Raw genomic sequence first — 236,086 nt, 5'->3', positions numbered from 1 at the left:
CCCCTTGTGATCAGCATGCTAGGGTTTAGGAGTAAAAAGTGTTAAAATTGGGTTAGGTGTATGATTAGGGAAATACATTAGGCTGAGGGTTTCGGAACAATAGGGGTGTCAGAACATAGGGGTGTCGGAGAACATGGGTATCGGAACAAAGGGGTGTCGCTGTACCAGATTATAGGGGTGTCAAAACGGGTGTGGAACCTAAATGTGTAACCGTCTTTTCAAATGGTGTCCCAACAAAAAAGAAGTATGAATAAAATCAATAGAAAAAGTTTTGAAATGAGGAGATAAGAAAAAAAATTATTATTCAAAAAAATAATAATGTTTATTTAGAATTGAGAATGGTTCAAAAGAAGTTGCAGAGTTTTTTTGGTTTTTTTTTCAAGAGACTGACTTCAACAAACTTCAAAATCAGAGGGGAAGGCAAAGCTGACGATGAACTTTTCTTCAACAAAGCATGATATAGGTCGACTGCCATCCATGCAAAAAAAATCCAAGCAATTCAAGTGAAAATATTTGATCCATTGTGTCAACACTCAACATCAACTGCCGCCGTTAAATGTATGTTTTATTTCTCTCTTTTTTCCCCGTTTCAGCGCTGTGGGCGATTCGATTGTCCCATCCCAGGTGATCCACGCTTTACCTCCAAGCATGAATTCTCCCCCCAACAACAGCCAGTTGAATATTGCTGCTGTTCGACAAAACTTGTGTATACCTTCTAGGAATGTGATACAATACAACAAGAGGTAGAGAAAAGCTGAGGAAAAAGAACCAAGCCAAACTTAGCATTGATGCCAACTCTTTGTGTCACCACCTGCCTTTTGTCAGGCACCCTTATACACCTGCATAATCCCAAACCACCTGCCTTTGTGTCACCCACTGTTGTTATTGTTGTTCTTTTTTTTAAGAGCAATGAGACATTGACCTGTATTAATCTAACAGGGGGTCACCTATTGTCTGGTTGCAGCCTCCTGTTCGCACTACCTTCTAAGACAAACCGGTTTTCAATGGCACCCCATGTTTATCTCCTAAGGTGCGCCAGCCCGTTGCACGTTTTTTTCATGTTTGGCTGTTGTTTTATAAAGAAGTGTGAAAGTGTGTCAAATTTGTGGAACCTTGTCAATGTTTATGTCGGTGTCTGGCTTTTTGTTCGTGTTGGTTCGAAAAAAAACAGTGTTTACCTTTTATCAGTCTTTCAGTCTGCAAAATATTAGGAAGGCACGGCACTATCATAAAAAATGTACACAGTTCACTTTAAAAAGTAAAAAATAGTACATAATTTGTTTTAAAGCAGTGTGATCAGCAAACGTTATGCCAAGTATTTTACTTCATTGGATGTTGGTATTTGTGCAAAATTTCAAATGGAAATGAATAAATGTAGAAACTTGGGTAAATTATACACATTTTAAAAATCTTTTCATTCTTGTATAATCAATGTGCGGCCTGCCACAGAATAAGGCGTTTATAATGGCGCCCTGTAAAGTGCTTTGACTATATGAACAGTAAGCTAGGAATTATGCAATAAACCTCCAGAAGGATTTATATAGATTATATAACATAAGTCACTCATAGAAAAGAAAAACCACCAATTCATTGATCGTATACATTCTTTCATTTCCCATCACAAAATGATATTTTTTTGTATTACTCTCCACACAGATGTTTCATTCATTGCTAGATCATTATCCATTGTGCAAGATCATGATTAACAACAAAGGAAATTCGAACAGAAAATCTTACTTGCGGGCCCTGTGCACTTTTTTTGTGATTGACACGAATTTCCATTGTCATGTTAATTTTTCAGAAATGGTGGGTTGGTGCCAGATTGGAATTTCATTGTTTGTGACCCAGTTTTCTGTCTGGATGGGAAGGTGAAATAATAGACTTCATTAGTGGGGAGTTGCTGCTTGATCTAGTCCTTCAATTTTAAGCTGACGTTACATTTCTCCACATATTTTGATTTCCCAAGGGGGAAATTACCTGAAACAAAAAATAAAAAGAATATCCTCACGATTCATTTTATCAACATATTTCTCTTTAGTACTACATCAAGATGTCTACTGTTTGAAAAATGAGTAATAATTTCCTCCTTGGTATCCTTTAAAATGAATTGAATTGTTGTTCAATATTAATAGTGAGCTTGCTCTAGGCATGGAGATTTTCATCCTCCGTGCTCTAGGTAGATCAAAGATTTTTAGGCACTCCTGCTAGCAGTGATCGTGGTACACTTTTTGGAAAAACTAGAATGGCATCCACTGGGATCTCGAACACAAACAATATCTTTAGAAAGTGAAAGTTGTTTCGCCTGGCTCTTATACATTTGAATAAAAAGTATAAAGGCGGAGGAAGTGACTTATTAATAGAAACCTAAGAAACTGAAGTATTGTGATGTCACTGTAACTTGGACAAGGACGTTTCATAATCATCTTGCTTGACTTCGTCAGGAAGTTCATTGTTTGTTCAACAAAAATTACTGTTCTAGGAAAGCACCTTTATGCAGACGTCAAGTTTATATTATCAGCTTTTTGTGAAAGGGTCTTTGTATATTTCCGGATTTAATTTGTCCAAAAAGTCAGATTATGCGTGATAGGCTACACTTGAAGAGAGGTTTTGTGTGATTAAGATTCAAGGAAACCGTACCAAGACAACAGCAGAAATTGTCGGCCCCCATGATTGTGTATGTTCTTGTGTTTTATTTTTTATTGTTGCTATCGAAAATGTGAATTTGTATAAATAGCAATTCTGACGTTAAGCGATGTCCGGTGAACCATTGTGACATCGGTAATCCGTGCACAAATAGAAATCAATTTGAATACACCATTCGATTTTTCTCGAAAACTGTATACAAGCATATAGGTTCTTGACTTTCCAATAACCCCAACAATAAACTCTGAGGATGGAAAACTAAATGACCAGCTTATACCGTGTTTGGTTGAACACAATCAAGGAATCTTTATATAGGCAGCGGCTTTCTTTATGTTTCCAATATTGTGTGTGACCTAAACTGTCTATGCCTTTATTCAGTGGTGTGTTTCAAAAAAGAGGCACCTCGAAATATGACACTGCAGTTCTCGCTAAATAATAGTGACAAAAAGACTATCGGATGACACTTCCCTTCCAGTTAGTCGGCTGTGATACTATATACCCAAATCACAATCTCAAATAAATTTGTAAGGAAAACCTTCGAGTTGTCAAGACTCTCTGATGGGAGGAAGCGTTGGGAACACCGACAGATAAATATGGCATTTTGGGTGACAATGAGGACATTTGCCGTCATCTTTTTTATCAAGGTGAACTGAAAATCGGAAGATCCTCGATCGGAAAGGATGAAGAGGGTCCCTAGGGTGTGTCGTGAATGTCTTCGAATGTGCTGGGAGGGGGAGGGGCAAATACATCTGCTTTTCTGCGTACTTGAATAGCGTCTCTTCTTGGAATAACTTTCTCTGACTTGTCTTGGGTTAAGTTGGATTCAGAAGGAAATGTCACGCTGTCTGGGTTTGGTTGCTCACTCTGCCTCCGAGAAACGCGGTGCGATGAACTCTTATCTAGACCCTTTTCGAATCCACGGCTTCAGTTCCAGATTCGGCTCAGGCAGGCTAGCTTGGCCCCGCGGTTGTTTTGGCAATTGCGCTTGCTTCGCGTGTGTATGCGCTGATGAGGGCTTCAGACGAGAGGACGGAGCCTGAAGCCGAATCCAAAGCTACAGCCGTGGTTTCGAAAGTGAACGTTTCACCTAATATCGGTCACTAATGAACTTATAAGTCTATTCACTTGTGGATAGTGTGTGTCCGGTTACCACTTGCAGGTAAGGCCAATTTTATCTGCGGGCAATTTATGGACAAGTAACCTCGCGGGTCCCCTGCAGTTGGGGCTTTATGCACAAGGTGGGCAGAGTGTGCTCAAGGTTTTCGCTAGGGGGCTAGTTAGACCATACTCTATGGTTAGACCATGGAGGTAGTGGTTAGACTTGGATTTATAGAAGCGTTATAAAGAAATCCAAAACGATATCAAGCCAACTTGCCATCGGGTGTATTCGTTGGAAATCCTAGCGATATCACACCACTCCACTTGTACAATCACGACTGCAATCTCACCTGACATGGAATGCATAATGAATGATGCCAGTGGAATATCCATCTGTATGTATTCTCGGGATGCTGAGTTATCGATTGAAGCACACTTGTTTCAGGGGACAGTGTCGAGACAGTGCGTGATCAATGGAGAACCTGTACATACCATGATGAAGTGTGTTACAGATTAGGCCTATTCTAACTATTGTATTTTCTGAACATAATTTGTAAACACGGATTTGGGCCTAAAAGTAAAAAAAAAAGGGAAAGTAATTGGGTATAATATTTCAGTAAACTAAAGGGTCTTGGTGAAATAAATGAATGCTAATTATAATCAATATTTTCACGAACAAAACATTGCATCTACAGTGTGAAGCTAATAAACATGGGTTGGGGATAGGGTCAACATTTCCTGGAGGGTTGCCCATGGGAATTATAGCTCTGCAGTGTGAACAGCGGCACTATAAATGGCAAGAAAAATTGACACGGACAAAATACTAAAATTCAAGACATAAATCAAGGCCTGGGTCGTACAGTTGAGCGAATGAAAGTTGGGGGAAACAGTTACACATTTTGACCTCTTAGCTCCATTGCTAAAGGCCATTCACACTACAATGGGCACAGCGGATGCAAGTATTGCTGAGATTTTATCCTCCTTTGATTATATTATAAGCTTATAACAAGCTTTAACCAGTTCCATAAAGGCTGTCTTTCACTATTCATCTACAATTTTGTAACATTCGACCCGCCAAAAGAGAACACAGCTTCCATCTTTCTAGGACAGTCTTGTTCCCAACTCTAATTCCTGTGGGGATGCTTTCACAACAATGATTCATACACAGTGTATATCCTACGGGCAGGCAAGACCAAAACAGGTAGATTTATACATCATTTCTGAAACCTACGTCCATTTCATTCCTTGGATGTATTTCATGGACCATGCTTCATGACATGACCCAGGTCTTCAATCCCAGAGGGCCAGAGGTGATTTGGATACCAACCCTATTAGGGTACACAATCATTCAGAGGTCCCTGTGGATTGCAAGGTAATAACGTTTTGCTTCTCCACTGCCCTAGTTTTTCTTAGCTTTGACCTCTTGTGGTAAGAACGTTCACCTTTTGCTGCAAGTTTTTGTTCAAAGATTTGTAAGTTTAGCCGTTGTTTGATGTGTGAAAGCTTGGCCCTATATAACCGGACCATGATCGGACGATACCCCAGCCTCAAATCAAAGTACACTGGAGGAAGAGAGTTTTGATCTTTTATATCATCAACCTCTCCCCATTACTTGTCACCAAGGCAGGTTTTATGCTAATAATTATTTTGAGTAACTACCAATAGTGTCCACTGCCTTTAACACGGACAAGAGTAACGGGTTGTTCCCTTCTCTATGCTTTATTCAAGGTACTAAGATTTGAATGCGCAACTTCCCTGGGCAGTGCACAGTCCCAACAGAACAGACCATCCCCAAGGAAGAGTTGAAAGACATCCCAATGCATCTTCGAAATTGTTGACATTATACGCGTAGCGAGAGGGGAATAGGGGGCTTCAAAATTGTATTCACGATGAAAATGATGACAAAAATTGGGGAAGACCCCTTCCACTCTATTCTCTTGTAAACACCTAAACCATGGAGAGAGGACACCCAAGTCAACTCGCCAAAAACAACATTGTTCTTGCCATATATTGCTCCCCAGTGGTGGGTGTGAGTGTATGATATGACCTCACAATGAACCGAGGCGCTTGTTTTGGGACCCCGTACGCCTTCTTCAATTAGCGAACTGTCCCCCGTCGGGTTTAGGGGCAACCCTAGCCAAGGCACACGCTGTGAGTTTCAAGCAGTGCTGACCTAAACCCCATTGGCCCTTCGATGTGTCATTGTCGACCTGGTGAACGTGCAGGGCCGTTGAGTTTAAGGATTTCACACTGAAATTCAAGTTCTTATGGAGTGATTGACAGAGTCCCTACATCATAATACTAGATATAGAACCCAAAGGAGTAATAGAAGTTGCGTTTGTTATTACTTGGGGTTGTTCGAGTTCAACAAGAGATGTTCGAACAACTCTTTAAAGGACTTTTGTTTTTTGAAATTTTGCTGAAATTTACAACAAGTTTGGACAACTTTACTATAGAGTGTGAACCATGAAAAGATGGAAGCGTATGAATAAAAGAACCCTCTATCTTATCGTGTACGTACACACGTACACGATAAGTAGTCGTGTGCGAACACGATAACTTATCGTGTACGTATGCGATGAGTCCAAACTTATCGTAAATCCAACTTATCGTGTACGGTACCTACCGTGTACATTATACGAAAGTTAGCCTATACATTAAGATAGAGCCTTTTTTGTTTATGCTGCGTTTTTGCAGGTGCTTGCGAACGGTGGCAATATTCGGATGTTATTAGCACCAAGATGCAATGGCTGCGATTTGTTGTTATCAAAGAAGGTTGTGCCTACATGGTCTTGAGTTCCAAGGATAGGCCTAGGCTTGAGTTCGAGGATTTACGTGAGGTTACATGTACTGTAGGCTCAAGCTCCGTATACGTTTGAACACCTATACACGCTTCAAGCAGGTGGACGGAACTAAGCCGTAGCCTACACGGAACCCCTGTTTTCGAAAACACACACACACACACATTCCAAAAGCCATTACTCGTCATTTCAGCTCGATATCCCTGGTTTCGAAAACACACACACACACACACACACACACAAAGTCACTCATCATTCCATTTCCAGCTAAAGGAATTTTACACTCGGTAAATATTTGTACCGCTTTTCACACATGATTCTGTCGATATCTTAGCATGTGTAAGTGTGTTAATGCGCTAATTGTTCCATGTAGGCTTTGCCAGCCAATTGAAGACTTAAGCAATTAGGACGGATTTTTGTTTAGTTGTTTGCTAATAATAGCACCATGCTAAATACTACTTGACTCACTCTAAAATAAAGAGGCAAGTGTGAATGTGAATGTGAATTACTGCTGGCACATGGAGCTATAATATATTATTTTCATCATGGAGCTACAATATATTATTTTCATAACAGGGATCCCTTTTATGATAATAATATATTATAGCTCCATGTGCCAGCAATAATTTTTACTGGCTTGAATAATAAGAGTATATATTCAAGCCATAAATCCACTGATACAAATCAAAAGCAAAGAGGAAAACCGTAATGAAAATGGAAACAAATGAATACACACATTAATACAAAGTTGAACAAAATTGAGAAAATATGGAGATCTGTTCTGTGATGTGTTCTGTAACTTCATCACCGCAACATCCCACAATTTACAAGCAATAAAAACCAGCACTTTTATTTGTCAATCAATCAATCAATCAATCAATCAATCAGAGGGAATTTATATAGCGCCAAAATCAACCGAAGTTGTTCAAAGGCGGTCAAGACAGTGTGATGAAATTAATTTTGTTACACTTGTTGGAATAGAAAACTTTTGAGGAGTTTCTTGAAAATGTTAGCATCCTTGATGTGGTTAGAGAGAGTGTTCCATCATCTTTTGGTCCAAAACAGGAGAGTGAGACAGGAGATTTGTCTTGTTTTATTATTTCTCGATTAATTTTCAAGAAGCTGAGAGAGACTTTGATGATACTGAGGTGTTCTTTTGGCTTTATGTTGCTATAGTTCAGGACTTTTTTTGTGTGACTTTGGTGAAACTTTTCAGGAAACAAAACTGAAGGGGACCTATTGCTCATCAGCGACTGTATCAACTGAACTTGAATCACCCACCCATCTGCATTCGATAATTTGCATCCAGAGCCAACAAGTTTCCTCATTGCTAACGCAAGCTGCAAGATGAAAGAGCTGAGTGTTTTTGGATATACCTCACGGAGGCACTGAAGGCTTCAATACAAAATGTAATTCCCTCAAAGGTACCCTTTCATGAGAAAATGCCTTGGTGCCATTGCCCTTTCAAAAACGAAGCATTTCAGGCCTGACAACGTATTACGTAATGTTTGAAGAAGTATTGCATGGTGGGCGGGTTTTATTAGCCAATAATCGTCTACAGTCTCACTGTTTCTCACAGCTCCTGATGAGCTTTATACTACAGAGAAAGGACCACATCTTGTTATGCTCCTACTATGAATGCTTTTGAGTTAAGGTATCTGTTTCGTTTGTATGGAGAAGAATGATTAATCTAGATCCTTGCATAACCAAAGTGATAAGAGGGATAAAAGGCGTTTTAACACATTACGTGACCGCAAAGTTTTTAACAATTGGATGTTGACTTGTGAAGGGTGTTTGGAGGGAGGGAGGATTGTTAATGACCTGTTTTCACAGAGGGGTCAAACCATGGTCAAACCTTGGGGCAAACCAAGACTGCCTCTGATTTGAATTTGTATTTTATATGATTTATATTTTGTTCTGTCTAATTGTACAGCTTAAACAATCTGTGAATAAATTTATAGTCTAAAGGGACCCTGTAAGCTAGGCTTGTTCATGGTGCCCTCCTCTTATTATCCTTTGTACCTATTAATGCTTAGTTTCTGGTTTATTTATTGTGATACTTGGAAAATAAAACAAACAAACAAACAAACAAACAAACAAACAAACAAACAAACGAACAAACAAACAAACTCAATATTGATGACAGTACTCTGTTCTCTCTTCAATTCTCATCAGCTGTGTTTAGAAAGGATGGAACAAGATCACTCCAAAATCTCCCAGGCCAGGAAGGAAATCTGGATTCAGTGCCAAGGGGCCTGACCCATTCGTGGGTCAGGGTGACCCGGAATTCCGACCCTGGTGTGAGTTTGGCACGAAAGTGTCAACAGATTCTTTGTCACATACTGACCCAGAAAGGGTCCGAGATCTGGAATTCTGTGGTCATATCAGACCTGGTGGATTTCACAAAACCTCGAAACTTGTTTTTAAAAAAAACCGCTAGGGTTACATTTTATGTTGCTCCGACCGGTTGACGTAAGGATTTGGAAAATTACGGTTGTCGAAACACAGGGGTGTCGAAACACGAGTGTAACGGCATTGTCAGGTCCATTATACTGGAATACGGTTTCAAGAGTGACATTTTCAATATAATAATTTGATGGCAACATTGAGAAAATGTCTAATTATTGTGGTGTAAAATCTGCAAATGTTAAAAATGTTGGGAGGGGAAAAGGGCGAGAAAATAATTATAGGGTTGTCGACCTAAGGTTCATGTTTTTGTGATAATTTAAACGACCATACAAACACTTTGTTGCAATTAGCAGCTTATCTGATGTTATGTCCCACTGCATTTTATTACTTGCCTCGGCCATTCTGCTTTGCATGTGTTCTTTCTATAATAAAGTGGACATGCACACAACATGTGGTTGTCACACTTCAAAAAGCAAAAAGCAAACTTCGTAATTAGTGTCTCCATAGTTACACAGTGAGTCTTTTCTCCGTCGTGGTCATTACACATTCCTTCAGAAACCCATAATTCTTTACCGCACTTGTCAATTCCCAGAAAGCTTTTGCTCAAGTTCAATTGAGTAATCCTTATTATGCAAACCCCACTCTCAGTAATCCGAGTGTTTAAGCTCCACTGATAATTCCTGTGGCGAAGATCAACGGGCTATACAGGTCATAAGAATGTCGACAGTGCGCCTGCTGATCACAAAGTCTGCCATGTTGGATTTGAAGCTTTTGCATAATACATGGCGTAAGACACAATCTCGTGAACATTTGTTTGTTCACAATCGAGGTAATTAATGATGTAAAAACTACCACAGGGAGTAGTGAATTTATTTTGTCTGCGGGGTTTCAATTAACTAATCTTAATTTCAGTTAATTACTTGGTATCGGCATGGAGGTAGAAATATCGGGATTTGGTGATTCAAAATGGCGGGAGATGGGGGAAAACAAGAATTTGTTTCGAATTTGCCCAAGTTCCTTTCAGCACATTCATGGTTTATAAGCAGTTATTTAGAGTTGGTCACTCTAGATTGACACTTAAATTCAGAAGTTATTTTTTATATTTTTTATATAAAAAAATATATATACATATAAATACCGTTATTAAACGTGAAACCAGAAGTTATAATTTTGAATCAAACATCGAGCCAGGCGAATGGTCAAAAAGTTCATGTCCTTCAATCGCTTCTAATTCTGTTTGTCGATGTCAAAGACAGGTTGGTAATGTTGGCTTCAAAATTGAATGGAAGTAAACCAAGAGTGCCCTATAAGAGTAAAACAGTTGAAGAATATTGTTACAGCAGTGCCTCGACTGTTGTGTACTTTTTAGACAAGTGAAAATCAGTTTTGAAAGGAAAGAATTGTACATGTGTTGACTTCATCAGCCGTGAACCATGCCGTGACTGAAGCCCAGAGGAGAGAGGGTGACTCACAATAAAATATATTGAAACAAACTAGTGTGTGACAGTGAAGTATGACTCAAAGTATAAGATCTATGTTCATATAAGGGATGATTATTTTATTTATACTAATTTCATTTAATCTTCTGAATTATGATTGGTCTCTTTTTAAGCCGGAATTTACATTTCTTCAAGGCCGGTCTGGTTAATTGGAGCATCATCGTTTCGTTCATCATCTGCTGCATCAATTTAGTCATATAGTGAGATCGTCATCTTTAGTCATCTTCAAGTCAAAAAGGTCTCCTTAACATTTTCTCTGATGAATGTTGACTCATTCTTGAAATATTACAGAATACTTTTGGAGAGAAATATATTGTCTCAATGTTTTCAATTTTGGCTGGCTTTTTGGTTCTCTTTTCTGGAGGATTGGGACCGGTATTATTTGTGTTTGTGATTATTTGTGCGATTTCCGATTGACAAATCTTTTTTACATTTTGACAATCGTGTCCTGTACTTTAGAAAGGTTGCGATTTGTTTGCCCTTTATCATTCCGTATTTTAGAGCAAATAGCATTTTTTACTGATTCAATTTAAAATCCTTAGCAAAATGTGGTGGATAGACATGTACTTTTTAAGAAAAGAAAAAAAATGGTATGGAGGTGAATGACGTTGTCTCGCAGGCAGACGCCCGTAAAGCGGTCGGGTTGACGGCCAAGTTCCCGACCGACAATCAACCGCGATGAGGGAAAACGAGCTAATATGAGGCTTGCGAGAGGTTTACGATGAGACCATTGAGAGAGCTGACCATCTGCCGTCGGAATGATCGACACACAGGGAGGATGGTGACTACAAATGTCTTGGTTGTCAAGTTCAATATCAGATGAGAAAATATAGAGTGGCAATGCGAAGCCATTATATCCACACAGACGACGGGCTCTCGATGAACTTTATAAGTTTAAGGTAGCTCCGCAGAGGGCAATGCTCTTCTTATAAAATGGACACGTGACCTCCAGAAGACGTCTGCTATGTTCAGGACCTGTTCATCTTCACATGGAAAACAACCACCCGAGTTGAGGGAAGGAGATGAGTGTGTGGGAGCGCCAGGAGGGAAATGACGGTCGGGCTCATTACGGAAGACACTGAGTTTTCGATCGAAATTGATTGATATAGTTCTTCGGCATTATCACAAATGCGAAAAGAATACAATGAGGCACTGTTTATAAAAAGGCGGTAAAGGGTATTAACATAAAAATGAAACATGGCTTTGGAGCCCAAAAGTTTCATGCCACAACATATAACTTTTTCTCAATAACCGATTGTAAGATATAGGACAGAGGTCATTCTAATGACTGTTCTGATCTTGAGTTCAGCAGGCAGAGAATCCTAGAATCTCAACTCTAAATTAAGATCTTTAAAAAATCAGTACTACCATAAGAAGTAAATAAACAAAACAACCCAAATCATAGAGATACGTAAGCACAGGAAAAACTAACGATTGTCAAATAGGGCTTATTCTTGACTATAAACAGCGTGACACTGGAACAACCCCCAATCCAGGTCAAACTCAAAATTGTATCTTCGAACTGAAATAGAGCTCTTGCTGAATCTGATAACCCTTATTAGCAGAGACCCCTGCGACGACTCTGAAAACAAATTATTAAGCAAACACTCCTGCGACTCGAAAACTGGTCATTACTGCCCCATTGACATTTACTGGAAAGTGACAAATCTGAAAACAAAACACAATAAATAGGCCTCCTAATAATCTACACTCCCTGTATCATAAGCACTGTGTAGCCTATACCTTATGGGAGGTTATGCACTTGAGCACAACGTAATCAATAATGTAGGCCTGAACAACCATTTTAATGAAAACGTATCATTGGGCTGATAATGGTTTCCACTCACTTCATGATATAGCAATACGGTTAAAAATTCTCAAAATTACCCGTCACATCCATAAAACACCTCAACACACTCGTGTGAACGCACACAAACCACATGGAGGCATACACGATTTGGCCCATTCAACTACACACAGACAACAAAAGTAACTTCTACACGTACACACAACAAGCAGCTGCTGCCCCCTATGTCACACTTCAAAACAGGGCCGTCTATCATCATCATCAGAATTCGCGCCAAAACTTCCTCTTTGCTTTTTTATTATTTGGCTATTTTTATTACAACTCGGCAAGGTCAGGTCCCGGTCGCGACTCAAGATCCACTGGTCTCCATGTAGACTTGGCTCCAAGTCTGCAATCGTGGTTTTTAGTCTACCGCCGATGGGCGTTTTCGAGGAATAATCGCGGTCTCAGACTTGAAATCAAAACTACCCTCTACAAACGAGTTCAGATTCTTCTTGGTTTGCTTTTTCTTTCATTCAGAACATGCATTGTGTGTTGTTCAATCAGTCATTCAGAACAGCCACAGAACATACTTGGGGGACCGTCTGCGCATACTCGGCCAGACATTTTGAAGTGGCCTTGTACATTTTAGCGACACTGTGATTATTTGCACAAAAGACTTGGGTATTATCATTGTGTGTAGCCACGAACAAATCCAGCATAGTTTTTGTTTTGCTGGTTTTTCAAGTTGGCCCAAGGTCATTAGAGAAGTTTATAAATGATTGACCCTTTTACAGTTTTTCTCGAAAAGGCTAAAGTTTTATACTTTTAAGTCAGCGGTGTTGGTAGTCTCCCCATTTTAAAATATTACTTGAAAAGAATATTAATGTGGCAAACCGTTAAAAAAACCATATATAAATCAAATGCTGTGCCTTCCTATATAATACAAGCCTCCTCTTTGCTAAAGTGTATACTTTTTTCTCAACCAATTCAAAATTTGAATATAATGCAAGATTTAATTGGGTTCCACGCGGGTGATTTCATATAGAGTCGTCAACACCAGCAGCTGCGGCGCCTCGTGTTTCTATTCTGCCCTCTTTTGTTTGATCCAGGTTTTTTTCATTTTTCTACACGCCGATAATTTCCATCCTTCAAACCTCATCGCACACCGCATGCAGCAAGTAATGCACATTATGTGCATGTAGTATTTTTCGTTGTCTTTTTGTTGTGGAAATGATGCAAAGCGCGCCAAAATTGTAGCCCGCAATTTGAAACCCCGCCCCCTTAACGAAATAGACCAATCGAATGGTTTGAATAACCTCATTAGCATAGGCGTGACGAGCTGGGTACCTTGACTGACGTCAGATGCTGTATTTTACGAAGCAGTCATTTTAGAATCCACACGCACTGTCTTCGCTTCCCGCGTCCGAGACGACACGAAGTAACAACTCCCTGCAAGGAATACATGAGAAAACCCGGACTAAGTTTTATTTTTTATATGCACTTTTAGTAGATATTTCCTGTCATGCCCAGCACACTTTTTCCAACCATGGAGCGGGTACACACCGACGAAATGGGCTTGGAAAACCAGGAACAGACCTTACAGCAAATGGCTTTAAATTTGTCTATGCTTGGGCTACAGCACGTCCAAAGCGAAGACGAAGGGTCTTCGACGACATACGACGATAATGGCCGAAGGAGCAGTAATATGACGGAATGTGTACCCGTGCCTAGCTCGGAACATGTAGCTGAAATAGTAGGAAGACAAGGTAAGCTTGTAAAGGAATGCGTTATTGCTTGAATTAATGTCGTTTGTGGGTCATTTTCAACTGCGACACATTTTCCATTTTGTGTAATCCGTATCATGTGCGTATTGAAGTTCATGCAGAGGGAATGGGGGCAATGCATGCACACTATGCAACACGCTGGGCGGCATGGTCCGTGTACTAACGAATAGGCCATTGTCTGGCCATAGCCTCTGTGCACGCATTCCTGTTGAATGATGAAGCTATGTGTGACACATTGCATAAACCACGCTGTCTTCCAAAAATACATTACTCAGACCTGTTTTATTTCCAATTGCATAAATAAATGCATCTGGGTTTTTTTGTCCAACTGAAACCTGATTTTTTGTTGGACATTTTTTTGTTCATTTTGTTGTGATTAATTTGTTGGACTCGTTCCAATCAGGAACAAAGCAAGTGAAGTTGGCTGTAAACCAGACTTAAATTTTAAGTTGGCAACAAATAACAAAAGTAATACATTACACAAATTGTATCATTATGAAACGATACAATGGTGAGATTGGGTGCTGAATGTATTACACTGTTAGTGTTTCTGGTTTGGGTTTTTGAAAACAATTTTAATGTAGCCACTAAAAATAAGCAAAGTCGTTGTGGTGTGTTTTTTCCTTTGTTGAATATTTATTCAATTTATAAAATTAGGTACATTATCATTTAAAGGTTTATGTTGGGGGTTGTATAAAAAGAAATGTTGACTTGTGTCTGCTGAATGGTCAATTGCTTGCAAAACAAATGTAACATGAATTGACAGAAGTATGTGACTTTTTCTTGTGTCAGATCATTGAGTCAAATAGAAAGTGACATCAACTACATGTAGGAAGAATTCTTTTCCAAAAATAGGCTACTGACTTCAAAATCAACGTAAAGGATCGATAATTAAACTAGAATAAGTTTCCATCCAAATAAAGAACAGTCGTATGTAATCAACATCCTTGAGAATTTTTTAACTGAGCAAAAGGTTATAACAGACAATCAATGGCTTTTTATGTATTGAAAGGTTAACATTTGTTATTCTTTATGGATCTGTTTCTCTCATAAATGTTGGTTCTTGTTAGATTGCAAAATGATCTTATCTCGCTCCTTGAAAATTGAGCAGGGATGTTGTTAAATTCAAAAATTCTCACCTGAAAATTAATCCTGTTGTTCGACTAAAAAAGCATAAATAAAAAATTCGAACGGATTTAAACGAGTGAAACTGTCCTCCCTTTTTTTCCAGACAAGCTTCAATTGTATTCCTGCCCAAAGCATATCTGTGATTTCAAACAGCTGGCCTTGCCCAGATAATATCAGGGGGACTTTGAAAACATTTTCACAGGGGCAGCTTTGTTTACTTGGAACACTCACTGTCATCTGCACTTCAGCGCTCAGACTTTTACACACCTCGCATCAGATGTTTGTGTAGTCGCAGACAGCAATTAGTGTTCAAAGTAAACAAATCTGCTCTTTGAATGAGAAAACAGTACTGTAAAGGTGTTAAAGGAACACGTTGCCTTGGATCGGTCGAGTTGGTCTTTTAAAAGCGTTTGTAACCGTTTTTTATAAAATGCATATGGGTAGAAAGATGTTGTAAAAGTAGAATACAATGATCCACACAAACATGCCTCGAAGTTGCGTGGTTTTCCTTTCACCTCGTCGACTAACACGTCGGCCATTTATGGGGGTCAAAATTTTGACCCCCATAAATGGCCGACCATGTTAGTTCGCACAGTAGAAGGAAAACCACGCAATTTCGAGGCAAACTTGTGTGGATCATTGTATTCTACTTTTAAAACATCTTTCCAACCATATGCATTTTATAAAAAACGGTTACAAACGCTTTTGTTTTGACCAACTCGTCCGATCCAAGGCAACGTGTTCCTTTAAGTCATGAGGCTGGAGTTTTGGGTTAGAATCCACAAAACTACATGGTGTGTAGGACCCGAATCACAACGAGGAAAACTATAGGACTGAGCGATACGGTTATTTGTCGGTCATACAGCCTAGGGTAGGGTCTATTCACAAAATACAATTCTTTTAAGTTTAAAGGCAGGGGACACTATTGGTAATAAATCAAAATAATTATTATCATAAAACCTTTCTTGTGTACAAGTAATGGGGAGGTTGATAGTATAAAACATTGTGAGAAACGGCTCCCTCTAAAGTGATGTATTTTTCGAGAAAGAAGTAATTTTCCACGAATTTGATTTCGAGACCTCAAGTTTAGAATTTGAGGTCTCGAAATCAACCATCTAACCGCACAAAACTTAAGTGTTTTTTCTTTCATAACTCGCCGTTCGATGACCGATTGAGCTCGAGTTTTCACAGTTTTATTATTTTTATGCATATGTTGAGAACTTGAGATACACCAACTGTGAAGGCGTGTCTTTGACAATTACCAATAGTGTCCAGTGCCTATAAAAGAAAATTGTTTACACGTTGGCGCATGAAGTAAAAAACCTTGCGTCTCCAACAAGGTTGAACAATCTCCCTGTAACTGACCATACTACCGATGATGTGTTGAAGCTTAAAACGTTAAAACATTTTTGAACTGCAGCCAATTAAATCAATATTTTCAAGCATAATACTATCCGCTCCTACTCAAATTTCATGCACATTTGTCTTAAACAGTTTTTGTTTTGCATTGTTGCTTTCATATTATTTTTGAGAAATACCCCTATAACCTTTTTGATTATTTACTGAAAACCTTCATCCATGAAGTTCAGGCAGAATGTTAACATGATCACTCAGAGAACTGTAGAACTGACATGAAATGGTAATGACTCTCCCAGCGCATATTTATAGGTTTGCTCGGGCTAAAAGCAAGGCATTGTCTATGTTTTGATGTGTTTTTATTCCCTGCTCTAGAACTCCCAACATGGACTTCCAAGGCTCCCTGCCAAAAGTAACCCTAGTAGCTCTGCCACTTAACATTAATGGGATTTGCAAAACCCTTAGAACAGCTCCTTTGTCTTTTGTGTCTTGAGTTAGAGAAACACTGGCCAGGGTAAGAAGATGTCAAGATAACCATGAGAAACAAAGTCATTCTTTGTTGTGGTTATTTGGGTACTGAAGTTAATGACCTCAAGTCTGCTTTGCCTTTGACAGTTCAAGGACGTGACCTAGATGTGAGTGAAGATTTAATGTATAAATTATACACCGAGTATGTCATATCACTCGTCTTGTATATTTTATTATTTCCTCGACCTACCTAAAATTGAAAATTTCAGTGTTGTTCAAATTGTAAATTGTATTTCTTTGTCGAGACTTTTATTGCCAATGGACTTCAGTTGTACATACTTATTGTTCCCCTTAAAGGTTGCAAAATCAAAGCATTGAGGGCCAAGACGAACACCTACATCAAGACGCCGGTTCGTGGCGAGGACCCCATCTTTGTGGTCACAGGAAGGAAAGAAGACGTCGCTGCTGCCAAGCGAGAGATTCTCTCCGCTGCCGACCACTTCAGCCAGATCAGGGCCCGACGAAACAACCAAGTGCACAGCGCTGTGAATGGTACAACAGCAGTGAATGGATCTCTGACCGTCCCCAACCTACCCGGACAAACGACCATCCACGTTAAAGTGCCATATCGCGTTGTTGGCCTTGTTGTTGGACCTAAGGGGTCTACGGTGAAGAGAATTCAGCAGCAGACTAACACATACATCATCACTCCGAGTCGTGACAACCAACCCGTTTTCATCGTCACGGGAATGCCCGAAAATGTGGAGAGAGCCAGGGAGGAGATTGAAGCGCACATAGCACTACGCACAGGAGGGCTGATCGATTCTAGTACTGACGAGAATGACTTTGCAACCAACGGCCGCGACACTGGTCTGTTTAGCAACCGCAATGACATGACCATGTACAAGCCTCCAGCCACCACCACTGCTTCTATCAATGTTCTGTCCAATATTTTCAATCCTTTGGTTGGAGGTAAGCAGGACATCCAACGAGCTACCAACGGCGGCAGCAACGACAGCAACTACTTCTTCCCCAACACCAATGGAAACAGTAATGGTACTACGAAGCTGAACGAGTTCAACCCCTTGCCATCGTTCCCTACCAATGGTTTTTTGTTCAATGATTGCCCATCCCCGGATCTCGGAATAGATTCACCCGGGTTTGATCCACCAGTGCTTCAGACCGCAGTAAGTCAAGGTAATAATCCGCAATCCCTTTGGCATGATCTGACACGCTGCAGTTCATCCCTAATGCTAGGATTGAACAACGTGACCACACAGCATCAGGCACCGCGACGAAGCAGCAGCGTGAGCACATCAGATCCCGTGTCCATCTCGGACACCAATGCTAACGAGCATCCACCTGCGAGGCGCATTCGCAGCGATCCTCTTGAAGGGGGACTCGCCGCCTTGCCCTCGTTCGTGCCGTTGTCCAGTGCCAATGCGTTCCCTTCAAGCAATTCTGCGGGAAGCCACGGCAGCTCCTGCAGTAGCCCGACCGATTCGCTGGGGTCGTCCTCTGCCGCTAAAAAAAGCAAGGAGTGTGTGATGTGCTTCACCCACGAAGTCGTTGCCGCGTTGGTGCCCTGTGGTCACAATATGTTTTGCATGGACTGCGCAAATCGCCTTGTGGAGACGGCTGATGGTGAGTGTCCCGTTTGCCAGACGGTGGTCACCCAAGCGATTCGCATCTTCAACTAGCATTGTACTAGGTATCTGCATTATGGTAGTACTCGCCATGACTTGTTACATTCTTAATATAAATGTTAAATGAAAATAAATGTTATTGGACTATCAAAATATAAAAAAAAGTTCATCGTTGCATATTGTATAGCATACAGATTATGGCTTATTGGAAAATTTTATTCTTCAATTTAAAAGAGGATCTATTTCGTACAAAGAAAACAAATATCTACTGAATAAAGTTCTTATTTAATTTACTGGTGGGGTAATCAGCTGGGTTTTTACAGAGCTTTATGTAGCATGTATTTAATGCAAAGAAAAAAAAGTTAATGAAAAAGACAGAGTATTTACTATTAACTGTATAGTTTTCATTTATTTGTTGTATACTGATTATTATCTCAGATGAATGTAACCCGTAACACTTTCAGTTGGGACGATTTAAAAAAATTGAAATATATCAGATTTTGTCTATACATATATTTTACCCAGCCAGATGAACTTTAACCCCCATTGCATAAACTTATTTTATTGTAAACAAAGAATCCTTTAGACCCTGTATGATATCGGTGCCCGGCTGACTGCTCTCAGTGATTTGTCGTTTATATGCACTTCAAAAAAAAATATTTGTATAAATAGTTGGAAAGTGTCTTGTGATTTTGTTGCATGTGTAGTGAGAGTCTTATTTTTTAATATATTCCAACAGTTCTTTGTACCTGTATATGTAGGAGTGTTATTTGACCAAATATTCCATGTTGTAACAGAAAGTTAACTATTGTTATGAAATGCAAAAAAGATATTTTTTATTTTTCCTGTTGGCCCATTATCCTCATTCGGCCAAGAACGTTACTGATGTTATATATGCTGAGACTTTGAAAGAATTATAATATTGTAAGAGTTTATTTTTTTGGTCGTGGAAAAAAATTTGAAGTTTAATTAAGATGTTGAAATTTTCAGATTGTGTGCTGGTTTTTTGTACTTTGGTAAGTCACCAGAATCGAAAAGCAATGTTCGTATACAACTATTGCAGGTTTTGATTCCTAAAAAAAATATAAAAAAAGAGAAGCACATTATTTTTGTAGCCCATTTATATTCATAGTGATTATTTTCACTGCATTTATGTTGATAAAAAACTCTTTATATTTTAGGATACCTCTTTGTCTGTGTGCAACAAAACAATTCTTGGTGTTTGAGTTGGAGTGAACGCAAAGCGTTTGTTCCTGCTGTTGAAGTCAGTTGATAATCAGCTGGCGTTTATGGTCTGAATTTTTCTGCAATTTTTATTTTTTTAACTGGCTGCCAAAGTTAAACCATGAAGGTTAAACAAGAAAGTAGAACTCGAGGAATGAAAGAGTGTTTCAATATTCAGGGATGGCCTGGTAAATTCGTGTAAACTAAGATGAATGCATGATCTTTGTCGTCATGGAAATTACAGATTAGACGCTCACAAATTTATAGTTTTTGTCAATTTGTTTCCCAACATGGAAAAACATCACAAACGACAATTGCAAAACGACAAACTTGAAGAACTAACTTGGCCTAATCGGCCAGTCTTTGATTCTATATCTTTCTTTCTTCAATTATGTTGACGCTAATTTCCATGACTTCTTTTTGATTGCACTTCAACTTATGTTCAGGTACCCTGTCTTAGGCCAGAAATACTCGTCAGATATTTTGAGGGAAATTAAGCCTTTTTTTGTCATTGATTTATGTGCTGCAAGTGTGTCGGGAGTTAAAACAAAGAGAGTAAAACTCATGAATTGCTTCTTTTAAAAGAATTAGGAAAGAAGAAAAATATAGATAAACTGACGGTTAGAAAAGCTTAATATATTTTGTTGGTGTAAATGCACCTAAATTGTAGTAGAGAGGAATACATGCGCCCTTTCAAAGACTACAGTGTTTATTGCGTTAGTTACCGTATCATTAAGATTACTAGTTACAAAATCCCAGTACTCGGGTGTGTTCGTTCCTGTCAAAAATACGCCAGGCGTTGTTGTTATTAATTATGCTTCAGTGGTGTGTTGAGATTCCACAGTTAAATCATTCAGTGTTTCAAGGCTTTCTTACTAACTACAAGATAATTAATCACAAAGTTATTGTTGTTTGAAGTATATGTATTTTTAAAGGAAAACTATAATGGTGCATATACTAATTGTACCTTCAGCTTTTCAAAGTGTATTTTTGTCGCATGCAGACATATATAAATTGAGAGTTATGATATTAAAAAAAAAATTCAAAAAAAAAACTAACTAGTTTTCTGGCAGCTGTCCAGCCACTCATGAAATAAATTTAAAATTTACTTTTGCACTATGCAAGAACACCAACCCACGCCTTTCTGGCTAAACGGAACTAAAGAAATAAAAGTATATATTTAAGATGACTGACAGTACGTTGACAAAAGTAGATTAATTATGATTTTTTTATAAGAAAACCAACAATAGATTGACTCACTTACTGGACGCAAACTTTTTAGTGTTCGCTTGAAGAAGATAGAAAAAAAATCACTCAATAGTTGAAGAGACGAGAACATTAACCAAAACTAAACTTCCCTGTATTTGATAAGAAGTTAAACAAATCTAGCTTTCTCAGTATTCATGTTCAGGTGTTTTTTAAAAACCAGTACTGTATCCCAATTTGTCTACATCTGCTGTGACACACATCAGGGCCTCGACTAGTAACGTTAGCTCAATAAACAAATTATGAAATATTTTATTAACTTAAAAAAAGAAATGTGCACACTTCCAGTATGTCTTGCACATTTCATTATAATTTTTTGTATTTTTGGTATTAATTAAATTTTTGAAGTTTTTAAAAAGAAAGTGTTTTTGAATTTGCCTAAATTATTATATTCCAAAATAAAGTTATGTTAATGGAGCAATAAAGCAAGGTATTGAGTTGCAAGTAGTGCAGTTTTTCTATTTTCTATTTAAATCAGTCCGTGGTTATAACCTGTTCAGAGAGTACACTGGTACCTCTTCAAAAAAAAAATGTGTGATTTGAGGTCAGGTTCATAAACTGCAATGGTGAACAAACTTGTCTTTAGTAGTTTCCTTCAATAAAAAAGCTTCCAAGATGCTAAAGAATTTGAGCTATGGCTTTGTAAAATGTGTACTATCTGGATAGGGTATTTTCCATTGTTTTAAACTAATCAACTTTTATGTCTTAATGTGGAATAAGTCAAATCAGTCATTTTTGCCAAGCCTGACATGGGAAGATAGCCCTTGCTCAATTTATCATTTGATTAAATTTAGGTGTTGCTTTTGTGCACTTATTGCCTGGTAAAAGCCTAGGTGACACTCTGAGACGTGCATCTGCCATGGGAAGATCATTTGGCAGTAATCTGGCTTTACAGGCATACATGCAAATTAGCAACTGTAGTGTTTTTTAACTATTAATAAATTGAAATCAGTATTCTATAATGTATGCAATTTTATTCAGAAACCATTTATATTCATGTACATGTATTTTTGTTTCTGTACAATTTAAATGATTAAATGTTACTTATTTCTTATTTAACTGTTATATGAAAGCATGCTTCTCCGCTTTGCTTCTTCCGTGCCTCTGGTGCAAATCTTTTTCTATCTAAAAGAAACAAATAGTATTTCCCCCCTTTTTTTTACCCCTGAAAATATTCTTTAAACAACGAAAAATTAAGAACCAAATCTTTCTTGACATCTTTCACCAATATAGAAAGATACTATGCCCAGATGAACAATTTGCAGAATGCTACACAAAATGTATCAGTTGCTACTCCAAAATCATCATTTTGCCATTCAATATTATTAGCATTCAGTGTGCACAAAATAAATGCTGTCTGATTTTTTTGCTATGCAAAATTGGTGGACAAAGTCGTTCCCTGCATTACTAGTTCATAAATTGTTGATGACATTTTCAAAATGATGCAGCTGAAATTCCAGTCCTAGGAAATATATTTAGTTTCCTTGTTAACCCCGGGGGGCCTCAATTACTGGTTGGTTCACTTACTTATACCTTTTTTTAAATGTGTTAAAAATACTAAAATAGCTTCCAGCATGTTTGTATTTTTCAACAAACAGTTGATGCCACTGGGTTGCTTGCACAAGTAGGTCATGTCACAAATGTTGCAATTGTTTTTTTCTGCATACAAAAAACACATCAGAGTCTAGCCAGATTGAAAGTTTAATGGTTGTAACTTAAATTTGAGTTTTTTTTTTGTCTATTTCTGTCATGTGGGATAGTCTGTTCATGTCAATTTTGTTGCGTTTTATAAGGGTTGCAATGCAAAGCATTAATAAATATCCTTTCAAAGAAAATTAATCGCAGCCCCTAAAAATCTTTAAAATGTTTGGAGGCATGTTATGACATGCACTCCCATAATATGACCAACCCTTACAATGACATTTTGATATGTTGAAGCTATCAATTTAAAAAAAATTGTTCAGGAAATGTTTTTGTCATAAAAGAGGAAATGCCGTCCCTAAAAAGATAACGTCAATCCTCTTGGATGACATTTAAAATACTTGTGTATTCATTTCAATGTTGCAGCCGATTGCCAGGAAAAAGAAATACTTTCATTGTACAGTATTTGTTGTTTTGGTAGGGCCTGGTAGACTGACCTTTATGGATAGACATTTTGTGAAGCCGAGCATCAAATGGCCATTAAGTACAGTAGAGGAGGTCGTAGCCTCTAGTTGAATGGTGTCAATATAAGCATTCCACTATAATACTCTGTGAAGCCCGCTGTCTTTTTGTGTTGCTTTCAATTCACTTTCCAAACTGGAAGGACAAAATATTCACCTCTTTTGTTTTGGAATCACTTTTATAGACATGATATTCTTCCTGCTTAAGTTTGATTGAAAATTGTATTGCTCTTGGGAAAAATCAGAACAATTGATATTAAATGGCTTGAAATGTCCATTAAAGCCTACAACATATAGATGGACCCTTGTACTTGATAAAATATTCCTGCTTTTAATTCAAAAGAATTTCAGTGCAGACTGAGAACTAGACAAAAATGGTGGCAGCAAATGGTCTTTAGTGTGTGACTGCTTGAATGCACAAATAACTGGTTAAAAACCTACATGTACTCACAGGGAAGTATTATGCAAACAGAGATCACAGTACAGTAACTCAACACTGTGTTTTATCTGCAAGCGAACTTTGGCCTGTTTGGAATCCATATAATGATACAAGGGCGCTTAAATCTTCTGTATTCCACTCACGCTTATGTGATAACTCCTAATCTAGCATACTTCAGCTTGAAAAATATTATGTGAATACACTCGCCTTTATTATTGAAAAACAAAAGATCAATAATGCTGTAGGTTATTATGGATGTTGTTGCACATCAGTCCCCTCCCCCCCCCCGACTGAAATTTGACCTCATCTTACTTTCTTTGGTAATTATTGTCAAAGACCAGTCTTCTAACTTTGTGTATCTCAACGTATGCATAAAAAAACAAACCGGGAAAATTTGAGCTCGATTGGTCGTCGGAGTTGCGAGATAACTATGAAAGAAAAAAAACACCCTTGTCACACCAAGTTGTGTGCTTTCAGATGCTTGATTTCGAAACCTCAAATTCTAAATCTGAGGTCTCAAAATCAAATTTGTGGAAAATTACTTCTTTCTCGAAAACTACGTCACTTCAGAGGGAGCTGTTTCTCACAATATTTTATACTATCAACCTCTCTCTCCCCATTACTCGTTACCGAGTGAGGTTTTATGTGCTGATAGTTATTTCGAGTAATAACCACAAGTGTCCACAGTTTTTAACACAATTTGATTCATATCAGTAGCATAATTCCCTTCAGTTCTTTATCACTGTCACCAATTAGAAAATCGCTCTCTCAGAAACGAACCTAAAATCTTAAATTTAAATTATTTTTTTTTTTAACGGGATAAGTGTACATGTATTATGGTAAAATTTCATTGCAAAACAAGTAGGGCAGGCACACTAGTGGTGCAACTTCTTCAATTTAGGGCCCAATTTCATAAAGCTGTTAACGATGCTTGACAACTTTCTTTGATAAGCAAAAAGTTAGTCGGGCACCAGCCACAACAATGCAAACTTAATGTAATTTGGGCTGGTAACCTGATTCTGCTATAAAAGCATTACTATATAAGCCTGTAAGCACAACAATTTGCTTAGCATGAAATTTACCTCCTTGATAAAAACAAGATTACCAACCAAATTTTAATTTGTTGCATATTGCTTGTTACTGGCATTCAGCTGTTGTTTGCTTATCCTGAAAATCACATGGAAATTTAGTTGGTAATCCTGTTTTTATTAAGAAAGAAATTTCATGCTAAGCAAATTTTTGTGCTTGCAGGCCCAGGTCATGATCAAGTCGAAAATAATCAGAGTGATAAGAAAGTGGACTTTTGACCAATTTTTGAGAGTCGCAGATCAAGTGTCTGACCCCGTAACCTGATGGTGACCTGCGAGATACATGAACCATTCAAATAGCTTCCTAACGGAAGAAAAATCAAATCAGGAAATGTAGGTCTGTTTGTTCATGGTTAAATAATAATCGGACAGTTGTGCACTGAGCAGTGATGCACTGTGAAGTGATAAAGCTCAACCGACATATATGCAAATCAAAATTAAAGCTATTTGGAATGATTTTTTAAAAGCTATTTTACACTATTTAAATTATTTTGGAGGGAAGCTATTTAGTTGACTGAGTAAATGGGGTGTTTGTATTAGTTGGTTAGAAAGCCATGTGAGCTTGACATTTCGAGGAAGATCGAAAGAAGGACGGGGAAAGAGCTCGAACCTCGCTCACTTTTTACTGTGCGTTGCAGATCCGACAAGATTTGAGCGAAATATAGGTAGGAAAAACTCAACACCCCGCCCTTACATAACGGAGACCATGGATGCCTGGACGAACTGGTGATTAGACAACGAGCACAAAGACTTCATCTTTTCCTTAATGGGACTGCAAGCACTGTACACACATTTTTGGTGCAGGATTTGTGACATGGTGTTAACCCCCCCTTCTTTTGTGTCTGATTGTGTTCTTGGGATCTCAGGAATTCTTTAGAGGTTGGGGTGGGTACTTCTGAATGAGAGGAAAATGGTGAATGGGAACATTTGGGGAAGGGACACCCTTTGCAACTTATCGGGCATTGTACAAATACACAGACCATGTGTTGGTGCTTTGTGCTACTACTAATGTACTGTACAGTGGGTTTTTGTGATAGTTGGAGGGGTGACAACAGCAGGGCCCAATAACATGGTTCTGCTTACCATAAGCACAGAATCTGCGCTTAAGGAAGCAGGGAATTTTGTGCTTACGGCAAGCCTACTTCTCGGGTTAGCGGGGATTTTTGGCTTGTGTGCGTGCGTACTCCACGTCATTAGGCAATCAACGCTTAAAAGGCTAGCACAGAAACTCGGCACTCGCACGTAAGGAGGGAATCGTGATCGTAAGCGCATAGTTCGTAGGTAAGCAGAGCCATGAAGTTGGGCCCAGGCCAGAATGCTTCGTTTTTGAAAGGGCAAGGGCACAAAGGCATTTTCTCCTTTGTAAAGGGCACCCTTTGAGGAAATTGTAGATTTCTACAGTAAAGAGTATTTGAAGGCGACAAGGCAATGACCATTGGGCATGGAGGCAATCACCTTTGTTGCCTCAGTGAAGTATCGGGCCTGCAACAGCATGATTTGTTAAATTCTCTTGGAACTGAATGTTCTTACAGCCATCTTGTTTTTCTCCCATCCCCGAGGCTGAATGAATAGTCTGGCCCCTTCTTGGGTTCATTAGAATATTTAATCATGATTGCTGTGTCAGGCAGGAATCTAGACATGAATGATTGGCAGTCTGTTCACCTATTTCACGGGATGTCATCACACAATAATTCTTGGTTGTTTTATCTCGTGTTACTGTGTACATGTAGTACGTGCGGATTTTAGGTGACCCACATGCAACCACACAAAACACACAAGCACCATATCTTGTGTATCTTTACTTTTGCAAGTTGTCCATTACTTTGTCTGTGACTAGCCATCTGGACCAGTTAGCTTTTCACTTGACTGATCCAGAACCGGAAGCGTTTGCACTTGGCCATAATTCATATTAAACCGGATTGCATTCAACACAGGACCACTAAAAGATAATTTGGACTGCTCCTCGATTTTTTAACTGCCATTTGGCTAGCGGAACACAGTTGGGAGAACACTGTTTTTAACTCCCAAAATGGCAGCATGGCCGGGCAGACAGACGCCCTGAGTGACATTAGTGCAATGGGGTCAAATTCAGTGACAATAATTATATTTGGGATCCACATAATACAATTAGGGCACAGTTGTGATCATGGTGTGCAAGAGTGTAGTGCAAGAGTGTTTACATAAGCCTTGCCGAACCCTCAATCTAGGAATGTCAGATGTCTCCATATCTTGATGTCATTGATGGTTAGCAAAAGACTTTACCAATTAAAAAATGTGTGTCCTAATATCCGGTAATCGCTTAGGTACTTGACATAAGGCCGACATGTACTTAGTTGTATCCTTTCCTCGGAAATTCTTAACGTAAAAAAATATATAGATAAAACATTTGAAAATCTAGGTACATTTCTTAGCGGATCTCAAATGAAAGTGTAATTCTGTTTCAAATGAAACCTAATGATGCTTTGGTTAGCAGTTCTCATGCATTCATTTTGTTTCCTTTTTAATATTCGCAATGCATAAAAATCTTGTAATTAAAAATATACGACTGAACTGCATCAGCATCTAGATTAATTTCACTTACAATCATGGGTTGAGATAGTTCACATGGTGGACTGGACGTGTATAAATTGATTTTTATTTTTATAACCTTGGGTTATTGTCTTTTGGAGCAGTTTGCCTACTGTCCACTAGTAGTACGGTCATTGTATACAGATCTTAACAGCTGGCATGGGGCATTGGCCCCATAGATTTTTTTCAGTAGATAATTTACTGACTTTTTTTAAAAACATGATGCAATCATATCTTTCTTTCAGAAAAATGCTTGCTTGCTGAGCTGGCCTGCTGATTGCCTCCATTTCTCTGGTCATTGCTTTGGAGCCAGTTGAATGGTTGCTCCAGTAAAAAAGAAAATTATAGCAGTGTCCTTTAAAAAGCTGCATTGTCAAGCAAGAACAGTGCACAATTTCTTAAAGCTGCTTAAGCAGACAATATTGCTTAACTTTTTTTGGCTTAGCAGAAATGAGTAGGATACCAGTTACAATGTGACGTGATAGTTTGACTGGTTAACTTTATTATGGTAAGCATTTTTTTTATTCTGCTAAGTTATCTGAGGTTTAAAAAAGTTTGGATAGCCCTGTAAGTTCACAAGAAAATGTCCACATAAAAATGATATTTGTCCACATAAAAGCAGTCAACATAAAAATGATCTTTTTAAACCCTTACGGACTTCCTTACTCCTATATCCAATTGCCAAAGTGACTGATTCTGAAGGACCTGGGCCCAATTTCATCAAGCCTGTATGCACAAAAATTTGCTTAGCATGAAATTTCTTTCTTGGTAAAAACAGGATTACCAACTTCCAACCAAATGTCCACGTGGTTTTCAGGATTTTTCAGGATTTTTGCACGAAGCATCACTTGTGCGCCCTCTAGTTCTTATATATAACTCTATGGATAAAGGTCTATAAGAGACTGAGAAATTTCACTGCATGGAATCGTGTACACATAATCATGAACACTCCTGCTCATAATTCTACCATAGAGAAGATTCTAGTCCTTTCTGTCTGATTCAACCAACTTTAAAACTAGTGTATTCATGCTTTGGATGTGTCAAATTCTTTATGTAAAGAAGGCTAGTCATCTTGATGATGCAAAACTAATGTTGTAACATCACTATAAAAATCCACTCAGCAATGACTAATCATCAATATCACTTCTATTTCTAGGCAAACCATTTTAAATTAATTGGCCGCAAAGTACCTCTAGACTATTTCTATTATTTACATCCCAACAATGAAAGGTTACCTCACCAACAATGGGTTAACCCCCGCGCACCAATCCTTCTATGGTATGAATAGAGGACAAGTCAGCCACCCCCATTGTTACCAGGGGTGTTTCACCGAAACAGTTCTTACCCAAACACCCACTCTCTTCGGGCAGAGGTGAATGATTTGTCACGATACTATTCACTGGAAAACACAATTTTTTGAAATCAGTTTTGCAAAAAGAGTAAATAAATAAACACTGAGTAGGCTGTTGTGTTATTAAGTAAACAGCTGATATTAGCAAGGAATCTGTACTATGTTTGCATTGCTAGTTTTGATCAGAAACAAGCCTGCTGTACAGTGTGTCATTGTTTGTTGATTGTTTAACAACGAAATCAGGAATGTGGTAGCGTTCTCAGTTTTTCCTTTTTGTTGACATTGGTTTTTGTTTATAAACCCTGGCTACGATCAGCATTCAGTCTGTGTAGTTACATTATACCAAACCCTGGCTCCGTCGCAAATTTCTGCTTAGCAGGAATGAATGCAGACAGGATTTCATCACAACTAAATTTCTGCTTAGCAGAAAATGAACAAGAATAGTCACAGATTGTAGGTACATGGTAGTTTGGTTGGTAACCTTTTTCTAGTAAATAGTAATCACAAATATGTTGTGCTTAGCTACTTTTTGAAATTTGGTCATGAGCCGTACAGTTGGATTGGTTCTGTACATACCTGAGTGCATGTTTTTCCCTTAATGCTTGGATTTCCCTTCACATTTTTTCTCTCTACAAGTTAAAGTGCAAGCCACTTTTACGTAGGATCCCTTTGTTCCTAACCAGAAGTACATAAATGAATGATTAATATCAAAGTGATTAACTACACCAGGGATGGACTGGTGAAATTTACAAAGACTGACGTTTCAGAGAATTTATTACCCATTATCTATAATAACAAAGGGAGGGGGAAAAAAACCACACAAATAAGAACAAAGCTGAAATTGTTTGGGCAGCTGCAGATTTGCTGATTGGTGGTCTGGCTATAAAACACATGTCATTAAACGTTACTATAGGCAGCCTTTCTTTATTAAAAACTCTTCTACCATTCCAGGCTTATGTAGATTTGGATCATGTTACAAAGCAGCTGTGTATTGTTTAAAACATTCAAGGTCGAAGCCTGACTCATCTTTGTTGTTATTATATTTAGCCAGTATTGAAGCTATTTCGCAGATCAATTAAAAATGAATTTCATTGAAAATGTTTGTGGAGAGAAACTTGCAACATGGAGATGAGTGATGAGTCAGCTCATTGTTGAAACTAGGATGACTGTCTGTGGTCCATTGATTTAAACCCAAGCTTACCAACAGTAATGACCAGGGCCTAATTTCATAGAGCTGCTAAGCACACAAATTTGCTTAGCATGAAATTTTTGCCTTGATTAAAAAAGGATATTCAACAAAATTTCCAGGTGATTTTCCCGAGGATGAGCAAACAACAGCTAAATTCCAGTAACTAGCAATATGCGACAAATGGAAATTTGGTTGGTAATCCTATTTTTATCAAGGAAGAAATTTCATTTGCTTAGCAGCTCTATGAAATTGGGGCCAGTTGGGCAACAGACGCCATTTATTATTTATTATTCAACATTTTTCAAAGATATAATCAAAAAGCACCAAAACATATTGTATCTCATACAGTGAATGAAAATACACTGCAACATAGCATTTTTTAACTTAAAAAAAATGAAGATATATATAAAAAAAAAATCATTAAATATAGGCTTGACATTCTACAAGAAAGCAAACGTTAAAATGTTGACCTGTTGGCCTGGTTTTGGCCAATTGGTGTCCCATTAATGGTGCACTTTGCAAAATGAAAATTGCCCCACCGTCTCAATGATGATACACCAGGCCTTGGTGAAATTCAGCTTTAAAAAATCCCACTTTTTGTCATCCAAAAGTTCTTTCTGGCTGTTAATTAAGAGAGTTGTCAATATATATCAACCTAGAACTGTTCGTAGGATTTCATCACAAATGTCTGCTTAAAGCAGAAATGAACAATTAATTGCAAGAATGCAAAAAGGCTGGAAACTGCTGGGAGATGATTCATTTTCTTTTTGAAATAGTCATAAGTGTAGAAAAAATATGAAATCTCAGAGATTGCAATACCTGTTTAGCCAGAAAAAATATCTTTCAGTAAACAATCATAACAATCCGTATTTACTTGTAAACATAATTTTAAGTTTTTCCTGAGAATTGAGATCATGCATGACAGCGTAATCACAGTGAGATCCGAACAAAGGAAAAGCCAGTATTCTCCAGTGCAAGCACGTGTCATTATCACTAGGTAATACAGTGGTTACCAGTGGAGGGAAAACCACCAGCCTGTTTCAAACCCTTTGTCTGACGGTATGATTCATGAACAAAATCTCATCGCTTTGTGTAAGTACCCACAGCGCTTACGTTGCTCGGATCTAGTGCACCATACCAAGTGCTCCCGAGTCTCTCAGCTAAAGCTTGACTTTTGGCTGCATTTTTACTATCTCTTTGAATCATAAATATGATTTTGTTTAAATAAAGCATTTTGTTAAACATTTCACTTTGAAGTATTGTGGCTATGTGAAAAGATATCAGTTTCAATGCCCCAAGAAATTAATTTTACATTTTCAGTAACGTTTCTCAGATTGTGATGGCCTATTCCTAATAGGGATCTTTTATTAAGCTTCCTGCAATGACATTATTGTAATGAATACAACATCAGTAATGACAGTAGGACTTTCCTAATCACATAATCATAACTGGGATTAACAGATTTTTAACTAGGATTTGTTTGTGGTAACAAGTTTTTAATTTGTGGTGGCCCACCAATTGGTAAACAACACTTTAGTTAGATTGTGGTGGACATTTTACACAGAGAGAACCATTGAAAATGAATCAATACACGGGCGAGGCTATCCGCAAATGACTCGAAAATGGAAAGCGAGGCTTTTGTGCTCGGATGGAACAAAGAGATATAGGGCATCACACTGGAATCAGCTCACCTCCAACCTTCACTGTTCCAAAATTGATTTCAGCGCAAAATTAATTTAATGCTTCCTATGCGGCTGTGCTGTACGTTTGCGTCGTTTGTATTTTTACACAACGCGAGTTGAAGGATTGCATTCATGATCAATTTCTTTGTTTAGCTTGTGTGTGCCATCAGGGACTTACAGTGTGTATTCTTAGTACTAATGGAAGAGGGAAGAGCGATGGTCTTCGTTGAAATTTGATGGATAAACTGCTCACGTCGGTTGTTTTTTTTATAGATATTCTTCTGAAGTTGCTTCTGAAAGCATCCTTGATTATGTAAGCTTTGTTTGCTTAAGTTTTGGATATTTCTGCAGTGATTGCTTTTGTTAAATGTAAGAAATAAACTGTGAATATTTTGATCAACATACATGTACCTATTGCTTCAGGGAATACAACAATCATAAAATTGTAACTGAAACAAAAGATTTATTTATAAGCAAACATTCCAGTCTACTATTTGCACAAACAACTTGGACTTTGATTTTAAATTACTGCAATGGGGTTTCTGTCCTTCAGCCTTGCTCCAAGATTAAACACTGTATGTGTTGCAATATCCATTACTAAATGTCAGCTATTTTTCAGATTAAATAAAGCTATGATTGAAAACACTTCATGAGCAATAACAGATTTGTTGGAGATGTTGGATAATACCTAATGAAGTAAATAAGCCTGCAAAAGTCAATAATAATAGAACTATCCTTGAAACATGTACTGTGGTAATAAAGAATGTCAGTTATGTAAGAGCTCTTAGGCATTCACAAAGGGAGACCAGGGCATTAGCCTAGTCTGGAGAATAGAGAATAGACTTGTCGCAGTCTCTGCCTTTAAATAGCTCATTCTGTCACACAAGATCTGATAAATTCCACTACAAAATGGATGGTGGGAGCATGGAGGTGGGAGTAAAACAAATAATCCTTTAAAGTAGCGCCTTTTGTTTTCTTAAATCACCCTTCAAAAGCACCACATCTCAAAGCTTAACGAAGTGTTTAAAAGGAAAGATTCATTTTGACTCTGTGGCAATGCATGACAAAAGTGAAGAGACTTAAAAAACTCTACCGGCACTTTGGAGGCTCCACAATAAATTTATGTAAATTGAAAATCTAGAATGGGGCGCGCCTCCCATTTTCTGTGAGGTGTTGGGCAATCATCCTGGAATCACCTCTTTTGATCCTTGGTCTCCCTGGAGGTTGGTTGGAATGGTTGAACCTTCTACAACCAGAACTCTGAAAGAAATAAAAACTAACAGGGAAACTGTTGGTTAGAATTCTCATGAATATTTCATTGTTGTGCAGGCCTGTATATGCTTTAATTTTTAAAGGGCAAGGGCACCAAGGCATTTTCTCTTTGGTAAAGGGCACCCTATGAGCAAATTGTAATTTTCTACTGAAGCATTTCAAGGGCACGAAGACATTGACCAGGGGGCATGGAGGCAATCACCTCCATTGCCTCCGTGGAGTGTCAGGCCTTTGCATCACCTGGGGGGTTTGTCAAATCTGGCAGGGGACCATTTCATCTTATTCGTACAGAGTATAATCACATAACAGCAAACTGACAGCATTGATAATGTTGTGTAAACGTGAAAGTCATTGAGGTAGGAAGGCGACCATGATGGTACCCTTCCCATGAAATATGTAAATTGCACATAGCGCGTGCGCACTAAAGTTTTGGTTGGCAAAATGAGGGAACATCGCGCTGTTTTGCACACGGCTAATGGGTGTGTGACGGAGACGCAATTGTGCGTCTGCTTTTTAGTGCACAACTCAATGGTGGTTACCAACCAACAGGGTCTGTACACATGCGTGAATGTAATTGGCATATTTCATGGGAAAGGTCCATTAAACTCGGCCTTCACTGGCAAGCCTTAAAAAACACTGTAAAGTTTAGAAGAGGTTTCTTTGGGCTTTGCTTGTGGGGGTGGTGGAGAATGGACAAATTCTATTTGTTTGTGTTAATTATTCTGTTAGTGAAGATTTTCATTGTCAACTTCCATGGACTTACTTTTATCAACACAGATACCATACAAAATTTGTTTGCCTTAAAACTTTCCCTTCCCAAAAGGCATTTTATTATATAAAAATTAGGCCTACATAACTGTCTGGTCAACTTTTGGGATCGGGTTTAAATCTGTATGGTTTTGGCTTGTTTTATTTTGGTTTTTTTTTTTGCTTTATGTTTATAGTTACACTATTGCAACAATTTCCCTTTCCTTAAAAGTTTTTTTTTTCCCGCCCGCCAAACAAATTTAATTTTGGTTCAAGCTTTAAAATTAATCAAGTAATAGATAAATATTTAGATCAAATAGATATTTATAAACAATTTACCTTCATGACATGACAAAAAAGCAGGGTTCATGCTAGCCTTGCTCAAGGCAGTCGCATTATTCGCTCCGAAAAGACGCCGCTGTACACCCACCCGTATACCCTGTGCGTGGTGCGTGTGATCACACCGAATGACCCACCCGTATACACACTGTCACATCGTACGATGGCCGACGCATGCGGATAGTGTACAGGGGCATCGTGTTGTGCGATGTTACGCAGAGTGAATACGGGTGGGTTTTTATACAGCGGCGGAGTGAATAATTCGACTGCCTTGAGCAAGGCTAGGTTCATGCACAAGCTTGCATATCGAGCCATACACATAAGTTGTAGCTGATATGCAAAAAGTTAAAATTTGTGTAATTTTTTTTTATGTAGGTCTAGATTTCAGACGAAATTCACAAAAATCTTCAACGATAAAACCGTTTAGAAGGCGCCAGTTTGTCCAGTAGAGCTTTTGATGAACACCAAGTACAAAACATTCAGAGGGTGCTAGGAGGTCAAACTTTAAAAAAATTGGGTTCAGAATGCCCCACAGTCTTGAAAAATTCAGGGGAGAAGAACCTTGAAAAGCTTAATACGGAAATACTTTTCAAACCAGAGAATTCTTTGAATGTCCCTTACTATTGAATTCGTCTGTGAAAAGCATAAACTTTCTTTTGTTTGCTTGTTATTGGTTAGATGTGGGTCCGGCCATCCAAACACCAGCGTCTTTGGCAGTGTGCCAGCAGAAGCAAGTCCCCCCATTCATGACGTTAAATTGTTAATGTTCAGCTACTGTGTAATCTGTAATGTTCACTGGTTGTCCATGCATGATGCAACAAATGGAGAATCTCTCTCCAACCATAGAGAAAGGACAACCCTTTGGCAACTAAAATCATGCCATGTACCCTTAGCCAATAATGAACAGGGTCTTAATTCACAGGCCTGTATGCATCGTTTTTTGAAAGGGCAAGGAAACTAAGACATATTCTCCTTGGTAAATAATATAAGAAAGTAATTGTAAATTTCTACTGGAGCCCTTAAACATTGTACTAGCCAAGAACCCAATGGGGAGAAGACACAGAAAGAAGTCAAGTTTTAGATGTGGGAGGAAAACTCCAGAGAATTGTTCCAGGGAAAACCCACGCGTCCCCAAGAGGTGGAAGGTGAGAAAGATACCCCTACGCCAACCCGACCACCCTCTGTGCAAAGAGGGACCAGAACTCTGTGCAACAAAGTAGTGGGACTGTTTTGTTGAATATTAAACATTCTTGCAATACGTAAAAAAAAAAACTAAACCAAGGGCACCTTATTTGAGTCTTTCACTGATTATTAGATGGAAATTTGACCCATAGCAAGGATTTTAATCCCCACAATGGGATACAATGTTGACTGTAATTATTGACTGGTTTCTTCAAAAAGCACAACAGGATGACCCTTAATTATTTAATCAGTACACTATTGTCCAGTTCCAAGATTGGACCCAACAGAGAGAAGTTTCTGTCTGGTTTCCAAAAAAAAGTGTGGGTGTACATTTCATCATGAGTGGGTTATTGTGAACTGAATACTTTTTTGGGGTAATCTCCAACAATGCTGCCCACTCAGGTCATGGTAAAGTATTCCATCTTTCAAGAACAGCGTATTGGCTGAAAGTCTGTAGGCGTAGGCAGAAGATCAGCGTGTGTTCACACTTTAACTCCAACGTCAAGGTATTCACCATCCCCCCATGACCCTCACCTTCTAAAATCATCGGCACAGTTATCCATCACTCTTTGTTTGAACCAAAGAAATATGATCAACAGGAGCAATGTTGGGTAATAATTCTACATGAAGGGAGCGCTGTCCTTTTATAAAACTCCTCAAAAAAAGTTTTCATTTGAATGCCTCACAATAGATGCGCCACCCACTGCTTTGCCTTTGTGTGTTGTAAAAAGGTAAATACAACCCAAACCGCAAGGAAGAGTACAATCATTCTAGAGATTTTTTTTTGGCTTTGTCAGGAAAGTCGAACAGGAAGGACATTCAATGTTTTCGTGTTATTTCTGGAACACTTCTTCCACGTGGATTAGTTTGACTATTTTTGTTTTTCTGGTAACTTCCTCGAGTCGCCTAGCAGCAGGAACATTGTCAAACCTGAAACTTTGTACCTGGTTAAAGCTTAATCTCACAAGTCTTGTTCTAGCTTGTGATGGAAAAACATTCACACAGGTAGAATAAAATATGATGTTTGTATTAATTAAAAGCACTGCAGCCGATTTTACGAAAGGCTAGGATTAATCCTAACTCAAGTTAGGACGAGTAACCCGTTAGGGACGAGTAACCCGTCCTAACTTAGGATGGGTTCAATTCGTCCTACGTATTTGGGTACGCAACTGAACCCGTCCTAAGTCCTAAGATTAATCATAAGTTAGGAAGAGTTTGGTGAAATCGACAGCTTGACTCTTTTGGTATTCTCATACTTAGTGTATCTAACATGCATGAAATAACAAAGATTTGAAAATTAATTGAACTCAAAAGAAATTGGTCATGGAAGTTGCAGGAGAATAATGAAAGAAAAAACACCCCTGGTTGCACAAATTTGTACGATTTCAGATGCCTGATAAAAAGCTTCAGCTGACTGTCTTATTGGAGTGCGAAATTACCTCTTTCTCAAAAACAAAGTTTACTCTAGAGTGAGCCATTTCTCATAGTGTTTTGTACTATCAACAGCTTTCCATTGCTCGTTACCAAGTATGTTTGTATGCTAAACATGATTTTGAGTAATTACCAATAATGTCCAAATGCCTTTGAAAGAATAAAACACAATAAACCCTTGGAGCCACCTATTTATTATTAAAGACATTCCAGACACTGTTGATAATTGTCAAAGACCAGTCTTCTCACTTGGTGTATCTCAACATATGCATAAAATTTGAGCTCAATTGGTCGTCGAAGTTGCGAGATAATAATAAAAGAAAAAACACCCTTGTCACACGAAGTTGCGTGCTTTTAGATGGTTGATTTCGAGACCTCAACTTCTAAAACTGAGGCCTCGAAATTAATTTCGTGGAAAATTACTTCCTTCTTTAAAACTACATTACTTCAGAGGGAGCTGTTTTTCACGATGTTTTATCAACCTCTCCCCATTACTTGTAACCAAGTAAGGTTTTATTGCTGATAATTATTGTGAGTAATTACCAATAGTATCCACTGCCTTTAATCAGCTTCAGGGAGAAATCACTCCAGAACAATGTGTAGACAATCAAACTATTCTGATTCAGTGAAGTGAATGCTGGCTCATCTCATTCATTTCACTTTGTGAATTTGTTGAGAGTAATTTGTCACCAGCATCAAATTAATCATGCAGTAGTTGCACTGATTAATAGGGAACACACATCTGCTGGGGAGTACAATTTTAATCACATCAAACACAAAGAAGGTATTTTTTGATGTTTTATGGGATAATTTTGCAGCAGCAAAATCATGAAAAAACCACTTTGGGCCTTAAAGGAACACGTTGCCTTGGAACGGACGAGTTGGTCAAACAAAAGCGTTTGTAACCATTTTTTTTATATAATGCATATGGTTGGAAAGATGTTTTAAAAGTAAAATACAATGATCCACACAAGTTTGCCTCGAAATTGCGTGGTTTTTCTTCTACTGTGTAAAAGGAAAACCACGCAATTTCGAGGCATGTTTGTGTGGATTATTGTATTCTATATGCATTTTATAAAAAAACGGTTACAAACGCTTTTCAAAGACCAACTCGACCGATCCAAGGCAATGTGTCCCTTTAATTGGTTTACAACGATTGGGGCAAAACTTGTGACGAAGTTATTTATTCATTTGTCTTTTTGGTAAATAAACATTACAGATACATACAGTTGAGTTATAATCTACATTAATATACCAAAGTGACCTGAAATAGGGTTACACACAGTTGGTTTAGATTTAGGCAAGGATATCAACCACTCAACGCATGACTGGTAAGAGCAAACTGCACTATACCTTCCCAACATTGTCATACACTGTTATGGTGATGAATGATTTATATGAAATTAGTCATGAGTTTTTTTTTTTTCTTCTTTTTTTTTTCAAAATATTTGTTTAAATAACCTGCTTTTCTAGAAGTTTACTACCTGAGTGCTATACAAGTTCCAAGTGTACTCTCTAAATGCAAAAGAGTGAAAAAGCACTCTTTGAAGAGCCATATGAGGGACAACTCTTTTTTGAGTGGTCTTCCACTCTTAAGATTGAAGTTTGCATCTTTTTGAGTGATTTTTCACTCTGTCCTGGAGTGAAACCCCTCTAATAGAGTGAAATAAACACCACTCTTTTCAAAGAGCCATTTGAGGGACAGCTCGAAATGTAAAGAGTGATGTTCTTTACTCTTTTACATTAAGAGAGTACGGCAAAAATGGCACCATACTTTATGCTTCTACAGCTAAATACCCCTAGGGAGGAAGTTCAGAAAGGATCAATCAAACACCAAGTCCTTACAAAGTTTAATACATGTCTCCTTTGAGTTTTTTCCCAATAATATTACGGAAGTGAATTTAACAGACTTATTCCGAACACTTTCTTTTGTGTTTTGTCCCTTTGTGCAAGAACAGAACTTGGGGCTTCCTGCCCCGCACCTCTATAGCCAGAGTGCCGTCAGGATTGATGAATGTTAAACAAATTTTGGTGCGTATGACCGACCTTTCGAAACTGGAAAGTTCATGTCTTTTGTAAACTATAAAAAGGCATCGTTTACAATGGCATATTAACAATCAGAGTATCGGGGTGGTAGACAGAGACATCAAACTTTGACAATGTGTACAGGCCCCTATGTGTTGCCACCTTTGACAATGTCGTGGGTCTTGTTTCAGTGAAGGAGGAAGGCGGGGAACGCTAATTAATTTTTGGTTTGCCACTGATGATGTGACAAAAGTCAAAATGGAGTGCCTTTGGTTAAAGAAAGTGTTTGACACTTTTAAAGATCCAAAACATTCAACAGATAAAATTCACAATAACTGTATGTCCATGTTGATTCCACACTGAAAAAAAAGTAAAAAGAAAATGAGGTATAGGGTGTTAAGCAGGTCTTTGAAGATGTACATTAGTTTTTTTTTTTTTTTAAAGTTTAATGCATGGTAGATGATCCCACAGTCACTTCTAGGGGTTTGCTCTTAAGTATATTTTGAGCTGTTAAAATTATTTAAAAGTGTGGTCAATTCAAAGTCCCCCCGACTCCACAGTAGATAATTTTCTCTTCCAAAAACATTGATGTGCTCAAACAAACTCACTGGGTTTTCATTGGTTGTGGGTCCCATTAACATGAAAGTAAAACCAGGCCTGTATGATCATGGAGGTAGAATTAGAATTCTACCTCCATGGTATGATAGACTTATCACTATGGTTTCGACCCACAGTTGACACACAATCAACCCATACATACCCAACCTACTTATCATTTCACTAATTTGTTACTTATTATTAAAAAAACACTTACAGGAGGTCAGGATTTGATATTGCAAAAAAATCACAAACAAAGCTTCAACCTTTTTTTTAATCTTCCCGCCAATAGAAACATCCTTGAATGTCAAAGCAGCGTATGCTGATTAAACCATGGAGGTAGAAAAAACCACCTGCCCCTGAATGCCTCAATGCCTCAATGCATGCCTTGTCACTTCATCTGATGACAATTAGTAAACACCCCTTATTTGTACACTTCTTTGCATTTCACTTGTCTGGTTTTGTACAGGAAGCTGATAATCAGTGGACCAATATTTGTTACTTCTTGTTGATTAGGGGTTGGGGGTTGAAACTTCGTAAACACTTACTTGAAGCTGTCCTTCCTCTATGCTTGAAGGAAGATTCTAGTTACTTCTTTCTTTTAGGAATTGAACTTTGGGGTAGACTTTTTTAGGAGGGGGTCAACTGACATAATGAGAATGAAGAATATTCCCATGGGATGTGTAAAGGCTTTGACCTCATGGGGTCAAGTGGAATGGGGCTGCTACACCTGCCAATCAGTAAGATAAGGGTGTGATTTAAAAAAAATCCTTGAATGGCATTGATTGTTTTTGACCTTGCTCAGTGATTAAAGTCAGTAAACACAAACATTTGTTTAAAATAACTGCTTAAATGGTCATCCACAACAGCTGTAGGCCTATGACCCCTGGGGGGGGGTGGCAAGAAGGGCAAGAAGCATTGACTTAAGAGCCTTGATTTGCTACACATGTCGAATTTAATCTTCATGAAGGTTATCTTTTACTCAAACATTGTATTATATTTTTCACAACTAGTGCCCCATTTCATGGTTCTGCTTACCGTAAGCAAACAATTGGTGCTTCTGGAATCAGGTAACTCGGCGCTTACTTCAAGGGTATATTTCACTGGTTGGCAGGGAATTTTTTTAGTGCAAAGTAAGCGGAATGGTAACCGCACAATTTGGCGGTAAGCAGAGCCATATGAACTTGGGCCCAGGGCCCATAAAGCCTGTTAGCACAAAAAATTGCTAAGCACAGAAAAGTATTGCTCAACAGAAATAGGTTACCAGCCAAAATGTCATTGTTTGTGACTGGTGCCCTACTTAATTTTTGCTGAGCAGTATGTTTTGCTTAACAGCTTTATGAAATTGAGCAAAAAGAAACCATTGAAGGTATTACCACCAACTCTAGAGGGAGCCGTTTCTCTTAATGTTTTATACTATGCTCTCCATTGCTCACTACCAAGTCAGTTTTTATATGTTAGTAGATAGTTTGTGTAATAACCAATAATGTCCAGTTCCTATAAAACTACATCAATACAGAATGTAGGATTCTATAATTGCAAAGTCTTGGTTGAAAGGTGACTAATTCCCCAGTAAGAGGAGAACAGAATAGCGGGAGTTTCCGGAGCAACCTGCCTCACCATGAAGTGTTCCTTCACACCTTTGTTGCAACATCTATCTCTAGAGAATTTGTAGAAAAATAGGTTTTGGCGTCACCTGCTCCTACGACCAGCTGAGCCCCAGTAGCATGCCTGATTAGGGTGACAAACAGATCATTTTGCAGCCAGAGCTTAATTGTTGGGTAAGCTTCGTATTTTAGTCAGGCCTGATACTTCATGTAGGCAATGAAGGTGATTGCCTCCATGCCCTCTGGTCATTGCTTTGGTGCCCTTGAAATGCTCCAGTAGGAATTTACAATTTCCTTTTTGTGCCTTGGTGCCCTTGCCCTTTCACGAAGCATACAGACACGCATTTCTTTTATGTTGACTAGCAGATCAGTGGGCTAGATTTCAACAATTTTCTTCCGGTCACCATGGAGTGGGAAAATTGAGTATTAGTGAGGACTGTGGGTAGCACAGTAGGTGATAGAATTGATAAGTCACAAGAAGAAAATGCGGTTGGCAAAATTCATCTGCTGATCCATTTCAAAATTCTATATTTTGTTCAGGTGGAGATTTTTCAAACTATTCTGAATCTTCCACATAACTTTGTTTAATACGGCTTGGATACTTGAAAGTTAGAAAACTTCTGAGGCATTTTTGAATAAAATATCAGCATTTATTTGTTTAAAGTTTGAAACAATCAATGTTTTGAATGTTTATTTTTGTTTTAAATAGAAAACTATTATTTTTACTAAAGCAGTTTGTTCAGCAGTCTTGGGTTGCCACTTGAACTTTTATTTAGTTAATTAAATAATAAACAATCACACATGCAACTGAAGTGTGCAGCTATATGGCCTATCTTTCTATTAGTGAGTTGCTTGGGTTACTGTGTCCGTAAATACTGACCAAAGATATTTTTAGCAAAATTTTGCATTTTTCGTTCTAAAAACTGACACGCCTCAGACAGCAACATGACAGCCTAGGAAGAGGCTGAATTAAATATTAATCTCCAGGGTTTATTTAGAGTGCAAATTTGATCGTGGTTGTTTTAGACTTGAATCAATTTATTTTGCAAAAGCGTATCGGGTGACAGTGATGCAAGTCAATGACCACATCTCAGCCACAGCAAAGTTGGCGAGAGAAGAAAAAAAGAGAGAGGGGAGAGACAGACAGAGTTAAAAGAAAAAGCAGGGGCCTGAAACCTGAGTGCAAATTGCTGGGGACGTCTCATTAAGTTTGGATCTGTTGTTGACAACTACACAAAAACCTTCAACCAAAGAAAACTGCTTAAGGTAGTAAGTGGACTATTGATGTGTCAGGTACCCGTAATGGAATCTCCTTATACCTGGCACACTGCTACAAGAGGAAGGTGTACTCCTACTAAATCAATTAAATTCATTATACACCCATTGTAACTGTTTTAACTGGGTTAATCAAACACAAAAATGCCTTCAGTGAAGATTTGATTATTAATGACAAGAAAAACAACACTTGAACTTTTTGGGGGTGGGGGGGGGGACGACTGATGTCTCTGTCCCCTGCCCCCATTTAAAGTCTGGACTTTGAAAATAATACAAGGAAACATTTAATGAAGCCCCTTTGAACTTTTATGTAGTATTTTCAGTGTTTTAATTTTTTTTTTCTACAGACAAAATGAACTATTTTTGTAACCTCTGCAGATTACCTAACAAAAAAACCCCCCCAAAACAGTGAATGAAATAAAAATGGACCCTTCCCATGAAATATGCTAATTACATTCACGCATGCGTACAGACCCTGTTGGTTGGCAAACACCATAGAGTTGTGCACTAAGCAGACGCGCAATCGCGTGTGCGTCACGCACCCATTAGCCGTGTACAAAACAGCGCGATTTTCCCTCATTTTGCCAACCAAAACCTTAGTGCGCACGCGCTACGTGCAATTTACATATTTCATGGGGAGGGTCTATTGAGCACTGAAAGGGGCTCGTTATAGGAAAATACAACCGTAACCAATAGTTAGCCAGAATGGTTGCACCCCTTCTTACTCCTAAAATGTTACCTTAGTTTCGGCACTGCATAGTTAGAAGTGATAACTGGGATCTCTCATAGTTATGAATTAGCATCAGTCATATTTAGATGACAATTGTACCTCATTAGTAGGACTTGTGCCAAATAAATCATGTTCAAGACATTTACAAGTTATATATTTCACTTCACTGCTTATGTTTCACTTAGTTTCCTGTTCATGTTTGTTGTGTTGTCATTTAGCCTTCGAGAAAGACTCTGCTAGGGTTGAAACGTCAGGCCATTAACTATTTGCATTTTTGCTCTCGGTCCATTTGGTTGGTAAGTTGTTTGCAACAGCTAATTCTATTTTTTCAAGTTATATATTTATTAGAAACATGATTTATTCATAAGTAGGCCCCATATATAAGTAAGTCATAAAGATGTGATTCATACATAACTTGTATGACTTGTATTAAGTCAAAATGTACAAGTCATTATGATGAATTGATTTTCCCCTCTCTCACTTATGCTTCTGTACTTTTCATTTGGTGCACAGCCACTACCATACACTTTTTGTCACACAGACACCAAATGAACAACAGATACATTGAGTAGCTCTTTGCAGATCTTGTATTCCACAAACTCAAGAACATTGTATTCATCATTGACACAGCAACTGTTAAATTACTTCACTGAGATAACTGCTAATGTATATCAATGGTTTTCAAACTGTTGTTCATAATGGAAAAACAAATCATGTACCTATAATTGTGGTTGTGTACATTATGTGTATGTTTTTGTTTGCGTCACAATGAGTCTGTCCTTACCTCAACTGATATACAACTTTGGAATGTGTGACATACAATTTTTCAAGGTTCAACAGTGATAACGTCACTATCTTAGTATTAATAATAATCCAGAACAATAATATTGTCGTTTGGAACTTGATATTTCAAATAAAAAGGTCGCATTCCCTTAAGGTGATCCCCAGGCAGCCAGTGCCCAGGCAGGGCATTAGCGTGGGTGTGATCTTGGGCTATGGTTGTATGGGTTTGGACTGGCACCACAAATAAAATATTGAACAAGTAAGACTGCCAACATAGGGCTAGATGGCTCAGTTGGTACATTGCTGACAAATTAAACCTGAGGTCGTTGGTTCAAATCCCACTTCTTATAACGTTCCCGTACCTGATAATAACACAAGATACATGAATTAAATCCCATCCCATCCCCAGGATGAAGTGTCTAGCCAAATGACATAAGTGACCCAACTGGGACCTAAACCCTTGACAACTCCATAACTTAAAATAATCAAATCTTGTCTGCCCCCCCCCCCTCCCCCACTAGTCTAATGAGCTTGAAAGTAACGTGGTCTCACTTAACAGATAACAAAATAAGGAACATTATTATATCACTTATTGATTAATAATATTCTGGCTTGAGAGGAAGGAAATGAAATGAAAAACTGAAGCAACCCCTACAGGGCAAATAGAAGAAGAAGAAAAAAAAACCCAAGAGAGAACTTCACAAGTTCTAGATGAACAAAACATTAAAGAAGAAGGATGCAAGCTAACAATAATTTGACAACACTGACAGATGAAGTGATCTCACTCAATGGCCTGACAAGTTCTCTTCAGCTAGCTAAAGGCACTCGGTTATATCGATATGGAATGTACACAGTATGTGCGTTACATTAATGATTAAGCCACCTCGGACCGATGTAGCGCACCGTGTTTCAAGTTAATAAATCAAGGCATGCAGTGGAGCTTCAATATCACAGAAAGCTCAAGCTTGCAGTGACGTGTGCAATTAAAACAAATCATTCATGATCTATGAGCAAGGCTTTGTGAAGAAAGAGTGGGTCATGTAAGACTTCAATAGGTGTACTTCATCTCCCTGCCCATGGGTCACTCTTAATGTTAATAGCCATTTAGCTTTAATACGCTGATTTTTATTCTGTTCAATTTAGAACATTGGAGTTTTCCTTCCCTAGAAATTCATGGTAATATAAATGTCAGGTTGTTAGACTCTCCTGGCTCAACTCTCGAGGGCCAGCTGATTTTTTTTTAGTACAAGGGAAGAGCTTGTAGGAATTTTATGTCTGATATGTGGCAGAGGGTGTGCCCCCCCCCCCAATTTTCCCATCCTGTAACACTTTTTCTCTTGTACAGAAGTATCACTCCTGTAAGAAACCTTTGGAGATTGCCATAGAGTTATATATAAGAACTAGAGGGCGCACTGGTTATGCTTCTTGCACAAACGCTACAGGACCGCAAGGAGACACACGCCACTCTGTACGCGCGTTGAATCTGAAGTACACGTTGGAATCATAGATATAGAATTCTATATCTATGGTTGGAATTTGTGTTTATTGAACGCTGACGCGATGCTGTTTTGTCAACTTACAAAATGGCAGCACAACACGCCCTGAGCGATGCTGTTTTGTCAACTTAGAAAATGGCCGCCTGCCCGCATGCCAAGACACGTATTCAGGCCAGTGTGCCCTCTAGTTCTTATATATAGGAGAATATGGAGATTGATTAGATTTACCAATGAAGACACAATAGGAGTGAAGGTTCACCACGCCACATTTGTAGGAAAGGTGGTCACTGGTATAAGGGCAGGGTGTTGTTACACCTGCAAAAGTTGGGATACACCTGAAGTGGAGGTACACCATGCCACATACAGAACACCAAATATGTAGGGAAAGGGGAGGTGGTCACTGGTAAGGGGGGGGGGGGTGTTGTTACACCTGCAAAACTTGGGATAAGAGTGGAGGTACACCATGCCACATACAGAACACCAAATGTGTACGGAGGTGGTCATGGGTAAGGGTGGGGTGTTGTACGCCTGCAAAACTTGGGATACACCTCATTTGCTTCTATTCCACCTGATGAACTGCAACTTGCTTCGGGTAGATTCATCAAGGTTTTCATCAAGGACAACCTTGATGTGACATTCAATTGTCACATTGAATTCTGAAGGAACTTTCCGTTTGCAATGTTGGCAAGTTTTTCCCAATGAAAGTAAATGTGCAATAACAATGTGCAATAACAATGTCCTATTGAATTGAATTGAATGACAAGTATCAAGTGACATTATTATCACACCTTTACTGAAATAAAATGAACTGGTCGTCATTTCGCAATACACCTTCAACTCTTGGAGATAGAGTGCAGCATTTCACAGGTAAGGAGCACCTAATAACGACATTGATGGCTTCTGTTGTTTTAAAGGCAGTGGACACTTTTTGTAATTGTCAAAGACTAGCCTTCACAGTTGGTGTATCTCAACATATGCATAAAATAACAAACCTGTGAAAATTTGAGCTCAATCGGTCATCGAACTTGCGAGATAATAATGAAAGAAAAAAACACCCCTGTCACACGAAGTTGTGTGTGTTCTAAATCTGAGGTCTCGAAATCTAATTCGTGGAAAATTACTTCATTCTCAAAAACGACTCCACTTTAGAGGGAGCCATTTCTCACAATGTTTTATACTACCAACCTCTCCCCATTACTCGTTACCAAGTAAGGTTTTATGCTAATAAATTTTTTGAGTAATTACCAATAGTGTCCACTACCTTTAAACTCTGCTAAAATGCAGACACACATAAAACATTATATTCTGTGACAGTTTCACAATTGCCTTGCTCTGTTTATTGGTTGAAAGTGAAAGTGTGTAAACTTGGTTAAGCTGTGGAAATTACCCCAAAAGATAATGTATGTTAAACAAAGACACCACTAACATTATTTTCATTCAACTTTTTTTTTCTAGGAGTGCAATCCTGTACACTGGTGTGCATATGGGAGGCATGCATGCTTATTATATATATAATGTGTAAACTTCACTTTTAAGACATGTGACTGTGAGTAGTTTGGGTCTGAAGAAAAATTTTCCTCTGTACTTGTTATCTCTTATTTCTTGAAATGAAAAGAGTTTCTTAAAGGCATTGATTGTGTGGAAAGATTAAATAGTTTCTAAAAGACATTGATTGTGTAGAAAGATTACTCAGGCAAAGTGTTGTGTCACCAGCAACCCTGCCCAGTGTTGAAAGACAAATTGAAATCTGTGTGTTCTCAGAATCACTTTGAAGAGGGTTCGGATGACTTCTTAAGTAGAACTGCCAGTACTACTGATAAGATTTCCTTTACTAACGAAGGGTGAGAGGTTCTATTTGTCTAAGCTTACATGCTGAATCACAATATCTAAGTCTCTTGACTCCCAAGATTCCATGTCTTGAAGTTATGTGACTAGATGTTGAAGCACTGATAAGTGTCCCAGGTTAGGATTGAAGTAGGTCTCAGCTTTTGTAATCAGAATTCTACTGATGACAGCCAGGTCAACAGTGGGGTTAAAGAAGTCAATTATTTACTTCTTTAAGAATAGATACTTCCCGATGTCTGCCATCTTTAAAACCACTGGACACCTTTGGTAAATGTCAAAGACCAGTTTTCCCACACAGTTTTGCAAAAAATAACAAATCTGTGAAATTTTTGACTCGCATATGGTCCACATGATGGTCATCGAAGTTTCATAGAGAATAGGGATGAAAAAACACCCTTGTTGCACAAATTTATGTACTTTGGGATGCATAATAAAAGGCTTCAGGCCTTAAATCTTTTATTTTTTGAGTGAGGTTACCCCTTTCTAAAAAAATACATTCCTTCAGACGTTTCTTACAATGTTTTATACTTTCAACAGCTCTCCATTGCTCGTTACCAAGTAACTTTTAATGCTAACAATTATTTTGAGCATAATTACCAACAGTGCCCAGTGCCTTTATAAAGAGGTCGTGTTGTTTACTTCTTTAAGAATAGATAGTTCCTGATATCTGCCATCTTTACAGGGTACTTAAATTCTTTGCTATTGCGTTGAGCCGTGTCAAGGGTTCCAAGTTTTCTATGCAGCCAAGTTCACCGACCAACATGCAAGGAATTTGAATGGAACATTTCAGTTCTTAGCACAGATTCTTGTTCAAAGGTAAACGTTTAACATTGCTGCATGTTCTTTCTGTATTACCTCACATGCTCTATATACCATCAAATCAATGATGACGTTGGCTAACCATCCCTAACAGGGCATTCTTTGGTTGCTGGTTATGGATGATGTATCAAACCGAGGTATGTGGTGGCTGTTAACCCGTGAACAGCACTTGGGATTAAAGAGAAGTGCCATTCACATGTTTTTATCCCTTGTGTGCAGAGTAGGAAAATATCCAGGGAGTAATAGATCACTGATGGTGGTTTTAAAAGGATAGGGGAGGGGGAGGGGAGTCATTTGTCTGGGGGGGGGGGACACAGTCACGTGCCATTTTTTATGAAACATGCACAATAATTGGTTGTGTGTTGGAGTTTTTCTATTTTTCCTGTCTTACTGTGTGTAGAATATCAATGCTTCCAGTCAACAGTGATTTAGTGGTCTCTGAAATGCATAGTGTTGTTTTGTCCTTTTGTTGAGTAATTTTCTTGTGTCCTTCCCCGCAGGTTGACTCAGTTCTTACCCGTCTCCCTTTAGGCACTAATCGTCCCCATTGCTTTTTGCCAACCCCCCCCCCCCCCACTGTCTCTATCTTTACTAAGGTAGAAGTATGGAGGGCATTAAGAATAATGTTTTGATCATTTGGATGTTTTTAACAAAAACCTCTCCGTCGAGGTAAACATTATGAGGTTTCATAACTGCAATTAAATATCCCAATGATGTAAGTACCCTCCTATGCACAATAATGCAATTAAAACATCCAGTATGTACAAAGGAGGTGTTATGTTTTGCCCTGCTCCCTTGATGTAGCAAATGAAATGTACGGACTTACTTGCTCGGAATGATCTGGGGGATGGGAATGCAAGTATGCATAGATGTCACACCAATGGTGTTATAGCAAGGACATGGAGAATATACAGTCTGGGTCTTAACATAATGAGAGTTGACGAGTATGGTGAAACTGGATTCTGGGAGGTGGGGGTAGGGGTGGAGCTAAGACCCTGTGGGGAAAAGGGGTTGTGAGTCTTTGGTGTAACTGAATGCTCAGAGGTGGGGTATGGGTGGAGCTAGGACCCTGTGTGAAAAGGGGTTGTGAGTCTTTGGTGTAACTGAATGCTCGGAGGTGGGGTATGGGTGGAGCTAAGACCCTGTGGGAAAAGGAGAATTGTGAGTCTTAGGTGTAACTGAATGCTCGGAGGTGGGGTATGGGTGGAACTAGACCCTGTGGGAATGTCAGTCTTTGATGTAACTGAATGCTGTAAGGCGTGGTTAGGGGACTGTGGGAATAAATTTGTTGCAACTGAGTACTATGAGATTGGTAGGGTTGACAGGGGTTTCCCTTAACTTTTTCAGTGACTATCCAGTGGGACCATTGAGCTTGGTATTTAGCTGGTCCGCAGCTTTTTCACTGGTCACCTGCCCTGGTCCGTATTTTGGGACTTCCTTTCAACTAGCATTATTTAGGACGCATTCTGTACACCCAAACCCATTTGAAGCATCTCCACATTGTTAGAAACACAAAGCATGAGTGGATCTAGGTTTCAAATTGGGAGGAAAACCAACTGACTGTGAAACAAACAAGTCTGTATACTATAATTTTAATAATTTCACTTCCTTCTGTGAGAAAGTGAATCTAAACTAGCTAAAGTTAATTCACACGGAAGCACTGCAGCTTATAAGAATTAGAAAAAACACACAAGTAATTGACCTTGACTAGGAGGCACGGTGCAGTAAACTTTCCCTTTAAATCAAATCAATGGTGCCAAATCAAATCGTCTTCTCCATTTCTTTTAGTTAGACTTAAAAGGATCAGTCCTTAAAATGGCTTTGAAACTAGGTCACCCACATGACCTAGAGGACATGGTCTCCAAGAACATAGATAGCAGGACAGGGGTGGATTTCACAAAGAGTTAGACTAGTCTTATCTTGAGTTAGGAAGATCAGTTACTCGTTCTAACTTAAGACTAGCCTTAAAATTGTATTATTTCCTAGAACTAGTCCCAAGTTCGGAATAGTCCTAACTCTTTGTGAAATCGAGTTCGGGGTAAGATCCTTGAGACTGCAGGGCTTAGAATCTCAACATTTTACAGGATTGGAATTTATTGTACAAGACCACAAATCAAAATGAGTTGAACCCATGGAGGAGATTGAACGAGCACTGAGGGAAGATTTGTCTCATGGGTACACTTCAATACTCGATAGATTTGAATGAATCCTACCTCCATGATCAAATAGCAACCAATCAAAGGTTTGTTTTATTTCTACCTCTATGGTTTTACAAAGTGAAGTTTTGTTATTCAACTGGAAAACAAAAGACCACCGGGTTTGTCAGGTCATAGGTTTACTAGCCTGACACTTGGGGGCCTGTGGTCCACTTTTAAACTGGTCCCCTGCTGTATATTTTTTGGAGATGATTTATGACTCTGTCCACTGTAAATGGCTTGCTGGAAGATTGAGTGATACAGAAGAGTGGTCTTGCTTTGAGCAGTGTCTGCCAAATTGAAGCAAGTTACTGTTTCCAAGAAAGCTATGAAGGTAAAATCCTGCTATTGACCCCTTGCAAGACTCGCATCACACTTGCAAGACTTGTGCTTCTTATTCTTGTTTTTCTCCTTTTTTGGGAGTCAAAATGAACACAGAGGAATTGACCCTCAAAGTGGTGGAGTTGTGCAGAGTTGTGCTGGGTGAATAGCAGCCAGTGAACATGACAGTGAAAAATGAAGGTATGTGTTTTACTCAAACATTACATGAGATTACAAAACAAATCAGAAAGGAATGCACATACAGAGAGGATGTGTGTAACTGTCTGGAATTCTGATCACTGTTGTAAGTTGCGAGCAATTCCTTAGGACACTGACATGTTTTAGAAGTTTCACTGGGACTTTTGCTGACTCTTTTCCCAGTAGATGTTGTTCTGATCTTAATGGGGAAAGGCACAAATGGAAACCTCAATTAAAGGAACTTTTTAAAGACAAATTGGTTTTTGTCAACAAAATACTGATGTTAAAATTATCAAGCTTACTAGATGATGTTTACCAGCCAAAAATATGCACCATCATCAGGGGCCAATTTTATAGAGCTGCTTAATAAGCAAAAAACGTGCTTAAGCATGAAAATAGCTCGCTTATTTTACACATGTTACCGGCCAAAATTTCATGCCATATACATTACTTGTGACTGGTATTTAGTTGTTGTTTACTTAGCATAACAATTGAGTGGAGTCTTGGCCGGTAATCTGATTTTACTCAGCAAGGATGTTTTTGCTTAAAGATGCTATGTCAGATTTTTGGCCCCAAACATTAAAAAATACATTTTTTTGAGTGAATGGTATTTCAAAGAGTATCACCTTCTCTAACGAAAAAAAGTTAAACTTTTACTTTTAATGGTCAGGAACCATGACAAAAATTTAAAACGTTTCTTATAAAACACGTAAGAATTGGTCACGTGATAAATTGTCGGGATCCTGACAAAAACTAATTTTGAGCACTTTATTTCACTGCTACTAATAATTGGCGGACTTTTTCGAGCAATGGCTCAAATGAAAGCTTGTAGCTTTCTCAACCCCCATCAAAATACCTATTGAATTTTAAATCAAAATTTTGGGGTCAAATCGGCCAAAATCTGACATAGCATCTGTAAGCAGAATTTTGTGCTTAAGCAGCTCTATGAAATTGGGCCCAGGATTGGTACATTTTGCTTACAAGGAGTTCTTATTTTTCTATGTATGAAACTGAGCCCAGAGAATGCATTCATTCAAGTTCAATGTGTATTTTATGTATACATATCTAAATTTGATTAAAGCATTATAACTTTTGTTTTCACTGAAGTGAAGGCTGTGAAGCCCTATTTATTATTTTAAGCGAGAGACATTATCCACACCGCACTGGTCATCAATCTCAACCCCAGGTTATATTTGGTAGCAAGCCAAAGACAGGCCAGTATTAGCTATGCCATAATTTGGTCAGTTACCAAACCATATGATTATTCATCCACAAATGTCGGCTAAGGAATTTCCTATAGCAACAGAAATGCAGGCTTGGAATTATTATACAAAGGCCTTGGAGGCCGTGACCTCTGTGCACCATCTTGACCTTGTTACCCCTTCAAAGATTTCCCAATGGAAGTGCCCTTTGCACAATGAATGTTGTAATGTTTCAAAGATGAAATTCCAAGCCTGGAAATGGGCTACACTACCTTACCCAGTCTGCACAATATTCTTCTATCCGAAGGTGAATGAACCTTCATGTCTCAAGTATTGATGTAAGACAAGCAGGTTATGAAATTTCCTCCCAGTGACATGCCTTGAAAGCTTGTCATGATGTCAGGCTATAAAAGTGATGCGCCGGTTAAGTTCATTTTTGTTTACAAGCCAAGGGCATCGGAAGGCGATAATTCCCTCTTTTCTATAGTTCTAGGTGTGTGGGGTGTGGAGCTGCTTGGAGGGGGGGGGGGGGGGGGGGTTTATAAATATAGCCTTCTTATGGAGTAGTTCCTTACAGCCAAGGCCACTGTGACACACTTTGTTAGGGGCAGGGACCTGACTTATTTTACCAAAATGGTTCCCAGTTGTGTGAAGCTATTATATTTAACGTGGGCAATAAACTTAAAAGAATGCAAGCATCGACTTACACGCAGGCCACGAAGACCATGGCCCCCATTGCCCCTGGTCTTGGCTGTGGTGGCCTTCAAGATTTTCCATTTGAAGTGCCCTTCACAAAATAATAATGGACACGCCCTTTCAACATGTTCAAAGATGAAACTCCAGGCCTGGGAATGGTGCGTCTCTTTTGTTCTTCATCAACTCAGTGAACAAATGAAAGCTTCTCTGTTGGGTAAGAAAATACAAACTTGATTCAAGAAATGATCAACATGAGAAATGTTTTCACATGACAAATTTCCAAAATTTAAAGACAAAGTTTGATTGTGCCAACTAAAACAAATTTGCATAGAAACGTAATTACACATGAACAATTATTACATGCATAATGACAAAACATGAAATCATTGTGCTCTGCTCTTAAAACATTTGTGAAGCTTTTGGAGAACTAGGTCGGAATAGGATTGTGTTTTGCGAAATTTTTCCTCATTCCTTTAACGAGACTCATTTAGTCTAGACATAACGACTTAACGATGCAGGAAGATATGGGCAGTCAATCAAATAGCACTCATTGACTAATACTATATAGGAATAATTGAGTTACGCTTAATACATGAAAACATTTGCTAGCTCAGTCACCCTTTGCTATGTTTTAATGGCGGTGAAGGGTGTGGACCTAAGGCAATTATCTTGCGATGTTTTTGTTTTTATGACCGAGAAGCTTGAAAGAAAATAAGACGCACTGAAAAAGATGATCAGTGTAGAGTGTTGTGGTTTTGAGGAAAAATACTGAAATAAGTGCAGAAACACTGTAAAATGTGTCAGAATAAAAGGGCAGTAATCGCAGTCAAAGGCCCGATGACATTATTTTGCACATAACTTTACTAGTGAAACTTTGTAGGCCTACATTGTGTTCATCAGCAAATAAATTGATCAATGCAAGGCTTACCCCATGCACATTTTTGATGAATTTTGATTAAAATGCAAGGTTTACTCCTTGCACATTTTTCCATTTAAAAAAAATGAATTTTGAGTAAAATGCACTTTTTTATATTTTTGATGAGTTTTTACTAAAATGCAAGGCTTATACTGCTTGCACTTTTTTACATTTTTCTGTTGAATTTTAAGTAAAATGCAAGGTTTACTCCTTGCACTTTTTTAAAAATGAATTTAAGTAAAATGCAAGGCTTACTTCTTGCACTTTTTTTAAAATGAATTTTAAGTAAAATGCAAGGCTTACTTCTTGCACTTTTTTTAAAATGAATTTTGATTAAAATGCTAGGCTTACCCCCTGCATTTTTGTCATTTATGAATTTTGATTAAAATGTAAGGCTTACCCCGTGCACATTTTGGATGAATTTTGAGTAAAAGGCAAGGTTTACTCCTTGCACATTTTTCCATTTAAAAAAAAATGAATTTGGAGTAAAATGCACTTTTTCATATTTTTGATGAGTTTTTACTAAAATGCTAGGCTTACCCCTTGCATTTTTTTCATGTATGAATTTTGATTAAAAGGCAAGGTTTACCCCTTGCACATTATTTTTTCCATTTTTTTTAAAATGAATTTGGAGTAAAATGCACTTTTTCATATTTTTGATGAGTTTTTACTAAAATGCAAGGCTTACCCCTTGCATTTTTTTCATGTTTGAATTTTGATTAAAATGCTAGGCTTACCCCTTGCATTTTTTTCATGTTTGAATTTTGATTAAAATGCTAGGCTTACCTTACCCCTTGCATTTTTTTCATGTTTGAATTTTGATTAAAATGCTAGGCTTACCCCCTGCATTTTTGTCATTTATGAATTTTGATTAAAATGTAAGGCTTACCCCCTGCACATTTTGGATGAATTTTGAGAAAAAGGCAAGGTTTACTCCTTGCACATTTTTCCATTTAAAAAAAAAATGAATTTGGAGTAAAATGCACTTTTTCATATTTTTGATGAGTTTTTACTAAAATGCTAGGCTTACCCCTTGCATTTTTTTCCTGTATGAATTTTGAGTTAATTGCAAGGCTTGCATATTTTTCATATTTTTCGATGAATTTTGAGTTAATTGCAAGGCTTACCCCTTGCCCATTTATCACTTTTTATGTTGAATTTTGAGTAAAATGCACGGCTTACCCATTGCACTTTTTTCATTATTTTTGATGAATTTTGAGTCAAATGCAATGCTTTACTCCTTGCACATTTTGGATACATTTTGAGTAAAAATGCAAGGCTACCCCCTGCAAATGTTTTCATATTTTTGCTGAATTCTGAGTAGAGGCTAACCCCTTGCACATTTTTAATGTTTTTGATGAATTTGAATGAAATGCAAGGCTCACCCCTTGCATTTTCTAAGCGAAATGTAGATAAAATCTGATGCTTTCATCTGAAACTGTTTTTTTTAGTTTCTTTTTTTTCATTAAACAAAAAGTAAAACTTCCCCTCAATGCTACCTTTTCCAAGATTACTTTCACCAAACAATAACCACTTTCAATTCTTACCAGGAAACTTGACCAAAAAACATACACAAATTTGACACGCCACACCAAAATCTGTACTGTCTCTTATTTATTTAGCAAGAATGTGGTTGATGAAAAATCATCTACTGTTATTCTAACACTTGAGTGGAAAGTGAAAATATATAAAACATATCTCCACTGCTCCATAACAGCAAGCATCAGTCAGTGTTGGGCACAATGCACTATTTTATAGGGTTGTCAGATAAAGAGATTCTTGAAGGCATCCCAAGTAATCTTAAAGGCACTGGACACTATTGGTAATTGTCAAAGACCAGTCTTACCACTTTCTGTATCTCAACATATGCATAAAATAACAAACCTGTGAAGATTTGAGCTCAATCGGTCATGGAGTTTTCATTTTGTGTAGGCGCCTTGATCGGTTTTCTGCAGAAGTGCGCATTATAAATCAGTTATCAAAGTTGCAAGATAATAATGAGAGAAAAAACACCCTTGTCACACGAAGTTGTGTGCTTTCAGATGCTTGATTTCGAGACCTCAAGTTCTAAATCTGCTCTCTCCATTACTTGTTACCAAGTAAGGTTTTATGCTAATAATTATTTTGAGTAATTACCAATAGTGTCCACTGACTTTAAATTACAAGATACAAATTTATTGCAGTGGTGTTTCAGAAACCACTTTCCATATTTTTTTATTTTATTTTTGTATTTATATCTCCTGTCTTTGCTGCGATTGAATCTTTCACTAAAATCTGAAAAGGATTCAATGGGGCACATGTTGCTCTTATTAAGATAATATTTACAAGGATTTAAAAAACAAACTAATACATGAATAAAGGCATTCTTTAACTTGTAAAACCAAGCAAGCCTAATTGCAGCGGGATTTGAAAACTGGTGTTCAAATGAGTTTGGGTTGTCATCGTACACAACTGTAAGATGATGGAACTTGTCTGAAATAAGTAGCACTGTAACCATGTTATGAATGAATGGCTGACAAACATAGAATGTTGAATCCAATCCCAATCATGGTATACAGTAACACTGGCAAATTGAATTGGGCTTTCTTCCAGAGAGAGAATACAGCAGGCTGCATACATTGACACAGCAGCCTTAGGGTTGACTGTCTGCAGCGACCATGGCTTGCAGCAGTAGCTAGAGTGAACATGGGAGTAACATCTAATGAAAAATGCACCCTGGTTCAGGTTGTGGACTTTCACTGTGTAGAATGTCTAGGGTTAGGTCTAAAGTGTTTGCATAACTGAAACAACACAAGAATTGGAAGAGTGTATTTGAATTAAAGATAGAGTGTCGCTTTAAAAGCGCAGGGTAAATTCAACATTTTATCCGTTCTTACTTAGTCTGTCTCTATCTGAAAGCCAACTGATGTAGGCATGATAATCTTCATACTTGAGAGTCTGATTTCAATTGTTTTGCCCTTGAACAATAAATCAACAAATTGTGATTGCCTGACAAGTCTTCTGAGGCCCGACACCATGTTTACATGTTGGTTTGCCCTTGTACTCAATCAAATGTTCCTCCTTCCCCCCCCCAGGACCAAAATATCATCCCTGCTAAAGAAATGTCTATTTCCTGCATGAGAAAATAGCCACAGGTGTGTTTTCATGAGGAAGTATTTTTTTCTCTGTACATTTAAAAAATAAATAAAAATAGCTGACTATCTTTTCAAAAGAGAAACACAAAAATCTGTTGTGATAAACAAAGCAAAATAGTTTGAAAATACTGTTTGCTGTTGTGGGGGATATGGTTTGGAAGGCAGACAACAAAAAAGTTGTCCAACATATATGTTGCCGATAGAATTTTGCAAGAAATTATCACGGTCTGTGGCACTGGCATTGTAGCAATGCACAATCAAAACCACTAAACTGAAACAAGTACACCAAAACTCAGGTATGTTGTTGTAAACCATACTCAAAACACATACTAATATACAATCAGAGAGGTGCATCATCAGCCTGTCAAATAGTTAAATAGTGACACGCAATGCTTGATGCAAAGCAAATGTATTCTAAAAGAGCCCAATTTCACAGAGCTGCTTATAAGCACAAACACAACACAATTTTGCTTACCAGAATAAGTAGGAATTGAAACTTTGCATGGTGGAGATATGATATGGAAAGGTTTGCGGTCACACCATGTAAATGAGTTGGGTTGGTTCTGAAAAGAACCGTTGGTTTCAACTCACCAGAATAAGGTAACCAGCCAAAAGACCATGTCACATTTTGTGCTAAGCAAGGATTTTTTTTAAGCAGTATTTTCTGTTTAAGCAGCTCTATGAAATAGGGCCCTGGAACATATACTAAAAATTGCGTCATAGATCTTGGTTCTCAGCGCAGGTTGTGACTGGCTTTATGGCTTCAAGTTGTACTTCTCTAGTTTGCTGGGGTCAATTTTACAGAGATGTATAAGCACAAAAAGTAGTTAAGCACAACCAAATTATGCTTACCAGAATAAGATTACCAGCCAAACAACCATGTCACATGCATCATTTCTGACTGGTATCCTGCTCATTTGTGCTAAGCAAAAAACGTGTAAAAAAAAATTTCTGCTTAAGCAGCTCTTTGAAATTGGGCCTGGCATATTGGCCTCAAACCACTTGAAATGGATCTTTGTTCACAACAATAAAAAATAATAATAAAAGTATTTAGACATACATAAAAGACACCTTAGAACTTGTTTCATCTTTTGATTTTGTTTTTCTTAATCTCAATTGCTTTTCTTGCCCCCAGCTGGGCAAAAGGATTTGTTATGAGTAGAAACTTGGGGTGCTACGGTTGGGTTATGAATAAAAGGGGTGTCTTCTTGGCAACCAACGACTTTGAAATCTTCCCTCAAGACGCTGCAATGTTAATCTATGATGCAGATTGAGGTTGCCCTCCGCTCCATTCCCTTCAACACATCAGTGTCTGTGCATATCCAAGGTATGAATATTTAAATTTATTTCCGAACCTGCTTTTGGACCAATCTACATATATCTAACACTGTATAATGCCAATGGTGACAAATGCATGCTGTGCGTCTTCACTCCTGCCAGGGCCATCTGTGTTGGGATCCCGGAGGCCAACTATGAGCCTAGCACTGAAACAGCAAAAAAGGGTCCAAGCTATTTTCATTTCCAGCTCAGATGCTAGTGGCAGCACTCTTGTCGGTTTTAATTCTGTAATTCTCATCCCACAATTGTTCTCACTTTAATATAATATAGAGTTCTTATTAGGTGCACATATCTGAGATCAAGGCCCTGAACAAAAGGAATAATTCAACAGTAGACATTGATAAAAATTAATGAGCTCTGAACAGTTCAGTCTTCAACGGTTTTCCATTTTCTAATGGAAGAACTATTTTCTTTTTATGAAAAGTGACCCAAATGAAATTTCCAGCCTTTAATTATTCACCTTGTCGTTTCCAAAGAATGATAAAACAGGAAGGCTTACTGCCACTTGCCCCATCCTAAAATTCTCAAACCGTTGACAACATTTTGACACAAGGTTTCAAAACCAACAAACTATCTTAACTGTGTGTATCACGCCCACTATTCTTGGGACAAAATTGAGGCATCCGAAGAAAACATCCTGTCTCCCTAAAATAAACCAAGGTTATTTTAATGACTGCCTTCAGGGAACCATACAAAGTGGTATGCAGTGTGAAGGAAAGGTCAAGTTGGGTTGAGTATCAGATCTCCTCCCTTTGAATAAAACATTACTAGGACACCGTTGTTCAACTGTACTAGTGAAAGTTGATCTAACCTTAAATATTAGTACCAGGCATAGAGTTATATATAAGAACTAGAGGGCGCACTGGTGATGCTGCGTGCAAAAACGCAACGGGACTGCAAGGAGACATGTGCGCCATTTGTAAGATGAACTTTGTACGCCCATTGAATGTGAAATACACGTCGTGTGTGTTGATAAACACACGCTATGCGATGCTGTTTTGTCAGTTAACTTAGAAAATGGCCGCACACCGGGCCTTATATGTAGGCTTGTGCGCCCTCTAGTTCTTATGTTCAAGTCTATGGTACCAGGCTTGTATGCTTTGTTTTTGAAAAGGTAAGGGCACCAAGGCATTTTCTCCATGGTAAAGGGCACCCTATGAGGAAAATGTAAAGTTCTACTTCAGCATTTCAAGGGCACCAAGGAAATGACCAGGGGGCATAGAAGCAATCGCCTTCATTGCCTCCGTGAAATATCAGGCTTGTTAGTACAGATGCAGAGCTGCCAACAATTGAATATTGTTACAAGGGAGAATTGAATACTGTACATTGAATATTGTACAACAGTCAGGAAGATATTTTAGAATTTCAATCTACGTATTAACAGAAAAACAATTTCCATTATTGGAAAGATTTCCAAACTTGTTCATCAGAACATCTACAGATGGTTTATTTTCAGGGAACTTTCTGCAGAACAGGGAGGGTCGGCAGCTCTGCAGATGCAAAGGTTATGCAAATACAGTTCAACTTATGCAAATTTGTCTTACAATTTTCAACCTGCATGTGATTTGCTGACACAGGAGCTGGTGATTGGTTGTGGCACAGTGGGTGGAGCTACGAAGTGGGAGATGTCGTTACTCTACATCCCAAGGTGTTTATTGTGAAGGAGTTGACTGGCCGACAAAGGAGCTGGTGATTGGCTGGTCCCAGTTAGGAGGGGCTTCGGCAGTCGCAGATGACTCTGCTATCAGACTGGGTTTTGGCTCTTCAACTGTTGACGCCTGTGATCAGCAGTTTATTGGCAGACCAACTATAGGGTGGGATTTGTGATCCTTCTTACTGAGATTTGAGTTTCTAAGATCATTCTGAAGCATCCTCATCCTCGTCTGTATCTTCCAGTTCAACTGTAAGACATAAGAAAAAAAAGCAATCCTGTCAAATAATAGTGGCTAATAACGGTGGCTTCATATATAGGACTCATACCCGTCACTCAGTGGAATCAGACGCTTTTGTAAAGAATTAAAAATTTCAGTGAAAGTTACTTTTCAACTTTGTTTTGTTTTGATAGTCCGCCTCACAAGAGGTCATTAAAGGTCGTAAGTTTGTCATAAGTTGGCTTACAAGAGGTCATTCAAGGTTGTTATCAGAACCATCCATACATGATGATGATGGCATGACAAGCGAGGGTGCGTCTAATGAACACAATCTCGCGACAACTAGGTCACTCCTGCTCCACTCAACCCCATCCATCATTGTTTTGAACTCAGCCGTGTTCAAATACAATAACTTACAGCATGGTAGTGGTTTCAACTGACGGCACATCACTACATGCATGGTTTGAATTGGTCATTAAAGGAACACGTTGCCTTGGATCGGTCGAGTTGGTCTTTGAAAAGCGTTTTGTGACCGTTTGTTATAAAATGCATATGGTTAGAAAGATATTGTAACAGTAGAATACAATGATCTACACAAATATGCCTCGAAATTGCGTGGTTTTCTTGTTACCTCGTCCAATAACACTGTCGGCCATTTATGGGAGTCAAAATTTTGACTCCCATAAATGGCCGACCGTGATAGTTCGCAACGTAAAAAGAAAACACCGTGCAACTTTGAGTGTTACTTGTGTGGATCATTATATTCTACTTTTAAAACATCTTTCTAACCATATACATTTCATAACAAACGGTTTCAAACACTTTCTATATACCAACTCGTCCGATCCAAGGCAACGTGTTCCTTTAATAGAGGGTTGAATGAGTTTTGCATTAACAGCAAACAAAGTTGACAAAGCATTTGACTATGAGAAGAAATTAATGCTCAGGTCCAAATTTTGTTGAGCTTCTTAAGCACAAAAAGGAGTACACCAAAAGTATGCTTACCAGAATAAGTTACCAGCCAAAGTAACATGTCACATGTACAAGTTGTGACTGGTATCTTGCTTATTTTAGCTTAGCAGAAAGGTAATAATAATAATTATCTGCTTATAAAGCGGCTCTATGAAATTGGGCCCTGATCTTGTCGCTGTTTCCTGAACAATTTGTTGTGTGACTGTTGTTACCTTTGACACTCTATAGGCCAATCAGAATTCATTACCAAATGGTTCAGTTGGTGCACCTTTAAGCTTGCTACACCCTCAGAATTCATAACACTTGGCTGACAAGCCGTGCCTTTCACCTGAAGCATTTTATGATATAAAACCCTGCGCAGACTATATTGTCCTAATAACGGGAAGCACTGGCAGCAGATACGTGTGCTATACACTGCAATCTCCTATATTTCTATTTAAAGACACTGGACACTTTGGGTAATTGATAAAGACCAGTATTCTCAATTGGTGTATCCCAACATATGCATAAATAACAAACCTGTGAAAATTAGGACTCAATTGATCATCGAGGTTGCAAGAGAATAATGAAACAAAAAACACCCTCGTTGCACACATTTGTGTGCTTTCAGATGCCTTTAAAAAAGGCTTCAGGCCTGATGTCTTTATCAGATTCAAATATTTGAGTGAGAAATTACCTCTTTCTCAAAACTACGTTACTTCAGAGGGAGCTGTTGCTCATAATGTTGTATACTATCAACAGCTCTCCATTGCTCGTTACCAAGTAAGTTTTTATGCTATCAATTATTGTGAGTAATTACCGATTGTATCCAGTGCCTTTAATGATGCTTTGAATAGAGGAGATGAAACTACATATTTCAGACATGTGTTTTGGCTACTGTGGAGTCCCAGGTCCGAACAGACTCGTATTCATGGGTCTTCTTTATCAGCTGTGAAATGTCAGACTTTGACATTTTCGCTTGGAGTCAAAGATTCTATTTTGTGCATGTCTGTGTGTGAACTGTTGAATAAAGGAAATGTATGGGGCAGAACTGTTAAAGGGTTTGGTACCTTTTGTGGATCAAGTTTTGGGCAACAACATGAATTCACACTCACTGCGAATGAAGAAGTATGTAATATATTAACAGAAAGCCATTGTACAAACATGTTTGTCTCTGACACAGAGAAATTGTTATTTCTCAAAAACAACAGCACCTCAGCAAGTAATTTTTTTAAGGGAAGCTTTCTACTGTCATTGTCTTTAAACTGTGTAAGTTTAATGTAAATCTGTGGAAATTTGTGTTTGTGTCGTACAACAAGTAGGCCTACCCAAACCCATTTAAAGACACTGGACACTATTGGTTATTGTCAAAGACTAGTCTTCTCTCTGGGTGTATCTCAACATATGCATAAAATAACAAACCTGTTAAAATTTTAGCTCAATCGGTCGTCCAAGTTGCGAGATATTAATGAAAAAAAACAAAAACCTTGTCGCACCATGGTCACACAAAGTTGTGTGCTTTCAGATGCTTGATTTTGGGACCTCAAGTTCTAAATCTGAGGTCTCAAAATCAAATTCAGGGAAAATTACTTCTTCCTGGAAAACTATGTCACTTCAGAGGGAGCTGTTTCTCACAATGTTTTACTATCAACCTCTCCCCATTACTCGTAATCAATAAAGATTTTATGATAATTATTATTTTGAGTAATTACCAATAGTGTCCACTACCTTTAAAGCCATATACACTTGCGGTAAACAGTATTGTCCAAGTCCCACACTTCGTGTATCACAACTTATACATAAAATAACAAACCTGTGAAAATTCAGGCTCAATCGGTCATCGGAGTCGGGAGAAAACAACGGGAAAACCCACTCTTGTTTCCGCGCGTTTCGCCGTGTCATGACATGTGTTTCAAATCGATCCGTAATTCTCGCTAACGAGAATTGATATTGTTTTGATGTTTTCTCAAAAAGTAAAGCATTTCATGGAACAATATTTCAAGAGAAGTCTTTCACCATTACCTTCTGTAAACCCTGTAAATTATTTGTAAATCTGTGAACTTTTATTTATTTTTCTGTACCAATAGTGTCCACTGCCTTTAAATGCAGGCTTCATCATTTAGTTGGATCGAGACTAATGATATGCAATGTTGACTTTAAGATTACAAAAAATGGTCTTGGCCTTTTCAAGAACTACAAACAAATCCATGGTCACATTTGATTCTTGAAACCACTGTTAAGATAAATCTGAGTTTATGACCGGGTCACCTCTCCCTGGAATTTGTTGAGTCTAAAAATAAAAGGCAACATTGTTGATATTGTGGGCCTGTTTGAGGAAATAATCTAAACAAGTCGAAACCTAACTCTTTCCTTTCCATGTTAAAGACAGGGTTTGATTTTACCAGTAGATGTTATATGAAAACATAACTCTCTATTTTTATAGTTAAATTCTGACTTGTAAATGTATATTAATTAGCATGAACAAAAATTCCTGTACCTTCTTTCGTGACAAAACTGTGTTCAAATCTGACATAAATTTCTAATGTTTTGTAAGGTCTTGCAAAGGAAGTAAACTGAACAATAAAACACAAAAGAATCAACTTGTTCAAATCAAGTAGGAGTTGCATTAACTCAATAGAAAACAAAATCTCTCTTGAGTTGTTGTGTAGCAACACTTTTCAGAACCTCAGGAACTCAAGAGAGACTGCTTCCAAGCTGTCTCAAGCCCCACTAGATTGTATCCCCACCACAAAGAGTCAAAACTTCTTCTTAGAAATTGTTGTTGTTCAACTGCAAAGACAAACCTCACATTATTTACTCCCTTCAGTATTTGCAATGCCACTAGGTGACTTTTGGTTTCAGTTTGGTTTATAAGCAAAAATACAGTGAAAACCTATGGGAATTTGTTACACGTTTTGATAAAGAACTAAAACTCATTTCACAATAGATCCAAAAAGGCAATCAAACCCCAGGAAATTCTCAGCGATCTGGGGAAAATTAACACTCGGTATTCTTACCCCTGGGTTTTCGGCTCAACGATACTCACAAGAGGGGGAGGGGTAGCTATTTTCCAGTAGTTTGCAGGGTTGGCAATTCAAGTGTGACAAATTAATACCATTTTCCTGGGTATATCCTGTAAATGTTGTCTTGTGTGAAAGGAGCAGTTATTACTCCATTTCTTGTTATGAAACCAAGGATGTCTCATAAGTGAAGTCAATCACTGTAGCTCTCAAGCCTCGGCAATCTGTAAACAAGGGCGTTTCCTATGCGAACCTCCAGGGTTAACCCCTACTCTTACTCCTGGATTCTTTAACGTGCACCATCAATACACAGGACCTTTGGCCTAATGTCCCATCTTAATTAGGACAAGGCAATAATGGTCAAGCATCTTGCTCAAGGACACAAGTGTCAAGACCGGGACTCGAACCCACACTCTGCCGATCTGAAACACCAGAGCTTGGCGCTCTTAACCACCACACACTACTGTTTATCCTCTACGTTTTATGCAAAATGTGCTTGAGTCTGTACTGGGTGTTGTTGCCCCTTGGTTAAGTTCGAGAAATTGCTCGACCTCTTCAGAGTGAAAATCCCTCGACCTCTTTAGAGTGAAAATCCCTCGACCTCTTTAGAGTGAAAATCCCTCGACCTCTTTAGAGTGAAAATCCCTCGACCTCTTTAGAGTGAAAATCCCTCGACCTCTTTAGAGTGAAAATCCCTCGACCTCTTTAGAGTGAAAATCCCTCGACCTCTTTAGAATGAAAAACCCTTGACCTCTTTAGAATGAAAATCCCTCGACCTCTTTAGAGTAAAAATCCCTCGACCTCTTTAGAGTGAAAATCCCTCGACCTCTTTAGAGTGAAAATCCCTCGACCTCTTTAGAGTGAAAAACCCTCGACCTCTTTAGAATGAAAATCCCTCGACCTCTTTAGAGTAAAAATCCCTCGACCTCTTTAGAGTGAAAATCCCTCGACCTCTTTAGAGTGAAAATCCCTCGACCTCTTTAGAGTGAAAATCCCTCGACCTCTTTAGAGTGAAAATCCCTCGACCTCTTTAGAGTGAAAAACCCTCGACCTCTTTAGAATGAAAATCCCTCGACCTCTTTAGAGTAAAAATCCCTCGACCTCTTTAGAGTGAAAATCCCTCGACCTCTTTAGAGTGAAAATCCCTCGACCTCTTTAGAGTGAAAATCCCTCGACCTCTTTAGAGTGAAAAACCCTCGACCTCTTTAGAATGAAAATCCCTCGACCTCTTTAGAGTAAAAATCCCTCGACCTCTTTAGAGTGAAAATCCCTCGACCTCTTTAGAGTGAAAAACCCTCGACCTCTTTAGAATGAAAATCCCTCGACCTCTTTAGAGTAAAAATCCCTCGACCTCTTTAGAGTGAAAATCCCTCGACCTCTTTAGAGTGAAAATCCCTCGACCTCTTTAGAGTGAAAATCCCTCGACCTCTTTAGAGTGAAAAACCCTCGACCTCTTTAGAATGAAAATCCCTCGACCTCTTTAGAGTAAAAATCCCTCGACCTCTTTAGAGTGAAAATCCCTCGACCTCTTTAGAGTGAAAATCCCTCGACCTCTTTAGAATGAAAATTCCACAAAAAAAGAGGGGAAAACAAACAATAAAACAATATTTTAACTTTAATAATACAGTCAAACTTCAATATGAAGAGGTTCTGCTTATAAAGAGTACATTAAAAAAAAAAAATCTCATTTCTGTTTTGTGTTTCTTTGATATACTGTCCTCTTGTAACAATGTTCCTGTTATGCTATAAAGAGATAATTTTGATCAGTCCCAGTGATCATGTTACAAAGTTCACTTTTCTTTGCTACACTTTCATCGAACAACAAGACAGGTCAAAGTAAAACAATAACAAAGGTTACAATCAGACTGAATCCTTAGACACTTCTTGCCTGCAGCGCTTTTTACCCAAGGTCTCAAAGCACTTTACGATATTACCCCTGGTCATCTGCTCATTAGATCAGATTTCACGCAGCAGTGGATTGGGATCAATGCAATCTCAACTGTACCCTCACAGGTACCAATCTATACTCCTGGGTGCAGAGAAGCAATTGCAATTAAGTGGCTCGCTCAAGGACAAAAGTGTCAAGGTTGTGATCAGGGAGAAGAGGAGGGACCTTCTGGACTGTGGTTTCTTGCTTAAGCTAACTAGGGATGTCAGTCACGTAGTGCCATGTGATATTGGCCTAGTGGTTTGCTGATCAGAACAGGTGCTTCTTAAAGGCACTGGACAATATTGGTAATTACTCAAAATAATTTTTAGCATAAAATCTTACTTGGTAATGAGCAATGGAACACATTTGTGCAATAAGGGTGTTTTTCCTTTCATTATGCAACTTCGATGACTGAGTAAAAATGTTCACAGGTTTGTTATTTTATGCATATGTTGGGATACACCAACTGTGAATACTGGCCTTTGACAATTACCAAAAGTGTCCAGTGTCTTTAAAGGGTTTGGGTACTTTTTATGCGACACAACGCAAACATACACAGATTTACATTCAACTTATTTATATACCGCACATAAAGATAGTGATGGTATAAAGCTTCCCTTCAAAATATTACTTGCTGAGGTGCTATATTTTTTTTTAGAAATGAAAAGAACAAAATTCACAAAATAAAATTTCGTCTCAGTGAGACAGTTTTTGTTTTAGCTTGTTCGACGGATTAACGTGACTCTCCTGAAAACATTGCCCTGAACACAAATCAATATGCCATCAATTGATCACAAGACTAAATAATGAACGAAGTACAGAAGCGAAGTTCAGTACCTTGAATTGTCTGCATCTAATCTTGATCTATGGCCATCGACAATTAATTAGTTTTTTGTGTATGTATGTGTGTCTGAGGATTAGGGACGACTCAATGATCTTTGTATTTTGATCGGCTATCCTGCTCGTCCTTCCCTATTGGAAACTTAGATCATGAAACAAGGTCATGATCATGTAGGTCGGAAATGATTATACATACAGGAATGAATTGCAGAGGGGAGATTGGGTTGGCAGAGAAAGACATACACGCACATACAAAGAACAAAGTGCACTTTGAAGTCACTTTGACATCCAACACATATGTAGTGTTTTTTTAAAGAGGTTTTGTATGTTTATTAACAATTCATGTGATGAAACCCAATTGTAATTGAATTCAATCAAATTATATGCTATTGTAAAACGAAATTGTTGTTATCTCCTTTGCTGTAACTTTTTAGTGATTGGCCAGCAGGACCATTCAGCTAGCTTATAATTTCGGTAGTCCATCAGCTTTTGTACTAGTCAAAATTCAAATGAAATGGGACGCTTTTCAACACTGAACTGGTCAGCCTAACCACTTCCAAATAATTCCGACTGGTCCTCTCCTGTTTGAACTGGCATTTGGCCAGTGGGCCACTGGTAACAGTAACATACCACTACAAATTTTCATGGTTTTCATAAAATTATCTCGTGTCATGCTTTGATTTGATGTGAATCCATGTACCACTGGGAGCTCTTTTCATGTAGGATTTGCCAAGTGAAGTCCAGCAATCATGCTGGATTAAAAGATTATCACTAAGGAAAACAGTCGGCTTCGTCTTGGAGTATTAAATTGTCACGTTCTTCCTAATCTTCGAAGTGCTCTCCGGGATTTGAATTATTCATAGAAATTTGGACTGGAAGATGGAATGAAATGCTTTTATTTTATGACTGTCGTCGCAGTTGTGAAAAAAATTATGTAAAATGTATTCGGAATATGAACATCTTAAAAGTTACTTCCAAGTAACACTCAAGTCATTTATCCCTGGAGGAGAAGAGCTCAAAGCATTTTGATAAAAATTTAATGTCAGCATTGTGCACTGTATTTGAGGGAGAATTTCAAATGAACAAAATGAGTAAATGTCTTGCACACTGACTTCCTCAATCACAAGTAAAAACTTGACTTTGGAAACCTTAGATTCCTAGGAATCTTATCTAGATCTTACGGAACTGGACTTTCATCTTAAAAGGGCAATTTTAATTTTGCAAAGGGCACTTTCATTGGAAAATCTTACAGTCTATGGGATACTTCTGAAGGGGCACCAGGACCAAGACCAAAGGAAACATAGTCCAGGGTACGCATAACTTTCCAGGCCTTATCTTCTAATTTAAAAAGCAACCTCCTGATCGTCCAAAACCTGTACAACTCAAATACACCTTACTTGGAAACTGTTTGTTGCAGCCATCTATCTCCAAACAAAGTGACACAGCAACACCATAGTCTAAATAAACTGCGCCAATAAAGTATCTAAACACTTACAAATGGTCAGATATATCGGAACCTGAAATAGTATGCCAAAAAATAATTATTCATTTCTATTCACCGTTAATTTCTGCACATTTTGACACATCTTGTGTTGCGCTACGATGTTGTTTAGTGGATTTATGGGCACTTGAGTGGCTTAAGGTCGAATTTCAAAAGTTGCAAAAGCCCCTATTCAAGTTAAATCGTTGTATTGTGACGAGTAAGATCAGCGTTTCTTTTGCCCGCCCTTTATAAATGATTTGTTTGTCGCGTTTTGGATAAATCGGTTGCAATGAACATCAGCAATAATTGTCAGTAACCAAGCAAAGGGGTCAAAGATGGGAGGCATACAACAAAATGGGTTAACAGCCAGAATCCCTGATTATGGTAAGACAGGGAAAGGTGTTTCAAGATAACAGGAAAGATGGCTCAACTGACCAAACAGGAAAGAGGACGGATCGTTGGTTTGATAGAAGCCGGTATGTCAATTCGAGCTGCAGCTCATCAAGTTGGAACGTCACCAGCGACGGTCAGTAAAATGGTGGAATGGCTACCAAGCTCAGGGAAATGTGGACAACCTGCCAAGGAGTGGCCGCCCGAGTGTGACTTCTGCAGCAGAAGAAAGTGAACAAGTCCATCAAGCCTGACACCACTCTCGAGGGATTGCGACGCATCCTGATCAGGAAATGGCAGGGGATTGACCAGGGACAGATCAGATGTCTCGTTTGGAGTATGAGAAGACGACTCCTTGCCGTTAACAGTAATGGAGGACACACCAAGTATTGAGGACAGGATATCAGCAGTTTTAGAGTTAAAGATACGGCCATAAATTTCATGGTCAAGTAAACGAAACGAGTTTGTGTCTTTTGTCTTGATTTTGTCTGTGTGTGAGGCTTGTGTGAGTTCCCTTCTGGAATTGGGGTGAATAGGGGCTTTTGCAACTTTTGAAATTCGACCTTAAGCTACTCAAGTGCCCATAAATCCACCAAACAACATCGTAGCGCAACACAAGATGTGTCAAAATGTGCAGAAATTAACGGTGAATAGAAATTAATAATTATTCTTTGGCATACTAATTCAGGTTCCGATAAATCTGACTATTTGTAAGTGTTTAGATACTTTATTGGCGCAGTTTAGTTCAAATTCAGTTGCAGTACCACATCTCTGGAATATGCTACCTACCTCTTCACATTAAAACCTCCAATACTATTCGCTCAATCAAAAAGGCTCTCAAAACCCACCTCTTGTCAAAATTCCCTCTAACTGAAGTTTCTTTTGGTCCCTTCCCCCCTTTTTTTTCACTTCCATTGTTACAGCACCTCAAGCATGTTTGGGTGGAATTGTGCGCTTGACAAGACTTTGTTATTATGATTAACTTATGACCCACGCAAGTCAAGGTACCAGACACTATCTAAATTGAACCAATAGCTTATTTGGATGATGGGGCTTGTCCCCTAGACCAGCTGCAACATTATGGAAATATTCATCTCCCAAGACCTGGCAGCTTGTAGTTCAGCGATCAATTATCTGATCAAAGCCACACAAACTTGTAAAACAGTCCAATAAAATATGCTAAACAAATTCAGGGATAGTTGATGCATGGTTAATGGATGCAGCGTCCATTGACAGATAACAGGATTCAAACTGGGACCAAATGCATAGGGTTGCTTACTGTGGAATTCTGCTCTTAGGGTCACTTACTAAGCCACTGAATTCCTGCGCTAGCTTTGTAAGCGAAGAATACTTAGCAATGTGAATATGCAGTGTCTTAAGCAAAAATTCGCATGAAATACGCTTAATACAGTAAGCGTCAATCACCTGCTTGCATAATGGCCGCTTTTTGGCTGATGTAAGCAGTTCAATGAAATTGGATGCAGGGCCCAAATTTCATAAATCCTGTAGCACAAAAACTTGCTAAGTACAGAAAAGTCATTGCTTGAAAAACAGGTTACCAAGCCGATAATTAAATTAAGTTTACAATGTTGTGTGACTCAGTGCTACTCAATTTTTGCTTAGCCAAAACATTTGTCAAGCAGTATTTTGCTTTATGAAATTAGGCCTCTTGTTACCAGACTGGCTCAGCAGTCTAGCGGTTGAGACATCTGCTCCCGGCTTCAGAGTATAAAGGTTCAATTCCACGGGAATAGCTTGTGGGTTTTTGTTCTAGTAGAAATCTTTGAATAGATGTTGCCTCAAGAATAAAGAATTTTATGTGTTTTCAGCAAAGTGTACTCGGAACTTTTTCCCTGAGTTCTGTGGAAAAGGTTCCAGGGATGTTGTATTTACACATCTTGAAATATCACTACTCTATAAATTCCCTTGAATAGTCTAACTTTGGGGAGAAACAAATTGAGCCTAGACTCCCAAGTGAACATTCTACACATCGGTGCTTTTGATGCTGAAATTAGGCCGTGTCCGAATTGGTGGCTACGGCTGCGACTACGACCATTGCCAGGGGTGTTGCTAAGGGCGTCCTATACTTCAATGCATGACGACGCGGCAATCCAGACATAGTCGTAGCCGTAGCCGCCAATTCGGATACGGCCTAGGACACATTTTCTTAGAGCCTACACCAATATCCAGTATGTTTCAAACCCGGGCCCAATTTCGTGGCTCTGCTTATCGTAAAGCAAAGAATCAGCGCTTGCGTGAGCTGAAAATTCTGCGTTTACCTCGAGCGTATTTCACGGGTTAGCAGGGAATTTTGGCTTGTGGGCAAGCATACTCACATAGGCATTCTACACTTACACAGCTAGCACAGAAATAATTTGCCGCTTGCACAGTTAGCGGAGAATGGTGATCAAGCAGGGCCCTTCTCTTTGCAACCTCCTCAAGCAACAGCTATTCATAATCAATCTAAAATATTCCCCAGCAAGGCTTCATGCATTTTTCAAGAGGCTCCTAAGACCATTTAACTTGGGAATTATGAAACATTTTCAGTCATTTATGCTGCTCTTTATCTATTTTCTTGGGATGTGAATACCTTTACATAAAATCATGAACTCGTTTCAATTTGCCTCATACTATACATCAAAGCAGTACTTGTGGAATCACGAATACAGAAGACACAAATAGGCCCAGTTTCAATCACTTTCTTGCGTGATTATTTTTTCGGAATACTACTACAAAAGATCGTACATCCTTGGAAGTTATTGCAAAACCTACAAACCATGGAGAAAGATCGATGGAAGATGCTATGCTCAAACAAATTAACATGAACTACAAAAAGGAAACAAATGGATACAGGCAGTAAAACTGTTTTGATGATGTTTCATAATGAATTATTTGCATTTTGAATAGTTTGTTTTGTTGTTTGTTTGACCTTCTTTATTTCTGTCGTTTATACTTTCTCAGTTATCTTAATTCCCTCTTATCTCCCCCACCCTTACAAAGCCAATTGCCTGCTGTAAACTTTCCCAACAATAAAAGCACAAGGGAAAGTCAGGTTTTACTCTGAATGAAATTAAGTTTCAAGTCTGCATAAATAAAAAAGTTTGATGCCAGAAACTGATTTGAACAAAATTCTCTATTATAATTTTTAGGTTTTTTTTTTTGTGGCATGAACAAAAACTTCGGAGAAACTCCAATATAAAGTTCTTTGCATAAATAACTGGTCAGGAAAGAACTATGCAGGTCTGATATTTCATAATAAAGGTCCTTTGCTTCAGGTCACAGATGGTTTAGTTTGCGTAATTGACTAAAAGGATTTTACAATACATATTCAAAAGGTCAATTTCAAACAGGGTTAATTTCATAAGTAAATTTATAAAACAAATTGCTCTCTTGACGATTCTGTTTACTGCCCGTTTGTTTACAGCTATAAAAAATAAATGTTTATATTACATCAAATTACTAATGCATAGGGCTTAATGGACAAGTAACCAATGGTTAGTATAGGTCATGGCCAACCAATTAAATCACTGATAATATCAACTCAAGCCTTATTATAACATAAATCATTTCCTCAATGTTTCTTTTTTGAGGTTACGGAATAATTTGTTTTAAGCGGACTGTTTTTAGCTCCAATGGAATTTTCATGACCTTCTAGGTATGGTTGGCTTGTTATTGTTAGCCAAGGTGCTGAAAAACATCATACTTGATGCTAGCCACATAGACAGAGGTCAAAAGCAGTCTCACAAGTTTGCTTAGTTCTGGCACTTCCAGTACAAAAAGTAGCTAAGCACATACAACTTGAGCTTACTAAAATATGGTTATAAGCCATATGTTACTGGTATCTTGGTTATTGTTTTTGCTCAGCAGAAGATTCCCCTCTCTCTGATGATACACATCAGTAAATGTCTTGAAATCTTTCACACAAGGACTCAAAAAACAACATAATCTATTTTTGAAGGAAATATTGCTTGTTATTTCTGAGAAATTCCCTTAGTAGGGAAGTAACATAATGGTTTTATTATTAAGAATTTCCTTTTAGTTATTATCAACTGTCACCTGATTAATAAACACAGCCAGTATCAACAAACAGATGTGGTAATTGGTCACGCATGGACGTTTGTTGGTCAAGTGTGACTCAAAACAGGAGTAAAGGGAGAGCTATGAACTTTGTAGTCCAGGGGTGAAATAATGGTCAGAAATAGTGTGGAGTCGATTACAAATATTAAGCATGACATTCTTCACTTGGTTAAACAAAAAGGAAATATTTGTTGTTATATATTTACGTTAATGGAACCAGAAGATGCCTTGTAAGTGAACTTAATCACTGTAGCTTGCTCGCCTGAAGAAACCTGTAAACAAGGGTGCTTGCAATGTGAACCAGAAACACTGGGATTAACCTCTACTCTGCAACAATAAGTGTTCTGCAGCCGATTTCACGAAACGCTAGGATAAATCCTACCTCGAGTTAGGACGAGTAACCTGTCCTAACTTAGGATGAGTTCAATGCGTCCTACGTATTTGGATACGGAACTGAACCCATCCTAAGTCCTAAGATTAATCCTAAGTTAGGAAGAGTTTGGTGAAATCGACGGCTGGGTTCTTTCATGTGCAATGCTGGTCCTAGTACATGGGACCTATATGTAGGGCTTAATCCCATCAAAAGGACAAAGCAGTTATGGTCAAAGTATCTTGCTCAGGGACACAAGTTCCACGACCCACCAGGACTCGGACCCACACTCTGCTGACCAGAAACACCAGAGCCTGAATTTGATGTTCTTAACCGCTCGACCATGACATGCCAAAAACACTTCTACAGTGTCCTTGCACTAGATCATAATCATTGACAACATTACCCCCCCCCCCCCCCCCCGAGTTTCAAGACATTCAGCATCATAGTTTTGTAAATACACTCACTGAGAGCTCAATTATTATCAACGTTCATGCCAATACCCGTCCTCCAGAGAAATATATCTGTCTGATAGAATGTCAAGAAGTCTACGAAATTGGCATTTGAGAGCCCCTCCAAATCGCTGTCGCTCATTTTGAGTACTGCAATCAAAGTCAGCCAAACATAAAGCGTGCACAAATTAATCTATCAAAACACAAATCTTCCGGTGGGTTTTGCAGACCCATAGGATCTGTCAACATTTTTAAAGGTTGTATGATGTGAACATTGGAAATGAGCATAGTCTTTTAAATCCCAATGATTGATTAAGCCTTTTTAAAGACACTGGACACTATTCGTAATTGTCAAGGACCAGTCTTCTCACTCGGTGTACATGTATCTCAAGATATGCATAAAATAACAAACGTGTAAAAATTTGAGCTCAATTGGTCATCAAAGTTGCAAAATAATAATGAAAGAAAAAACACCCTTGTCACACGAAGTTGTGTGCTTTTAGATGGTTGATTTCAAGACCTCAAATTCTAAACCTGAGGTCTTGAAATCAAATTCTTGGAAAATAACTTCATGTCACTTCAGAGGGAGCCGTTTCCCACAATGTTTTATACTAACAACCTCTCCCCATTACTTGTCACCAAGTAAGGTTTTATGCTAACAATTATTTTGAGTAACTACCAAGTGTCCACTGCCTTTAAAGATCAACTTAAACAAAATTAACAACAAAGTTTTGTTATAGAATGATAACCAGAGCTTGTGATTATGCCAATGATAAAAAAGTACAACCATGGAGGAAGGATAACTAAATATATACAAATTGATTCATAGTGTGAAAGAAAACACTACAAAAAAGCCAACACATTCTGATCAGTGTCACGCTGTGCAAAAACGCTGAGTTTCAGGAAAAGGCCCCCAAGCGTCCAGGAATCAAAACAACACTGTGACGCCATACATGGACTGGATCCAAACAAGACAATGAAAAATACACAGCCACAAAAACAAACAACCGTCACACAGTCCATGGTGTGACACAATGGTTTACACTGGTTCACTGAGGTGCTGGTACTTCAGTCTTGATTTCATGTTGCATTTGTAGTGGTTTTTACTCTAAACCATGCAGAGTCCTGTCAATGGCGAAAAAAAAGACCCAACGTTTTGGGGGGCTAGTTTTTCAGACAAGACTAAAATAAAATTACAGGGAGGAAAACTTTACACATAAATGATCAAATGATACATTTATAGCACAAAGTAAACAAGGATGAAAAGTCAAATTTGTTTGAGTGATTCATTCAAGTTGTTCTTTAAAGGCTTGTGAGTACTGAACGCAAGGCAATGACAACCGCAATGGGACATCCCTAGACAAGACTCTTGCCAAAACATACTCCAAAAAGTTGAGCAAAGTTCAAGCGGGTAAATCCCTTCTCTGCATATTCAGGATATGAATAGGACATGAAATTTCCCTAACTTCACTATCCTGTTGAGTATTAAACCAGGGCCCAACTTCAGTAAGCCTGTAAGCCTGTCGAGTATTAACCAGGGCCCAATTTCAGTAAGCCTGTAAGCATACAAACTTGCCAAGCACAAACAAACATTGCACAACAGACACTTTTACCAGCCAAAATTCCATAAAGTTAACATTTTTGCAACTGGTGTCCTCTCAATTTTTGCTTGGCAAAGAAATTTGCTTAGCAGTATTTTCTGGTAACAGTTTAATGAAATTGAGCACAGGCTTCAAGTATCAAAAAAAGAAAGATTATACTAATCCCACTCTAGTTCCGCTTCAGCCCCCTCATTTTGATTTCATTTATTTATTCTTCTTTAATTACTAAACTTATTTATTTGATTTACCTAATTTTTTGAAATGTTATGTACTTGTTTTGTTGAGAAAATGGAATGTACTGTTTCAATTTGCATACAAACCAAAGGACATATGGTATATAAAAGTCTGAGATTTTCTCATCTCTAAATACATACTACTTCATACTTTTTTTCTTCATATTCATGGGTTATCGATAAACTTGATACAGCTCTACTGATAGCTTGAAAAACATATTAAATGGAAATCTCTTCTACTAGTAATTTCCGTACATATACGCTCCGATCTTAAATTACCGTCCTTCATTCATTATTCACAGAATGAAACAACTCCAAATCCAGCCAGACAGTCAGATAATCAACTCTTTAACACAACTCTCCCAGAAGAATGCAACAACACAAAGCAAAAACAGACAGTTCTCAAAACAGATTAAACACAACATCAAACTCGACTCAATAACGGACAGTTCTTTTTTAATTTGATCATGTCAGGACACTGGGAGATCAACACAGGCTCGAGAAAACCTCAGTCTGAACATCAACCTAGCCCTGTAAAAAAAACATGCTGAAGATGTTCCTGTCAAACAACCACGGCACAAACAAGGATGTGTAAAATTACAATTTCCCGACCACCAATATCTTGTTTGTGTCTTTCTTTGTGAGGTTTCATTGCTGTACTGCATAATCGTAGATCCCAAATTGCGAACCTGCCTGCCAAACTTCCTGGCTCCGGGCCAAAGGGATACAAAATTAGGTTTCTCAACTAAGGGAGGGGCCAATAATATGTTTGACTTGGCACGACATGAAATGGAAGCTGAATAGAGTTTAGGCAGGATCCCACCTCCCCCCATCCTTGTGAAAGGTTTGCTTGTGGCTTGTCGTGGCTGAGCGGTCAAGCGCACTGGACTCAAGCTCTGGTGTTTCTGATCAGCAGAAGTAGGTTCGAGTCCCGGTCTTGACTCTTGTATCCTTAAGCAAGACACATTGTAGTCACCCTTAACACCGGCGCAGGGTACAATGTCCTATACAAAATATGCTACGTGCTAGTAACCACCACTTCTCAACTTGCCCTGTGGTCTACTCAAAATAACAAATTCTAAAAATGTTTTAACTTATTTTGTAATTTTGATCATTTGGATCGCTATCATTAAAGGAGTTGTGTCGCCATTGTCATGATCAATGCAGACCGGTGGCTGTACATAGAATTCTGATTTCTCTCACAGTTACTGCAACGTGTGCTTGAGCTCTCCAAAGATATGATAAAGCGGGAGCGCTCGCGTCTGTAGTAACTGGGCGCGAGTTCATAATTCCATGTACAGCAACAGGCCTGCTTTAATCATGACAACACAGCCCCTTTAAGATACCAGAAAGACACATTTATGACAAAACATGTTTTAACATGTGGGCTACTTAAAAAAAGCTTTGGTGCAAGGTTTGGGCCCAATTTCATAAGCTGCTTAACAACTTATTTTGCGCTTACTGCGCGAGTTTCCATTTCAAAGCACCGCACACAGAAGTTATGCTAACCTTCTGGTGCTAACCATTTCAAAACAAATGACAGCAAAGCAAATCCTTGGCAAACTCGCAAGCTGGCCAGATAATTTTCTCGCTAACCTGTGAAATACGCTATAGTTAGCATGAAAACTTGTTTACCTTTGAGTAGCGCTATGAAATTGGCCCATGTTGGTGTTGGGGAAGGGACTACTTATGGTTTGTTCAAATTAAAGGGGCACAAGAAAATTAAAGGCACTGAACACGTTTGGTAACTGTCAAAGACCAGTATTCTCACTTGGTGTATCCCATAAGCATAAAATAACAAGCCTGTGAAAATGTAGACTCAATTGGTCATTGAAGTTACAAGAAAATGATGAAAGAAAAAACACCCTTTTTGTACAAAATAGTGTGCTTTCAGATGTTTTTGTCTTTCATTGCCTTTTGTTGCTGAGCGCCATGATCTAGATGGAATGGCGCTATACAAATCTGGTTATTACTATTACCAATAGCGTCCAGTGTCTTTAGTTGAATTTGGCTTATTTATACATGCCGCTCATTTTGTAAAGAAAAACAACTACCGTGTTCAAAACAAAAATCGAAAAAGCTTGTTTTTCCTCTGCTGGAAGAAGTTAATTCTTTTGAACTGTTAGTCTTTTTAGTTGTTAGTATTTTCAATAAAAATAAACAAAAAGCAAAAACAAAATGCACTCAACAAACTCTTGAAACTTAACAAAGTGATCTTACTGTACATTTTAGGTGTATCATTTTATTTCCCGAGGCAATGAATAACAATCATGGTGGAATGGACAGTGTGGTTCAATTCAATCAATAAAACATCATATAATCAAATGAATATTCCAAATCTCAGTAAATTGACTCTGAGTGAACAAAAAGCACCAATCAACCTGAGAAACATCTCTGTTGTAAATGTCCAAGGTTTACAAAAAATACAAAGTGACTGAATTATGTCAAACTGAATAAGTTCCCAGCAAACAGTGATTCAATGGCATAAAACATGGCAGACAAGTATAAAAAACTTTGATTTTTAAAGGGGCTGTGTCCTCATGACCAAAGTAGGCTTTTCATGCTGTACAACAAATTATGAACTCTCACCCTGTCCCAGTTACTGCACGTGCGCGTCCTGCCTATGGAGAGCTTTACGCGCCTGCAGTTTCTTGGTGTGAGTGGGAGTTCATAACTTATTGATAGCATAGAGTAAGAACAAGTGACGACACAGCCCCTTTAAAGCAGCGTACTGTTTTGTCAACTACAGAATGTTAAGCACCTATTGTGAGCAAATCTTCATGAGTTAGAAATTTCTTGTAAACTTAAAGGATTGGAATGAATGGTTTCACAATACTGTAGGCAAGTGAGGTTTGAAGCTTTGCATGGTGTGTAGCATAAGAAGTAATTATAACTAGTTACATTTTATAGTAAACTTGCAGGTACAAACGTGTAAAGAACACTTTCGGGAGTGTTTCTCCTGAAGAGCAGAGAATACTGAGTAGAGACTAAACCAGCTCTTCTCAGATCCAACTCTTCTCACATGGTTGTATCTGCAAGTTTAGCATTTACTAAACCCAGTGCTTTACATCATTTGTCATAGTTGCTGCTTAAAGACACTGGACACTATTGGTAATTGTCAAAGACCAGTCTTCTCACTTGGTGTATCTCAACATAAGCATAAAATAACAAACCTGTGAACATTTCAGCTCAATTGGTCATTTACTTGCGAGACAACTATGAAAGAAAAAAACACCCTTGCCACAGGAAGTTGTGTGCTTTTAGACGGTTGATTTCAAGACCTCAAATTCTAAACTTGAGGTCTCGAAAATCAAATTCGAGGAAAGCTACTTCTTTCTCGAAAACTACTCCACTTCAGAGGGAGCCATTTCTCACAATGTTTTGTACTACCAACCTCTCCCCATAACTCGTTACCAAGTAAGGTTTTATGCTGATAATTATTTTGAGTAATTACCAATAGTGTCCACTGCCTTTAATTTTTGAGCTATTGGTAAGTAACTAAACCATCAGCACGTTCATGCAAAGCTCTTCTTATTTTAAAAGATGACTTGAAGCACAACCAAAATTACAAAACAAAGCAAGCAAAACAACCACACAAATTTGGATGAAACATTGCAATCTTAAAAGGGTGGAATAACACTGAAAGAGCAAGTTGGTTTTAGAGTAAAACAAAGCATCAAACATCCTGAGACAGTTTTCTGTGACAACCACTCTCATTTTAGCAGGAAAATTTGATGTTTGAATAATTTAGTCTAAACAATTGCCTGCCCCAGAGACAACATTTAAAAAACATGTCATTACTGTAACCTTTATATGTACTTAGTTACACCCTTTTTAAAATCCATGTAAGCCTACGTGTTTTGATGTAATTAATTTTAATCTTCAAAGATTAGCTTTAATAATATTTCTTGAAGACCTGCCAACTGGAATGAATGTGCTTTTCCAAAACCCTAAAGTAGGACGGTACATCCTTGAAGACCCTTTAGTTAACCACTTAAATTCAGTCAGTTTAATCTAAAGGAACATACATAGAGTACAAGGAAGGACAAAGTGTCACAGTGTTTTCAACACCATACAGGACATTGTTTTTGTTTCCACGTTCTCTTTTGTCTTCTGAGGTAATTTGGCGCAAAACGCCTGCCAGAGAAAAGCTTGGTCGGTCTTGGCCTGAGGCCAACCAACCCTACTCTGTGAATATCCTGTGAATTATTAACATTTCCTTCCAGAATCTGTAAACACCCGGAGCCTAAGTTCAGTGACTGCCAAGAATTTTACAACTCTTGTGTTTTGCTGATGAGTGTTTTTTATAATGATAAGAGAGCAAAGGCATGTGTGGAATATTTTGTTTTGACGGTCAAAGTACTTCAAAAATTAAATGCAACGGTCAACTCATCTTAACAACTTGATCAATCATTGATTAAAAAAAATATATATTGTTTTAACAGTACTTTAATAGTAACTGGACTGACCCCATAATGTTTCAGTACCCCAAAAATGCAAAAATATATGACGCAGAACAAAGATTGATCTATTTTATGAAAGGAAGATTGACAAACTGCTGCAGTGCTTGTTTGTTTTAAAACTCTCTAGTTGTTGCCAACGTTTTGTTTTGTTTTGTCAATCAGGAATAGAATTTCACTCTTTTCAAATGTCTGAAGGGTTAAGGCGAGACAACTGATTTACTTGGGTCCCATCAAAGGATACCATCAGCTTAAACTTTGAACCCTGTGTTCATTAGTATAACAATAAAAACTAACTTTGCACATAGCTTCGCTATCCAGGACAAGGTCACCAGCCAAAATACCATGTAACATGTAAGAACCAGCACTGGTTTCCTGCCTATTTTCACCGAGAAGAAACTTGTTTTAAAAAGCACAAATTTCTGCTTTAAAAGTAGCTCTTTGAAACTCGGCCTCAGGCGTGAATATTATGTTATGTTTCACTGCATGTTTATTCTCTAAATACGACTGTTAGACCATCAACAAAAGGCTTGTGTTGTGTTGTCGTCGCTACCAAATGCGCAGCTGTAAATTCTACAGGGCTTCCAGAAAAATGAAACGATAAAAGCGCAGTGCCGCGATTGGGGAAAGGGGACTATCATAACATTTTGTGAATGATTGATTGCATATTTGAACACTTCTGTACCGGTATATGAAGTGTGTGTATCTACTTGGAGTAAATTAGCATTTTCTACGCGTGTACATTCAACATGAAACACAAACGGCTTCCTTTTGTAAGGGACACTATGCAAACTTTGATTGTTTAATGTTCGCTTGAGTAAACCTTAATAAAACAGAAACGACTTTTTTCCCCCGTAATGTTTTACCTCTCGCCATGTGTGCCTAAAGTTTAATTAAATATGACTTCAATAACGTTTTGATATCAGATTATTGTTATTGTAACACAATACATCTAAATATCATTATTAAATTATTCTTGAAAGTGCATCTTTGATACCAATTCAATTAATGTAATTGTTTAAAAACAGATGAGTCAGGTTCTAATAGCTCATCTTCCCGAAGCGTTTTTTTTTTTGTATAGCTCCGTCGTCCGTCAAATCACTCTGAGGAATCATTCTAAATCGTTCTGAATCATTCTGAATCATAAAATTTTAAGAACCAGTCTAGGTTGATGAATCACTAGAATGAATAATATAACCGCTTCTTTGTCTGCGATGGTCTATGTCACTACACCACCGTGCGACCCTACTACGCATTGATGCTACTAGGCCGATCTATGATTCACTATCGTAATACGTGAATAGGAACACATTATGAGACTACTACGCCGCAGCGACGATGGTAGAGATGTGGTGTGAGTGTGTGTGCTCTGCCAGAACAGTGTGTCACACGTGTGAGTCACAGAGAACCTCTGTAGATCATCCTGTGCAGGGTGCTGTTGGTACACACGTAGACACCAAGCATTATATTAGCACCAGAGACTCAATATCAAGGTGAAACTGATGAATGGCGTACTGCAAGCTGCAGCGTGTGTACGTGTTATGCAGACAATGGAAATGCCACATTCAAAATGACAATTCTAATTCACATCATACTTAGTTGGGTTTTTCTAACAGAGTTTGGACAAATAAATCATTTTTCTAATCTGAAAGTTTGAATAAAAAAAAACAACAACAATAACAATAAAAAAATTTACCCAGTTCCTATTACCTTGATAAATTTTTCAGTCTGAAATACTGCCATGAATATGAAGAAATTGTTCTGAAGAGCTTGATCCCATTTTATCAAATTGAAATACGCCCAGGTGCAACAAACCTGGGCCCAATTTCATGGCTCTGCTTACCGTAAGCACAGAATCGGCGCTTACGGAAGCAGGGAATTCTGTGCTTACGGCAAGCGTATTTCACGGGTTAGCGGCGAATTTGGGCTTCCAAGTTACTAGGCATTCTACGCTCACAAGGCTAGCGCAGAAATTCGGCGCTTGCACGTAAGCGAGGAATCGCGATCGTAAGCGCAGAATTCGGCGGTAAGCAGAGCCATGAAATTGGGCCCTGGTGCAGTCTGAGTTCTTTTGAAGACTTGACTAACTTACTTGATAGATTTTCCCAGCTTGGTTGCACGGTGTGTTTATTTTATTGATTAGAGGTTTGGATTGAATTTACTTGCCCAGAAAACCAATGACGTATCAGTTTTACACCTTCAAATTGTAAGGCCGTATCCGAAATGGCGCCTACAGCTAGTGCTACTGCTAAGGGCATCCTGTACAAACTTCAATGCGTGATCAGGCCTGTATGCTTCGTTTAAAAGGGCAAGGTCACCAAGGCATTTTCTCTTTGGCAAAGGACACCCTATGAAGAAATTGTAAATATCTACTTGAGCATTTCAAGGGTAATGACCAGGGGGCCCGGGCAATGGAGGCAATTGCCTTTGATGCCTCTGTGAAGTATCAGGCCTGCATGATGACTCCCTGATCCAGCCATAGCTGTAGCCTTATAAATAATCACCAAATCAGACACGGCCCAAGACTTTTTAAAAATAAAGGCGCATAAACCAGTCTTCAATGCTCGCATTTAAGACCAAATACAGATATTTCAAAGCAGTTCAGTGTCTGACAACGACAGATAAAGGTAACAAAAAATTACAGTTTGGGCTTTTCATTAGGAATTCTGAATGTTTTTTTTACTCGTAGAGCAGTTTAGAGAGAAGCAGTATGGTTTCATTAATTTGTTGATACCACTCATCAGCTTAGGACAGAAATACAGCGACAAGCCAGTACTGGATAAATAGCTGTCATAAAAAATAGGCCGGGTAAAAATGGCTTGATTAATTATCTACATGAATTTGATATTTATGTTGGCCTAAAGCTTCGTGAAGGCATTTAACGTCCCTGGGTTATAAACACAAAGAATCATGAATCCATAATTATTCAATGAAACCTGGCAACCTTGAAGTTATGCACCATAAAAGTATCGTTTTCTATTTTTAAAGCTGTACTCTCACAATACTGTTTTTATGAATTAGTACACTATGTTTATAAAAGCCTGCTGATCTGTTTTCTACTAAGAAGAATGATGTCAGGATTTGTAGGGAGGGGGAAGGGGTGCATGGAGGGGGTGCATTGAGGGAAACTTTATGGAAACTTAATGCAAATGCAAAGGAACAGTCCTCTAAGAATAAGCCAACTCCACCTCTGGGAAACCAATAGCAATATTTCTCAAAGTAGATCTATTTTGAGATTTGAGATGGTCCGTGCATCAATATCAGTTTATTAACCAGCATTTCAAGGCGACCCCCATGCACCCTTTACGCCCAATGCATACGTGAACCGCATAAGTGAACATTTTTACATATTCCCAGTGAGTCAATGCTCGCAAACAGCTCAATTCTGCTGAACTCGTAAACATTTCGAAGAGTCTCAAAATATGGCAGTCAGGTTGCGTTTGCATGAGGGTACCCCCTCCCCTCCTGCCACACCCTCCAACGTCCCTCTGGACCTACAGCGACACTATTGTTCACACTACAGCTAAAAAACACCAGGGTAGAATGCAAGGTCCCTCTAATTAGTAGAGATCTGAGCCTGCTGCGTACCTTGTATCTGTTTCAGATCACCCTCAAGCACCTTCCGTAGACGGTCCCGAACCTCACGCACCCTCTCCTCTTGTTTCTTGATGTCCGCTTCCGTCACAAGGAATTTCAAGCACGGCGGCTGATCGGAGTTGAGGTACACCCCTGGATTCTTCTCAATCTGATTCTGAATTGGATTGGATTTGAGGAAAATGAAGAGAGGGGAGGGGTGGAAAAGAACGAAAGAAAAACAAATTAATATGTTATTTTTGCATCGGGGATAAAGAATAAAGAGTATTAGTTTTTTACCCGTACACCGATCTGTATTAAAAGCACTGTGTACTCATTACTTTACAGAGTTCTGTGAAAAAAATCCCAAGGCAAATCACTCTGGGTGGATTTGAACCCATGACCTTTGCGTTGCTGGAGGAGATGTCTCACCACTAGATCACAGAGCTAGCCTGGTTGCTAGAGGCAGTTAGAATCCTATGTGTTAGCAGCACATACCACAACGATTTAATAGATGGTAGTTTTGCATAGGAAGATAAAGAATATCATTTGTTTTAACCCTCACATTTATGTGTATCAGAACTGCATACTCAGTACTTTGCCGAGTTTTATAACAAAATAGGATTCAAAACTGCCTCTGGCCACTGACAAAATGGAACAAGATCCTCCAACCCGTCAAAAAAGCACACAAACAAACAGGCAAAGTCACACACAATCTTGTTTTTGACAACAAATGTTTATCACCATTTCCTTAACTTTACAGGAAGGGTTGTGGAAAGAAGACTATTGGAAGTTAATGCGGCAGGATATTGTAATTAGAGTTTGCAACGAGAAGACCTTGTATTAGATTCACCGGTAACCAAAACAGTTGACCACTTCAGATGAAATTAGCATATTGAATATTGTGAGACAATGCTCACCAGGTTGATTTAAAATGAATCTAATTACGTTTTGCAGGGGTGAGAGTCAGTGCCGACAAGAAAATCTGAGACTGGAACCTACAATCCTGGCCACATCTCGTTGCCCCCCCCCTGCCCCCTTTCAATGTGGTTCTAATTGCAAGGTCTTCTGCGTTTCAGTCAACATTGAGCGGGGGGACGGGGGACAGGGGACAGACTGTTTGTTGTCAGTGGAAAGTGTCGTGGGAATGGTTTTATGTAACGTTCGGGATGGGTGGCCCAAGTATTTTGGGCAGGATTGTAGATCTTAGGAGGTACATAAAAATGATGGCAATACACCACCTTTTGGTAACCTCTGGAGTTCTCGATCCAATGAACTTATAAGACTTCTGGAAGTTAATACGACAGGATATGCGGCATGTTTACATTATTAGGACGCTATATAAGTTTTGGTATTATTATTATAAGAATAGCATGCTCCATGCAAGAGAGCAAATCAAAGAGCGTGACTTATTCAATATATACAGCATATTTTATGAGTTATTTAATATATATACAGCTTATTTAATATACAGTATTCTTTGTTTACCAGGCAGACTTGAAAAGTCTGAATTCAGATGAAAAGCTGAAATTTGTCATCCCTGGTTTTTTAATTGTAACAATCCCAGACTTTACTGTCATAGTAAGACAGCTGCTTATATTTTCTATGATTTCTAGACAAAGTTTTGATAAAGTACTAGAAAGGTTAAATCCGCCATTCCTCATATGACTAAAAGGCAAACTAGACTCAAGTTTTTGTCATAACAAAAACAAGGTGTTCGGCTTCCGGGAGTACAAAAATACACCCTGGTGGACAATTATCAAAGGAAAAACCCATGAAAATAGGCCTTTTCAAAGCATTTTACATGCACTTCCGGTTTAGAAAGGTCAAAGGTCAAGAGAAGGTCACCAACATATCCATTTTTGTGAAGTACGTAAACCCCTTTCATATGATGTATAGATTGTCAAAATAGCTTTTGTGGTTGAGGACATAGGAACTTATGAATGATGACGACTGGAGAAGAGACTAACTAAAACGAAAGGGAAATGTTTATTGAAAACGCCTTGAAAACAGACCTTTAACGAAGCTGATATAATATTTTAAAAAAGAAGTAAAAAAACAAAACAAAAACAAAAAAAACCCAAACAAACAGCAACATCAACAACTGGTTTAGCGGGTTTCCCATCCAAGTACTGACCGGGCCCGATGTTGCTTAACTTCACTGATCGGACGAGAACCGGTGTGATCAACACAGTACGGTAGTAGTCAAAACAAAAAATGTATTTTTGACGAAAATACACAAAAAATCTGATTTGAACCAGAAGACAAGGTAAAAATGGGGTCATGTTTGCGAGGCCTTTACGGAGTTTTTAACGACCTTTCCGATTATGTATCGATTGTAAGAATCCATCACGTGGATCAAAAATAATGATTTTTTGAAATAATAAACTTTGAATTTTTATAACTCAAGAATGGATGCCGTCATCATGACCTAACTAACACATTATTCCACTCCTAATGCATATCTAACTATGTGCGAAGTTTCAAGTTCATACGAGTTTGGGAAGTGTGCTTTTGTTCGAGGACAAGGGACGAAGAGAAGAAGAAGATGAAAATCTGGATTGTTTTATTTATTTGTTTGTACTAAAGTTTTCTTTAATCCGGCAGTTTATTTTAGCAAGACCACTCCTAATTGCTTGGGCCCTATACTTTAACCATTCTGTTTTCTTTGAATGTTTTGTATTGTAACATCCATGTCTGTGCATGGAGGTAGAAATAGATTAGTTTACGTAACGTCCTTTCCTACTAGAGAAAGTTTAAAAGGGCTTATGTTATTCCAGAGATTTTTTTCTTCAAACTATTTAACTCAGAATAACTTGGATAGTTGTTTTAACAAATAATCAAAACAATTGATGATTATGCTAAGTTCAAGAAGTAATAGATATTGTAATACTGACGTGAATTCCGTGGGCCCAAAACGCCCTTCACCCGGGGGGAGTAGTCGATCGATGTAACGTCTCTATTCTTCTCGGTGTTTAACCAAAACATGACCAATGTTCGTCATTTTGTACTGTTGTTTTCTCACATAATTAAAAGTCCCATGAATCACTGAAGTAGGTGGCCATCTCAGCGAAACTTCGTCTTCAATTCCACATTGACCACTAAGCCATCAGAAGGGTAACATTTGAACAATTTGACGCCGAAGATTGAGAGGAAATCGTTTTCGCAGCGTTCTGCATAAATAGAGCTATACAGCTCTAAATAATAGAGCTGTATAGCTCTATGCATATCACGCTATGGCACAGAGTACAATAAACTTGGCAGCATGCCACCAAATAAATGATGCCTAATAGTAATACACTACACGTGTACAACACACGTGTTACGCACAACCAATGGGGAAATTTCGTAGTTCTTTATACATGAAATTATGAATTTTCACACTCGATTTTGAACCAGAAGACGAGATCAAAATGGGATCATGTCTGCGAGGCATTTACGGAGTTGTTAACGAACTTTCCGATGATGTGTCGATTGTAACAACCCATCATGTAGATCAAAAGTTATGATTTTTTGAAATAATAAACTTTGAAAATTCATAACTCAAGAATTGATGACGTCATCGTGACGTAACTCAAACGGATTCTTCTCCTGATAAATATATAACTATGTGTGAAGTTAGAAGTTCATACAGGTTTGGGAAGTGTGCTTTTGTTAGAGGGCAAGGGACGGAGATGTATTTTTGAAGAAAAATATACAATTGCAAACTTTGACCTTCCGGTACGAACGGAAGGAGGGGTCATACGATTTTGACGTTAACTTTTCAAATGTAGTCCCAGTCTTGGTCTATCAGATGCGTAATTATGAATATCATAACTTTAAAATTCGAAGACATATAGCGAAAAGCAAATGGTCACTTTTTGAACCTAAAAACCTTGTAATTCGACACCTGATGACGTCATCATGACGAAACTAAAACGGTTTCATCTACTAATGAATATCTAACTATGTGTGAAGTTTCAAGTTTATGTGAGCTTAGCAAGTATGTCTTTGTTAGCGGACAAAAACCACGGAGAAGAAGACGAAGTAAAAAAAAAAAAAAAAAAAAAAAAAAAACGAACAAAAACAAGAGGTCTTCGGACTCAAGTCCGAACACCTAATAAATTAACAAATTAAATCGAGCAATGACAGACTGAGTAGACCAAGAAATAACTTCTATGTTGAATGCCTAAATTGACAGAAAATGGGAGAAAAAAATGAAGGAAAAAAAGCTACAGAAATTCCGGCTGAGAATATGAACCCCGAGTCTGGGATCCAGCAACTGTTCACACCTGCGCACACACGCAAACCAAGAGAGATACCGGCCTACATAATCCTGCACTCACCGGCAAAAAACTCTAAAGTGCTTTCAACTTGTCACAAACATCTTAGGCAGTCATGAATTAAATGCTTAATATCTTGCGCTTCTTGCATCTAATTACATCTCATCAAGTTTGCGAATTCTTTAAGTCAAGCCCATGGGAGGCTAAGCATAATAAGCGACCCGAAACACACAGCATGCAATTATATCTTAATGAGATTAGTGACATAGCTAACCTATGAAGGTATGTTAAATTGCTGGAGAAAAGGGAAGTGGAAAGGGGGGGGAGGGAGTTTATGATAGCCACTCCCTGAATGAAAAGCGGCAAAGTGAAATACTTGTAAACGTGTCAGGCCTACCATGCAAATTAGACTAATGACATTAAGAGAGTCATACATACTGTGAGACAGTATTTTATTTAAGAAGGAGCATACATTAAGAAGATTAACTGCAGTGCTAATGCTATAGTCACACTTATCTCAATCTCATTTCAGACTCGGTACATAAATTGCTTCTTTTTTATTGGGGGGGGGGAATGGGGTGTGCTATGAATAAAACATTAAAATATATCATTTTCACACGTGTTAGTGATTTAGATCTTGCTACGAGCAGTGGCCCTATAATGCAGTCAAGCTGTGAATTTTGAAGTTGGTTCGGCCAGATATTTCATGTGAACTTTTCACTCATCATTTAAAAGCAATTACAATCACTGACTAGTGGAAGCGAAGAGTAAATTCACCTCAAATCTCTATAGTTTTTAATAAAAACACAATCCAGTTAGCCAGTGGAAAAGTAATTAAATAAAATTGTTTTAAGTGAAAAAAACAAACAAAGAAACTAACCTATGCACACTTCTTTAAAAAGTCAAAATGTTAGACTTGATTTTTTAAGACCCTTTTTATGCCATCCTCAGCAAAATTTAAGACTGGAATTAAGTGAATAAAGCAAGGTAAGAAACAGCTGTACCCGCTCTCACATGCAGCTTAATTAGATTCTTTAAGAGCTCATTGAAAAATACCATATGCTCATCCATTTCGTAAGACCTCAATTAACTTAATTTAATACTTGTTAATTGATGCTTTTAAAAGGCCTTAAAAGTGGATAGCTCAACTTAAGATTTTGAAGTATCTCTTAAGTGACTGAAGAAAACCCTGCCAGACAAAGAAACAAACAAACATCCAAACAAACAAACTTAACACCCACAATGATATTGATACATGTTTTGTCAGTGATTTCCTGCATGTCCATACATGCTATTGCCTGTTTTGATTGCAGCTATTGGAAACTTGAAAATAAGAAATGGTGATTGAGATGCAATTGCAGCGACTTTGACAGCATTTCAGATGGGATTATTACTCTGGAAGATTGGTTGAGGTGGCTCGAACACACTGCAATCAGAGAGCTTCCATAACTGCCTCAATCATTGCCCTCTGATTGTTACCAATTGCGTACTTTGTCTTTAACGAACCAGTGACAGATTCTGGTGTGGAAAAATGGAGCATGTTGCCGGCTTAATTTTTTTTTCTTCAAATCCCCCAACCAAACCCCCAAATAACTTGCTGCATTTTAATTTATTTTTCATAGACCTCAAACACAAGGCTAGATAGATAGCTCAGTTGGAAGAGCGACGGCACGTTAATCCGGAGGTCACAGGTTCAAATCCTGCTCTAGTCAAATTGTCTTTGTTCAACCCCAAATCATTTAAAATGGACCCACCCAGTTTCCCTCGTGGTTTATTATTTGATTTGTCGTTACCCGAAACACTTTTGATGGTATAAAAATATTCATGTGTCCTATCCGCAGCAGACACATGCCCATAAAAGGTTGTAATGCCATACAACTGCAAATAGGCATAAATATTTACATGTGTGCTAACACACTTAATAGGCCTATCCATAAATGCGGGGGGGGGGGGGGGGGGGGATTGTGCCCTCTAACATTTAAACCAGTGATTGGGTAAGGACTGAAGAGATGATGGAGTAAATCTTCCCAGATGGAGAGAGGGGCAGGATCTTCTTTTTGGATAATTGACAGTGTATCATACTTTAGACTAACGACTCCATTAAATTGAACTTGCTTTGAACCAGTTGGCATTTCCGAAAGATTCTCCATAAATGAATCCTTAATTTCCTGATATTCTCATTTTAAAGGGGGATGTGTGTATTAACATTGCAGGGCAGCCTTGGAATTATATACAGGCCATTGCCTCTGCTGCCCCTGATCTTGGCCTTGGTGCCCCTTCAAACAGTTTCCTATAGAATTTGAGATTTTCAAATGGAAGTGCCCTTTGCAAAATGAAATGGCCTTGCCCTCTCATAGAAGAAAATCTAGACCTGATTACAAGGGTTCAAATTTTACACTGGACCACAGCATCACAAACGAAATGACGGTTAAACATTGACTTTTGAGATTTGTTGTTATCTTTCAATTCTGCACATGTATCAACAATAATGTACCCAACTGTCATAAAAAAAACAAGTAACCAAAACAGAAATGACGTTTAAACATTGACTTTTGAGTCTGGTTATTATCTTTCAATTCCGGTGAGTAACCAAATATAGATTAACTTACCCACAAAATGCTATCAGTCTTTGTTGAGAAATAAGTTAAACAGTTATTATTTGAATTCGTGAAAACAGTGAAAACACAATGGGTTTTTTAAAGCTATTTTTTGAATGAGTAAAAAAAAACCCCATTGGCACCACGACAAATAAACAACGAGCTGATTTAAACAAAGATCTCTAAACTTAATTATCCGCTGAACATGAGGCAATTCTAAACTCACTTTTTGGTGGTATTAACAAACAATCACTCTATGAGACCCTGGTCACAATAAGATACAAATGTCTACTGTTACCCGATGAGCCTCGAGGGATTTCTAAGCCTAAAGTAATTATTTTCTGAATGCAGCCTTTGAGTAAAGAGAGTCAGGTTGTAGGTTGTAATTATGTTACCAGACTCATCTCTCTAGGGTACAGCCCCCCCCCCTGTAATATGTGCATGTAGAGGAGATTCCATCCTCACTGCACAATACTATGGCTGTTGTAATTACTTGATGAGTCATTCTGGTGACCAAGGAGGTAGGACAAAAGAAAGATGCAGGCTTGATACTTCAAGGAGGCATCAAAGGCGATTGCTTCTATGCCCCCTGGTCATTGGCCTTGGTGCCCTTGAAATGCTGAAGTAGAAATTTACATTTTCCCGAAATACATATAGAAAATGCCTTGGTGCCCAATTGCTCTTTCAAAAATAAAGCATAGAGGCTTGAGGATGCGTATAGTATATGTTTGTGGAAAAAGGAGATAACATTGAGCGGATTTGTATGTATTTTACTGCAACGCTGGTGATTGGGTAGCATGTGTGATGTAGCAGTGTGGGTGACCGATGCAGATGAACACTCATAGTTTGCGGTGATCCCTGGGGTTTGAGCTACGGTGACTAAGTGTACATGGTTCAGTGCCCAATAATCAAGTACCCCACCTACTTTCTCTGTGATGGATGTAGCAATGAAAATAAAATAAATTGACTTCCCAGAGGATTTGGTTTAGTCCAAACAAGCAAAATGTCAGATTTGACTGTGATTGTGAATCAACATTAATCATACTTGGCTAGGGTACATATGACTTGCATAAATTCCTCGTCACTTTTCTGTTTTGAATAATTAAGCTTGGGTGGTGCAATAACATTTGGAAGTCAAATCCAAAGCTTAAAAGTGTCCTAACCAAGCCATGCCGAATATATAAAAAAATTATAGATTTCGGGGATAAAGAGTATAACTTGATTTCACAGTTACACTGGTGTGTGTTAACTGATAACACCATGGTAACGCTAGGTTAGAGTCTTGTAAGTTTTTCTTCACTTTTATCCAGGCCTGATACTTCTTGGAGGCAACGAAGGCGATTGCCCCCTGGTCATTGCCTTGGTGCCATAAAAATGCTCCAGTGGAAATTTATAATTTCCTCATAGGGTGCCCTTTACCAAAGAGAAAATGCCTCGGTGCCCTTTCAAAAAAGAAGCATACAAACCTGCTTATCTATTGGAAAACGAGACCATCCACAAAGCTCAATTAGACATTGGAGCCCCTCTTGAAGAGTTACTCAACACCAAACGAGAATGCATTTATAACAACATTTGACACTTAATACATTTGCAACTAAACAACTTCTCTAGTTGCGATCGCTCTATAATTGCAATTCCAAGTTTCGCTCACTAATGTTTCAACTTAACTTACACACAACACTTTACTTGAAACATTAGCGCAAGGATTTCAGCTCCTTGCCCCGAAGGCTTGTGAAATGCAAATTATGCTCACAATAATCCCTTTTCTACACCTGGTTGGATTTGTCTAGACAATTACAAAACAATGTAGTGAGAAAAATCCCCCCCCCAAAAAAAAATAAATAAATAAATAAATAAAAAAAATCCAAATAACTGAATATTTATAATTGAGTATGTGGATGATTTGTGACAGCAGTGCTTCACAGTTTATGACAAGGGTAATATGAGTCATGTCAAACGCTTAATACCAAATAAAATAAAGACTGGATACCCAGTCTGGTGTAAATCACTGCGAAGGAGCTGTTTTAGAGACTTGTTTTTTTATAGCTTTGATCTGAAGCGCTGAAGTTTTTTTGAAAGACTCTAGCTGTTGACAAATGGCATCCAGCGAAATACAAAATTCAGGCATCCCCTGATTTTTTTTTAAAATTGTGCCTACCCACCCCCCCCCCCTCCGAAAAAAAAAACGACAAAAATGCATTTCTGTATCAAAAACCAAAATGTAGTGAATGATCTAAGAGTAAGATCGATCATGACCGGGATTGCTACCGTTACATGGGCTCCCTGTAGCGATCCCCCAAAAATGCATGGCACCCCCCCCCCCCCCACTGACAAACCAATTCCCCTTAGAACCCCCCCCACTGACTTATAGCAAAGCCCCCCTGTGCCCCCCCTCCCCCCCCCCCCCCCCAAACTGGAAAAGTCCTAGCTAGTGCTACGCCGCTCAGCTGTAAAATACAGTCCTGGAAGAAGCTTTTCAGAAATTGATTCTGCCTACATACAACTTGTATTTTAAGAAAGAGCTGCCAGGACTGTCTAGAAGCAAGTCACTGACTGCTTACATTAATGTTTAAAATAGGTCTATGCCTTGAAGCCATGTTTCGACATTTAAATTGGCTTTTTTACTTTTCTTTTACAGGCTGAAAATAGATTTCGCTTTGAAGATTAGATTTAAGAACTCTTACAACATATTGTCTCTAGTTATCTTACTTAGCTTCTTCTCTTTTTCATCCTTCACATTTGTGAATTTGTACTTGTTGTTTTACACTCTTGTTCGTCCTAGCTCGTTACGTATCGTTTTTCTTTGCTTGTTTGTCCTGTCGTCACTTAAAGGCAGTGGACACTATTGGTAATTACTCAAAAGCATAAAACCTCACTCGGTAATGGGTAATGGGGAGAGGTTGATAATATAAAACATTGTGAGAAATGGCTCCCTCTGAAGTAACGTAATTTTCAAGACAGAAGTAATTTTCCACGATTTTGATTTTGAGACCTCAGATTTAGAATTTGAGGTCACGAAATCAAGCATCTGAAAGCACACAACTTCGTGTAACAAGGGTGTTTTTTCATTCATTATTATATCGCAACTTGGACGACCAATTGAGCTCAAAAATGCATATGTTGAGATAATGTACACCAAGCGAGAAGACTGTCTTTGACCAATACCAATAGTGTCCAGGGTCTTTTAAGTTGTAATATAAAATTCCAGCATTTTGTTCATAAGGCATTTCTATACAAGACTTAGTCTTTGAATATATGCCTCCATTTTTGCCAAAATTGTTGGCTGGACATGCCAAAATAACCAGCATCTTCTTACAGGGAGAATGCACCGAGGGACAAAATCACAAAGTGCATACTCCCAGACTTGCGTCAAACAATTTCTCTAAAATCCCAGACACTGATAAGAAAATCTCTAAGGATCAGACTCTCAGACATCTTAATGTCTCACAATCCCTCCCTTCCTTTTCACGAGGTAGGATTGGTCGCTTGCTCTTTGGCCAGAGCTGCCAGCCTCAATTTAACATTTCTGGTAAGCAAAAGTATAAAAATGTGCTTACCAGACAAAGTCACTCATTAGGATTTTGGCCAACCAAACCGTTTTACTCAATTCTTTATATTTATAGCTGGTTGTCTACTCCTATTTTGCTAACTACACGTACTCTCACTTTTTTAAGAGGCATGATTGAATGGTCCCTTTGCTCTATGGTTGGTCAGAGCGGACACCCTCAATTTAACATCCTGGTAAGCAGAAGTATCCACAAAAAAATGCTTATCGGAAAATCGCTAAGCAGAAATTACTCCATCCAGTTGATCCCTAGCTCTATGGTTGGTCAGACCAGCTTTCAAAGGATTTTAAGGATTTTCGCTAAACAAATCTTTTACCCAATACTTTGGCTGGTTGTCTACATGTACCTTTTTGCCAAGTCAAAGTACTTTGTCTATAGCATGGCACAATGCAAAGCAGCTTGTTGGAATTAGCCATTTTTTTTTCAGTGGTCTGGGTCTCCGGCCGGCCTGAATGTGGTGTAAGTGAAGATAAGACAATGTCTGACCACCACCCTTCCTGTGCTACTTGAATGGGTGCTTTTGATGTCTGCGTTTACAACAGTGGTAACACAGGGGACAGTATTGTGATCTTTACACTAATAAGATTATGAATTGATGCAAAAGAAAACGAAAGAGTTATTCTCGGTTGCTAAATCTGAATCCCCACCACCGCCCAACACAAGAAAAAACAATTTGCAACACTTACAAAAAAAGTGCTGAGGTGGGTCTAGTAATCTCAGTGAACTGGGTCAAATTTCATGGCTCTGCTTAGCATACGCGAAAAATCAGCGCTTACCGAGCTGGAATTTCAGTGCTTACCTCAAGCGTATTTCACGGGTAAGAGAAGGGAATTTTGCTTGTGCACATGTTAATGATGGCACTAGGCATTCTTCGCTTGCACAGCTAGAACAAAAACTCAGTGCTTGCCTTTTTGTAAGAGAAGACTGGCGATTGAAAGCACAGACTTTGGCGGTAAGCAGAGCCTTGAATTTTGGCGGTGATAAAAATATACTGCTGTGCACTCATAACACAAAGTAGGGGAGATTTATAATTACCCTTGGGGTTAAATTTACAGCCTGTAAACACCTACGGATGTTGATACTTTTTATACCATTAGCAGATGTGTTTAGCTAATTAGATAATCATAATTAAGACTGTTGATTTACTTTTGAATTAAAGGAATGTTAAACATTTTCTTTTTTTAAATTGATTATACTTTTGGGGGGTTCGAATTCCGTTCAGGATTCCTGTGTCCTTAGGCCAATTTTTTTTTCTCATCAACCCAATAACCTTTTTGCGATTTAAAAGTCAACAACAAACAACTAACTAACGAACTGACTAAATAAATGCAGAAAAAAAGAACACACACAATAATATTGCCTCTCCACCCATTGGAAATTCAATACCAACGGGTCCCTTCCCCCCCCCCCACTTCATTAAATGATTCATCAAGCCCATCGCATCTGAACTGTATGATGATACCATAACTTGATATGCGTAAATGGAATTCGATAAAATTCCTTCAATTTTTCATTCAGAGTTGGCACCACAGACAACAAGAGCCCGTTGCACTCCAGTGACAAATACAATTTGTTTTGAAGGGGTGAGTCACATTCTGCCCAGATGAGATGTCGGAGAGAGACTCACTCTTCTCTACGAAGGGTCTTGAAAAAAAAAAAATATAAAAAAGACCTTCTATCCGAAGGTTCCAATCTAGTGGCAGCTGTATTATTATCAATGATTCATAGACTTAATTTTCCCTTTTGACGCATGATGTGTGTCGTCTAATGACTAATATCTCTCTGGGAACATTAAAGTGTGGATCCTGCGTCACGCGCATTATAAGGAGACCCTCGTCGTGCAGTCACCACGCTCCTTGAATGATTATCGCAGGCATTGACTTAAGTGCCTGACTAATTTGGCTTTTGGATTGTCTATTTATTTGTATTGAGTGCTGACGGGGGAATTCACACAATCCCCTAATAAATTCTAAAATACACAAATTATTACAAGCGTTACTACATAGTGTTCACTACATGTAGCTTGTTGGATAAAGGCAATAAATAAAGTGTTGTTTGTACTAACAATAAAGCACTAGGTATATAAATAAAACGATGTAATACAACGCTGGAACGGTTTTGTAAAGGGCGACAATGTTTAAACATTGGTTTTTCTTTCTTTTTCTCTCTCTGTAAAAGGAGATTGGGTTGATTTTACAACACCTGAGGGAAAACCCATAGTAGCAGTGCTACATGGCGCACACACACATTTACTGAGGAAATAGATTGTTTACTTAACATCAGAACCGAGTAAACTGCCAGTCGATAATGTAATTTGCAATATTAGTTCCATGCTAATAATCCAAGTGAGACAGAGTTGTTCTGCAATTTGGTTGATTTCGTATCAGCTTTTGATAATAATAATAACAACAATAACAAAATTTCAACCCTTCATGTTTTTTTCACTGACTAGCCAGGGGACCAGTTTTTTCGTTAGTCATAATTATTTTTAAATAATATATTTTTTAAAGAACAAGTTCGTATTTCGTTTTCATTTATGTGAAAAGTACTTTAATATACATCAGGTAATGGAGAGGTTCAACTTTCAAAAATTCGATACTCATGCTAAAACGATGACACTTATAAAAATGGTGGCAGATGTTAGTTTGCAGTTTATTATTACTAGAGAATAACACAGTTGTTTTTCATTTTAATTTGATATTTTAATCACTTCCTGTTACCAACCATTTATTGCTGTTGGTTGGAGATATTAAAAAAATGAAATAAATAAAAAATAAATAAATACAATAAAAGTCTTGTTTGAGCTTCAAAGATAAAAACCAAACAACATACAGGTTCATCTGAAGGGCAACGTTGTGAACTAACACAGTTCATGGTCGTGGGTTTCCCGTTTATAGCGAGTTTTACATGTACTACTACTATGCATTTTACATGATAATAAATGCCAGAGTATAACGCACCACATACAGGATTAATGTTGTGAGCTTAGCTGAAACAGCTATGTGCGGGTACTGTCTGAGTACAAGTTCAATGGTAATACAGACACTCTTTAAAATAACCTGTTAATTAATTTAAAGGGTTTCGATGCTTTTTGTAGCTCAAGTTTTTGGCCATGACACAAATCCCCACTCAGTGTTAATGAAGATGTTTGTAATAAAATTTACTGAAGAAGTTTCAGCTTCATTTAGTCATCAAGTTGTTGAGACAAAAGTGAAAATCACAGAGCAATATTTTCAGGAGAGTCGCGTAAATCCATTGTACATAGTACTATGCTGAAGTTATTTTCTTGAAATTGTTAATCTTATTTCTCAAAAACTACCTATTTTTAAATGGCAAGTAATATTCTAAGGCAAGTTTTTTACTATCAGTACCTTTTAACCGTGTAAGTTTGATAATATTTAAAAGTTTGTGTTTTGTGTCGTACAAAAAGTACCCAAAACCTTTTCAAAATAAAATTGCAAGTTCACCCCAAACAAGACTAAAAACACTCTTGGTAAGGGGCTACAGCTTCAGATGAAAATAACACAGGGGAGCTGATATTAGAAATTTATATTCCTCTCAAATCAGTCTAGATTGTAGAACAGAATGAAACATGCACTGGGCAAGAAAGAATTCCATTTAGAATGGCATTTCCAAGCATGTTCGCCTTAAATTCATGAATTTATGAATAAATCATGAATACAATTTCTCTTTCAGTGTTGGTACAGGTGCAGTGTAAACCTTCTTTGTGAGATCTTAGCAGTGTCAGAAAACCAGAGCCATGAAAGCACATCTGCACAAACACCAAGACAGTCCGCATGAATTGGTGATTTTCTTGAAAAAGAAGCGATAGAGTAAGGTTTGCGGTAACACCATGTAATCATAATCTCTAATTGAGTTGGGGTGGTTCTGAAAAGAATCGTAGGTTTCAACTTGACGTTTCGGTCAGTATGCTCTGATCGTCTTCTGGAGAAAGCTGCACTCCGATGCTGCATGCTGCTTATAGTCTTAAGAAGCATTATTGTAGTCTGGCATATATTGCGTTTCACCAATCATTGCGTTTGACGCCTCAGTAGGAAGTTTAAACCTCAAGTGAAATCTTAGAGATTACATTAAGTACCTGGGCTTTGTATATTTCAAGACAATCTCCAGAAGAACCCAGACATATTCTCACAAGATAGCAAGTATCAACTTCCCTGTCCTTTTTGTTGGTACATTTTCCCTTTTGTGAACATCTGGAGGAAGATCATATCTTGGGGGGGGGGGGGAGGGGCAGAGCTGTCTCTTTAAAGAGGTGTGACATAGAGTGACCAGTTTCTTTGGTCACGTGTGGTTGTTTGGCGACTTGCAATCTAGTCTGGCTTCCAATGTGTGTAGTACACGTGCATGTTTTTGGACCGAAAATGGCTTGAAATTGCAAGTTGTCTCAGCTTTTCCAAATGTGGCTCTGGGTGTGTGTGTGTGGGGGGATGCACTTTGAATTGTTAGAATTTTTCAGTACGGAGCATAGTGTTAAGTCTAGACAGGTGTGTCTTTCTTTCAGTCGTCTTACTTCAGTATTAGGTGCTATGATTTTTGTGTACATGGTAACCAATCTGGCAGCAAAATTTTGTAATCTTTGAGAGGAGCAATGTGAGAGTTTGGGAGACCTGCAAATAATCCATTGCAGTAGTCCAGGGCCCACTTTCATAGAGCTGCTAAGCACCACAATTTGCTTAGCATGAAATTTGTTGTGTTATGTAAACAGGATTACCAACCAAGTTTTTATTTGTTGCATATTGCTTGTTACTGGTATTCAGCTGTTGTTTGTTTATCCTGAAAATCACGTGGAAATTTAATTGGTAATCCTGTTTTTATCAAGGAAGAAATTTTATGCTTAGCAAATTGTTGTGCTTAGCAGCTCTATGAAATTGGGCCCTGATGAGAGGAAACAAAAGCATGTACAATGCACTCAGTGGCTGTCTTATCTACACACTTTCTAATCTTACAAATATTTCAAGGTAAAAAACTGCCACAAGCGAGGCAAACGCCTTGACAGCATCTCACAAGACATTGATTCGCAAAAGAATCCTAGTCATTTCAGTGGGCCTTAATTATTGACAGGGAAAACACTACCATGTAGCTAGTATCATACCATGGAGGTACATGTAGTATACCCATGGCCATAACCCAAGCTGCACTAATGCAGACGTGTTACTTCAATTAGACGATGCCACTTGTATTGTCAACAAACGATTTACTTCCAAACACTTGCTCGATCAAAAATATCTCTGCCATTTTGCACATGATGACCTTCTCTTAGAATGGGGACAAAATCAAGAATGAAATTAAACAAAAAAATGAATGAGTGGCGATGTTAAATTATTGCTCGATAGATTTATCTTTTTGTTTCAAAAGTCCACGTTTGCTTAAAAACGCTAGTAGACACCAGTGACCTGTCTTGCACCCATTGTACATTCCTTTACGACTAGGGTCAAATTTTTATAGAGTTGATTTAAAGTATCGATAGAAAACTTTCTGCTAAGCAATAATTAGTAGGATACCAGTCACAAATGGTATGTAACATGGTATTTTGGCTGGTAACGCCATTTTGGTAAGCATAATTATGTTGCACTTTAAAGGCAGTGGACACTATTGGTAATTAATCAAAATAATTATAATCATAACACCTTTCTTGATTACGAGTAATGGGGAGAGGTTGATAGTATAAAACATTGTGATATAAGCTCCCTCTGAAGTGATGCAGTTTTCGAGAAGGTAGTAATTTTCCACAAATTTGATTTCAAGACCTCAGATTTGGAATTTGAGGTCTCGAAATCAAGCATCTGAAAGCACACAACTTCATGTTGTGACAATGGTGTTTTTTCTTTCATAGTTATATCGAACTTCGACGACCGATAAAGCTCAAATTTTCACAGGTTTGTTATTTTATGCATTATGTTGAGATACACCAACTGTGAACTTTGACAATTAACAATAGTGTCCACTGCCTTTAATAGCTTTTAAAGCAACCCTATTAAACTGGACTCCGAAAATTGATCCAGAAAAAAACCCACGAACTCATACACAAAAGAAACCTTTTAACCCAAAACCAAAGCTCAGTATACATTCTCATGATGTAAGAACCTCAAAGTTCTTTGAACTGTCTTACATGTATTTGACACTCAGCCAATTTTCCCACTTAAAAGGATATTCATACAAATTAGTGTCAGTTCCTCTATCATGTTAAACAGACCGCCACATTGTCTTGTGTAGAGTCGAGGAACATGATAATTAAACCTCACACTGCGAGCCTGTACATGTACAGTACTACGCCAAATCTTGTAATTAGTTGATTCTGTTAATTACTTCTCCTGCAAGCCTATGAGCCCAGATCAATTACATAGTCTATTGTACACGAAGTACTTGTACGATTACTTAATAATCTTGCTACAGTATTGTGGGGCAGTATCAGCTCGCTGAGGCAAAACAAAACTGAGAGTATGGAATGGGTAATCGGCACACAATAGAATATGCCTTTTGAAAATTGAAAGTTCAAGTAATGAAAAGCAAAATATTCAAGGGCCATTTATCTGATGCTGAATACACGTGCAAAGTGTATGATAATATTTTTCTTTAAACAAACTTTAATCCTCAATTTTGTTTGGTCGATTCCATGGCAATATGTGATATTAAACCATATTGCACGGTCCATATCACATCCTGCGTAGTGTGCTGTTTTAACTCCACGTATTGCACTATTTTGAGCTGCACGCCAAATTTACTTGAAGATAAATATTTGTTATCACATGCCACTCCTTGAGTGCAGGAAAAATATACACATAGTATGTCTGTGTCCAATACCCGACTTCGGCAGGACACAAAAATAACCAAATATTTGTCACAAAGGTTTTTTATATCAAGTTCTGTCTGTGGTTTTTATGGCCTTATTTTGATATTCGTAAGACTTTGTATGAAATAAAAAACTCAAAAAGATTCTTCTTTTCCAAACAGCACATAGCTTTAAATCATCTGGACAGTGCTGACACTACCACATAATATGTTACACATGTTAAGGGAAAAAAAAGGAATAAGTTTAAAATAGTCAGGGTTCTTGATGCGATTAACCCTACTTAAAGACCAGGGTTAACCCCAGGTTCCAGCCGTGTGGTGATCTCCATGGAATGCCAGACACTCATTCTGATCATTCGATCTATGCCCGTAGTATATCTGTCAGCTCAGACAGTCTGACCAGAACAGTTGCGCTGCTCAAGATTTTTTTTCCTCTTTTCAATCTCCCGAAAAACCTCTGCTGGGAGATCTTCCAAATGCCTGATTGGAGTACGCCAAAGAGCAGAAGGATCATTGGGAGCCAGTGAAGGAAAGGATCTGAATGAATTATGAAAATGTGGGATGTAACCCCGGGTGCCTGGGGTAGTGTACTGTACAAATATGCTATGCTACGTCACACTTGTCTGAAATGAACAGCATCGTGGTATCTTGCAGTGAGGATAATTAATGCAGGACAAGGGTGGCTGACTGCTGACTGTACAGTATGCAAACTGCACACATGGCCAGATTCAGGCTGTGAGGACCATCTTTTGTTACGAAGATGCAATTAAGATTAGAATATTGAAGGTTAAATTGAAGGTGAAATTCTAAGTAAACCTAACAGAAAGATGAATATGTAGGTGCTGAATTTATAGTGAGACTACTCATAACATTGTCAAGGATGATTATTTGATGGTGTGCATTTTTTTCACTGCAAAAATTGCAATGATTTTTTTGGTGTGAAATACGATTACAGTCAGCTTCAGAAGTACTTGTAGTTGTAGCTGTGCACAATTCAATTCAATTCAATTCAATATTTTATTACCTAGCCATGTTCCAAAACTTACAAAGTACATCAAATTCCTATCCGGTGTGAAAATTGTAGGCCCCTCTATAAAAAAATATAATACATAAAACCACACCCATAATCTAATTGGGTACACATTTTTTTGTAATGTCCATGTTTATGAAATGAACATTAGTTTGAGAACCACTAAAGTAGCAGTCATCTCAAATACCAATTGCTGTGTCAATAATGAATGAAAGGATGAGTTTTCTGGGATAATACACAAGATCTGCAAAGTGTCACTCAAAATTTTATGTTGTTCAATTATTGTCTTTGTTACAAAGAGTGTATGATTTTCGCTGTGCAATGGCCAGAGCATACGGGGGTGCGATACGACTCCTACTTTTACAATAACAAATCAGACATATTTAATGAACAAAAAACTATAAAGATGATCTCTGTGCTATTTTGTGGAAGGTCAAAGGGGCTGGAGCTTCGGTAACATAAGAAATTCCAGTAAAACATCATATGACATACATGTATCAACTGAATGAATGCTTCATCTCCCTCATTTGAAGCTCATTACAAATGCATCCTGATCACAATTTCTCTGCAATAATTCTCCAAATAATAACTTTGTTCTTGTTCTTTTTGAAAAAAAAAAACCCCAAAACACACTAACATTACATTTCAGACACCCCCTGCTCTAACATAATTAATAAAGTACATAGCAGTTCAGGGCAGACTACGAAATGACACAATTAATTGGCCTCAAATATTTGATAACGCTTTTAGTTGTGGCCCAGCCGACAAATCAAGTTGGATAAGTGGATTACCACAGCAGTTGAGACTGTCAAATATGATTACATGCTTGCTGCACAGTGGAGATGCCAGACTGTGTGTAGGGTTAACTGTATTTATGAACCTACACTAAAATCAATCCCATCATTTGGCTGGATGGTTCTTGCCAACAGAGGGCGCTATACTCAAATAGTGGTCTGCCACAAAAAAAACCTTGGTTGTTTGCCTATTGGGGAATGATTGGACAGCAACAGTTTTAAAATCTGAAACTTTGTTCATACAAGGACAAAGCAGTTTTTCCTTGGTACAGTGCACCTTTATTACAGACAATGGACACTACTGATAATTGTCAAAGACCAGTCTTCTCACTTGGTGTATCTCAACATATGCACCAAATAACAAACCTGTGAAAATTTGAGCTCAATTGGTCGTCGAACTTGCGAGATAATGATGAAAGAAAAAACACCCTTGTCACACGAAGTTGTGTATGTTTAGATGGTTGATTTCGAAACCTCAAGTTCTAAATCTGAAGTCTGGAAATCAAATTCATGGAAAATTACTTCTTTCTCGAAAACTATGGCACTTCAGAGGGAGCCGTTTCTCACGATGTTTTATACCATCAACCTCTCCCCATTACTCGTCACCAAGAAAGGTTTTATGCTAATAATTATTTTGAGAAATTACCAATAGTGTCCACTGCCTTTAAGGGAATTTAAAATTCTACTGATTATTTCCAAGGGCATCAAGGCAGTGACCATGGCCGATGAAGCCAATTTGAGCCTTGTGTATTGGGGCAACTAGGCTCCAATTTGAAGACAAATCTTCACAAGACAACAGGTCTTGTACATGAAGCTCAACATTTCCAAACACGAGACCGAAGGACGTCTTTCTCTTTCTGAACTATTCAAGGAGGTTTGAACTTGACAATCTCAAATACTAATTCAGCAATCTTAACAAATGCGTGTTGGAAAAACACTGGACTGTCATACTTTCTTTTACAGTTGTTAAATCACTGGCCCTATTTGAGAATGACTGGACCTGGGTTGGTAGTGGGTACTTTTTAGTCACGATTATCCAAAGTTTTCAATTAGCCATACAAGCAACTGTGCACATTGCATACAGTTGTGGCGTGTCATGGCAAAGCGGTTAAGAGCACCGGATTCAATCTCTGGTGTTTTATCAGCAGAGTGTGGGTTCGAGTCCCGGTCGTGACACTTGCTACGTAAAATTGGGGAGGTAGTGCTTTCTGCTGTACCAGCCAGGCTTCTGATGGATTATACCCAAGCATACATCCATATGGACTGTAAAAGGGGTAACCCTGTTTCAGCCCTAGGAGTAGGTGGCAACGGCCTCTGGAAAAAAATAATTGTAGCCCATACCTTGAAGTGGCCTTCAGGCCTTGTGTGTCTGGCAACTTACATAAAAAAAAAATACAATGTGAACGTTAGCACAAACCTTGTACAGAACCCAATATCAAACAGCTACTTCACCACAACAAGTAGCTAAGCACAACAAAATTATGCTTGCCAAAATAAGGTTACCTGCCAGACTACCATAGTCACATGTACAGTTTGTGGCTGGTATCCTGCTCATTTCTGCTAAGCAAAACAAATTGATCAATATTTTCTAAAAATGGGTCTAGGTCGCCTCCCAACTGCTCTACCCCCTTATCCAACCCTCCCCCACTCCTCCCCACCTACCCCAAGAAAAAGAAAGTGGAACTAAACTAACACGGATTACTTACCTGTGAGCCTGTCTGGCCTGTGATTGGCTGCGTACTAACGTGAAGACTTGAGGCTATACTCTGTACTAAACTGTCATCTGTCATGTCTGGCCCAACACCTGGAAAATATTGAGAACAAAACACCACATCTGGTTATCAATCAACTTACATGAAATGTTATGACAAACTCGAACCTCCAAGTTGACTTCCACAGGAAGCTATTGATTATTATTCTTTCCGTCAAAGTACATAAACATAAAGTGTTCCAGGTATTGTGTGGCCTATCCCATTAGCAGAGAAGGTGAGCGATTTATCACGGGTGATGAGATCGGGTATACTGGGACGAAAGGAGCAAGCTGAGGGATTCATATTTACGATGACAACCACAGGCCTGGTACTTCATGGAGGCAATGGAGGTAGTTACCCTGGTTATTGCCTTGGTGCCCCTTGAAATGTTCCCATCTAAAATTTACAACTTGGTGCCCTTGCCCTTTTAAAACCGGAGCATCTGGCCAGCAACCCTCTCAAGCCCTGCATAAAACACACAAAGTTGGTGACCTCTATTTACAAAAAAGAGTGACCTTGTACATTCCAGGTTCTTTCTAGCAGGCAAGATACTGCACAGGCTATATGGAAAATTTTACATTTTGTGTCAATATTACCACAGAAAAACCCAAGGGTTACAAAAATATCAGTTCAGGTAAGGTTTACACATGGTGCTAAATCTCTTTTTCCCGAGTAGTGTTGAGTTTTCTCAGAACCAACACTTCTCAAAGAGAGGTTTAGACATGGTAGTACCACAAACCTCACCTGAAAAAACCCAAGGGTTACGAAAATATCAGTTCAGGTAAGGTTTACAAATCTCTTTTTCAGAGTAATGTTGAGTTTTCTCAGAACCAACACTTCTCAAAGAGAGATTTAGACATGGTAGTACCACAAACCTCACCTGATTATACTCCCGTCATGCAAAGCTCAAAATCCTACTTAAGTTTTGAGATGGGCTCTTTTTCTTGTTATAAGATGGGCCCTTTTTCTTCAAAACAAAATTGATACAAAACCATAAAGTGCAATCAAAATAAAATGTAAGATTCCTAATTTTGGTTATGGTCTTGTAAAACAATTAATGTCCCTTCAAAAATTTGAGATCCAGGCCCTACATTCTTCTTGATTTCCCCTCAAATTCAAGACCTGACTAGGATTAATAGTTTCAAGCAGTTCAATTGGTAATAATCTCCTTACCAAATAAACCATCAGGAAGCTCCATTGATCTCAAGATTTCTTCTTCAATGTCACACGCATGCATTCCTTGAAGACGCTTCTCCCAGAAGAGCTGGTGAACAGATCATGAAGAAACAAGATTGTTATAAATGTGTACATTACTCTAACAAAGGGTTTGAATCTCGGTTGTTGCTCTTTTGCAAGATATTTCATCATAATTACTTTGTCCTTCAGATGGGACATTAAGCCGTAGGTCTTGTGTACTAGGGTTGGTAGTGCACAAGAACCCAAAACACTTATTTTGGAAGAGTAGGGGTTATCAACGGGATTTCTGGTTTACTTAGCAAGTACCCTTGTTTACAGGTTTTTTAAGGCTTGCGGGCAACATGTATCTAGGTTAGGGTTAGGATAATGCCTGAGGTGCGCACCATTCGTGGGTAAAAATGGCCCGAAGACGAAGCCTGAGGCCTATTACTGTCCCACCAATGACCCGTACACTAAGGGCATTATCTATTAACCTCCACCTGTAAGGTCATGCTATATTGTCATGCTATATTGCTTCGAGAAATAAATGGCGAAATGGAACAATAGCATGAAGTCACAGGTGGACGTTAAGTTCACTAGAGAGCCCTCCTTGAATTCATCGCAAGAAATATATACTAATAAAAATATTTTTAAAAAGCTGGTGTGTGTAGATTATTGTAATCTTTTCTAACATCAATTACCTGTTTAGGTGTTTCTTTTGTGTCTTGTTTGGGGTCAGCTTTGATCCGATTTGTTGTGTGATTAGTTTTAAGTGTAACAGGTTGCTTGAAGATGGATGCCGTCTGTCGGATTGGAAGAACGAGACTGATATCGTGGCGGGTACCTGAAACGTACATCAAAGAGCACAAAGACAAATTTGTTTACATCATTCTCATCAACACAAGTGCAATTTGCTTCATTTAACCATTCTTCCCCTGTTACAATTTCCAAATCCTAAACAAAATCTGTGCACTGATCTTTCCAGAGATGACATCATCGACTCAAGACTAAGGTCAGTGTAGTTTGTATGGATTTTATAAAATTGCTCAATACACGTGTTTTGAAGCTCCTTGTAAATGACGTTCATTGATCAAGAGTAGTCTCCTAAATAAAATTGTTTTGCAAAACATTCATTTGTGAATTTTGATTTATTTCTTCAAACTAAGACACAATTTTCACTTAAAGGGAAGGTACCTGTTTGGTAATTACTCAAAACTAATATTAAAGGAACACGTTGCCTTGGATCAGTCGAGTTGGTCTTTGAAAAGCGTTCTATAACCGTTTGTTATAAAATCGGTATGGTTAGAAAGATGTTGTAAAAGTAGAATACAATGGTCTACACAAATATTCCTCAAAATTGTGTGGTTTTCGTTTTACCTCGTCGACAAACACGGTCGGCCATTTATGGGAGTAAAAAATTTGACTCCCATAAATGGCCGACCGTGTTAGTTCGCGACGTAAAATGAAAACCGTGCAATTTTGAGCGATACTTGTGTGGATCATTATATTCTACTTTTAAAACATCTCTCTAACCATATGCATTTCATAACAAACGGTTTCAAACGCTTTTCATAGACCAACTCACTAAAATAATAAAAAACTTCAAGCAAGAAGTCTTTTATTCCTATCTGAAAGCACAATAAGGGTGTTTTTCTTTCATAATTTTCTTGCAACTTCGATGACCGATTGAGCCCAAATTTTCACGGGCTTGTTATTTTATACTTATGATGGGATAGACCAAGTGAGAACACTGGTCTTTGACAATTACCAAACGTGTACAGTGCCTTTAATACCCTTTCAATCATTACGATATGAAGCTTTAATTCAGACCTTAGTAGCACCTGAGCTGACAACATTATGGGTGCGTTCGAGTAGCTTCCCTAGGTCAACCCAAGGCCCTATTTCACAAAGCAATAAAATTCATCGCAAGACAAATTGTCAGTATTACCATAGTAATTTGTATTGTGACATCACACTTTACTTAGAAACTACGATTGATTTGCAGTTAAAATCAATTTCAGCTCTTTGTGAAATCGGCCACTGGTCTGACCCAAGTGCATTCGATCAGCTTCCCTTCGGGTCGTAGCAGGTCTGACCCCAGTGCTTTCCATTGGCTTCGCTGGGTCAACCTAAAGCCCGGTTCATACTTCCTGCGAATGCGAAGCGAATTTTACGTGAATTTGACGTCACAACCCTCCTTTCGCAGCGACATTCGCAAGTGAGTTGGGCAAAGTTGAACTGCTGCGAATTATTCGTTGCGAATTTGTGACGTCAACAATCGTATTGCATTCGCATTCGCAGGAAGTATGAACCGGGCTTAAGTCATGACCAAACAAGTTAAGCAGACTTGTTTGCCCATGACTTTACTGGCATGGTCCAATGCTAAAATCACTGGCCTTTGGCCCAGTGGTGTTCTGTGCAATTTTGGAGCTCTGTGTAGCACTTTCCATCAATGGTGAATTTTGTTATTTATTTGTTTACCTTTGTTGTAATCATAATGGATGTTCTTTAGCCTTTTACTCTTCCTCACTCCAGATGTTAACAGTTTGCCAGTGCGGAAATCAAATGATGTCAGATCTATTGCATCACCAAGAAACCTCGCTAGCTGGGGCTTACTCCGAAACTTCTTTCCACATGGGCTACTTGGTAGAATAAACAAAAAGTTCAAAATTTAATATTGTTATGGGACACTTAATTACTGTCACATGAAGTTTTGAAATTCAAATAATTTTAATGTTTAATTTCAAATAATTTTTTTTTTTTGGGGGGGGTGGACACTGGCTTCTGGTGGATATGAATTTTATTGACTGGAGTAACGTTTGAGCACCCTCAGTTTTTGCTGGTAGGCGTACAACTGTACGAGGATACTGGATATCCCTAGAGACACTTTATTGTGTAGTGTCCATAAACATGCCTGCACATAGAGCATGGAGAGGGAGTTACAACAAGCAAATGCAACCACAGCGGCCCAATTTCATGGCTCTGCTTACCGCCGAATTCCGCGCTTGCAATCATGATTCCGCGCTTATGTGCAAGCGCCGAATTTCTGTGCTAGCCTTGTAAGCGTAGAATGCCTAGTAATGTTGAGTACGCACACGCAGAAGCCAAACCTCGCCGCTAACCTGTGAAATATGCTTGCCGCAAGCACAGAATTCCCTGCTTCCGTAAGCGCCAACTTTGTGCTTACTGTGAGCAGAGCCATGAAATTGGGCCCAGGTGTTGTAAGACCGTTGGGAGGATGGAGGGTTACGATTATCGCAAGAGTTATGATTTACTGGACAGTTTTGACCTTTCAAATGAACTTAATCGTTAATATTGTGATGATCTATAGTCCCCCGGCGATCCAATCAATGATGATGAAGTTAAAATAATTTTAAAGGGGGTAGGGGGTGTTAGGACCATACAAATGGTGACTGGCGCTGTTAACGGACCTCCAGCTCAGTCCGTTAACAGCGCCAGCCACCAACCCGGTCATTACCACGCAGTGAAGACCGGGTCCTCACACTGTTATTCCCTAATTTTTTTGAGACTTGTGTCCACGTCCACTGCCTTTATTTAAATGTTTAGTTCGACTTGGAGTGACATTAATTTAAATAATTAATAATGGCAGGGTACCACTACCAGTCATCAGGGTTAAGGTTCGGTAAAAACACATAAATAGAACTAGGTTATATAAGATGCTGAACAGGCTTTGATGAGAACCCACATACATGATGTAGAATTTTATTATGTGACAAACAAATCACCGAAGTTTGGCAATTCTTTAATTTGCGCGGAAATGTTTTAGATTACTCGCGCACATTTAGAACTCAACTTCGCGCAATTCTAGAACAACCCTTTATGATAAATTTCTTTAATTTGCGCAAACAACATACATTTGTTTTGCGCTACACCAAAATCTCTATCTTCCATCCAGATGACATTTTTTAGTATCTTACCTGTGATAATAAACGTCTGTTTTGCCCGCCGAAAGGCCGGATTTTCTAATCACCTCTTCTCGTGTCCATCCTTTAGGAAGGAAGGAACACTCTTCCGTCTTTTTGTCCAATTCCAGCCCCATCAAGTTAGGAATTGTTGACTATTTTCACAGAAACAAATTTCCCCCAAGTAAATAAAATAAACGAAGGCCAAACAGCTCACGCACTTGTTCAGCATTAGAAAGTAGTTCCTGAATTAACTAAGCACCAAGGTTTTCGTAGAATATTTGGGGACAAAACTAACAGAATAAGTGGTTGAGTAAAAATTCAAATTAAAATTATTTAGAAAATGACTGTTTCAAAGATAATTACGTAAGTAAGCAAGGAGTGTATAAATATTCGTTGTGGTAAAAGGTCGCAAAAATACAAAGCATGATGGTATTCATCCAAGATGGCGGCCCCCATGGAGAAAAGATTGCAGACGGCTTGAAACTTTGACTGGCGGACTTTTTAAATCATTAAAAGCGGAAACACTTTGGTAAACATGAATTCAAGATGTTGAAAACCTTTGATGTGCGCAATTCTATGGAAGTTTACTATGCCTTGAACAGTGAATCTGACTGTGTTTTTTGAATTAATAAAATGACTGTAATTTACAGTCATTTTATTAAATATTAATAGGGCCTAGTACTATTTAGTAATATTAAGGATAGTCTGTGAAATGTAAATAAAATATTGATTTACTGTAGCTATACAGATTCAAGCGCCAGTTAAAGACACACCTGTTTTGTTAATTATGTTATTGTTAATCTTTGACTTTGGGAAAAGTTTCCGTATGGCGCCACCACTTTTTCATTCGATATGAAATAATATAGTATCTAATTTACCTCAATGAGATATCCCTTTTTGTAAAAATGAGTGAAAAGGTGGTGGCGCCATACGGAAAGTTATCTAATCTTTGTTGCTTTGCTGATTACTTTTTATTGTTCTGCTTTGTCTATTTTTTCAGCTTTTGTGTATGTATTTTGTTGTCGTAATTGCAATTAAAGTACTATGTTATGTATGAATATGATCATGTTCTTTAATCTTTGGAATAATAATGATAATGATAATGATAATGATAATGATAATGATAATGATAATGATAATGATAATGATAATAATAAACTACATTTATATAGCGCATAATATGAATAAACATCTCTATGCGCTTTACAAAACAATACAACAGAAATATAAACATAATTAACAGAAAAAATACACATACTTATGGTCTTATACAAAATATGGAATTGAATCATTACCCCTATGTAAGGGGGGAAAACAAGACAAAATTAGTTCTTAAATAGTTGGGTTTTTAGAAGTTTCTTGAAAGTGTCCAGGGTTGGTGCAGCACGGATGTTGGATGGGAGTTGATTTTAATAGCGCTACACAAGCACTGTATACGTCCTCACTTAAGGATTCTGCCGAGTATCAACGTAAACGTAAACCTAAACTGTATGTTTTATTATTACCATATTTATTTTTGGTTTACTACAGGTTAATTTTGAAGTCGAAGCACAACAAAAGTTAAACATACGTTGGGCTAAGCGTCAATACAGATTCAGCTAGTTGTTACAATCAGAGTTGGAGCTTGACAAAGACAAGAAGACGAAGGAATTTTTTGTCATCTTTTTGTGGTGTGAGAATGATGCCAGATAAAACGATACCGGTTTTCAACAAACTGTCAGCTTGGTTTTCCAAGAGTGTTTCATTAAGAAGGCAATCTCTGTGGGGTAAGTGGATCTATGTTGTCAATCAAAATGAGCTTCGTTCATTGTACAAGTTCACTTAAAACAAGTTTATAAGCTCACAATTAATGTAACAAGATAAAATATAATCTGCCGCATAAATTGTCATCCAAGTCCAGATATGTGGTAAATTAATATTAAACATGACTCTTTGATGTAAAATTACATCAAAGATTTGAGTTTTTCAGGGAGTTTGCCACAATAATTTTCGCTGCGGGTTTGAAAGTTATCAGCTGAATTGTTAAACTCACTTAGCCTGTGAGTGAGATTCCGACATTGGTTCTTACGTGTATATAAAGAGAAAGAAACAAAACATAAAACAACCTCAAATTATTAGAGAACAGGTAATTTACTTGACCAAGAACAGAATATTGTTTATTGACAATTCAAGTGTTACTTTTTGTACGAATGATTTCCTTGTGGTAATTTGGTTGCAAGAGAAACTTTTTCAAACAATTTTCAAACATCTACTTGATTATTGCAGTTAAACATGGAGGCAAGATTGTCGAACTTCGTAAGGCTCAGTTTATCTTCAGTCAAGATCCGGAAAGCTTTGATACCAAAAGGTAAGTGAAAAGACCTGCCAAAACTTTCATCAGTAACAAAAGCTTCAACGCTCTGGTTTAGGCTCCAGGCTCTATCTGCTGATATGCGAACCATCGATTGCGTTACACGCGGCATCAAAAATGCAGGTTAATGGCCGAGCTGTGTTTCCACTGCTTACGCAGCGCGGAGCTTGAGCCGATACCAAAGTCAAGGTCTGAGAAAGTCCCTAGATTTATGCAATTCAACACACTGCGAGTGCCTACAGCCAGGTTGAACATTAGTATTTTTTGCCGTAATATCAACCCTATCTGTCTTGTACGCAGTTTATTTCTGTCAGATGACTTTCATATGGGTTTAGCGACTGTCTTCCATGCTGGATACATCGATGCCTGCCTCAAGAATAAGAGTGCCCACAACACGGTCATCAGCAAATACGTCCTGCTCCCAGATCATCTCGCAAAAGGTAATTCATGGTTTACTGATGAGAGTTATTTACTCCTTCCACGCTCATTCTTGTACTGCGCGTGAACTGTGGCCATTGCCGAGTGGATAAGAACATTGGACTCAAGCTCAGGTGTTTCTGTTCAACTGAGTGTGGGTTCGAGTCCTGGTCGTGACACTTGTGTCCCTAAAGCAACACACTTGACCATTGTTGCTGCATCCTTCAGACAGGACGTAAAGACGTAGGTCCCATGTGTGCCCAGTGCACTTACTGCAAGGAGAAGGGGTTCGCCCCAGTGTTCCTGGTTTGATTGGTTTCATAAAAAACAATAAATAAAATGTAGTATTTGTCTTTTTAATATATAAGAATTTCATTAGTGTCCATTGTTTTGAATGTACCTGCAGAATTACACAGAGTTAGAATTTCACGTGAGAAACGAAATGAAACGCCTGACAGCACAACTGCCCCACACAGATCTAATTTAAGAGATCCATTGCCAGAGGGAAGGCGTGCAGATCAAAGGATGGTTGCTGATGCACCCTCTAGAAATAGAACAGCCACAGACAGTGAAATGGATTGGCATGCAGGAACCAGTAATGAGCTAAGAAGGTATTTTTTTACCTCTCATTGAGTTGTTGACTTCAACCTGTTTGACAAATTAGTCTATAAAATCGACTGTTATTTTTCTTTCAATTTATCACACAACACCAGTGTCGTTCCAGACCTTTACCCAGATACTTGTGTTCGGGGATACAAGTCTAAGACCCTCCAAGTGAAACCTTCAAGATGTATGTAAGATTAACCCAGCAACTTTCACACCTTGAAGGTCAAGGGGACTGCCCCAATGTAGAACGTTTTTGTTGCACTACTTTCGTTAACTCCAGAGCTTTTGCCAGATTGGATTAATGTATGCTAAGTAGTTTTCAATAAGACTTATTACCCTTAGATGTGACACCTGGGGTCAGAAAAAGGGTAATCAAGGTCTTACTATTCTTGTTTTGGATACTAGTTTATTTTATAATATGATTTGGGATGACAATTTATCTAAACCACATTACTTGAAAGGGAGTCCTCTCTCAACAGTTTATACTTTCAACAGCCGCAGTGCTTCTCACCAAGTAGGGTCATTCTTTTTTTGGAGTCCTTACCAACATATTGACACTACCTTTAATAAAATGTTCATCTTCTTGTTTTGACAAGTTTTGAAGACAGAGCAGAAGGAAGACCAGTTGCAGCTCAAGCCTTGTCTGAGGAGCAGAGGATGGAAACGGCAGCAGGTATGCAACAGGACCAACTTTCATAAAGCTGTCAAGCAGAAAATACTGCTTGGCAATGTTCTTTGTTAAGCAAAAAATGATTGGGGCACCAGTTGCAACAATGTAAACTGAAAGGAATTTTGTCAGGTAACCAGTTTCTGTTAAGCAAGATTTTTCTGTGATTAGCAAGTTTTAACGCTTACAGGCACAGGAATTTTCCCTTGTGGTGTATTCTTTGATACAATTACAACAACTAAGACTATGTTGCCCTCACAAAAAGCATGTTGTGCATTAAATAAAAATTACAATCAAAGCATAAGAAAAACAATAAATTATGACTGACTCTCGGAAATACTGACATTTTGTAATGAGAACAAAATGTAAAAACTCTGGGCTTTCTAAAGAAGACGATCGGAGCATACTGATCAAAATGTCGTTTTCAGAACCACCCCAACTCATTTAGAGATATTCATTACATGGTATTACCACAAACTCTGGGATGAAAAACACTCTGGGTTTTCTAGTTAACAATGATTGTCTTTCTCTTCATGTTAGAAAATAATGTTTCATTTGTTTTGCCTTAAATAAAAGACAAAGTCATGTCCAGGACCACAAACTTGCATAGCCAAACAAAAACCATTTTACAGACACTACACATCTCACCACCAACACAAGGAAAGCAAGTCACAAGACCCCTCTACTTGCAAGAACACACGAGAAAGCAGTATGCTGCCACCTATTGACTGAAACAGGCCAACGTATTTTTTTTATATACAAATTAATGTTTGAGAACACACTTTTTTACATTGGTGTTACCCTATGATGTTAATGTTGATGGCCTCTTTGATATATGTATGTGAAACAAGACTCATGGTGTCAATTTAAACACCCCTCTTTTTGCAGTGTATATTATTTCACTTTGGAAGAGTAAAGACAGTTGATTCAACCACACCATCCACCAAGCAAAACTACTTCCCTGAATCTAATCTGCTGGTCCTCCAATCTACTCTGCTGACTAGATAATAAATAGCAGGACCAGTTCTAACTAAGCTGGATGAACTCTGATCAAAACTGAATTCTACTTGGTGAAAGTAGACAACATCACACGGTCTGGCTGCAAGCTATAAACCCAACTCAATTTCCTGTAATTTTGTTTTTTGGTCATTGTCCACTAGGTCAGTTTCAGAATCAAGAGATCTCCAAGATACCTCACGTCAGAGAATTGCCGCAAGTATCTGGTCCCATCGTTGATTTCGTCGTCGGAAGAAACGGCTATAGTGTTCAGATGAACACATGAAGGACTCTGCAAGTTTAAGCGTTAAAGTTTGAAATAGTTTTGTGTTTGGTGTTATTAAAAAATTGCTTGTTATTTCTGAAGTTTAAGTGTTTGGTTGAAAAAGATGCAAGTCTGCATTCATTTATCTTTTGAAAGTTACTTAATGATTATGATATCTAGAGATATTGATGCAGCATTAAACGTGTTACCGGACTTAGACTAAGGGAGTGCGCTGACAAAGGGCTGGATAGCTCAGATGGTAAACCACCAGCACCCTGGACGTCATTGGTTTAAATCTCGCTCGAGTCAAATTTTCTGTGTTCAACTCCTGTCAGATTAATCAGATGTTGATTATGATATCTAGAGATGTTGATGCAGCATTAAACGTGTTACCGGACTTAGACTAAGGGAGTGCGCTGACAAAGGGCTGGATAGCTCAGATGGTAAACCACCAGCACCCTGGACGTCATTGGTTCAAATCGCGCTCGAGTCATTTTCTCTGTGTTCAACTCCAATCAGATTAAGCACATGTTCTTGAAAAGATGTGCCTATTTTTCTACAAAGGTTTTTGTTAGCTCAGTTATGCTCATAATTATATTTCTTTAATGTTAGTAAGTTATTTATATTGTTAATCTTTAATACTTCCAAGAGGGAAAGTGTTGCATTAGACCCAGCAACAAATTATTAATTTTAAACGTCTTTCTATTGAAATTTTTTGTTAAACATTTTTGTTTATGTTTCTAAATGTGTCTTTGTTGAAAATTACAGACATATTTTTCTAATCTTCTCTGAAACTGTCTCTTTTTGGAATAAATGAAAAAAAAACTGCGGGCCTGAAGAAATTGAATTCAAAGAAGGCTTGCCTGTAAGTTTTTTAAGATGGTCAATATAATCAACAGCTGTACATTAGCTTGATTCAACAAGAGTAATCAAACCAGTGTGAATATACACACCATTTTATTCAATCCTGGTGGTGAAGTTGGCTAATATTATCAACAGCCGTACACTATAAGCTTGATTCAAGAAGAGGTGTTTTACAATTGTTGAAAACATATTGTATGATGTTAAAGTTTGTGGTAAGGTTGGCAAGTTTTATCAAAAGCTGTATCTTAACCTAATCTAAGAACAGTAATCATACCATTGTTGTTATATATATAATTATTATAAATTTCATTGAATAAAAAAAAGAGTCTCTTACTGATAATGAAGATTTGTAACATTTATGTTTGTTGTTTATTATGGTTTAAACAATATTTTTCTTACATATGGATGAACAATTTCAGACTTGTATCTGAATTCAGACCTATACAGTTTGTCTGGTAAACAAAATGCTGTACCATCCAAGCTCTGTGATCTATCTTTCTAGCACTAAAGATACTGTTGCAAAAAGCGGTTTGCAAACTTGGTGGACTTTTTAGTCTCAGGTCTCCCTGGTAAACAACTCATGCTGTATTTGTCTCAAATTTAAATACACCAGGCTTTTCGACCTACCTTTATGCAGACACTGTTACCAAAAGCTCTCTGCAACAAAATAATATGATAACTTCAGGGTTTACCAAAACTTGGAGAAACAATTATTTCAATGTACCTCTTTACGAAATGAATCCAATGATCAGTTTCAGCTTGTCAACAATGACTCCCACCCCTGCATCGCACTCTTGACTTTGGGAACAAGTGAAGCTGTAGAAGGAATTCTACACAGTACATTACAGAGTTTTAAAGGGAAGGTACACGTTTGGTAATTGTCAAGGACTAAATCTTCTCACTTGGTGTATCCCAACATAAGCTTCAAATTTACAAGGCTGTGAAAATTTGGGCTCAATTGGTCATTGAAATTTGTAAGAAAATGATGAAAGAAAAATCACCCTTGTTGGACGAATTGGTGTGCTTTCAGATAAGAATAATAGACTTCTAGCTAGAAGTCTTTAATTTTTTTAGTGAGAAATTACCTCTTTCTCAAAAACTACGTTACTTCAGAGGGAGTCGTTTCCCACAATGTGTTATACTACCAACATCTCTCTAATGCTCGTTACCACGTCAGTTTTTAAGTTAATATTTGTTTTGAGTAATTACCAAACGTGTACCTTCCCTTTAAAGACACAGGAGGACACCTTTAGTAGTAGTCAAAGACCAGTCTTCTCACTTGGTGTATCTCAACATTATGCATAAAATAACTATTGTGTGAAAATTTGAACTCAGTTGGTCGTCGAAGTTGCGAGATAATAATGGAAGAAAAAACACCCTTGTCACATGAAGTTGTGTGCGTTCAGATGCTTGATTTCGAAATCTCAAAATCTAATTCTGAGGTCTCGAAATCAAATTCAAGTATTTTAGTGGAAAAATACTTCTTTCTCGAAAACTACGTTACTTCAGAGTGAGCAGTTTCTCACAATGTTGTATACTAACACTACATGTTTTAACAACTCTTCATTGCTTGTTACCAAGTAAGTTTTTATGCTAACAATTATTTTGAGCAATTACCAATAGCAGTACTGACCAACAGTGTCCAGTGCTTTAACTACGTCACGCCACTTTTCTGGAGGGATATCAGAAATAGGCGTTCGAGGACGGGTAATCGGGAAGCATATTAAAGGGACACGTTGCCTTGGATCGGTCGAGTTGGCCTTTGAAAAGCGTTTGTTATAAAATGTTTATGGGTAGAAACATGCTGTAAAAGTAGAATACAATGATCCACACAAACATGCCTCGAAATTGCACGGTTTTCCTTTTACCTCGTCGACTAACACAGTCGGCCATTTATGGGAGTAAAATTTTTGACTCCCATAAATGGCCGACCGTGTTAGTTTGCACAGTAAAAGGAAAACCACGCAATTTCGAGTGATACTTGTGTGGATCATTATATTCTACTTTTAAAGCATCTTTCCAACCATTACATTTTATTACAAACGGTTACAAACGCTTTTTTATAGACCAACTCGTCCGATCCAAGGCAACGTGTTCCTTTAACAATTTAGCCACTGTACCGCCCCGCCGCATATAGCGATACACTGTATTCGGTACGAGGAAACCTCGCTAGCTTGTGTTTGTAGAAAAAAGGAACATCAAAAGAAAACTCGATAGTCATAGTAGGTCTACGCATTTGTTAATATAATATTATCTAGTATTTATAGATCGTTATTAATTCTCCCTTCACAGTTGACTTGTCGAAGCTAATGATGATGAAATGATTTAGCTCTTACGAAAAAATAAATCGCTGATTAGTAAACAGGAAACTGTTCATCATTTATGATGATATTGTCGAAAATTAACGCCTTCGTATTTAATCAGTATATTGAGCCAGACAAAAGCCTTGAAAAGCTATTGTGTTCATTTTATCCGTGCACAAAAATATTCGCCATAAAAATTACCGTAGCCGTTTAACGAGAGGCATTTATTGTTCCCATGAGAACTTGTACTTTTATACAAATATTACCGAAAGGGTAAACAATTGTGCATACACATTAAGCCATGGCTATCTTTTAAAATTTGAACTACGATTCCAGTAATTTACTGCAAGAATCTTGAGAAATTGGATTTCAGCAAACTCGGGCGGTGCAGGGACTAAAGGGTTATAGACAGGGTTTACGTAACCTCACGTGCCAAAACTGATCTCCAGCATATCAAAGTGGAATTGTATGTCCAGCTCCTTCAAAAAGATAAACACTGGGAGCGCCATTAAAGGCAGTTGACACTAATGGTAATTGTCAAAATCCAGTCTTCTCACTTTGTGTATCTCAACATGTACATGAAAAAAAAACTGTGAAAACTTGAGCTCGATTGGTCGTCGGAGTTGCGAGATAACTATGAAAGAAAAAACACCCTTGTAACACGAAGTTGTGTACTTTCAGATGCTTGATTTCGAGACCTCAAGTTCTAAACTTGAGGTCTCGAAATCAAATTCATGGAAAATTACTTGTTTCTCGAAAACTATACCACTTCAGAGGGAGTGGCTTCTCACAATGTTTTATACTACCAACCTCTCCCCATTACTCGTAACCGAAAAAGGTTTTATGGTGATAATTATTTTGAGTAATTACCAATAGTGTACACTGCCTTTAAGATGGTGGTAGAGTACAATCAAGACATATTATTTCAAGTGACAGATACGTTTACTGTAATGAGACTGAAGACAGCTGTGAAAGATAGCGACTATTAAGTAGGGAAATAAACATCAATGTTTGTATTTGACAGACATCATTAAGAGGTAATTAGACAATCTTAGAAAACTAATCAGGAATAAGCAGCGCCTGACAGATACTAATGCACATTTAAATAATAACCAAAGGGCTGGATGTCATACTAGCCGATGCTTTATCACATAATACTTATTAAAATAATATTTTGACAAGTTTTAGTAGGAGGTTATAGGAACTCGATGAAGGTGGTATGCCTAATATTGTTCTGGTGAAGAAATCCGACCCTTGTTGAAAAATTGTATATTGTTTTATAAAATAGGCCTCAAAGGGTGTGTTATTAAAAAGTGATAATTAATATTGAATACATTTCCGAGAAAGGTGATGTTTTAAAACTGTGATTATATTAAAGGCCTATTTTGTATTTATCATTATTCGTGTGTTAATTTTTTTATTTTATATTTTAGAGATAGTGCGGGATGGGAAAAGCAAACGCCAGGATTCTTGTCATCACAAGTTGACGGAAACAAAACCAAGTATATGTTCTTTTCGAACGGACTCGCTCAAACTAGTTTAGAGACAGGTAGGGTGGAAAGAATAGTCTCAGGAAATCAGAAACTTTCGAAAATAACCTTACAAAACATTTGAAAATGGTCCTATAGGTAGGGGAGGGGATCCCCTTTTCACAAACCTGTGTTGATAAAAACACGGTGACGAACGCAATTTAGATTGTTTTATGCGCCCATTCTTCACCAAACAGTGGGAGGTTGATATGAGGGCAACAAGGTATTAAAAATGGCAAAAGGGGAAAGACAACTCTTGAAAGGATCAAAGTTGATCGAAATGATGAAAGAAAGAGTCACTGGTGGCAGAAATGCCCGGGTTAACAGAAGAAGTTGAGATAATGCAAATATGGAACATTCTACCTCCGTATAGGCTTCCTATATATTAGCTATAGGCCTATTTTGATAATGTAATTCCCATGTATAGAATGCATGCAGATGGCGCTACCAATATTTCTAGATTGTTCATTTTGCTCATTCTTGGCTGTGTGGTTGAGCCGCAAGTTTCTCTCGTTGGCTCACTTTTAATTTTGAGCTGCTCTTGAATAAATTTGCTGCATAATCGACGTTGCTCGGTGTGATTTCAATTTGTATAGTTAAGGCCTGCCGTACCAGACTTCCTCAGTTAGCAACAACTGCGATATCTGTATGTAAGGCTATACGCGATTCCAATCAGTTGACTTGGGCGCATGCGCTCGTCTCACCCAGTAAGATGAGACGGGTAGCGTTGACGACTTGATTTAATTTTCTGTGGTCATTTCGCTGTTGCGGTTTTACGAGTTTGTCTATTGCCGACGTGTGGTTGTTAGCGTTTCACGTTTGTCTTGGGAAAGAGTTTCTTCTTCCTTCACGCACCGCTAACTAAACACGACACCAACATTTCCACCATAAGTGTCTGTTACAAAGAGGAGCGAAGGAGGCAAGGTGCGTCATCAGGTGATATGACTCGTGATACTGGGTGTCTCTACACGGTGTGAACTAGAGCTGCAGTGGTATGACACGAATTGCTCTAGTTTGTCTTGACTTTCCATGTGAACTTGAAGCAGTGGTATCACACGAATTACTATAATTGTCTGGAAGGGCCACGTGAACCATGATACAACAAGGGTAATTATTTGACCGCAGATAGATACCCCTATCTTTGCAGATTAATTTGAAATTGATTTGGACGCGCCATTTCTTCTAAATGCTAACTTTTCAACTTTATTTTACAAACGTGAGTGAAAATAGCCATACTGCAAAACTGATTTTCTTGGAGGTGATGTTCTAGCTGAAGTCCTGTGACATCAGTGAAGGAGATCCTAGGCCTGCCTGCTACCAAATCTGCACGTTCGGCTATAAACATAATTGATGTAAATCGTTGTACACATGCAGGGCGTTCATACACCAGCCCACGGGCTTTTCAACACCAATTAAAGAATTTATCCACAGCAGAGGTGCTGGATACGCAAATCGCCCCTGATATCAGCTGCAACAGCACTGCATGTTCACTTTTAATTATACGTACTATATATAATCTGCCACGGCTAGACTGTCATCTTTGCGTATAGGGCCTCTACGTGTGTGTGGCTAGCTTCCCAATGAGAAACTTACTGTCTACCTAAGATAGCAGTTTGAGTTGATGAACGATGTCGTTAAACGTCAAGATGCTTGCTCGTGCTGGAATTATCACATTTTTGGTCCTACTTATACAAGGTGAGTGATGCGTTGTGGTAACAATCACAACTTTGTCGTACAGTTCTTTCAATAAAGTATTTTTAAAACCACACCTTTATTTATAATTACTTATGATTTAAATCAACAACTGCATAACAGATTATGGAGGGAAAGTTTCACACAGAAAGTTTAATCCCATTACAAATACGTCCCCCCATCCAATATACACTGCAAAGCTGGGTGTTAATATTGACGCCATGGGTGTTGTCACATGATACCCAATAGAGATTCTAATACCTAGATGTTTTGCAGATATCTGAGTTATTTGAACACCCAATAGTAGAAAACTTTGCTTTTTTTTTGGGGGGGGGGGATGGGGTATCTATGTGGTGTCTTGTTGCACCCTAGTTTTATAGGCTATGTGAAATTTAAAAGCAAAGACCGGCAAATTAAGAAGAGTGTCTACCCAACTCTTTCTATAGAAAATAATATGAAGTGTTCCTGAAGATACTTCAGTTAATACATTCTGACAGTGATTAAGTATCAGAATTTGTGTAACATCCTTTGACCTAAAAAGTTATTATTGAGAAACCATGTGTTAAATTGATAGTGCATTCAAGGCAGAGAGCTGTTAGTCACCTTCGCAGAGAAACCCAGTTACATTTAATTTAAAACTTATGTTTAGTGAGTTTTTTTTTTGCTATTCAGACTCTTTTAAAAACGTAAGAATTCTTGCTCTGGTGATAGTATAAGACCACCCTCTGCCCACGTCCATATCATCAGAGCAGTGTTCTACAGTGTCATCCTCCATGTCACTTGGCACCGTAACCGGTAGAGCACAAAACACCCCAAGGCTAGGCTCGATCAAGTGCAATGTACAATGCAGATGCGGCCGATTATGCATTCACAAGAGATGAGGCGTACTCCCCTTACAAGGGCCCGAATGCCTTGGTCAACTCTGCAAAACAGATCTTTTGCCTGGCTGACTTAATAATGATGCGGTTTATCTTTCTTGAGAGGCGGATTTTGCGATGGCAAACTAGATGTACTTTTGTCTCGATGATGCGTTTCAAGAGGGTTTTACAGAAACGTCTGGAACCACAGAGAGGAACAACACTGTAACTAAGATGACAAGACATCCCCAGTGTAAGACTAGACGAGAAGGGGCAACTGGGGAAACTTGACTTTAAGAATCAGTGCAAAGGTTTCCAGGCATTGATAATAAGAAAAGTGACGCTGCCGATAAGCGAGTAGGCCGATGCGTTCAGCCCGGAGGTGAACACTGTAAAAGTCTCAAGATCTGTTGTAAAAAGAGGCCCAGCACTTGATCCGACAGCGCTGTACGTTATTATACTCAACCAAACTGATGGTTTGGAAATAGTAGATGACTTTGCACCATAACTGTTGAATGACATCGTCATTCCTGTTTTAGAGTAGGCTATTATTAGCTTTTAAAGACAGTTTCATAATGGCAACTAAAAGGCATCACTAGCAAAATAACTATCTGCAAAACAAATTACATTCAAAATATGTTTGTGCGTTTGGCCGGTCGCAATCTACAGTTTAGTTTCTTTGCAGATCAGCACGTCCTTATAAACGATTACTTCCTTCACAAGACATTGCTGTGTTTGAGTTTAGACCACTGGGTTTGGGTTCACTAAGCCATCATTGGAGAAAAAGAAGTGTCACCCCTCAACACACACACCTCAAATAAAGGTCAAATATAAGCTGGTGAATAACGGAGCAATGAGGAAGCCGATAGTCGTCTTACTTTATTTGGCAATTAATTTCATCTCATGATTTGAAGAGCGTTATCCCCAAATGAAACCCACGTAAAATAAATTACATGTTACCTAAATAAAGTACATTATAAAGTAATCAGAAAGCACCTGCTATTCTTAAAAAAAAAAAAACGATTACGTATTATATTACTATAATGTTGTTGATTTAGCACAAGTCACCGGCATTTGGGTAAACTGTCTTTAGGCTTCAAAGGATCCGTATTCGATTCGGAAAGGGAAACCTCGGGCAAATCAACCAAATGAGTTCACTATAAGATCATCAAATGCATCTGCTTCAGCCAGGAGTCCTTTACCTTTAAGATTATTCCTCAAAAAAAAAGAAGAAGTGCTTTAACAAATAATTATTGTATAGGGCTTTGTTCCCAATGCATATTGAAGTTCAATTCAATTGAGCATGAACTTTGAAGCTTAGAGAGAGATGTACCTTAGTTTTTTATAAAGATGTGTTTCACTTCATGGTGATGTTAAAACATTCCATAAAAATTTGTAAAATGTATAAATAAATATCAATACTTTCTTTCTGTTTTGTTTAAACAGTTGTCGGTGGCAAAACCGAAGAACGACGAAAATATGTAAAAGGTAAGATTTGTTTGAAATCTGTAAAGAAGTTTAAAAAATCAATCAACGGCTACACTCTAAAATATTATTTATAATAAACTTAACAAATACTGCGGTCTCTTTTTTACACATCGTTTTAAAGAGAAGACATGGGTTTGGTAATCACTTTTACAATTAATGTAAATAAAAACCCTTGGTTATAGAAGCCTCATCAGCTTCCGAAGGAATGTGGTTTTGTAAAAAGATATCAGTGTTTAAGCCTTAAAATTTGAATATTGGAAGTGTTACTGCAGTATAACTGTTGTTTCGTAACAAGATTTATAAGTTTTTATGGCACCAAACTTGAATATGCGAAGCGTTACTGCAGTAATGCTCCTCGGATTCCTGTTATGTATTCATGTTAGGGATTATTCTTTATAAGTGCACAGTAATCACTCCAGATTATCGGCGATATCTCAAACAAAATTAAAGCAATCGAACGGCTCCAAAAAAAAAACAACAAATACTTTGCTTTATACAAGATTTGCCTCCCGCGTTAAAGATGAAAACCAAAACCATGCCTCAGGCGAGAAAGGAAGCAAAGATTAATAATCTGTGACTTCGTGAGAAGGAAGACCAACGTCTTGGCAGTTTGAACGAAAAACAAAAGAAATTGAGGGGCCAAGTTGTGATGACTCGTGACCAGAATTTCACGACCGCTGCTTCATAAGTCGAGTAAATGAACTCATATAGCTAGCGATCCGTAACTCCGGACGGTCGGAATTAAAACGCCTTCAGCACGGCGAGAATAACCGACCAAACCCCCCGGTGCCCTTTGGCGTTAAAGTGCCTTACAATAATTCTTGTAAGGAGGGCGAACTCATTCCTAGATGGACAAGAAAATTAACCCATTATAACATTTCAACAAAGGTTTCTTTATGTTCATTTTTGAAGAAACAAAAATGGCAATCACTTGATTTTACGTGACATCGTTACAGGTAGGTTCTGATTTTCTACTCCACGGCAGTAGAATAAAGCAAGACAGTTCCCTAAGAACAACTCTACCTGGCAAGTAGATATACACACATGGTGTTACCGCAAACCAAATATATATTGATACCCCACCATGCAATGCCTCAAATCCTATATCGTTACTTTTGTTACGTGTAGCTAGAAGATTGAATGAAATGGAATTGGTTGGACACTCACAATTATAGCAGGATATGTAATTGTTGTGCACACATATTTTAACCAGTCTCGCACACATATTTTAACCAGTCTCGTAACAATTTGATGTTTTTCTTCGGGAATCACTAGGCATAAATTTTGTTTTATTAGTCATCCAATTACATTATATGAGTGTTGGTTATTGAAGTCTTTGCACGGGAAAAATGTCATGGCATTTCGTCTCATACAGTATACAAGTACACCCCTACCAGTACAGGCTCTGTCAACAACACTGTTAATAACGCGATATGAATGTGTGTAAGTCCACGAAGTGTTTCAAATCCGTACATTACGTGGGCCTATTTCTGTTCTCATGTCCACACTTCCCTACAGCGTTAAATCACTAATCTCAATACACTATACACCTGGTGTCAATTAATATTATATTTGACCTTATATGACAACTACAATTTCAAATTTCCACCTTGTTTTTAAATTAACTGAGTCTTCGTCGATCAGAAGTGAAAACGGTAGTTAAATCCGGTCGGGTGAAACCAATTCAAAACAAAAACACAAACAGAAATGACAACAACAAAGTTCCCTCCTTTAATCTTATTTCTTATCAACAGGGAGGAACTTATCCTCCTCTCGCAATCGCTTCGAGATTACCAGACACCAACAGCTCTCCCTCTCTCTTACTATTATAAGTTCAACCAGCGGCCCCTCTATTAATTTACCTTGGCGCGTAAATAACGGATTTTCATCTGATCTGCTTCGGGTTCCTCCGCTTGAGCGCGCGCAGATCATTAACGAACCAATCGGATCATCGGGACAATGACGGGTCAGTGATTCCTACCTCTTACCCACTGGTGTTGCTCATGATGTAATTAGACGTGATGAGTCCACGGGGGGATGATCAACATAGCAATGGGCAACCGAGATTGTAAGTTAGCCCAGTTATTATTTGAGCTATATTTACCCAGAAATCCAGGTATTGTGGTGCAAAGTGCAGTAAGTTCCTGATGCCCATAGCATATCCGCATTAAAGCCAGCCGTTTCTGCACCATTTGCATGTTCCACACATATAAGCAATATCGACATATTTTGAAATTATTTAAACATATTTCACAAACGCAAAGTCCATTGGTCTTGTGAGTTGCAAGGCCTGAATTTCCACACACGCAAAGATAAATTGATAAATTTGGCACGAAACTTCTCGTGCTTTTTACGGAAAACAAATTTTCACAAAACTAGACCAAGGGTAACAATCCAATTGCGTGCTACCATTTTAAGAAGATAATGCACTTTAATTGAGAAGGATTTAGTGGGATTTGCCGACTGAGGTGTAGAAGGCCCGACCCGACCTACTTGCAAAGACATGTGTTTGTATTTTGGATGAGTACTGGTATGAAACAAAGGTCGAGTTGACTCCAAACACCTCAACAATGCGTTGATGGATGCGTCTGGACTTGAAAAGCACATTCAGTGAGATTTATCCCCAACTCTTCATTCGGTTTTGCGGGTTTATGTCTTCGTTCTTAAACGAGATAGGCAGATGAGAATGTTATAATGAACTTTTAGAGCTTATGATGAGTGTTGATTACTTTTTCTTCAGTGGGTTTTAATGTAGACGGGGTGAGGGCAAGTGTATTCTTTCCACAGGTTTCGATCCAGTGCAGAGCTGTCGACTAAATATGATTGATGGTAACAATTATAAATGGACGGAGAAGGAAAAATATGATATCCTTTTCGTGACTTGACCGACACCTTTCGGAGATGTGTCAATTTGTTTTGCAACACATTTTCGGTCAATGACTTGATCGCAGTTTGCTTCCACAAATAAGGCCGTCATCAGGTTACTAAACAACTTCCAGGTCAAACCAGGTCTTGGGAGAATGACCCATTGCTGGGTCAGTACATCCCTAAATCTGTTAAAATAGGACTGTTCTGTCCTGCAACATTTAAAGGCAGTGGACACTATTGGTAATTACTCAAAACATTTATTCGCATAAAACCTTACTTGGTAACGAGTAATGGGGAGCTGTTGATAGTATAAAACATTGTGTAAAACGGCTCCCTCTGAAGTGACGTATATATTATATAGTTTTCGAGAAACAAAGTAATTTTCCACGAACTTGATTTTGAGACCTCAGATTTAGAATTTGAGGTCTCGAAATCAAGCATCTGAAAGCACACAACTTCATGTGACAAGGCTGTTTTGTTTTCTTTCATAGTTATTTCGCAACTTCGACGACCAATTGAGCTGAATTGTTTTATAATAATAATAATAAATCTTATAAAGCGCTGGTATCTAGAAAACTATTCACTGCGCTAAAATATGACCAAGGGAAAAATTAATGGTAGGCTTGACTGAAGAGGTAAGTTTTGAGATTGGATTTGAATGAAAAAATGTCAGGTTGTGATCTAAGGGTGAGAGGCAGGTCGTTCCACAGGCGGGGGGCAGCAACCGAGAAACTTCTATCCCCATAAGTTTTCAACATGCATATGTTGAGAAACACCAAGTGAGAGGACTGGTCTTTGACATTTACCAATTGTGTCTTCAAAGCTCTTTACTAAGTACATTTTTATGACATCAACTTGTAGAGTATAAACTACCATTCTACCTCCATGAAACTCCCTAAATATATTGTGCCTTTAATGTAGAATGGTTGAATGGCATATCAGAGAAGCATATAACAACTTAGAGCAATGGAGAGCTGTTGTATAAAACATTGTAAGAAACGCCTCCCGGCCAAAGAAACGCAGTTTTGAGACAGATGTAATTTCTCACTGTAATAATAAAATACTTCAGGCCTGAAGCCTTATGCACCTGAAAGCACATACATTTGACTTGTGCAACAAGGGTGTTTTGTTTTCATTCATTATTCTCTTGAAAATTTGATGACCAACTGAGTCAAAATGGTCACAGATTTGTCACTGTATGCATATGTTGGGGGTATCACCAGGGAGAATACTGGTCTTTAAAAATTACCAAAGGTTTCCAGTGCCTTTAATGAATTTCACTTTAAAAAGTGCAGCGTCACTCAGTTTTCCACTACTACATTAAAGCCATTGGACCCTTTCGGTAAACTGTGTTGTCCAAGGCCCACACTTTGTGTACCACAACTTCTATATCAAATAACAAACCTGTGAAAATTTAGGCTCAATCGGTCATCGGAGTCGGGAGAAAACAACGGAAAAACCCACCCTTAATTCCGCGCGCTTCGCCGTGTCATGACATGTGTTTAAAATAAATCCGTAATTCTCGTTAACGAGAATTTATATTGTTTTGCTGTTTTCTCAAAAAGTAAAGCATTTCATGGAATAATATTTCAAGAGAAGTCTTTCACCATGCATTGCCTTCTGTAAACCATGTAAGTTATTTGTAAATCTGTAAAAAAAATTCTGAACCGAAAGGGTCCAATGGCTTTAAAGAAACTACAATTTCCTGACCGCAGTCGAAGAAAACACCTATTTGTTTTTAAAGCTTGCCCTTTCAGACGTCACTGCTTCGAATTTACAGAGTCCCAATAAAGTGCGTTTCCAAGTAGGCCATAACGATGTTAATGTCTTCTAATTGTCACTTCTGAATAGTTCTTTTTAAAAACATATGCTGATTTAATTCTGTCAGAATACAAGAGGGTGGTATGAGTGGTCGACAAGGCCTAATCCCCCCGCACCTCAAGTGGTTTGCGCATAATGGATGCCTCTCGCAAAACGCAATATTGTTAATTAAATAATTATGGGCAAATTTACGTGAATGACTTTAGCTCGTCCCGCGAGCAAGAGTTTGTGTATAGACGTTTAGAGCGGTGCGGTGTTTTTAACACACGGCTAAATTAATTCCGATGGCAGCATTTAAAGACAGGTCAGTCTCAACAATCGGTGGTCTAATTAAATTATACGACTAGGCTATTTTTGTTCTCTGTGGTTGTTTGGAGGCAATGAATGCTATTCGTGGCTTGAGTTAGGGCTGTGACGTCACTGGGAAAAGAGAAATCCAATTGGAATCTGTTTAGCAATGTTTGTTTAAAGGTGAACAAGTTAAACAAGACATCATTATTTATTAAAGTTAACAGTTCAGACAGAATAAAGCTTATAAACAATACAAGTTACAATACAAAGTATGTATCTGATTTCACTTTTTAACACATGCTGACTATGCCTGGCCGCTTTAAAAACTCCTACAGCAAAAAATAAAGAAAGAAAGTTTCAATTTCTACTCCACCATGCTTCCCTGTAAACTCATTTGGTTTTCGAAGCAGTTTCCTCAGCTTTATTGAAAAATCGAATAGTGACAATCTTTTAACAATTAAGGCGGCCCAACAGCACGTTTTCCGCTCACTCTACTTTAGTGAAGAGGAATGTACGATGAAAGGGCAAGAGGGCCCACATTTGAAAAATCGAATCAGAAGATGTTATCTTGTCAAATTGGGTCTTCAAGCTAAAGGAAGCGATGCATTCATTGGCTTTTGGAGCTTTCATCAACATCAGGATATTACCATGATGAGGGTTTCGCTTCCCTGTCAAAAACCGTCATGTGTTCACACAGTTTTGGTGGCCATCGGAAAATGGATTGACAATATTGGGTTTGAAAGCTAGGTTGGTATCAGGTTTTTACTGGCGTCTGATTCTTTGTTAAATCAGAGCTACGGCCTAGGCACCGGTTCGGACTTCTTCAGAAAATGTACATTCGGTATGGAACTTGAATCAGCTACATAGCCAAGCCAGAGGAACAAGCCAAGCCGTAGCATCAAACATGGCTCTAATTAGTTTCCAAAACTGTTGAATCCATGCAATAATGGTCAGTCACAACTCTGCTATCACGATAGGTCACTATTTTTGAGAACTCGTCTATACGCGTACTTTCAATTAAAGTTGGCCTGCTTACAATTATTGTTCCATCGAACTCGGCACCCAAACTCGTAGGCATACCTGTTTTGGTACCCGTCGTATACTCCAAAAGTGATCTTACCCATACTCGTGTGCTTTTTCGTACCCGCACGCAAACTCGTCGATGATGTTTTGAACAATGTCATCAAATCGAGAACGTTTCTCTTCAGTATTCTTCAGTGCTCGTTCGTGTACCTCTCTGTAACTCATTGTTTTCAAAATACTCGTACTCGAGTCCTTTTGTTCGCAACTCTTCTCGTTTTTGTACTTCATGAATGTGTCACAAGCTTATTTCAAACTGGTAACATGGGCATAGTATATTTTGTAATTTTTTTGAGCGCTACAAGGATACCTGCATGTTTGTCTATATGTACACATGGCACCTTAGTTTAGACAATAACGTTGGACGCTCACACATTGCTCCAGACACCTCCTTCCTGATCGATAAGATACTACTGAATACTACTGGGTACGAGGATGATGTAGATGCACCTTGTTTAGATAACACCGGGGCCCCACACACTCCAAGCCTTAGGTTTCATGAATGAACTCCATGTTTTTCACCACCGTTCACACTTGAATAGCGAACACCGATTATTAAGTACACTTTCAACGCGTGGACGGTGTTAGTAAAAAAAAAGTAGCTCAAGAAGACACATTAGGGAAGCCGGAAAGTAACGATCTGTCTTCAATATGACGTCATGACATCACTTCCGGATGAGATCAGATCTTCATTTGAAGGATAGTCAGCGGAGGAAAGAAATTACCCTTCATGAATATCTCATGATTTTTTTTTTTTTTTGTGTATGGTGTGAGAAAAGGTCTACATACTTGAGGTGGTTGGGGGAGTTTATGAGGGTGTTCATTGCTCCAGGCAGAAAACGTGTACTGTCACGTGTTTGTTGGGGTGACACAGAAGGGTTGTTGGGTGCATCTTTAAGAAAAAGTCCCAAAGTAAGAGCTGCTAAAACTGAAGTTACCAATAATGACGTTTTTGTTGGCTGTCAACCATTTTAGACAATGACATCACGTATACCTTCCCTTAAAAACAAGTCACAATTCCTCATAATTGGACATAATTTTGTTGCTCTGGAGTCACGGCGATATCTCTGAACAGGAGACCACCGTTTAAAATAACCTTTTTTTTTAACAGATAAACTTTAATTGTTTACAACTACATGTTTGCAGGATCATAACGACCGAATGGTTTCAAAAACCAATGTATCCATTGCCTTTAAAGATGCTATGTCAGATTTTTGGTCCCAAACATTAAACAAAATATTTTTTTGAGTGAATGGTATTTCAAAGAGTATCACCCGCTCTAACGAAAACAAGTTTAACTTTTACTTTTAATGGTCAGGAACCATGACAAAAATTTAAAACGTTTATTATAAACTACATAAGAATCGGTGCCGTGATATACTGTCGGGATCCCGACAAAAACTAATTTTGAGCATTTTATTTCACTGCTACTAATAATTGGCGGACTTTTTCGAGCAATGGCTCAAATGAAAGCTTGTTACTTTCTCGACCCTCATCAAAATACCTATTGAATTTTAAATCAAAATTTTTGGGTCAAATCGCCCAAATATCTGACATAGCATCTTTGACGCACGCCTAGCGTGCCGGACACCATACCTTTTTGCAACATCATCTCTTAGCATGCAGGTTGACAACATTATAAACTAGAATGGTCTCCAGGCTACATTATGGGTATCCCACAATTCCCAGACCCTCCAAATCGATTGCAACCAGTCCCTGGTCACCTCCAGTTAGTCTTGGGGTAATTTATACCAGCATCTTGTTTTGTTAGTGGAACTGAGCCGCGTACCTTGCAGAATGATAGCCTTTTGTCAAGGGCTTAGTGGCCTGGAGAGCCGCGTTCCCAAGCGACTGGAACAGGAGGCTACGCACGCGAGTGGCGAGTGGCATACGTGGTTTCCTGTCCAGTCGCTTGTGAGCACAGCTCTCGAAGCTACCAAGGCCTTGACAAAAGGCTAAATGATATCCTGATGTACATATGAAGCAGTGGGCAAGTCTCAAGACGCGAAATTTAGACTTCTTTCTCCCCAGTTGAGTTCAATTCGAGTGCCGTTGACAGATGTTTTACTTGTTGGGCATTCATACTGGGTTTCGATCTGATGCGGTAGGTGCGAGAAGTGACCTTCTACAAATTATGTTTATGAAAAATAGAATGGAATAACTAATAACCGCCGACCTCCTCAAATACGTAGTGGGTCTTTCTCATATGAAATAAATAATTATATTAAACTTAAATGAAATTACCCGCAAACTCAGAAATATATTTATTGTGTTTTTGTTAATCCTATGATTGCCCTTGTAAATGAACTTGGTTTGCTCCGCACACCTTTACTTTGACTGCCTTATACGATAACAAGTATTCAATCAAACTCATACTTAATAATAAGTTTGCAGAATAGCATTTGCTAACTGATCTCGACGTATGACCCGGAATCTGCGTCAAAAATAACACAGAAATGGGTCAAACTGAGGCAGAAGTTGAGTTAAAATCTCCTTTCAAAATAAACGTTATTTCCGGGTGAGCTTGTACTGGAAATGGGCCATGTCCCTGGGACCATGGAACCCGGGTCTATTCACATCAATGAGGTTTAAGATTTGGCAATACAGAGATGGCTAAAGTATTCAAAATCAGTCCACACACAAACTACGGAGCCTTTTCACAACACACCATACTCCTGCTCCGGCTTGTGGGCTCCGTCCTAAAATATTCTAGAACATCTTGCCCGGTGCTTCATCATTACATAGAGCCCGGAGCCGGAGCTGAGGTTCTGGAAGAAGCTTACACGGATTCATGCAAGCATCCTCCAGCAGTATAAGTGAGGATGAAGCCAAAATGCCGCAGCATTTATTATCATCATGATGATGCTCGATTATTCCATCGAGCACGGAACATCTTGTACTGGTTAAGAGCCCCAGTTAAACCCTTTCTGTATACGGGGCCCAGTTTCATGGCTCTGCTTACCGTAAGCAAAGAATCGGCGCTTACGGGAACAGGGAGTTCAACGCTTACGTCAAGCGGTATTTCGCGTGTTACCCGGGAATGTTTCTTGTGCGATTGCGGATTTTACTTAGACACAGCTATAGCGCAGAAATTCGGCGCTTGCACAGTGAGTGGAGAATGGTGATCATCATAAGCGCAGAATTCGGCGGTAAGCAGAGCCGTGAAATTGGGTCCCGGTCACCACAGCTGGTTCAACCATAAGATGGATGTGAATAATGATAAACATTGCGACTTGATACTTCACTGTAGATTGATTCGTGTGGAATGCAAGATGCTGAGCAGCAATCTGCAGTACGGATTCAACGAGGCCACTTTGGTGTGACTTTTTGCGGTATAATATTTCATGATGTGAAAGCAGAAGCTTTACTAATAATAACTTCGGATGTTTTTGGGGGTAATTGTTGAAACCGAAAAGTGCTTTGGACAAAATTATAATCTGTCTTCTTGTGCATGACTATGTTTTTTGATCATCATGTGGACCTTTCAAATAATGTTAACTAGCAACAGTTTCAGGTGCGGACATTCGTATTAAATAAAAAACATAGGTACGTACCAGATACATAGATAGATAGGTAAAATGCTTATTCACATAGTCATTACAGCATAACAACTAATTAGCAACTATGATACATCGTTAAGATCTAAAAGTAAATCATAAAAAAATGACATCAAGATAAACAACAAACACTACAGGAGGCCCCCCTCCACCCTCAGTCTCGAAACCTTACTAACTCTTGCCCCTCTTTCAACATGAAATCAAATAAAAATGCAACAATGAATGGTTCGATACATTTAATAGCCCATCTAATTACGCCATTACTCCAGTAATGAGAATGTCAGGTTCTGCCAGTGCAACGTGCATTTTCAAGTTCGACACCAATGTTATGGAACGACGTCACTATAGGCATCAACACCTCATCACACATGGATTTCTAGAAGAGACTGAAACTAATTTGTCTAGTTTATTTTATGTGTAGTTTATGTAACTTACATGTGCACCTCTTTGATGATTGCCTTTGAACATATTTATTTATGGATACCAACGCTGTATAAATTGTGTTGATTATTTGATTGATGGATGGCATTCAGTGACAAATGCTGAAATTCCATTTAGAATCACATTTTAACACACAGGCAGGTATACCACTCGTAAGCTTTTCAGTACAAGAAACCAACCCAACTCAATCACAGTTGATTTTCAGAAAAGGTCTCGTTTTACCACCAAAATAGACGTGAGTTTCTGAGAAAGTTCCCAAATGCCACTTAAAAAGCTTGTGACCTTTTTGACACTAATTGGTTAGACTGGAACGGACTCAAGAGGTTTTACAGTTCAATGAGAAATGAACATACATCACATATATATGGCGTCACCATAAAACAAAACAAAAACAAAATCAAGTGAGCCTACAAAGGTAAGAATTAATTGAACAATTATTTCACTAATTGTTCATTTACCACAAACCAATATAGAGTGACGCGCACACAACCTTTAAAGGCAAAGTTTACCTTTAATTTTTAAAACCATTCGATTTTTTTAAAAATCCCATATAAATGGAGAGGTATACAATACAACTAATTTGCGAACACGATGTCAAAATGTGGTTGCTTTTTTGAGATATCGCCGAAAATCCGTTACTGACAGTAACGCTTCTCAGATATCTTTGTACTCAACCATATTGTTCTTCAAAGTGAAATGTTTCTCAAACTTTAAACTACCGAAAGCTGCTGTAGGCTTCTCACCAAAAGTTGTTACTGCCATTATTTTTAAGAGTGATTACAAATCGCATGCCTTCCCTTTAAGTCCCCTACCCTCGTGGACTCGTCAAGTAGAGCGTTCCTCACATGCTTGTTTATAAGGAATCGAATCCCCTGAATATAATTGACATTTTGAAGCATCTTTTAGCACTAGCGATACTCGTCTCGTTAAAATACTTGAATTCTCTGACTCTGTCTGCTGCCTGGTAAAATGTCCCCATGACTAACTGCCCAATCAATCAAATCTATCGCCGTTTACTGGCGCTTGAATTTACAAATAATTAAAGATGCTCTTAAGATTTCACAGGGGCTTGTTAATAGCAAGGTGCTACTGCAGCTGGAGAGGGGTGGGTGGGGTGATGAAGGAGGAGGTTAAAGGACGATTGATTGAATGATTCAGTGATGTTAAATGAACTTGTTGTCTGCTTCTCTGGTGCGATTATACGTGTTGATTCATGGAATTTTGAGGGGGTGGGAGGGAGGTGCAACCCCATTTATTTTATTTTTTTAATATTCGTTTTAATTTATTTAGACAGGGTATAGCCTTATTAGTTATACAACTGCTATCCATGAGGGCCCTTGGTACACAGTAAGTGAATTAAAATAGTTAATAGTAAATTCAACAGAACAACAAGAAAAAAAATATATGTAAAATCTACTTAAGATAAAAGAAACAACTAGAATAAACATAAGCCAGTAACCGTCAAAGCTGCAAGATTCGGGCTATACCAATACATCCATACACATTTTGTTGCTAGTAATTAATTTCAGTGTACGTTAAGTACAGACACAGACAAAATCAATTTAACAGTACACCGTAGTTTTCTGTATTATAGCCAGTGTAGGTCAAACCCGGAATTTATTTTGGTACAAGCCCCCGAAGATGTTAGCCCCAGCGTCAATCAATGTTCATACCCTCCTTTGATTTGAGTTGTTACATCAAAATCACATAACTATGTTTGCACAGCTTTATCTGGGTTTGGGCATCAGCCTAATTTCAATATCTTACCTGATTGGTCCAAAGCCCAACACCCTAAAATGTTTCAGACCCAACCATTTTTCCTGCCCTCCCTTGAAAGTTGATTTGAGCGAGTTCTTATATAAAAATCACTTATTTTGTTCACAGCTATAAACTACCTCCATGCTATATAACTGGGTCAAGGCATCAGACCCGTATTCAATATTCTACCTGATGGTCATCCTAGTCAGGGGGCGATGTAGACTCCCTTACCCAGCGGCCATTAGGCTAATCAAGTATCCCGATACCTATGTGATGCACTCATGCGAGCTAATGGATACTGTTACCAATTCAGCCTCAGGCCAGACTCCATCGACTCAAAGTTGAGTGGTGGGAGGGGGAAGAAACAAAGTACATAAAACGGAGGGAGGCAAAGGAGTGAGGTCGATTATTCAAACGGGCTAACTGTCTGGTTACAGCTTTGGGCGGGAAAGAAAGGCGGGATTCGGATCAGACGAGTGCAGTCTTGGATCTATATTTAACAGACAGCACAACGACAAGAAACCAGGCTAACACCCACATTATTCTATACCATGATGTAATATGAACACTTCAATCTGTTGTCACAGGTTTGTAATTCCGTTTTATCGAACAGTCTTCTCGGGTTTTACGAGAGTATTAAATGTTGTTAAAATGGATGTACCTAAAATATACAACCCGTATTAGGCCCCAAGGTATAAGTTAAATGAAATTGTTTCAATGAAACTGAACAAATAATACTCTCTTAAAAAATATGTCACCCTAGAATAAGTTAAGCAGATCACAACATAAACAAAAAATATCCTTACAAAAACGAAAGCCGACAACCATTCGAGAAAACCCTGTTAGGACATCACTCATGTTACGTCACGTGGGAGCTCCAGCATAGAGGTTAACCAAACTACGTCAAAGTATTGTCATTTTAACGCACGCCGTCAACGGCAGAAGTGTTTCTCGTTTTTTGTTCGCAACCTTGAGGTTGGGCCCAATTTTTGATCGATAATTACGAACTATTCAGAAGTTTACAGATATAAAACAAAATACGTTGAAATGATAAACTTAATACTTTTAAACAAGTTAAAATAGCATTCACATTAAACATGTTTTTGTTAAAGTAGTCGTTTCAAACGTTTCGGCCTTATTAAGCAACTGTTCTATTTAACCAGCTCTATACAGAATACATTTGTTGAAGCTTCGTTGTTAGTGTTGAAAGATCTTAATTTAAAAAAGTTAATAATAACCGAAAGACACATTTCATCCCCTTCCAAACATTGATTGTAATGCGTACCTGTGCATCCGATTTCAAGCCCTGGGTACTAGCTCGGCAGGCACGAGATCTGCTGACTGAGTGAATAGATGATGGCTATAATGCAGACGATTATAGAATATTATCCAGTTACATACTCAGGAAAAGAGACTAGATGCTTTGAGCGTTTATTGGATTTGGCTAAATGCAAACAAATGAATGCAGATGGTGTGTGCTTTATCTCCATAAGCATTGACATTATTATTACTAAGCATTTTTATTGGGTCGTTTGGAGCGAGTGGAGGGAATGTTAATGAAGTAAAAGAAGTTCAGGGTAGAGGGTAGAGGGTTGTGATTTATGATCTTATTAACTAAGGTTTTATTTCACGACATGGAAGGGCCAGACTTTGTCGAATATACGCAAGCTACGTTAATACTGTACTCCTTATGTTACGACCCCCTTTCTTTGACTATTTATATGCCTATATTTTGAATTTGACTACTTTTTGGTTAAAGGGATATAAGGGGTTGACTTGCCCGAAATTATACACCCTAGCAACACTGGAATATTTGTTTTATTAAAAAAACTTGTGATTGTCTTTCGCTGTTAAGTGTTTTTTTCCCCTTCTTGCTGTGCCCGAATTTTTCCAACAGTTTTTGTCACATGGTTGATGTGTCCCATTTCAAAGATTACCCCTTTGCTATTTCACTGTGCATTTTCCTCTCCACTAATTGCAAGTTGAACGGCTTGTAATGTTATCTAGGTCAATGCGAGCTAAGACGATTTTGAGCACACAAAAAATTGTCTCAAGATAGCAGAGGTTCACAATAGCAATAAAGGAACACACGGTACTTAGATCTGGAAGTTTAGAACAGTAAGATTTATATTTGTCAGAAGAAATGTTGTATTCAAGCATTTTTCAGTCGAGTAACTGCCGAGTACTAAGTAGTGATAAGTGAGAAATACTAAGTAGTACTCGAATGAGTAGTACTCTAGTACTATAGTACTTGGGCTTTCGAGTACATTGGCTTTGAGTGCACTTTCCAAGTGCCGAGTACATTCTAAAATCCGAGTACCAATTCCAACAGCCGATTACCAAATACCTTTCTCCGAGTACGAGAGCTTTCCAAATTAAACATTTCAAAATGTGTTGCAGTCATTGGGCCGTATTCATAAAAAAAATAGCATTTGCTTTGTCTATGCTTTTGCTTACATCTTTATACAGATGTATGTATACAAATGTAAGCAAAAACCTAGGAGCAAATGCTATTTTTTTTATGAATACGGCCCAATGTGTGGACATTCATTTGTTCTGTACATTTTAGAGAAAAGTCACTTTCTCAAATACTTTAAATAACACTGTGTGGACGTGTGGACGTCTACATAGTGATTCAAGTCCCTGTAGACATTTTGTGGACCTCTTTTGTTCTCGGGTCCCCACTCATATGCAGCGGCAAAACACACATTTTGTTGGCATCCCTGTGTAGACATCGTTTGTTCTTTACCTTCTCCCTGTAGTTAAGAACCCCCCATAGACTTTTCACACAAAATTCCTTGTGGAGCAACCCATTCTTAAGAATTCCGGTGTCGCATGCAATTATGTCCTCTATGCAGTACTATCCGGAGAACATTATTGCATATGCAATATTGTCCGCCGGACGGTTTTGCATATGCAATCGTGTCTGCCCGGCACTGCTGCATAATGCAATTGTGTCCGTCCGGACACATTTGCATATGCAGTTAAGTTCGCCCCCGTGCAAAACCGTTCTTGCAGTAAATTAAACGCCCTTGGTCGACGGAACACGTTCGCCATTTTTTACAAGCTAAGTGCATGTCATGAATGACATGGGAAATGTTCGGCCGTTGGGTATTCGCTGCAACCATAAAATACGTGAATATTCATGCTGCATATTATGTAGGTTCAGTGCATGCGCGTTCGCTTACGCGCGCACATACCTGTACATGTCCGTCGGACGGGTTTTGCATAACCCCGGACACGATTGCATATGCAAAAGTGTCCGAAGCGGACAGTATTGCATGGCGAACACAATTGCATCTGACACCAGCCCCTGTTATGGAGACCCTTTGCTGTCCCTTTTTTTGTTTTGTTCTCGGTCTCCAAGGTTGTGAATGTGGAATCACCCCCAACAAACACCCAACCCACGAAACAGAATCAAAGATGCACTACTGATCATTTTTTATTGCGCTAATTTCTCTCGACAGATTCTACCGAAGTTGGTCACCATGAGCGCCAGCTAGTGAGCAGATTACTGAACAACGAGCTGTTCCCCCACCGTGAACTAACCCTGCCGGCAGACCGCGAGGACGGGGCTCTCGTAGTGCAAATCAGCTGCATACTCCAGCAGATTATGAACGTGGTATGATTTAAAGTCTTAATGAAACAGGAGAGAGACAGATACCTTTAAACAACCACCGCCTTGAAAAATAAAGAAGTACAGGTAGAGCCTATTTCATTATTACATTCAGTCATGCAAAACAACACAGAATCACTTGTAGTGCACACAATTCAATCCATAACTTCGTTGGGGACACCCCCGGCTACCATCACCAACACTATGAAAAAGCTATATTTCACCATTGTCACTTTTAGTTACGTTATTTTGGTAAAAAAAAAACAAGAAAGAATACAAAACAATATGCATTTTCAATGTTATGCGCAGTGTGATATTTCCTGTTGATAATAGTTTTCTTATAAACCCAAAACCTGGTCTATGGTTAATCACTACACACGGCCGTTGCATGCATATCAAAATGTCAAAGACATCCTGGCAGAACTCCAATCAATTAACAGAACACATCATCGGACAACATCTTTTCACTTGACAACTAAGACGCTCTACTCACACCAAATCAAGATGTAGCAAAAGGCCCCAGCCAACAAGTGATGTGGATTTGTGTGATACCGGATTTTAAGGCCAGCGCCTTGTGGCTTTGATCATAGCGTTTGTTTGACACGATTATATGTTGGAGGGTCGCTTCATTAGTTCTACAAGGCCGTTTGATTAATCCATAACACGCAGCAGCCATCTTGGATTGTTTTTGTTTTGAGTTTCGTAGTTAAATCAATGAGGCATTACTGTTTCAGAGTGTGGCAATCTCTTTCTTCTCTTGATTGCACAAAACCAGCATCATCAACAGTACTGCATTCCATGTAATTATAAATGTTAAGACAAAATGTGTTTCTGCAAAAGAACAGAAGAAAACTAGAAGTGCATGTGTGGATTTGAGTATTTTGTTTTGAGTTTCGAGGGCAATTCAATGATGCCTCCTATTTCAGAGTATAGCAATCTCTTTTTACTCTTGATTTCCTCATAAGTAGCATCATGAACAGTAGGATTGCATTCCATGTAGTTATGTTACATGTCAAGACAAATGTGTTTCGGCAAAAAAGAGGATTCTTAACGTGCATTGGATGTTCGATTATTGAGAGCATGGGGATCGCCTCAAAGTGTTGTTTGACATTGGCAGAAATACAAAAAAATGAATCAAAAAGTACACATAATGTATAAATATAACACTAATATCTGCTTAAACAATAATTAAAGTTGTTTTATTTTTCGATTTCTCTCTCCCTTGGTGTCAATGTTAACACTCCATGTTTTGCAGTGTACTGCACTCGTGACTGGATTGGGAAGATTGAGAATGTAGTAAACATATGAAGAAAAAGAAATTGATCATAAAATGATTTCATTGCTCACACTGTGGTTTGAATAAATTGAGTCTGACATTTTGATTGGACTTGGCGGGTTAGAGACATCAACAAAATAGGCCCCTGGCACATTATACAGTGCCACCCTAGTACTGAAATTGCTTACAAGTATAAGTATAAGAAGACCTTTTTTTCGTAAGCTTTCTTCTTTTACTTTCAGAATGAAAAGGATCAGATACTGGTCATAAATGCCTGGCTGAAATATGTAAGTATTATTAGATATGGATGTTGTGGTGTTTTAAACCGTTATTGATTCACTGCTCGAAGAAGTTTCTTGCAAAATGCTACAACTATCTATAATTTCAAAGTTGCGCTTATATCTCATCCTTTTTTTATTTTCCAGTTTTTTTTTTAATGTTCCAATGTGACCGTTGTGCCCGTTCTTTTGGTTTCCCATTGTATTTCTTTTGTCAATCTTCGGCTTCACTGAATGTCGTTACTATTATTGTTCACCTAAGACCGACTGTATGAAAACTGTTGTCACAGTCCAATTACAAATTATTCAACAACAAAAATCAACCGAAGTATCATCGTATATGACGTAAAAAAGAAAGGGAAGACGAAGAAAAAAAAGACCCCCAAAATACAGTAAAAAAACCCAAAACAAATGACCAAGGCAACAAATCAACAAAGCAGGACAACATTTTTAAGAGCTTCTAAAGTGTAAACACAATAACCTTCAAAGCACTAACAATAATTGCGCTTTGTACCAGAAAAAACAGCTACCCGCCAAAATACAATTTCATTTACCGCCTGCACCACGTTTCCAGCTTAATTTTGGCACAAAACTGTTGAAGGTACACTATTGGTAATTGTCCAAGACCAGTCTTCTCACTTGGTGTATCCCAACATAAGCATAAAATAACGAGCCCGTGAATATTTTAGCTAAATTGGTCATCGAAATTGCGAGAAAATGATGAGAGAAAAAACAACTTTGTTGGACGAATTTGTGTGCTTTCGGGTAGGAATAAAAGACTTCTGGCTAGAAGTCTTTTATAATTTTAGTGAGAAATTACCTCTATCTCAAAATCTATGCTACTTTAGAGGGAGCCGTTTCTCACATTGTTTCAGACTAGCAACAGCTCTCCAATGCTCGTTACAAAGTAAGTTTTTAAGTTAATATTTGTTTCGGGCAATTACCAAACGTGTACCTTCCCTTTAAACAATATTGCCTGCCTAGCAGCTACTTGAAACTAAGCCAAGATCTCAGGAGGGCACAAGATCCCTCGATCATCCCGGATGCGTGACTGCTGCTCCTTTAAGCAGTGCTTTGGAGATTGGCGCCAAAATCAAGGAACATTTTTTTTTCAGCTTTGAATTTGTCCACAGGATTCATCTCGCATAAACACTGTGCTTCATGAAGCATTAAAAACCGCAGAAGATGAAGTGATCCTAATATTTTAATCAGAATCTTCTCGTGACCCAATGGTTACGAAAGTAGTCCCATGATGGCGCCAATCTTTGGACCGTTATTTGAAACTGCATCTTGCATCATGCGTCAGCTGATAAACCAGACAGCACGGCACACTTTAGATCACACTCCCGCCTTTTATACAAAGCAGATGTTATGCAAGGTTGCGCGGAACGCGACATACTTTATTTTGTGCCAATTTTCTAAATATGTAATTGCTGCATCCATGAACTTCAAGGAACTCAAGACACAGAGAAAGAGGTCCTTAAGTTTGCGGAAACTGGGGAAGTATTTTCCAATAAACTCTAGCATTCCAGTCAACGATGGATTGAGATAATCATTCGTCTTATATTTCAAGTTGAACCATCTCAACTCATTTGTCATACCACGCACGAGAGATCTCAGAAGCTTTGGGTAGATATCTTTGATGAAAAATTGTCGTTGACGGACAGCCAACTAAAATAAAGCTTTTGATTTTTTTGGCCTGTATTTCCAAGAAACTTTAAATAAAGGTATGATCAAGAAAATGGTGGCAGAACTAATGAATCAAGACGTTGAAAACTGTGAGAGGCAGATTTCCGTTTATCTCTTCCAATAACTGTGCCACAACCCATGCCGGTTTAAAATCTTTTAATCTCTTGAGCAGAAACCAGCTCTTCTCGGAGCCACCACATACGAGTTTCCGTGCATGGTGTCACCGTAAACCTTACTTACTTATAGAGTATCCCAATCATTGTTGAGGTTTTGCAGCTCACAATACTCGCTAATAAATTATGTTACGAATGTATTATACACTTACTACTCCAATTTCAGGGCTTAATACTTCGCCTTCTGGCAAAACGATCAAAATAGTCTCAGCATACATCCATAATATTAACGTGTCGGCCAAGGTCAATGCCATGTCTTATGGCTGTGTTGCGATGTGAAGGTTTTTTTTTCTTCTCTGCTCCTTCTTCTACGGATGTGAAGCATGTTGTGGATGTAAACAATTTTACAGAGACGCGATGAACTTTCGCGATAACCTGAGTCGTATAACTTTAACAATTTTCAAAAAGTAAATTAAAGCCATTATACACTTTCGGTAAACAGTATTGTCCAAGTCCCACACTCCGTGTATCACAACTTATATATAAAATAACAATCCTGTGGAAATTTAGGCTCAATCGGACATCGGAGTCGGGAGAAAATAACGGGAAAACCCACTCCTGTTTTCGCGCGTTTCGCCGTGTCATGACATGTGTTTATAACAACTCCGTATATCTCGTTAACGAGAATTTATATTGTTTTACCGTTTTCTCAAAAAGTAAAGCATTTCATGGACTAATATTTCAAGAGAAGTCTTTCACCATTACCTTCTGTAAACCCTGTAAATTATTTGTAAATCTGTGAACTTTTTTTTTTTTCCTGTACCGAAAGGGTCCAATGGCTTTAAAGGGTCTGTATCCGTTTGGTAAGGATTCTGAAAGTTAATGCCAATAAAAACTTACTTGGTAAAAGTACGGCAGCGATGGATAGTATATTGCATTTTGAAAAAACTTTTCACTTCGAAGTGCCGCGGTTAAAGGAAACAGATCACTTTTTTTCTATATAAAATTTGAATCTGAGAAGCGTTACTGATGTGACGCTTTTCAGATCGTGTATCCCATATTGCAGATTATTCTTTATGTTTTGGACATAACCGCTCCAGAGATTCGGCAATATCTCAAAAACGCTACCCACCTTCTAAAATAAGTTATTTTTTTAATCATTATCTACAACAATAAAGGCTTGAAACAGAAAGTGGTTCCAATTACAAAACGGATTCAATCCCTTTAATGATTGTCTTGAATGAGCAGTGGGCCAACCAAAAAGGGAACTCTCTTTTTCTTTGACAAATTTCTGGGTAGTTATTTCACACGTGGTTCGCTGATGAAGTGACAGGAAACTGGAAGGTCATTCTGAGAGGCACTTCAAGTTAACCAGTCCAAACCACTAGCTGTCAATTTTGGCACAGCATAAACAAGCAGAAGACAGAGTGGCAAATAGTCTGGAACTTTTGTTGGTGTGAGAATAATAAGTATTCGTAATCAATATTGTACACTGGGATCCAGACAAAATGGTGTGTAACAGGATGTGTTATCTAAATATTTATTTTTTTTGTACTGATCAAAACTTCTGGACCGAGTTATGTTTTCATAATGCCAACACAACTTATACTTAACAACAAAAATAAATCTGCATTGATGCAGTATTCTTGCTGCACGCTTTATAATTCCAAGGACTGTTCTTCTTCATCCCTGGAAACCCGTTGAATACATTTCTTAGTTTTTTTTGTAGCCCAAATAGCCCAATTCGGCCGGTGTGTCCCTTTAAGTCGAACTTGAAGTTTTTCGCTACTAATACTTGCACTCGAGTCTTGTTTGAGGAAAGAGAGCTAGCCGTTGCAAACTATAGTTACCAACCAACGGGACCTAAATGCAAACAAGAAAAGAAAACAAGAATGGCATTCAAGCGTTTCGACCCCTAGCAGATTCATTCTCGAATGACAACATAATCATTATCTGACTGTATGAGATTCGTACTTGTATATAGGCCTACAATTTTACGGATCTGGTTTGTGGTAATCCTGCTATTGTTATCATATTGCTCCCTTTGTAAAGCGTTCCTCTGTGAGGGCCAAACTGAACAAAGAAAAACTGTTATTGCTGTATTGTTTCATTCAGTAAAAGACCTTCCCTTATGCCCATGCGAAACACCACTTCATCCTATCGCACAGTAGCGCTAATGCTCGGTCATAAGCCGTCTTTGCGCCACCTAAATGTATGGGGCTACATTTAGGTCAGGCTACATTTAGGGCTCGGGCTACATTTAGGTGCCGGACAGCCGTTGGTTTTGAGTTACCGGGCGCGTATAGCTGATTGTAAGAGGCGCCAAACTCATTGTCAAATCGGACGAGATGGGACAGTGAGTCGAATTGGACGAGATGGACACTGACAACGATTAGAATGATGGTGATGATGATCACTATGTGTAATAATTAAACGACATCTCTGTTTTACGAAAATAACTTCATTGCGTCCATCATTATACTGATTGTGTGAAACTCCGACCGTTGATTTTTTTTCCCAGGAATGGAATGACACTACTCTTGCCTGGAACGAATCTGACTACGGAGGTATCAAGAACATTCGTCTCCCACCCTCTAAAATATGGACACCGGATGTTCTTCTCTACAACAGGTACACAGACTCATTCAGCTCGATCACGATTCTTGTAAAACTGCACCTTTAAGGTGACATCATGGTGACGTAATAGTAATATGAATGATATCCCATCAAGGTATTATGGTGGTGTATGTTTGAAGTTGATCCGAGGGGAACTAGAAACAAATTGTAATTCGACATCTGGTGACGTCATAATAACGTCACTGTCAAGTGCAAGTTTGAATTACTTTTACTTTTATCGAAATCCTGCTGAGAAGGTTCAGAAAAAAACTTGACATAAGTTTTAGTTGAAACAAAAACAGGGTGTTTGGTGTTGACATTTACAAATTAGCAGAGATGGTAAAGAAGTAAGGGCAATTCATGTCTTTGTATAGGAAATGATTTGATATACGTGAAATAAATTTATTAAAGATCACGGTTCCTCAAGATATTTCATGTTCGAGTGTGCCACGATCCTGCATAATAAAACGATAATGGTTTTTCTGGTAAGATTTTTCTTAGAGTATTAGCCGTTGATTTAATGTTATGGCGTCATCACATACTGAACGGAACGAAACTTGGCTCGTCCTTGAACGAATACATTTCCCGGTCTTTGAACGACTCAAAGACACCACCACTGCGGCCTATAAATCAAACCCGAGCACAATATACAGAAGTAATATCAAACCCACCGATACGTAAACCTTAAGGACAAACAATCCACTTGAACAATAAAGAAGCAGCAGTTTCCAGTCTCACTCCAGGTGAGTCGCCGAGCCTCGAGGGCAAGAAAAGACATCCACTTCATGAAGGGATTTCGGTTACCTGGATTGTAGTTTCCATCCCTGGCCTCCTGGCCACGGAAGTTTACAAGTACGAAGGCGTGCTCACGCAAGCCCGAGCGTTTTTAGACCGTACCTTAGACTCACGATGGTGATAAGTATAGTTGCATCTTGATGTATAAGGGGAGTGACTTCATTTCGGCAGCAAAATTGGGGAATTTTATCAAATAATCATCTTTGGGTTCCCCAAGGCGTAAAGTATGCATTAGACTTTAATACACCGTTTTTCAATTTGTGGGCGTCAGTGATTATGAGATGGGATCTTTGCTTGTAGCCTGTTTATATTGAAAATCCATTTGAGTTATATTTCTTATTTTAGGGAGTTTGCTGTAAGATGTCAGACATCACTGGCGTAAAATACATTCAAATAAATCCTTTCTAATTTGACTCCTCTGTTTTGGGTAATCGAACTCCAGTGCTGACGATGGTTACAAATTCATTGGAGTTATATTTCTTATTTAAGACAGATTTGCTGTGAGATGTCAGACATCACTTGCGTAAATTACATTCAAATATTATAGATACATTTGCCAGACTTTGGCTCATTGTCGAGCTGATGTTTACACTAGGGCCAACTTTTACACTGGCCAAACAAAAGTAGGCTGTGTTCGTCAAATGAAAATGTTCAGTTGGCCAAACGTTGGTCCTTTACTGTGATGCTTTTTGTGTGACACATTGATTCCTTTTCAAATTTGACTCCTGTTCCGTTGGCCAAACGTGGTCCTTTGCTGTAATGCTTTTTGTGTGACACATTCATTCCTTTTCTAATTTGACGTCTTTGTTTTGGGTAACCGAACCCCAGTAATGACGATGGCTCCAAATGCATTTCTTATTTTAGAGAGATTTGCTGTAGGCCTATTGCAAAGTTACATACAAATAAACTACACAATATTTGGTTTCTAACTTGACTCCTTTGTTTTTTTGGTAACCGAACCCCAGTGCCGACGATGGCTTTGACGCCACCTACCACACTAACGTCGTGATAGAATCCACGGGTAGCTGCCTCTGGATACCACCAGGCATCTTAAGGACCACGTGCCGTATAGACGTGGAATACTTCCCGTTTGATGAGCAGACATGTACTCTGAAGCTGAGCTCATGGACGTATGACGGGAATGCAATGGACCTGATTGTGAAGAGCGAGAATAATGAATACACTTCGAGTATGTCAGAAAATGGCGAATGGGAAATGCTAGGTGAGAGGAGTTTCAGGGTTTTTATTTTGATATTTAACAGAAGTCAAGAATGACACGGTGCAGCTAAACTTCCCTAAGTGATGTTATTCCACGTACGAATCTTAAGGTAAACCATTCTTTCATAAAGGTTATTCATGTTAAAGACATTGAACACTTGGTTATTGGCAAAGACCAGGGTTCTCACTTGTTGTGTCTCAACATATGCATAAAATAACAAACCTGTGAACGTTTGAGCTCAATGGGTCGTCCAAGTTGCGAGATTAAATAATGGAAGAAAAAACAACATTGTCACGCACAAAGTTGTGTGCTTCAGACGCTTGATTTCGGGACCTCAAAATCTAATTCTGAGGTCTCGAAATCAAATTCAGATTTTTTAGTGGAAAATTACTTCTTTCTCGAAAAACTTCGGAGGGAGCCGTTTCTCACAATGTTTTATACTATCAACCTCTCCCCATTACTCGTTACCAAGTAAGGTTTAATGCTAATAATTATTTTGAGTAATTACCAATAGTGTCCACTGCCTTTACTGGAGGCAGACAACTTAACATCACAGTGAAGGACTTCGTGCCTGTTCACGAAGAGTGCGGGTAGTGTGAATCCCCATTTACTCCGTTTTGATTACACTTATTAACATACATGTTTGTCAGTGCACACCTTTATTCAAAATACAAGTAACAAGCATTACTATGGTGGCCCTGAAGGGACATTGAACATATATATATTTACGTGATTATATGTTTGATGTCCCTTCAGGGCCACCATACATTATACATTTTTATAAACCAGCGGGAGACTTATTTTCTGAGCACTTTCGTTTTGTCTAATATTAAAGCTGATTGGGATGTGAAACTTTGGGGTTTACGGTAACACGGCAACACAATGTTCGTGAGCTGTGGTGGTTCTGTAAATCACCACCCAGTACTATAGCAATTCAACAGTTCGATCAGTTTTAGGCTGTTTCCGCACCCATGTCGTCATTTTCAAACATAAGACATAATAAGACACAAGAAAACTTTAATGATAAACTTTAATAACGGCAGGCAGATACACAAATGGCACAATATACAAAAAATACCACACATCGCAATTTGTTAACTAATAAGTTTCTCAATTCTACTGTTTTCTTTTTTTGAAGGAATGTGGGCCACGAGGCGGGTGGACCCTTTCGAAGGTACTTTTTATCCCACGGTGACCTTTCACCTTCATATCAGGAGACGTTCTCTCTATTACTTCGTCAATGTTCTCATCCCGTGTGTACTCATCTCCATGCTGACCGTCTTAAGCTTCAGCCTCCCTCCAGAAAGTGGAGAAAAATTGTCTTTCGGTAAGTTTTATAAGGATGGAGAGTTAATACCTTCGGGACACCGTAGTTTTTAATGAGAGACTTTCTGTGACGCTAGGTGGCGCCACACGTTCAGGAAGATCCATTATTTTGTCTCAGGGATTGGCGCGTGCTCTTTATAACTTCGTGAACAGTTGCAACATTACTTGAACTGTATGCTGCCACCTAGTGTTTCAAAGTGCAACATGGTATATGCATGACCTAAAACTGAAAGCATCCCCAGTCTCAAAACACTTTGGGTAATCTTGAAAGATTAAGAAAGGTGAAAGGACAACACAGGTTTGGCTGCACCGCTGTGGAGACTCGCCAACATTCGTGACAGAGACAAGCCTTTTCTGCATCTGAGTTATTTGGTCGGTAAAGCATCCCAACGGAAACATCACAACAATTTCTTGTAGAGAAGATGAAATTTTAGTTTTAGACGAGGGAGAAAAACCCCTATATTGGGGAAACCCACGCAGTCAGGTGGATTGGTTTGTGTAGTCCCTGAAGGGACTAACAACCAATCCTCATTCAAGTCTCCTGTCAGCTGAGATGGGATTTGAACCGGGGTCCACAGAGGTGAAAGGCAGGGAAAGAAACCATTGAGCCAACCTACTGTACTTACTTTTACTATCGTTCTAAACCTCAATACTTTCTTTGACTGTAAGTGGGGTTTCGAGTGATGACGTCAATACTAGTACCAAATATTGTCACTAATACCAAATAAACTGCTATCCGTGAACCTTGTTATTGCTGTTTACAGGCGTAACGATTCTATTGTCTTTGACGGTGTTTATGATGATTGTAGCTGCATCTATGCCAGAAACGTCTTTCGTGATTCCACTTATCGGTATGTCCATTTACTTATTCATTTTTCAGTTAGTCCCCCTTCCCTGTTTACTTTGGACCATCAACATTTAAAATGACCCTGTGTTGATCAAATGATTAATTTCAAAGCTGTCTCGGAGCAAGAACTCAAAACATAGCCAATAATGAATGATCATTTCGAAAACTAGGAACTTGCATAAAATATTACGATACCATAAAGAACATATTTACATTTTCTTTTTTAGATTTACAGAAGTGTACATAAAAGGCTCTTATGGTTAAATAAAATGAAGGATGAACCATTAAGTCGCGATTTTTTTTTTCTTTTTTTTTTTTTTGGGGGGGGGGATGATACAGAAAGTCCGATTAAGTTGCAACATGTCTGTGTATGTTTCATATTATTTGGTTTGCGGTAACACCACGTGTGTATCTACTTTCCAGGAAGAATTTGTTCTGAGAGAACTGTCTTGGTTTTATACTACCATGTCTGTAGCTGATAAGGGAATCACCATTTGTCTTTTTTCACATAATTTAGCTAAATACTTCACGTGTGTGCTGGTATTAGTGGCGCTCTCCGTAGTTTGCACTGTCGTCAGCTTGAACTTGCACTTCCGCAATCCAGACACGCACGTCATGCATGGATGGGTAAGTTTACTCACTTTTTTTCTCGTTCTCTGGGGATCAAACTACCGATTTGCTTAGAAAGAGATCAGAAGTCGAGGTTGATTCGTAACCATGTTTTACCATAGAGCTATATATAAAAAGGATAGCTCAATGGTTTTACTCTCCTAAATTGTGAGTTGTAACTGCAGTTTGTATTTGTATCATGTGTAACATTGAACATCGACTGGGCCCTGTCTTTATCCGCAAGAATAAAGACATGCAGGTACTTGCTTTTCAAAATCAATGATTTCATTGGATACAATAGGAAACACATTTCAATTGGAAACACGTACACTGACGTAAGCTTTCAATATCTGTGTTTTGATTGGTCCTAGGTGACGTTGCCAATGAAATAATTGGCTCTTTAAAATACTTTTTTTTAAGGGTGCCGGAGTCCAGTGTAAGAGTGGACATTATGTTCACATGGTTAATGTTTCGTTTACTCTTGAGGGCGCTCTGTCAACTCATTCGATGATGAAGATGATGCTTTAACCAGCTTTTTTATGAACCCTTCCAGCTAAGGTGCATTCTGCTGGAATATCTACCATGGTTGCTGCGCATGAGCCGTCCAGGTCGTAAAATGTGCGCACCTTGTTTGCCTCAACACGTGACCGGTAAACCCCAAAAGGACATTGAACTCATGGAGCGGTCTCCACTGCGCAATCGCGGCTCTGGCCTAAGCCACCAAGCGACTAGGAATGGTCTCCGGACGGGTAACAGCCAAGGGTACCTTAACTCCACTGAAGTCATCGGGGTGAAATACGCCAACTACGCCGGGGATGGAGAAAGGGAGCCCATGCTGTCCCAGGACCACAAGGACTGCAGATGCAGCAATAGAGGCGCCATCTTGGAAGAGCTGAGGTTCCTTACGAATAGATACCGGAAGAAGGAATCAGAGAACGAGGTTGTGTCTGATTGGAAGTTTGCTGCGATGGTGGTGGACCGTCTCTGCCTGGTAGTCTTTAGCGTAGCTACACTCGTTGTCACCTTTGTTTTATTTGGTACTGCCCCGAACTTTGGTAAATGAAAGGGGGAGAAAATGGGTCTTTCGTAACAATGTTAAAAGAGGATTTGTCTTTCAATGCAAGACGTACATGTATGTCTTGTCAAAGTGCATGACCCGGTGAAGGTATAGCTGTGATATTCCATTTAGTTGGATAGAGCTTCGTGAATAAATTACATAACACCATGCTGTGCGTGCTAAAATGAAAAGAGGTTTTTTGAATGTGAACAGATAATGTTTGTACAATGACTACACATTACACTCTATTTGTAGTATCGAATGTTAATGATATCATAATGTATCTCTTTCTGTAAAGGTGCTACTGATTCCTGTTTGTGAGCAACTTAAAAAAACGAATTTTCGATTTCAGGAATGCATTTTTATTGAATGATTGCGTAATAAAATATGTTTACTGGCCACTTAATTTGTGTTTGTAAATGGCAATTTGCGTGATATCAGTGGCGATGGGTGAAAGTAAATGATTGGAAGATTGATAATTGATAATTGATAATCGACAACGGACAACATATTTAATGAAGTGTTCAATGCATGGATCTGAGTAGTGTTGATTTACATCATAAAGACAAAAGTAACAGGGGTTTAAAAAGAGTGATGTGACTTTTCAAGACATTTTCCCTGCAAGTTTTGTAAATGACTGCTCACCTTAAAAAGGGATAAAATGTTTGACATGAGTGTTAGAAATGAATTACAGTTACATACGAATGTTTCGATACTATATAATATATTATGTTGAATTCCTGTCATTAAGTTTTGAGAATTTAAGGAGCTAAGACTATAACAATTGATAACCACGTGGGAAGTTTTTCTTTGCTGTGACTGATATTAAGTAAACTTTTTATTGTATTTTTAAAAAGTAAAATTGGTTGTGAAAAGTTTGATAATTATTACCTTCAAAGTTATGCATAATATTGGTAAAGGTAAAAATGTAAATGTTTCAAGATTTGCACACATCTTACACGGTATAAAGATTGCCTCGGTGGGAAACTCCCGCTGAAATATTTTTGCTTAAAATGCAATAGTTTTTGAGAAAATGAGGAAAACAATGGGGGACTTTCGGGACGCTTGGTGGCAGCAGACTTAACAGGTAAAATCAAATGGTCTCAGTAATGTGCGCATGCTCAGAACTACGTGAACAATGACAATTTACCTCGTAAGTCTGCTGCCACCTCGCGTTCCAAAGTCTCCCATTGGTTTTGATCTTGCAAGTCCAAAACTTAATGTTTGAAAACAGTGAAAACATTTGTCCCTACTTTTTTTCTCATGACTCAAATGACCGATTGAAAGGGTTGCAAGGGTTTGTTGTTTCATGTTTTGGTCACACATCACATCAAGTGTGGAAACTGGTCTTTGGCAATTGCCAATGTAACACATGTAATAGTCTAAACATGCAGAGATCCAATCTAAAGCACATACTCAATGTGCTCTTGCACAAAGTGAATCATCCCGAGCCATTAACAATACTGCCAAGTGTCTTAATCCCCCAAAGAACGATTCCCTTTAAACAAAAGAGGGTACACAGTTTTCAGGAATGAATGTCGGTGGTGCATGATCAGGGAAACGCAGACACTAAGTAATATCAACGGAAAGTTTATTACACATAATCTATGATAAAACCATAAAAATTGTCTTTATGCATATAGGATGGTAAATTTCCCTATGTTTGTGGCTTACCTTTTTTCGGTAAGCCTGCACATGTAGTATGTATGTTCTATTTAGAACAACGTCTTCCCTTAAGTTTTGTTCAACATTTTAAATGTTTTAAAAGCAACTATTTAAGTAATCTAAAACGTATCTGTGTATAAGTCGATATAAATGTTTAATGTTACAGAACAGTGGTAAAGAAAGACCTGTTGATGAACACCGATGTTGTCACCGTATGGTTAGACTACTGGACTTGCAATCACGAGGTTGTGGGTTCGAATCCTACCAAGCTAACCTCTAATGTCAAAACGACTAGACGAAATTCTGTCGTCTAGGTACAGAATCAGAACTTGTTGATTTTTCATTTCATAATCACAAAATTCACAAATTTTTGCATGAGCTGAGAGAGAGAGAGAGGCTGTTGCCAGCTTGGTGTTTATGTCCTCTTGTAGGAGTTTGCTGAGTTTTCTTGTATAGCACGGAACATAAAGGACCAATGTGACCGAACCAGAGTGTGCCACGTCTGCTAAACCAATCGCAAACCCGTTATGACTGACAAACCTCGTCACATAATAACATCTCATGTCAGTGCATATTGGATGAGCTCATCGCAAGAAGTTTAGATTGGCAATTGAAGAAAAGCTGTGATTTAAATATTTATGTATATATAACAAAATACTTAACCGTTTGATAACTTGTTTAAAAACAAAGTATACATGTATATAAATGTTCTGTTCGATATTGTTTGTGCTATCTAGGGTATAATTATTGATGAAAACTGCAGGCACAGTTTTGATTTGTTCAGGTTATTATGTTTTTTGTTCTTTGTAAAAAACAAATTGCAAAAATGGGGATATTTTAATTCCAAATATATTTACGTAGTTTCCCATAAAAAGGTAATTGCAATTGTCAGGTGATTCATAGCGGTGTTATACTTCAACGGCAACGCCGAGTTTTCACGTGGTAATTAACATACCATAATGAAGTTATAATGTGTGCTTTCCAATGTAGACTTTTCGTAAACATTTTCCTAAATTGACTATACACAAATCAACTGTTGTGAGACTGTGGTGTTGTTTAAAGATGTTTTAACTACATGGCCGTAGTGAAAACCAAAAATACAATGATTTGCTGTTTTATCAGAAAACAATTTATTGTCTGAATGTGTTTCATTTGCAATGAATTTTGCTAAAACAATAACATAATAAAAAGACAGCAACAAGAATCACCTACAGCAACATCAGCAATAGCAGCAGCAGCAGCAGCAACGACAACAACAACAAAGATGACAACATGCTGGTGCAGTCGATGCGAAACTATGATGATGTCTTCTAAGAATTGGTTACAGTCACTATTCACACTGCAATTTTTAAAGTTTGATTAAAGAAACCAAATTTTCTGAATGTTTAATGTGACATTCGAGAAAAGCACTGATGATAACCATCTTTGAGTGATTATGTTTGTCAATCAATACGCATGAGTTTACATGAAGAGTGTAAAGTTTTCAATGACAAAATGCTGCCATGATGCCACTAGTATAATGGTTATAATATACCATTGATTTCATGATATGAAACTGTTTATCATTGTGCATCATCAACAACCGACGCATCTAGTTTGAATCATTCTTTCTCAAAATGTTAAGGCATAAGAACTTACCAAGCAACGCATTACATGTTTACGTTTTCATAATACAAAATACGTGTCTTCTGGCAAGTAAAAAGCGCGCCCTCATTCGTCATGCATCAGTTTCATTCTCAGTGTAATTCGTTGTACAAAAAGATGTTACAAAGTAGGCCAAAAATGTAATTCAATTGTATACTCTTTAAATGTTTTGCACTTATCCCTTTCCCATAATATGGGTGGTGATTCTTTACAAAATGATTGCTTTAACTGCTAGCAGACGGGAACTATCTAAACGGCTATTTAACAAAATACTTTGTAGAAAAACCACGGGAAATGGTGGGTATTCAGGTTCACACACACACATTTACTCGGTCCAAGAAAACAACAACACCATCATCAATGTTGTGAGGTATTTCTATCTTGTATTCTATTTTGGTTTACCCTTTTTCATTGTCTTTTCTCCTGTTTGTGTGTATGTATTTTTGGCATGTTCTGGCTGTATTTTTATCCAAATAAATGCAACCAATCAATCAACTAATCAATCACAGCAGAAAACTCAACAACATAAACAATAAATCGTGGAAACGAGGATTAAAATAGTCAAACAGGCTTAGGTTTTATTTTCATAAACCATGTAATTATTAAACTTGCAAATATTCCACTGTATAAATGCTTTTTGGGAGAAAGTTAAATAACATACGCAAGATAACACTGCTAAAATGACTAAAACATGAAGACTGTATTTTTACATAAAGGGTTTGTTAGCGGTTAGTGTACGTTTAAAGCAACCAACCATTTAGAGACAATATATCAAGTTCTGTCGTGGTGTACCCAACGAGTTCCATGTTTCTATATCGACCAACGGGCACAATAAAGGTATTATAGTTGTCAAGTTCATGTCAGATTTGTCTTCGCCGTTGCCTTTAAGGTCACTGGACACCTTTGGTGTTTACTAAAATTATATATTAGCATAAAAACTTACTTGGTAACACTAAAATGAGAGCTGTTGACAGTACAAATTGTGAGAAACGGCTCCCTCTGGAGTAACAATCTTAACATACACCAAGTGAGAATACTAAAGAAACAAAATGGCCGACATGAACATGAGGACGGGTAAAAAGATGCAACATTACTAATTGCAATTAATACATTTGATTGTTGAATAAACGGTGTATAATTTGGGTAATTGCATTGTACCTTTTAGGGGGTACGAAACAAGGGTATCGGTTCTACCGATTATGTTGCGTTCTTGTTCACACCAACGTACAAATCATGGGATTTTCTCGCTTTTTCTATTGAATAATTTCTCTACATTTCTGGAACCACTGGATGTTTAAATCGACGCTAGCATCAACGAGTGTTCGGACAACAAATACCGAAACTCGCAAGGGCAACATCAAACACTTGACATGTTGAGAAATCATGAAAATGAGTAGAATCTAAAAGTATTCACTTGACTTTATGACTGGTCTTGATTTGTTAAATTATTCAATGGTTGTAAAAGATTGCTTTCCGTGCATATAATATCGTGTTTCACAATTAAAGTAAAAACACACTGACAGACAACATGCCTTATAAGTTTACAATAAAAAAAGAGAAAACAAAAAAGTTACATCGAAGCGGTCGCTTTAAATTGCATTCCGAACCATCAAACCGCGCTATACAAATCTAATTTATTCTACCCACAAACCCATTATAAACATGATTATAAAAAAAATGAAATTAGAATTCCCACATTTTTTCTTCGATTGAAGAACCTGCTTCATATTTACATGACTAACATTATACAGAATGACAATAATCCAACCAGAAAGACATGCTAATTGCCCTTCATAATATTGCGTCCAAGAAACGACACGGGGCGAAGCTGGTGTTGCATGAACATTTTGCAGTAATTCCTAAAGTTAGATTACAGTCCATTATTATTATTATTATTATTAAAATAATCGGCCACCTGGCGAGTATGCACACGTTTTTAGGAAAATGACAACATGGGGAGATTCAAAATTGCTAATGAGTTATTTTGTGTGTGAAATGATTCACTCGCGGACAAACCTACGAGTCAAATGAAGGAAAAGAAACATTGTACACGTCAGCGTTACGTGGGAGTGATTAATGTTCACCCCCTTCACCATTAATGAAAAGACAACTTGCAGGAGCCTATTATTAGGAAACAGTTAAAAAGGAAGTACTTTCGACTATTCCTATAATGATTGCGAATTCGTGTTGTATGACACTAACCAATTGTTACACCGTAAGTCAATTCTGCTTTCCAATAACTAAAAGGCACTGGATACTATTGGTTATTACTCAAGTAATTGTTAGCATAACAACTTACTTGGTAACAAGCAATGGAGAGAGCTGTTAATATAAGAAGTAGTTTTTGAGATACAGGTAACACACATTTGTGCAACAAATGTTCACAAATTTGTTATTTTATGCATGTATGTTGGGATACACCAGGTGAGAATACTGGTCTTTGACATTTACCAAAGGTTTCCAGTGCCTTTAAGCTTAAGTTTCCACATACAGTATAGCACTGCAGAATCATGGAGTCAATTTCAACAATAATATGCATCACATTATTTTGATGGATATAATTTTCAGCCATAAGGCGGGACTTGTTTGATGTTTAATTAGTGGACGTTGACAGCTCATTGAAATGCGATCATGCCGTAAAGCAGTAACTGTGACTGGTACGAACTGGGCCCAATTTCATAGAGCTGCTAAGCACACAAATTTGCTAAGCATGAAATTTCTTCCTTGATAAACACAGGATTACCAACCAAATTTCCAGGTGATTTTCAGGATAAGCAAACAACAGCTGAATACTAGTAACAAGCAATATGCAACAATTAGAAACTTGGTTGGTAACCCTGTTTCTATCAAGAAAGAAATTTCATGCTAAGAAAACTGTTGTGCTTAGCAGCTCTATGAAATTGGACCCTGGTAACCTTCTCGAACACATCAGTTCAGTGAAAAGTACGCAACAGGTCCGTAGCTTACGAACGCCTTTGCAGTTTTTGACAAAATGCTTTCAAAAGACGAAGGAATGGTATTATATTAGTGGTACCGTAAACGGACGTCAATTTAAAATCCCCTACTTTGAACCCGAAACGCCAACCTGCAAAAACCTCGCCCAAATTATTTATTGAGTACACCGTTTACCTAACCATTACCTGTTTCCTAAAGCTGCTAATGCGGAAATTGTTGTCAAGAAACCAATTTCTAATATATACGTAACCTGTGGGTGTAATCATCATTCGAGTTAAAGTGCCAAAACACAACAAAAATCAGGTAAGTTAGACTTTCAAATGGTGACCAATGTTGCACCATCCCCTAGAAAAAAAGCTCCTCAAACGCGGATGGAGTATTATAATATCTGAAGTAATTATACGTTTAAAAAGTCATGCGCAATATCCAGCGCTTCAAGGATAATTTATTTTAAAGCTATAATAAAGGTAAATAAAATACCAAATGGCCAAACTTGTGTTTACAACTGGATGCCACACTGTCCCCGCAATAATAACACACTTTTAATTTTGTTTAATGCTACAAAAATTTATAGTGGGTCCTGCCACGTAAATATTCACTCATATTGCAAATTTTATTTTTATACATTAAAAAACCATGTAATTACAGTAGTTGGTTTATATAGGGCAATGTACAAGAATGTTAAAATGGTAATGATACTGGACTATACAAGCAGGCATTACCTTATGTAAAACCTTTTTATGATACATGTTGCCCTCTGTTTAGATTATTTTATCCTCGGTAGAAAGCATTAAATTGGGCTTGTGATATTTGTTCCATTGTGATCTTAGTTGTGTACCACCCATTCGAGTATTTCACGTGATAAGTCCGACATGTTGCATTTTTCGTTTCAAAAGTGTGAGCGATCTGTGGCTTAATTTAACCGCATCGAACACAATTGGAGCTGTAAATGTAATGTGTTATCACCAACGCCAATTTATTTATTAATTGGCTTGAAACTTCTTGCGATGACACACCAGGGCTTTATTGGTATCTTGCTATGTGTGTACGGTATCAGCGAAGCACTAGTTTGCTTTTGAGACAATGTACATATCAGAACATTTTGAAACAAAACAAGGCAGAAGAACGCAACTCAACTTCGTTGAATGAGTTGAGGCATTGAGCTTAAAAGTTCTCTTACTCTTAGAAATATACCTATCTTCGTGGACAGAACTTCAGTTCCCCATGCAGATTCGAATGAAGCTTCTCATTTTCACAAAACAAATCAAAACTGCTTTCCAAAGAAACGGCCAATGAAACAACGAGCTTTGTATATCATGTGAAACTCGTTGCACAAAATGTGACTCTTTGTCCCGCGCTGAGATTCTACTAATGGACCTTATGCAATGACGTCATCAACCCGCCATCTTTAGAGGTAAAACGACAATGTACGCGCGGCACACAGAATCATCCAATAAGCAATTTCATTTTGACCTCTGGCCGAGGGAGGGCGCCCTGCATGCTCAGATGACGTCATCGTGTGTATTACATTCTATTGTTATACCTCACAAGAACTGAAACTACTCGCTTACTAAACGCTAGTAATTATTATTCCAACAACACGTTTTTGTTTGTTTTCGTTTATAATACGAACTCGTTGACGGTTGAAATAACCGTTGGAAGAAAAATAAGTTGTTAACTTGTTGTCCCCTGCAAAACTTTAACAACTGTGTGGTATAAGCACCAAGTCAATTGTAATTTTATATACACAATTTAATGCGGCTCCTCTGCTGGCAATTCGTCATCGACACCAGATACAGGTATGTCCATCCATTGCGAGGTTTACTGCACTGGAGATTACTGGCTGTATGGTTGACGCACAGTAACCATTCACCATGATGATGCATTGTCCAACCACTGTATGCGTCCAATAACCACTCTCCGGTAACCCGAGTGATGACAAGTCAACCCTAAGTCAACCCAATGTCACCAACTGCGAAGTAATATCGCCGGCTCACCCTGGCAGTGTCTTCAATATTGGCACGCACGAGACCAACCCCCCTCTTCACCGCGAATCAAACCGTCGTCGTTTGGAGGTGACATTTTAAACGTTTAACAAACGTAAACGGTTTTCAAAATCCAGTTTAAACTGCCCCATCCAACGTTTAGTTATTAAATCACTGGCTTAACCTACACTGTCGTCTTGTTCTTTTACTGGCAAGAATATAAGAGGAGCTGATAGGATGATTCCGCTGGTACCACAGATCACACAGATGAGGAACACCCAAAGGAAGATCCGATCAATCACTGTGGCTACGTATTTCCAATCTTCTGTCATCTGCGTAATCAAGAGAGAATGAAACAAAAGGTTGATTATGAAAACATTTCACTCATCCGTTTAACAAGGTCACTGTTAATATTCATCTTCTTTGCCGATTTTCTTAACCTGGGCCCGATTTCATAAAGCTACTTAAGCATAGCAACATTATACTTACCAGATGAAGTTTATCAGCCCAAATTCCATGTAACATGTACACATTTTACTGGTATCCTGCATTTGTATTTGCTAAGCAGAAAACAGTTGAGAAATATTTTTTGCTTCAGGCAGCTCAATGAAATGGCCCTAGGTTTACAACACAAACCCGTTCATACCAAAAAGTTTTTGTCAAAAAATCGCCTCATTAATTTACAGCAAACATTTATATATATTGATGTACATAATAAATGAGTAGTCCCTGAAATCTTGTGGAGGCTGACATGGTTGTGATAGGATAAGTTATTTGACATACCCTATTGTAATCCTCTTCGGTTTTGAGGTGCGTCGCGATGAACCGTACGCCGTCCACTGCTTGTTTAAACTCCTTCGAAAAACGATTACCACCAGACGACTTGGATGATTCTCCATCGCTTCCAGCTACCTCGTCAGACAGAGTCCTGAGTTTGAATCCAGAGTGGTGATTATCATAAATGTCCCTGCCGTTACTCCTCGTTGAGTCCCCGTCCTTGTGGATTACCTCCTTCAACTCGAAATAATTGGGATCTCTCTGGTTGCCCTTTTGTACTTTGGTGATGTACTGCTGAGGACGTTTCATGTAGAGCAATGGCGGCAGGATTTCCAGAAAGACTCGTCGCACCCACGGCTGCATGATATGCGTACTCGGTGCTCGGTAGTGGATATTCAGCACGATGACTGTGATTACAATCGAGAGTGTCACGAGTACCATTGTGAAGAGCAGGTATCTACCGATGAGAGGTATGAGTAGAGAGGTAGGGGGAATGATCTCGGCAATCAGCAAGAGGAACACAGTCAGAGCTAGGAGCACCGAGATACAAAGGGTGATTTTCTCACCAGAGTCAGACGGCAAGTAGAATACCAGCACTGTAAGAAATGAGATGAGGACGCAAGGAAGAATGAGGTTGACCGTGTAGAACAATGGCTTTCTCCTGATGATCATATTGAATGTGATATCAGTGTAGATCTCATCACAGCATGGGTATTTGACTGTGTGTTTGGTACCAGGGGTACCGATGATATACCATTCACCACTCTGCCAGTAGTCTTCAAGATCTACGTCAGGCCCACCGAGAGGCATCAAGTCTATGAGTAAACCATCGTAAGTCCAGGAACCAAACTTCATGATACATTCCTGCTGGTCGAAAGGGAAATACTGGACATCTATTTTACATGAGCTCTTGTAGATGGCTGGAGGTAGCCAGTAGATGATGCCACTGTCGTAGACCAGTGCTTTCGTCATTAAAGTCACCTCGTATTTGCCATCCGCACTGTTGAGGAAACATACAATCAAATTGAGTTCAAGATTGAATGGTCATTTAATTAAAGGGAAGGTACACGTTTGGTAATTACTCAAAACAAATATTAACTTAAAAACTGACTTGGTAACGAGCATTGGAGAGCTGTTGATAGTATAAACCATTGTGAGAAACGGCTCCCTCTGAAGTAGCATAGATTTTGAGAAAGTTCTCACTAAAATAAAAAAGACTTATTGCTTTTTTTATTGTCTTTTATTCCTATCTGAAAGCAGTCAAATTCGTCCACAAGGGTGTTTTTTCTTTCATCATTCTCTTGCAACTTCGATGACAAATTTAGCTCAAATTTTCACAAGTTTGTTAATTTATGAATATGTTGAGATACACCAAGTGAGAAGACTGGTCTTTGACAATTAACAATAGTGTGCAGTGTCTTTAAATGTGTTACTTCAATACTTACTTATTGTAAAGAACAATATCGGGAAGCCAGATCATCGAAGCAGGAACTCTAAGAATCTTGATGCCGTCATATTTATCAGGATTCCAACTTAATTTGTAATCGACCCATTGCTAGAAATGAAAGGAAATCACAAGGAATAAAAACCAATTAATATTAAATGATAACAAACCAGAAAAAATGCAATAAACTATGACATTTTCAGCTAAATGATTTATGAAAGTAAACATAAACTTAAATCTGCTCTTTTTTGCAACCCTAAGAAAGATATTGCTAATTCGTTTGCTTTGTTTTTGTTAGATGACAGTTGTTTCTGCCTCTTCTTTAACATTAATACTCACCCCCTAAAATAATTCAAAGATTCGTTTACTTAAGACACACCCTTTACAGTGTCTTCAATATTAGACACTACACTGCAAAAGTTCGGTGTTAAAATTGACACGTAGATACCAATAAAGAATCGAAATTTATACCATAAGGTTTAAAATAACATTACTTCCTCCGAAAACATTTACAGTTGTCTTATTCTAACACCGTATGATTTATTTTTGATTCCCTTTTTCGATAGGTGACACACCCGTGGTGTCAATTTTTACACCCAGCATCAAATTTTTACCCATTACGTTATCTTCATTAAAAAACCATAAACCTAGCTTTGAATCTGAAAATTAGACCACACCACTTCAGATTGATACATACAAGATATGTTTTTAGTTTGTGTCATCTTTTTGCTGGAGTGAAATGGATTCTCTCTGGGTCCGGAAAACAAGTTACTAGTACAAAATTCAAATAAAATTGAAAAATACTTACCTGTTTTAACCAAACGTTCGTTGTCATGATTTGATTTTTCTCATCCTGCAAGAAAATGGTACAACAATTGAATTAACTTGAGATAATTTAGGTCAGAAAAATATATCAATATCAAAAATTATTTTACTTGTTATTGTTTGTACAAAGGCCAGGGCCATAAGGGATGGCAGCTGTAATACTGATAAGGCGTTAGTGTCTAAGTATAAAATAAATAAGTAAACAATTTATAATAAAAAGTAGGCCTACACATTATTCCTTTACACAGAAACTAACATGGGCTGGAGGAAAATAGTTCAAAAGAGGGCGCTATCAGAATAAGTCTGTACACATTTCGCCTTTTTTTTTGGGGGGGGGGGGGGGTATAAACTCGGGGGGGGGGGCAGAATCTCCTCCCACAACGGAACTGCTAGATATAAGAAATTAACCCAACATTACTCAATTGCAAACTAGTAAGAAGAGTATAAGTTATTACGGAGAAAAACACAACAAGATATAAATGTTGATACATTTGGACAAAGTTTTAACTGGTTATAAAAATAAAAGATTACCACGATGACAAAGAAATACAAGATACATGATGTAGTTCAGTACATACATTTATAAAAATGTATACAATCCTGGAAAAAATATCACGAAGACAAAGAAATTCAAAATTCTTAATGTGGTTAAAGTAACATTATAAAAATGTACACAACTCTGGAAAAGTATCACAATAACAAAGAAATACAGTAGTCTCAATAATGCTCAATACAGACATTTATAAAAATGTACACAACTCTGGAAAAAGTATCACAATAACAAAGAAATACAAGATAGACAATGTTATAAAAGAAGGAACATTCATAACAATGTTTAAAATCCTGGAAAAAAATATCGAGATGAAAAAGAAATACAGGATTCACAATCTGGTATAAAGAAGGAACATTTATAAAAAATAAATTAATAACATTCTGGAGGGGGATCACGATGACAAAAATATACAAAATTCACTTTGTGGTTAAACAAGGGACATTAAAAAATGTATAAAACTGTGGACAAAGTATCACAACGACAAAGAAATTAAATTGTGATTAAAAAAGGACAACTATACAAATGTATAAAATCTTGGAAAGGGTATCACGAAGACATAGAAATACAAGGTTCACAATGTGGTTAAAGAAAGAAAGGGAAATTTATTAAAAAAATGTTATAAAGTTCAATACAGATGTTAAAAAAATGCATGACAAAACTGGATTTGCTGTTACGATCTGTAATTAGGAATTAAAACTCACCACATCAATAAGCTGTGACATTGTAAGGCCAAACTCGACCGATAATCTCTCTGTGTTGTTTTCCACTGGACGGATAAGGCGGTTATAACCATTGAAAAGATCATTGAAAAGCCTCTCCTCGGCCTCTGATGCAAGACCTCCTATAAGAAGAAAAAAAAGCAAATCAATAAAATAAATTAACATACAAATAAATGAGTTAAATATGACATCTGGTACTTTTTTTAAACACAATTTGACCCAAGACACGTGAAAAAAAAAATTCCATCGGCATTTTTTAAAAAACATTTCTTCATTACTCTACTCTCTTTATGTAAAAAAGAGTGAAAATTGAACTCCCTTTCCGAGTGGTGTCAGTTTCATTCTTTTGAGAGTGAAAGTCAATTTGTGTCACTCTTTCTGAGTGGTATTGGAACGGACCTCACTCTCAATCGAGAAGAAAGTACCCGTCTTTCACGCTAAAGAGTTGTCTGCCATATGGCTCTTTGCAAGAGTGGTGGCGAACAAAACGGTTTTTTTCTTCACCCTTTTACATTGAGAGAGTAGGTGGCAAAAAATGTGTAAAGATATCACCACAATCTCTTGCTCACTTCGAAGTTGACACGCTGATTATTGCATCAGCATAAAAATATTAGCATGCCAAGTAACAGAGTTCCGCTGATTATTGCAACATAATAAATGAATGAACATGCCAAGTAACAGAGTTCCTTGGGAAACTGGGCAGAGTTTCAACATTTCCTTGAAACTGAAATTGAAAAGCAAAACAGGTATAAGCAAACTCGTGCTTTTCGTTTGTATGTTCTACTCTTCACAGAACATAATCCGATTTGGCTGTAAACTGTTCATTTTCAAATGGGGGAAATAGCTGTGGCGTTTGTCAGTTTTGTTGCTGGCCTTCAGTTGGTGATATTGACAAGCGGCACCTAAAGGAATTGCTGTTACTGATTGGAAAATATTTTCGTCCAAAAAAAGGTTGCAAAATGTCGTCTTTGTGTCCGTCCAGAGGATGCTTTGTGTTTGAAAATAAATGTGGTTTGCTTTGTGAATTTTGCTTTCGATTATGATTGGTGCTTAGAGCGCATGCCCCGTGACATTCGACCCCAAGGTGATTTCCGTCTCTATGGCACTGGACACTATTGGTAATTATTACTCAAAATAATTTTAGCATTACAACATCTTACTTGGTACCGAGCAATGGAGAGCTGTTGATAGTATAAAACATTGTGAGAAACGGCTCCTTTGAGGTTACATAGTTTTTGAGAAAGAGTAATTTCCCACTCAATATTAAATTACTTCAGCCCTGAAACCCTTTTATTATGCATCTGAAAGCCCACAAATTGGTGCAACAAGGGTGTTTTTTCTTTTATTATTCTCTTTCAAATTCGGTTATCAATTATTCAAAATTTTCCGATTTGTTATTTTCTGCATGTGTTGAGATACACCAAGTAGGAACACTGGTCTTTGACAATTATTACCAAACGTGTCCAGTGCGTTTAAGTCACCATGCAGGCCCGGCTTCAAGAGAGAACAGAAATCTATATCAGCGCATTATGAACGTAGGTATCGAGTTAGCTTTTTTGTTTACAACCACTTTACGTAAAAGTTCTGCATAATATTTATGAGAGTTCTTGCATAAACAAAAGGCGAATCCCCTGGAGGCATAAATAGCCTTTAAAGAAGACCAATATCTTATCTTAAGGCGGCTGTCTTCGCATCGGCTTAGCCAGTGTAATATTTTCCTACTTTACGTACCATCAATTACTGCAGCTGTCAGAGTCTGATATGGCTACCATTAATCGTAATTATCGTAATGACAACTCGACAAAGTTGTTTGAACAGAGGCTGATTGTGACAACTAATGAAAACCCATCACTGTACGAGACATGTACATGACTGCGTAATGAGTAGTCGTGTAGACTACAAATGAAATCTAGTTACTGTACAAGAAATTGGTATAACGTATAGGCCTACATTTCTGCGAGACGAGTAGTCGGGATGGGCTTAGGTAAAACTAGTTACTGTACGAAAAGGTACACTGAATAGTGTGAATGGCTGAGTAATGAGTAGTCATATAGAATATTACTCGCTACTGGAGAAAGGTACATTAATACATGTCTGCATGTTTTGGGTTTTATGTACAAACTCGTTACTATCACTGGCTGAGAGTCGTGCATAGCGCGTACACACTTGCATTTTTCATTGTTTACATCAAAGATGGCGGCCAACGACGCGCATCGCAATCCGTCTGTAAAAAGGAAATGATTAACCGACCGCCACAACACACATCTAAAAACAACTAACAACATAAAAATTCCGGATCGGAGGAGAACCCTTAAAGGCAAGAATGTTTACAAATGAACATAGCTAGTCGTCTAAACTACAAATGTATACTACCTATAGGTACATTTATAATGGCTCATGTGTAGCCGCAAGTTTAGTAAAAATTGAATGTCTCTGAAATGCTTTAAAAATCGCATCAGGTTTCGGCGTAAGGTTTACATTTCATTCCGTTAATTTGAAATCAATAGTTCGCTTCAAGAAACATGATCATGTGACGTTTAAAAAATAGTTCCAAACGAGGCAAAGTGCTTTAATTTCAGGAAAAATCTTTCAAGTCCATCGTTGTCAACCAGATCAGGTTCGTGCGCGAAATAACATTGATATTGTGTTGTTTTCTTAAAGTACGGGGTACCGGACTTGCCCTCGCGTTGGATTTGAATGTGCGGTGCCGCGGGGTACAGTCAGGCACCCGTCTATTGCCACCTCGTTCACGGATTTGATTACGTTAATGAATGCCGTTATCGAGTGGCTAGCCCAGAGGGCAGAGTACTCGGGATAGAGGATTGCAAATGCACGGTATATTATTGAGTACGAGGAGGTGCCTATGGGCGAAAACCAAGCTATGATGGCGTCACCAAGTACCAGTACATGGTATAGTTATATACACACACTATGTACCGCCACGTATGCATAAATCTAGTCCACCTCCTTAATACTAGTCTCATCTTGCGGACTTGTCCATCACCTCTCGCAGCAGTGCTAAATTAAAGGTGAAATGTGACATTTGGCCCGGACCAAATTCCATCGATTTTCTTGTTTGGTTTCGTTCAGACAGTGAATTGATGTGATTGGGTTGCCGTATTAGGGCGCCTCGATACACTATAGACATGGTCTTGTATGCTAGAGCTATGGGAAATGTAACAGAAGATGCCATTTGATTTGGCAACCTTAATGAAACGGCTTGGTATGGGACTGCTAGACGATTTACACGTCTTTAATATAATCAAAATGTAGCCACTGAAGTGAAATTCGCTCTGAAATCCCTCAAGGCTTATTATTGTGATGGAGGATTTGTAGATTTTTCAAGCAAAAGCATTTAACAAAAGATAAATGTGTCAAAAGAAAACAGGAAAATTAAACCACTCAAAATAATCGACATATTCGGTTATCAACATTTTCTGCATTTAATAGTCAAGGTTGTTCATGTGTAATGAACAAAGTGCCAGTCTACCTTTAATTTCTGGGAAGACTTTTCAATATTCAGATGACATGGAATGTATGTCATCAAACTCCAATCCGATGGCCCCTAGGTCTCACAATGCGATTCCACACAGACAAGGTATTCATTAGAAATTGCAGCCACCGAGCATTCCGTGTCAAGGAAAAGAGATCAAGGAAAAAAGAGTCGAGGATGAGGTTGAGGGGACGACGTTGAAAAATGTGTTTGGGACTAAACACTGGGGATGTATGAGGGTAGACAAGGTCAGAATTGGAAGATCTATCAAGGAGTGTTGCACCCTAAGCGACTAAACAAAGCCTATGTATACACAGGGTTTTATTTTGATACTTCTATTCCATCCTGCTTCTTGATAGACCTTTATCACGCTGTGGCCATCCATATCATTGCAACCAAACTGAGGCTGGACGAATTAATAGTCTGGTGCCATGTTTGCGCAATGAGTGTTAGCATGCATTTCTGTTATGGACATGACCAAGAACTAGACTAGTATAAAGGGGTGAGAGTTGTTGAGGGCAACACGATCTGAAACATATGATTTTTAAAACCAGTTTTTCTTACATATGTATCTAAATATAGTTTGTGTTATCTACAATGGGAAAGCATTGGCAAACTCTTATTATGTTTTTTTTATATAATCACATCAACATTTCTATAAATTATCTAGCTATAATAATGAAAGAAAGTCGGTCGTATAATATAAAATTACAACACCATTAACATTGTGCATGTTCAACTACCTCAAACTTCAACACGCATGTCTGAATCCCCCTATCTCGAGCTGGAGGCTGCTCCAAATATTTGTCCTATTTAATTTCAAAGTTCAAACAATTCAAAATTTACGATCACGTCTATGAATGCATTTAATTCATCGGTTTGTTTCTGCATGTCAGTTGCCGCCATTCCAACCCTTCCGTATACCTTCGGTATGTACAATCTTTGCAAGTTGATTCCTAATCACAAATCAAATAATCCCCGTTTGTGGATAATCGGATGTGCCCCCCCCCCACCGAGCCAACATCTTTAATATTGTTTGATCAGAAAAAAGCTAGCCAGTGGCTCAGAGGCGAGGAGTGTCCACTTAAAACCAGGCCTAAAGCCACAACAACAAACTCTACCGTTGTTTAATGATAATTAGAGATCGTTGGATGAGCTTGTGACTCTTACCGATCGTATAGTGGCGTGATAAAAACAGATTGCCAGGGATAATTTTTTAAAATGGAATACGACTTCATGAAGGGTAGTTGAATCTTGACCGAGTACTTCATTTTATTTGCACTTATTAAAAATAATCTACATTCGTATACTGTTAGGCCTTTTCCAATGAGTAGGTTAAACTTTGCACAGATGGGATACAACCTAGTTATAAGGTTTGTGGTAACACCATGTAGTAATAAAAATCATGCTAGCCTCCGAGAAAGGCTCCGTTAGGGTCGAAACGTCAGGCCTTTAACTATTTTTTTTTGAAGTAGCCTAAAGATCACGTACGTACAAGGACATACAAATAAATGGATAAGGGAACAGACCAAAGTGCCCGACATCTTTAGAAACAGAAAAAAAAACAGAACATGAAGCTGGGCAGGACATAAAGCCACACAATAGATAACCATTGCAGCTCAGCAATTAATCACTGGACGCCATGCATGTGACCAAACGGAATAGAGGGAACCAGGGAAAAAGATGGAGAGACGAGATGCAACAACAGTGTGGGACAGTTAACTGGTATCAAGAAAACAAAGACATTTGGAGATATCATGATGAGGCCTTCATTCTGCAGTGGTGCTGAGCAAGGTCCGGTTGCATTTAGGTATCATGCTGCATTTAGGCTCGGTTTACACTTTGGTCCAGTTTACATTTAGGCCCCTGTTTACATTTAGGCCTCAGTTTACACCTAAGCCAGGGCTACATTTTAGGTCTCGGGCCATTAATTTGCGTCCGGGTGGCTATTAGGTCTAGGCTGCAGTTGGACCATGTGCTGCATTTAGGCCCTGTGCTTCATTAATGCCCCGGGTAACATAGTAGGTATCGGGCAATATTTGGAAGCAGCATGCAGACATGGGAACAGATACATTTATTAAAGAAGACAGATGAAAGCATTCCTTCACATGACGAATGTCGTACCATACTTTACCATAACTTTATACAAAAGTATGTCAGCAACACTTAATAAAATATATGTTCACTTGAAACTCTTCATGCAAAACTTATTGCTCCACCTTTACTGACCTCTACCATGTCACATTAAAAATGTATAGTCCTTTACGCAGTGTAATGTCACGACAAGATGGTAATTTAGAAATCACAAGAGTTGTCCTTTAGATACAGTTTCAGGTAGACGATACAGTGAACACAGTTTATCACGTCATGTAGTACATATCGGGTAAACAGGCCAGTAGACTCCAAAACAGTCCAAGAGGAAAAGTCTGACCTCTCAGAACAACATGCTAATTTTGACATTTCAGGAGCAAGTTGAGGTCCCCGTAGATTGTGAAAGGATCTCCGGGCATCTTAACTAGAAACGTCTGCTCAACATTCATATATTAAAGACACACGGTAGTGGGAGAGGCTATTTCGCTGGCGATCTCTCTTAATTGCGGGAATATTTTGGTGTGTTTCAACCGTTGAGGGAAAACTGATCATTTCCGAATGAGATCAGTCTTGACATTGACATTAAAGACTGTGCATTTGTCATCATTTATTTATTTCACTAATAATTTCCTTCAAAAGATTGCATTATATGGAATGTGACAAAAGTTCTGTATGGGCTATGATTCATAAATTGACCAAAAACACAGAAGTTTTGGGCAAACAGCAGGAAAACGCTAAACCTGTTTGGTCAATAGAGGGCTGCATAGAGGGCTATTTGATTGCTCATCATTCATGTGTGTCAACCTATGCCTGCACAAAACAAACACCTTTAATGTTGACAATAGCTGTAGCAGCTTGCTTACAAATCAGAGCTCGATAAACACATAACAGACAATCCGAAAGGTCCTGTACTGGACCAAGGCCTGTACAAAACTATTCACCAATATTATCTATCTACACATCAATTTTTTTCCACAAACGTCACAATGAACTGATTAATATATATATATATATATATATATTTGAATCTCCGAGGCACCATTTAGTCTGTCCTTGGTGTCCGACTGTGTGGTGACCATGAGGATTCGCATGGTCAGGAAACAGATTGTGTGGCAGTAATTCTTAGAGCGCATGGTTATAGATACACAACCAAATATTAAAATCAATTACTTGGTGCTCGGCTAGCCGACTGAAATATAAATGCATTGTGTGTTAACAACAGCTTTTCTTTCAGTAAGAGTCTCTGATTATTGTATACAATGTATCCAGGGTTGGTTTATCTATGCCACATGTACTAGACTGTAAAGTGTATAGAAATTGTTTGCGATGATAATGTTTTACAAGATCCACCTTCAGATGGTTTACATGATAAAAACATGAACGACAACATCAACATTTGACTTGATTATATCAGAGCAGACATAAGGGTGTACGATCAGATCAAACAGCATGGTGTATATACATTATGTACAGATACCAGTTACATGTATTTAGAAATTGATCAGTATGCCGCAATAGGTTTGACATGAGGGGATATCAGTAACATTTATACTACACTATAAGCGTGCAATGGTATATACATGCAGCACTCGCTAACACGAACTGAATCAAACTATACGTATTGGCGTTTGCAAAATTCGCCACCGAATTTGATAACGGTATACTTCAGTATACTTCTCGTTTCATTTATCCAAGACAACTAAAGAACGAACACAATATTCTCTATCCTACATTGTTCCAAAGAGCCCCTCAAAACCGTTCATTGAAATTAAACCAATTCTTGTGGGGGTAAATAGAAGCTGAATAAACAAAAACACTGCCAATAATGACTTATGTGTACATACCTGCACATGTGCAGTTTAGCCTGTACAATGCATGCAGTTTGTTTCAATTTCAAACCAAGGTAGACAACAATCCGTAATGGAGGAATGTACACAAAGGTTTATCGATCTGAACCTAGCCGAACCTTGATATTCTATAATTCACTGAATCAAACCAGATTTTCTCCATCAGATTTAGATGAATGATTTCAACCCGAAAATACGTCTGTGAGCTTCGAACCGACTGCTATGATGTATGACAAGTCTATATAGACTTTTCCAAGTCGACCTTGCTCTTTAGTTACACTTTAAACTTCGTGATATTTAAGATTTTCCCCATCAGGTTCAGCTGAATGGTTTCAACCCGAAGGAAACAGAAAAAGGTTATTTGGAGCTTGGAACCATGCAACTGCTATGATAAATGAAAAGTCTAGTTTTATAGACTCTTCCAAGTCGACCTTGCTCTTTAATTGCACTTTAAACGTCATAAACTTTAAGAGTTTCCCCATCAGGTTCAGATAAATGGTTTCAACCCGAAGGAAACAGAAAAAGGGTATTGTGAGCGTTGAACCGACTGCTATGATATATAACAAGTCTAGTATATTATAGACTCTTCCAAGTCGACCTTGCTCTTTAATTGCACTCTAAACGTCATGATCTTTAAGAGTTTCCCCATCAGGTTCAGCTGAATGGTTTCAACCCCAAGGAAACAGAAAAAGGGTTATTGGAGCTTGGAACCGACTGCTATGATATATGACAATTCTAGTATATTATAGATACTTTCAAGTCGACCTTGCTCTTTAATTGCACTCTAAACGTCGTGATCTTTAACATTTTCCCCATCAGGTTCAGCTGAATGGTTTCAACCCGAAGGAAACAGAAAAAAGGTCTTTGGAGCTTGGAACCGAGTGCTAATATATATGACAAGTCTAGTATTATAGACTCTTCCAAGTCGACCTTGCTCTTTAATTGCACTTTAAACGTCGTGACCTTTAAGATTTTCCCCATCATATTCAGAAGAAAACAAAAAAGTATGTGAGCTTTAAACCGACTACTTTGACAAGTCTAGTATTATAGACTCTTCCAAGTCGACCTTGGTCTTTGGATGTACTTTAAACGTCGTGATCTTTAAGCTGGTTGTCTGATTGTCTGATGGTCAGATCCACTACTAGGAGAAGACGACGGGCATATCTTCTTTCAACTCGACTGTGTGTATCCAACAAGGCACCTTGTTAACAATTTATTTGACTTGCGCATAATTGGGCGTTAACTCATGTACGCTTTGATCATGCATTTCTCTATATAGGTTCTCCTTTTAGGATGTGTATAAGATTAAAGAGGCTGCGTAGCAACTGTTACAAGTCTAGCTTTTCACGCCCTTTTCTATCCAAGAGACACATCAATGCAAATTTTATTCACATAAATCTTCACAATTGTGACGTAAACGTTTGCGAATGTGTGGGAGGCTGACTAAAGTGATGACTTCCTTGATGCTTTTGGCAATCTCCACTCTACCAATCCATTGAAAGCCGACGTGAATTACATGAGTCTTTTGTGATTCTTCAACTTCTGATACAATAATTTACTTCATGTTGTACTGCGTGAGCGCAAGATACGTGAACACAACGTGGGCGATGCAGTCGTTATGCCAACAGCATACTAATCGAGTTGAAATTTCGTAGATTTGCCACAGCCTATAAGAAAACCAATGCAGTATATTCTACTGAAACAACTCTGCTCGGAGCACAGTTGTCATGTTTCGCTGGGAGTAAAAGACTATACACAAGAAACGAGCCTGCATTATTCAGTCTTTAATGATGAAGCTGTGCAGGCATGGCGATATCATGTGAAGTTGGTTGAGTACATGGCGCGGTAGTATCGTATAGCGTGCAGGCGGCGGGCAGGCGACATTGTAGACATACCAGTACCATGGCTGCTCCGAGCCTGCAAATATCGGCTCGTATTCACCCTAATCATATTCATATTGGACACAAATATCTTCTTGTTTTTCGTCTTCTCCTTTTCTTTCTTCTTTAATGTTATTTACTAAGTGTTTATGACTAGCTTGGGATCTGTAGCATCATAAAATCTGAATCAAAATGTTGTAACTTCGTCATTTGCGTTAATTTTTGTGTGTGTGCGTAAACCAGGTATGATATTGGTCTTTGGCAAACAAATATTAACATTGTCAAGTACAATGGCTTACCTACATGTGTACACATGGTAAAGGCTTTAATATACCTTTCAGGTTACTTGATCACAATTTGTTCAGATGTTTCAAAGAGCAAACAAAAATCGGAAATCAGACTAAATAATAAGAATAATATCATGTCTGGCGTAACACACACGTACAGTTACATGGATGGTTGTCCCAAGCCCCTCAAACCTATGCTCATTTTTACCCGATCAAATTCATATTGGACACAATGATAGTTGTTACATGCAGTGTGTATGACTTCATAGCTTTAATGGTTCTTTCAACACTTTCAAAAATATGGTGATCACTACATATTTCGTCCATCATTTTTGTATGCAGACTAAGGCACATACTAACCAACATTTCAGGCAATGCATGTGTGCCAACAAATTTCACTGCACATCAATTGGTACACACATGTGGCTACCATTAAATTATATTGAACATTGGCCGATGTAATTATGTTTTAAATTGAACACGCAATATTTGTGCATACAAAACATATGTATGTACCAATGTTGCACAATGGTGTTATTTTGAATCATAGTCTTTTGATATAAGTAATCATAGTATTAACTCCAATCATTACTAATAAATCCATCCGTATGCTGAATGTTTAAGGGATTGTAAAATATTGAATTGTAAAAGTTACATTCACTCAAACCTGGGTATTATTAAAAAAGTAAATAATATAATAATAAACCGATATTTTCATGAAAGGATCGAACATCACGTAAAATAAAGGTTGATATGTTACACCTGGCATTGGAATAGAATCATAGTTAAATTTGAAAAGGAGTTATATTAGGCATAAACAAATAAACAAACATTACTCATTCTTATAACATGGTTTGTTCTCTCCATAAAATTACAGACTTTTTCTTTTATAATAATGATAATACTAAAAAATAAACACGCGATTGTTGGGCAACTTGGAATTGACTTTTCCAGCCCATTTGGTCAACCCTTCCACAATCCAAGTTCATTTTAAATATTATTTTCATATTTGTCAGTTTGATTAGTCAGTTTCTTGCATTGCTTCTTGTTAGCATTAATTATATGCTAGAGACGCATTTTGTATTTTACGCTACAGATGTAGGCCTACTGAGAGGTTTTAAAATATCGTTGGTAATTTTTGTAATATTTCAACTGTGATTGTCAACAGCACCTCAGCAAGCACTCAGTATGCATCACATACTTGCACTATTGCGACTTCAGTAATCTGCAATGAAAAATGAATTAAGCATTTACCCGTAATGTGCTTTTAATGTGCAACCAGCCCCCTGACAAAAAGCCCTGCCACAAATTTAATATGTAGCTCATTTATCCAAATATGTTTCACAGTGAATACATAATGAAAAAAAAAACGTAGCTGGAAAGTACATGCAGGGATTACATGATTAGTTTCATTTCGGACATGTTTCTTAATCAAGTCCTTAATAGTCGCAACCTGTCGTTCACTTGCTTACATGCCCGCGTGACATGGCCACAGCGCTATAAAGCGCTATAATTGCACTCCTCGACCCAATGCTTTGGCAGAAATTTAATTACTGAATCACATGCCTATATATCTGCTTAACCATTTTTTCGTGTGATTTTTACGCGCCCACAACACTGAAGGGCCGATCTGCTTCGTTTTGTCTGCTTCCCACTTCCCACTGAGGGTCGTCACTTAAATTTAGGACTCGGTATTTGTCCTAAATTAAAGGGGGGCAATGAAGACTTAAGACCAATCCCGGGTCTTCACCAATGCATCATTGTTTGAGTGTCAGTTTCCAGCAAATATTTACCGCAAATGGCGATGGCACATTTTTGGGACGTGGAGAAATCTCCATCTTTTAATCAAGGTGTCCATTCGCCGTCTTAAATCAACGAAGGCGTGTTATACACATATGGGAGATGCATTTGATTTTGAGAGTGTCGCAGACTACTGCATTGATTGCAAACACTCCTAAAGCGGATTTGCTTCTTTCTTACCCGAAAGGCATATTTATAACAGTTAATCCGCGGCGTGGAGGAGCACGGAACAAATAGAAATAACTCCAAGCAGATTCGTCGGGGAATGGCTTAAAAATCTTAAAGAATATCCTACTTGAATATCCAAAATACAAGTATACGTGTTCTAATGTAGAGTAAAAGACACGGAACATAAACAAAATAATGATGCCCTTCAATTGATGTTTATATAAGTCCACCCTTTTGTGTTTTTACTGACAAGTTTGACCTTTTACTGAATACAAGTGGTGACCCATGTTCAAATTTAAGCCATTTAATAAGAAAAAAACTCATAGTTAATATATTGAAATAACTTGAAGTTAATGAAATACACAATATGGACATTTGAAAATCATTATAGGGTTAAAACAAAACACTACAAGTTTTTGTTTCAAAACATGTTCATATTTCATGCAAGGCGAGGAAAATGAATGACCAAATGAATGTGGTATTGATTTTGAAGGTTGGAGCATTTACGACTGAAATATTGTGTACGAAAATCTGAAGATAAAGTGTGCTCGATCGATAAGCTCTAAACGTGTACATATATTATTACCCGTAAGGAAGTAAGGGTTTCCTACCGGTATATTAAAGACAATTTTGGAATATGATGTCTTCCAGAAACACAGTATTGTCAATCTTGGCAACACTTGCCTTATTCTTAAAGAAGCTTACCACGAGAGCTCTGGAATATCTGCGTAGTATAATCAATGTAAATACTTAACATTATGTATGTAAACGACACAGCTAAAATGATCCAAATATGATCCAACACCAACACACAGTCCGCCAACTTACTAAAAAACTTCTTTAAAAAAAATGAAATCCGCATTTAGAAATCAGTACAATGTGAAAGTGCATATTATTTTTATACAGTTACACTCACGATCAACAGCCCATTCTGATTTAATACTATAAACACGGTATAAACCATTCTAAATAATTACGCGTGTATAATGATCTTGCCCTTTCGTGTTTTGAGGTAAGCGAATCCATTAAAGACCGTGCTAATAATGATTGAACCACATCTCTTTAACCATTGTTTAAGGTCTAATTTCAACCTTGAGTTGTGTGTGGATGGTAATTGTTTGCCATACGAAGAATCGATCGGCGCGGATTAGGGCCCTAAGCCTTGTGTTACTTATCACCGAACCGCAATCACATCGTGTTAGTGGACGTGATATCTTTCTACACCTACACGTACCAGTGATGTGTTATCCAATTCACATCTCTACACCATTCACACGCGCGGGGTTACAAAGATAGCTCAACAAAATGTAATTTCAGAAATTGCAGATTGTAAATTTTCAGTAATTGATTAGAAGCATGTAAGCTAGCTCATCTCCTCTGTACAGAAATTGTACCAAGCATAAAAATGTTTCACTCGCACCCGTGTTTCTGACACGAGTTTCCACAATAATTCAATCAATGTAAATTCGTAAATGCAATTTTACGCAAAAAACAACACCAGAAGCTCTGCTTGATTATTTCCCCACTCAGCTCACTAGAAAACAGGTGCACTAGAAACTCAACGAAGCGAATGGGCCCAATCCTGCGAATAACAACGTGGGAGATTGTCTATAGGGAGTTAAACGCAAGAAGCACCGCGTACCAGCCAACAGCACTAAAGATTTCATACTCAATTACATCTGAAGTCAATGCATCACGTTTGCAATTTAAATTATAATTAACTCACTTGTTTTTAAGTTAAATGCAGTTTCCCAGAACCTCGTCATTACGGATTCAGTTGTTGCAACTAAGTATACCTAAATGCATGATAATCACATAGCAAAGCAACACAGTGTGCCATACACTACTTTTGTGCACTTAAAGAAACTGGACACGTTTGATGATTGTCTTCTTTGGTGTGTCTTAACATATGCATAAAATAACAAACCTGTCAAAATTTGAGCTCAATTGGTCGTTGAAGTTGCGAGAGAATAATGAAAGAAAAAAAGCTTTCAGAAGCTTGAATTCGAGACCTCAGCTGAGGTATCGAATTCAATTCAAATATTTTATTGAGATATTACTTCTTTCTCAAAAACCACGTTTCTTCAGAGGGAGCCGTTTCTCACAATGGTCTGCTATCAACAGCTCTCCATTGCTCGTTACCAAGTAAGTAATTGTGATGATAATTATTTTTAGCAATTACCAATAGTGGTGCATTCAATCAAAAGAAAGGACAAACCAGCTTGCTATACACCAGTAGATTTGTGTACTTAAAACAAATTGGTACACTACTTAACAATAACATTAATAATGTGCAATTTCTTGAAACGTGTACACTTGACACTAAATGCATGTCACTGGGGGAGCACGTGAAGGTTAATGTATGCAGATATGCTCGCACAGATGTGTCGTTTTTTTTTTTTAATTGCTGAACGTGAAGAAAAAAGGTAGACATCGTACATCCACAAAGGTGATACCTGTAGTGTCATCCAGTGGCGTGAATGCATATTAACGGGCTGTCAGTTCAATTTCACATAAACAAAGTCACCTCCTTAAAACTGAGTAAGAATTTTATGATGCCTGGAACATTTTTTTTTTAGAGACGTTTTGTAAAAAAAAAAAAAAAAAAAACAAGGAGAGAAAAAAAAATCACTCTTGACTGCGCTGAATGTTTCGGATTCCAATGCATAGTTCCCTTGAACGATGAAATGCTGCAATGGTTTTCTTTTTTTGTTGCTGGAGGCTTTCGCTTGCTTTATTTAACCACTGTAGATTAATTTGAAATGACAGCTTACCGTCTCTTCTGGTTTATTGAGCTGGGGTTGGGATTTTATAGCTTGGAGGAAGCATTAGTAAGGTATAGGGATGGTTAAAGCATAGAAGTACATGTATTAGCGTTTAGCATAGACCTACGTAGGCCTACATTGTAAGTGATTGGTTTTCTTTTGATGGGTATAGGTGGCATTTCTTGTTCTTCATTTCATGATATTCTGGTACAATTATAAAAATGAATTTATAATTGAAACAAATTATTACTTGATTTGTCCAGGGGTTGATTTCACGAATAAGAGCCATCTTAAGATGAGTTGTCAATATTACATTGTCTTGTTTAGCATTATGACATCATGCCGTGCTCAGCAATCTGGGCCCAATTTCATAGAGCTGCTAAGCACACAAATTTGCTTAGCACACAAATTTGCTTAGCATGATATTTCTTCCTTGACAAAAACAGGATTACCAACCAAATTTCAAAGTGATTTTCGGGATAAGCAAACAACAGCTGAAAACCAGTAACAAGCAATATTTGCATAATTGCAACAATGGGAATTTGTTCGGTAATCCTGTTTTTATCAAGGAAGAATTTTCATGCTTAGCAACTTTGTGTGCTTAGCAGGATCAATCTTAACCCTTTGAAAAAACCTACTGATAAAATATATCGAAAACTTGAACACTTATTACACATACGTTGCGAACGATTCTTGGAGCTCATTGAACGAAAACTTGTCACAGTTGGAGAAATTATTATTGGCATATTCAATTATTAAATGTAGGCTAATCAATTTTTTTTTTAAAATCAGCACAACAGAAACTGTCAGAAAGAAACAATCATCCCTTCACACTAAAAACAAAGATGAGATAAACGAATGGTTTGTCATAGTATACAAGCTGGGAATGTTTATAAAGGTTTCGAAAGTGAATGTACTAATTCATGCGCAATTCATTAATAATTTAGTGCAATCGTGTGACGTCACCAAAAGGGAGAATGTTTATAAAAGATCAAACTTCTACTATAATATGTTTCGAAGAACATGTCTTGTATCTACACAATCCATGAATAAATTAGAGCACTGCACTCTAACCTTTGACTTAAAGGATTCGGGTACTTTTTCAAAATGTCCACAGATTTACATTTAACTTGCAGGGTTTGAAGATAATGATAGTGGAAGCTTCCCTCCAAATAATACTAACTCAGGTTGTGTAGTTTTTGAGAAATGAGTAAAACAAGTCACAAAATAATTTTGGTCTCACGAGACCAAAATTATTTTAGAATGTAAAATCCCCTTAACCAGTTATGAAATAATACCAAAACCATAGCATAACTGGTAATACGTTTTTACATGCTAAAACTGAGACGAAAATTACTACTTTTACTCATTTCTCAAAAACCACATCACCTCAGTAAGTAATATTTCAAGGGAAGCTTTCTACTATCATAATCTTCAAACTGTGTAAGTTTAATGTAAATCTGTGGACATTGTGTTTTTTGATAGGAAAAAGTACATACTACCCTTTAAGAGCAGAATAAATATTGAACTCTGCAAGTTCTCCCATGCGTCTACTCGTAGGAATGTGAATATCATTTGCTGCTTTGCCTCCATTAAAATAGTGTGGTTATAAAGTGCCCAAAAGGTGAGAAGTTGAGGCACCAAACTGTTCAGGAAAGCTTACTACGATGGCTGCCTTTAAACTACTTGACTCTATAATAATGATTGTTATCTCATCTTGAGATCAATAAGTTACTGAATGAATTAAAATAATGTTGTTGTAGCTTATTAGGACAGGCCTCTGCCGGTACAACTTACAAATACAACACTATTTACCGTTTGTGTGTAGTGCAAGCGTGATTTTTAAAAACTTAAAATAAGCACATGTTATTGTTTATTGTAAAAAAGGGAAAACAAAGACAAAACTGTATAGTATTTGATTATGTTCAATATCAATATTTGCTAATGGTGGAAGTGCAATATTCCAAATTCCTGTGATTGTTTTTTAGTCATTGGCTATAAAATATTTTAATATATAATGAATAGGGTAAATGGCCTTAGCTTTCGATCCAAACCGGACCTTCCCTAGAGGCATAAAACAAGTACAAACAAATACATATCCATTTATAGAAAAAGAGAGGGGAAAGGGATTAAGGGAACGATCCAGAAAGAAGCGGGAAAATAACAGCCAATCAAAGTTTCTATTTAAGAAAATATTTTAATACTTTATATTGTTTGCTTATAATTATTTTATTTGTAACTATATTACTGTATAGTATTTGTTTATAACATACACAATATTCATGTTGTACTACTCTTTAATTCACTACTACTCAGAGAGCTACATGTACACTATTTTCCAACATGTTTATAGGATCGAGATAACAAATAGCGATATTGTGATCATACACCCTTATCAGGGTAGCCCGCCATGGGCAAGAAATAGCACAAGTAACACAACTACATAGAGCAGCGGCAACTCTTGTCTGGATGTTTAAAGGAACACGTTGCCTTGGATCGGACGAGTTGGTCAAAACAAAAGCGTTTGTAACCGTTTTTTTATAAAATGCATATGGTTGGAAAGATGTTTTAAAAGTAGAATACAATGATCCACACAGGTTTGCCTCGAAATTGCGTGGTTTTCCTTCTACTGCGCGAACTAACATGGTCGGCCATTTATGGGAGTCAAAATGGCCGACGTGTTAGTCGACAAGGTAAAAGGAAAACCACGCAATTTCGAGGCATGTTTGTGTGGATCATTGTATTCTACTTTTACAACATCTTTCTACCCATATGCATTTTATAAAAAACGGTTACAAACGCTTTTCAAAGACCAACTCGACCGATCCAAGGCAACGTGTTCCTTTAATAGAGTAGGTTTTGAATTGTGTATTATGAACTATAAAGCACTCGCTGGTGAACCCTGTGTGCTGATTACACCATTGCTATCTACTACCGGTACTACATCCCAAATAGGCTCCTCGGGTTTACGGGAGGCTGTGACCCGGTAGCCTGGATGTCATATTAAAGTCGGACATGTTTAAGGAACACGTTGCCGTGGATCGGTCGAGTTGGTCTTTGAAAAGCGTTTGAAACCGTTTGTTATAAAATGCATATGATTAGAAAGATATTTTCAAAGTATAATATAATAATCCACACAAGTATCACTCGAAATTGCACGGGTTTCCTTTTTCGTCGCGAACTAACACGGTCGGCCATTTATTGGAGTAAAATGTTTGACTCCCATAAATGGCCGACCGTGTATCTTCGCAACGTAAAAAGAAAACCTTGCAGTTTCGAGGCATGTATGTGTGGGTCATTATATTCTACTTTTAAATTATCTATCCAACCATATGCACTTTATAACAAACGGTTTCAAACGCTTTTCAAAGACCAACTCGACCGATCCAAGGCAACGTGTTCCTTAAATACAGATCATCATTCATGTTTGAAGAGGATATTTGAAATTTATATACGTTTGTTTACGTGAATGGAGTAACAGTTTCGCCCATTCTGTGCCTATAGTTGTTATATTGTGTGATGCCATGTCTCTACCTTGTAAATTGAACTGTTAGTGTTACTTTGCCTTGGGATGTGATTTTAATGTGAAATTATAAAATAATGAGGCGAAATAAATGAAATTATCTGCGGTCTCTTGTAGCTTCTCAAGTCTATGTATTATCTAGTGTTGGGGCTTATGCCTATCTGTAGTCATTTAATTCGTTTTAGCTATCATTGAGTACATCTCCCACATCAAACAGTATGCCTATTCCTTGTTTTGAATAGTACCAATTGTGAGATCTGAATTTGTCTTAATGGTAGGATAAGTTCAACTGCCTTTGTCCTGTCATCAAGATGACTTCATATGTTTTTGAACATGGTGGATATTTGGCCTACATCCGATCATTAAGGTCACCTGCTGTGATTTCTTGCAAATGCTACATAATCAATATGGCCGCTGCCCGCGAGCTTCGAAAAAAAAGAAACAATTTTTGTTGTACCTTTATCTATGTTTTACATCAAATGGAAATTTGGAGAGTTTAACCCTTTGTATAGATACATTTTTTTTCTCAATAAATGTTTTCAATGATGACGCAAACAATTGTTCTTTCTTATAAAATTCATTTAGTTTAGTGGTCTTTTTCAGAAAAGTCATCCACGAGAATAAGCATTTGACAATTTCTTTGGACTGAATATTTGCCATGTATTCGGGTTGTCCATAGGTAATATTCACATCATTGTATCATTATGACAAATACAGCTGCATGTTCTTGACCAAGCTAATGGACGGTTTAATTTTTAATGAATATGTGACTGTAATAATGTGTGGTGTCACACTTCAGCCACACGTACCGGTAATAATTTCTCCCATGTACACATCCCACACAGGTGATGACAACAATCACGTGGCAGGAAAGGTCTGACAGCGAGAGGTTGCGTAAAGGCCAAAGGTTCCGCGGTTGCGCGTTTCAATTATAATCCCCTCTGACAAGTCAGGCGCGAGAGGAAGAGAACAAAATGGCCAACGTAAGGAAAAGTCATCGTATAGTCTCGGTGTAGCGTAACTAGCGTACCATTGTAAAGTCGATGGTGCATAAAAAAGCTACAAACCGTAGCGGCGATGAGAGCATCCTGTCAAAGAATTCTCCTTTAGTTCTGAGAAAGTACACGTTTACGATTGACCGTGGTTGATTGGTCTTGCAGTGCACGCGCGGGAAATTATTGCCTCTCCCACTAATCGTGGTGAACTACCCACGACAAACTAACCAGCTGTCATCGTGAACTTGGTAAAACCTCGGATTCCTTTCTTCCCATAATGGTCATCGACGGCTGTTGGGTGTTAAGGGTCTAAATAAGCAAAATGGCTGCCGTGTTGCTGATTGACATGCCAACACATTTCTGGGATACTGCTAATCTCATCAAGCAGTCACTAATTTCTAAAGTAATGCAATGGATTCCTTTACCGCTGGTATAATGCCGATAATAATCATCTACAAACGTTAACATGTATACAACATCAGTTAAAATGAGCCTTCCATAAACTTCAAGTCTTTAATTCATATAACGATACAAGCTGCATGTGTTGGTCTGCTCTCTACGAAATGAATAATTCGAGAGACGCCCAACACTGTAAGTCAAATAATCAATGATGACATGTTTCACCTTTTGCAGTTGACACAGTTCTATGACTAAAGAGAATTCACCACAAAGTACGTAGTCAGAGTTCACTAATAGTGAAACAAAACCCTAAGATAATTTTACAAATTATTAATTGATGTACTGGGTACAACAAAACCATGCAAAACTTATACTATGATTACATTACGGAAAAAAAGTATTTCAGGTGGCTTTTCAATTAATTGAGTAAATCACTTAGCATGGTCAACTTGTCACTGTATTGATGGGGGGTACGTGTGAGTCTTGAGTCAAAGAAAGCAGATTTGCTGCAGGTTTGACAGGTTCCCAAAACCTTTATTTTAAATGAATGAACAGTGTATTAAAGCTGAGACTTTGAATTAGAATTCTCTAGGTTGCTATAGAAAATCCGAGAGAGGCAAAAATGTGAGCAGTTCCTACAATTGCTCATGTGCTTGAACGAGAAAACAGTGCTCCAAAATAAATGTAAACATGGTGTGAGGGAGACACTCATACACAATGACAAACTCATTCCATGAGTTCAAGGACATTAATATTAATATGATGTCTTCGGATTCCTACATTGCCAACATTCCTCGGGTAAAACTTGATGGCAAAACCTACCGATGCATAAATTGAATCCATACATCTAACCACGAGATACTTTCGTTTCTCCTACAAAAAAAGCCTTCCTTTCTTGCCCCTCCCGCTCTCCAAGAAAACCACAGGATGTTTCAAATAATTGCCATTCTCACTTCCATCTGAGCTGAAACTCCTCTAGTGTCTTTATTTCCCCACTGGGAAATAACAAATATTTCAGCGAGGAATCGAAGTTTTATTGCTTGTTCCTGACTGATGATAACTTTTATCAACTGGTCAAATTATAATGACCGGTATAGAAAAGGCACGATGGCCTCAACCCATCTGGTACAGTTCTAGTAACTGTTTGATGAATGGATATTTACAACTTACTTTGATTTTATTTGAACAAGATTTTGTTGACAAACGTAAAAGTCAACTGTAACAAACACTCAAGAATATTACATCAAAATAAAGATGATACCACAAGATAATACCCCAAAACTACGAAATTAATGAACGTAAAGTTTCTCAGATTCATAATTTGGGGGATAAAAACTGAACCCATTTTACATAACCACATGAAAGTTAAATAATTTTTCTTTAAATGCTTGATCTCATCGAAAGCTGCTGTAGGCTGTTTACCAACAGTTTTTATTTCCATAAAGTTTAACAGTGATTACCAAACATATAACCTACCTCATTGTACAAAAATGATGAAACTGTATTGGTGGTGCAGCAACCAGTAACAATATTATATTCCACAACTCGTTTTCAACTGTGTTTTGATGACATGTCATGATGAAATCCTATCGCATGATCTGACAAGCATGTTGAATGTCATGTATAGGGTTGCTTACAAAGAGCATAACGTTAACAGGCTCTCGACCGTAGTTCAATCTATAAAACTTGTATATTATGATAATTAAGCAACTCCTGATTGGTATGTTAATTAATCCGCGCGCCGTGGCTCTGGTCGCTAAAGATCAAACGGAACCAGCTTGGCTAAATTATCTTAAGTGAAATTTGATTTTTATTTAATTTAATCCACAAGTCAATTGCGTGCGGTTGTGTGTTGTAATGACATGGGGGCAATATCGCTTGATCGTGCGGTAACGCCACTTAGAGACCAGGCAGAAACAATAATACACACGCAGTCCTTGTCAGTTCTCTGTCTTCGAAATTGTACAAGGCATTGGACACATTAGGTATTTGTCAAAGACCATATTCTCACTTGCCTAAAATAACAAACCTGTGAGAATTGGGGCTTAATTTGTCATCTAATTTGCAAGAGAATAGTGAAAGAAAAACACCCTTGTTGCATTACTTTGTATGCTTTCAGATGCATAATAAAAGGCTTCAGCGGAAGTCTTTTATTAATTGGGTGAGAAATTACATCTTTTTCAAAAACTACGTTACTTCAGAGGGAGCCTTTTCTCACAATGTTTTATACTTCCAACAGCTCTCTATTGCTCGTTACCGAGTAAGTTCTTATGCTAACAATTATTTTGAGTAATTACCAATAGCGCCAGCGCCTTTAATAACATACGTATGTGCGTGCCTATCGGGCTCGTGTAATATCTGCAACAAATCTTAGAGCCATTCAGCATAATAATAAACACTTTTATTATAGTGTACCTTTAAACTAATAAAAAAATATTGACTCTGCCCAGTGCTTTTTACATCACCTGCGTGAGTGTTTCGGTTGAATACACTGCGTTTAATAAATATTGCGTACACATTCAAGACATCGACATGGACAAATTTAATTTAAAGACAATTCTTCCGCTCTCAAATGTTATTTTCAAACACGACTGAATGTAATTTTTCGTAATACAATTGCGTTGAGCTTCGACATAACAAAGCAAACACTATGCATAATAGGAAATGTGTAAATGCAATATTTATAACAGCATAGACCATTGATCCAATGCCTGTGGATATTCTGTGGCAAGCACATGTTACTTAGCACTGACATTGGGTGTTGGAAAGGGTATATGGGTATTATTATATCTCAATGTGTAAAGTTCATAGGTTAGAGGTTTATAAGCCTTACACATTTTTATATGGGAGGCGTGGGGCTTACTGTGTGCTGACCTTTTCATGTACCCCTACTAATAATTGAAGTGAATGTATTTAATGGTAACTTACCTTGCCCAAAGATAGAGAGAAAGACCGGCAACAGCACAACCAGTGCAGCACAAAATGATATAGCATCCATGTTAATATCCAATACAGCGTCAGTCACCTCTTCTTAGCGAAGTACTGGCATTCAATCATATGATGATATGATACCTTCTCACACATCTGACCTCAGCGCACAAAGCAGACCCAAGAATCTGCGACAGGAAGAGAGAGAGAGGATGAAACGGGAAGAGACCTTTCGTGAGATACCCGTCAAGAATGTGAATAATGACAGAATATTAACGTGCGGCGGGAGCACGGGGTTAGTGAATAAGTGACTTGCTTTCTGCTCCCCCGTGCACTGACGTGATGTAAATCGGTTTGCTTTCAGAGGTAGACACAGGGAAGGCAGCGCGGGGAGCCAGGGATAGAAAGGAGAAAAGTGCAGGAAGTCCGTAATGCGGGACCAGCGCCCGTTATACGATAATCGATTCGGATATCGATTGGCATGCTGAGGAAAACATCTTTTCTTTAACCGTCAAAGAGCGAATGAATATGGGTTATCAAGTGGGACGGCAATGTATCCTCAACTCGGCTTGTGTCACAGTTAGGCATAAAAACATTTGGCTTTTACCCAACTCCACGTCAAACAATTCAGACTAAAAGTTGAGACTATGTTAACTTTTAATGATAATTGTAAACATAATATGCATACAATTAACATACACAATAGTTCATGGAAAAACCTCAACAGCAAAGGCAACAACACCATTTTAAAGGGCATTATTTTAACTGCCTTATTTCCCAATGACACTTTTATAAACGAATATAAAAAGGTGCAGTTATTATACTTGGTAAATATTTTCTACATGGATTTACGTCAAAGGTAAACAGCTATTGGGTATGTTGAACATAAATTGTATGTACTCAACTCGACACATAACATTACAGTTGTGATAGAAATTACATCAAGTGAAAGACTGTGTAATGTCCTAATGTTTAATACAAATGAATGCACTTCTTCAACCGAATTCATAGGCCTATACATAGAGAAAGATGTCCTTGTCCCATCCATGAAACAAAGTATCACACACACACAGGGCTACAGCGACGCCATACCCATAGACCGTTTACACATTTCACGAAAAAAGAAAAAAACATGCAAAGCGTCCCCGGAGTTGGTTGTGATCAATCAATACCAGCTGGGTATAGTACATCGCTCGAACCAATGCACACACGATTTAGGCAGTCAGCTTTAAATCCTAATACATACACTAATACCACAGGAGTTGCAGATGTTCTCATAGGAGCCTCTGGGCACGAGGTTAAACCAGAAATAATAAAGGTCATTAAATAGGGTTTCCGATTCGCTCTCTAAAATTGACATGTAATTTTTGTCTTCTCCTTGAGGATGATTTTTTGTTTTAGCAGGGGGAAAAAAAAAAACCTGCGCTGAGCAATTTGGGAATGTAGTTAATGCACGTGTCCTTCATTGGTGTTACCATTGGTGTAGTCGGCACGCAACCAATACAATAATCAATTGGCAATGGTTGATTATAACGTTGATTTGCCAGACGAGGTTTTCATTAAGCATCATTTTTGCTGTAATGGTCAAGATCACCTCCGAATCAACATTTTGATATATTACTGGTCACTTCTGTTATACTCGGTTAAGAATGACTGTCGTGAATAATTACCACATATTTTGAAATTGTGGACCTTCCAAACTTGATGAGGGATACAGACTCATGGCGTGACGTTACAAATGGGGTCTCGGTTGCGACCACTAATGATGATGGTGAATAATAACCACTTAGGAAGCTTAGGGGTCAAACTGTCTAAAACTTACCTCGTTTAATGGATGCATGACGCATCGGCAACCAACGCAATATATATTCTAAAACCTAACTATTTTATTACAATTTGTAAAGTTGACATAATTGCACAAATCTGCTTAAATAATTAGTATAGTTCAATTTGACATGCCCACTCCTCACCAATCATTACCAAAATGAAAGCCAGATTGGTGGGAATAATTATCAAGAAAAGCCATTCATTATACTAACTTGTAAAAGGACATAACGAAATGGCTTGGAATTCATGCTGTCTTTTACGTTGTATGACATAGAAATTATTAGGGTTATTTTGTCGTTTACTCACACGGACTGGACACATTTGGTAATTGTCAAAGACCAGTGTTCTCACTTGGTGTATCTTAACATATGCATAAAATAAAATAAAAAGTATATGGAAATTTGGACTCAATTGGTCATCGAAGTTGCAAGAGAATAACGAAAGGAAAATCACTCTCGTTGCACAAAATGTGTGTGCTTTCAGACAGTAAGAGGCGTCAGCCGAAGTATTTTATTATTTGAGTGAGGAATTATCGCTCAGAGGGAGCCAGTTCTCACAACGTTTTATACTATCACATCTCTCCATTGCTAATTAAAAAATAAGATTTTATGCTAACAATTATTTTGAGTAATTACCAATAGTGTCCAGTGACTTTAATAATCAACAGCCCACAGCTAAAATAAATTGTTGACAGAACGCCTTACTTGATTCATGTTGCCATCAAGACCACATAAATATTAAAATATAAATTGTGTTTTCATACATAGTCAGACTAGCCGATAATTTCATTGAATCATGTCAAATGCACACGTTAAAATGTTATGATAACGATTTGCTACAGGCAAGCTCACACGTGTCCGGGGTCATATAAACAATGTAAATCCACACTGAATAATTTCAAACCAATAACATGACAAAAGGCAACCGTTATTTATAATATATACACATTCAAAACTGCAACCAATTATCAAAATAAATGCCTTCTAGTTGTTGAGTTTGTTTGTAAATCATAAACTATAGAAATAGGTACTTACAAGTTCATGCTGGAAGCTCAGATATATATCAATGAAACCGTGTATAACAATTCGTCGCACCTTTGCAAATTACCGTTAACCCTTTATGTTTGCAGTTACGTACCACAAGCTGTTAATATAACATGGACACTGCCAGATGCTAGTTCAACACACACAAAGGAATCCAATTCGTATCTAATTAGACTGAGCTGGGCGTACAGTGGCTATTGTGCAAGAGGTGCCATTGTGATTTAAATGTTGGATTTACTCCGTCATAACGGTGACAGTTTGGCTAAGCGCGTGATTCAAAGACACCGTGGTCATAGTGATACATAACTGTACTAGGTAAATAAACAATGTTATACGTCCTTGGTGCTTCTAGTCATGATTCGTAGTGGCGAGTTGTTCTTGGGGTGATAGCGGTATGCAGCGATTATGTGTTTCGTGACTACACAACTGGAGCGTCTTGAATCCAAGACTAGCGTACCACCTGAATGTGTACACTCTCCTTTGGAATGTTCAGGCACCATAGGTATTTCCAAAAAGAAAGAGGTTTTACTAGCTTTTGAAAACCAAGTGCTCTACATTTAAATTTTGTTTAATGTCATTAAAACACAATGGTCACACGTCCTTAAAAATAAAAAGCAAGGTACGTAAAATGAATGTCCGTCAGCCACTCATTGACATAGTCTTAAATTTGATTTTATAAAAAGACACAAATAACACACATTGCTATTATTAATGGCTTAATATTAAACAGCCGATCTGCCAATTTTGTTTGGCGCTTGACATGTTATATTTACTGTAACATTTGACTTGGAAGATAAAAAACTTAAAACAAAGACACAAATAACGAGCAAAATTAACATGGACAAAAACAAAACACTGCACCCCCAATAAAAAACAAAACAAAAAAAAACACGGTTTAAATTTACTGAACAATCGTTGCAACTGTGTATGGATATGTTACAGCCTCGTATCAAAAGAAGACATACATTTTGTTTAATATGTATTATTTTTAAGTAATGAATTTTTTTACAGGCCCTTTTTGCCCCATGAGTCTTGGCAAGAATGACCAACATAATCTTCACTGAGTTTGAACAAGGAGACCATAAAAGCAATATCACTATCGGGGTTGTGTATGTTCTTGTCAGCGCCAGGCTCATTATTCCGACAGCTGAGGGTGCTACACTCAAGATATTAATGCTCGGAGCAAATTAGTTTTAGCCGATGCGGTTTTCTGACATCGGGCTTGTAATTAATCAGGGCTGGGTCTTGCTGCTTATTTTATGAAAGCTCTGTCTTCAAGTTGACACTCGACTGTGGACGTAGTCCTTTAAAGACACTGGCCACCTTTTGTAAATGTCAAAGACCAGTATTCTCACTTGGTGTATCCCAAAATGTGCACAACATAACAAATATCTGAAAATGTGGACTTAATTTGGTCATCGAAGTAGTAAGAAAATAATGACAGAAAAACACATTGTTTGCACAACTTGTTCTTCACAAAAATGCCGTAAAAAAGGCTTCAGGCCTTCAGTGAGAAATTAACTCTTTCTCAAAAACTACGTTACTTTAGAGGGAGCCGTTTCTTACAATGTTTTACTGTCAAGAACTCTCTTACGTTATATTAGAAAGTAAGTTTTTATGCAAACAATTTTGGGGGTGATACCGACAGTGTCATGCCTTAAACAACACACTTACAGCTTCACAAATTGCAAACTTTATATGCCTAGCTTTATGTTATTCAATACAGATGATTTTAAAACAGAACAATAAAAAACAAATAAAGTGAAATTCCAGCAAATTTCACAGTGATTGTAAAATGTTACGGTTTCAAATTTTTTGTTTCATTTATAAGTTACTCGAATTCGGATTTTCACAAAATACGACTTGACAATTTACTACAATTTAACTACTATTCTCTATGGTAAGAGTATTTCAACTTTACATTGACTGTTTTGACCGAAAAGTTTACAAAGTTTCTTGGCCGATCCCCTCCAAGGTAAGGTATCCATTTTGGTGGGTCTCAAGAAAGGATTTTCAGCCCTAATCCTTAAGGGATATGCCCCCAAGGAGCCCATGTGTCTTGAAGGTGAACAATGCTGATATAAATCCGTCCAGGTATGTGAGAGGGGGGTTTGGAACTCTCCTTTGTTACATGATGGTCAGCATCAACAACCCCTAACAATACATCGACCCCACGTGGACTGAAGGATCCAAAGCTTTCTCCCATCAGCAATCAGAGAAGTAAATAACTCGACAAACCATGATATTCTTAAGACAGTTTCGTTTTTTTTGTTAGAATGTGCACAATGGGTTTAGAGAATGGAGTCCTTAAAGCTAAACATCTAACGAAGTGGCAATTTGTAGTGTGTATCCGCTAGTTAGACCAATACAAGAGCTGGTGTTATTTATGGGGGAATGGGTGCCACTCAATGTCCAATATCTCAATCTGTGGGATCGTTACAACCTCTTTCCCACCGTCAGTAGTAGTTCTGCATACCAGAGTGCCACCAGTGTCTGGTAGGTCCGACCTAGTTCATCTTAGACAATGTTTGAGCGTAAAACAAGACTGTCTGCTTCTTCTCACCCATACACTCCTGTTTTGCTGAGATGTAGAACAAGGAGCCATTCCAACAGCTTTGTTCCACCTACTCTTCACTTTGGAACTCCCTGCCTGGTGCATGTTTCCCTCCATCCTCCATCTAGTGTTTTCTTCTTAATATTTAACCATTGTTATTCTTTTAACCCCTTACCTAGAGTGGCTTTTAGCCTTGCTGGGGCGAACTTGCAAAGAAAAAATAACATTTGTTCCCAGTTTAGAGTACAAACTTTCTGAGCCTATAAAGATAACATAATAATTTAATGGCAATACATGATTTTATATCTGAAGGTGACATCGGACTGAAAACAAATCATGAATATTCATTTCTGTATGGGTGCTCTTCCACATAGTGCCGGCAGGGTTTTAAACATTAAAACATGCACACTTGTCAAGCAATGTCTAAAGACACTGCTCTGGAATTGCAAAGGTCGTGGGTTCGAATCCCACCAGAGTAATTCGTCCTGATTTTTTTCACAGAGCTCGGGAAAGTACTGAGTATACAGTGCTACCACACATCGGTGCACATGGACAAAACCAGAATGAATATTCTTTATCCTCGATGCAAATTTTTTATTTAATGAATGTCTAAACTGCACTGCTTCCCCAGTTTCAGTTCTCCACGCATATTTTTTTTAAAATTTTTTAATTTCTTTTTAAACAGTTTTGTGAAACACAGGGACGAGATGCATTAATTAAGGTTCAATGTTTACCGAGCTCATGATTTATTACGAAACACACACACACAGAGCTTGTCATTAACTAACGGGGAGACGCTAATTGGCCAAGAGTTGCTATGTTTTCAAGCCGGTGAAATGTTTGTTTAGTATCAGTTTCTCTTCTGAATGCGTAATGGCCGTCTAGTGAGTCATTTAATCGCATTGATTTTTTACACGGACCACCAACTGGTTTGTCTCGGGAGACGCAGCCGGGGTTCGATCTCGTCATTATCAGGAGCTCATCAAGCCAAGCAAGTTAAGGGGCAGAACTTGTATTGATGGAGCTAATAACAATCATCATCCAACTATACCACTCTGGAGTATTTTTTGTTGTTACTAATTGAAATACAATTCTATTGGTTATTTCTTTGGAGTTGGATGAATAAACGATTTATGTTATACTGTTATTGTTATTGTAATTCGTGCCATCTCTTACATCTGCACCTTATTGTTGTTTTAAAAGAAAACAACAGACTACCATAATTGATAAAACTACGATTAATCACCGGTAGTTTTTAAAATGTTGTTGAATTATTTTAATTGTTTTTTTGGGGGCCCCTTGATATTAATTGATACAGGGTAACTCAAATTATCCAAATACAAAGTAATGAAACTAGTAAAAGCAAAAAAAAAAAAACAACAACAACAAAAAACCCAAGAAGATTCATACATATAGCATTAACACACATTGACAAGAACTATACATCAACACAAAAGTGGCAGTATCAACAATGTCAGACTTTTTAGTTTACTTACCAGAAACCTATAAATTCACGGATGCTCAGAATCGGAAAATTTACAAGTAAGTCTGCTGCCACCTAGCATTCCAAAGTATCAAATTAGCTGGAACGTGTACTAGTTAACCCATAGAGCTAGGACCACGGTTAACCATTCGAACAGATTTGTAAACCATTCCAATGGATCACTAAACCGTTCAAACAGATTAGTTAACGTTCGAACAGATTAGTAATAATTGAAACAGATTAATGATTGTTCAAACAGATTAATGATTGTTCGAACAGATTTAGAATACTACAGCACCTATATTTATTTCTGGGGTGTTTGTTTGTTTGTTTGTTTGTGTTTCACCTACCAGGGCTTCGTATAACAGATATTGACCCCAAGTTCGGCCTCGGGAAATAGGCCCCTCTTCTGGTCACTAACGTAGTACTAGTAATAATGAGAAGTCATCCAAACTCCGAACATAATATTTGTTCTATAGGCAGAAGTATAAATCTATAAAGTTGAATCATCCCGGTGTTTAAAAGAGACAGCAGAGGTCACGCCCGGAGTGAATTTCGATTCCCAACTCATACACTAAGTGGACTCAGGTGAACAATGCACGTACACACGCTAGTAACTTAATCGAATGAGCCATCGTTACATTACGAGAAAAATCAACTTGGCAGTCATGACAATGTCAATAAGTGGGAGTCATCATTGATTTGAAACTTAAAAAAAAAAAAAAAAGTATATAATAAAATGCAATACTCGTCTGTGATGCATAATTTGGATTGCTGTGTAATTGCAGTGTCGGGTTATTTGTCATCACCTCGGGGCACAGGAGAGGAGCTAAGCGTAGTGTGCACTTAGTTTTTGCAAATGGTGTAATGTAAGCTTGTCAGAATAAAAAATATGAATATTAGATTAGGGTCGACGCCTAATCAAGGGTCGGTTTGTGTATGGTCTATGCACTGTTGCGCATTAAGGGAAGTAAAGCATACGAAGAATAAATATGCGAATTTTATTTTCTTAAAGGTGTTGTTTTCCAGGATAGTCGTTTCGGATTTTAAAGGGAAACGTTGCCTTTCTGATTGGGCGCTTTGGGCATTAAAAACGCTTGTCATAAAATTAATGTATTTTTTTTATCCGGGGATAAAATCTTATTCTCTTTAATCAAACATACATTATCACAGAAAAAAATATATAGAAATAAATATGGTTGAAAAGATGTTTTAAAAGTTGAAGCTAGTGATTCACATAACTGTCCCTCGAAATTGTGTGATTTTTCCATTTACTATAATCACAGTCAGCCACCATTATGAAGAAGTACATGGTTTACTCAACTGCTTTGTATAGCCCAAAAGCGCCCAAACGCGAAGGCAATATGCCATTTAAATCAACATAAAGAGTGTATCAACTGTTGACATTTATAAATCGTTTCTAAATCAAATCTGATCTCTTTCAAACCAACAATAATAATAAGTATTTCTGGAGACTAAATACAACAATTCTTCTACATAACTCTATTACAACTCGCTGCATAGGAGCCAGCAAGGTACCTGATGATGATAACAGAGGCTCTAAAGCTATAATACAATGTGAATGCTGTATGAGAAAATCCACGAGTTTACAAATCTGGTAACAGCATCCATTAAACCACTGTACTGTACTGAAACATTCAGATAACTCGATAAACCCTCTCGCCATTCAGCATAATCTCTGTATCTATGGTTCAAATTGAACAGTATATATGCATTAGTCTTGGCTCTCTTATGCCTATTTATCTTACACTTGAAGACACCCATCGGATACCCTTTTCATTATCCATGGTTCGTGTCCTTCAAGATGAATATTAAGAAAGAAAAAACTCTCATCCATCCGTGCAGAACCGTCTTATGGGTACATGTATTACTCAAGTAAATACTGTAAAAAATGTGGAGGTATATCCAATCCGCTTGTACAACATACATTATGCGGTGGATTAATTCCTACCAAAGATATCCACTGAGATCCTATAAAAGGTTTAAATTGGTTTCATCACCAGTCACTGAGTGGATTTACTGACCTCCTCTTGACCTACAGCATGCACGCCATTAATTATGTGATTCAATTAAAAGGAACACTACTTACTTAAATACGAGTGCATACTAAAAAGCTTGTGGGCAACACGAATAATATTAAAAATATGGGGACAAATCTCAATTGACCATCGTGGTTATTTGACCCAATTAAAAACGTCATCGACCCAAACCGCAAACTACACTCGGTTTTATTATTAGTAATATCATAACAATAACAATGCATAATATTATAATTTGCCATCTTTTTAGTGTACAAGACCCTATTTCGAGCCCGACACACACAAAACAAAAACATAAGCAACAACAAAGAAATATAGAATACATAGACATATATTGAATACTCAAGACATGACAAGCGAAGTATATTTGGAGTTAAATAAATGAGTTTTCAGCAAGTTTTTAAACAGTTGAAGAGAACTACAGCATGTCGGGTTTCTCCACAATTATTTTAGGATTTATAATGCCCAAGATATCTCTACACGGTGTGTCCCCCCCCCCGGATGATTGATGTAGACAAACCGTTGTGTTATTAAAACAGCCCTTGATCATAGATGTCAAATCTTGCACAACTCACAATCTGAAATTTATATTAAGGGCACAGCGTTGTTTCACTGTGGAAGGTGAGGGTTCAACGAGCGACCCAACGGGTCATAAAGTTATGCGTTTTCAATCTCCTAAAACGTGGTAAGAACATCACCGTATAGTCTAAAAGCGTATACCGATTATAAAATTCATACTTAAGAACAATTTCTTTCGTGAAATACTTCTCCTTTGATTTGAAGTAATATTATTAATTTTTGAAAACTGTATCTGATACCTCTGCTCAATTACGGACAATGGGTTTAATGCTGAACACTGTGCATGATTTTTCACCAGTTTCTCCTGACTCACGCAGCGGCTTTTAGCCCAAATTTTCACGTGTATGATTACCTCATGTATACGGTTGATCACACAGCCGCAACCGCAGCAGCAGCAGCAGCAGCAGTAAACAGCAGCAGCAACATAGCAACTTGGAAGAAATATTTTCAAACGTGGCTTCCTATTTACTACCTTTACAAAAAAAGGAAATGGTGCCAGTACATCCCGGCACGTTGTCTTCACAGCTGAAACTGTGCCAAGTACGGGACGCGCATACGGGACACGTAATCTCATTAAGGAGCCAGGAATTAATTAATTCCCATAAATGAAACAGCCACTACAATAAATGCCCGGAACAATCTTCAAAACAAAGGAGGAAGTGCATTGAACATTTTGTTATCTTATTTCACGAATGACTCAATTTCGAAGAGCGAATTAGTGAAGAGAAATAAGTAAGATTTCCAAATATCCTCAAAAGAAATTTGTATAACTAAAACTACACCTGCCATTATGTGAATTAAGTTTTGTTTTATTTGCAATAATCTACTGTGTTCTTTCACAATTATGAAACGAACTTTAAAGGCAGTGGACACTATTGGTAATTACTCAAAATATTTATTAGCATAAAACCTTACTTGGTAATGGAGAGCTGTTGATAGTGTAAAACATTGTGAGCGAAACGGCTCCCTCTGAATTGACGTATAGTTTTCGAGAAGGAAGTAATTTTCCACGAATTTGATTTTGAGACCTCAAGTTTAGAATTTGAGGTCTCGCAATCAGTTTTTTTATGCATATGTTGAGATACACCAAGTGAGAAGACTTGTCTTTGACAATTACCAATAATGTCCAGCGTCTTTAAACATAACTATGCCACAATTTGTCCCGTCCTTCTGCAATTACGGTTCGACTATACATATACATTTTAGTTTTATGAAGCGAATTATACGCTGTTTAACACGAAGCCTATAGTACCTCTTATTTAATTTTGTCAGCTTCAACATTACGAAAACATTTCTCATTATTTAAAGTTGATTCTCAAAAGCCTCATCATATTTGTCAGCTTCGTATATTTACGAAAACGTTTCTCATATTCAAAGTTGCTTCTTTAATAAAAGCCTCTTATTTAATTTGGTAAGCTTCAACGTGACATTTCTCATAATTATTCAAAGTTGCTTCTTTAAGAAAGAGAGAACAGTACTAAGTTGCGTGCAAGGAGGAACTTCCTCACAGTGGGAATCACAAAGCGGCTGTGACTGTATCCACTGACTCCAAAAAACAAAAAGCACGTAGACAGATTTTCTTTCTGTGACTTGTCTTGTTTCACTTTGATAGAACATGCACAGGTAACATTTGGAGTCGGGATCTGTGACACCGACAGGCAGATGGGTAATTTACTCACTGAGGAGTTACAGATGATGTCGTGCTGAGTGAATGGCAAACGGATCACTTGTCGTCTATCGCCACGCAGGATACGAGTTTCAGCGTTTGCTCAGGGTTTTATAGGAGCGTCTGTTCATCGCACCAACTGCAGAAATGTTACATGATCGCTCTGATTGGGTTGTCAGTTCTTGGATTTTGTTATGTCTTTATGTTATAGATTTTGTGATATAAGTTTGAATTACTGCACTGTTTCTTGAGTGGCAAAAACAAGTAGAAAGATAATGACGTTTGGCTCCAGACCAATCAACGGTTATCTAGGCCAAGGCAGTTGGTTAGTGCTTTATTTTGACCACAGACGGTAATGGAGTAGCTTTGACATGTTGAATTACTTTTCTTTATGGGGAGAAAACCGGAACAATAAATTGAAGAAACGACTGTAAAATTGCTTTCATCTGAGCTGAACAAGAAATTGATTTATTTTGTTGATGTTTTTCAAATTGCTTTTAAAGGAAAGTGGACATGAGTTGTGGTTGTTCGTGGAATTTGTCTAAAATGTAATATAGATTTGATAGAAACAATGACAAGAAGAAAAGAAAAAAAAGAAGATTCAAAATTATAACAATTATTTCCGAAGGCTATATTATTCATTCCGGAAATATACCCCTGACCTGATTTGTGTTAATCGACTGGGTCTGACTGTTTTCGACACACTTCCATCAATAAAAATATGCCCGCAAACTTTCAATTGGCAAATTTAATTAAGTGAATTTAGGGGGAATCAACTCAAAGTGAAACATGCCGGTAACAATTTAAGTGAATCAAATTTGGCCAATAATTAAGTTATATAACTATGCTGCTTACATAAAATTATTCCTATTGGATGTACATAGGGAGAGAGAAATCTTCTAGTATAAAAAAATGGAGACTTTATTAAATTGCACTTCTAAAAATATTGCAACACTGGGTATGCATTTATCCTATTAGAGTCTTGTGATCGGGTTGTATGACTGTGCATTTAGGCGCTTAATAACTTTAGCATAATTAGCCAAGACGGTCAGTTAGCATTTAGGATGGATCTTTGCGTTCTGAGTCACATTAAGAATAAATTAATTGTGTTTGTAATACTACAACAAAATAAGATGTTTAAATAACGAGCATGATATTTGTCCCTTGGACTGTTCGGAAAAAAGTAGGAAGATTTAATTGCGTACACAGGTTGACCTTCTAGTACATTTATACACAATGGGTTTAATAGACTTTTCAGGTTACTTCACCAGTGGACAACATAATGGGAGATAAGACTCAAGTATAAAGAATAACATGACAAAACTGAATTATATATATACAAATGAATATATTTAAATATAACAGCTTATTCTTTTAACAAAAACCTGATCGCAATGCATTGTTTTGTTTCATCAGACACTTGTAGTAGGCCTTCATGAAACATCGTTTTAACAAAATGTCCAGAAATGTGGCCGCAACACCTTGTTTCAATTTTCCAATTCTAAGTAATCCTAAAATGTTACTTGCATACAGTACTCCGAATCCGTGACAACTCAGTTCTGTGCAATTTCCCTCAGATTGGCTGTATCCAAATCATAAGACTTAATTGTATTCGTCTCAAAAGCCATTAAGGGCAATATATACATGTCGACATCACTACATGGCTCAACCCAACCATGAACATGAAATGAATTCGGCAGCTTGTATGAAGTGTCTTCGCGTGCTTCCAGGTTTGATGTTAATCATCATTACGAATAATTATGTTTATGTATTCCTGCATGGTAGAGGCAGGGGGGGGGTCCTTAAAGAGCTTTTACAGTAACATCTAAGACTAATGAAAGGTGTCAGAATCACGTTCACTTTAATATTTCTAAATACATCGATTTATATACAAAATGAGTAGTCAGACGTATTGCTGTTATATCTACAGGCAACCGCAGGTTGTCTAAAGAGGGGGCAGGACAGGCCTACCCGGCATAGAACAACTTTGTCATATTTTAAATTGTCGATGGGAAAGCTGAAACGCACAGGAACAAGGAAGTCGGCTGAAAAGCAGCAATCGGAAACCATAAGATATTAAGATCCGAAGTGTGAGACATTTACGTGTCTAAGTTTGAAAAATTTTCACGTGACGTTGATCCGAAAAAGAAAAAAGAAAAAAAAAAATCCACAACCTCCAAAAACAAAGAGACAAATTAACCAAAGAAAGAAAAGCACCCACAACAAATACCCCAAAGACAGTTCTAAATACTTTCTTTCATTTGGTATCACTGAAAAATACCAACCGAGACGTGTACATTTCAATGAGACGAACGTATTTGTCTAGTCAGTCTGCTGCCACCTATTGTCCAAAATGAATCTTTCATTAGTGACATCTTTGCCAGATTTCCTGTGCGTAATATAGCCCCAATACAGAAATTCAATGAGGATGTTTTTACACAATGACAACAATGGTATCCGATCGTTTCCTCTTTGTTCGATATGCCCCACATGCGAGCTGGCTCTAGGTAAACTACAAATTAAACAACAACCATGAAGCACTCAACAATCAGGGCATATTTTCATAAAGTAGTTTGAGCAGAAGTAGTCCATGTTTTTGATGAAAACACTGTCCACCCTTACAAATAATGTTAATTGATAACCTGAAGCTTACTCTCTTTTAAATATTGTATTTCTAGTGAGCACATGTTCTGTGCATAACAGATTTATGAATTGGGCCTTCGGGTCGGTGTGAAACACACAGCGATATCATCTCACCGTCGAGCTTTGGTTTGGTCTTCAATGGAAAGCAATCTCAGTCAGGAACGCACTGGAGCTTATTTTTTGTTCAGGTCATTTCACAAAAATACTGAAAAATGTGAATGTGTCTACGGTCATGTGGGACTTACAATTTCTGAATTTATGTTATTGTTTTCTTTGCTTCCTATGAGCGAAGTTCTAGCCGTGGTTTCCTTAATAATTATTATGATGCTGTCGTAATTTATCTATAAACGCTAATAGAGGGCCATCTTTTTGTTACGACAATTATTCTTTATGATATAATATTCATCTTTCCTAATTTCTAGAATTGTTTGACGTTAAGAATATATTTATTGTTTAATCAAATGTATTTGTTTCTGTTTGATACAACATAAACACAAAACAAGGTATTCAAATATACTCCCCACATGAACACTGCTGAAAATTATTACATAAACGTCTACCCCCCATCTCAGCGTGAGCCTCTTTTCGGTCACGAAGATGTCTTTAAACAAAAACCATTTACACTTATCAACTTGACACCGAGGAAAAGGTCTAGGATCATTTCAGACACGGTGAAATAAAAGACGACGTTGTAGAAACGAAATCTGATTGGTAAGGAAGATGAGTGTACCTCTCATGATCTCATCAGACTCCTTGTGACAGACAGTAGCAGATGGAGTAACCAAATAACCAAGGACAGTAAGACAATAGACTTCTCTCTCTCTGTGGAAAGGTTGAACATCAGAAACGAAAGCCACACGAAGAAACATCACAACCGAAGGAAATGTTAATATATGAAATTACTGATGACCATAATTTTCCTCATTCACATTTTTGTCAATTGAAAGTACAATAATTGGTATGGTGCCTAATCACCTTAGAAGTGAAACACCCAAACATGGGACGAGAGAATCATGTGCGGGAACAAGTCTGATCTGGACATTTCTTTCAAGATTAAAATAAGAGAAAGATGTGAGCGAGAATGGGAGAGAAGGGGGAAGGGCGGGGGGGGGGGGGTGTGCTGCATCTGTCAGGTGATGGCCGAGTGTTCTTCCGCCTTATACGGCTTTTTAGGTTCTAACGTCATTAGTGTAAAACAACTATGAAGTTTAAAGGTGATGGTTTACCCGTTATGAGCACGGTGTGCTCGAGTCATAAACCGACTTGACACAACATGATATATAATTACGACACTGGGGATAACTGTAAATTGAGTAGAGCTTTATAGTAATGTGCTTGATTTCCACCGTGATCCTACATTTGCTAAACCTGCCACTCACTGTCCTGTAGCAGGTCTGCCATTGCGACGATAGGAGCATCAATGTATTTGTATTGAAATGTTCAGAGTATATTTCGTAACGAATATGTCTTGACGAGACGTTCCAACAGTTCAATTAAAGACCAGCAGACACCAGAAGACTGATATACATACACATCCCGGGAACATGACCTTCGCCCAACCTCCCCATCACATGTGTGTTTGTTTATTCTCGCCATAATTAGGCAAGTCCTTCACGAGGCTGTATAAATAATTATCATTCTGTACAGCGACTATGGTGTCTTGAGTTTGTTATGAAGGGTTTACACTGTGTACAATAAGGAAAAAAATCCTAAATAATATCAGCAGTAAAAATTAATACCAGTGTGTATAACCTCTTCAGTTTGCAATTGGAATTGTATCATTATTTTATTAAATGGAAATCGAGCTCTATTCTATCACAATCAAATTCAATTTGTGATGTTGTTAATTTTATACAACTCCACATCTTATTCTTCTTATTCTGAATACTTTATAACATATTACCATTTACTGTAAAATATAAAATAAACCCCAATAATATACCAACATGAATATTTACATGATATCTGAAACCATTACCCGATACTTCCTGCGCTCTTGTACCATATAGCTCCGTGATACTGATACTCAGAGTATACTTATAGGAATAACTCCTCAGGAATAACTCTTTAGGATATCTGATACCATTACTATTTCTACAGAATACCCATATTAGTATTTCCATATACCCTATAGCTCAGTGAATATGCCTTAATCATACTTGGAGGAATAACTCATTGGGATATCTGATACCATTACTATTTCCTGATACCCAACAACAGTGTTTCCATAATACATTATAGCTCAGTGAATATTCCTTAATCATACTTAGAGGAATAACTACTTAGGAAATGTGATACCATTACTATTTATACCTGATACCCATCATATTTCGTGATATAAATTATAGCTCTGTGTTAGAGAAATACCTCCAAAAGATATCTGATACCATTACTATTTCTACACGATACCACCATAGTGTTTCCTCGTACACGTTATAGTTTAGTGTTATAGAAATAACCTCTCAGGATATCTGATACCATTGCTATTTCCACCTGATACCCATCAAAGTGTTTCCTGATATAAATTATCGCTCTGTGTTAAAGAAATACCTCCTAAGGATATCTGGTACCATTACTATTATACCTGATACCCATCATAGCGTTTCCTACGCTCTTATATGTTACTTTGCAGAGCATTTCAAAAAGCCAACGCCTTACATCTCAATTTTGATGCTATAATCCATGCATAGCTATGTGTAGTCCGTGCCATTGAATAAGCATTCCTCAACCATGATATATAATCTGCAATGAATGCATATTGACGATTCCTATAGGCAATATGAACACTGTTCACAGTTCATATGATACAATGATGCAGTTAGTAGCCGATGAAATACAGTAATACACACATGTATTATAGTTAAGGGCACGCCAAATTCACGTTTAGATCATACAAAGTCATCTCGAAATTATCAATTCCCCATTGTTATGGGTGCATCATCATTCATTTTAAGACTTTAAAAAGCTTATGGAATCATATACGTTATGAATACAATGATTATAATTTTTAATTTGTGAAAAGAACTGTACCATTTGAACATCAATAGATTGGCTATGGCCCTAGTGTCTGCACATAGGCAGCTGCTGATTAATCTACGCTTACCTTTTACTTCAGTGAGCGAATTCAATCAGCCGCGCTTGACATAATATCGTCCCGTGTGGTAAACAAATATTACCCGGTGACGTACAGGAAAGAACCCCCAAAACAATTAGAATTCTAACTCGGTTATCTCCATGTCAACTGGGCAGACTGAGGATGCTTTGGAATGGCGGAGCTCCCCGTTTCGATGTTTTTCAGACGATGAACAAAATAGCACTCCGTTCAGCAGAGAGTGTTGTGATGTACGTTGTGTGTGTGTGCTGTCCCTCCGGACTGCGGATAGGGATGGCTACAGCAGGAGATAGCCGCACAAATGGCATGACAGTCGGTTAGTAGCGTCATTACACACGGCGAGCAAATTTAATTTACTCGCTATCGACTTTCTTCTTCGCTGGTTGCCGGCACTTCGGGGTTGTTATGTGTATTACTTGCCAGAAGGAATGCTATATCGCTACCGTTTATCGACTCCATATTTTTTTCGCTGGTGCTGCTGCCTCTTGGTCGCATGTCACCGAACTCTGCTCTATTATTTTCTTAAATTATTATTTACTTTTAACAACTGTCCTGATGACACCATTCATTACGCAGCCTAGGGTAGAATTATTTTGAATGAATACCGGTGTAAAAACCTACTCCCAAATTTTGTTTTTAATAACTCATTATAATTCTATTTTAAATGCCAAGGATACATTTAAATTTTGAAACCGTTCGATTGTTCTAATCATATATAAATCTAGATATTACAATACAACTATCCTTTGAACATTTCATTTCAAAAGATGGTAGGGTTTTTGAGATATTGCTGAAAATCGGGAGCGGTATTATGTCCCAGCAGGAAGAATGATCCGTAATTGGAATACACAATCTGAGAAAGCTATCTCAAAGAAATGATTCTTATATTCCAATTTCAGGACTTAACAGCTGATATATTTTTTTCATAACCGCATGACTTTGCAGCTTTAAAACTTCTAACCAAGTGAGTTTTTATTGGTATTAATTTAAAGAGTGATCACCACACGTATTACCTTCCCTTAAGCTGCTTTCTATTTATCCATGTCTTTGATCTCACCTAATTGCCACATTCAATAACAAATATTTAAAATCATTCACAAGAAAAAAACATCCCCGCAAAGTATTTGTTGTTTGAAGAGTTAATGAGAATAACACATACAGATAATGTTACTTCGCAAGGATACAATCCAACAGCAGGACGACGATACCATGTGCTCCATATGACGGTCTTTTTGATGATAATATCAGTTTAGTTATCAAGATTTGAAGTGTCTGACATGTGATACGACGAACACACTTTGTTTTGATGTTATAAACCACCACATCCCGCTAACTGATGGGTGCACCCCTTTTCATTGTCAAATAGAGCTTCGGGTAAGTCTGCTATTCTTAAAGGCTGTGCCCAAATTCTTAGCGCTTTTTAACGGTAAGCGAATGTTCGTGCTTACTGAAGCAGACAAATTTGCTAGGGTGTAAGCGTATTTGGACGTCGTTCATTTTCGTGCGGTAAGCACCGTAAGGTTACCATTCCTTTTCGTGTGCTTCGGTTATCAACGCTATGAAATGGAAAGAAAATAACACAGTAAGCACAAAGCGGCCGTTAAGTAGCTGTATGAAAAGGGGCTAGTTGCCCAGACATGTCTTTCACGATTGGCTACATTGAGGATCTAACCACGGCTCTAACCGCATGAGACTTTCTGTCAGAGCACCCACCGGGCCGGTAACTTTACACCCAACAGTTGCTTTAAGCATGCTCCCCCATTCAAGCTAGAGCCATTCCCCCGCACTAGGACAGAGCATGACCAGAGACTCAAGTTTCATCATCAATTGCAAATTTTCCAATTTGCGATTGTCTAGAGTCTAGCCAAGAAGGTATAGCATGGGACTTTATTATAGCTAAAGGGTTGGAAGTCCCCACATATAGGTACAGGTGACCAAATGTGAAGGGATGCCGGACTGTAGTTTTTTAATTAAATGTTCAATTTGTTAACTGTTAATTATTTCCTGTGTCACCAAGTCAAATCAAACTCCCTTTTGATTCAAAGTTATCTAATGAAACAAACTTAGGCCCCCAAAAAAGTAATAAATAACGCAGGTGCTTCAAACAAAGCTGATTCAAGCATGTATGTCTTTCAGAGACATGAGAAGTGTAACAAAAGCCAATGACCAAAACTGGTACGAGGAACAAACTCTTCCACCGGGAAAAACACAGCGTAAACTCTGGTTCCCCATAAAGCAAAGATTCATTTTAGATCTTCCAATTTAAGATTACTCGCCCTCCGAATCATCTTGAAACAGCTGCTGGTCTTGGTGTACAATGCTTATGGTTTTTTAAGCTTCAACATCAAGCAACTAAAGGAAACTCGCCGCGTTTCTCGTGAGGAACGATCAAAACATGAGAAATTTTGAGACTCAAATTTTCACCCCACAATATTATCAGATTATTCTCCATTATTGCTACAGCTCGTCATCGGGTGCCTCAATGAGGCCACTATTATTTAAACTCGGATGATAAAAACATGAAACGACTTCATATTGAGTAGGCATACCTAATTTATTGGGCTAGAATATACAACCTCCTAAAACGAGAAGAATATTCTTTCTATCTGAAACACCCCTTTATAAATCTCGTTATCTTTCAGTAGGAAATGAAATCTCCGGGAGAACTGCTTTGAGCAAATCAAACAATCTTAAATAATTCAATTCACCAGAGATTACGAGTTTAAGAATGTGTGTTATGCTTCCTATTACGAAAATATCCCCGGCAATTATACATCGACGATGCTATATATAGAACCCTATGACGTCGAACGAGGGAAAAAATCCATTTGAATAAACCTTGAACTTGAGGCTTCCAGCGAGCGAAAAATCAAAGGCTGTGAGTTCGGGTGAGGCGAGGCTGTATAAACAGGGAAGGGGGTTCATGACACAAGGAGATGGACTTATCTGAATATTCAATTGCCTCATTAACATAACCATGAAAACATTGAAGATGTTATAAACAATTGGATATCATTTGCTTTGATCTTGAAAATTGAAAGGCATTTAATCGTCAAAGAAAAAAGGCAAAAACAAACATATAATGTATAAATTATAGACATTTTCCAACGTGTTTACTTTGTGAGTTATATTGTTTTTTTTTTTTTTAATATAGGATTCGAACAGTCTCAGTGGTCTAGTCGGTAAGACATCATTCTAGAGAATGGTCATAGGTCCCTCCCAAGTAAAATGCCTGTGATTTTCTTCACATAACTCGGGGGAAAGTAAGCGTGTAGTCTTTGCGAATTGTATTATTTTGTGTTATATCTGAACACTACACGTTTGTGTCACTTGTAAATACCACTGAGATAATCTTCTGTCCACTCTCTGATTGGAACTCCCAATTAAGCTTCATCATTTCCAATTAGCGTCTTCAGTTCATATCCGTGTATAATTACAAACCTAATCAATTAATTAAGTTTCCAGCAAGTCGGTTTGTAGATACTATAAGCTTCGTGTGTGTAGCCGGGCTGGGTGAACCTTGAGTAAATTGGTGTGGAGGGGAACAAGATGATATCCTACATTGAACACGTAGTTAATAGAATGTTAAATTTGCATCGGGTGTTTTAAGATTATTACTAAGTTTTACCTTTATCAACGATCTGTGGAAGCACTGTATTGCTCAGTACTTATGATTTGATCTGCCCTTGATACCGGGAAGTCTCGGTGGTCTTTGGTAAGACATTATTCTAGGGAAATGACAAGGGTCGTGGGTTCGAATCCCTCCGAGTTAAACGCCTGTGATTTTTTAACGGAACTCAGGAAAGTACTTAGTATACAGACACTCCTTACATACATCTGTATTTAAATACACATATTCCTTGACACAGTAGAGCCTTTGAAACAAATAAAGTTGTAAAATTAACATGTTGTTCCTTGTTGCTGTTTGAAATTTCCAAAAGCTTGACATTTTCAGGGTTAACCCCTTCCCCCTGAAAATGTCTCGCCATACTCACCCGGACAAAAATAATGTTTGTTAGAGGGAAATTAAAACATGGCATGCAAGTTAGATTTACTTAACCATGACACAAATTCAACAATACTTTCCAGTTGTAATTAATGCTGTTTTCAATGTCCAAGCCCTTCTTTCTATTCACTCTCTGCAATATTGTTCTTAGTGTCCATCGGCAGTACGAAACCCCCTTATTTCGTCTTGTCCTATGAAGCCCTGGGCACAAGCAGCCTATGCTTGCACCTGCCGAAGAGCAGCTTTTATTCTATCTTTAAATTTCGAGCAGCGTCTCACTTAGTGATTAGATTCGGGATTAGTTTTCCATCGCACATTTCATTTAAGCTTTGTGGGTTAATATAAATGTAACATTACATGCTAGTCTATAACATTTCTGAATAATTACTTAACTCAGCAAACTCATGAACCAATTCATTTGTACAATGATCTCATATCAGATAATACGAAATGTTAAGCATGTAGTTCCATTATGCCCGCTATACTGGCACTGTCTATTACAGGTTATAATACGCTAGAGGCTTGTATTATGTTTGCACGATAGCTCGTATTTTCAATTATATCGTCGATACCATTTTTATGGTATTCGATTGACAACTTACAGGGTCCCTTCTTCACCCATTTTTTTCTCTCTATTTTTTTATTGGTTGAACGACATAAATATTGCCCGTGGGTGATTATGGAAAAATGCGTGGCATCCAGCAGTGATTGGAGTTATGGCTGGCGGTCAGTGGGTAATACAGCGTCTTGAATGCGAAATATTTCAGGCTTTGTGGTCGCGAAGAAGGCAGCTGGCTCGCTCGCTGGTTGCGGATGTGTGTCCGGGTTCCGGTTTACGCTCGGCTTGTGTGACGTCACCTCCGGTTTGGGGTCACATTTCTGTGTGATTTTTTAATTGAGAGGAGAGCAGAAATACGCCATTATGAATCGGTTTGTCAGGAGGACAGGAAGGCTGAAAAGTCACCTTTCACTCTCCCTAAATTTAGTAAAATATTGTGGTATTTTTTTACGTAAAGATTAATTTTATTATATAAAAATGTATCATTGAGTAATTATTGGTCTGTTAGATTTAAACATTGTTGACAGTGCCTTTGTACATAATCCTGATACAGACATTGCAACCGCTTTAAAACAAACCGTGATTAACCCCAACAATCAAGTTAAATTTTAGTGTCTAGCCACTGCCCTATGGTTTAATTCTAAAACAACTAAGACAATGGTAGTTAGTCTACATTAATACCGATAATTTTTTACTAAAACTATGATTTTTTTTAAAAGGCCTAATGTTGATAACAGAAACGGCTCTTGGCCTACGTATCATTTGTGGCATGGTTACCGACAGAGGGCGCACTACTACTTCAAGCAACCGTCATGATTGGAACGAAGCCGGATTGCAGAAGGGGGAACGTTATCGGTCTTTCCAAAATGCAACAATGCCGCCATGTCTGAAGTTGTATTAATCTAGATGTTCCTCATTATTCTTATAAGTTCGACCCAAATTACATTGAGGATTTATGACTTCATTTACAAATGTTGACAATTTATGATTTATTCATCATGGACAGAAGATCAAACAAAGAAGTTGATTGTCAGTGAAGCATTTTAAAAAAACATTTTTATTGCAAAATCATCTCAGGGCAAATTATTGAGATTTCTAAGACCACAGACCGTATTGTTAAAGAAACAATGTGGTATCGCTTCTCCACAGCCAGACTACGCCGTCTAGCACAGCGATGGTCCCGGTGGGCTATCATTCTATAACAACAGCTGACTTTGAAACAACCGTCGCACCAGGCATGACGCACAACATGCTTTTTACTTGATGATGTTCACATCTGTATGAAAGGATCACTGTACCATGGGTCATTAAAAGATGACACATTAATGATAATACATGAATGAGGTTCTTTGCACAAAAAATAGTCTAAAAATTTACTCTTAAATTTGAAAGGGTAGGCCTAAGTATTATAATAATCGAGTTATAATATCTTCCAAACTATCTTTAGACCATTAATAACACATGATGTTTACCCAATCATTATAACTTATTATTTTTCAAAGTAAAGTTGAGTTTTAGTTGACAATTTTTATCTTTTTCTTTGGTTCCCAGTTAATTAGCATTCCCCCAAAATATCAAGTTCGCTCGCAGGCCCTCCTGCTATAAAATACAGCAGCAATCCTCACTGATACCACTTCGCTCTAGTTATTGACCTATCGCATCCGGAAGGCTGTATCGGTCATTTTTGAAAATTATGAGATTATCGTATTATGATATGCGTTTTCAAGTGGACATACTATTTGACATAAACAGATGAAATAAAGAATTCAAAAGGTTCACGTTTGATCGGTGTCTTCCTTTAGAAATCTGATTCCTTATGTTAAAATCATGTACTTCTGATACCACTAAAAATAAACATGGCTACTGAATGCGGCACTTCTGCAGCTTCCTATACTAAAACGAATGCACTTTTTAGCCCTGTCAAACTCATTTAGTTAGCTGATTAAGTCATCCACTAACAATCTTTGCAGTTGGCACGAGACTTTAGAAACATGAGCAGGGAACACATGGGTGTAATCGGTGGGAGACTCTGGATGTTTGAGATGAATACAATAGATGTTACATGTGATGAAACAGGAGGGGAGATTGGAACATGCATGTATCTTGTTTAGGAAATGATTCACTTAAAGGGCTAGTACTGTTCATTTGATTTAAAGCAATGTTTGTGATTTGGTTTGTGATCAGAGGAGAGGATTGTTTATGCCACAAGCCTTGATTGTTCTCATGGGTTGAACTCAACATCACACAAAGATGATCAAATTCACACAAATTATGTAGCTTATCAGATGCAAAGTTTTCAATAATAAGCTTACATTGATGTAATTTGGGACCCGACGGTGTCATGATGACGTTAAATGTTGTTGGCCAAGCTTGGTCTTCAGTTACATAGACATTTGGTGACGCAAGGCGGCAGCAGATTATCGCAGAACTATCGGGGTTCACTCACGGATTTCTCAACAAGGACAATCTGGCACGCGGTGCATGACTGCTGCCCTCTAGCGTTCCATAGTATTCCATTCTACATGAAGACCAAGTTCATTCCAAGAATTGATATTTAAAAGACGATAACGATACCGCAGGTCATTGGTTTCTCTAGTAATATAATTGACATTTCAGAGTTTTCCTGAAATCACAACTGTAGTTCTGGTATCAACTTCGAAGTTTTCGCATTAAAAACCACCAATGTTTGTTTCCCATCACAACAAATCATGAACTGTTATCCTATTTTTTTTTCGATGGCCTATACAAAAATAAACAATTAAATTATGACCACAGAGTTTTCTCTAAACAAATTAAGTTTACCTTTAATGCTCGTGGACTTAATTGGCCATCCTTGCTTGGCCGTGTTTCTCAGCTCTGGCCCCGGGTGGCGCAGCTCTGGTCGGCCGGGCTGGGTCGTCTCCTCTGGTATAGGAACACAATGTCCAGTACCGTCTTCGCCAATCATTTTGGAGCCTACCTTAATTGAACACTAAAAATAAGCCCAGTGTGGAGGTATTTTCTAAAATGAGCCGCGTCATGCAGAAAAAAATAGGGCCTCTTTTCTGGAGCTCTCTGGTCTCTCGAGCTCAACATCAATATCGGCAGTACAATTCCCAACTCCATGTAGAAATCACGAAGTAATTCTCACAAAAACTGGAATCACTTCTACTTAACAACAGCCTCAAATCACTGATATTGATGTAACAGTGTTGACGTTAACATAGGGGTCTAGTTTGCTTGAAGGTTGTTGTTTTTAGACGAGCAAGAGTAAAGCAATGTCAACTCTTGTAAACCAAAGCAGGTATTTCGACCACTGTCGTCTTATAAAGAGCATTGCATTCAGCTGAATGACAAGCGGACTCATTTCCATTCGCATATAACAAAGGGATTTGTAACAGTTTGGTAGTGTTGGTTTTAAGAATGCAGGGAATTTGCGGTATGCATGGAAACTTAAATCAGATTACAAGTTTGTTATATGTACAAGCACGTATGTGTACGAAAGCATTTATTTACTTCAATATAATTGTACTATTCTTTACAAGGAGGAACATTGAGTAACCGCTCTACATTCCGACACCCCTATTCTTCGAGAATCCTTGTCCGAAAAACCCCAGATGATTTAAAGACACTGGCCACTATTGGTAATTGTCCACGACCAGTCTTCTCACTTGCTGTATCTCAACATAATCTATGCTCAAAACAAGAAACCTGTTAAAATTTGATAGTATAAAACATTGTGGGAAACGACTCCCTCTGAAGTAACGTAGTTTTTGAGAAAGAGGCAATTTCTCACTAAAATAATAAAAGACTGCTAGCTAGAAGTCTTTTATTCCTATCTGAAAGCACACACATTCGTTTAAGAAGGGTTTTTTTCTTTCATCTTTTTCTCGCAACTTCCATGACCGTTCAAATTTTCACAGGTTTGTTATTTTATGCAAATGTTGAGATACACCAAGTGAGAAGACTGGTCTTTGAAAATTACCAATAGTGTCCAGGGTCGTTAAGCTAGGCCATATATTAAATTTAATCATGTAAACTATACATCAATATTGGCACATCACCGTGTGGCGCGAGTAAATCCAGTGTATGAAGATACAGAGGAAGCCAGTGGTACCCAACTTTTTACCAACTCTCGTGTTTATAATTCGTGTGATAATTGTACTGTATTGTATCGAATTTTAGTCCAAAAACGGAACAAACCCCATACCCTGGGAAAGGGTTACAACAATAACAAAATGTAAACTTATTGTATAACAAAGAAGGAGAGGCTAGCAAGAACAAAATATTCAATTATGTTTGGGTCTCCTCTAACATAAAAGCAGAAAAATATGTACTTTGCAACACAATTCATAATGGTTTTATCCTGAAAACTCATAAGGAAAATAAATTTGTCAATATGAGATAAGATACTAAAACCTGTGTAACTTTGACCAATGGTATCATACAATTTCTTTCTTAATACAGTAAACATTGGGCAAAACAAATCAAATGAATTTCTGTTTCAACATCATCCAATCAGTGCATAGGCTACATAGTTATACGATCCTTAAATTCTACACCAGTTTATCTCCCAACTTCAACTTGTAATTTATGTGCTGAGCACCTAAACCTTGCTAAGCAGTGATGATATTTAGGATTGTACAACTAACTTAGGTATGCTCTATCTCGAAGTTCCTTTTAAACGTCTTGTATATCCTAAGTTTATTTCTATAATAGTAAAAACTTGCTGCAATTAAGACAGTTTGCACTAATATGTAATATGAATGCTACATATACGTCATTTTTGGAGATACCTATACCCCTCAAATTTATGAGGTTTATCTAAAAGCAACACACAATTATCCGGTTGTCAACAAGCGGTAATTTTATCAAGAGTGTATTGGAGCAACGCCTATAGTCTAGCCATTTGCAAGGGTAAACATCTAATCAAAAGTTACACTTAATATTTTACATAGTTATTAATAGCTATTTACAAACATCATCAATTGAAAACAACTACTTTCATTTGGAATAATTGATACGTTAAAAATCACGTTGATTAAAAGTTAAGATTTCTTTTAGGGTAAAGCACACTATCAGAGAACTACAGATGCCTGAAATTCTACCCTCAGAATGATATTGAATGCAAGCTTCTATTGATGATTATTCACAATATGGTACTGATTATCGGTTTTCGTAAGTATGAAGCGATATTTACACAACAAATAGATGTATTTCCACAGTTTTGTTTATGCTGAAATTTAACTTTTTTTAAAATATACATATTTTTTTTTATTATAATTCACCGCTTTCAAAAAAAGAGATTTTGTTTGTATATTTTCACTATTAATCGCATACTAGAGTACACATTTCTACCAAATATTCTAAAGTGATTTATATTCACGAATATACTTTTAATTTGTGAGAGATGATTATACTTTAAAAGTCAAATACTATTCTTTATTCTTAGTCAAATTACTTTCTCGTGTTCCCAATGCGAGGGCAATGTTTGGTCTTGTGACTTAGAAACCTTGCATTGGTCGCCGTCTTTTATGAAACGTGCACCAGTTAAAGGCTATAATTTGCTGAGGTTGTGTGCAGTGCGTTCACTCGGGCACTTTTCAATTGTTCTACATCAACTACATCAAAGATGGCGGTCAACGACGTCATGCGCAATCCATCTTTATGTCTCTTTACTTTTTTATGCACAGCTAAACAACTGGGTTTGCACGCAAGTGATAACCACCCCAGACACGTCAACCGAACGCTTGACGTCATCATTACATTAATCTCTACTCTCTTTCCCGCAAGATTGACCGTCTTGGGGTGGATTTCACGAAGAGTTAGAACGAGTCATAATCGTCAACTTTAGGGACTAGTCTAGGACTAGTTTTAATCTAGTGGACTATAGTCCCAATTTCTTTGTGAAATCGACCCGAGCGCTCACTATAACCAGCAATTTGCCAACCATTACCATTTCTTAAATTATTCCTTGGGAAAGAGCCTGACGGTATCACTTTGCTCCGTCTCACTCTTCGGTAGATCCTCCAGCATCAGTTTCGCAGCCAAGGAAGTACTCGCAACTTCTTCGCCGCTTCCGGTCTTCGCTGCCTGGCCGCCGCTGCCACCACCACCCAGGAGACAGTGATCATAAACAGCGCCATCAAGAGGCAGCATGTAGTCACTCTGTTCCACCAGCATCCTGTCGAAGGTGTTGAAGAGACTGGTGAATGTAGGTCGCTCGGTTGGTTTCTCCCGCCAACACTGCCTCATGATGTCATAGCTGTACAATGAATAATGCATCATGCTTATTTGATTGTTATATTTATAAAACAGCAATAATATCATAGAAATGTAACATTCACCAACATTTTTTTTTTTTGGAGTTCGACAGTTTATTTTGATATCATTTGGATATACACAACGAAGGATGCGTATGCCTACTCTGTATCTCTTTAGGCACCTGCTGATGACTAATCCGAGTTTTGAATGATTTGCACACAAAGTCATAGACATTCTGAAAATTGAAGTTTAGTATCAGTATTGAAATGTCAGATCGGATTCTTTGAAGCAACGAGGTGTCATAGAGAAATCTCCTCATTGGAGATTCTGTCCGCCATAAAGGGAAATCAACATGCGCTGAAGAAGGATGATTAAAAAAGAGGTAATTTTCAAAAGACGTTTGTACACAGGTCGCCATTGGGTTTCACCATTATGGGGAGGGGGCAGGGTGAACAGAATCTCTGGGGGACAGAATTGCCTGCCACACACGAAAGCTTATAACATTTTTAACTCACATTTCATCAGGGCAGTTGTCCGGTTTATCCATGCGGTAGCTAGTCTGCAGTCGGCGTACCACCTCCCTGCCATCGAGACCAGGGTATGGCATACTGCCAAGAGTGTAGATCTCATACAACACGATGCCGAATGACCACCTGTCAAGCAAATGATAAAGAAACTAAAATATATAAAACCACCAACAACAATCTAAAATAAAATCTTTCCATTTCAAAGTTTTGATGCAATCTTTACAAAATGCAAATCATAACTATGAGAACAAGCTCGTTGATGATTTTCATACAGACTAATTTTTGCGAGAAGGCTTGTGACAACGTCACTCAGGAGACAGTGACCGTACACAGTGCCACCCAGTGGCAGTATGTTCTCACTCAGTTGTGGTCAGTACACGTCTAGCCGGAAAAGCTGACGTCACACTTCGAGGCTCTTGAATTACGCAATCAGAGAGTGGCCTCGAGCCTAGGTTGATCCCCGTGCACAATCACCTTTCACCTTCATTCATTTTACATAGAGAAAGTTCAGCTACCAAACGTCACGGACCTCGGACCAATCGAAACACAGATATGAAAAGCTTACGTCACTCACGTTTATCCAATGACATCATTGTATCCAATGAAATCACTGGTTAGCAAGTACCTGTCTGTATCCTTGCGGATAAAGACAAGGGGCCAGTCTAGTACACGTCATACTTACACATCGCTCTGTATGGTACATTTTCCTTCCAGGTTGGTCTCCAGGCTGACCCATTTCACGGGACGCTTTCTGTGTGGCGCCAAACGTTTGTATCCATTCTGGTAGATATCGTCTGCCAAACCAAAGTCAGATATCTTCACCACTAGATCCTCTCCCACTAGAACATTACGTGCGGCCAGATCTCCGTGGTAGTAGCGAGTGTTGGACAGATATTCCTTTATGGTGAATAAAATAGTAAATTACTTTACACTAGTAGCTTCACCAGATATTAAATCTGGAGTATGAATGTGGTTTTAGAAAATTTGTTCAAAACTGACAGGAAAGTTTATGTTAGAAATTGCCGAAACATGTAGCAATGACGTTACGATTGTTCGTGTAAGCTAACCGCTAATAAGTACCTGTCAGATGCAATTGTGTCCGCCATGCAATACTGTCCGCTCCGGACACTTTTGTATATGCAATCATGGCCAGGGCTATTCAAAAACTGTCCGTTGAACATGTACATGACTGTACATGTATGTGCGCGCGTAAGCAAGCGTGCATGCACTGAACCTACGTATATGCAGCATGAATATTCACGTATTATGATTGCAGCGAATACATTTCCCATGTCATTCATGACAGGCACTTAGCTTGTAAGAAAAATGGCGAACGTGTTCCGTCGACCAAGGGCGTTAAATTTACTGCAAGGACGGTTTTGCACGGGGGCGGACACAACTGCATATGCAAATGTGTCCTGGCGGACACAATTGCATTATGCAGCAGCGTCCGGGCGGACACGATTGCTTATGCAAAACCGTCCGGCGAACATTATTGAATATGCATATGCAATAATGTCCTCCGGATAGTTTTGCATATAGAGGACATAATTGCATGCGACACCGGTCCCGCAGATGCAACGAGTCAGACTCTCGCAGATAAGCCTTTGTTTCGTTAAAATACATTTTAGATAGCGGCAATGCTCGATTTCCATGTATTTGATAAACTCGAGGGTTCAACGTGAAACTTGTTCCAAAACAATATTGTTTCCCCAAACATTTACAAAAGGAATCACTCACCATTCCTCTTGCAATCTGTCGAGCTATCTGGATCTTGTTCGTCTCCGTCATGATGTAAACGTGATCATCATCTGGCCGGTTTTCCTGTGCGGATATAAGGTGTACATTATAAAACAATCATACTCAAACAAGTAGCCTTTGATTTGCTTACTAAATTCACGAATGCGTCCATTTAATTGGTTGACTTCATTATGCACTAGGTAGACGCACATACGCGTATGCGTCACTGTCACCATCGGGCGCCTACAACGTCCCCTCAATTAGCAAACGTTGTGTTAGTCTGCGCACGCGAGAAGTACATTGTGAAGCTGTTTAATTTAATTTGAACCACATTAACTCCTGCTATTATTATTCTCCTATATGGTGATCATTCTGTACAATTTACTGTGGTTTCGAATGATGTTGTTTTTTGCCACGCTGTCTTCGTAAACCATGTAGGAATAAATCATTCTACAAAGAACACAGCTAGTCAACCTTCCTACTATTACGACGATGCAATAGTTATCATCTTCATGGTTGTTAATGGTAGATACACGATTCTTACCTGCACTTTTATATCTTCGTGGCTGATGCTTCTACATAATAAAGTATTCAGTTTTATGCATTATTCGTTTTACTAATATCAGTACTGAGAATACGAGACTTATATAGACATAATTTATCAATGGAAAGAACTGAAGAGAAAAAGTCACATGTTGGGGTTACATAGTTATTTGTCCAGGATACATTTGAAATAGCATGAGTTCAGTTTTTGTGTCGTTTAACGAGCGGTAGTTCTCGCTTTACACAATAATTTGGTTAACAAGAGACAGCAGGACACCAGAGTATAGGCCTCCCTATACATCAGATAGACTTTGCCGAAAATCTGTTTCTGAAGCAGTTTCTACACACAGGCTATGTGAACATAGTAGCTCCGTGGTAACTCTGTGTTAAGAACACTCTGAAGTCCGAACACAATTTACTCTTACCTCCCTACATTTCCACAAGAAGTGAAGGAGATCCCCATACTTCATGTACTCTGTGATGAGATAGTAGGGCTCATCCACAGTACAGCAACCCAGGACGGGGAGGATGTTTGGATGGGTTCCGATCTCGATGATCAGTTTGATCTCATCAAGAAAATCCTCCTTCATGGACTGACTGGCGTTACCTAGATGCAGAGAATTATGAAAAATAACATTGCATGTATTCAGAATGGATTGCAGTGGACTGAACATTGTCCGCACATTGAGGTGAGGTTTGAAGGTTCCATGGATTTCAGTTTTTATCTTGCGTGTGAGCACAATAGACGTAACTATGTGTCAGCCTGTGAGCAACTCTTAAAAATCGCTGTTTTTAAACAGGGATTCACATGGGTTCCCTTTTGTTTTGTTTAGGGTATTTGGACAACAACTCTCTAAAGACAAACTGATGGTCCTGAAAAAGCAAACAATGAATGTTTGTATGTGGTCAACTTACTATTTTGTTTCTTCAAGGTTTAACGTAGAAAAAAACCCACTTTGTTACATCAACAATAAAACGATTTTTGTTACATTAATTTTAGTCTTACCCATAATATACACCAATATGTGTGTAAGCACTGTAGTACTTTCCCGAGTTTATTTTTTGAATAAAATACCACTCGGATGGGATTCGAACCCAATACCTGAGCAATTCTAGAGCAGTGTATTACCAACTTGTCCACCGAGACTGCCCGGTAGCTAGAGGATAAACAACTTCCTCACTAAATTCCCTAAACAATAAACATAAATTATATTAGTTTTGGTTTTTACCCATACACCGATGTGTGTTAGCACTGTATATTCAGTACTTTCCCAAGTCCAATGAAAAAAATATCACAGGCATGTTACTTGGGTGGGATTCGAACCTGCGACCTTAGCAATTCTTGCAATAAACATAATATAATATCAAAATCCCAATCTATAATTTAGTTACACTTCAAACTCTTGACAGCAACCGGGGAGTATTCTTCCTTGCTATATACACCAAGCACGTAGCCTTTGTATACCACTCCGAACTGGCCACTTCCTAACTCCTTCTCCAACTTCAACAAGGTGCGGTCTAATTCCTTGACTTCGAATTCAGGAAGGCACTCCCTGCATTCTGTCTCTAAAAAGTGTTGAAAAAGTTTTTTTTTTTTTATAATAAAAAGTATCAAAATAATAAATTGAAAATTTCAAATAAATTTATCCGTATACTGACGTGGCTCATTTTTGAAACAAACATCCGTTCAAAAACGTGGGTATTTGAGAAACAAATTGCAGTTGCAAAGTATCACCTCAAAACTGTGTTAATTCTTACTTGTCTAAATGCACACTCATTTTTGTGGTAATTACTCCTTGTAGCAAAACATAACAACCGTGGAAGTTACCATCGGGAATAAATTGTGCATATGCTCACTCCATCGTAGTGGTTTCTAACAGTAAGTTTGATAATAGGGTGTCATTGTTTGATAATGTAAAAATCTGATAAAAGTGATGAGACCCACCAAATCAAATTAATTTCAACCCTTCAAACCATGGGAAAGTCATTTTGTCAAAGATATGAGTGAATTCAGCCAGTAGTGAATTATATTAGCCACAATGATACAAGATTCGTTCACATTAATAATGCAGGGGTGGTCAATGGTGGATGTTTTGTTAATGCTAATAAACAATCAGGGGTGATTTGACAGTTTCCATGCTATTTTGCAAGGTCTCGAAAGCGAACTTTTATGTTGTTTTTTAATTTTCTTTTAGACCGATTTTATTTTGCCGAGAACACATAGCTTTACAAACAGACTGTTCAAAACCGTACGATGGTGTCATCAATAGGAGACTTTCTGGGACGATAGGTGGCAGCAGACTAACCAGGTAAAATCATTGTTCTTGGTAATGTGCGCATGCTCAGAACTACGTAAACAATGGGAATTTACCTGTGGTGAGTCTGCTGCCACCTAGCGTTCAAAAGTCTCCAATAAGTGTGTGGTACGTACCGTTTTTCTGTATACTTCCTTTATGATGATACATACTAATCTCTTCCTCTCTGGTTCTGATAAACACAGCTTTCTTCAGTTCATCCTCTTTCTTCTTTCTCTTGACGCAACACCATGTAGTGGCCGACATTGCGATCACAAACGCCAAAGCCACGCCTACTGCCACAGACGCTGTTAGCAGCAGATTGTCGCTGGAGGGCGGGCTAGGGGTAATCGGATCTCCAGTGAACGACGCTTGAGTTGCCTGCGCAGTTGTTGGTTCAAAAGTAGTTTCAGGCTTACGTCGTTGAAATGTGTCTGCATTCCTCGGGAACACCTCCGAGTCAGCCATTTGCGGTACTGTTTTTGGTATAGGAAAAAATAGCATGTTCCTCAACCCATCATAGTTATGTCCATTTATTAACAAAACACTCACACACAGTTTCAGGATTTGCATTCATCACATCATGTCCTATACTGTGCAGAAGCCTCCTCTGGAGTATACTCGTACATTGATCAACATCAAGTCTGTTTGAAAGGGCTTAGTACATTTTTTTCAGAGAAGGGCTATTGCTTAGATTTGCATGAGCAGATATGAAGAACTGATTTTAATGCATATATATTCCATTGTATGTGACCCTATAAACTTAACTTGTTAAAATACGTTATTGTGTAATTTCTGAATTGATTTCATTAAAGGCAGTGGACACTATTGGTAATTACTCAAAATAATTATTAGCATAAAACATTAATTGGTAACTAGTGATAGGGAGAGGTTGATAGTATACAACCTTGTGAGAAACGGCTCCCTCTGAAGTGATAGTTTTTGAGAAAGAAGTAATTTTCAACGAATTTGATTTCGAGACCTCAAGTTTAGAACTTGAGGTCTCGAAATCAAGCATCTGAAAGTACACAACTTCGTGTGACAAGGGTGTTTTTTTCTTTCATAGTTATCTCGCAACTCCGACGACCAATCGAGCTAAAATTTTCACAGGTTCATTATTTTATGTTCATGTTGAGATACACCAAACGAGAAGACTGGATTTCGACAATGACCAATTGTGTCCACTGCCTTTAATCATTACCTGATAAACTTCCTACAGCAGGGGCTGGTGCTGTTACAATAAAGGTAAGTGATGCTTTGTAACCAGGTATCAGATTCGGACGACTCGAGGTTAACACCATTGGAGTCACCTAAAGTAATAACAAAACGGCATGTCTTAGTTATACAAATAAACCATTGGAAATATCTTAAATGGAAATGAGGCACTTATAACAAGAAAGTCCATGGAGAGTTACTTACGTTAAACTGATATTCCTTTTGGTCGTCTAGACCTTCGATGCTAAACTCGTAAGCAGAATTCAGAGTGTCATTCTCCTGCAAAACAAGACAAGGGAAACACATGAACATTTAATAATCTTATTAAACATTTAATAATCCCAACATTGTTTCCTTTATTCTCAAACAGTTGATATAGATTGGAGTCAATCCGAGAAGGTCTACTTCATTATTGCTTTTCTATTGAATAGCGTTTACCTATGAAAGTCGATGCTTTACCATTTCTTTGTTCAAGCTTTTGGTATCATCTTTAAATATCGAAATATTTTTGGAATCTTTCTTTAAAGGCACCAAACACTATTGTCGATTATTCAAAATAATCGATAGCATAAAAACATACTTGATAACGAGCAATGGAGACTTGTCGATAGTACACAAACGTGGGAGAAACGGCTCCCTCTGAAGTAAATTACTTTTTGAGAAAGAGGTAATTTCTCACTATTAAAAGACTTCAAGCCTGAAGCCTTTTTTAAACATCTGAAAACACACACAGGGTGCGTGCAACAAAACAGTTTTTTCTTTCGTTATTCTCTTGCAACTTCGAGGACCATTGAGTCAACATTTTAAACAGATTTGTTTTTGTAAGCATTTTGTTGGCCAAGTGAGAATACTGGAACTTGACAATTACTAAACGTGTCCAGTGCCTTTAAGCTTTTCTTAAAAAATCTAAACATTTATTGAAACTTTGGCAAAAATGCCAATGATAAAACAAACACACATATTAGTGACTTTTCAATATACCTTAGCAGGGATGACAACCTCGCCCCCCTGGTTACCACCTGTTTCGTCTGGTCGACCCCACATTGCCTTATACATCACCACTGTGCCTGCGGACTTTATAGGTCTGTTCCAGGACACTGTAACATCAACTAGACCAGTGGCTTGCTCCTTCATCTCGAAGATGCTTAGATTGACCGGTTTGCCAGATGTCTCCACCTCTGTAACAAACAGTTTTCGCAATAATGATTGTACTCTAGCAGTCTCATGCTCGCTCCTCTCTTGTACATAGTTAATTCTTAGTTCTACATTTTTTATTTGCTTTAACATTGTATTAATTTTGTATACTTTGATATGCGCTTTTGATTTTGTTCAATTCTCATATTGTACTCTTTTTTACGTATTCATGTATAAAAAAAAAAGAAAGGACAACAAAAAACGGAACAGAACACCTTTTTTTCATGACCCCCCCCCCCAACACAGGCCCCAATGCTCCTTATTGCTTAACATCGCTTTGTAAATGAGTTTACCGCCACATAATTACTAACAAGACCATATGAACGTTAGGAACAGAGCCTCCAAATCAAAAAGAATTTTTGTTCAGGAGTACAGTAAAGTGAATTTAAAATGATTGTTTCATTACCCCGACTGCTGCAAAACTCAACGCTGCCTGTTTCCTCGTAACAATCTACAGAATATAAATCAATGCAATCATTAGTTTTATTTGGTGTTTACACTATAGGTGACTGAACAGAATGAACGCTAAAAAAACAAGTAGAAATATTAGTTTTGGTTTATATCCATACACCGATGTGTGTTAGCACTGTATACTCAGTACTTTCCCGAGTCCTGTGAAAAAAATATCACAGGCATGTAACTCGGGTGGGATTCGAACCCACGACCCTTGCAATTCTAGAGCAGTGTTTTACCAACTAGACTACCGAGATTGCCCGGTAGCTAGAGGCAGTTCGAATCCTATGTTTTGGCAGCGGGTACCGCAACGATTATAAGTGATGTTAAATTTGCATCGGGGATAAAGAATATTAATCTTGGTTTTTAGAATTGTTCTTGGCTCTCGTCGTGCCTCGATGTCGACACTGACGCAATGTTAAACCTAATACGTATCAGGAAACGTTTTCTTACCTGGTGAGAATTCGTCTACAGAGGAAAATCCCGAATTGATCTGCATCATAGTTCCGTCAATGGTGCGGACCTGCATACAATTGAAAACTAGTTAGGACCCTTATGTTTTGACACACCCTTGTTCCGATACCCCAAGTGAGTCAATTAACAGTTTCCTAGCCCTAACACAAAGCATTATCACAATCTAAACCTATCGTGTAAATCACGAGGGTCTATATCGGAACACAGGGTTGTTGGAACACAGGGTTGTTGGAACACAAGAATATAGAAAAGTCACCCTCAAAACATTTCATTGTCCAATAATACAATCGACGCCAGCCTTAGTGTACCAAGTATTATGGAAGGCCTAGGCGGGTTTGATAGTTCAAAATGTTCAACGATAAAGTGATGGTTCGATAATTGGCATACCGGTTCTTTCAATCGGAATCGATTTAATCCAATAAGTGCACTTGCACATAATAAAGCTCAATTTCTGTGATTTTAAAGTTAACCAATGGCAAGCGAATTATTGGTTATGTGAATAAACGCAGAATATTAAAGAATGAAATAAAGATAACTTACGGTCAACCGGTAGTGGAACCCGTACTCGACGTCAGAAAAGGTCATTGTATTCTCAGACTATGGGAGAAATACCAGATTGAAATCAATGAGCATCATTTACAAAATAATTATTTTGAAACTTAAACAAAAATTCCCTAGAACTCAGAATATTTTACCTCACAATGCTTCTTTCTTTGTGTTGGTTTGCGTTCTGTTATATTATTATATAAAACCGATGTATTTAAAAGCGTTTATTGAGCCATTAATCTACCTCTACTTTAAATGCAATGAAAACTGCATCTTTTAAACAATCGCGGGTACTTTAAAGGAACACGTTGCCTTGGATCGGACGAGTTGGTCTATTAAAAGCGTTTGAAACCGCTGGTATGAAATGCATATGGTTAGAAAGATATTGTAAAAGTAGAATATAATGATCCACACAAGTATCACTCGAAATTGCACGGTTTCCTTTTACGTCGCGAACTATCACGGTCGGTCATTTATGGGAGTCAAAATTTCGAGGTATATTTGTGTTGATCATTGTATTCTACTTTTACAATATCTTTCTAACCATATACATTTCACAACAAACGGTTACAGAACGTTTTTCAAAGACCAACTCGACCGATCCAAGGCAACGTGTTCCTTTAAACACATGCACGCTACGCTACAAATTAATATTTTAGGCAATTTACTGCAACTTATTGCTGTCACATTATGTTTGGTGTAAATGATAATTAATGTCACTTTAATAAAGAAGTTTGTGTCTCAGAACAATGATTTTGAAAAGGCAATCTGTAATCCTTCCGACGAACCGAGTTTCTGCTCACGAGAAATCAAATTGTTGACCGAGAATGAATTGTTTGTTTAGCGTGCCCCGCGGCCCATGGTTCTACCGAGCGCGTGTCCACAATCCCCCCGTAGACACGGGAGCGATTACCCCGCCGGCTCCATCATGTTCTCTCGTATTCGATACAACCTTCGGATGGTTTTTGGAGTGGCTTGTAATTGCCCAACCCGTGGGATCAATAGTAATGCTGTTATGATTATTTTCGGTAACAAATTCGACGGGGAAAAGGCACGTCATAATACATGGCCGACATGGAACTGCAAATCAAAAAAAGAAATCGTATTCAATAATTGGTTTAACTAAATCGAGAAAAGATTTGCAAATAAATACGGAAAAAATAGGTTTTGAAAATGTGACTTTGTCTGTCCGTATGTATAGAAATATGTAATTTCAGGCCTGTTCTGTTCCATGCATACTAACTTAACTGTATTGGTAGAATTACAACATGAAACAAAACTTTTCGGGTAACATAGTTCCGATGCATTTGGTGCTATTTTTTTTACGCATGAGGATTGAGACGTGTATGAGTACGACTGTGATTTCACTGAAATCATTGTCTTTCAATAAATTGACTACGTTTCTCCCAAACGCATGGGTTTGGTGAATGGATAGAGGCTTAAAGTCACCCCTTTCTTATTCATAGCAATGAGAACATTCTCAGCTTAGGAATTTTAAATTGTTATTGGACCTTCCCCTTTAACAACCACTTTTAAGTTTCCAACACTAACCGCTCCCTCTTTCCACAGAGCCGGAGCAAGGTGTTCCCAAACGCAATTTACTACCGCGTTATTCGAGACTTGTTCTTAAGTTCTTAAGTGGCCAGATGGATACTGGTGCTCTTGAAACGATCGAAGGCTACGGGACCTCTGGAGTACCCTTAACACCCCAGACGGACCACAGACAGCTGGCCACACAAATAGTCAGCAGTCCCCTCAAAGACACTATCTGGGGAGGCGACTAGGGAAAAATGCAATATGAATCCCTGAATGCAAACAGAGATTTTTTTTATCACGGATCTACTCCGTATGTGTACGTATAACACATTGTTTTCATACATTATATGCAAACTGGTGGGGAAGATAATTAGGAAAGACAAGGGAAGGAACTGAGGGGAAGACATGGAGAAATATTTTGAAAAAGTTATCATCGGGGAGAGTCGAATTTCATTTCTTAACGTTCATGATAATTTGATAATTTTGCATGGGGGATAAAACAAAATACAGTTATGTTTCTTCGCAAAGTACCGCGTATTTAGTGTTTTTACAATCATCTGTGTAGTTGGAAGTTACAGCTATTAGGAGAGTGAGTAACATCGAAACCATTTGCAGTAGGGCGCCCCCTAGCCCCCCCCCTTGTTGCTAAGTTTGCTATACTATTTTGTCCAACTTCAACAGGTTCACAGTGCTAAATTAATAGGTATCGCCTTCCAGCATAATTTGAAATGGGATATGCACATAGACATAGTTAATTAAGCCCATCTGAAACTTTATATGTTGAGGTAGAGTCGTCTGACTTAGTAATGATGGACTTAAAGACAGTGGACACTATTGGTATTGGCTCAAAATAATTATTAGCATAAAACCATTCTTGGTGACGAGTAATTGGGAGAGGTTGATGGTATAAAACATTGTGAAGTGCCATAGTTTTCAAGAAAGAAGTAATTTTCCACGAATTTGATTTCAAGACCTCAGATTTAGAACTTGAGGTCTCGAAATCAACCATCTAAACGCACACAACTTCGTGTGACATGGGTGTTTTTTTCTTACCTCGCAAGTTCAATGACCGATTGAGCTCAAATTTTCACAGGTTTGTTATTTTATGCATATGTTGAGATACACCAACTGTGAAGGCTAGTCTTTGACACTTACCAATAGTGTCCACTGCCTTTAACAGCGAATGTGTGAATAGAGGTTTCAATCAGAACCACTGTAGAACATGTAGCTCCCTTGTGACGTTCATCACATCTTATCTTTTCAACCAAATAAAATCCACAAAGAAAAACGTCTCGCAGGGACGGATAGGCCTGTGCTCACCAAGACTCAGCACAGGGTCTGGAACCTTTGTATGTAAGAGGAATCACGCCTTTGTACTATTTCTTTTTTTTTGCATACAAGGGGGGGGGTTGACAAATCGAAAAGGGTTCCATTTATGAGTCTTAAATTTATAAAAACATATTTATGAAGTTTCATGTCAAACTGCTCTAAATATAATCAGTTATCTAATGTCCCTCAGATGAGTTTGCTTTATTACGCTGTAACATTTGTTCGGCATTGTTTGTTTTAACTAAGGGAATCAATGTGTGGTGAAGAGGTTTTCAACTAGTGGTTTAATCCCAACGAGGCCTGGTTCTTGATAATTTTACCGAGACCACTAGTTGAAAACCGATTCATCACACTTTGATTCCCATTCATAGATACCTTTTCGGTCAAAAACATCAACACTTTTTGGTCAAAAAGTAAAATAAATGAAAAAATTATAATTGTTCAATGATTTCTTTCAACACAACACCCCTCCAGCTATGAAATGGTAAAGCCCTCCGCCGCCCTCGGGTAAACAACTCCTTATAAGGGAATGCTGTGCGCGTCGTATTTATGAATACCTCTTTGTAAGATTAATTATTCAATTGGTTCACATTGTTTCCTTTAAACAAATGTCTTTGTGTCCCTTATACTTTGAATGTAAACTGTTTTATTCAGCCAGTATACTGCAATTTACAGTGTTTTGTAATGAAATAATCTTAGATTTCTTAGAACCTGTACCGTCGAATTTCTTGCACTTTCTCAAGTGCACCAAAAGGTCACCGTTAACAATTAATATTCACAAATCCCATCAAATGAATACACAATATCAAAAGGTAAGACAAATACGTTTGTTATATGAGACAATCACACCTTAACTACCAAACTCCCCATAGATCATCTGCCCTTTTTCATCAGTGACATTTCAGTGTAACTCAAGTTGCTAGCTGCACAGAGTAGCAGTTTCAGGGGCTTTCAAGGGGGAATATGTGCCCTTATCCCCTCCCCGCGAGACCCCGGGAAGAGGGAGGCAGTCAATCTAAGCGAATCACCCGGGACCTTGTGTCTGTTTTTCCCCGCTGCTGACTATCGATTATCCACGGTCAGGGATGAAGACAAACTCAGTAAACTCGGACCAAGTGGCTGCTTGCATTAGCGAAGGTTTTGGTTAAACGTCTGAACCAATTTAGTTGATGGGAGGATAATCTTTAGAATAACAATCTTATATATAAGTGGAAGAATTAAGGATCGTCGAGTAATTAAGAAGGTAGTTGGAAATACTTAATGTTAGCAGTAGCGGGTGGTAATTATATAAAGGAAAGACCGAGGATTGGGATGAAGCCGAACTATAAGAAAAACAATAATTTCGTCCAAAAATTGTTCTTATTGTTAATGTTATGACCACCAAAGTGGAAAGTGTAAAAACGAGAAATCGGTGCTACGGAATATTTTTTAACAGCGAAATGTAAGTTAAAGAGATTGAATACGTTTGGTATAGGAGAAATTCACTGTTAGTTTCAATTCTTAGTATATGTAGATATACAATAAAACTAATCAAAGAACATTTTATTTCAAAATGTGGAAGCGTTTTTTTTAAGGATTCTAATTTTTATTTTTTATTTTTAGAGAAACGTTGCTGTCAATCTTTCTTAAAGTAGACTGCCCAAAGCTGTTTTAATTCCCACCCTGTAACTTTAAGTTAGTCATGACAAACAAATACACAAATCTAATATAAAAACAAATTATATTTGAAAATAAAAAAACAAGATGGACCACACAGCAAAAAGGAGTTTAACAGAAATACACGCGGAAATTAAAAATTACCCATAAACATGCATTTTACTTACCGTGACTGTGTAAGAAACATCTACAAGACAGTTAAGTAATTGTCCTCCTGTTGACTGTCCATCACTATGTGGTGATTTCTGTAGTTTGACCCCATATCCTGTGAAGTCACCCCCTGTAGGAAATAAGTGACACACGTGAAACTATCGGTTTATGATTAACGCCACCAGTTTGCGGTACCTATAGATGTAGTCACATAACTTAAATTCCCGGGTCAGACCCGGGTTCTGATCCATTTTGGGTCAGGTTGACCTGGAAACTAGGATGTAACTAACATTTCGGGTCTGGTTCTGACCCTGGAACGGGTCAGACCCCACGTCCAGGGTCAGACCCCACGGGACCGGAATCCGGATCAAATCTGACACATAGGTTTTTTTTTAAGAGAGCGACTTAAATAAAGTCGGAGCCTCGTCACATCCTCGTCGGAGCCTCGTTGATTACATTGTTAAAATAGTTTTAACTATTTCAAAACATTTTATTTAGAAACCTGGCCAATAAAATCATCTAGTTTATCGACCCATAAAGCTGATACCAAAACGGAAGCAACTTTGTACCGGAAATCTTCCTCCTTTCACTTAGGATCTTCTTTATTGGGTTGCATTATTTCACACACAATCAAAGTACATGATCTGGAAAGGCTTCGACTGTTTCATGAGTAGAGCGAAAAAGCCTTTTACACGATTGATGGGAGATGTTTCTGTTGGAGGCACCATACAACTGCCGTCGATTTGTGGTGACATTAGCAGTCACTGAGTAATCATTAAAGATTGTCATTCAAAACGAACTTGTCCTCATATTACTACATCCTTTGCAATTTATAACATTGATTAATTCACTCATATTTCTGGATAAATACAAGTGGTTTTCATTACATCCATTTGTCAATCACGACGTCAGAACATTCAATCAAATAAAGTTAAATACTAACTGGTATCAATTTTTTACAAGATAATTGTTGCATTGCATTCATCTTTCATTACGCATTCAGTGTTTTAGACGGCTCGAGTAGTATACTCCCTTGAAAACTGTCAACTGCGAGTTAGAATAAAGTTAAATTGATCTAAAAACACAATGATAAAACTGTATCACCTCAAAATCAGAGGGGATATAAGTTAAAGACGTTTTTACTCTTATGGGACATTGATTGGGAAGATACAGTTTGTTAAAGACATCCGGTATACATTCATGTTGGATAAAACGTAATACGTATCACTCTCAAAAATTATGGCGATAAAAAACCTTCAGCAGGAAGCCTAAAGAACGTTTGATAGTATAAAGCATTTACGAGAAACATTTCACTTTAAAGTAGTGTGGTTATGTAAAAAATATAAAAAGATGTTATGCCCCAAAACTTGAATCTGAGAAACGTTACGCAGAGATTGTGTATCATTCTTCCTGCATACATTCACTTCGGTTTCTCTGCAAAATATCACAAAAAAGGGGCCACCATTTGAAATGAAATTTTCCGATGTTAGTTTTTATTGTGTGTTTAAGGACACTGGACACTATTTGTAACTGTCAAAGACCAATATTTTCACTTGGAGTATTTTAACATATGCATAAAATAACAAACCTGTGAAAAATTGAACTCATTTGGTCGTCGAAGATTTGTATTTGTCTACTATTAAGTTGGCTTTTAAGTGCTATCTTTATTGTCTCTTTAAAAATAAATAAATAAAATGTACAATTTGCCTTGAACTGACGGTAGACTCTTACCCGCGGGTCTTTGCCACGAACCTACAGCAATAAGCGTCCACTTCGCTCCTTGGTCACTGGCGTCGTCTTCGATCCGGGTGTCAAAGGTCAGATGAATATCTGTTGGTGGTTCTAGAAAGTGAAAAATAGTAAAACCACTCAAGGCTTATTTCTCTCTCCGAATAAAAAACAACAACAATTTAAACGACGCAAATTTGCACTGGGGATAAAGAATATTAATTTTGGTTTTACCAAAATGCACCGATAGGTGTTAGCACTGTACTTTCCCGAGCTCTGTTAACACAATCACGGGCATACTACACGGTTGGGATTCGAACCCACGGCCTTTGCAATTCCAGAGCATTGTCTTAATAACTAGCCCCTAAATATATCTCAGAAATACTTATTCCCAAAAAGCAACCTACAACTCGTGTTCTCCGATCATCATCTACCACCCACCTGGAATTCAACTCTGGTCCTATCCCCCGCACTCGCTATGGAAACCGCTCCTTCTCAATCACCACTCCCACTCTTTGGAACAATCTTCCCGTTCACATTCGTGCCTCATCTACACTGGACTCATTTAAAACCGCTCTAAAACACACTTATTTAAATCCATCTAGTCTATTCAGTTTCTGCTATTTCATCCCACTTTTAATTGTAATTTTTTTTGTTATCTTTCACTTCCTGTTCAGTGCTTAGAAACCTTGTATTAAGCGCTATATAAATGCATGTTATTATTTATTATTATTAGACAACCGAGAATGCCCGGTAGATTTAAAACAACAACTTGACAAAGCTTGCGGTATAACTCAAAGTTTCGCTCAGTGTGCTCTGATTGTCTTCAGGATCAGGTGTGGTTGACATGCAAGCTATAAACATGTGTTACTTCCAGTATCAAACTGCTACTAAAAAGTCCGTGAGTTGCTAGTCTAGAAGCTTGAGCAAGGGTTGAAGTATGGTCCATTTGCAACAGGAACAACATTTATTTCGTATTTGGGGTAATGATACATATTATGTCATTGGAACAGCTTATTATTTGAATAATAAATTGGAGTTTAGAAACTTAGTAAAAGAGCACATAAAAAAGGAGTCAGCACAAAGAAATAAGTGAAGCAGATAAGAAATGCTTTTGTACTTTCCCCTTTAGAACAGACAACCACGGGGACAATATCACACAACATTACCCCAGGCATTGGATTAAAATAACTATAAGCTCTTTGAGCGTATTAGCCGAGTTTCAGTTCGATGATTATTTATTTTATCTCCATATTATAAGAACTTGGGTATTTCAGAAGAAGCTAGTATAGGCAAACAGACCAATGTCAACTAGTTCGCATATTGATCGGCAGATGTACATGCGCATTGTAAGATCAACAAACCGAAGGGCGTAACAAGGGCATACAAATAGATTGACGCAGTGACGGACAAACGCAGTGACGAACGTAAACATAATATATAGAAAAGGAACCCACTGTGAGATTGTCCGCTATTCATAAACATTTTAAGACAATCATATTGGTCTTGGAGATTTCTTTTAAAACAACATAATTGTTTAGGGAAAAGTTTCCGTATGGCGCCACCACTTTTTCATTCGAAATAAAATAATATAGTATCTAATTTACCTGATTGATATATCCCTTTTTGTAAAAATGAGTGAAAAGGTGGTGGCGCCATACGGAAAGTTATCCTTGTTTAGTTGTGTTTCAATTAATTCAGCCTGTACAATAGATGATTGCTGCTAATGGAGATGTTTTAGATTTTTGTTTCTGTGTCAGGTCTCATGTTTCAGTCTTTCGCAAAATTAAAACACCTCAAAACAAACGAATAAACCATCACACATTTCCTAAAAATGATGACCAGTCGGGAAGCCCCACCACACCCACACCACACCCTTTAGTAAGAACTGTTCTATCCAGTGAGTCTTTTCTTAAAAAACTCTTAAACTAACATTATACACTAAAATGAAGAGGAAAGATTTAACTTACGTAGGCCGTAGCAGTTTGGAGTGCCACATTCAACATATCTGAGAATGGTGAAGATTGTCGCCAGCGCCACATACCACCTGTGCAGTCGACGCATGGCGTGACAAAGGGTTAGTTGGTTAAATTTATTCCAGTCACATCTCACACAGCTGATTCCTTTAAGACAGCAACATTCCTTACGAAAAATTTGGAGAAGTCCAAGCTCTGAAAGCTGTTGAAACCACGATGTATTACCCGATTGTGCTGGCGCTCCCTGGTTTGTGTCTATGACAGAGGCGCGTCATTAATGCAAATGAGGGAAAACGTGCTCGTCCAATCACCGTGCTTCGTGCGATATTCTCAAAATTGTAGGCGAGCTGATTTTGTATGTGGGGGTGGAATGGTGGTGCTTGGGGAGTGGGGGGGGGGGGGACCAGTATGAATATTTTGGAGTAGAGGCTTGGATGATTGAGCAGTTTGAGCGCCGAAAAGGCTTTCATATCATGACGCTGAACAGTGTAAGATTTATGCTAACAAAATGTCAAACCACAAGGGAAGCAAAACAAGAAAAAAGCAACAAGTAAAAACAACAGATAATTTAGATTGAACTTTTAGCACCCTTCCTTACAGAATTCCCTTGGAGAAATTAACAAGTGTCCATTTACCCAGACTTTGATGAATTGGGGGAAACCTGATCTCAACGCGTCATGAAAAATATTGTAATGGCCAGAATACAATCAGTGTTGTAGCATGTCCAGGTATTGTTTTCCCCCGTTCCACTAACAGCCAAATGTATTTGTGCCAAATCAGTCTCAAGCAGACGAAACCTATGCTTTTACTAAAATCAGTTTTAACTTAAAATTGTACATGACAGTAAGTGAACATTATCAGTTTCGAATTAACTAATAAAATTATTACAGTTACGCAGATTGAAAAGACAAACAATATCCGAAAAACAGCTCTGGCTTAATTTGTTTTTTTTTGGGGTTGAAAACAGAAAAGAAAAAAAGAAAACAAAAAGAGAGAAAAAACCCGTGATGGGAACCTGCAACCTCCGTAGAAAAGTGCCGGTGCTCTACCAACTGAGCTGTCTATGCTGGCGGTTTTCCTATATTGTCCATCAGTTTGTTCAACTCATTAAAAGGCCTATCAACCGATAAAGATGCTATATCAGATTTTTTGCCCCAAACATTAAAACACATAAGAATTAGTCACGTGATATATTGAACATCAGACATCAACGACCTGCAACATCAGAATTACGTCCACCCCATCCATCTTTGATTGTGACTTGTGCCATGCGACTTGTACGATACGTCCGTGTGTGTGTAATGTGCACTTTGCGTTATGGGTAACATGGTTTCCACGAGGAGCAGTTTACCCAATTACGTGCAACATTTTACCACAAAAAGAGCATTTTTTAGTACGTCGCAAGGTAAACTTGACCCTGTGGCGAGGAAAATGTGTTTTTGTACACATAAGCTGATTTCACTGGCTAATTTTTTTATGCAACTTAAAAAGGTACAAGTTACCTTCTCGAGGGCACAAGCCAAATCGCCTCGTTGCCCAACATTGCGTAAGAAGGTACTCAACTTTCGTACCCAGCACATTTACTCAGCAAGTTTTTACACTTCTTTTTTAGAGTGTAATAATAATTGGCGGACTTTTTCGAGCAATGGCTCAAATGAAAGCTTGTAACTTTCTCGACCCCAATCAAATACCTATTGAATTTTAAATCAAAATTTTTGGGTCAAATCGGCCAAAAAACTGACATAGCATCTTTAAACCCAGAGTGTAAACTTCTTAATTATGCTTTGATTGTATTGTTGCTCTAGAAAAATATGTTTTCGTTTAAATCTCTAATGGCAGTGAACACTATTGGTAATTACTCAAAACAATTATTATCATAAAACCTTGATTACGAGTAATGGGGGTTGATATACAAAATTGTGAGAAACAGCTCCCTCTGAAGTGACGTAGTTTTCGAGAAAGAAGTAATTTTCTACGTATTTGATTTCAAGACTTCAGATAAAGAGTTTGAGTTCTTGAAATCAAGCATATATGAAAGCACACAACTTCGTGTGACCATGGTGCGACAAGGGTCTTTTTTCTTTCAATAATATCTCGCAACTTCGACGACCGATTGAGCTCAAATTTTCACAGGTTTGTTTTTTTATTCATATGTTCCAAGTGAGAAGAGTGGCCTTTAACAATTACCGATAGTGTCAGGTGGCTGAAAACCAATAACAACAACGGACCATTATAAGGACATTTCATATTTGAGAAAATTCAGTTAATTCATAATTACTATATCACGCAGACTATCGTGGAAAAATGCTCATAGCGAAACTATATGTACGCAGTATTTTCGTTATGATACATTTTGAATACCCTCACCCCCTACTCAACAATTTCTTCTTTCCTGGGTAACTTGAGACAGTTTGAAATTACTCTGAGTGCTCCCTCCTTGGTTACGGTTCAGACCTATGATCCACTGGTTTTGTCTCTAATCGACTGTCCCATATTCCTGGCGCTTCGATCATACATATCAGAAAGTATTGGTTGTGCTTTTAATGGAGTATGGCTAATTACCCGCAGCCTGATAAACAAATGGAGAACGTGTCCTCTAATAATCAAATAAGATTTTGGGAAGTTTTTCTCTCTTATTATGTCCATTAGTTTCTGCGGACACATTTATTTGTATTTCAATTCAATTTTGTCCTTCCAACTTAGAGTTATGTATGGGATAATTTTACGAAATTTAAATTTAAATCACACAGACTGATACGCCCCAACATAATAGCCAAACTCACGAAAATCACACGCAATTACTTGGTAAAGAGTAATGGGGAGCCGTTGATAGTATACAACATTGTGAGAAACGGCTCCCTCTGAAGTAATGTAAGTTTAGTTTTCGAGAAAGAAGTAATTTTCCACGAATTTGATTTCGAGCGAGACCTCAGATATAGAAATTGAGGTTTCGAAATCAAGCATCTGAAAGCACACAACTTCGTGTGACAAGGGTGTTTTTTCTTTCATTATTATATCGCAATTTCGATGACCGATTGAGCTCAAGTTTTCACAGGTTTGTTATTTCATGCATATGATGAGATACATCAAGTGAGAAGACTTGTTTTTGACCATTACTAATAGTGTCCAGTGTCTTTAAGAAGAGAAGAAATACCCCTTTAATACTTCATTTCAAGAAATCGACGGGGGATGGTTTACAAGAAGCCAGTCACGTCTTGTATACTATGTATCAAGTTAACCCAATGTCTGTATACCGTAGAGGATAAAACGGCTCCATTGATTGCCTTTCTGGGGTACAATTACAGTCCATCCTGAAACATGATGGAAAGGAACTTTTGTCTTGATCTCTGGTAAGACTTAAGCTGATGGTTCGGAATATTCCTCCACTGGTTGCGCTACGGATCCAGTAGTCCCTAAATAATATATTCTGTTTGTTCGTCGATTGTCTAGCTGTTTGACTCTGACTCCCGGTAAATATCTTTCCCACTCAAGAAAGACTAAAGAGAGATCTGTTTCCCGGAGAGTCTCAGTCGCTTTATGATTGTCTTTTTCATTGTTTTGTGTATGGCAAAGAGCATATAATTAAATGCACCTATTCTTAATGTGGTTGCTCTCCTATATGTTGCTCTTATTAAACATAGAAGTAAACCTTGTGAATGAATTAGGTTAAGCTAGCACAAGCCAATGTAAATGTAGCCCCAATCATTGTCTACCTAAACGTATTTATGGCCCCAATAACACCTGCAATGCTTCAAGATGTGGCTACCTAAGGCATTTTTGTTCCTCCGTTGAGTTAAGCATAGGTACGAGGTTGTAGCTACATTTAGATCATGGGCTTCATTCAATTATAGGCTTAGGACATGGCAGATGAGTGCTGCACATAATGGAGGTGCACCTTGATATCGCTACATCATTAGACTTGAAAACAAGTCGCGGTCACAGTTTCTTGCTCGATGCCGAATCTCCCCACGATTCCCGCGGTATTCTCGCGAGACTGCTGACCCTGCGAGACTACTGCTCTCAACGTCGGCAACCAGCAGTTCGCTCGCGAGCAGTGCTATCGCGGGAGCACCGTCACAACTCGACTATCTCACCGCGGCAGACCATTAACGACTTGTCCACAAGTCTACTACATCATACGACATTATGTGATTGTCCTTAGACCTTAGCAGCATGAGTAGATTACTGGCTACAGATACAGCCAAGTCGAGTCTAATCAACTGGATATCGTCCGTTGTTGATGTCCTTAAGAGTTTGTAATAACATTTACCTTGGGTTTTTTATTTTTGGATGTTCAGCGGTTTCACGCAATCCATTAGAACAATTATCCACTCTACCCGCGGGTTGTTCAAGAGTTTAATCTTTCAAGCCATCTCGACCTTCAACGGAGTGTTTGCTCCCAGTTTTCTTGATGATCGATCCCTTTGTGTGTTCAAACTCAGTGCAAAAAAAAAAAAAAATGTAAAGCAATTTCCTCACATTCGAAACTCATAGCATACATATAAAAATGATGTAAATTTCAGATATACATTATCAACGTCAACGTAAGGGTACATTTAGGTTATCCTCAAATTGTTAGCAAACACATCCGTTGCAACCAACCTTTAGTGTCAATTTTGAGATTGCCCTGTTTTGCATCCCCCTTTTTCTGCAGCAATCAAAACAAGTGAGCACGATGGTACAGGTCTTCAACTTCAATATTCTCAACAAAACCCAAAGTTACTTCTTAGTAATGAACAAATGTATTACCCTGCATGGTAACAGCTTTTTCAATTTTTCTCCAAGATAAAGTATGTGGAAGAACCTCCAGAAGTAGGGTCAATTTAAATAGTATATACATCAGCTGCAAAATTACATTATTGTAAATAGTCCTCATTTTTTATTTTATGCTAGTGTCGTAAGAACAATGTTCTATTTTATGCTAGTGTCGTAAGAACAATGTTCTATGAGTTAAATGAGATGCGATATTTTAACTCGGTCTAGTCCCAGACAGATATGTGTTTGATGTTTCCAATGGCATTGAAACCTCATTACTTCGCTACAGTGTTAATGTGTGTTTGCTCTAAATAGGTTAAAATCATTCGCCCGTAGGTGGCTCTTAATAGATCGAAACACTCAGTACAAATCATACGGAGATAATGGCCTATTGTGACCTTCCGTTTATGAATTAACAAGATTTCATCCACAAGTCAGGTGTTGCTATGGAAGAAGAAGATGGATGAGGGTGGGGTTTCTGAGAGGTCATTAGGGGAGGGGCCTCCGGCTATAGGTAGGGTCATACTTCATCCAGAGAACCGAAGTTTCGCTCTTTTTTTTGGGGGGGGGGGGGAAAAACGTAAACCAACATGAGCAAAATGAAAAGAAAACAAAAAGACATGCCATACACTTCACAAAGGTGTCGAACGGAGTGAAGTGTCACTATAGTGATAACATTTTGACATTTAGTTTTACGATTGTTAACTTTCTTTCCACAATCACTGCTTCATAAATATAAGACGAATGATACTGACATTTAAAAGCACGTAGAGATTACAGACTTGGATAAAGAAGGTAAATAAGTATAGGCCTACGGAAGTGAACGTAAGAATGATAAGATTATTCACATTTTCCATGAAAAGTTTGAGGCAATTTCTTAAAAATGATGCCATCCACAATTCAGGTGTTGCTATAGACGAGGAAGATTGATAAGGGTGGGGCGTCTGCGAGGTCAATAGAGGCGGGCCGTCGGCTTTAGCTAGGGTCATACTTTGGTGTCTGGAGATACCCACTTTCACCTCATCAAACGATTGGCGTTTTTACGTTCTTTACTACGAAAATACCGTTACATTTTTAGGTAGGATTTGAAACTGAGCATGGTGGAAGTATAACAGAGGTTTGTGGTAACACCATGTGGATATCTCTTTTGAGTAGCGGTTCTGAAAAGAACCGGTGGTTATCGACTCAATGTTTAGATCAGTTGCATAAACTGATTGAATCGTTTTTCGTTTACATTTCGACAGTACAATGCCATGCAAT

At 38.1% G+C, this 236,086-nt stretch overlaps 6 protein-coding genes across 12 annotated transcripts; 3 read left to right on the top strand and 3 right to left on the bottom strand.

The window, feature by feature from the left end:
* The first annotated feature begins 13,600 nt into the window (after window positions 1-13,600).
* Window positions 13,601-21,138, top strand: LOC139941452 (RNA-binding protein MEX3B-like). Its single transcript, XM_071937954.1, has 2 exons — window positions 13,601-14,005; window positions 17,333-21,138. Exons 1-2 carry the CDS (start codon window positions 13,762-13,764, stop codon window positions 18,673-18,675), a joined length of 1,587 nt encoding a protein of 528 aa, XP_071794055.1. The 5' UTR covers window positions 13,601-13,761; the 3' UTR covers window positions 18,676-21,138.
* Window positions 21,139-43,393: 22,255 nt separating this feature from the next.
* Window positions 43,394-109,135, bottom strand: LOC139941314 (methyl-CpG-binding domain protein 2-like). 5 transcript variants are annotated; one of them, XM_071937741.1, is made up of 10 exons: window positions 108,914-109,135; window positions 107,457-107,617; window positions 105,677-105,819; window positions 104,973-105,063; window positions 103,755-103,852; window positions 83,005-83,167; window positions 59,283-59,639; window positions 52,362-52,557; window positions 50,518-50,651; window positions 43,394-43,940 (listed from the first exon to the last, which is right to left on the bottom strand). In XM_071937741.1, exons 1-7 carry the CDS (start codon window positions 109,033-109,035, stop codon window positions 59,596-59,598), a joined length of 822 nt encoding a protein of 273 aa, XP_071793842.1. In that variant the 5' UTR covers window positions 109,036-109,135; the 3' UTR covers window positions 43,394-43,940; window positions 50,518-50,651; window positions 52,362-52,557; window positions 59,283-59,595. The 5 variants fall into 5 exon arrangements, with proteins under 5 accessions (XP_071793842.1, XP_071793841.1, XP_071793844.1 ...); XM_071937740.1 differs by lacking the exon at window positions 43,394-43,940 and having other exon boundaries at window positions 49,461-50,651; XM_071937743.1 differs by lacking the exon at window positions 43,394-43,940 and having other exon boundaries at window positions 49,462-50,651; window positions 107,457-107,614; window positions 108,914-109,127.
* Window positions 109,136-109,309: 174 nt separating this feature from the next.
* LOC139941316 (uncharacterized) lies at window positions 109,310-115,382 on the top strand. The gene is made up of 7 exons (XM_071937745.1): window positions 109,310-109,430; window positions 110,432-110,667; window positions 111,167-111,248; window positions 111,552-111,691; window positions 112,075-112,279; window positions 112,871-112,947; window positions 114,102-115,382. Exons 2-7 carry the CDS (start codon window positions 110,580-110,582, stop codon window positions 114,221-114,223), a joined length of 714 nt encoding a protein of 237 aa, XP_071793846.1. The 5' UTR covers window positions 109,310-109,430; window positions 110,432-110,579; the 3' UTR covers window positions 114,224-115,382.
* Window positions 115,383-119,673: 4,291 nt separating this feature from the next.
* On the top strand, window positions 119,674-152,994 carry LOC139942208 (neuronal acetylcholine receptor subunit alpha-7-like). The gene is made up of 10 exons (XM_071938984.1): window positions 119,674-120,593; window positions 122,894-122,935; window positions 138,219-138,373; window positions 139,886-139,930; window positions 144,245-144,354; window positions 146,100-146,356; window positions 147,492-147,680; window positions 148,444-148,530; window positions 149,044-149,153; window positions 149,689-152,994. The coding sequence occupies exons 1-10, from the start codon at window positions 120,527-120,529 to the stop codon at window positions 150,196-150,198; spliced, it is 1,572 nt and encodes a 523-aa protein (XP_071795085.1). The 5' UTR covers window positions 119,674-120,526; the 3' UTR covers window positions 150,199-152,994.
* A 1,059-nt stretch (window positions 152,995-154,053) lies between these two features.
* On the bottom strand, window positions 154,054-209,352 carry LOC139941675 (neuronal acetylcholine receptor subunit alpha-3-like). 3 transcript variants are annotated; one of them, XM_071938274.1, is made up of 7 exons: window positions 209,270-209,352; window positions 184,936-185,123; window positions 162,742-162,881; window positions 161,471-161,515; window positions 160,664-160,773; window positions 159,225-160,218; window positions 154,054-158,773 (listed from the first exon to the last, which is right to left on the bottom strand). In XM_071938274.1, exons 2-7 carry the CDS (start codon window positions 185,003-185,005, stop codon window positions 158,621-158,623), a joined length of 1,512 nt encoding a protein of 503 aa, XP_071794375.1. In that variant the 5' UTR covers window positions 185,006-185,123; window positions 209,270-209,352; the 3' UTR covers window positions 154,054-158,620. The 3 variants fall into 3 exon arrangements, with proteins under 3 accessions (XP_071794375.1, XP_071794374.1, XP_071794373.1); XM_071938273.1 differs by lacking the exon at window positions 209,270-209,352 and adding an exon at window positions 201,894-202,174; XM_071938272.1 differs by lacking the exon at window positions 209,270-209,352 and adding an exon at window positions 187,797-187,894.
* Window positions 209,353-210,104: 752 nt separating this feature from the next.
* Window positions 210,105-230,258, bottom strand: LOC139941919 (uncharacterized). The gene is made up of 16 exons (XM_071938563.1): window positions 230,066-230,258; window positions 228,099-228,209; window positions 226,385-226,497; window positions 221,691-221,747; window positions 221,130-221,199; window positions 220,630-220,674; window positions 220,011-220,207; window positions 219,234-219,308; window positions 219,016-219,124; window positions 217,952-218,290; window positions 216,913-217,086; window positions 215,946-216,127; window positions 214,978-215,061; window positions 213,920-214,134; window positions 213,226-213,363; window positions 210,105-212,711 (listed from the first exon to the last, which is right to left on the bottom strand). The coding sequence occupies exons 1-16, from the start codon at window positions 230,157-230,159 to the stop codon at window positions 212,414-212,416; spliced, it is 2,301 nt and encodes a 766-aa protein (XP_071794664.1). The 5' UTR covers window positions 230,160-230,258; the 3' UTR covers window positions 210,105-212,413.
* Window positions 230,259-236,086: the final 5,828 nt, after the last annotated feature.

The sequence above is a fragment of the Asterias amurensis genome, chromosome 9 (genome assembly GCF_032118995.1).
Source record: "Asterias amurensis chromosome 9, ASM3211899v1".
In the NCBI taxonomy this organism is placed as follows: domain Eukaryota; kingdom Metazoa; phylum Echinodermata; class Asteroidea; order Forcipulatida; family Asteriidae; genus Asterias; species Asterias amurensis.
The sequence above is the reverse complement of the archived record's forward strand: the minus strand, read 5'-3'. Positions and strand labels throughout refer to the sequence as shown.

What these genes read in the sequence shown, in the direction of transcription:
- LOC139941316 (XM_071937745.1), top strand. Translation starts at nt 110,580, where the DNA reads ATGATGCCAGATAAAACGATACCGGTTTTCAACAAACTGTCAGCTTGG. An exon ending in AAGAAGGCAATCTCTGTGGG is followed by an intron (nt 110,668 to 111,166) that starts GTAAGTGGATCT and finishes TGATTATTGCAG; the next exon opens with TTAAACATGGAGGCAAGATT. An exon ending in GAGGATGGAAACGGCAGCAG is followed by an intron (nt 112,948 to 114,101) that starts GTATGCAACAGG and finishes ATTGTCCACTAG; the next exon opens with GTCAGTTTCAGAATCAAGAG.
- LOC139941675 (XM_071938274.1), bottom strand. Translation starts at nt 185,005, where the DNA reads ATGGATGCTATATCATTTTGTGCTGCACTGGTTGTGCTGTTGCCGGTC. An exon ending in CGAACGTTTGGTTAAAACAG is followed by an intron (nt 160,774 to 161,470) that starts GTAAGTATTTTT and finishes TTTCATTTCTAG; the next exon opens with CAATGGGTCGATTACAAATT. An exon ending in GATATTGTTCTTTACAATAA is followed by an intron (nt 160,219 to 160,663) that starts GTAAGTATTGAA and finishes TTTCCTCAACAG; the next exon opens with TGCGGATGGCAAATACGAGG.
- LOC139942208 (XM_071938984.1), top strand. Translation starts at nt 120,527, where the DNA reads ATGTCGTTAAACGTCAAGATGCTTGCTCGTGCTGGAATTATCACATTT. An exon ending in TCCAGCAGATTATGAACGTG is followed by an intron (nt 138,374 to 139,885) that starts GTATGATTTAAA and finishes TTTTACTTTCAG; the next exon opens with AATGAAAAGGATCAGATACT. An exon ending in TAAATGCCTGGCTGAAATAT is followed by an intron (nt 139,931 to 144,244) that starts GTAAGTATTATT and finishes TTTTTTTCCCAG; the next exon opens with GAATGGAATGACACTACTCT.
- LOC139941919 (XM_071938563.1), bottom strand. Translation starts at nt 230,159, where the DNA reads ATGCGTCGACTGCACAGGTGGTATGTGGCGCTGGCGACAATCTTCACC. An exon ending in TTCGTGGCAAAGACCCGCGG is followed by an intron (nt 226,498 to 228,098) that starts GTAAGAGTCTAC and finishes TATTTCCTACAG; the next exon opens with GGGGTGACTTCACAGGATAT. An exon ending in GACAACTGCCCTGATGAAAT is followed by an intron (nt 212,712 to 213,225) that starts GTGAGTTAAAAA and finishes TTCATTGTACAG; the next exon opens with CTATGACATCATGAGGCAGT.
- LOC139941452 (XM_071937954.1), top strand. Translation starts at nt 13,762, where the DNA reads ATGCCCAGCACACTTTTTCCAACCATGGAGCGGGTACACACCGACGAA. An exon ending in TGAAATAGTAGGAAGACAAG is followed by an intron (nt 14,006 to 17,332) that starts GTAAGCTTGTAA and finishes TTCCCCTTAAAG; the next exon opens with GTTGCAAAATCAAAGCATTG.
- LOC139941314 (XM_071937741.1), bottom strand. Translation starts at nt 109,035, where the DNA reads ATGGGGCTGGAATTGGACAAAAAGACGGAAGAGTGTTCCTTCCTTCCT. An exon ending in GCTTCCTGATGGTTTATTTG is followed by an intron (nt 103,853 to 104,972) that starts GTAAGGAGATTA and finishes AATATTTTCCAG; the next exon opens with GTGTTGGGCCAGACATGACA. An exon ending in TGATCTGAAACAGATACAAG is followed by an intron (nt 59,640 to 83,004) that starts GTACGCAGCAGG and finishes TATGTCTTACAG; the next exon opens with TTGAACTGGAAGATACAGAC.